The following is a 281,983-nucleotide window of genomic DNA, read 5'->3' as shown; positions in this document are numbered from 1 at the left end:
GAACTCAGAACCTCTGGAAGAACAATCAGTGCTCTGAGCCATCTCTCCAGCCCTGTTTTATTTTATTTTTACATTGGTGTTCTGCCTCTACGTATGTCTGTGTGAGGGTGTCAGATGGCCTGGAACTGGAATTAGAGACAGTTGTGAACTGCTATGTGGGTGGTGGGATTTGAACTTGGGTCCTTTGGAAGAGCAGCCAGTGATCTTAACTGCTGAGCCATCTCTCTAGACCCCCAATACTTATGCCTCTAATGGTAGTACTTGTTGGGAAGCATCAAGGGGACATGTATTTCAAGGACATTCTTGGCTGTTCATCAATTTTGAGACCAGCCTGAGCAGCATGAGATCCTGTCTGGAATGATAGATAGATAGATAGTAGATAGATAGATAGATAGATAGATAGATAGATAGATAGGGGCAGTGGTCCCCAAATCCCCAACTGTAAGGTCAGAGAACCTGCCCCCAACCAAACCCTTGGCATTCAGTCTGATTGGCTAGACCCAAGCTACATACATATCTATTTCAGAACCAATCAATGTGACCCAGAATCAGGAGCAGGAAGCACCCCTAGAGCCCTAAGGCAGTTGGGAGTAAAGAAAGTCTGTTCTCTGGTGCTTCCCTTCATAGTTCCAAAAGGGATTCCAATTCCAAATGAGATAGGCTGTGTTTCCCTCCTCCCCAGCAGTGACGGCATACAGAAGTGAGAAGCTGGGTATAGGCACACCAGGCAGTCTAAGTTCATAACCTAGTCTATCTTTAAGAGTGTACAAATATGTGTATGTATGTATTCTGTATGCATGTGTGATACATGCAAGTGGAGGTCAGTTGCAACTACCTTAGTCTCATGGCCAGACCCAGGGCCTTGCATGATTCCTCCAGCATCAAGCTGAGGACCCACATCCTACTTTTCAGAGTTCGGCTGCTAGATAACATCCATAGCCCGGTTCTGCTGGCCAGAGGAGGTTCCAGGAAGGCTCCCTAGTCAGGAAGTGTGATGAGGGTACCTCGGATATCTCCATGAACCACCTGATGGTTTTATCCACTTTCAGACTGAGTTCAACTCTTTCCCCTCCATTCGTGCCTTTTACAAAGCTACCAGACCTAACTGGGGCTGCAAAAGGCCAATCTTCCAAGAAGAAAAGCATGGGCAAGTACACCCCTCCTTTTAGCCTGGAATTAGGTATGACCTTCAGTTTTAGGAACCAAAGTGAACAACAGGGTCAGCTCCTGGATGGGGGGGGGGGACAGGGGCAGGAGGGTGGTCAGCTTGCAGGTCCACCCAGAGCTAATGACCTTGAATTTGGCTCCCCAGGAAAACAGAGACCTTTCTGCAATTCTGCTCCTCCTTAGTGTCTGGAGCAGGTGCTTGGAGTCAAAAATGGCAAGAGGTTTGAATTCTGGGTTAGCTGGGTGGACAAAGGCTTGCTCTATCTATCCAGCCTTGTAAGATACTGATAATGCAAGGATGGCCAGACCTCAAATGGTAGTGCCGCAGCAATGAGATGGCGTACACCAGGTCCTGGCCAGCAGCTCTTCCATAAAGAGGCAGTTGTTGCTATTTTTCAAGCTCTGAGCCTAGCCCTTAGCCTGGAGCTCAAGAGTGCCCTTTCTGGACCTCAGTTTCTCCATTTGTCCCTTCCAGCTTTTACACTCACGAAGTGGGTGACTAGGATGATCTCACTGAAGGGAGGACCCCTCCCACATGGGTCAGTCCGTGGGGGGGCAGGCGACAGTGCCCAACCAACATTTTCACCAGGCTGGGCAGGCAGCGCCAGGCAGGCGGGAGCTGGTCAGGTTTTTAATTGAACGCGATGCAAATGAAATGTAAATACCATGCAAATAAGCTCTTGCCAGGAGGTGCTGGGCTGAGAGCAGAGGGAGCAGGGAGGGACTGCTGAGCAGGGATCCCATCTTTGGGGGTGGAGTCTCTTTTCCCTGACTCTCCCCCACCTCCCCAGGTGTTGACCACCCAGCCTGGCCATTTCAGAATGGCAACAGCAGTACTTTGTCCCCCTACAGCTCCCTCCCAGACTCACTTCCTTAACCCTGATTCACTTCTTGATAGTGGGGTGCTCTAAGGAGAAGCAAGGGACCCTGTGGGGAGGTGAGGTTGACACTGTCACATACAGTCATTCAGAAAGGCACACACCAATAAACAGACAAGCATGCAGAAAAATATTCCCAACACCCAGGCCCACTTGGACACTGCCAGTCACACATAAATATACTCAAGTGCACATTTAGTCATACACAACAGTGACAAAGACAGACAACCCAGTCACAGAGGCATGTATGTGTATTGCCATGTCACCAGGACTGCAAACGGAAATCCCTGTGCTGCCTGGAGGGAGCTGGGTGTGTGTGGGGGGGTGTAGGACAGACACCCTGTGTGGTCAGAGCCTGCCTGGTGGCCTGAGGAACGCTAGATAGCCAGAGGGGGGATTTTCAGGGTGGCCTGGGCATATGCCCAGCGCCTCCCCCCCCCCCATTCCAAGACATGATCAGATCCCAGGACTCGAGATCCCAGGTGCTAGTCTATCCCCAAGTACTCTGGGCCCCATCCTGGGATCCGCAGTCTATGGCCCCACAGCCCCTACTTCCTGAGACAGCCATTTTTTGGGGGAAGGCTGTCCCAGGATGACCAGGTCATCCTGCCAAGGGCTAGGGATGTGGTGTAGGGTAAGGGGGTGGGGGAATAAGCAGTATGGCAACCCTCTTCCACCCTTCACATATGAGGGTGGCCCCACCCCCCTCTCCGAGGTGACTCACGCCCTACATTTAACTCTCATTAGCGCTTCTGAGCCCAGCTGGAGGGACAACCGCCAACTTCCCCTAGCAGACAGAGAGCTCTGGGTGGGCCGCCCTCGCAGCCTCAGTTTCCCCCTAGGGGCCTGGCCCAGAGACAAGAACTGCGTGGGAAGCAGTGCTCAAAGTCCCGTTGGCCTTTGCAAAGCCTGTCCTCCAACCCAAGGAATGAGGGACTGGGTGTGGCCTCTTCCAGGAACCACCCTCCCCAGACCCTTCCGGATGCATTGCAGCCTCATTCAGCTCCAGCCCAGAGCTTGGCCCAAAGGGCAGGACGGGAAGAGGAGGAGGAGGTGACAGCGGCGTGGGTCCCAGGAGGCCGAAGTTATTGGTGATCTCGCCCCCAGTGCTTCTCCGACACCCCGCTGTGTGCAGGCCGGGGCTTAGTGGACTGAGTCTGGCGAAGGATCCATGCGGTCCCGGCCTCGGTGGCTCCCAGTGCGCCCGACATTTTGCGAGGGCCCCGGCCACCTCAGGAGGCCCAGTTGCGCTTGCTTCGCCTCCACCACCACCACCACCCCCCTCCACGGTTCTGTGGGAAGGAGGCAGCTGGGGCGGGGGTGGCCGCGGGAGCTTCTTGCCCGTGTGATCGTGCCGAGCGGGGAACTCGGGGCCATGTGGGAAAGACATTAGTGCCGGCTGCCCTGCCAGCCAGGAATGCGCCCCCCGCTCCGCAGTCGCCGCCTGCCTGGCCCAGAAACGGTGACTCACATGCTCCGTGTTCCCACCCCCTCGGCGCTCACCCTGCACAGCCCACCAAGGGCCTGGCCCTCACACCCAGCCTCCCTGCCCCGGCTGCTGTGGGCCCTCTACCTGCCTCGCCCAGCTTCCACTGTGCCAGCGTGGGGACTCGGGGAATCCGGAGCCACAAAGTTCCTCCGGGGCGTCCTGGGACGCACATTCCTCCCCCACTACACAGGCTTGCCTGTTCTTGGCTTGCTCGGAATAGCCACCCCTTTGGGATTTATTACCCGGGGCTGCCTCCCTCAATGCGGAAACATTCACCTCGGGATCCCCACATTCAGTGCAACATCTTGAGGCAGGAAACTGGACCTCTGTGTGGGAGGACTGTCCCAGGGCCATGTACCTCATAAGGCATATGACTGTGATCCTTACTCCCTGTTCTATTCTTTTTTTTTTTTTTTTTTTTTTTTTTTTTTTTGTGAGACGGGGTTTCTCTGTAGCCTTGGCCATCCTGGACTCAACTTTGTAGACCAGGCTGGCCTCAAACTCACAGTGATCCGCCTGCCTCTGCCTCCCGAGTGCTGGGATTAAAGGCGTGCGCCACCACGCCCGGCCCCTGTTCTATTCTTTTTGTTTGTTTGTTTGTTTGTTTTTCGAGACAAGATTTCTCTGTGTATCCTTGGCTGTCCTGGACTTGCTTTGTAAAACAGGCTGGCCTCAAAATCACAGCGATACTTCTGCCTCGGCCTCCCAAGTGCTGGGATTGCAGATTTGTGCCACCAAGTCAGGTTTGATTCAGTGTTGGAGATCTAATCACGCGCTCTACCAACTGAGCTGCATCTCCAATCCCTTTTTTTTTTTTTTTTTTTTTAGACAGGCTGGGCTGGAATCCCATGATTCTCCCCAGACCATGTTGCTACCATCCCTTTCACGGATGAAGAAATCCTCGCTGAACAGAGCAGCAGGGGCTGACCAAGGGCTCTAGAAAAGACAGCACCTGGCCGGGTGGTCATGGCTGTGGCACTCACCTTTAATCCCAGCACTCTGGAGGCTGGGGCAGGTGGATCGCTGTGAGTTCAAGGCCAACCTGGTCCAGGACAGCCAAGGCTACACGGAGAAACCCTGTCTCGAAAAAACAAACAAACACACACACACACACAAAACAAAAACAAGCCACACAGAACCTAGGTCTATCCTCAGGGCTTTGAACACCTCATGCCCCCCAACTCTGCAGACTGCTGGGCCTGCAAGACCCAGCTGGGTTCCAGTGAGCAACCCCTTGCCCCTGCTGCCCTCCACAGAAACCCTCAACCAGCCTCCACCCAAGGCCACCTCTTATAACTTTTAATAAGAGGTAATAGCACCAAGCAGCAGGCATCAGCTTCATTTTTAATTATCTAATTTACATTTAATTTTCCCCACCAATATGATGCAGTTTATTAATGTTTTACCTAAGAGCACCCGTTCACGGCCTAAAAAGGCGTTCGCAAACATCATGGGCATTGGGTTTTCTTGGAAGAACCACCTAGCCCAGAGTAGACCCCAGCTGCGGTCTCAGGCCACAACATCCAACAGCCAACATTCTTAGCACTAGAATAATTAATGACTAAATATCCCAGAATTCTTTCAGACACATGTCACTTTCCTGCCAGCCACCTCCAAAAATCAAGATCATACTGCCATGTTTATGGGGCTTTAAATATTTGTAACTACTTCTTTCTTTTTTTCTGTCTTGACTGTCTTTTCTTTCTTTCTTTCTTTCTTTTTGGGGGGCAGGGCAGACAGGATTCCTCTGTGTAGTCTTGGCTGTCCTGAACTAACTTTGTAGACCAGGTTGGCCTCGAACTCACAGAGATCCACCTGCCTTTGCCTCCCGAGTGCTGGGATTAAATGTGTGTGCCACAATGGCCTGGCTTTTTTTTTTTTTTTTTTTTGTTCCAGACAGGATTTTTACTATGTAGACCAGGCTCACATAGATCCTGCTGCCTTTGCTTCCTGATAATGAGGATGTTGGCATTCTTCCTGTCCAGTTCAGTACATTGGCTGGAAAAGGGTGCAGCCCTTAAGTGGCTCAGGGTGCAGCCACTTAAGAAGCATGGCAGCTTTGGAGGACCGTAGAGAGCCACCAAGGCCTTGACCTCCCATCTTTGACCCTCTGCGTTTCTACGAAGCTTCTTTGTTTCATAAAGAGGGAAACTGAGGCCCAAAGAAGCCAAAAGACTACGCCATGATCACACAGCAAGTTGGTGGCGTCAGAAGAGGAAGTAGAATCCACATTTTGCTCTCAAACGCAGTGGGGACTTTGGGAAGCTCAGATTGCGCACCCAGCACCCAGCGTGTGATTAAGTTCAAACAAGCTGGGGCTGGGCAAGTGCATGAATGTGTGTGTGTGTGTGTGTGTGTGTGTGTGTGTGTGTGTGTGTGTGTGTGGCGGGTGGATGGGGTGTCTAGGGAGCTGCCACTGCCGCCGCCTTCATGGTATTTTTAGCCTTGAGAATGAGCTGAGCTCAGGGCTCTGCGCTCTAGTTGTTGTTGGCAGTGAGGAAATAGAAAGGTCCCCACCAACCTTCCCTGTCACCACCAGCCTAAAGCTGAGTCAAGAGAGGGTAAGTATGGAAAAGTGCAAGACTCTAGGCACTCCAGGCCCTGACTGTTTGCACTGTGACACTGTAGCCCATCTCCACTCAGGTCTTTTTTTTTTTTTTAATTACATCCTTTTGGGGGTGGGGGGTGCATGCCACAGTACCTGTGCGGAGGTCACAGAACTTGCCAGACGCAGTTCTCTCCCTCCGCTATGTGGGTCCTAGGAAATCAAACTGTTAGGCTTAGTGGCACACACGCTTAACCTGCTGAGCCATTTTGCTGGCCTCAGGTAATCATCTTTCTAATATTCTCTTCCCAAGAAGAAAAGCCAAGGCTGGTAGGAACAGGAACTCCCAACTCCCCCACCCCAGAACCATCGGCGTCCTTTGTTATGAGCTCTAGGCCTGCTCTTACATATGCTGGGTCAGAACTGTAGGGTTCCCATGACAACACACGATAGCAGTAGAGGCTGCTGGCCCTTAGGTCAGAGGTGAAAGCGGTGTGGATAGAAGAGCTGGAGAAGAAAGGTAGCCTGCGTGGGGATGGACGAAGGGTGAAGAACCCTACATTGAAAGCCCACTCGAGCCTTGAATGCCCAGGAAAGGCCTAGAGCCAAGGCTGATTGCTGCTGGAGATAGTCTACCTCGGCAACGAGGAGAGCTGGGCACAGGGAGGGTGGGCTGACTATGCCTTTGTTTGAGATCATGAAACCAGCTTGAGGTAGGGCTCAGATGGAAATGCTAGAGCCTGCCACCCCGCTGCTGTTAAATTAGGGTCTCTCGGGAGGTGGGGGGGGGGCCCAGATGTGTCCTTACTTCTAGCTCCAGGAAGTAAAAGTCCTAAAGCCCACCCTCCCAACCAGCCAGGCCAATCTGTCACTGGGATTCATCCTAGGAAAACAGGTCACTTCCCTTCCTGAACAGCTCACCTTGCACGGGATGGAGATCCTTGGTTATGCTACAGGGAGATCTGGTAGGGCTGTTGGCCTCAGCTGGAACTCCAGGAGCTGGGAAGTTGACTAAAGGCTAGCAACACCCAACTGTTCAGATACCACTGAAATTCGAGAACCATCACTGGCTCCCACTGTCCCAAGGTAAAATAGAACCACTTACATCCTAGAATCTGAGGTTAACCCTTGTCTGGGTTCTCCCGCTAGCATGGTCTCACTGCTCAAAGAAGGAGTTCTTAAGGCTCTTATGAAAACAATATGGCTGGGTAAAGTGGCTCATGCCTTTGATCCCAGCACTTGGGAGGCAAAGGCAGGCAGCTCTCTAAGTTCAAGGTCAGCCTGATTCAAAAAATAAAAAGTTCTTGACTCTTGAGAAATGACACCTGAATTTGACCTTTGGCTTCCATATGAACACACATTCAGTGGTACATATAAACACGCATGCATGCATGCAAGCATTACTCTCACACAAAAAAAGAAGCCAGGTCCTTTGCTCATCTCCAGAAGGTCATCCTTGTTCTAGCTTCTTCATGTCTCTCTCTCTCTCTCTCTCTCTCTCTCTCTCTCTCTCTCTCTCTCTCTCTCTCTCTCTTCCAATACAGGGTTTCTCTGTGTAGTCCCAGCTGTCCTAGACTCGCTTTGTAGAGCAGGCTGGCCTTGAACTCACAGAAACCCTCCTGCCTCTGCCTCCCTGGATGCTGGGATTACAGGCATGCACCCACATGCCTAGCTGCCTCTTCCCACCTCATATCTCTTGCGTACCATGGTGTGAGGGTGAGCGATAGTGCTCTCTGTCAACAGGGTCATGCATTGCTACACTCCAACTTGACCCCATACTTGCAGCATCCTCTTACTGGGTTATTTGTTTGTTTGTTTGTTTTGTTTTTTAAATAGCTTTAGTTAACCTGGGGCAGGGTTAAACTACTGCTTATGCCATCTGCTTCTAATAATTTCTATCAAGCTACCTCCCATCCATAATCCCAAATACTTGCTAACTATCATCATCTGTGCCAAATCTCCATCCACGCCGGCCATGTGCTTCTCCTCCGCCTAACCCATGGCCCAGCCTCTACTCTCCTCAGGTCTCTCCTCCTCCCCAGACTCTCCTCTTACTGGCCTTATGGGCATGCGTCCTCACATATGACTAGCTGAGGGAGTTCTCAGGGTCTTTTGACACCGGTTTCTCATTCTACCCTCATTGTATTCTTGGAGATGTGAGGTCATGTGACTGATGAGTAAACTGAGGCTGAAGGGAAGCAGCCTCTTGCCCATCGCAGAACCTACACAGGGCAGCACAATGCCCAGATCCAAGAGCGCCCTACCATGCCTGGCTGCGCTTTTCTCCTGTGTCTTCTCTTTGTTGCACCAACCCTTGGTAGTTGCCAGCTTATGGCACCAAAGTTGGGATCCTCAAGCTTAGACCTAATGAGTTTCCACGCCCCCGCCCCAGGCTCTTTGTTTGCAAGAGGCCCATGCAGCAATCTCAACATCACTTTAGCAACTGACATTCACCTGAAGCCAGACCTGCTTACCACCCGGCGAGTGTGCGCTTCCCCGCCCCGCCCCCCTCTTCAAGACAGGGTTTCTCTGTGTAACAAGAGCCCTGGCTGCTGCCCTTGAATTCACAGAGATCCACCTGCCTCTGCTTCCCATGTGCCGGAATTAAATAAAGGTGTGCGCCACTCCCCCCCCCCCCACCTGTTCTTTACCCAGGAAGCTCAGCAAGCACACAAGTTACTTCACCCAGTGGGATCTCTGTGGTGCCAGGGGACTATTGGATGAAGGAAGGTAAGCAAAGGCAACTCAACCTATTTGCTGGTCTAACCTGAGTTCCACCCGCTGCAACCTGTTGAAGATTGAAGTGGGGTGACTGGCTGAGAATCCTGCCCCTTGGTTCCTCACCCCGGATATCCCTGCTCCCCATCTACAGGCCACTGAGGATGAGCAGGAGGGCTAGGCTGAACATTCATATCCATCACACCTCTCTTTGAGTTCCCCATGTGTAAACAGACCCTGGGGGGGGGGGGTGCCTCACTCCAGATCTACTTTAAGGAGAATTGCCAGGCAGGCCACAGCCTCCTCCTCTCCCCGCTGCTGAGCTAGACTAAAACCAAGGAGACCAAAGGATTGCAGCTTGGTCCTCAGGGTCCCTGAGGCTACCCGGAAGGAACCAGAAAAGGCAAAAGGAACTTGGCCTCAGCTCCTAAAATCCTCCCACAAGTTAGACTGGCACTGTAGGGACTTTGAAAGGCAAAGAAAGCTCCAACACAGAGCCCCTCCTGGGGGCGTGGTAGTGGGGGTGTCTAGAGCTGGGTGCCCTTGTGATGAGGCCAGCTGCAGGGTGATTAATCTTGTGAGGCTTGAGCGTCAGCCCCCCATCCCCACCCCCAGCTTCTTAGGGCCAACCCCATCACACTGCCCAGGAGTTAATCTCTGCTCTGGGGACTTCACAGCGGTCCTCACTGTTGCATTAACCCTGAGGAAGGCAGGAAGCAGGAACACAGTTGGGGGGTGGACAGCCTCCCTGGGAAGGGTTTGTGACTAGCAGCCGGTAAGGAGGGACCTAGGGTTCTGTTCAGTGCCCAACCCTGGAGGAAAGTAAGGGAAAGAAAGTATCCCTTCAGGATTATCAGAGCCCATGTATCCCAATAGTCCACAAGCTGAGCCCCAAATGCAGTTTGCAGTTTTGACAGCAGATGTCTCTGCTATTATGATTTATCAAAATGCTTAAGGTAAATAATGCACACATATTTATAGTAGAGGAGTGGGTAGCAGGCTCTGAATAGCTAAATGGGGAAGACGGTTTTGGCGGAGCACTCTGCCTGTCCTTGGTCTTCCTTACCAATGCCCAAAGGCTGACTGACCCCAGTCTGGCCCTAGAAGAACAGGTTGGGGTGACACTTCCAGCCACCAGTCCAGGCTGGCCCCTGAGAGAGCAGGAAGAAACCTAGCCTGTGGCTGGACCTGTCTTGCTGGGCCCCTGCCAGGCCTGGGAGGCAGCCACCTGGGGAAGCGGCTGAGCCGGCCTCACACTTCAGCCGTGTTTCCATGGCTTCACTGTGTCCCTGCTCCCCGAGGGCTCTGTCGCCTTATCAACGACTGGCTTCAGAGCGTGCACTGCCTTTGCCCTCACCCTGACAGTGGCCACTCTTCTCAGACCCCCAGCAGCTGCCTGTCAATCCTATTGTTACAGGCGGCCCTAAAAGCTGGTGTGAGTCCTCCACAGTGGGAAAAGGTAGGGGCTGTGTGGGCTCAGGCTATGCCCGTTTTGCACCTCCAGAGTTTCTACATGTGTCGCTCTAGATTACAGCCTTATTCTCTATGCAGTACGTTTGTTTATTTGTATATTTTTTTTTCTAAACCTTTCTGGACTTGAGAGCATTTGATTAAAGACTTTCAACGGGCTGGGTGTCATAGTACTTGCCTGTAATCCCAGCACTCCCAGGCTGAAGCAGGGGGATCCCATGTGGGATATATAGTGAAACCTCATCTCAGACAAACAAATCCCCAGACTGGCTGCACTGGGCAATGGCCTATCAGGAGGAGCAGGTTTGTTTGCAAAGTCGTGACCTTGCATGTCTCTCTCTCTCTCTGGGTCTAATTTTGTCATTTATAAAGTGGGGATAATTGATCAACACCCCTCCCCGTGGTATTCTGGGCATATGAATGCAATGATCTTGCCCAGTGCTTGGTTCACCAGTCACAAGGTTTCATCAGGACCTCTTACCAAGGGCTGTGGATGCTGGGGACCGAACCCAATGCATTATACATGCTTCTTAAGGCACCGAGCCATCCTCTCTGCCCAAGGAGGCTCTTTTTAAAATAAGTTTTCATTTATGGATACTACCTCAATTATGTTAAAAATTGTACACCCGGGGGGGGGGGAGGGGAGTGCCCCAAAAGGGAAGATGATTTATGATTTTTATTCAGTTCATAGGTTTGTTGTGAGTGCCTTTGATATGAAGCTCAGGCCTTAGGCTGTCCTTGAACTCCTGATTGTCTTGCCTCCACCTTCCCAGTACTGATGATAGACATGCTCCACACATCTGAATCCCACAGATGCTTCTTAGCAGACTTCCATGTGCCAAGTGTCAATGATGCCCTTCATGAACTCAAGATTACAGGCTTGAAAGCATGTGCTGTCACCCAGAGTGCTCAGTACTGTGACAGGAGGTACATGGCCACCTGAGCCAGCAGGAGTCAGGAGGGTTGTACACGTGCTTGTGTGTGTGTGTGTGTACGTGTGTACGTGCGCGCTTGTTATGTGTGTGTGTGCGCTCAGGGCTGGGAAGGGTGAGTTAGGATCGGTCAGAAGAACAGGAAACAGATGTGCATTCCCAGAGCCTGCCATCTGAGGCAGGGATAGTGACCACCTTTAGATGCTATCTTCCAGAATGGAGACCTGCAGCCTGGGCAGGCCTGAACCACCTCCTCTTTACGCCTTTTGCTGCCCGGAATCTGAAGCCTGCCCTTGTTCTCTGGCAGGGGGGTAATTTAATGCCCCTGCAAGACAGTAGGTCTCAGGCAGAGGGAAAGAGTGTCTGCTTGGTAGACTGGCCAGCAGCCTCAGGAGACCCTTCCATCCTTCTGAACAGGCGGAGACCTCAAGGCAGATGTGGGCTCTTAGCGATATGATACATGGCAGAGCTATGTGACCTTGGGGGACAAGGCCTCCCTTTGCCCAGTTCCCATCTGCAGGGTGTTGGGGTTGAGGTCTGTGTTTTTACTGTTGCCTGTCAGGTGGGTAGTGGTGGGGCGAGGGCCAGCTATGTGAGTGACCTCCCCCTGTGTATCTCTGGCACCTGGCAGAGTGGGAGTTGGTAGTGCAATCAGGTCAGACCCAAGTGACCTTGATACAGCTGAGCCATGGCCACACCGAGTCCTTCTTCATGGCAGTGTGAGCTAGGTAGGGCTGAGAGTGGAGGCTGGGCCACTAGGGTCACTAGTCTCATGTCCCTGCTATGGGTCTTGGCACTAACTGGGAGGTGACCTTGTTGCTCTTCCTCACTCCACACCCCCTGCCTACGTTGCCCTTCTTTGCTAGGAATACAGAACAGAGGCGAGGGTATTTAGCCGAGGTCATCCAACAAAGAGAAACACACACACATACAACATGGTGGTTGTGGCACATTATGACAAGCACACAGGGAGGGACCCATATGTCCAGACTTCCAGGCCCCCTCCCACCTCTCTTGGAGGCAGCTGGTCCTCCTCCTAAGGGAGCCAGAAGCCTGGGTGCTAATCACCATTTTGCATTTCTGGTGAGTCATGCATTCACTGTCCCTCATTTATAAAATGGGTTGGTCACAATCCCAATGCTGGCCAGGCAGTGGTGGCGCACGCCTTTAATCCCAGCACTTGGGAGGCAGAAGCAGGCGGATTGCTGTGAGTTCCAGGCTAGCCAGGTCCACAAAGCAAGTCTAGGACAGCCAAGGCTACACAGAGAAACTCTGTCTCGAAATGCCACCGCAAAAAATAAAATAAAATAAAATAAATTTTAAAAACCACAATCCTGATTGTTTACCTGAGTCAAAAAAATATCTACCAACCCAAACCTTGGCCAGTATGGACCAAGGTTGAGCTTCCATCTTGGCCATGTGCCAAGGGGAAATTGTACCTTCCCAGCCCAGGTGCTGGCGCACAACCACCCAGTATGGCCCCAGGAATGGCTTTGTGCCCTTCTTCCTGCACACAAAGCTCACAGGGCAGCAGCAGAGCTGAGTGTGCGTGCGTGTGTGTGTGTGCATGCATGCGTGGTGGTCTCTGTGGTAGAGTCTAGGTCAGTGTGTGTGTGTGTGTGTGTGTGTGTGTGTGTGTGTGTGTGTGTGTTGGTTTCAGTGACAGAGACTAGATCAGACCAAGCCTGCCTGCCATGGGGGAAGGGTCGCCTGCTTGGCAGGCACTGGACAGTCTAGGGTTGAAGTGGGAGGCCTTTGGCGGCCACAGAGAACAAAGGAGTCAGAGTTGCCAGGGTATTCTGAGGAGTTGAAGCCAGCACAAGGTCTGGGAGAGGAGCATTTCAGCTGTGGGAAAAGCCTCTGATTCCCCCATGCCAGCACCCAATGCAGTCTGGGCTTCTGGACCCACAGTGAGGAAAAGCTGCCCCAGAGCCCTGTACTTCCCTGGAGTTGCGCACCTGTCCGGGATGGGGAGCAGAAAAGTCTGTGGGTAGACACACAAGGCAATGCAGTCCCATGGGCACACTGACACATGTGTACCATATATCCCCAGCATTACTCAGGGTCACATGGCCATCACACACACTCTGATGTCAGTCTTAGGGCCACATCTATCATGGACACTTAGCAATGAAGTTTTGTCCTAGAGTAAAACAATATATAACAACGTTGTATACTCAATGCCACACACGCAGTCAACCAATGGTACATATTCAGTTACATAGCTTCGTATCACTTTGGGTCTGCTCCATGACTGTACAGGCCACCGGGTCACAGTGTCACTGACCGTCCCAGTGATATCATTCAAGTCCACTTTCATGTCACACTCAATGGTATAAATAGTTAATATTCCTAGACACAGACTTACAATGTTTTTCTGGGCCTTAAAAGTCAGCCTTGGGGCTTAGAGATGGCGTAGTAGCTTAAGAGCATTGGCTGCTCTTCCAGAGGTCCAGAGGTCCTGAGTTCAGCTCCCAGCACCCACATGGCAGGTCACAGCTGCTTGTGACTCCAGTTCCAAGTGGTTTGGCATCCTCACAGAGACATGCATGCAGGTAAGCAGCAATGCACATAAAATAAAGTCTGTTTCTCTCTCTCTTACACACACACACATACACACACACACTCCCTGTGTTATTGGACTTGCCTCTGGCAGTGTGCCCAGCCCCTCCGACTCATACCTTGCCATCTAAATATCAGACCCTTAAGAATAGGTATAGGAGGCCAGGCATGGTGGTGCATGCCTTTAATCCCAGCACTCAGGAGGCAGAGGCAGGTAGATCGCTGTGAGTTCGAGGCCAGCCTGGTCTACAAGTGAATCCAGGACAGCTAAGGCTGTACAGAGAAACCCTGTCTTGGGGAGATTAAAAAAAAAAAAAAAAAAAAAGGTATAGGCTGCTGAGTGAAGGCTTCTAAGGAGGCCACTGGCTAGAGTGTCCTTTGTCAGCAGAAGAGAGGTGCAAAACAGAAAGGGACAGGAGAATGATTCTGAACGAAACGTGGAGACTCAAAGGTGTACAAAGACAAAGACTTGGTTACAGGACTTGGAGACCTTTAAACCAGATATCCAGAAAGTAGGGTAACAGGCTGGCTGGTGGTCAGGACCTTACTGCAAAGGTGGGTTGAATGGCAGAAGAGGGCCTTAGGGTGAATGCCCATCCAAAAGGACCCACTTTGCAGACCAGGCTGGCCTCCGACTCAGAGATAAGCCTGCCTCTGGCTCCCAAGTGCTCGGTTTGAAGGTATGTGCCACTATACCCTTTGCTGAGGCCTAGTGAATTATTTTATTTTATTTCAAAGAAATATACAGTTTAGGGCTGGAGAAGATGGCTCAGAGGTTAAGAGCATTGGCTGCTCATCCAAAGGTCCTGAGTTCAATTCCCAGCAACCACATGGTGGCTCACAACCATCTATAATGAGATCTGGTTCCCTCTTCTGGTGTGCAGGGGTACATGCAGACAGAGCACTGTATACATAATAAACGTTAAAAAAGAAAAAGAAAAAAAAGAAAGAAATATACAGTTTGGGGCTGGAGAAGATGGCTCAGCAGTTAAAAACACTGGCCGCTCTTCTGGAGGATGAGAATTTCCAGAATCTGTAAAGTGACTCCAGTCCCAGGAAATGTGACCCCCTCCTTCTGGCCTCGACACACTGGGCACCCCACACAGAGCAGACTTCATACAGACAAAACACCCAGATATATATATTGTAAAGCTTAAAGGACATTTGCAAGGATGGGAGTGGGCTGCTGCATTTAGGAAAGCATATACTCACAATCTTTGTTTTTGGAAACACGGTCCCTCTACATAGCGCTGGCTGTCCTAGAACTCACTGTGTAGACCAGGCTGGCCACAAACTCAGAGATCTGCCGGCTTCTACCTCCTGAGTGCTTGGATGAAAGGAATGCCCTTCCAGCTTTTTCTATAATTATTCTATTACTTATATTGTAGCGGTAACAGTAGTAGTGCCTCTTCCTTTTTTCCTTTTTCGGGACAGGGTGTGGCCTTGGCTGGCCTGGTCTCCCTTTGTAGAACAGGCTGGCCGTGAACTCACAGAGATCCAGAGATCCACCTGCTTCTGCCCCGAGTGCTGGGATTACAGGCGTGCGCTACCACACCTGGCTTGGTCTTTTATTCTTTTGGTTTGGTCTTTTTGTTTTTCGAGACAGGGTTTCTCTGTGTAGCCTTGCCTGTCCTGGACTCACTTTGTAGACCAGGCTGGCCTCGAACTCACAGTGATCCGCCTGTCTCTGCCTCCTGAGTGCTGGGATTAAAGGCGTGCGCCACCACGCCCAGCTTGGCTCGGTCTTTTCTTGAAGACAGTGCCTGATGTAGCTCAGGATGACTTCACACTCACTTATCTTGATCCCCTGGGAACAAAGGCATGCTATTACTGTATCAGGTTTTGTTTTTCAGACAGGGCCGTCCTCCTGTCTCAGCCACCACAGCTGGGGTTACAGGTGTGCAACACCCACAGCTGTCCCAGATATCTGTTGTTATTGCTTTATGTGTATGTGTTTATGTGCTGGTGACCCAAGAGGCCAGAAGAGGGTGTTGAAGCCCCCAGAGCTGGAGTAACAGGTGGCTGTGAGCCACACATGCTGGCAAACAAACTTCGGTCCTTTGCAAAAGCAACCCGCACACACTCTTAACTAGTGAGCCATCTCCAGGCCTGTGAAGTTTTAAAACAGCACTTGCCATTTGCCAGTGTTCACTATGCACCACCTTGCCTTTACGATGGCAGGTGGTTCTTCTTTGGGTCGTTTTCTGGGAGAATATTACTTTCCAGGGCAAGGCTTGGCCTGCAAGAGATCCCCTCCCTCTGTGTCCTCCAGAGACACTGCGGCTGGCTTGCCCTTCCACCCACATCAACCTTGGGTACGTTAAGAGACAAACTGGAAGTAAGGGGCTTTGAACTTTGGGTTTCTGCATTGTGGAGTGGGCCCAGGCCAGCTGAGTCACAACATCCCCTCCCATTTAAGGTTGGCACTAGAGCCACCCACCCAACACCTGGAGGTGTGCCAGAGGGCCGGCCTAGGCCATCTGCGGCTTGAATGCTGCCAGCAAAGGCCTCTAGCCCAGTGCCCCCTGCTGGTCAGGCTCTCCCCACTCCCTCCAGAACCCCCGCGCCGCGGCCCCCCCCCCCCCCCCCCCCCCCGGTTCTGGAGGTGCTGCAAGGCTAGGGAGAGGGTGCCCTCAGCTGTAACACCTCCCCCTACTCTCTGCTGGACACCCCCCTTTGGCAGAGCCGCCTGGAGAGATCACAGGCAGCCACATGAAAGGGAATTTTCCCAGGCAGAGATGAAGTTGAAAGCTACCTCCCCCGCCCCTGCCTACCCCTGCTGTGCCAGGCCAGGCTGCTGAGCCCCTGGTGCTCCAAGGGAGCCTGTGACACAGAGAAAGGGTTTGGGGGTCAGGATCCCTCCTCCCTGCTTTCCCCTTCCAGGAACAACAGAGAGCCCATCTCCCCCACACCTCACCACCCACTCGGCTTCAGAAACCCCGCCCCCATCCACCTGACACCTTGTAAGTCCTTCGCCAAGTCTAGCTTGTCTCCTCCAGGCTCAGAGTGGGGGTGGGGTGGGGTGGGAAGAGTATTTTCCAGCAGTTGGCTAAGCCTTATCCTTCAGGTTGGCCTCTAGGCTGCATAAAGGGTAGCCGTGCAAATGATTGGCTTTTCCGCTAAGGCAGCCTTGGCCCCTACATCACTAGGCCTTGTTTTCCCCAGACAGCTGGCTCCCAAGAGGTTCTAGACCACCACCTATCAACCAACCCTCTGGAGGTTGGAGCAAGCAGTGGCTTTCTTTTGGTTTTGTTTTTTTTTGAGACAGGGTTTCCCTGTGTAGCCTTGGCTGTCCTCGAACTCACAGCGATCCGCCTGCCTCTACCTCCCGAGTGCTGGGATTAAAGGCATGTGCCACCACACCCGGCTGTAGTGCACTTCTTGAACTCAGGCTGGAATGGAAAGGGTCCAAGGACAAGACATAGGGAGGGCACAGCCTTGGTCCAGAAACCCAGGAGAAAACTGCTTCTAGGGAAACTATGTGGGTGGCTGGGTGAGCATAAGACACCAGCCAGCAGGCACAATGGCACATGCCATGTAATGCCAGCACTCTGGGAGGCAGAGGCAGGTGTGAGTTCGAGGCCAGCCTGGTGTACAAAGTGAGTTCCAGGACAGCCAAGGCTACACAAAGAGACCCTACATGTGTGTGTGTGTGTCGGGGGGGATGGCTACCATGCAAAAAGACCCAAAGAGCTAGGGATGCTGGGATGTACCAGCCCTTTCCGTATAAACACGGTTCCATGCTGTTTACAGGATGGCTGTTTCTGTTCTCCCTCTACCTCCTGAGTCCAAAGGCTATCAACTCTAGCTATCCACCCCCTCAAGGCCCCCACCCCGCCATCCTCCTCTCTAGGTAGTCCCACACAATCACAGGCCCAGCCACAGCCCCAAGCCAGCCCTCCAAAACCCAAGACCAAGAGGCCAGCATTGTATCATGACACAAACATGCATTCAGTTTTATTCACAAAACAGCCTGGTCTCCTAAACAATACAAACAGCATGTCCCTCAGCAGGGAGCTGGCCACGGGCAGGGGCCCTGGGCACCCACCCCTACCAGCGGGGGACCACGCAGAGAAGCCCTTTTCTTCTGTTGCTATGAGCAAGGCTGAAAAAAGAGGGCTTATTTTCTCTAAGGGGAAGTAGCCAGGATCAGAAATATTGAGATGTGGGCTCCCCAGATCTCAGTGGACCAACGAATGAATAGATTTTTCATCTCTCCAAAATCCGACACTGTTTGGGTGGGAGATCCCAGTCAGGGGACGGTAGGTGCAACATGGTTGGGCCTGGACCAGGAACTCCCAGTCCCGGTGGGCTCTGGCCGCAGCTCTGCACATATGGATGGGTATAGAGGGGCTTCTACACGGTGCCATCAACATTTTCTTTATAAACGTGAGTGGATTCTCCAGGCAAACTACGCACTATTTCATGGTTGGAAAGAATCAAAGGAAGTTTAAAATGAGAGTGGAGTTAAAACTGTGCTAAATTACAGTAGTGCTTATTAGTAACTAGATTGCAAAAGGTTACAGAAAATTTACATTCTCTACACAAAAACGGCATCTCCCGCACAGACAACATCGACATTGACACAGGAAGGAGACTGATTGTCCATTCTTTGCCCAGGAAGTCTTGGAACTTTATAGATTCGTCTTTACCTCTTTTGTTGTTGTTGTTCTTCTGAAAAAGCAGTTAAATTTTCTTTTCCTTTTTATACTAGGGACGTGGAGATGTTAAAACGACAACAAAAAATATATATATATAAAAACAGGAATGAAATCTGTGAGAGAATATTTTTGGTTCTAAAGACGGGTGCATCCGTTTGTCTTCGCCCGAATCCCTTGCCGGAGACCACGCGAGCAGTGACATTGCACGGAGAGGGCAGCTTTGGGTTCCCGGCCGTCACTGAAATCACTGAAACCACCGGAAGGCGGCTCCTGACGGAAGCATCACCTTCTGGCGGGGCGGGAGACAAAAACAAGGAGAAAGTTCAGTCAGGGTCCCGGTGGGCCTGGTGCAAGATGCTCCCCGTGGCCGGCTCAATGGCGGAGAGACGGGCATGGAGAATAGGCAGTTACCCCGAAGAGTTTCTGTCATGCTGGCCAAAGAAGGAGCCGTGGCCTGCTGGGCTACCCAAAGGCCCAGAGCACCCTGAGGCCTCCTGAGCCGCTCTTGGCCCAAAGGCATCTGGCACCAGGTGGCTGTAGTACACCTGGGGCCACAGCTGCATTCTGTCAAATTGAGTGTGAGCACTTCTGTGCACGTGGGGTGTGCCTGCACTGGGTTAGACTATGTGGTATATGTGGAATTGTGACGGGGAGGGAAGCAGTTATCTGAGTTCAGTAAGCAGCTAAGCCTGTGATGAGAGGACGTGTACAGGGCAGGTGCACATGTGGGTGTCTACACTGGAGTGGGTGCCTTGGTGTGCTGGTAGGTAAGCAGAACACAGCAGTCAGAAAGGTGGCCAAAAGGCCAAGGCTAGGACATCATTGTTTTCCAACCATTATGGAGTTAAGCCTACTCGCAAGAGGGGTGGAGACTAGTGGCAGGGATGGCAAACTGCAAAGCTGCTTTTGAACTCAGCTAGTTTACCCTATCTGGGGACACAGGGCCAGGCTCCGCTACAAGGGTGGACAGATCCCTGCAGGTATGCCAGGCTTCTAGCTATGAATGAGCTGCTCCTCCCCACCTCCAGGCAGAGCAGCCAGCACTGGGACACCTCCATCTTGGGTGTGGCAGGAGAAGTGGAGCGGGAGATGACAACACACTGCTCTCCATAAGGACACAGGGTCCATAGACAGAACCAGTCTTAGGTTACAGACTGCCTCAGGACATGTCTACGAGACAGAAGCTTGGTACTTAAGTGGAAATACCTGACACAGGCCCTGGGAGGGGCATTGGAGTCCCAGGACCTTCCTGGGAATGCCAAGCCCCTACCTGCAGACCATGGCTGCTGGCATCTCAGGATGTGGCTCTGACTTCTAGGGCAGTGAACGGGTACCTTGGCAGCCAGATCTCCAGGCCCTAGGGCTGGCTGGGTATGCCTCACACTTGCAGGCAGGAAAGGTGGGCTCCAGGCCTCGGGGGTAGGTTTGGACTGCCAGACAAATTGGGAGAGCCCGCACACCTCCCTCTACGGCGCTGTTACCTCCAGAGCAGCGGAAGGCTTCTTTTTGAGTTCCTCACACTTTCTGAATTTGCAAATCTGATGGCCAGTCTTTCGGTTCCTACAACTGCTGCACTGCTCGCAGTTGATGCGCCTCCGGCAAGGCGCACACATGCCGCAGCGTTTCCGCTTCTTCTTGCCTGAGCTGATGGCAGAAGCCAGCTCTCCCTGCATGGGGTACTCGGTCAGGCCAGCCATGTGAAGCGCACTCTCAGCCAGGAACACACCAGCTGGGGTCATGATGAAGAGGCCTGGATTGATGGGGAAAGCGCCCAGATAAGGGAAGTCGGACTGGCCGTTGAGGGCTTCGGCACCGGCCACAGCCTCCATGTCAGGCAGGCCAGCACCTGCCTCGCTCATCAGTGGCAGGTGTTCCTGCACCACACGCTTCAGCATCTCTGTGGACTGTGCGAACTGCTGCAGCGTCAGCTGTCCCTCGGCTGCCAGCTCTGTGGCCCGCTCTGCCTTGCTCAGCAGGCTGGCCACAGCACCACTTTTGTGCTTTGAGGTAGGGTTGCTTTTGTCCACTGCCATGGCCGCAGCCAGGTCATGACCGTTGGCCAACAGGGAGGCTGCGGCTGCAGCGGCCTTGTCAGCAGACTCACTCCCCATCAGGCTTGCACTGCCACCACTGCTACCAAAGGAAGAGTAGTGGGAGAGTGGGCGGGAGCGACGCAGGCTCTTGTTGAGGGGTTCACTGATGATGCCACTCTTGTTCCGACGCTCAGGGGGTGGGGCATCATCCGCCACGGAGGCTGGTGCAGCTGCAGCCACTGGGGTACTTTTGTCTGTTCCTCCTGCCTTTGGGCCATTGCCACTGCTGTTATTGGTGTTGCTGTTGCTGCTGCTGCCACTGCCGCTGCTGCCACCAGCGTCCTGGGAGCCACCACCGAGGCTCGACATGGTGGGGCTGAGGAGGCCCAGACCCCGGCTGCTGGGGGAGCCTGCAAACTGCTAGGGGCTCACAGATGAGCGAGTAACCCTGCTGCCCACAGCAGAGACGCCTGGTGGCTTTCACTCAGGGCAGGCACATGGTCAGGTGTCCGCGTGGAAACTTCTTTACTCTGTTGGGAAAGGTGGGGACAAGGTCAGTAAACCCTCTTCCTTCAGCTTCAGCACCCACATTGCCATGGCAACAACCAGAAGGCCGATGAGGCACTGGTGGAGAATTTATTTGTACTATCTCACTTAAGACTCAGGAGAACCTTACGAAGCAATAGGTGCTGATTCTCTTACTTCATAGCCAGGGAGTTAAGGCTTATGAGAGTTACTAGTCCATGGACACACGGCTACTCAGAGGCACAGGGAGGTTCAGGCCAGATGGCTCTAACCCAAATCTGGCCTGCAAAAATCTAGACAAGGTAACTAATGAAACCAAGTGGCCACTGTCCTTGGTGGGGTAGGAGATCTGGAGAGCCTAACTAATCCTGAGGATTAATGACCATCAGTGCAGAGCCATCAAAGGAGGAGTAAAGACACAGACCACAACAACTCCGCTGCTGCCCCTGGATGCTTGTTTGGAGATTGCGGGTAGAGCAATCGGGCTGCTTTTGTTCAACCCAGAGTTGATGGAGTACAGCACCCTCATTTGAAGGAACACCTACCCTTTTACAAAGTAGGCAAGAAGGTAGGTGGCAGCGGTGCACTCCTTTAATCCCAGCACTTGGGGAGGCAGAGGCAATCGGATCTCTATGAGTTCCAGGCCAGCCTGGTCTACAGAGCTAGTTCCAGGACAGCCAAGGGTACACAGAGAAACCCTGACTTGAAAAACCAAAAAACAAAGTAGGCAGAGCTCTGGGCCTGAAGTGTTTCTCCTGCACAAGTAGGAAGACATGCACGTATATATTACACACACACACACACACACACACACACACACACACACACACACACACACACACACTTCCCTGTCCATTCCAAAATCACAGCTGCCATCTCAAACCCTGCTCTGGCCTCAGTGTGTGTCTCCGCTGTGCCCTGGCCTGGCTTCCACATGGAGGGAGGGCACACAGGCCCAACAAGAGTGTAGAGGTCCCCATGAAAATCCAGAGGGCACCAGGCACGGTGGCACACACCTTTAATCCCAGCACTTGGGAGGCAGAGACAGGTGGATCACTGTGAGTTCGAGGCCATCCTGGTCTACAAAGCGAGCCCAGGACAGCTCGGGCTATTACACAGAGAAACCGTGTCTCTAAAATCTAGAGGGATGGAGAGTGAACGGAGGCAAGCAGGAGGCTATCTCCTGGTCTCCTCCACAGTTCTCAGGCCCGGGGCCTTTCCCAAGACAGGGGCCTTCTGAACTCTGGCCTTAAGCAGGGCATATGAGTGGCCCTTCTGGGGTCTTCGCTCTCTAGCACTCTGTCCCTGGAGGCGGGCTTCAGTCTAGCATCCCCCAAGGAGAGGAGTGAGAGCACAAGGCCCAACCCCTGAGCAGCTGGTGGCTCAAGGGGCAGCTGAACATCTGGCGGACCCCGCCCTGCCCTGAGCTCGAGAGTTGGGAACACATCAGATCTTTGTCCCCGGACAACCCCATCACACCCACCAGGCTACCCTGGATATTCAGCCCATACCAGAGGTCATGTGGTCCAACCCTCTGCGTTTACAAAGAAGTAAGCCAGAAGGCCCTGTGCTCCAGCACCGCCAACAAGTAGCCACAAAGAGCGGTTAGTGTAGCCACCTGAAATGCTCGAGGGGAGGCAACCTGCAGCCTCACTCTGGAAACAGCTCTGCACCTCTCCATGGGTCTGCATCCACCAGGGTTCCTTTCGGAGTTCTACTCAAGCACGTTGGAGCCTACTAGGACAATCCTAGGAAGGCATGGGCTGGGGGTCAGAGGTCAGGGCCATAATAGAAAGGGGACCATTCTGCCTGAGAATTTTGTGCTATCTCACCTCCAAGGGGCCAACCTAATCATCTCTCCAGACTCTCTTCCTTCGAGACCAGTGGTTGACTCTCGGCACCAGTGACCCTGGGTGTGCTAAGAGACAAGGGTCAGAAAACACCGAGGCACCTCTCTCTTCTAGCTCCTGCTCACTGAGCTCAACTTCCTTGCCCAGGGCCACAACCCAGCAGCCCCAACTACAGAGAAGGGGAAGAAGGAAGAGGTAGGTCTATGGGCTGGATCGACAGGAGCAAAAGCCCATGTGTCCCCCGCCTCTAAGACCTGCTGGCTGGTGGCAGAAATCGATAGCCACATTAACGCTGCTCTTGCTTGCTCAAGCTCTCTCCCCCTCCCTCTACCAGCTCCAGGAGCTGGCGCTGCGTGCAGGGCCTGCAGGTCAATTAGAAGTCAGCTCCCTTCAACACAGCAAGCAGTGGGGTTCAGGGCCGGTGCTTACTGTCTCAGGCTGAGCTCCTGCTTTTGTCTCCATCCTCAGTCTCTATATGTGTGCTATCATCCATCCATCTCTCACTTCGGTTCTCCCAGGGACCACCTGCTCTCAGGCCCCCCTCCCCCACCCCCCAGCTCCTAAGGCACACTGAGCTTGGGACAGCGAACGTGATATGTCACTGAAACAGGTGCTACAGGCAGAAACACTGTGGTGACTTATCAGCCCTGGAAGGTTGAGGGCTGGAAGGATACACAAGGGACTGGCCACAGGGGTAACAGTCCTCAACCCCAAACAGCACATATGTAAAAATAGTCTTCATGGTCTAGGTGTGGTCCCCAGGCCTCTTCCAAACCTGCCTTTGTGGCTAGGTCTTCAGACCTAGGAAAAGGCTGATGCCTTCCCTGGTCCCTAAGGACCCTGACTAAGGTCCCATCTAACCTACTCACAGAAGAGAACAAGAGGTGACATTTTCCTAGGCCCCAAGCCTTCTAAGGCAGGGCTCACAGCAACTGCTCCCCAGGCCAACAAGGGCCTGGCAATACCCAAGCAGTAGGAAGAGCTGGGGCTGCGTTGAAGTGGAGCGGGACTGAGCGGGAGGGAAAGCTGGCGGGCAGGCAGGCGGCAGTGGCGGGCGCATCCATCATCAGCCCTGCCAGGAACGCATCCAGCCCCCAAAAAGAAATACTGCGCCTGAGGAGGGACAACAAAGGGCTCCGTTTCATCAGCAATGCGGAGCCAGCGCCCCGCCGCCCCGCCAGCCGCGGTCAGCCCACAAAGGACCCCTTTGTCCATGCAGGAGCCTGGCGGCCTATAGCTGGGACCAGGGACTGACGGGTGGGGACAGAGCCTAGGGGTGAAGGAACCAGTCCCCAGGAGCTGGGGTGGGGGGGGGGGTGGGGGGCAGCAGTGAGGGGAAGACAGGTGCTAAGGACAGAGAATGTTGACAAAGAACTCAGGAATGGGTCAGAGACAACAGGACCTGGTGGGATGAAGCAGTCATCTGATGAAGAGGTCAGAGGGCACATAGGGGACCAGGGATGGGCGTGATGGAGCCAAAAGGAAGCAACCGGACATGTCCACAGGGGTAGGAGCTTAGGGACAGAGTTCTTGCCACAGAAGCCATCATTGGTTGGGACCTTGGCTGTTGAAAAGAGAGAAAGTTAGGCAGGCATGGCAGTGCTCCCTTTTCATCCTAGCATTTGGGAGGCAGAAGCAAAGGCAGGATGATCTCTGTGAGTTCGAGGCCAGCCTGGTCTACAAAGCAAGTCCAGGACAGCCAAGGCTACACAGAGAAACCCTGTCTCAAACAACAACCCCTCCAAAAGGGGGGGGGGGGAGTCATGTGGACCACCTGATAGGGCTATTCCTATCTCTACCCTCTCAAGGCACAGACCTTGCTCTCTTCAAACCAGCACCAACTAACATGTAACTAAGAACCCATTCTCAGCCGCTCACATTTATTGGGTACCTACTATACTGTGTGGTATTTGCATGTTTCACAGGTCAAGAGAGTACTCAAGGGACAGAAACTTTTAACCAGTTTCAGAGATAAACGTACGTTCACTAAAGTTCAAGCTGTCAGCCTAATAACTGACCACGGCAGAACTTGAACCCAGAGCTAAGTGTCGGTCACCTGCTCTGACTGCCTTTGTCCTTCTTGGGCAATTAACAGAATGGCCCAAGGCAAAGTGACCCAGTTATCCTATGGCCCTCTCACCAAATTGTTACCATGCCGGTCACCTCTTCCGTGGTCAGGGGTGAGCTGTCACAGGCCCCCAGGGGAGTGCCCCACCTGGAGGCTCCGAGATACACATGCAGGAACTCAGAATGCTAGGCCAGTGACATCATAATGCCAGCTGGCAATGAGGTCACCAGTGGCAATGGCCTCACCCCACCCTCAGCCCCAAGAGCCTAACTGAACGGAGGAGGGGCTTACACCCTGGGAGGGGCTGGCGCTGTGTTCCTGAGAGGCCTGCAGTTAGAACTAAATGTTTACCACACCCCCTCCCTATGTATTCCAACAGTGGCCCAATGCCCTGTGCTACTGTGGAGGGAGGGAGGGGCAAGGAGGACACAGGACACTGACCCTTACTCCAAGAATATATGAGAGCTGGGCTGGTGGCTAAAAGAGCAGATACGAATATAGTGACCTGGAAGGAAAGCTGAGTGAAGCTAGGAGGCCTTCTTGGAGGAAGAGGCAGCCAAGGAAAGAGCTAAGGATAGAGAGAAGTTACCGGAGGTGACACAGTTGAGAGCATTAGGAAGAACTGGTTGAAAGCAGGTGCCAGGTATGGTTTTGACCGTTCCAGGGTCCCAGCTGCATGGTCTGGAGGTCAAGGACGGGACTTTTACAGTACCAGTCAAGCTTTTCCTTGGTGGGGGGTAGGGGGCAGGGAGCAGGCACCGACCCTAGCCTCCTGAATGCTGGAACAACAGGTGTTAGCCACCATTCCTGGCACTAGCTCAATGATTTTCAAGTGCACTTTCAGAACTATGCAAGTACCATCCTGCTTGAGGTCAGGTTTGCCCAGGGCATTAGGCCTTGTCTACTGCGCTGTAGTGCAGTAACCTTGTAGGCCTATCCTGCTTTCGAAAGTAACCCCAGGGCTCTGGCCAAGCAGAATTCAGCATGGCTTGAGAGAGGTAGCTCTACAGAGTGCACACAGACTTAGATGCACTTACATTTTCTACTTACCTGGGGTATAGCAGGGAGCAGTGCCGACGGAGCTCTATAAGGAAGTCAGTCAGACAGTCAGACAGACAGACAGACAGACAGACAGACAGACCACAGTTTCCAGTGACTGAGCTCAGCTAACCCAGTGATGCTGAGGAGGGGGTTCTGTCTCTGATTCCTATAATTCACTCTAGGAGTCTCCAGGGGCAATGAGCCCTCTTAGGGGCAGGAAGAAGTACAGCTGCATCTGGAGAGGACAGACAGACAGACCTGTAGGGCCACAGCAAACCTAAGCACCTAGCAACTGGCTGGGGTGAGCATGCCTTGACGCAGCACTCCCAGTCAGTGAGTAACAGAAGGGGAGTGGGGCAGGGTGGCACAGGCCTTTAATCTAGCACTTGGGAGACAGAGAGGCAGGTGGCTCTCTCTAGAAGTTTGGGGCCAGCCTGGTCTTCATGGAGTTGCAGGGCAGCCAAGGCTACATGGTGAGACCCTGCTCCCCCCCCCAAAAAAAAACAAAACAAAACTCTGGGACCACTGCAGTCATACTGGTGACCCCTCACCCTCTGACTTAACCCTTCCATCTCAGATACACAAAGCTTTGAGCAAAGCATCATGGGCCTCTGTTACCTAAAGTTCCCCGAACCATCTCTGAGTATCTTCTTGGAATGCTCTGGCCAGAAGTGTGCTTTCACCTTAGCTGTAGGCAGTGAGATTCGGAGCTTGCCAACCACTCTGATAAAGATTCATCTCTGCCCCCCCGCACCCACCCCCCCAAGGTAGGATCTTTCTCCAAAGGCAGCAAAGGCCCTGGAATGTCCTTCCTTATTTTATGACTTCAGCACATGGCTTTGAGCTCTTTTTTGGCATGTTGTGTGGGACCCTGTGGACCACAGCTACCATGGGCACAGCTATATGCTGCAGCCCATACCCTCTGACTATGGCCTGTATTGCCCTGCTGAGAATATGCAGAATGGGCAGTGGCCACAATGGACAAGATGATAATTCTGCCCTGGTGAGTCTGGGGGTGTGTCCCTGGATTTTTGAACTAAATGCTTCCCATAGTGAGGCTGTCTTAAGCAAACAGCCCACCCGAGACTGTGGCCCACATCCCTGCTTTAGCCGCTCTATCCTGATGGGTCTCATCCCAGGACAGGCAGAGAAAGCTACCCCAGAGACACGGAGTCCAGTGGCTAGAGGGAGCAAACTATGCCAACATAACAAAGCTAGGAACTGGAGCTGTACCATCTGTCCTGGCCTTCCCTCATCGTAACTGTGAACTTGCCCGGTCCCTGCACGGGTGTTAGTTCCCTATCTGTAATAGAAAATGTCCAGAGACTGTTTTATTTTGTACACATATATGAGTGCCTGCATGTAAGCATGTGTGCTGGGTGCATCTTTGGTGACCAAGGAAATCAGAAGACAGTGCCATCAGAATGCCTGGAATAGGAGTTACAGGAAGCTGTGAGCTGCCATGTAGGTGCTGGGAACCAAACCTGGGTCTTCTGCTCGAATAGCCAGTGCTCTTAATTACTAAGCCGTCTCTCAAAACTGTAGGGATGGGTCGTGTCCCCTCCACCCCCAAGACAGAGTTTCTCTGTGTAGCCTTGGCTGTCCTGGACTCGCTTTGTAGACCAAGCTGGCCTGGAACTCAGAGACCCGCCTGCCTCTGCCTCCTGGGTGCTGGGATTACAGGCGTGTACCAGGGCGCCCAGCCAGAGGATGAGTTCTTAATCCTCACTCTAACCGAGGACATATGCTCCCAGGATCGAAGGGAAAGAAGATAGATACAAAGAAAGTTTGGAAGAGTGACTCCCCATCCAGATACCCACAGTGGCAGTGACCTAGTGGCCAGACAGACCAGAGCTAGTCATGGGGTTTGCAGGTGGGGAGGCCTCTGAGCAAGCCACAGAGGGAATTTGGCTTACGGGGGTACTCTCTAGCTCTGGCTAACGAGACATGACAAGGCAGACACTGTGCTAAGCATTTTTCTTACACTTTGTTCTTGTAGTTGCTCCAAGACAGGATCTCTCCTAGAGTTCATACCTGCCTGCCTCTGCTGAATTAAAAGGCAAGCCTTTTAGCTTATTACTGGAATCTCTAAGGCCGTGAAATCATCTGCCTAAGGTCACAAGGTCAGTAGGTGGCAGAGTCAGGGTTTGAATCCAGACTCCAGGGACTGTCTTTCTAACAGTAGCTTTGGGGGAGAGGGTTCAGTTTCCTAAGGGTCTTCCTAGTGGCTCTCAGGCTCCAGGCACATGACACCCCATCAGGCACTACTGCCAAAAGTCTGCAATTGTACCCCAAGCCCAGGGAAAGACAGGGGAAGGGGCTACGGGGTGGGGTGGGCCGGACGGGCCTGGCTGGGCAGGAGCTCCGGGCATTCCGGCGGCCTCCGCAGGAAGCAGAACGGGGACGGAAACCGGCTCTTGCTGCCTCCCCCAGAATCCTGTGGGCAGCCCAGCCAGGCTGCACAGAGGCCTTCTTTGTGCCTGCCCCAACCCGCCACCCGGCTGGCCCAGGGTTTTGAGTTTCCTGGGGGGGGGGCGAGGGGGGTGTCCAGTCACCACTAAGCCTCCAGCTTCTCTCCCCTCCCGGGGACAACCACAGCAGTCCACAGCTGGAGGAGGAAGTGAGTGGATGGCTGTGGCTGCCCCAGAGCCTCGGGAGGCGCTGGGACAGGCCCACATCCCAACCCCCATATTTACATACCCTAACCAAAAACCGTGGCACCTAAGCTGCCACACTCCCCACCCCTCTGCTGGAAGCCTGTCATGACCCACCTGGAGCCACCCCCACCCTACTCCACCAGGGTGCTCTTGGGCCAGGTGGGCGGAGCAGTGCAACTGCCAAACCACCCTTTCCCACGCTCTGGACGGACATACAGGGCACACCAAGAGAGGCCTCTTTCCAGCATTTCAGGGGACAAAAGCCCCTTTGGGTGTGGAACTAATTAAGACACATAGGGTACCTGGGAGGAAGAGAGCTATGAAGCAGAATGTGTGTCCTGAGGAGCAGGGCATTGTATCTACCAGGGTTAAGCATGCCAGCCAGTAATGCTGGGCTGGTGAGCTGTGGGTGTGCCCAGGTGCAGATGAAATCCAAGGTGTCAACCTTTGTGGACTGCAGTGCTATTATTGTAGGCATGGCTGCTGTACAGCAGCACAGGTGGAGATGTTTGAAACATAAGCCCACAGTGCGTAAGGTAGAGGGGTGTGCTTCCCCCACCTCAGAACAGCCACAGCCACCAGCGTCGTGTGCGAGCAGAGCATTAACTATGGTGGGTGAGTGTCTGCAGGTTCTTCTGGTCTGTGTGTTAGCCTGTCTTAGCTGTGAGGCAGCAGTGTGTGCACTGTAAACGCCCTGAGTGTGATGTGGATGGTGCAGGTGGGAACTGGTGCCAGCTGCCAGGGCCCCTATGGAAACAGGAAGCTGCCCACAGGTGTGCCTGGGGTGAGATGGGGGCTGGGTTGCACCCAGGTTCAGTTTGTCTCTCTGAGAAACCAATTCACTGTTTCAGCCGAGATTCCCAGCCACGAGGAAGGCACCTGTCTGCTGTTCAAGGTCCAACAGCTCTGGTCAGCATCTAGCCACCTGCCTGGCAGCCTGGCCTGAGCGTGGTAAAAACTGGAAAACAAAAGCCCCCAGACCGCAGCAGGCCATCCCTGTAGAGGTGTGGGGGAGGCAGGCAAGAGGCAGGAGACTGAAGGGGAGGGAGGGAGAGAGGGAGGGAGGGAGGGAGGTGTCGCTGCAACCCCGGAACACAAAAATAATGAGGCGAGAGGGGCCGTGGGGCCAAGCTGGCTGGTTCCGGAGTCGCTATCTGACCTTGACAGATGCCACAGCTGGGCGCCTGGAGAGGAGCCGCAGCCACCCGCTGCCTCTGTGCTCCAGCCTGCCTCCCGACTCCCCCAGGCCAGGGTCGATTGAGGCTCTTAGAGGCCAGCCACAGGCAGACACCCCCCCACCACTACCACCAGAGAAGGGAAAGGAGAAGAGTCCTGGGCCTGGAGGTTGGAGGTGATTGGGAGGGGAAGCAGCCACAGGGACTCCTGAGAGTACCTCAGCTCCAAGTGTGGCTGGTGAGTGTGAGCACATGAGTTTGCCATTGTCCGCCAGCTTAGCTGGTGTGTGTGAGTGTTCCTGGAAGTGAAGTGAAGTGTGAGTGTAGGTGTGACAGGGATAAAGATAGCGCCTGTATGTGTATGTATGTCCTTGGGGGTCACACAAGCAGGAGGGATGGGCGAACCTTCCTGCTGTGGATGTGGACACATTCTTGGGGCTGGACACAGATTGCTCCTCTACCCTCTTGCAGAGGCCCAGCTGCCCTGGCCAATGCGAGCAAGGTTGGGCCGAGCACTGAAGAGACAAAGAGAACCATGGCTGCCTCCCCCAAGCCCTGAGTCTGAGAGATGGAGGAAAGGCACCCGCCTCCCCCACCATGATGCTTTGTGGACCCCCCCCCCCACACTGTAGCAGTGTGTCCCTCAGCACGCAGTGATGGGTACATAGCTGGGTACTGCCCCTCAGGGGTTGGCAGCAAGGGGCTGGGGTGTGAGCTGCAGCAGGGGACGCTGGGCTAGAGGTGGATTAGCAATTCCGAGCACTGGCTGCATAATTAAAAAATCATTACGGCAGGCAGGCGGGCAGAGCTGAGTGTGAGCTCACGCTTGGAGCAGGCGGGGACAGAGCCACAGCGCTCCCCCTCAAAGTGCTTCCCCGAGGAAAAATCCCACCTGCTAATATAATTATGGAAAAACACAAGCACGGAAATTCTGTTTCAGCAAACAGTGTACCTGAGTGCCCAGGGCCTATATGGCCCCCAGCACAGCTCCTGGCACTTAAGGCTAGCACCTCTGGTTCACTGCAGTGAGGCAGGTCCTGCTGGGTCCAGATTCTGACCTCCACCTGCTGGAATCCCCAAATCCAAGCATCTGTCAGCGGAGGCAAAGCTGACAGGCACTGGGTGGTCCTGATAACCAATGCAACACCCCCAAAGCTCAACTGCCCGCCTCTCCCTGTCCCCGGCTTGCCTTTCATCAGTCTCTGCCCAGCCCCTCTGGCTGGTTGTGTGGACCCCACGCTCCACGACACAGGGCACCCTGGGCTTGTCTGGGTTAAGCCAGGCGGGCAGCCATTCAGCCTGGGAAAGGCGGCCAGCTTTGGGGCACATGCCCCAGAAGGGCAGGCTGAGCCGCCATCACCTCGGGCCTGGAGCGGGCAGCGCAGGAGGGAGCCGGGCCTAATTAGTCGGCCTGGGAGGACGGGGCGGGCGCCAGGCGGCTGCCCAGAGCAGCGCAGGCACGTCCGCGAGCGGCCAGGAGGTGGTGGCGCCCGGAGACGCACCCGAGACGCAGCGGGCAGGAAGCCTGAAGCCTGGGAAGGAGGGCTGGGGCCAAGGAGACTCAGCAGCGAACAGGACTGCCGCCCCTCACGCCTCCATGCCACCAGGAGCGGCAATTAGAGGCTTTCAAAGTTTGTCCTTAATTGGTTTCATTTTTGCCTCATAAATGATTCATGGCCCCAGAGGTCTGGGAGGCGGAGGGAGTGGCAGGGGAAATTTGGGGAGGCTTTCGCCTGGAGCTAGCCCCCTCTACCTGAGGCCGGAGAGAACGCGGAACCCAGTACAGTGGAGAGGGACTGGGGAAGCATTTGGTGGGTGGGACCCTGCAGCAAAAATTAAACACCCAGGCCCTCTCTTTGGAGCATTAATTAGGAGCGGCCATGTCTCTTCTGTGGACAAGGCCCGAAGTCTAGGCACAGCTGCTGGGGTCCAGGAAGCATGAATTAGCGCTAAGGCAACCTACAGCACCAACGGCAATAGCCATGGAACACTTAACACTTTTAACTGGAACCCGGCAGAGGCTCTTTTAAAAAAAACCACTCCCTGCCCCAACACCAGGGTGAAGAAGTTTTGAAGATCGCTGCTTTAGAAGAAACTGAAGCCCAGCAAGATGAAGACCCGCCCTCTTATCTCATGCCAGAAGCCCTCACTCCCAAGCTCTCAGGGTTCAAGTGACCTTGTCCTCATGGGCCCCTGGCATACCTGTAAAACGGCAACAGAGAAGCCCCTATGGAGTGGTGACCCTGTGCCAGGACCTGGGACACTGAGAGATGCTGTGGACACCACCCTTTGGGAGCTCCCGGTCTCGGGGGCACCCAGAGACATTTAACAGGTGCTACAGAGAACTTGGAAGTACATCCCTCACGCTAACACGGTGGGGTAATAACAGGCCTTGGAGCAACTGAGGTATATGGTGAGGATAGGATATCCTTCCCTCTGGCTGGTCCACAGGATGCTCAGGGAGGGCAGGAATGTGGTCTACTTAACCTAAGCCTGGGGTCAGATAGTCACTAAACTCAGAACTGTAAATTACACCAGACACTATTAAATTAAATACACTGTTTAAAAAACAAAAAGGGGGCTGGAGAGATGGCTCAGAGGTTAAGAGCACTGGCTGCCCTTCCAGAGGTCCTAAGTTCAATTCCCAGCAACCACATGGTGGCTCACAACCATCTGTAATGGGATCTAATGCCCTCTTCTGGTGTGCAGGCAGAGCACTGTATACATAATAAATAAATATGAAAAAATCCAGGCCAGGTTGGCTTCAAACTCAGAGATCCACCTACCTTTCCCTCCCAAGTGCTGGGATTGAAGCATTACACAAAGATTTTAAAGCCTGTCTCTCTGTGCACCAGCATGGTCATCAGTGTCTGTGGGGGCCAGAAACTTTGGGTTCCTTGGAACTGGAGTCACACAGGTGGTTGTTAGTCACCAAATGTGAGCCCTGACCTGAGAATTAAATCCAGATCCTAACCACTTCCATACTAAGTTCACTAAGGCCTGCTAAGCCCCTAGAAAGGCTAGAGAAGGAATAGAGTCCACAATGTACTGATCTCCCCCCACCCCGGGGTTCAGGCCTGCTTAGCTAGGTGCTTGGTCTCCCCCCCACCCCCCCTTCCAAGACAGGGCTTCCCTGTATAGCCTTGGCTGTCCTGGATGGCACTGAACTCATAGCAATCCACCTGCCTCTGCCCCCCAAGTGCTGGGATTAAAGGCGTGCGCCACCACCGCCCGGCCGGTGCTTGGCCTTGGATCCCTCACACACATCTATCCTCCTCCTATGCCATATATACCAGATATTCCTCCGAAACCCTGCGGGAGCAGTGCAGCCCCAGAGGACTCCCTGCTCTCCCACCCAGCTTGCCTCCATCATGTAGAGAAAACACTACATGCTGATCAGACCTGCCCAGACCTTACCACAGCCTTCAGAACATAACCACCTACACTTCCCAGATGAAGAGAATAAGGCTTAATATGGAAGATAAGGGGCTTGCCGCAGACTATGCAGTTTGGGGCACAGAGGTTAACAGTCTGGGGAAGCCCATGTCCCTTACCTTAGTGATGGGGGCAGGACAACGAGTATCCTCAACTCTCCTCACGCCTACAAACTTTTTGTCCCAGACCTGTTCACTTAAGGCAAAGAGCACCCACATTTCCTCAGACACTAGAACCTAGTTCAGCTGAGGCATGTGGTCAACGGCCTCACAGGAGACCTGAAGGCGAATGGAGATTTCTAACCGCGGCATGCGCAGGGCTTCTGGCCTCCTGCCTCAGTCAGCTAGATCTTCTGACGGGTAGCTGGCATGGTAAGAGAGAGTAAAATGGCACTGGGGGTGACAGGCTAGACACTTTCACCTAGGACAGTAAGTGCCTGTGGTACTCCACTTGCTGAGACTAAGCTGTTCTCTGCCCGTCTTGCTAGGTGGTGTAACCATGCCGCTCTTGGGGGGAGTGGACCCTCAAAAGATCTGTTCTTTTTGAAGAACTGGACACTCATGGCACTGTGTAGTGTGGAGACCAGTGTACTATAGACGCTGACAACGGCCACTAGCATACAGACAAGCAGCCAGCTCTTAGGACCCCAGTCATCCCCAATAGACCCTGCCAACAAACCCCAGCTGCCCAGGCTCCCACCACGGGCCAGGACACAGCCGCTCTTTTGCTCCTGTCCGCCCACCTGTCCCAGAGCTATATAGTGAGGTCACTGGGGTCCCTCTTCCCAGCTTGCCCAGGAAGCTGCCATGTCCCCGGTGGGTCAGTACTGACGTCAGTAAGGCCAGCCGGGCATGGAGCCTGCCACCCCCGGAACCACCAATTAATTAACTTTTTCAAATTAATTTCCCAAGCAAAATTCCATAATTACATCTGTCTCCATCAGCCTCCTCGCTGGGCAAGCAAGAGGCTGACCCCCACATTGAGGGAGGGCACAGGGTGAGGGGATGGCCATGACAACCTGGGAGGCAGGTTGAAAAGGACACAGGAGGTTTGGTTTCATTTGAACAGGTAGTTTGCCTGGTGTGCTTATGGAAACTGTTTTGAGGACGGAAGAACTAAGGGCCCTCAGCCCAAAAAGCGAAAGGGTTCTCAGAGAGACCTATGTCCTGCTGAGTCCATCCTGCTGCGGCCCTACCTGCCCCCCCACCTCAGTGCCCCCCAAACATAGCAGGTCTTGGCCCAGTAGCAGCACAGGCTCCGTGAGGCTGAGAACGCGGCTGCGGTCTAATTTCCCAAAGGGGCTGAGATTAATTAGCTCACACACAGGCGCAGAGAGAGGAGAGTGGGAGCAGGGGCGGGTGGCGTCAGGCGAGGAGCTGCCTGGCGCTCCCCACCACCAGACCGGCAGGCAGTCAGGCGGCCTTGACAGCCTGGGTGCTCTGAAGGTCAGTGGCCAAGCCGGCTGAGCCAGCAGACTGGCACCGTCTCCTTCCCAGAATTCTCAAGATCAAGGCTGGAGGGACAGAAACCCGGAGGGCGGGGCTAGGGGAAGGGAGAGTACTGTTTCCACCGGCTATCGAAGTCCAGTTTGGTACTCTGTTCACACCATCCTGTTTCACCTTCAGAGCAGCCCAAAGACAAGGACAACATGGTTCTCCCACTTTGCAGATAAGGATGTTGAGGCTCAGACACGGGCAGTGGCTGGCTAAGGTCTCTCAGAATGGGGCAGCAAAGGTGATATAAATATTGGTTGGCCCAGCTCTAGACTCCATGCCTCTATGATAGCATGGGGGCAGCAAAAGCCCTGGAAGCCGAATGCTCGCTAGCACAGGGCATATGAGAAGATCTTTTGCTTCAAAATGGGCAAGGAGTCAGCCATTTCACAGAGGAACTCGGACCAAAAAGAGGAAGTTATCTGAGGTGGGGACCAACCTGCAGCCAAGTGAACCTAACTCAGAGAAGCTTTAGCGAGCCCCCAATGGCCACACGGAACCTGGGGCTCTGTTTGGTTAAGTGGTAAACAGATGATGTTTTCATCACTGCCCTTGTGTGCCCAAAAAGGAAGTTTGCTTAAAGGACCTCCCAACCGCTCCCCACAGAAGTTTCCCAAAGAAAGGCCCCCAGCAAGGCAGAAGTGGGAGAGGTAAGAGACCCTCGGCAGGTGCCTAGATGGTCCAAACCTAGCACTGACACTTCTCAGAGCTTGCCAGCAGGGACATCCCTGTGGGGGCTCATTCTCCTTAGGCCCAAAGGGCCAGCAGTCTCGACAGCGAACTTTACTCATTCCCTCTGATTCTGCAAGTGAGGAAGTATGTGGCCTCTTGGAGGCACAAATGCAGGTGGCGAATGGGTCCACTTGGGCTTTGGAGTCAGGTCTCGTCCACGACTTGCCTAGGAGATCTAGTCAAGAGGACGCCAGGCAAGCTGCTGAAGCTTGCTGAACTCAACACCCAACCCAATAGTCCTGAAGACCTCATACCTGAAGTTCTTTTATTTATTTTGTTTTGAAGACAGGGTTTCTCTGTACAGCTTTGGCTGTCCTAGACTCACTTTGCAGACCAGGCTGGCCTCAAACTCTCAGCAATCCACCTGCCTCTGCCTCCCGAGTGCTGGGATTAAAGGCATGTGCCACCATGCCCGGCTTCCCCCCTCCCCCAAGATAGGGTTTCTGTGTAGCATAGGCTGTCCTGGAACTCACAGAGATGCCCCTGCCTCTGCTTCCCAAGTGCTCGATTAAAGGTGTGCGCCACCTCGCCTGGCTATACCCGAAGCTCTTGATACAGGGCTAGCTTGTTATTTTTACAGTCATCACTTGCTCAAGCCATGGGTACTAAATGACCAAAGTCTTAGTTTTTCTGTAAGCTGATTTCCTTATGCCTATCTTTTGCTCCAACGCCACCCCACTGCACCCCACCCTACCCTAGTCCTTCCTTCTAGCCTGCAGACCCCAAGAAATAAGCGTGTGGTAGGATCTGAAGGCAGCTAGGAAGACTGTGCCAGCTACCTGGGCCCATGCCTCTCCTGACCACAGCAAAAGCCCACCTACACACACCCTTTCTGTGTCCACCCTATGTTGGCACTTCTGTGTCGATAGCTCTGGAACTATGGCTGGCTCTTCTTTCCTTCCAGGATGTGAGGTTCCTCTGCCCTGAATCAACCCCTTTGTCTCTTGCCACTCAGGGGAGCTTCCTCACCTTCACATTCATCTGAGGTTAGCTCGAGACAGGGCCAAGTCCAAGACAATCTAACTAAGGATGCTTCTAGCTTTTTGGTAGAGCAAACAGGGCCTCACTACTAGCTCCAGCATGGCTCAGTGGGGACTAAGCCCAGAGTCTCACACATCCCAGGCTCTGCTGCGGAGCCACACCCTTAGCCTTCATCACTTTACGTAGTGCAGCTTTAATCCAGAGATGAGGTTTAGTCCGTTTTATAGATGACACAAATGACGCTAGAAAACTTGGCAGGCGGGGTGCGGTGGTGCAGAGCTTTAATCACAGTACTCTGGAGGCAGATCTCTGTGAGTTTGGGGACAGCCTGGTCTACATATTTGTGTTCCAGGCCAGCCAAGGCTACACACACAGTGAAACTGTGTCAATAAAAACAAAACACAACAAAACTTGGGCATGACACAGCATGGAATAGTCAAAATCAGGCCCCCAAAACGCAAAAAAACAAAAACAAAAACAGGGTCCCCAGCTTAGGGAGAAATCTAGCTTTCTGAGTGGCCACTAACTGCTTTCTGGAACCCTCTACTTTCCCCTGACCATCCTATGTAGAGGCCACCAGGTGGGAGCCTGCTGTACCTCACATGATCTGTAATGGAGGTGCTGGGCAGTGGTGTCAGTACCCCTCATGACTATGAGGCCGTGCCCATTCTCTCACTTCTTGTATGGAAACAGTTAGGTCTCTAGTTCTGTGTGGGAGGGAAAGCAAGCCCTGGACCCTGTGGAGCTAGGGCTTAGACACCACTGCAGGCACTCTGCCAACCTAGCAACCCAGGCCCTCTTGTCAGACCAACACCACGCAGACTAAGAGGTGTGGCCAAATCCCAAGTCTCAGGGTGCTAGCTAGAGGAGCATTTTGTAACCAGCCTTAGAACAAGGGGACAGAGGAAAGTGAATGCCGGAACAGGCAGCACAGGCTCCTGGGACACAGCTCACTTTGCCAGGAAAGGTGTTCTTCCTCCCCCAGCGGCCCCCCCTCAATGCATGCTCCCCACCTTGAATGTGGTGACAGGTGGCCACTCAGTGCTGCTCCTCCATCCTTCCCTCCTCCCTGCTCTTCTGCCTGTTTTCCTTGCCTGCTACCTACCCTCTCTGGGTATAGTCTGAGCTACGGTTCCCTATAAGGGCAACTGAGCCCCCAAATGCAGCCACAAATGATGGAGAAATGCACTCCCCTACTCCCCACCCCCCTAGAACCGGAAGACAACACGACTGAGGGGAGGCCTCTTTTGTGTAAGCCTCAATAGAGATGAGCAGTCTGGCCACATGAGTTTTGTGTATGTATATATATGCAAGTGTACCCAACAGGCACTGCCGTATCTGTGCTCCTGGCCCAACACTACAGCCTCACAGAGGTGTAAGCCATGGCCTACGGATCACTGCTTGATTATGGACAAGAGAGGAAGGCATGCAAGGTCTGTGAGGTCAAGTGTGGCTTCCTACCTATACTTGATTGTGACTGTGCATGCCTGCTTGCCAAACCCGCACCAGCGTGTACACACACCAACCAGGACCAGGATGTATGTCACCTAGCCTGGAGTGCAAATGGCAGTGGGTCATGCTGAGGCGTGTGGAATTAGGTGTGCAGCAACTGGGTATACCCTCTGTCCCTGGCTGTGTTGCTTGTGGGGCTGCATTGAGTGTGTGCTCTGCCTGCTGCTAGGGATGGGGTGACTCACGTCTCCTGAGCTAATCTCGCCACCAGCCCGCCCGCCCAGCTCACCCTGCTCTGCTGGGCTCATGGCCGCCAGCACAAGAGGTGGGGAGGAGGCGCGGGCAGTAGAGCGGCGGGGAGGCTGGCTTGATAAATAACCTGCTGCTTCCCCAGGCCTCTGTGAAGGAGAGGCTGCATCAGCAAGGAGCAGGGGAGGGAGGGAAGAGAGGCGTCCTTGGCCCCCCCAGGCTCCGACTGCCCTGGCCCCCATGGCCCGGTCTCCGGCTTCGGTTCCTGTTTCATAGAAACCTGATCTGGGAAAAGCCTATCAGGTCATCTTGCCTGTCCTGCCAGGTCGCCAGGCCCAGCAGGCTGCCCCTCAGGGAACAAGCCCACAGCCTGGCTGCCCAAGCAGTGGGTGGGTGGGTGGTAGGATATTTCTGTCCAGACTAAATGCAGCTTCAGGCCTCTGTCTGTGCACCAACAGCTGCTCCCAGAGGCCCCAGCTACGCAGTGATGACTAAATTTAGACCCCAATCCAGCAAACCCCAAAGCTCACCTCTTCTCACTGGCTCCACATGGGGGTAGAGAGAAGGGTGGGGTCTGTCTACTGCGTAACCCTGGGCAGTGAATGCCTCTCTCTGGGTCTTGGTTGTTTAAAAAAAAAAAAAAAAATCAAGTATTACTCAGCTCTGGCCTAGCAGGATTTACTAAGACTAGTCCACAAAAGCAACTAAGTTGGGGTCCTCGCACAGTGGTTACAAAGGTTGAGCGGCTCCTTTCCCATAGTATCAACTTCAGGCTTATAAACAGTGCTCTATCCATTCGGCCTTTTCCTTGCTCAGACTGGGCAATACCAAGCTCCTCCAAACTACCCAACCGGAAACAAGTTGTGCCAGGTTGGGGTGATGCGCGTGCGCGTTTGTGCGCGCCTGTGAGTGTTTATGAGAGGAGAGAGATCAAGAGACAGACAGACAGACAGCTGCTATTTCCTAGAGGCGACAGTTGGGCATGGCCTGAATTCCTGTCTGGATCCTAGCTTCAGCTTGGACCCTGGATAGGATCAGTACCATCTCTAGACCCACACTGCTCTGGTATAGCCGGAGGGGGGAGCTGGGGGTGGGGGGTAGGGGGGTCAGTCATCTCCACAGGGTTCAGCAGGCCAGGAGGCAGCCACAGCTCCCCTCCTTCTGCCCACCCGCTGCTTCCCCCAGCCCCACATGCACCGAATTCCCCACGTGCCTGTCTGTCTCTGACAGCTAGCGCAAAATACTTGGCTGAGCAGGCGCCCGCTGTTCTGAGCCCGCTGTGCCTCCTCCCCATCTTCCCAGGGGGTTCTGCAGACGCAGCCGGGGATGGGAAGGGACCAGAGCCCAGAGCCCAGAGCCCGGTGGACATCTAAGGGAAAGAAATGGCAAGAAAGACTCTCACAACAGTACCCCCAGTGCCTGGCCCTGAGCACGGGGGACAGGGGAGGCTACTTCAAGCAAGCCAGTCTGTCTGGGTGGCAGCTGCTTACATCCCCGCTGCTTCTCCAACCTCCCAGGAGGCCTTTCCAGGGGTTTCCCATTCTCCTGGGCCAATGCAACAGGACCTGCCAGTCCTTGTCGTCCTAGTCGTCGTCCCCTGCCCCACCCCCACCTCACCCCAGGTAGCAGCTCAGGACAGAGCTGAGGACACCAGAAGCGTTTGGAATCTGGATGAGGGCCCAAGGCCTTGGCAGTCACCGCCCCCCTCCAGAGCATGAGGGGGTGCGTTCCAGCTCTCCTGCAGTGAGGGGCACACCCACCCAGCTGCTGGGCTAAGTAGGCCTGAGGGGGGCCAGAGGGAGTCCAAGTCTGCCCCCTACTGCTTCCCATCCAGCCTGTCAGGTCTTCCCAGGAGAGCAGCTGGGATTTTCCTCTGGCCACTGCCAGGCTGCCAAGCTCCCTCTACTACTCACCCCTGCTGACCCAGTCAAACCCCTACCCTGTTTCTCCAACCAAGGATTCCCCTCGTCCTGGGGAGATGCGCCATTCGACTCCAGAGTCCCCAGCACAGACCCAGCTGTAGATGCTGACTTCCTTGTGGGATAGCAGGAGGGAGCCTGGCCCCTGCCCCCTTCCCCACCTCCAGGATGTGGGTGCAGGCATCCCATCCCACCTTAAAAGAAAATGATTCGTTTCCCTCCTGGATCTACCTCGTAAACCTACTTTTGGGGCGGGGGGGAATCAGGAACCCAATTGCTCCAAGAGAAGCTGGTAGGAGGCTGCTGCCCTGGGCTCTTCTGGACTATGGTGTCACTCTCCACAGCCTAAGAGTGGCCCTGGGAAGACTCTCGGCCTTACTGCTGCAGGGAGCCATACTGCGGGACAAAGCCTCCTCTCCCCATTGCACAGATGGGGTTGCTGAGGACCCCAGGGGAGGGGAGCTGCAGGCAGCCATGAGTCAGAGGGGGAGCTGGGAAGCCGCCCGGCCCTGCCTGCTGTCGCTGGAAGCAACAGCCTGCATTTCCTCCTCATGCTGGTGCCTCGGGAAGCGTGGGCAGCAGGCGGCAGGCTGCCACAGGGAGGACCCCTCCTGTGCCTGCAGGACAGCCACGGCCCCTTGCTGCCTGCCTGGGCCCAGAGCCCACCGCTACATGCAGAACCAGCCTTTCAGTCCCAGGAATAGGCTCAAGTCGCTTGAGGTCTCCAGGCTCTGTAACCTCAGGAAAGCCCCAATCCTACCCCACACCCCAGCGTTCTCTGTCATCAAATACCGAGGTTGAAGCAGACACCCGTGCTTCCTTCCCACAGGAAAACCCACTCTTCAGTGACTCTAGAATCCCAACTTAAAACATCCTTTCTTTGCAAACAGTCCTATGATCCTCCTAGACCTCAGCACTAACATTCTAGATTGCCAAGATCTGACAGCTCTGGGAAGGGGCTGAGCCCGCCCCCCATACACCCCCACCCCCGGTCCATCTCCTACACTCTGGTACCAGTTAATCAATCTCCCACCTAACTTTGGAGGAGGGGGCTGGGCAGGAGAGGGACTGGGATTCTTCCATCAGGGTCAACAGGAAATGACATAAAGCTGGGGCATATTATGGGCTGGGGGAGGAACCAGTCTAACCCCAGGGGACAGGCCACCTCCCCCTGGCACACAGGGCCACTAACTACACAGATGTCAGGAAATGAGCTTGTGCTGGAGCAAGAGTTGGTAGCTGGGGGTTTTGTGAGCCTGTGCTCGCCCCCAAGAGGGAGAGCCCGGCCCACATCAGGTCAGCACTGGTCTCCCTGCTTCTCAGGTTCCAAGCCAAGCTCTTGGCTTTATCGTCCTGTCTTCACCACCCACTGCTTCCTGCTTCCCACCACAGTCCCTTCACCTCCCCGGCTGGCCCGGTTAGGCCAGCTGGTAGCCAGCCAAAAAGACTCCAAACTGGAGCCCAATTGACAGATAGAAACACCGAGGTCCACGGAGAAGATATGCCTTGTCCACTGGTTTCTGCCAAGCACGTTGTCGGTCTTTGGCCACCTCTCTCAGTCCTAGCTGCTCAGCACTTCACTTCACCCCATGCTTCAGCGAGCCAGCAGGTGTCTACATGCCAGCCTATCTACCCCACAGCCTAGTGTACTTAGAGAAAGTTCCCTCATACTACCTGCTCCTTCATTTACCCAACTAGTCAATCAGCCTGCCTCCTGTCTCACATCCACCTCACTGCTGACACGGTGGAGTGTGGGTGGTGAGGGAGACCCAGGCCCATGTTGGCCAGAGTGCAAGATAGGAAGGAAACAAACCACATGCTGACCAACTCTAGCTGTCTTTAGGATCTTCACAGGCCAGTGTCAAGTCACAGACCCTGTAAGTCTCACTTTCCGCATTTGTATACAGCTGGGCACAAACAACACCTAACTCCCAACTCTACTCTGGGGATTAAAAGCAGAAAAGGGGGCCCACCGGGCATGGTGGTACACGCCTATCCCAGCAGAGGCAGGCAGATCGCTGTGAGTTTGAGGCCAGTCTGGTCTACAAAGTGAGTCTAGGACAGCCAAGGCTACACAGAGAAACCCTGTCTCGGAAAACAAACAAACAAACAAACAGAAAAGGGCCAGGAAGATGCTGGCACAATGGCATCACTTCCTAAGGCGAACGGTGGGCTAGTTTTTTTCATAACCATTTGTGGGGAGCGCCTGATGATGGCAATAGCTAAAACGTTTTGAAGACTTACATGGTGCCAGGCACTGTGGTACTGCCTCATCCCATTTGGAAGGCTGGCGAAGAGGAGGCTCAAAACTCTTGTAAGCATCTGACGAATGAGGGAGTTAATGGCAGGGATATGGCACTGCCTCCAAGGACTACAGCCTAGCATGCACTGTGACTAAGCAGGTCTCAATGCACACATATGTGTGCGCACTTAGGTGTGTGCACGTGGGGCCTGTGAGGGCATGGAATGGAACCAGCTACTCTGGCTCTGCACTGACCTCACTCCTGCCCATGATTGGAGCAGAACTGAGGGGCTGTGCCAAGCACAGGGACTAGAGTGGTGGGGAGAGGCCTAGAGTGGTGTTTTGCATAGTTCTGGCTGGGACATCACAGGCCTAGCTTAGGCCCCAGGGTGGAAGATAGGGTGGTTGCTGGGTACTAGATTTCCAGTACCCTCGCTGTAGGCTCATGCCAGCATGGCAAACTTACTCCTGCTGGCATGTTAGGATTGCCTGAGGAGGTTAGAGGAGGTCAGAGGCAAGAAAGGGATTGGTTCCCCCCCCCCAAAAAAGCCACGGGGGTCTGCCAGACAGGACAAAGTGAGTCCAAGGCTCCCCAGGGACCACTGGACAGGCCTGGCTCTGCCCCATGGAGCCCAGCAGTTGGAGGGGAATAAATACAGCGCAGGGCGTCCCAGCCACATTCCTGGGAGGCCAGCGCGGCTGCCTGCCCGCTGCTCTAAGCAGAGCGCAGCAGCCAGGCCTAGGGCTGCCACTGCCCTCTTCCCAAACAAACAGAAAAATAAATAAAACCAGCTCTCACGCCAGCCAGCCAGGCCAGAGGAGGGGGCAGGAAGGGGCGGAGGATGCAAGGACAGGCGGGCAGACCAGTTGCCACGGTTTCTGTTCCATTGGGAAGGGGGAGACCAACAAAAGAGGAAAATGGAGGAAAAGCAGATGAGACATCAGAGATGTCAGGAGGTGAGAGATCAGCTAGGAATGGTGTGTGTGTGTGATACACACACACACACACACACACACGACCAGAGGTGGTGTAGAGCAGGTGGCTCAAGAGACAGTGAAGGCGACAGGACTACAGTGGGAGAAGGTAGAGTCTGCCTCTAGGTCAGTAACTCAGTGACAGAGATGTGGCGGTGGGGGAGTGGGTTGTGGGGGGACATAAACAAAGGGGGCCCTGTGGGCTGGGGCAGGGGGTCGACTTGAAGGGCCATGAAATATTAAAGAGCTCAAGCCAGTGAATGACAGAGGTCACAGAATTCAGAAGACTAGCCAGTAAGCAATAGGGGGGGCCTGAGGCTAAAAGTAGCCCCTACCTCTGTCACCGCCTGTCCAAGAGAGGACATGCAGAGCGGGAAGGGCCACTGGTCATAGGAAGAACTTTGCAGTTCCATCTCCCCTCAGGCCCAGTGGGGCAGAGCCAGCCTTCCAGAGCTCCCAGCCACCCTAGTAAGAAAGCCAGGAGGCCAGTCAGCACAGAGGCTGCCATGGGTGCCTCCTGGGGGTGGAGGCGAAGAAAAAAAGAAAAAAGAACAGTCCAACCAAGCCACCACTTTTCACAGCGACCAGCAGGGAGGAAAGGCTGAGCCAGCAGGCCATTCCCTGGCCCCATTACCAGCCTCATGACCTTGGCCAGGCCCTTGCCCTCTGTGTCTATGTAGTTCTACCCACACCAGGTTTACTGTGAGGAAAGAAAGAAGAGAGCAAATAACATGTGGTAAACCTGCTGTGGCTAAGTGTCCTACTGTCCTGTGCACCCTCTGATGCCCTAAGGCCAGTCCTTCCAGTCCACTTTACAGATGGGGAAGACTAAACTCAAGAGTGCGGAGAGTGATGCAGGCAAGATCACATACCTGTGTACAGGTTGTCTCTCCCCTGCCCTCCCCAAATCACTGGAAATACTTCTTTTTGTTTCGGTGGGTTTGTTTGTTTGTTTGTTTGTTTGGAGACAGAGTTTCTCTGGGTAGCCTTGGCCACCCTGGACTCACTTTGTAGACCAGGCTAGCCTCAAACTCACAGCGATCCGCCTGCCTCTGCCTCCCAGAGTGCAGGGATTACAGGAGTGTGCCACACAACCAGCTTTAAATGCCCACTTCTAACTAAGCCTTTAATCAGCAGAGGCAGGCAGATCTCTTGGAGTTTAGAGGCCAGCCTGGTCTACATAGGCAATTTCAGGACAGTCAAGGCTATGTGGAGAGACACTGTCTCAAAAAAAGAAAACCAAAGCTAACTTCTGTGGGTCGCTGATTCAATGAGGCAATCTCTCTCCTCATGCGGTAGCCATTTAGTATCCTATCTCAAAAGGAAACAGGTTGATAGAGACAACACTTGTCCTTATGTCATACAGTCAGCCACACAGTGATCAGGATTCAAAACCAGGTCTGATGAACTCTCTCGAGTCCTGTCATTCATGTGCACTTGTTGGAATGGATGGAGTCCAGGGGTGGTATTAGGGGGACCCAGTAGATGACTTTGGTGGGCCCACAGGCACCTAAAAGTATTATGGCTTGGGACAGACATCAGGAAAAAGCGAAAAGGCGGCTGGTACATGCTTTTAAGTCCCAGTACTTGGGAAGGGAGAGAGGTGCAAGAGTCTGCAAGTTTGAGGCTGGCTGAGCCACATGGTAAATCCTAACTGCTGTGCTACGTAACTTGTAACTGCTACAGGGCAGGAGGTAGGCACAGCCTATGGAGGCCACGGTGAATGGACTTGGTTAAAGGGATCTATCTGCCTATTCCACAGGTAGCCCTGTACTAGCTAAAAGAGATCCTATGTCTGGACAGAGGGATATTATAGTTAGCTCAAAAGGGCTAGCTGAACCCAGTCTTGCTGGTCCCCAGGGTTCAAACTTCAGCTCCTGGGTCAGTGTACCAGGAACTAATCAACGGCTCCAGATTCCCTAGTGTTGGAGAAGAGAGGTTGGGATTGCCCACCACCCCCAATTCTTGCAAGCCCAGAGGGAGGCCAGCATCAAGAGGCAGGAAATGAAGAAGAATTTGCAATCTAATTGAGCTGGCGGGGGATTAGGCAGCAGAATGCAATTACAGAGGCTGGAGCAGGGCCAGGGGCACTGACACCCCAAGATATGGCCTTGTCCAGGTGACTTGGGCCCAGCTACTCTCCAAGCCAGAAGTACTCAACTAGAGGAAGGGGAAATTGGTAAGCAAGGCTTGAGGCTAGACCACTCTCCCTTAGAAGAGCATTAAGAGTTGCAGCTCTGTGGGATGCCTAGCAGCAAGAATTTTAACTGAGAATCACCTCACCCTCCCTATCCCCAACCCCTGGAGATTTCTCCAGGACAAGCCCATGGACTCTCACATGAGGTTAAGACAGATAGGCACACATTCTCACAGGCTCTGCTTATACATGTACATGTGACTGTGCTCTTGGGTAAAAATCACACACACACACACACACACACACACATTGACGGTTACCTGCATAGGGGCATACTCCAACCTGCAGATACAGCTGTGGACCTCTACCGCCACTGGCTCCAGAAAAGGGGAGAACATTTAAAAAAAAAAAAAAAACCAGCCATGACCTTAAAATCCTTTTATTCTTATAATCACAGGCTGCCATCCCCGTGGATATGCGCTGTCACCCCGGCCCCAGCCTGTCTCCCTCCATGGCTTCCAAAACTCCCAGCAGGCAGGCAGACCGGGAGGCTGCCCAGTTACTACTGCTGGGGGGGATGGGGTGGCAACTGAGTAGAAAAGGTGTTGTTTTTTTTTTTTTTTAAGTCTCTCTGCTTCACAAATGGGGGGGGGGGGAGGGAGGGAAGGAGGGAAGAAGGGAGGGAGGGAAGAAAGGAGGGAGGGACTCAGTTTATGTCAGACTGGCCGATAGAGGAAGAGAAAGGAACACAAAGCCACTAACCACTGACTATTGCTCACCCAGCTCATGTCCCCTTGAAGGTTTACTTGAATACTCACAATCCAGACACATACCACTAAAGGAGTCAAAACTGCTACACTCATAAGACAGACACATGCTAGGAGCCAGGAGTGGTAGGACACACCTTTAATCCTAGAACTTGAGAGGTGGAGACAGACAGATCTCTGTGAGTTCAAGGCTAACCTGGTTTACACAGTAAGTTCCAGGTCAGCCAGGGCTACACTAAGACCCCCGTCCCAAAACAAACACATGCAAATAACAAACGCTACAAAATTCCAAGTACTTGACATATATACAGAATATATGTATTATGCAGGGGCAAGGCCAACCTTCAGACATACAATTTCAGACTTATGTGCATGAGGTATATGTACATATACAATGCAGGCACTCATAATCATTCATATAAAATCATTCATCGTCCATATAAAATGATCCAACCTTAGACTTTCACATCTTCAGACAGACACATTCTAAACACAGACTTGAAGGCATAGATACACCAGCCAGGCTCTCACCCAGATCAACAGACATAGTGCCACACCACACAACTCCGTCTTTGTCAGCTGATACTGCCTCTGGATTTTGGGGTCAGTTCTTGCTCACTGCCAGCAGCCTGGGAAGGTGGGCTCAGTACCGAGAGGAGGTAGACAGAGCAAGGGGGAAGTAAGAGAATGCAGAAAAACAAAAAAACTTTACTGGGATATTCTTGTTGGGCAGTAGTGCGTGAGTAACGGGGGAGGCTTTTTGTGGTCTGCTGAGTTCCAGCTATGAGTGAAAGTTTAACTATTAATATACTTAATCAAGGACACTACACACACACACACACACACACACACACAATATGAGACTAAGTGGTAGAGGCAAGAGTAGGGGCAGGAACACTCTCCACTCTGATGCACCTCCAGACTAGAGGCAGCCAGCTGGTGCACTCCCAGAATGCCAAGCTGCTCAGTACAGCTACTTCCAATCAGGGATTGAATAAATGAACTACAAGGAACAACAGTAGGTAAGCTTGCCCCATCCATGACCAGTGAAGGAAAAGGCTGGAGAGTTACATGTGACTAAATGACTTCTAAGAGCAGGACAGACAGGTCCCAACTGTGTTCCTCCATTTCTCTACCTCACCAAGCACCCTAGGAACTCAATTGGCTTTAGCTCAGTCCAAAGCTTTCTCCATCCTCCTGGGAAGAGTCCTCCATCTCATGGCATGGGGACCTAAAGAAGGTGGAACACTTAATCTGCAGAGACAGTCATGGCCCCACACTCGTATGGGCCTCAATTTCACACTTGCCAACCGGGCATTAAAAAGGAAACAGCAAAAATGAAGCATCGCCGTGGGAGCCCTAGGGCACATAGGCATGCAAGGGGCTTGAGCCTCAGGCTGCTTCCCTTCCCCCATGCAGCCCAGCTCAGCCCAGCCGGGTGGACATTCCAGGCCTCACGTGATAAAGAGGAGGCCATTGGCCCTCCGGTAAGTCAACAGGAGAGATAGGAGGCCCAGGCCAGGGTCACCTGCTGAGCCGGGAAAACGGGCCCAAACACACATATAAGGAAGGCACTGAGAAGCTAGCCAGCCAAGGGCCTCACTTCTGCAGAGAGCCCTCTGCCCCACATGGGGGGGGGGGGGGCGGCGGCGGGTGGACTTCAAGCTTAGCGCTTCTCCTAGAGAACTCAGCTCCTACCAGGATTTGGGGGGGTAAAGGGGGGTGGATGCACCTACAGAGCTACCAGGGCTGACTGGGAACCCAGAGGCCAACCTCCCTCAGCTGTTCCCACCCCTCCCTGGGGCAAAATCAAACTGTCACCCCCTCCCTCCACCCTAAGGAGAAGGACAGTTTCCGTTGGGGGGGGGTTTGACAGCTGCAGAGCGGGCCACTACCCGCCACCCCCCCCACCCCCCAACAAGCTCCAGCTTGACTCTCTTCTAACTGCTAAATCAACACCAAGCAGTTACAGGCAAAAGTAGCCGAGGACAGTCTCCGTACTAATCTGAAAAAGGGGATGGGAAGGATTTCCACCTAGGACCCAGGACGTTGGAGTCTTTCCGGAGAGGGTCAGGTCAAGCTTAGGTCAATAGGCGCCCCCTAACCATCTCATTTAAATGTTCTCCATTGCTAGGACCGTACACCTCGTACCCTGAGGGCGGGGGCAGCTGAGGTGGCGCCGGGCGTTCAAACCACGCTCCAAACAAGTCCGCAATGACTGCGCTCGCAGCCCCCGCCAGGCGGCCCCAGCGGAAAACTTGAAAGGGACTCTGTTTGCCGGCGGCCCTGGGGCGGCTCCGGCGGGGGCGGGGGCGAGGGCCAGCGATCACACGCCCCCTTCTCCAGCGCTTCCAGGCAAACCCGCGCGACGGGGAGTTGGAGGAGGACCTCACTACAAAACGAAGGGTCCCAAACAGCACCGGGGCACAAGGAAAGACGAGGATCAAGGAGCTAATCCGCACCTTGTTTTGGGCATCCCCCAACTGGAAGACCCCACTCTTAAGACCACCCAGGGTTCCGGGGAGCATAGTAGGGTGCGGCTGCCAAAGCTTCACACACCCCCAGGAGACTAGGGGGAGCAAGTCTTTCCAGATGAGTCACTACAGAACCCCCCAAATCTAATGGTACCTCCTTGCAACCCGTGGCACCAACCCAACTCTGCGCACCCCGTACGGATTCCCCAGGGAGGGGAAAAAAAGGGGATATTTTGCTTGTTCCCTTCCGGTGCGCACCAGCACTTGTGACAGGTCCCGTGCTTAAAAAACGGGGTCCCTCACTTTCGGTCGAACCTATATATAAACAAAGCCAGGCGCACCCCGTGCTCCCCGCCGGAAAACAGCCCATTCCGGACGAGGACAACTTCCCCCAGTAAGAAAATTAACACATTCCTCTCGCGACGGTTCAGCCCGGGCTCCAGGGATGCGAAAGGGAGGGGGCTCGGGCGGGACTAAAGGGTAAATTCGGGGCCAGCACAGCGTGGCAGGAGCCTGGGATGCCCGCCCCTTGGAGCAGAGAACCCCCCCTTCTGCGTCTCCGGCTTTGCACACAGCTGGGCACACAAGGAAAGGCAGCCCGAGACTCCCCAAGGCCGTAGAGGACAGAAGAGAGGCCGTCTGGCCGGTGGAGGTGGGGGTGATATACTTTGACGGAAAAAAAAAAAAGGTCAAACTTGATCAGCCCGCCAGGCACCCTGCAGGCAGCGGGGGCGAGGAGCCCAAGGGGAAATACAGAAGTGGCCGCCGCTTGTTCTAAGGCGAGGCAGGGCCACGCGTGGTCCGAAGCGCTGGGGGCAGTGAGTGGGATCTGATGGGGGGGGGGAGTGCGCGCCGCAGATCTGCAAGCAGCCGCCCCCGCAGGCGCAGCACCCGCCCAGTACTGCGAGGTGAGGACCCTCGGTGCCCGAGCTCCGGTGATTGGGAAGGAAGCGTCCCCCTCTGGGAGAGCCCCAGCCTCACTCCTCCGCTCCCAGCCCGCCGTCCTCGACCCTAAAACCCCTCTTTTTGTCTGAACTCAGTGATCTGCGACCGAGGATACTGCGGCTTGGGAAGGCTTGGATGTAGCAGCGGCCACCGAGCGATCACCAAAGCTAGGTCTCCTAGGGCCCGCGGCTCAAGCTGAGGGCTTCCCCAGCCCCTCCCAAACACCGACCCCTCCTTCCCCATCCCTGGCTCTCCGCACCTGAACTTCGGGGGAACCCGCGCCGCCAAACTTTCCGCGGACTTGCAGCGAACTCCGGCCCCGGCCGCGCACGGAGCCCCGGGGGAGGAGAGGAAGGGAGGCGGGGAAGGGGAGGGGGCTGGCCTCCCGGGGGGGGGCCGGGGGAGGGCCGTGGCCCGACACCTACCGGCTCTGCGAGTCGTCCGAGCCGCCACGGTCGCCGCGAGGCCGAGGGGGAGGGGCGGGGCGGGGAGCTGCGCTCCGCTCTGGGCACCGCCGCGGTGCGCTCCGCTCCAGTCGCCCGCCGCGCTGGGGGCCAGAGCCGGAGTCGCGCCGCCGCGGCTGGCCCGAGGCGGGGAGGGGGGGGAGCCTGCAGCACCTGCCCCTCCTCCCCCTCCCCGCGGCCCAAATTAAAAAACAACAAAAAGCAACTAATCACCCCGGAGCGCAGCGCCTCGCGGCGCGGCGGGCGGAGGACTCGGCGTGCGGCGCCCGGACTCAGCAGGCAGCGCGCATGGCTAGGCGCAGGCTTGGATGCAGGGCAGGGCTGCCGGGGGCGAGGCTCTCCTCTTCTGGCTCTGCTCGGACGCCTGCTCTCGTCGCCGCCTCTACATCCCAGCTCAGGCTCCGCCGCCTCTGCTGCCGCGCCGCGCCGCGCGCCCGGGCAGGAGCTCCGAACGCTGCCCGGGGGCTGCCGGCAAAACCCGGACCGGACTAGCGGCTCCCTTACCCCCCTCCCTCTCCACCTCGGATTCCCTCCCTCCTCCCGCGGCCTCCCTCCCAGAGCTGCTTTGGCCACTTGGACGCCGCAGGCTCTGAAGCTGGAGCCGCAGCCGCAGCCGCTGCGCCTCCAGATCCCGGCGTCCTGGCGTGGTCTGTCCAGGCTCAGCTCCCCTGCGCGTCAGGCTTCACCCTTTTTCCATGCAACTTTACAAATTAGTAAATAAATAAATAAATACCCACAACCCCTTTGTACGAGATGCCTGAGCATCTTAAAAGACGCACCTTCCGGGAAAATCCGATGACTTTCGGCTCCCTGTTCAGTGGGGCAACAAGCTACAGGGATTGAGAAGGAAGGTTTGGCTGCCCACTCCCCACGCCCCCAGCTCAGGTGCTTCTTGGTCCGCCGCCGCCTCAGTTCAAAGACCGCACCCTTCCCGAAAACACTTTCCTGCATTCAGTAGACACTAATTCCTCCGCAAGAAAAGAGACAGAGCCCTGATCCCATTTCACAGATGAAAAAACTAATCAGAGAAAGTAAATTTTGTTTGTTTTTTTAGGAGGCAGGCTCCTTTGCCGAGTCCTGGGGCTAAAACATGTACACTGGTGCCTCGTGGCCTGTGAACCGCGAGTCTGAAATGGTACCTGGAACCAAGCAACACTCAGCCCCGCTAAGAGTAGGTGCCCGGTGGGAGCAGAGCAGATTTGAGACCGCGTATCTTTACACTTATTTCATCTGTGCTTCTGCCCTTTGACAACGTCCCCTCCCTTATCTGTCCAGCTTCGGCTGATGTCTTCTCAGAGAACCAGAGAATGAGCCCAGGACTCCTCCATCATCCTTGAGTGAGTGTTATGCAGTCTTGTGGTATCTGAGCAGGAGGTCCGGGTTGCAGCAGCCAGACCTTAGTCCAGAGAGAACACAGCCACTAGACACAAGCGGGAAGGCACAGTGAGGCTGGTGCTAAAAGCATTACAGTCTGATATCAGTTGGAGTCCAGATAACAGGGAGTTAACTGCAGCGACCGACCGGGGTGCCTCAGGCCCTGGCCTCTATGGGAGAATCGAAATCGCCTCCCACAGCTGCTTCCTCTCTGGTTGTGGGTCTCCCTAGAGCTGGGACCAATATCCACCTTCCAAGCCATCTGTGTGTGGAGTTAGGCTTTAACCCCCGTTGGGGTGGGGATAGGATGTCAAAGGGAAAAGCTCCTCTGGAGTGTGTCACCTGTCTCCCACTCCTGACATCCCAGGCCACAAGGAGTGACTCCTCCCAGGCACTAGGGACACCTCATAGCCAATTCCTTCCTACCTACTGTCAAATAATGGGTCCCTTGGGGGAGTGTTTAGCTCTCCTTAACCTCTAACTGGTTTCTTCATTGTCACCCAAATAAGCCGGTCAGCTAAGTAAAAAGGTGCTGGCTATTTAGACATTGTTTCTTCTGTTTGTCTTTTTTCTTTCTTTTTGTTACAGGACCTCACTATGCAGTCCTGGCTGGTCTGAAACTCACTATGGAGACCGGGCCAGCCATGAATTCAGAGAGATCAACCTGCTTCTGCCTCCCAAGTGTTGGGACTAAAGCTGTGGCCACCACACCCTGCGTGCAGCGGTCCTCAGACAGTGGACACACTGTGATGATTACCTCTAAACTGCTTAGATTCTGGTCCTCACCTACTGTGTCTGGGGAAGCTGAGACACCCACTGTGAGGAGGGGCCTGCTCCCTGGGAATCAGCAACAATCAACAACCTGGGCATCTTTACCCAGGAAGTGAAAGGATCTGCAGGTCCTTGAAGCCTAGAGCCAGCACAGAATTAAGCCTTGCACATGGGGGAGCCTGCGTGGAGGGGGCCTGGCTCACTCAGGAAATAAAAATGCTTTCCTTGCCAAGCAGGAAGACCAGAGTCTGATCCTCAGAACCTGGGCTTGTAAACCCAGCTTTGAAGAGAGAGAGACAGAGGATCCCTAGGGCCTTCCTGCCAGCCACTGTAGAGCAAATACTGAGCCCCAGTACACTGAGAAGCCCTAACCTAGAAGGTGGGCAGCATTCCTGAGGGTGACTCCTGATGTTGTCCTCTGATTCACACAGTCCTGTGCACCCCAGCCTCCCACCCCTACAAATGCATTAAACACACACACACACAACAAACAAACAAACAAAAAAACACCCTAAGCCAGGATCTATCTGGTCTTCACCTGTCAGGCACTATATTTGGCACAGGAAATTGCTATTAAGCACTTTTTTGAGACTCCCTACCACCCCCACCCCCAGCAAACTCGAGCAGCCTAAGGCTAAGGGCCTGCCATGGAGGGATCCAGGCATCCCAATGGATTTGACTTCCTCAGGGAAATGATAGCATGTCTGGCCTCTTTGATCTCAGAGTCTTCCCAGGTTACACCTCAGCAACTGGGAGATCCAGATCCTCGCCTGTCCAATCTACTTGGAACCCAGAGAGAATATTATTGTTCCCGTGGAAAACCTATTATGAACAGGAAACATCACGTGCAAGCCATCTACCTGCAATGCTCATGTCTGCTGTGAGCACAACAATGTGGAGCTGGGCCCGGTGGCACACACTTAGAATCCCAGCATTCCGAAGGCAGAGGCAGGCAGATCGCCAGCCTGGTCTACAAAGGGAGTCCAGGACAGCCAAGGCTACACAGAGAGACCCTGTCTTGAAAAAACAAAAACAGAAGAGACCATAGAGGCAGGATAAAGCTGGCAAGACCACCCACTCTCAAGAGGAAGGAAGCCGGGGCTAGAGCGATGGCTCAGAGGTTAAGAGCACTGACTGTTCTCCCAGAGGTCCTGAGGTTGATTCCCAGCAACCACATGGTGGCTCACAACCATCTATAATGAGATCTAGTGCCCTGTTCTGCTGTACAGACATACATGCAAGCAGAACCCTGCATACATAATAAATGAAAACAAAAAAACAAGGAGGGAAGCCACTTTGGTACTATCCAGCAAAAAAGTTTTTTGGTTTTGTTTTTTGTTTGTTTGTTTGTTTTTTTGAGGACAGGGTTTCTCTGTATAGCCTTGGCTGTCCTGGCCTCACTTTGTAGACCAGGCTGGTCTCAAACTCACAGTGATCCCTCTGCCTCCCGAGTGCTGGGATTAAAGGTATGCACCACCGTTGCCTGGCAAAAAGTTATTTTTATTTACTTTTGTTATTAAAGTTTCTATTGAGTTTTCCTTTTTTGCTTGTTTTTGGAGACAGGGTTTCTCTGTTACACAGAGCCCTGGCTGGCCTTGAACTCACAGAGATCCTCTGCCTCCCAACTGCTGGGATTAAAGGCATGCACCACCACACCTGGCTCTACTGAGTTTTCAGCCAACCAATCAGCCTTCAAGTCTCCAGCAGCTATGTGGAAGACGCCCCACACCCACCTGCCCTGCGTTCCAGAAGGCAGTATAGCAATCTAGGACCCTGGGTCATTGTGCTCCTGTCCACCCTCACCCATCCTGTCTGTGTGTGTCTCTTCTCTGTCCTTCCCCTCCCTCTGGATTCCTCCCCCTCTCAGACCTCCCAGTTACTCCAGCCTGATCATACCTTCTTGAATCTAACTGATATTTATCTCTGGCATTTATTAAGCCCTTGCCTGTCTCATTTTCCCCCCTCGATATCATCTCCATTTCTCAGATGAAGAAACTGAATAGTTGGTGCCAAAGTTGTTCTCTAACCATGAGGTTTGCTGCCCTGAGGCGGCTTCTTCCACACAGACTCATTGTGGGGTTCGTGTTTCCTATCCTGCAGTGGCTCCCTACAGTCCATAGGATCCAATTTACATATACTCTTCTTGTGTGCAGAGGGGCTGATTCCAGCTCATCACAGAAGGCTCTGTTTTAGACCTAGTGTACCTCCACTGAGAACCATCTCTAGGTGTCACTCCCGGCCTGAGTTTGGGCCACACCTACAAGTCCAGGGGTAGTGTTTGTGATACTTGGAAAAGCGGCCCTTTAGGCAGATACAGGGAATCTGTTCGGTCTGTGCGAGGTTCTCTTCTCTCTCTTCCCCTTTATTGATTTGAAATTTTCAATTTTTGTTGGTTGATGGTGACACACATCTTTAATCCCAGCACTCAGGAGGCAGAGGCAGGTGGATTTATGTGAGCTTGAGGCCAGCCTGGTCTATAGATCAAGTTCTAGGACAGGCAGGCCAGGGCTGCACAGACAAACACTGTCTCAAAAAAGATTTTTTTATATATATCTATGGATGTTTTGTTTTCATGTATATTTATGTACCATGTCTGTAAGAGGCCAGAAGAAGGTTCAGATCCTGTTTAACTGCAGTATAGATATATGATTGTGGGCCACCATTTGAGTGCTGGGAATCAAATTCAGGTCTTCTGGAAGAGCAATCAGTTCTTTTACCCTTTAAGCCATCTATCCAGCCCTTTAACCTTTATTTTTATCTTATGTGTATGGGTGTCTGCCTGCACAAATACCTGTGCACGACATGCATGCAGTGCCTGTGGAGGCCAGAAGAGGGCATCAGATCTCCTGGGTCTGGTGTTACAGGCGATTGTCGGCTGCCAGGTGGATGCTGGGAATCGAACCCAAGACCTCTGGATGAGCAACCAGTACTCTTAACTGCTGGGACATCTCTCCAGCCCCAGTAGGTACCTTTTTTGAGGTGAATGTATTATACACCTATAATATTACCTAGCTGTGTGCCAGTCATCTCCCATCAGGCCACTGGGATCTCACCACATAGAAATAGGGTTTTTTCTCTTTCAGCTGGGCCAATGATGAGATTGCCTTGTATTAGGCAAGTATTCAACCACCGAGTTGCAGTTTCATAAGTAGATTTTTTTGTTGTTGTTCATTTGGCCTTATGTATTCTGCCACTGCCCATAAAAATTATTTGACGGTAAGGGAGTGTGTCCCACCATCCCTAGCCCTGAAGTCTACCCCTGAAATGAGTACTTACTACTACAAGTTAGGCAGCTAATAACTGCTTCGTGTGCATATATTTAATCCATAGGTCGTGAAGGACACTTGCACAAGTATACAAAGCAGCAAGCCAAGTTCTCAGCCCAACCTTATCTGAGGCACTCCCCAAAACTACAAATGCCCACCATTAACTAAATAGCTCACAGCTGGAAATGTCCGGATGTAATAGTGAATCTCCAATAATGACGCACCATTCAAGCTGGGTGCAGTGGTGCAGTGCAGTGCATACTTATAATCCCAGCACTCAGGGAGGCAGAGGCAGGCAGATCTCTGTGAGTTCAAGGCCAGCCTGGTCTACAGAGCAAGTCCAGGACAGGCAAGGCTACACAGAGAAATCCTGTCTCTAAAAAAAAAAAAAAAAGCCCTGTTCAGAACTTTGCCTAATGTCAACCTCCCTAGGACCTAATTTCTTCACCAATATTACAAAGGATGTGGGCAGGGCTGTTGGCAAGCTTGCCCACTGGGGTAGAATACACTCTAATGGCGGCCATTCTGGATTGTGATTACAGCTGGAACCCCAACATAGGTAGAAGAGGAGGGTTTTGTTTGGTTGTTTTTTTGTTTGGTTGTTGTTGTTGTTTTTGGTTTTTCAAGACAGGGTTTTTCTATGTTATCTTGGCTGTCCTGGACTCGCTTTGTAGACCAGGCTGGCCTCGAACTCACAGCAATCCATCTTCCTGCTTCTACCTCCTGAGTGTTGGGATTAAACGTGTGCGCCACCACGCCCGGAGAAGATTTTTTTTTTTTTAAGTTTTTATTTATTTTAACTTATTCACATTATATCCAGACTGTTATTCCCTTGCTCTTATCTTCCTGTTCTCACCCTTCTTCCCTCTTCTGCCCTATTCCCCTCCCTGAGTTTAAATATTTGTTTGTTCAGTGTATAATCTATCTGCATATAGGGCCTGCATGCCAGATGAGGGCATCAGATCCCATTATGTTGTTGCTGGGAATTGAACTCAGGACCTCTGGAAGAGCAGCCAGTGCTCTTAACCAAGAGAAGAATTTCAAAGCCATTTGTGACCACTGGGCATGATGGCACACACCTGTAATCCCAGCACTTTGGGGAGGCAGAGCAGGCAGATCTCTTTGAGTTCAAGGCCAGCCTGGTCTCTAAAGCGAGTCAAGGACAGCCAGGGCTACACGGAGAAACCCTGTCTTGAAAAACAACAATAACAGGGCTGGAGAGATGGCCCAAAGGTTAAGAGCACTGTCTGTTCTTCCAACAGGAATTCCAACTCAAGGACTGTCCTGAGTTCAGTTCCCAGCAACCACATGATGGCTCACAACCTTTTATAATGAGATCTGGTCCCCTCTTCTGACATGCAGGCTAACATAATAAATAAATCTTTGAAAAGAAAAACAACAACAAAAAACTGTTTGTAGACTCAGGCTTTTGGAGTCTCAAATCATCACACTGATCACTGGACTTAGGTCTATGCTACCTGTCACCCCCACCCCAAGACAACTGACAGAAAAAGAGGGCAGTAAAACCAAGGGGAAATGTCAAACAAGACAGCACCATGTGGTCCACCTGGTCCAGGCTTTCTCCAGTAAGATCAATTTGGCGGCTCACCCTGGCCCTGGTCTGAAAAAACAAAAAGGGGAAGGGCGGGGGGAGATATCAAGCCCCAGAACAGAATAGCAAAGATTAGCCAGACTCCAGACATGCATACAGTTATGCACATGTGTAAATAAACACACAGTGCTACATTCCTACCAGGAACAGGGATTGAGCCTATATGTTTGTAGAGTGGGGAGGGGAAAAGGGACAGTCTGGTGACGTGACTGTCATGCCCCTGACAACATGTATCCCTTGACTTCTCCCTAGGCACAGTCATGAGTCAACTATGTCTAGTGGGGATAGGACGGGTGCTCACAGAGGCCAAGCTGTGACTCCCCAGGGCTCCAGGGTCAGGAAGGAGTAACTGAAGGAGAGGCAGGGTGGGGGGGGGGGGGGGGGGGTGGAGGGCAAGGCTAAGTCCTGTACCAGAGGGAGGATGCCCTGGGCACTGAGAAGCCAGTCTGATCTGTAAGTCCTTTGCCCGAGACCTGCAGGCTAGGGTGGAGTAGCAAAGGGGAAAGCCTGCTGCAGGTGAGGGGGTGGGACTTCTCTCTCAGGGCCCAAGAAAATAAAGCAGGGCAGTGTTAGGAGCCCTCCACGTTGAGGTTTCTGAAAACTACCCTGCCTCTCATTGGACAAGGGGGCTCAAAGACCCCATGTGCCAACCCCTAGACTGCACTGTCTACCTCTTCAGACCTCAGAGAATGGGGTGCTTGGGTTGTGCCTGGGGTGGGGTCTGGATGAACTGCTCTTTGAACTGGTGGGACTGGTTTTGTGTCTAGCCACCTGGGCAGTCACGGGTTGCCTGCTGGGCCAAGGAGAGAGGCCTCAGTAAGGGGCCTCTTGTAAATTGTTAACTCCCTCAGCCACCACTGGGTCCCTTGGGCCCCACCCCCAAGTCATGACTCTAGCCCTGAGTGCTCACCCAACAGGCCAGAAGTCAAAGGTTAGAGGTCAGAGGCAGAGGTCGCAGCACCTGGGCAAATCTTTCCCCCAACTCCCAGGGGGAGGGGAAGTTTCTGTAGGCTTAGCCCTTCCCTCTAAATTCTGAGAGCTGTCGCTCTGCTCTGCCCTCCAGCCTTCCTGTTGCAGCCCTGACCTTTGTCTCTGAGGAACTCTGAGGGGACCTCTAGACAACCCCTGGGCAAGTCCTCGCCCCATCAGCGGCAGATAATTATGCCAGTCCCAACTCCTCAAAGGAGTGCCCAGGCTAGATAATGAATGAGATGAGGAAAACCGGCAGATAAAGTTCTGAACTGGGATAAGACCCTAAACATCATTCCAGCTCCAAGGAAAACAATAATAGATGCCCCCCTTTCCCCCTCCCCCTGAGACAGGGTTTCCTGTGTACAGACCAGGCTAGCCTCCAACTGCCTCTGCCTCCTGAGTGCTGGGATTAAAGTCCCGTGCCATCACCATCTGGTAATGGCTACCTTTTTTGATACATTATTTAAGGAAACTTTTAACCTGTTTGGTTGATAGTTTCAATTAACTAATTACTTTACTAGAGACAGGGTATGGCTAGTGTGGAACTCACTATGTAGACCAGGCTTCCCTAGACCTCATGGAAAGCCACCTGCCTCTGCATCTGGAGTGCTGAGATTAAAGCATATTTTATTATTTATTTATTTAAGTTTTTTGAGACAGGTTTTCTCTGTGAAACCTTGGCTGTCCTGGACTCGCTTTATAAACCAGGCTGGCCTTGAACTCACAGCGATCCGCCTGCCTCTGCCTCTCAGTGCTGGGATTAAAGGCATGCACCACCATGCCCGGCATATTTTATTATTTTTAAAGATCTGTTTATATGTATGAATGTTTTGCCTGCATGCATGTCTGTGCACCATGTGTGCACCTGGTGCCTACAGAGGTCAGAAGAGGGCATCAAGCCCTGTGGAACTGGATCTATGGTTGGTTGTGACTGAACCCAGGTCCTCTGCAGACTAGGTGTGCTTAACCTCTGAGCCATCTCTCCAGCTCTTATGATTTATTTATGTGCATGTCTAAATATGCCAGTGCCTGCAGAGGCCAGAAGAGGGCATCAGATGCTCTGGAGCTGGCGTGACAGGTGGTCAGTAGCCTCTTGATGTGGGTGTAGAAAGGGGGGTGCGGGGGGGGGGGAGAGGAACGATGACTCTGGAAGAACAGGAAGCACCCTTAATCTATCTCTCTGGCCCCACAGAACCTGGGTTTTGACCCTAGAAGGGGTCTCACTCATTTCATATTCTGAAGCTATAGGTGAGAAGATATAGAAAACGCTTCATCACTGGTGTAATGCTGTTGGGAGTTTCTGATGTGGGAATAGTGGGCATATCTAGGCAAAAGCCCATCCATAGCCCCCAGGTCTCTGGGAGCCCCTCCCCCAGCACATCCTCAAGCTGTACCTTCATCCCCAAAGAAGCCTTTTCCAGACAAGCCAATGAGGAAGGATTGATGGTGTTACCACCACCCTTCTCGCTAGGGAGGCATCTTAGAAGCCAAGGAAACAGAAAAAAGAAGAAGAAGAAAAAAATCAACTTTTAATCGAGATTGCAGATTCAGAAGATTCATAACTGAAGTGATTCCCTAAGGAAATATAAAAAGTTACTTACGGCATGGCTAAATTGGGCACACTTCAATCAGGAGCTGTTGAGAAATCATTAAAATACACAGTGATCTACACGAGCTGTCAGGAGGACTGGCCACTATACTAGAGAGGGCATCTGTTTCTGGGCTACCTCGGTGCCTCAGAACTAGGGAGAGAAGGAAGAACTTCTACCTATTTGGCTCCCAAAACCCAGGGACCCAGAAATTCTAGCAAAGGAAGGTGAAACAGGAAATAGACCATTCTATTGTTGCAAACAGTTCTCTCTCCAGTCCTGTAATAGCGACCTACAGGGTGAGAATTGTTTTTCTTGTCAAAACACTGAGGAAGGGCCAGGTGTGGCAGCACGCCCCTTTAATCTCAGCATTCAGGAGACAGAGCCCTGGGCCAGCCAAGGTTACATAGTGAGACCGGTGTCCCAAAAAACAAAACAGGGCCGGCCAGGTGTGGTGGTGCATGCCTTTAATCCCAGCACTTGGGAGGCAGAGGCAGGTGGATTGCTAGTCCAGGACACCCAAGGCTACACAGAGAAACCCTCTTGAAAAAACCAAAAACCAAACCAAACCAAAAAACCTAAAAGGGGGGCCCACTCTTCATGATCTCTAGCCCCTCCCCTTATTTCTCTGGTCAGCCTAAGGAAGTGGGCACTCTATTTGGATTTGAGGGCTGACCTATGTTAAATTCCCAGCCCCACACAGCAGCTGATAACTGTAACTCCAGTTCCAGGGGATCTGGCACCCTCACAGACATACATGCAGGGATAACACCAGTGCTCGTGAAATAAAAATATTTATGTGTGCCTAGTGGATGTCTATGTTGCCTATGCACACACAGAGCCTGCAGAGGCCAGAAGAGGGTGTTACTCTCTTCTAGTACAGGTGAGTGCTGGCAAATGAACCTGGGCCCTCTGTAAGAGCAGAAAATGCTATTAGCCATTGAGTCACCGCTGCAGCACCATTCCACTTGTTTTGAAGGGCAAGCTCTCCTTATGTAGCCCTGATGACTCGAACTTTCTAAATAGTCCAGGCTGGTCTCAAATTCACAAAGTTCCTCCCACCTCTACCTCCCTAGAGCTGGGACTCAAGGTTCTGGAGCCACCACACCTGGTTCCGCAACAATCTTAAACCTGCACCTGAAGTTCTGAGGTTCTAGCCTGGACGGTGAGACTGGGGGAGGGGTCATTCTCTTTGTTCTCCTCCAGGACAAACAGGATGTGAACATTTCGGGGAATCTCTAGGACAAACAGCTTTTGGGAACCCTCCCCTCACACTGCAGTCACCTTCAGGCTCTGAGGTGCTAGCTAGGGTAACTGGGATCTCTTTTTTGCAGCCAGTGAGAATGTTTCCGGTCCCTTACTTTTCCTCGTCTGTCCTTGCGCATCTCCATCTCCGCACAGGGTCTGGGTCTCCCAGTTGATGTTCATGTTTCTTAAGAGGAATGGCCCTGTCTGTGGCTGGAATACAGCTGTATCTCATGTGGCAAGGGGATGAAGACAGAGGCCCGTGTTTGGTGAAGGGGTTGCAGTGCCATTGTCTGACCATCTGCCTTAGTAGCTCATCCTTTGCTGCCTAATCATCAGGAAAGTCAAGAAATCCTGATTGAGGGCTGGAGAGATGGCTCAGAGGTTAAGAGCACTCACTGTCTGTTCTTTCCAGAGGTCCTGAGTTCAATTCCCAGCAACCACATTGTGACGCGCAACAATCTATATTGGAATTTGATGCCCTCTTCTGGCATGCAGGTATACATGCAAATAGAGCTCTCATAAATAAGTCACTTAAAAAAAATCACTTTTTAAAAAAAAGTGAGGCGATGGCTCAGAAGAGCACTGATTGCCCTTCCAGAGGTCCTGAGTTCAATTCCCAGAAACCACAAGGTGGCTCACAATCATCTATAATGTGATGTGATGCTGCCTCTGGCCTGCAGGTGTACATGCAGGCAGAGCACTGTATATATAATAAAAAATAAATAAATCTTTAGGGTGTGATGGTGCATGCACTCAGGAGGCAGAGGCAGGTGGAGGTGCTGTGAGTTTGAGGCCAATCTGGTCTACAAAATGAGTTTCAAGACAGCCAGGACTATTACACAGAGTAACCCTGTCTCAGAGGGGAAAACATCCTGAGCTAAGAGGTGGTGGCTAGGCTGCCTTATGGATGACCTGGACTCCACCCTGGCCATGCAGAGGCACTAAATTAAACCCCAGCCTCAAGCTGCCACCTTATGTCCTCACTAAGCCTATTGCTGATTACAAAGCCAGGCACTTTCTTACTGAGACCCTATATGATGGGATCTTTGTGGATTTTCTTTTAAATTATTTTTAGGTCTGTCTGTCCTGGAACTCACTCTGTAGACCAGGCTGGCCTTGAACTTACAGAGGTACGCCTGCCTCTGCCTCCCAAGTGCTGGGATTAAAGGCATGCACCACCACCGCCTGGCTAAATACTTTATTTTTAAATGTTATTTTGTCTTTTTTTTTTTCCAGAGCCGAGGACCAAGCCCAGGGCTCTTGCTAGGCAAGTGCTGTACCACTGAACTAAATCCCAAACCCTTATTTTTAAATGCTGTTTTACTGCTGTTTATGAATTCTCCAGAGAAAACGACTCCTTTATGACTTGCAGAGGACCATCCTGTCGTGTCCTTTTTTTGTTTTTTTGAGACAGGGTTTCCCCGTATAGCCTTGGCTGATCTAGACGATCCACCTGCCTCTGCCTCCCGAGTGCTGGGATTAGCGTGCCACCACACCCAGATCCTGTCCTGTTCTTGTGTCTCTGCATGTTAGAGCATCCTGGGAGTCACTCACCGTCTCTGACTGCTCCATGGCCTCCTTTCTAGCCATGGTGGCACTTAAGGGATGTTCTTCTTGTTGCCTTCGCCGCCATGTGCCTCCTTGTTCCTTCACAACTCCTGACCAAGGGTAGAATGGCTTCTCTTCCCTTCTATTCAGCTACAACAGGGTCAGGAAACTCTCCTTGAGAGAATGGCAGCAGGAAGGCAGTCATGGTGCTGAAGCAGTAGTTGAGCGCTTACATCTTCATCCATAATACAAGGCAAAGCTATCTTTAGTTGTGTTTATGTGTGTATCTGTTTGTGCATGTGTACACTTGAGTTCAGTGCCTAGGGAGCACAAAAGATGGCGCTGTATCCCCCCACTGGAGTTACAGGTGGCTATGAGCCACCTGACCTGAGGGTTTGGAAACTGAAGTGCCTATAGAAGTCAGAAGAGGGCATCAGATCCCCTTGAACTGGAGTTCCAGATGGCGCTCCCAGGTCTTGAGCTCACCAAAGACCCAGCTCCCCAAGTGCTGGGATTAAGAGGCTTGAATGCATGTGACACCATGCAGCAAGTGTTCTTAACCACTGAACCACCTCTTCATCACCCCCACCCCTCCCAAACTGTCTTAATCTCGTGTCAATGCCCATCTTCATGGCCTTATCCATCCAGGCAGTCTTATGGCCCCCACCCCACCCCACCCCACCCCTGCCCCACAAAGGCACCTGTTGACCTGTATCCTGAGATTTCCCTCAGCTGAAGAGCTCTCTTCTGTAGGAATAAGGACACATCTGAGCCAGAGGACTGTACTTCTGGGCACTGTTTCTGCAGGGGCCGGAATGCAGACTAAGATAGGAATGCTTTAGGAAAGAAGTGCAATGCGCACAAGTAGGGACTTCCCAGGAGTAAGGAGGCAACACCAAGCTTTCTGTCCTCTGCCTGCCCACGCAGGTGACTACAGAGGGCATCCCCATTTCAGCTCTCCGGTTCAAGGGCTGTGGGTTGGCACGGCTTAACCGGTACCATTTAGTTAATCCGGAACTGCCTTCTTCCCGTCTGCCTTCTGGAACAGCTCAGTGTTCAGGTGGCCCAGCTGTCAGCTGGCTGGGCCCACTGGACCTGTGTTCACATCTCTGATATCCTCAGCAATAGATAGCTGAGTTCTGCCAGCAACATCCCTAGCCAACAAATGACCTTGAGGGAAGCAGCTAGGACACCATGAAGGAAGCTGATCATCAATGCTGGCGTCCCCATCTTGAGCTGGCTGGACAGGTCACTAAAGCACCCCAAGGGGCCCCATCCTCATCTACTCCCCCTACCTCTGTGAGTGCCAGCTTCAGCAGGCAGGTATAGGCACCAAGCCTGAGGAGGATAAGCAAGGAAGCCAAAAGTCCTGCCATCTCAAGCAAGCAGTTTGCTCCAAGCTCATAGAGAGGGCCCCTGGCAAAGGGGGCATTTCCTTTCTTTCTTCTTCTTCTTCTTCTTTTTGTTTGTTTGTTTGTTTGTTTGAGACAGGGTTTTTCTGTGTAACAGCTTTAGCTGTCCTGGCACTTGCTTTGTAGTCCAGGCTGGCCTTGAACTCAGAGGTCCACCTGCTCTGTCTCCCAAGTACTGGGATTAAAGGTGTGTGCCACCATCGAACAGCCAAAGGGGACAGTTTCAATAACTTTGGACCCAAGAAGGCTAGGGAAAGGACTGTTCTGGGAGATTACTCCTTCACTATTACAGATCTCTGGCATCCCCATGGTATTGTATCCCGATGGCTGTTCGGCAATACCTGGAGACCCACTCCAGCCTCCCCACCCCAGTGTGGGGCAAGTGCTCAGCCACCAAGCTATGCCCTTGGAGACCTTTTGTTGTTACTATTGATTTGAGGCAGGGTCATTCTAGCAGTGGCTAACCTTTAGACCAGGCTGGCTCTCAAACCCATGGTCTTTAGTGTCTACCTCCCAGGTGTTGGGATTACAAGTGAGTGCTCCCGTATGTAGTGGCCGCCCCCCAAGTAGGACACTCTGATAGTCAATACTGTTGTTACTGGCACCTCCTAAGTAGAGATCATTGATATGGATAAGAAATTAGGACCTAAGTCCTAAAATGTCAGGAGTACTGAGGTTGTGAAAAAACCTAGGAAGAAATTCCCTGCCTGAGCCCACAGCCTGGAAGGAGACAGTATCCCCCAAGCCCTAAGTCCACAGGCATAGGAGCCACAGCTCATCATTTCACCAGCACAAGCAGAGAAGGCCGCCACTCCAGCTTCAAAAGCCCCTTGGCGGCCTTAGGAATGTGAGTTGGCTGCCTGCTCACCTACCCACACACCAGCCTCCACTGCCCATGATAATCCCAGGAAGAGAGGTTCACGCGACCCAATGCCAGGCAAACCCTATGCTGCCTGACTCAAAGAGGATTCTAGGCCTATGGAACAGGTTGAGTGAGGGTAGAAGACGGACATACAATTGGCCTACCCCTCCAAGGCCATCTCTTTTAAAGAGTTACTTCAGTTTGTGGCTGTCTGGAAGCTTTGCTCCCCGCCCCCTTTTTCTATTTAGGGGGCAGCCATGGTGGCTTAGCTCCGGTCTCCGGTTTCCTAGGGAGCTGTGCAGAAGCAGCCCAGCCTCTGTGGGTCCATCTGTCAAGGAGGCTGTTCCGCCCCATCGATTGCTGCTCCCAAGGGGCTGTGTTGCTTGAGGGACCCAATGTGGCCGCCAGATAGGAGTGAACCACACGAAGAGGAGGGGGGGGGGGGGGGCAGCTTGGTAGCAGGAAGAGCCAAGAGGGGCTGACATTGTAGAGAGAAGGCACAAGCTAGACAGGCGTAAGAAATGTAGAGCCAGAGGCAGTGAGGCAGCAGGCTAGCTGGAATGACCTCTGAAGCCAGCTGGCATTCTTACGACTCAGTTTTGCCTTCGGACACACCAAGTTCCCACTTGTAAAGACAACAACAGCTGACATTTATTGAGCAGGAACGATGTGCCTGGCACTGGGCTAGGGCTTCACATGCCCCTGCTTTCACTTGAGGTACTACCCGTGCAATGCAGGTGTGCTTATTCTCCATCAAGAGTGGAGGAGAAATCAGAAAGGCTGCAGCACTGTCAGTGGCTACACCCAGGAACTGGGAGCCTTTGACAGGAGTCAGCTGGGCCCAGTGGCTGGCTACAGACCCACAGAGCCAGGTCGAAGGGAGAGGCGGTAGTCTTTCCTGGCCAGAAGCCCTGCCCACCCTCCCAGGGAGCCGCCTCCTCCCCTGGGCTGCGTGACATCTGCCCTGCTTCCCGGCCCCAGACAGCTGCCCAGAGCCACGTCAGCACTTCCACCAGGGAGTCTGGAAACTGGCTCTGGCCCCTGAGAGGAAAGGAGGAGGAGGATTGCGGTCCCTTGAAGGATGGCTTTTCAGAAGGGTGACCCACACAGCTGAGCAGGAATGGGGGCACATGAACTTGCACTTTTACAAGACCCAGTTTCCTCTGCTTAGGTGGGTATGTAGTGGGGGCCCTTTGGCAAGTATATGGATAGAGCATATATTCCCACACAGCGCAGCCATAGTTCCAGGGACACCCAAGCAGCCTGAGACCATCAGGGCCTGTTCAGGGCCATGTGGTCGTCTGGTGGGGATCCTGAGGGTGGAAGAAAGGCAGAGTATGGAGGTGTATGGATGGCCCAGCTCTGCAACTGGCCAGCTGGGGCCAGAGATAACTAGCGCCTCCTGGAAAATCATTAGCATCTGTTTGGGCCAGCAAAGTTGGCTAGCTAATGCCTCCGCCTACTGGAAACGACGTCTGCAGCGCGGCCCGACAATGCACAAGCCCACTAACTCGTGCGGGGACCACATCTATCTAGCCACCCACCTTGGGAGAGGGGTGGCCGGGCCAACAAACAAGAGACAGGGCTTGTGTTGTTAGGAGTGGGGGCTTCTTTTGAGATGTAGGCGGTTCACTCCGCACTGTGGGTAATCCAGGCCGGTTCTTGGAGACGCCCGCGCTGGCGGCAGCCCAGGGAGTGTGTGGAAATGACACCGCCAGGGCGGCGGAGATTCCCCCCCCTCCTGACATTGGCTGGAAAGTGGAGCAGCTCGTCAGGGACAATCAATGGCGATCGATCGCTGCACGGCACAAGCGGCCAGCGTGCACGCGGGGGGGAGGGGCAGCGCGGCCAGCAGGGGTAGAGGCACCCATGGCTGAGGTCAAAAAACACACAGACCCGCAAAAGGGCATAGTGGGGTAGCATGGATACACAGCTGTACAGAGAGGCCGTCACTATGGGCTACCACATTACAAAGAAGGCAGACTCACCACACTAATCTCTGACAGTCACAACACAACAGGGTTAAATGTTTGGTCTGCTGAATGGACACAAGATGGAATCAGCCATACATAACTGCACCATGATCTAGTTTATCACACTATCACACAACCAATTCCACCACACACAGGGCCCACAGCACCACAAAGGATGCCCTAACCCTATACCACTAGCCTACCATTTGCCAGGATATAAACTGGTCTCAACGAAAACCAAAAAATGGGGAGAGTTAACATGTGTGGCTGCACAAGACAAAACTCAGATGGCCAAACTGTAAGTCACTCAACCTCAAAGAATATTGTGAATTGGGTCTATTCACTACCACAATGGAATCAAGAGCCGAAGTGGAATACAAGTGGGCCATCCACTGTCTTAGATACACCTCAATAACTAAGAGCAATCAAGTTGTTTCACAGCACCCACCATGAAGACAACTTTTTCATGTGGCATGCTCCTTTCCCCACCCAAATAACCAACAGGGCACAGGCAAACTAGCTTTCACTCGGTTCTGACAGTACTACCAAGTGAAGCAGCACAGTCCAGGCACGGGTAAACTTAACATACAAGTCTTGGGTCACTATTAATAGTATGTGCTAGACAATGGCTCTCAGCCTGAAGGTTGAGACCCCTTTGGGGGTTGAATTACCCTTTCACAGAGATAGCCTAAGACCAGTGGATTCATAACAGCAAAATTATAGTTATTAAGTAGCAACCAAAATAACTTAAATTTGAGGGGTCACAACATGAGGAACTGTATTAAAGGGTTGCAGCATTAGGAAGGTTGAGGACCAGTATGTTAATTAGTCCTATCTATACAATGACTGCTTACCTACCATCACTCTAAACTTTAAACTTATAGAGCCTCTTTGGGAACCGGATTCACCTCAGTAGCAAAACTACTTCTGTCATTACATCTAGGAAACACTACTCAAATGTCACACACTCAACTCACAAGGTTGTTCTCACTCACAAAGCTGCCACATTCTTACCCCCACCTGGTTGAATGTGTCCTAACAGCAGGGTGAGCACAAGTAGCTATCACTCTGGCTTTAGGACCTTCAGGGTGGGGTGGGGTGGGGTGGGGAGAGAGCACTGCCAACCTCTTACCAGGTGAGACTCAAATAGAACTGCTGATTTTATTTTCCGTTACCTCCACAAACTTTAGAAGACAAAACATAGTTCTCCAAAGTTACCCATCCAGAGTCTCCCTATTTCCCTAAGGACTATCCCTACTTAATCCCACCCTATATCCCTTTATTGTGCCCAAGAAAAAAAAGTATTGGCTACAGCCCTAGAAAATCTGGGGTGGTCGCACACATCTTTACTAGCACCTAGGAGGCAGAGGCAGGTGGGACTGAGGCCAGCCTGATCTACAGAGTGAGTTCATGGATTGCCAGAGCTACGGAGAAACCTGTCTCAAAAATCAACAGCAAAAAAGTCCCCAGAAAGGCTTCCTCCATTTCAAATGTAAAGCAGCAAACCAACGCTGGCCCTAGATCTCAGCAACATCCTACTCCCATTCCAAAGTACACATTCATGGGAGCAGGACCAAGATCTTCAGTCCTACAGAACACTGACTAGAGTCTCTGCTGTGAGCTAATGCAGGTCAGCTGGGCCCACCCAGGAACTTCCAGGAACCTCTGCTAGGAAGGGAGCTCCCCCTAAAGGTCATGCCTAGAGTGACTTCCCGACACACCCAGTTTGATTCCCTAATCTTTCTGTGATTCAAGTCTCACATTGACCCCAGATTTCTCTAATCCAGCAAGGATCTGCCCACAGTGGGTGTTACAATCACCCATTCACCAGCGTCTTTCTCTTCCCTTTCTAGAACTGGGAAATGGGGTGGGGTGGGGGTGGGGGTGTCTGGCTTGCAAGTCTCACCCACAGCTGCATGCACATTCTCACATTGCTCCTCCCCCTCCAGGCTCTGTATCAGTCACAGGTGGTTGACATGTGCATCTACCCATATGCCTACCAACCCATTTGTGGACACACTCACAGGCCTTGCTGAGGAGGCATGGCGAGCCCCTTAAAGGGGCCCAGACCGTTATTCCAGGTACCTGGAGGCCCAAAAGCTGGTCTTGCTCAAAGGTTTGTCATGAAACAAGACCTCCCACCCCCCAAATCAAAACAGGACAAACATACAGTTGTCCACAGCTACTTCCTTGTGCTTGGCCACAATTCTTTAATTGGTAAGATCATTATCCACCAAGTTTTATCTACAAAAGAGGTTAGAGAACAAGTGCTTGTCTTCTATATGAAAAACACCAAAGTACATATAAATTTGTCCAAATTTTATGACTAGATAGAGTATAATTCAAATCCAGGTCTAATTTCCCCTTTGTAAAGGCTAAGATTTAGGCTCATACCCATGTGCATAAACACAAAGGAATGTCCACACTCACAATCTTCTCATAAGTTTCTAACAACATGGATAGGCCCTTCTGCACACACACACACACAAGCAGGTCTATGCTTCCTTGTCTGGAGCCTGTCAGGCATTCTCCATGGCTAGGTCCTTCGAACAAGGAGTCTACATTCCCAGGTTTCCGCCCTGACCCACACCCTTCTCTCCACCAGATCACAAATTCCTACTGCTGCAGCCAGATAACTAGGATGGAGGTTATGGGTGGAGAGTCTATACACAACAGGACACCACTAGCCCTGGAGGAGAGCAAGGCATTCTGGGGGCCAGTCTGCTAACCCTACTCAGGGCTGCCTAAGATCCAATTCTATTGCCTGTGTCAGTAGCAAGTCAGCCTGTCAGGAAAGTCTCCATCTTTCTAATCCAGTAGAAACCAAGGCCTCCCCTTCTTATGAAAGGGACTTTCCTGGGTCCAGTTTTCTTTAGGTGCAAAATCCCTCACATGGTTAGGAGCTAAAGCAGTACTCAGGGAGTCCCCTAGACTTCCCTCTCTACATGTGTACAACCGAAAGCCTGACTTCCATGCACCAACAGCCCCTAGCAGCTTTCCCAGTCTGGTGGTAGGAGCAGTTCTCATGGCTGTCTGAGTTGCAGCTACTTGGTGACTTCAGCAAATCTGCAGTTATTTGCATACCCAGATGGCCAAGCCTACAATTTCAAAGATTCCCAATGAAAAGGCAGCTGGCTTCCGGATGGTGGCCCTGGAGGCCCACAGCTGTTGCACTGCAACACTAGAAAGCCTGGGGCCCCCAATCACAAGATAGACTGAAAAAGACAATATTCCCGACCAGTGTTCTTTTTTTCTGAACCTCCATCTTTGGGTATAAAAGAACCATGTCATTGTTGCCAAGCTGATGTAGACTAACAAGTGAGACTGGATTCATTTTTGAGGGGACAGGGACTAACTACCTGCTTTTGAAAAGGCAACAGTGGGCACTGGAAATGTGAACCCCCTTGTTCACATGAAACAATGAACACGGTCAAATGGGCAAAACCAGTGTTGAAGCTGCTTATGTAATACAGAGATGACTACAAGAACACAGGGTAAAGACCTAGCACGCTGATACTGTCGACAGGCCTAGGAATGAGTATGTCACTGAAAGCTGTTCCTTTACAGTAAACCTTTCTGAGTACCTGAATGAACTGGGCACCGGCCCATCTCCTAAGTACACCAAACAGAAAGCCAAGCCCAAACAAGCCTCCATACTCAAAACAAAAGCCCCTCTTAGGTTCTGTCCCTGTACCTCACACACCTTGTGGTTTTAAAAGCTATGGGTCATCATTGCCCTCTGCTGGCTACAGAGGAACTAGCACCCACACAGAACCCTTCTTACCTGTAGACACAAAAAATGGCTGCCCTAGTTTGCTAGCTGTTGAACCATGAGTTAACAGAGGCCCAGAATGGGTAGAAACTAAGCTAGAAAAATGACATGCTGGGGCAATTCTCTGTCCCACCCCAAATATAAACAAACACTGAACTTCAGTGCAGTTCAGAAGTTGCATCCACTCACGTGTACTGGAGACCCTCTATCTTTTCTCATGCCCTCGCCCTATCTGCTGCAAAGAAAAGCTAAGTTCAACTTCTCGGTTTGTTTCTATGGTCCCCTTTGCCACTCCACAGCAAGTGTCTGTAACTAGACCGTATCCTTTAGCAATTGGCACAATATTCTGCAGGTTAGCTACATCTTCAAAGATGGTTGTGACACCCGCCAGCTTGGAGGACTGGGATGTCCAGATAACCCAAACCAATGAATGGCATTTTATTAGCAGGAGAAGGCTGTAGACACCAGAATCACAAAGTAACCAATTAAATATGGATCCTTTCTCTTACTTCTGAGACAGTGCTGGCTTTAAAGCCTAAGTGCCAGATTAACCTTTGGGATGCCTCTAGAAACTTCAAGACTTCAAGTTCTAGAAAAATCAAACTCCCCAAAACTGGCAATTTGGGGAAGATGGTCTCCTTCAGAAAAACCCACTGTAAAACTTTAAGATTCAGCCGGGCTTGGTGGTACAGACCTTTAATCCCAGCATTTAGGAGGTAGTGGCAGGCAGATGGCTGTGGGTTTGAGGCCAGCCTGGTCTACAAAGTGAGCCAAGGACAGCCAAGGCTACAGAGAAGGCCTGTCTTGAAAAACAAAATAACCCAAACAAAGAAAAATATTCAACATTTGAGATCCAACAAGATGGCTCCCCAAGGTACTACTAGTCTTAAATTCAATCTTTCAAACTGACATGATGGAAGGAAAATCATCTCCAGGAATTTGTCCTCTACCATACATGCATTGAGGCACACGCTCAAAACCATATACACATTCACACTAAATAAATGTTTAACTATTTCAAGACTTAAGCAGGGTCTGGTGGGACAAATTCAGCTTTTGGGGGGTGTGGGAAAGAGTACCCTAAATTCAAGTCCAGCTGAGGTAACTCGAGACCTTGTCACAAAGGGCAAAATGAAGGGTTGGAAAGATGACTCTGATTACAAGTACTTAATGCTACTGCCAAGAACTAAGGTTCAGTTCCCAGCACTTATGTGGTACCCTATAAGCATCAGTAACTCCAGTTCTAGGGACGTTATGACTGCTTCGGTTATCTGGTGCCCTAGGTATGAACACGTGATACACATATATTTATGCAGGCTCACACAAAGAAAAAAAAAATCTTAAGTCAAGAATGGTGGTGCACACCTTTAATCCCAGCACTTGGGAGGTAGAGACAGGTGGGTCTCTAAGTCTGAGGCCAGCCCGAGCTACAGAGAGAAACTCTGTTTTGGAAAAACAAAAACAAAAACAGCACACTTGGGAGGCAGAGGCAGGCGGAACTCTGAGAGTTCTGAGGGTAGCTTGGTCTACACAACAGATACCTACCTGTCTCCAAAACAAAACAACAAAGCGAAATGAGGTCTAAGGACATATATAGTTGGTGGTGTGCTTGCTTGCCTAGCATGTGTGAAGCCCTGGCTCAGTTCCTGCACTGCATAACTGGGGGCGAGATGCATGATGCCTCTAATTACAGCACTTGGGAAGTAGGACTGGGATCACAAGGGCATCTGAAGCTCCACAAGTTTGAAGACAGTCTGAGCTACATGAATGTCTCAAAAATATAAATATTTTCAAAATTGAACTGGGTACAGTGTCCTGTGCCTGTAGTCCCAGGCCCTAGGAAACTGAAACAGAAGGCTTCAGCTCACAAGTTTAAAACCAGTATCCATGGGGCTGCAGAAATGGCTCAGAGGTTAGGGGCACTGACTGCTCCCCCAGAGGTCCTGAGTTCAATTCCCAGCAACCACACAGTGGCTCACAACCATCTATAATGTGATCTGATGCCCTCTTCTGGCCTGCAGGTATACACATGGAGGCATAGCACTGTATACATAATAATAAATAAAAATTTAAAACCAGCTTACATAACAAAAATGAAACTACATGTCAAAAAGAAAAAAAAAATCAAGGTTTCTAAGTACTTCAGTAAGAAATTCAAATCAAGAGAATTTTAATAAGTAGACACGGACAAAGACGGTTATGCACCTGAGGAAGCTGGGGCAGACATCCCACATATCTTCACAAGGTTGAAAGTTAACTCATTAACTTGTCAGGGCTACTGTTGTTTCTTTCTGTACAGCATCATAAGAGCCTAGCAGCTTCTTGCTTTCTTTCCTGCAAGTGATCAGCCATTTGATTTCAGAGTACAATGCAGAAAATTCTACAAGTAACAATTTACTTAGGTTAAAAAAAAAAAAAATTCAGGCGCATGCCTTTAATCCCAGCACTGGGGAAGCAGAGGCAGGCAGATCAATGTGAGTTGAAGCCAGCCTGGTCTACAAAGTGAGTCCAGGACAGCCAAGGCTCCACAGAGAAACCCTGACTCAAAAAAACAAACCAACCCTAACAAAACCATCAAACAATGAAAAAACCAAGCAAAGACTTAAGTTGCTGTATTAGCACCAAGTATTCTTTTAGGTGTGAATAGGGACCAAATAAGGCCTTGTGCCTCCTATATAAACAACCTTTGGGTTACATTCCCCAGCCCCATTAATATAAATTTACATCTGATTAAAAGGTAAATATAAATTTACATCTATTAATAACTTAGAGAAGAAGAGTGATCCCTAGCCACTACTCAAAATGCCTAACTTTGCCTCAATTAGCTAAAATGGAGTCATTGAAAATGCAAAGTGGAGCTGGGTGTGGTGGCACTCGCCTTTAATCCCAGAACTCAGGAGGCAGAGGCAGGCGGATCACTGTGAGTTCAAGGCCAACCTAGTCTATAATGCAAGTACAGGACAGCCAAGGCTACACAGAGAAACCCTGTCTTGAAAAACCAGGGGGGGGGGGGGGGCGGGAGTAATAGTGACTGACTGTATTATGCAACCTCTAAGGCCAAAGGCAGTAAAGGCTTTACAATTTTTGAGTTTGAAATTTACACTAAGGTAATACAGCAAGAACAAACTGGCTCAAAAACTATCGTGAACACAACAGCTTTGTTTAAGTAAAGTTACAGTGCCAAGATTTACTTATTACTTCTACAGTATTCTACCTGCATGGACACCTGCAGGCCAGGAGAGAGCACCAGATCTCATTATAGATGGCTGTGAGCCACCATGTGGTTGCTGGGAAATGAACTCAGGACCTTTGGAAGAATGGCCAATGCTCTTAACCTCTGAGCCATCCCTCCAGCCACATGGCTCTTTTTAAATTAAGACAGGAGATCGTGGCCCGGCATGGTGGTGCACGTCTTTAATCCCCAGCACTGGGGAGGCAGAGGCAAGCAGATTGCTGTGAGTTTGAGGCCAGCCTGGTCTACAAAGCGTGACTAGGCTACACAGATAAACCCTGTCTGGGTGGGAGGGGGGAAGACAGGAGCTCATGTACCCCAGACTCTGGATCCCCAAGCCCATACTTCCTAAAAGTGCTGGGATAACCTCTGACCCAGTATGTTCAGCCCAGGCAGACTTTTAAGGAAAGTGAAGAGAACCTGGAGAAACCAGTTTTTAACCTAAGTGCAAACACAACACAGAACAGAAACCTGTACCAGGAGTAAGGGAAGGTACATCCACAATTTAGAAGAGCCTCAAACAGAAAAAAATCCTATTGAGACCTCAGCGCCAGTAAGTGTCAGGGGTCCTATAGTCTAGAAGACAAAGCAGGAGTTTTTACTTAACTGCAGACAAGGAACAATATATAAGCATTTTGACTATAATTTAGAAGTAACTCATTTCTCCTGAAAGCTAAGGCTCAAGATAGAAAGTGAGAATTTGAAGTAGAAAAGAAATGTTTCTACTGCTAGGTCAGTGCATTAAAAGTTTAGTCCCCAGTCACATTTTCTTTTTTCCCCACAAACCTTTCTGTTCCTTCAATCACCATTATAGCCCTGCTACTAAATCTCTGTTTTAGACAAAGTTAGCAAGACTTTAACTAGTGGTCATTAAGAGTGCATGCAAATATCTGAAACAGTTCATTTTTGCTCTGAATATAACTTGACAAAATTGTCTCTGAAAACACCCAAAAAGAAACCCCTAACTTCCATTCCTTTGTAACCACTGCCTTACCAGAATAAAGCAAGGTTGGTTCAAACTAGCCTTTAGACATCAGAGAACCTAGTGTAATCCTACGTGAGAATCATCCTGAGTGACATCCAACTCACAGTGGAAAGGTACTCATAAACAAGTGGACCAAACGTGCTTCATATTCAAACGACTCACCCTATGACCTAATAAATGGTGATAAGGTGGCAGTTCTCTGAGAGGAGAGGCAAATAAGAATGTGCTTTCAAGAACTGTACAACTAGCCGGGCGTGGTGGCGCACGCCTTTAATCCCAGCACTCGGGAGGCAGAGGCAGGCGGATCGCTGTGAGTTCGAGGCCAGCCTGGTCTACATAGTGAGTCCAGGAAAGCCAAGGCTACACAGAGAAACCCTGTCTCGAAAAACAAAAAAACCAAAAAAAAAAAAAAAAAAGAACTGTACAACAGAACCCAAAGTAAGTAGTAAAGTTAACACTAAAAAACAGCAAAATCCAGCAGGTATACAGTCAATGGCAGAGTACTTGACTAGTATGTGCTAAGGCCTGAGGCCCATTGGACAGACAGACAGACAGACACACACCCCACCCAAAAGTGAATTTCCACCCACCTATAAGAGTAATGATATGTGGTGATTTCTGGTTAGAGTTCAATTCTGAATCCTTTTCTCACAACCAGTTACAGCCACTACCTGCAAGGCCAAGAGGATGCTAATTATATAGCATTTTTGGAATGTTTTTAAGTAGCTCTGTTAATTAAGATATTTAAGCTGACAGGTTGAGATGATGGAACAGTGACACTGAGAGATGAGACAGTTGAACAAGTTTAAAACCAAAAGCAGTGGACATTTATTCCTCAATTTTTGTGCAAGAGTGTAAAGATGCATTTCAAAGAACCTGATGACTAGAAAGCATCAGCCATGGCCTTCAGGCTGGCCTGGCTTACAGGTCGGATAGGAAAAGGGGTGAGGGGCATGACTTGCCGAGTTCACATGAATGTTTCTGGTAACAGTTGTTTACAAACTTCAAACTACATTGTACTAGAGTCAAGGGAAGACTTCAAAAAGCCACACACAGTACAATTTAAAACCAATGAACATCCTGCAAAATGTTAGTGCAAAGTAATTACGCAGACGCTCCAATACAAGTTTGTGCTCATGTTTCCCAGGTTTGGTCAGTTACTCTTTTAAAATTACAATCACAGAGGCTTAACTTATCAAACAGCAACACCTTTGTGTTCTATGTCCTATGTACCAAAGAGAGTGTCACAAGGTTTTGGTGAAATGCTGCTCAGTTTCATTAACAAAGCAAATTTATTTAGTTTAACAGTCATGTTCCTGGAATGGTGCACATGTAAGTTTCATGAAAATGCCTTTAAGCGTATGCCTCTATCTTGCTTAATAAAATTACTCCAAATCCTTTTTTACTACGTAAACTGGAATTGTTTCATGATTTTGAAATGCAACAATTATAAATGAAAACATTTCAGGGGTGAGGAAAAATCCACCACTATTCTTAGCCAGACAAAGTTTTTTAAATCAAAAAGCCTATTCACACAAAATTATATGTAATGACTGTAGTAATCAGTTTATTACACAGATTAATCATTCTTGAACGTACAAGCTCCAGAGGAGCAACTGGGTCTTTAAATATACACAAGTATTTCGATCAAATGAATTTTCACCCTTACATCGAAATAGGCCTAAAGCAGTTAAAAACATAAGAAAAATAAGAGCTATCAGCTATGTATTAACTGAGAAACCACATACAAACCAAAGATTATGGAAAGGGGCTAACAGGAGGAAGGCTGGAAGGGCAGGGAGATGGGAAAGTATTGGGAACAAAACCCATCACCCTTTATGTACTAACAGCTCCAGTCCATTAAATGGTGATAGTTAAACCTAGGTCTTAAAATACACCTCAAAGGTAGAGTTTACTCTGTTTGGTTATAACTTTCACCTAAGTTGTAGGTCCTTCAGGATGAAATGAATACAGAAACAGCTTCATGTTCTTCACCTTGATTTTTATGACTGTTTGAGATTAGATGGATTCCACTTAAGAACAATCTCCTACAGGTCACTGGAGCTTTTTTCCTCCCATTCAAGCACACACTGTGTACCCAGTACCCCTCACAGCTTGTCATTATCCAAATTTAAGTCAATAAGGAAAGCTTTTAGTCTCACACCTAGGTTATGCCTGGAGAACTGGCTTCTCTCACACACACACTTCTCTGCTAGGAGGCAATGTTGGTACAGAAGTACAGTATTTCTAGTTTGTTGTCCCAAGTATGTACAACACGCAGCACTGCTGTGTCAGGTAAACATGTGCACAGGGGAAGATGAGGCGTGGGCTCATAGAAAGCAGTCAAATGGAAATCAAAAGGACTTTCTCTTTCAGAGTTCCCCTAGCTTTATTTGTAGAGGTTATCCAATAATTTCTTTAATTACATCGCATACTTCTGAGTCCATTCCCGAGCTATTCTGTTGTACCTGTGCACACATAAAGAGAACTCAGCTTAACATAGGTAAGGAGTCAATAAGCCAACACACTTCATTCATTATCCCAACTAGTAATTTTAAAACATTCAACAGAAGTACATTCCTCTCCCCAATTTCTTTTACACATACACCCTTTTCTCCCTCAACCCTCTCTCTCTCTCTCTCTCTCTCTCTCTCTCTCTCTCTCTTTTTTAGCTAGGGTCTCACTTTGGAGTCATGGCTGGCCTTGAACTATCTGAAACCAGATGGCCTCAAACATGTGGCAATCCTGGTCACTGCTATTAAAGGGGTGTACCACTACCTAGCTTTACCTCCAATTACAATACAGTGAGACACTGCTGTATTACCCAAAACCATTTCCTATAAATGTATCTAGAGGACTCAGATTAAGTTCAGCATTTGGTGCAATGTACCTCATCCTTCAGGATTTCTCTGTCCTAGACTCGATTTGTACACCAGGCTGGCCTCAAACTCACAGTGATTCACCTGCCTCTGCCTCCCGAGTGCTGGGATTAAAGGTGTGCACCACCACACCTAGCTGTTTTTTGGGTTTTTGAGACAGGTTTTTCTCTGTGTAATAGTCCTGGCTTTCCTGTTTTCTTGGAACTCGCTTTGTAGACAAAGACTGGCCTTGAATTCAGAGATCTGCCTGCCTCTGCCTTCATTTGGGATTAAAGGGGTACTCGACTATCACCAGGCTAGCCTATGTTTTAACTGACCTTCACTTTTTTTTCTTAATTGTCTTATTAGATAGTCTTACTATGTAGCCAAAGTTATCCTTAAATCTGCAGTCTTTCTGGCTTTTGAATGGTTATAGATATGTGCCAACCACCTGATTACTCAAGAGTTTTATGATTATGTAACTTTACATTATATGGTTCTCCCCACTCCCCCCAAGACAGGGTTGCCCTTTGTAGCTTTGGTTGTCCTGGACTCACTTTGTAGATCAGGCTGGGCTTGAACTCAGAGAGATCCACTTGCCTCAGCCTCCAGAGTTCTGGGATTACAGGCATGCACCACCATGCCCAGCCTTCATTATATGGTTCTTTTGTTTGTTTGTTTGTTTGTTTGTTTGGAGACAGGGTCTGTGTAGCCTTGGCTGTCCTGGCCTCGCTTTGTAGACCAGGCTGGCCTCGAACTCACAGTGATCCACCTGCCTCTGCCTCCCTAGTGCTGGGATTAAAAAACGTGTGCCACCACACCCAGTTTGAGATTTACTGCTCCTTAAGAAGGACCTCACTCAGTTCACAGAACATACATGAAAGGCAAGTCACAACCACCAGTAAACTCTAGTTCTGGAGATCCAACCCCCTCTTCCGGACTCTATGGGTACCAGACACCAATAAAAATATACGCAAGCAAAACTTTCACCTATTCAGATACATAAAGTAAAAATACAAACTGCAATAAGCTGGGTGTGGTGGTGCACTTCTTTAGTCCCAGCCCTTCGAAGGCAGAACAAGTGGCTATCTGTGAAGTGAAGGCAAACTTGGTCTACATATCAAGCTGCAGGACAGCCAAAGGTACATGGTGAGACTCTGTCCCCAAACACAACAAAAACAAAATCATACAAAGCAAAAGTGACACAATACCTTCCTTTATGTTAATAAAACAACTCATTCTGGCAGAGTTATTTCAATAATTTGTATAACAAAAATAAATGTTTCATAAAACATTGCAGTAACAAAATAAACATAGAAAAGCTATGTAAGACTAGAGTTCAGGGGCTGGAGAGATGGCTCAGAGGTTAAGAACACTGGCTGTTCTTCCAGAGATCCTGAGTTCAATTCCCAGCAACCACAGGGTGGCTCATAACTATCTATAATGTGATCTGATGCCCTCTTCTGGTGTGCAGGTGAACACGGAGACAGAGCACTGTCTGTTAAAAAAAAAAAAAAAAAAAGACTAGAGTTCAAGATCACCTTATAGCGAATTAGACTAGCCTTGGCTATATAAGACCATCTTAAAACAAGCCAAAAAGAAGAAGAGAGGACAAAAAACCAAGAATGCAATATTATGTGCGGCAGCTCAGGCCTGAAAACCCAGCACTTAGGAGGCTGACACAAGAACACAGTGAATTTGAAGGTGGCAGAGGCTACATAGGAAGACTATGTTTCAAAATGTGTATGCATAGCTTTGATGGACATACTCAGTAGACCTAGCTATGGAGGAGCCTGGAGTGTCAGGCCAGCTTGGATAGCACAGTTAAGATTCTGCTTCAAACATAACCAAAATAATTTGTTTGGTTTTGCTTTTTTTTTCTTCTCCCCCAAAGACAGGATTTCTCTGTGTAGCAGCTGTCCTAGAACTCAAGAGATCTGCCTGCCTCTGCCTCCCAGCAATAAATCTGATTTTTAAAAAGATGAATACAGCTGGGCAGTGGTGGCACACACCTTTAATCCCAGCACTCAGTAGGCAGAGGCAGGTGGATCGCTGTGAGTTTGAGGCCAGCCTGGTCTACAAAGTGAGTCCAGGATAGCCAAGGCTACACAGAGAAACCCTGTCTCTCAAAAAAACCAAAAAGATGAATACAAAAAGGAAAGAGAGAAGTCAGGTGTGGTGGCACATGCTTTTAGTACCAGCTCTCAAGCAGATTTCTCTGACCTAGTCTATAGAATGATTACAAGACAGCCAAGACTACACAGAAGTCCTGTCTCAAAAAAAAAGTTCTGCTGACGTTACCATGCTGATTTAGGATCTCTTTCACATCCACAGTTCTAGCTATTATAGAAAATGGTTTCTAATAAAAAAAAAAATTCAGCTATGTATAATATACAGAACAAACAAATAATGCAGCTAAGGTTTGGGAATACACAGCTTTAACCATAACACTTGGGAGGCAGAGGCAGGTATACTTATGTGAATTCCAGGCCAGCCAAGGCTTTTTCATGAAACCCGGATGCAATAAACAAACAAATAAACAAGTAAAGCTGCAGGTTCTGGCAAGGTGGCAGGAAGATAGCTAGCAGTTAAGGGCACCAGCTGCTCTTCTATAGGACCCTGATTCAAATTTCAAATCCCAGCATTAGAGAGAGAGAGAGAGAGAAAGAGACAGAGAGAGAGAGAGAGGAGAGAGAGAGAGACAGAGAGAGAGACAGAGACAGAGACAGAGACAGACAATGAGAATTTAAATTCAGGGCTGGAGAAATGGATCAGCAGTTAAGAGTACTGTGTGTTCTTCCAGAGGTCCTGAGTTCATTTCCCAGCAACCACATGGTGGCTCACAACCATCTATAATGTGATCTGATGCCCTCCTTCTGGCATGTAGGTGTACATACAGACAGAGCATTCATGTACATAAAATAAATCTTTTCAGCAAGAGACAAAAATAAAATTCAGCCAGAAGTAGATGATTATATATTGTATTCAGACATAAATAAAAGAAAATTAAACTAACAACAGAGGCAGGCAGATCTCTGAGATCAAGGAGAAATGCTGCGGGAGCAGTGGTGCACAACTGTAATCCCAGCACTTGGAAGTTGGAGGCAGAGGTAAGCAGATCTCTGTAAACTCGAGGCCAGCCTAGTCCACAAAGCTGTCCAGGACAGTCAGGGCTACATAGAGAATCCTTGTCTGGGGGGAAATTTTTACCAAACTGTAAGACAAATGGGAACCTGGTACACAATGATTCACTAGTCCAAAGACAAACAAAACACAAACGTATTTTTAAAAAACCAAAGTATGCCTGGGCAGTGGTGGCGCACGCCTTTAGTCCCAGCACTCCGTTTTTTCAAGACAGGGTCTCTCTGTGTAGCCTTGGCTGTCCTGGACTTGCTTTGTAGACCAGGCTGGCCTCGAACTCACAGCAATCCACCTGCCTCTGCCTCCCGAGTGCTGGGATTAAAGGCGTGTGCCACCACACCCGGCTTAGGAAAAGTTTTAGTAGAAGTTACATTAGACAATTAGATACAAGATTAGTATTGTCTATTTATAATACCTGGCATTAAAACTCCTTTCAGGTACCCCTTCAAGTTTAATCTTAAACACTTGGTCTGTATTCAACTGTTAGAAGATATGAGGCAGCTCCATCCCACACCTGACAGCTTCCCATCTAAAGGGGATACTTACTTTTCTCTATCTGTTTTGTAGATCCGAGCAATCTCAGGCACTAAAGGATCATCTGGATTGGGATCACACAACAGAGAACAGATGGACAAAAGTACTAGGATATTTAAAAATAAAAAAATAAAAAAAGCATAGTTAGTAGAAGAGACCAAAGCAAATGGCTTAAACATTAGAAGCTGAGCATGGTCTGTAATTCCAGCACTCAGGAAGCAAACGCAGGTGAAGAGGTGGCTCTTTCAAGTTCAAGGCCAGCCAGGGCAGTATAGTGAGACCTTATTTTCAAGGAAAAAACAAACATCTTATCACCAAAACAAAACAACACAACCTGAGATTCCAACAATGTTAATGATGTAGAATTGGGAATGCAGGTAGGTAGCTTAGTGGTGGAAAGTTTATACAATGTGCAGAGGTTCTGCGTTCAGTTATTAGTGGAACAAAACAGCTCTTCTAAATCCTAGATGAGAATACTTGTCATGGCTAGTGAGTCTCAAATATTACAAGTTTACATTTGAGAAAGTCGGCTGTCAAATTTCCAACAGACAAAACTAGCTGGCTGACACAATTCTCAGTCACAAAGAAACTTCAAGGACAGTGTGCGATATAGAAGACCATCTCAAGAATGAAATAAAATTTAACCAGGTACGTACAGTAGCTGATACTTGTAACCTCAGCACTGTAGAAGCAAAGGCAGGCAAACTGCCATAAGCCGAGGCCAGCCTAAACTATAGTGTAAGACCCTACTTTAAAACAAATACAAAACAAACCCAAAAAACAACCCTCATCAACAAAACTAATCAAACAGGGCACCAGTGAAAATGGCTCAGCAGGTAAAGCCAGGCAGGTTCGATTCCTAGAACCCCATGTAAAGACAGATGAGCGACTCCATGAATGAGGTTGTTCTCTGATCCATGCGCATGTGTCGTAACCCACTACCACACACAGGCACACTAATAAACAAATAAAATCAAACAATCACATCATTTACTTTTTTGGTGGTAGTTTCTTCACCTAAGGCAAAACCTCACTCTTTTTTAAAAAAAATTTATTTATTTTATGCGCATTGGTATTTTGCTCACATGTGTGTCTTGAGAGGGTATCAGATACTGGCGTTACAGACAGTTGTGAGCTGCCATGTGGGTGCTGGGAATTGAACCTGGGTCCTCTGGAAGAGCAATCAATGTGCTTAACTGCTGAGCCATCTTTCCAGTCCCCAAAACCTCATTCTGTACCAAGCGAGCACAAAACTGTGATGCAATCAATAACAACTTTGGACTACTCCTGATTGTTCTGCTTTCTCTTCCCAAGTATTAGGAATACAGTAGTATACCACTACAACAGCTTCTACCTGCTCTTGAATATCACAGTGAACAATCCCACATCACACCAAGCCATCTATTCGTGAAAATCCAACTCTTTCCCATTGTATAAACAAATACAATTATAGACTAAAGAAGACTGGTCCTTTAAAAAGAAGCAGGAGTTGTAACAAACACATAAATCAGGGCTGGAAAGAAAGCTCAGAGGTTAAGGCTGATCTACTAGAGATCCTGAGTTCAATTCCCAGCAACCACATGGTGGCTCACAAGCATCAATAATGTCATCTAGGGGGCTGGAGAGATGGCTCAGTAGTTAAGAGCACCGTCTGCTTTTCCAGAGATCCTGAGCTCAATTCCCAGCAACCACATGGTGGCTCATAACCATCTATACCTTCTAAAGCCTTCTTCCAGTGGATAGGTGTACATGCAGATAGAACACTCATATACTTAAAATAAATAAAATTTTAAAAAAAAATAATGTTACCTAATGCCCTCTTCTGGTAAGCAGGCATACATGCAGGTAGAGCACTATTTACATAATAAATCTTTTTTTAAAAAGAAAGAAAAGGAACAACGAAAGAAAGAACACTGGCTGCTTGAAAGCCACAGAGGCACAACTCCCAGTACCACACGGTACAAAGACATACACGCAGGCAAAAGTTTTGTTTTGTTTTTTTTTTCTGTGTAGCCTTGGCTGTCCTGAACTAGCTTTATAGACCATAGAGATCTGCCTGCCTCTGCCTTCCTGAGTTCTGGGATTAAATGCATGTGCTATCACACCTGGCTCCAAAAAATAGAACTTAAGAAGATAAACCAACAAATAATAAAACAAAAAGCAGTTACTTTCCTCCTTTTGAGACAGTGTCTTATTTTGCAGCCCTGCTTGGCTCTGCCTTTCCAGTGCTGGGATTAAAAGCATATACCTCTACACCCTGCACAAAAATCAGTTATTCCACCTTAATATCAAACTATTCCATTACCTTTTGAAATAGTTAGTGCTGGAGACCACTGTGACCGTAGAATATCAAGACAAATGCTGCCATTACTGTTAATATTTGGATGATAAATTCTTGTTGTAAATGCAACCTGAAGAAAAATAAATCTTTGTGGTTTAGTAGTATCATACAGAGCATATTAAGAGCAATGATCATATTCCAATTACCTTAGGTGGTTTGAAGGGATAATCTGTTGGGAAATGAATTGTCAAGAAAAATACTCCACCCTGATAGGGGCTGTCATTCTGTTGATGATAAGAAAGTAAGGTTAAGAATGAATAAATTACATAAGATAATTATTAAGGAATCAAAAGTGAATACTTACTGGCCCCATTATTGTAGCCTGCCAATGAAACACTGAAAAAGAACAAGAAAAAAAAAATCATGTTAACAATATTCACATACACCTACATAGTAGAAACCCATCATTCCCTGCCTAATCAAAGTTCACTTATAAACAGTATGATAATGACTATTTTCTAGGGGCAGGATGAAGACTCTAAGCCGACTGTAAGTTCAAACCATCAAAAGCAAGTGTGGTGGTGCACGCCTCTAATCCTAGCACTCAGGATGCAAAGGTAGGTGCTTCTCTTGCGTTGAGGGCCAGCCTGAGTTCCAGGACAGCCAGGGCTGTTATAGAGTAAGCCTGTCTCCAAAACAAAAAACAAAACAAAACAAAAACAAAACAAAACCATATAACACCAACACACACACAACCACCAAAACCAAGATATCCTGATAGTTTTCCTTTCTTTTCTTTCCTTTTTTCCCCCCTCCTTTTAGACAGGGTTTCTCTGTGTAGCCTTGGCTGTCATCAACTCACTTTGTAGACCAGGCTGGCCTTGAACTCACAACGATCCTCCTGCCTCTGCCTCCTGAGTGCTAGGATTAAAGGCGTGTGCCACACTCGGCCATTTTTGTTTTTTTGTGACAGAGTTTCTCTTGTAGTCTTGGCTGTCCTGGACTCACTTTGTAGACCCAAGCACAGATACCCGCCTGCCTCTGTCTCCTGAGTGCTGGGACTGACCTGAGCCATCATGCCCAGTTTCAGTCATTTTTCTTGAAGCCAGCAAGATGGCTTGACAGGAAAAGCTTTGCTATCAAGCTTGACATAAGTTTGATTCCCAGGATTCCCACAGCAGGAGAAAACCAACTCCTAAGCTGTTTCTTTAGCCTCCACACGTTTTATAGCACAAGCACATGCGCACAGGCAATGTAAATACAAAAGTATTTGGAACTAACCATGATGGTAACAACAATGCTGAAAAGGCTGAGACATAATGCGAAAATTAAATTTATCTTTGGCTAAGTAAAAGGTTTGAGGCCAACCTGGTCCAGGTGAGCCATGGCTACACAGTGATTCTGTCAAAAAACAAAACAAAACCAACTAACCAATTAACTAACCAAAAATAAAACCTGCCTCAAAATCATGCCTGAAAGAATAATTTGCTGGGGGTGGAGAGATGGCTCAGCTGTTAAGAGCACTCACTGGTTTACTTCCCAGCAACTACATGGTGGTTCACAACCATCTATAATGAGATCCGGTGCCCTCTTCTAGGGTGCTGGTGTAAATGAAGACAGAGCAGTCACATATACAAATTACTTAAATAAATAAATGTTTTTTTTTAATCTTTTCTTTTTTAAGATTTATTTATTTATGTATTTGAGTCTTCTACCTGCATTCACACCTGCACACCAGAAGAGGGCATCAGATCATATTATAGATGGTTGTAAGCCACCATGTGGTTGCCGGGAATTGAACTCAGGACCTCTAGAAGAGCAGCCAGTGCTCTTAACCACTGAGCCATCTCCCCAGCCCACATAAATAAGTGTGTGAGTGAGTGAGAGTGAGTGTGTGTGTGTGTGTGTGTGTGTGTGTGTGTGTGTGTGTGTAAGAAAGACAAAGACAGAGAGAGAGAGAGAGAGAGAGAGAGAGAGAGAGAGAGAGAGAGACAGACAGACAGACAGACAGACAGACAGAGACAGATTTGTTGAAAAGGCCCAAAGGAATGTCCTAAGTGCTTTTTAAAAGCTTATTTCTTAACCAGGCATGGTGGGGACAACTTTAATCCCACCACTCTGGAGGCAGAGCCAGGCGAACTGCTATGAGTTCGAGGCCAGCCTGGTCTACAAACTGAGTGCAGGACAGCCAAGGCTACACAGAAAAACCCTGTCTCCAAAAAAAAAAAAAAAAAAGAAAGAAAGAAAAAGTTTTCCTTTATCAGAGTTGCCATGGTCATGCTGTCTCTTCACAGCAATGGAATATTTTATTCTCTGTTACTTTCATTGCAGACAGGGTTTCTCCCTGAACTTGAAGCTGGCCATTGAGCCCTAGTCCCCTTGCTTCCTGGTTTCCAGGACTGGTTTTAGGTACACTGCCACACACCCAGCTTTTTCTATTGGTGTGGGGCATATTAACCCATGTTTGTTTGCACTTTATAGCAAATGCTTTACCAACTGAGCCATCTTTTCAGCTCAGAAAGATTGATGTCTTTGTTTTTTCCTTTTGTTTGCAGTAGGGAATAGAAGAAGCCCCAAATAAGTGCCTTGTTGACACAGGCACAACCATATCAAGGAGTCTGTAGCCTCAGACATATGGGGAAATGGCAAAGCCTTCCTCTGTCAGTGTGCAGATTATAGTGAGTGGCAGAAAATGCCCACCATAACTTTTTCCCATGGATGTTTACAGCAGGAAAACTACTCCCCTATAGTAACTGCCTTTACAGAGATTAGCTAAACTTGCCTCCATGTTTGGTCATATAGCATAAATCCTGTCTCCCTGTTTCTCTGTATGTTAACAGTTCAGCCTCCTTCTTTAACTGTATCCAATAACCTCACTTTCCTGTTCACTCTACACAGTTAACACACTGAGCTTCTGGTGTGATGCTTCTCCATCAGAAAGCCCAGTCTACCCAATCTCACCCCCTCCCCCGCTCCCCATGTCCATGTTTGTGTTTTCTTCATTCAACACTCTAGTCAGGTCTAATCCCTGCAGCCATGCAAAGATGGCAATGTGTGTTTTGTCTGAATGTATATGTTTGTACCCCGTGTGTACAGTGCCCAAGAGGCCAGGAGAGGGCACAAAATCCCCTGGTAACTGTTCCAGACAGTTGTGAGTCACCAGAGGGTTGTGGAAACTGAATTTAAGGAAGAGCAGCCAGTGCTCTTAACTGTTAAATCATTTCTTCAGCCCCCACATTTAGAAATTTTTTTAGACAGAGTCTTATGTATGGTAGACTGGCTTGAAAATTGGTATGTAGCAGAGGACGACCTTCCCACGTCAGTTGATATTGTGTGACACCACAGCCACTTTACATAGTATTGAGGTTCAAACTTAAGGTCTTGTGCATGCTACATAAATTTTTAACTAAATGAGCTACATTTCCAGTCCCAAAGATTGGATTTAACAATAAAGGGGGAGGACTACACCTAGGCTAGGCATTGTGGCACGATCTCTCTTGAGGTCAGCCTGGTCTACAGTGAGTTCCAAACCAGCCTTGGTGGCAAAGTGAGACCAAGCCTCCAAATAAGTAATAAAAATAATTGTGATCTCAATAGCAGGTCTTTATAGAGTTTCTAGTATACCCTTCAATACAGTGCTGAGGGGTATGAAGCATCTGCACACAAGACTGGGCTGGATCCTCAACAGTACTTTAAAAAAAAAAAAAAACACGTAACACAGGTTTGAGTATAAGCAGTAAAGATAATTTCAAATTAGTCAATATGGTAGCTTCCCATAAAAGCAGAAAATAGTATTTGTCCCACTTTTTAATTTGTATTTATTTTTAAGTTTTGGTTTTTCGAGACAGGGTTTCTCTGTATAACAGCTCTGGCTGTCCTGGAACTAGCTCTGTAAACCAGGCCGGTGTCAAATTCATAGAGATCCGCCTGCCTCGGCCTCCAAGTGCTGGGATTAAAGGTTTGTGCCACCATGCCCAGCTTCTCCCATTAAAAAAAAAAAAGATTAATTTATTTATTATATATATAGTGTTCTGCCTGCATATATGCCTGCACAATAGATGAGGGCAATAGATCACATTATAGATAGTTGTAAGTCAACATGTGGTTGCTGGGAATTGAACTCAGAACCTCTGTAAAAGCAGTCAGTACTCTGAGCCATCTCTCCAGCCCTATTTCTCCCATTTTTAAAGTGGGCTTTATGGGCTGGAGAGATGGCTCAGTGGTTAAGAGAGTCATCTGCTCTTCCAAAGGTCCTGAGTTCAATTCCCAGCAACCACATGGTGGCTCACAACCATCTGAAATGTGATATGGCACCTTCTTCTGGCTTGCAGGAGTACACAAGACAGAAATGTAAAGACTAAGCAGTTACATGAGAATTCATTGGGATGTCTAAATCCTAAACGTCCTTCAGATTTCCTTAACGTGTAATTGTCTATGCTTTCTTTCTTTCCTTTATCAGGTCCCAAACTCACCCATAGCTGCTCACTTATCAAAAAACATTATATATATATTCTCAGAGCCACCAAATTTATTTTAAAAAGCATCAAACAATTGGGAGGCAGAGACAAGCGGACCACTGTGTGTTCAAGAGGCCAGCCTGGTTTCCAAAGTGAGTTCAGGACAGCCAAGGCTACACAGAGAAACCCTGCCTCGAAAAATCAAACCAAAACAACAACAACAAAAAGCATCAAACAGAAGCCGGGCGTGGTGGCGCACGCCTTTAATCCCAGCACTCGGGAGGCAGAGGCAGGCGGATCGCTGTGAGTTCAAGGCCAGCCTGGTCTACAAAGCGAGTCCAGGACAGCCAAGGCTACACAGAGAAACCCTGTCTCAAAAACTTAAAAAAAAAAAAAAAAAAAAAAAAAAGCATCAAACAGAAACAGTGGTTAGTTGGGCTGAAACAGTGGTTAGTTGGGCTGGAGAGATGGCTCGGCGGTTAAGAGCACTGCCTGCTCTTCCAAAGGACCAGGGTTCAATTCCCAGCACCTACATGGCACCTCACAACTGTGACTCCAAGATCTGACACCCTCACACATAAATTAAAATTAAATAAAATATTAATAAAAAAAAGAACCCCCCCCCAAAAAAAACCCCCCAAAAAACAGTGGTTAGCTGCCACAAGGTAAGTGGCCCATTAAGTCTCTTCCATCCTTGCCAATGGGTATCTATCTTAACCTTCTCTCGTATAACAAATGAAATAAATATTTAAATTATTTGTGTGTGTGTGTGTGTGTGTGTGTGTGTGTGTGTGTGTGTGTGTGTGTGTGTTCAGAAGTCAGAGGAAACTTCTGTAAAAGTTGGTTAGGTTCCAGGGACTGAACTGAGGTATCAGGGTTGACAAGCACCTCACTTGTAGAGCCATTTTGCTGGCCCAGGAATTAAATTGTTTTCAATTTTATTTCAATAAACAAAAACAAAACTCATCTGTGTCTCAAATGTTTTCAAATTCCTGGTGTGTTTATTTTTTTGAGATTCAGGAACAATAAATTAAATATTAAGGGAGCCAGGCAGAGGCAGGTGGATCCTGTGAGCTCGAGGCCAACCTAGTCTACAAAGCGAGTACAGGACGGCCAAGGCTAACACAGAGAGACCCTGTCTTGAAAAACCCAAAATAAATAAATAAATATATAAGACAGGTCGCCCACCCCCAAGACAGAGTTATTGATGAAATTTTTGTCCTTTGAATTTATCTTCCCAGTAATTAAATTCTTCATACTTTTGAACAACTAATCATTCAAATGGATTAAATAAAACCAGTTGAGAAAAATAATTTTGATCATTACACCTGTACTGGTCCTACTATCTTCACTCAAATTTCATAAAAGTCTCTTAAAGTTCTGGTTAAAGAAATAAGAGTCAAGGCAAGACATGATGGCTCACACCTTTAATAGCAGCACTTGTGGGGGGTGGGGGGTGGGGGGAAGAGCCTGTGGACCAATGTGAGTTTGAGGTCAGCCTGGTCTACAAAGTGAATTCAGGACAGCCAGGGTGACAGAGAGAGAAACCCTGTCTTGAAAAAAAAAGAAAAAGAAAAAAATCAAACCAGCTGGGCAGTAGTGGCACACGCCTTTAATCCCAGCACTGAGGAGGCAGGGGTAGGTAGATCTCTGTGAGTTTGAGGCCAGCCTGGTCTACAAAGAGTGTTCCAGGGCAGCCAGGGCTATCATAGAGAAAAACCCTGTCTTGAAAAACCAACCCCCCCCCCCAGCCAAAAGAAAACACCAAACCAAACAAACAAACAAAAAGTCAGTTGGGCATTGTAGTATGTGTCTTTGATCTCTTTGAAGAGGCACTCTGTGAACCAACCTGATCTACCTGGCTAGTGCCAGGCCAGTCAGGATTACACAGCTGAGGCCCTGCCTCAAATTAAAAAACAAACAATCCAATATCAATAGGACTAAAACCACTGGTAGTAATGATCAAATAGGCAACTAGCTCTGTTTTGGTTTTTAAGATCTGTTTTATATCTTGCCCTTCAACCTACTTCTTTTTGTTTTATGTTGTTTTTCCGAGGCAGGGTCTCTCTGTGTAGCCGTGGCTCTCCTGGACTTTGTAGACCAGGTGGCCTCGAACTCACAGGAATCACATCCTCTGCCTCCATGTGCCACTACACACAGTATTGGTCTGGCAGATGTGAGGCTATAGACTCAATTCCCAGTACTGCACACACCAGAAGGAAAGGAAAGAAGGGAAGGGGGGAAGGAGGAAAGACAGTTCTGATGGTGCACACACCTTTAAATTTGACAGGAAGGAGAGACTGAGGCAGAAAGATTACTCAAGAGTTTAGGTTTCAGAGGCTGGAGAGATGGCTCAGAGGTTAAGAGCACTGGCTACTCTTCCAAAGGTCCTGAATTCAATTCCCAGCAACCACTTGGTGGCTTATAATCATCTATAATGAGATCTGGTACCCTCTTCTGACCTGTGGATGTACATGCAGACAGAGCTCTGTATACACACTAAATAAATCTTTAAAACAACAACAACAAAAATTCACTATTTAAAAAAAAAAAAAGAGTTCTGTTTCCCAGTGGAGCCTTTATGCTCCTGGTCTCTTCAGGTGGAAATATGAGTGAGGAGAAACAATAGCAGTATACTATCTAACCCTGATTCAAATGACAAGGCTTTATAAACCGTCTGAGAAATTCCTGAAGGTTTCAAGTAGAAAGAACTCCATATATATGACAACTAAAGTTGTTTCACAAATGGGACTGCTCTCAAAGATACGGAAATGATAGAATGTTATAAATAAAAGGATGCTGTAGGAGTTTAAAAAAAAAAAAAAAAAAAAAAAAAAAAAAAAAAAAAAAAAACCTCCAGAAATAGTTACTGGTCAAATATGCAAAATATGGACCCATCTCCCATGACCATAAAACATCACTGTATTTTACAAAAATATGTCAGCCAAGGATCACTTGAGTTGTTTGGAATGAAGTTTATAACATTAAAATAAAACACACCTGCTGGGTGGTGCTGGCCTGACATTGAACCATGGCCTTATACATACTAGATAAGTATTCTGCAACTAAACTACATATTCAGTCCTAAAAACAACTGAAACAATAAAAATAACTATTACAACTTTGATTTGATGCAGAAATTGAAAGCTACACTCTGTTGTATAAGTGTTTTCTTCTTTCTTTTTTGGAGTATATGTGTAAGCATTTAGAGGTGAACTTTACAGCTCATTAATTACTCTTTGGTATGACAGATGAAGCCTTGAAGTTAAAACAAATAGTAAGAGTATGTTAGTTTTAAATTAAATCTCCAGAGATGTATGTCTGAACACACGGATCCCAAGAGGATCATTTCACCAAATTCAAAACAAAATAGATTAAATATCTTCAGCTTACTTCAAGGGGAAGTACTTTTGCCTATCAGCTGACTGCAGAAAAGGGAAAAAGTAGAACATTAAAATCTGAATAAAGTAAAAGCACAGGGCACAGTGACACACATCTTTGATCCTAACAGCAGGAAGACAGACAGGTGGATCTCTTTGAGTTCAAAGAGAGCCTGGTCTGAACAATGAGTGCCTTACCAGCCAGGGCTAATGAGACCATCTTGCCTTGCCCCCCACTCCCTTGCCCCCAATTAAAAGTCTCTCTCTCCTTCCTCCTTCCCCCGTCTCTGTGTATGTGTGTTCCAGTGCTGAGCACACGCTGGAGGATAGTATCAGATAATTCTCTTTTTATCAATCTCTGTCTTGTTGTTTTGAAACAGCCTCTCTCCCTAAACCTGTAGATTATGTTTTTCAGCTAGAATGGAAAGTCAGTAAGCCTCTGCTATCCGTCTTAGCATCCCACAACAATGGGACTATAGGTCCATGAAAGACCACGCCTGACTTGTAACATGGGTGCTGGAATAATGCAAACTGAGCATCTCTCCAGTCCCATTATTCATTTTGTTGTTGTGTTTGCCAAGTTAGCCCAGGCTGCTTAAGATCCTCTTATTTCAACTTCTCAAGTGCTACGATTATAAACCTGTGCTACCACAACCAGTTTCTCTCTCTCAGTTCCAGCACTCGAGAAGGCAGAGGTAGGCAGCTCTCTGTGAGCCTGAGGCCAGCCTGGTCAGTCAGGACTGAAATAGAGAAATCCTGTCTCGAAAAACAAAGAAATAATAATAATAATAAGCCGGGCGTGGTGGCACACGCCTTTAATCCCAGCACTCGGGAGGCAGAGGCAGGCGGATCGCTGTGAGTTCAAGGCCAGCCTGGTCTACAAAGTGAGTCCAGGATGGCCAAGGCAACACAGAGAAACCCTGTCTCGAAAAACCAAAAAAAAAAAAAAAAAAAAAAAAAAATAATAATAATAATAACAACAACAACAACAACAACAACAACAACCAGGAAGAGGAGGGAGAACGGGTCTCACTGGGTAGCCTTGGCCTCTCAATTATTGGGATTCCAGGAAGGCACCATTACGGCTATTTTGGTTTTTTTGTTTGTTTGTTTGTTTGTTTGTTTTTAAATTGTATATACAGTGCTCTGCCTGCATGTACACCTGCAGGCCAGAAGAGGGCATCAAATCACATTATAGATGGTTGTGAGCCACCATATGGTTGCTGGGAATTGAACTCATTACCTCTGGAAGAGCACTCAGTGCTCTTAACCGCTGGGTCATCTCTCCAGCTCTCTGGCTTTAATTTTTTAAGTTTTTTAAAAAAATTTGTTTTTTAAGGCTGGCAATGGTGGCACAGGCTTGTAATCCCAGCACTCAAGGAGGCAGAGGGAGAAGCAGGTGAATTGGATATCCTGAGTTCAAGGCCAGTCTAGTCAACAAAGTGGTTCTAGGACAGGCAGGGCTACACAGAGAAACCTTGTGTGTGTTTTCTGTGGGGAGGGAGCAGCAGCAGCAATATTAGCTTATATGTATATGACATGCAGGCGCCTGGAGAGGCCAGGAGAGGGAGCTGGAAACTCTGAAACTGAAGTTACAGATTGTTTAGAACTATCCCTGGCTGAAGTCATTCATGTCTTCTAGAAAAGCAGTAACCACCCTTAACTTCTGAGCCATCCTCCAACCTCTTGCCTTTTTTTTTTTTAAAACTCTAGTAACATCTCATTATAGTTTTGTGTTATATAGGGCCTCACTATATAGCAGACCTGGCCTTGAACTCATTATTCTCCTGCCTATACCTACCAGGTTCTAGAATTATGAACATACGCCATCACATTTAGGGTATATTATCGCTTTCTCAATGTTATCATCTGCAGCACATTAGGGTTTTTTTTTTTTTAAATAATTAATTAAAATACTATTTTAAGAGCTCCAGAGTAGGGGGCTGGAGAGATGGCTCAGAGGTTGAGAGCACTGGCTGCTCTTCCAGAGGACCTGAGTTCAATTCCCGGCAACTACATAGTGGCTCACAACCATCTATTATGAGATCTGGTTCCCTCTTCTGGCATGCAGGTGTACATGCAGGCAGAACTGTATACATAATAATAAAGAAATACATCTTAAAGGGAGGGGAAGGGGGTGGAAGAGCTGGAGACAGGGATTAGTGGTACACGCCTTTAATCCCAATACTCAGAGGCAGAGGCTGGTGGATCTCTTGTGAGTTGGGAGGCCTGCTTGGTTTACAAAGTGAGTCCAGGACTGCCAGCATGGTTACACAGAGAAAGTCTGTCTTGGAAACAAACAAACAAACAAACAAACAAAGTTAAAAGATCGTAACTTTGAGTGCTCAGCAGTTAAAGATGCTTACAGCCAATTTTGAACACTGGAGTGTACCCGTGTGTGTGTACGTGTGTACACACACACACACACACACACACACACACACACACACACACACACGAAAAACAAAATATACAAATAACTTTAAGAAATAAAAGTTCTCCAGAGAAAGTATTGTTATACTGCTTTACTCTACTTAGATACTTACTATCATCTCCAACAGGACCTGCTGAACACTGTGCTGGAGGATCTCGAGCCAGGTCATTCAATTCCTTAAGACAAAACAAAGAACAAATTAATTTATATAGTTACTAAACTTGTTACAATGTTCTCTGCCTTACCAGGAAAGCTTTTAGGATTATTTTTCAGTCAGAAGTAGATAGTAAATCTTGGAGGTATGAGTACTAGGGTGGGGAGTGGGAGGTGGAGACAGGGTCCCATTATATCTCTATCTATATAGCCCTAGGATTAAAGATATGTACCACCATACTCTGCAAAGCTAATTTTGTATTTTCCTTCTTCCTTTCTTGCAGGAGTTTTGCCTGCAAGAATGTATATAGATGGATGTCCGATATTAGATCCCCTAAAACAAATGGTTTGAATGGCTATGAGCCACCATGTGGGTGCTAGAACAGAACTCCTCTGTTGACACTGTCCAATGGTAAGATATATATATATATCCTAGAGTAGTGGCACATACCTGCAATCCCAGCATTCAGGAGGCTAAAACAGAAAATCTCCAATTTGAGGCCAGCTTGAACTATACACTGAGTTTGAACCCTCCTGGGTAAGATTCTGTCTAACATACACTTTTAAAGGATTTAATTGCTGAATCTGAAAGTTAAAAGTATTTGGCTAAGCCAATATAACACTGAACAATAAGGAATTTCTTGTTTGCTTTTTAGATCGAAGCCAAGGACAAGGAATTTGTAGAAGTGTCCTGCCATAAGTGGGGGGAAAAAATTCGTGGCTATTATGTGCTCAGCTAGACTCATCTACAACTCCTGTTTTCTTCCTTTTGGTTGGAGACAGGGTTTCTCTGTGTAGCCTTGGCTGTCATGGACTCACAGAGATCCTTCCCACCTCCACCTCCCAACGCTGGGATTGAAGGTGTGCTCCAGTACGTCCGGCTTACAACTTCCTGTTTTCAACTAGTACCTTTTAAACACATTAGCCTCCTAAATATCTGGGACTCCTTATCTGGCTTTCCTTTGTTTATTATTGAAGATCAGAAATCTTTCCTAGATTGGTGTAGTAGCTTACAATTTTAAAATCAGCACTGAGGAAGTATCTGAGTTCAAAACCAGTCTGGTCTACATAGCAAGTTCCAGAACTACATAGAAACCCTGACTCAGGGCTGGAGAGATGGCTCAAAGGTTAGGAGCACTGCTTGCTCTTCCAAAGGTCCTGAGTTCAATCCCCAGCAACAACATGGTGGCACACAACCATCTGTAATGTGATCTGATGCCCTCTTCTGGTCTACAGGTGTACATGCAGGCAGAACACTGTATACATAATAAATAAATAATAAAAAATCTTTTAAAAAAAAGAAAGAAAAAGAAACCCTGACTCAAAATTAACAGAGCTGGGATGTATGTCAGTTGGTAAAGTGCTTTCCTAGCATGTACAAAGCTGTGAGTTCCATGCTGAGCACTGTATAAGCCAGACATAGTAGCACAAGACTGTGATCAAGCCTAGCAGTCAAGAAGATCAAAAGTACAAGATTATCTACTACACAGGGAATGGGGAGCTCCAGGAAAGTAAGCAAGTGAAGCAAGGAAGGAGGGAGGGAAGAAGAGGGGGGAAAGAGAAAAAACAAAGCCTTATAACATTGTCGGAGCTGAAACTGTACCTTCGAGATAAAGCAAAGTAGATAAGCACATGTGTTTTTGTGTGCATGCGTTATGTAGTTCTACACTCTATTATTGATTTAAATCTATACTTGGAATGTTTTTCATTTACCAAATTGTGTGTGTGTGTGTGTGTGTGTGTGTGTGTGAGAGAGAGAGAGAGAGAGAGAGAGAGAGAGATGGTATATAGCAAGAAGACTTTAAATACATATAAATTATGATATGGCACATTGGCTAATTGATACATATGTATTGTCTAACATACATATTTATTGTTTTGTAACAAGAACACTTAAAAATCTACTCTGGCTGAGCATGGTGGCCCATGCCTTTAATCCCAGAGGTAGGCAGATCACTGTGAGTTTGAGGTCAGCCTTGTTTACAAAGTGAGTCCAGGACAGCCAAGGCTACACAGAGAAACCCTGTCTTGGAAATAAATAAATAAATAAATAACTCTACTATGAAAAATATCAAGTTGCTTTATAACAAAGTATAGTTCAATTTTTCTGTGGTTATATAGTGTCTCTCTTAAGCCAGTAACAAGTGGGAAAGAATCTGTTTTTGTTTTTTCGAGACAGGGTTTCTCTGTGTAGCCTTGGCTGTCTCGGTGGGAAGGAATCTGACATCTAGCCTTTTGCACAATGAAGTTCATGGGAACCACCCAGTAAATATCTGTTCAACATATAGTTGAGAAGCTAGAGATATAGAGCTCAGCAGTTAAGGAGTACTTGTTACTCTTGCAGAAGAACCTTGGTTTAATTCCAGCACCCACATGGTAGCTCACACCCATCTACAACTCCAATTCCAAGTAATTCATTCCTCTCTGGCCTCTATGGATACCAGAGACTCATGACACAAACATACATGCAGACAAAATACTTACATAATTTTTGGGTATAAAATCATATAAATAAACCATATACTTGAATTATACATAGTAAGTACCTAGACTAAGGTAATACTGTTTTTTACTGACTACATAAACAATACCCACCTTCCCCACACTTTGTTTTTGAAATGGCCTCTTGTAGCCCAGGCGGCCCTTGGACTCTAGATCCTCCTGACCTCCACCTCCAAAGTGCTAAGATTGCCAAGTGTATACCACCACGCAGGTGATACACTTTTTGTAGACCAGGCTGGCCTCGAACTCACAGTGATCGCCTGCCTCTGCCTCCCAAGTGCTGGGATTAAAGGCATGTAACCAAAATTATATTTTTACCATAACATGCAACTGGTGATATTTTCTCTCCTTTACTCTTTTGAGACAGTTCCTGGCTGTCCTGGAACTTAACTATGTTAGCAAGGTTGACCTTGAATTCACAGATGCTCAAGTACCTCTGCTAGAATTAAAGGCATGTACCACCAAGCCCAGGCAATATTTTCTTTCTTGACTGCATTTTAGATATAACAAAGACAGATACATGGAAAAGCAACCACCTTATTCTCTGAAACGGCTGCCATAAAATCATATACCTAATAAGTATAAATTAGAATTTAACAACTATAGCCAAAATAGAAAAATCACTTAGTAAATGACCAAGCTAGATTTAAAAAGTATTTCATTAAGACTACTTTTGAAATAAAGAAATGTAAACATTTTCAAGAGCAAAAACTGCAAAGAGCTGTTTCTTTCTGCCAACTCCTGAAGTTTACAAATAGTGGTGGCTGTATCAAGGCAGGTTTTACTCCCTTGACACAGAATCTGTTAGGATCTGAAATTCCCTTTATTGTCAGTTATTGGTTACCTCTATTCTACAAAAGGAGGGTAGCACATAGCCAAGTAGATGAAAAGAATCTATGCTAACAGACAGATAAAGCATCAAAGCCAGTTAGGCATGGTGGCGCATGCCTTTAATAGGAACAGAGGCAGGTGGATCACGGTGAGTTCAAGGCCAGGCTGGCCTACAAAGCGAGTCCAGAACAGCCAAGCCTACATAGACAAACCCTATCTTGGAAAAAAAACCAACAAACAAACCATATCAATGCCAAAGGTATTGCTACTAAGCTCCAAAAAAGATGGTAGACACTAGGGAGAGTTCCTGTGGTGGTTTGAAAGAAAATGGCCCCCAGGGCTAGGGAGATGGTTGTTGTTCTTCCAGAGGTCCTGAGTTCAATTCCTAGCAACCACATGGTGGCTCACAGCAATCTGTAATGGAATCTGATTCCCTCTTCTGGTGTGTATGAAAAAAAGAGGGCCCATATATATAAAATAAATCTTTAAGAAAAGTGGGGGGGGGGGGGAGAAAAGGGGGGAAAAAGGCTTGGCACTATTAGGAGGTGTGGCCTTGTGGGAAGAAGTGTGTCTCAGTCTCCTGCTGTAGAACCCTCAGCTCCTTCTCTAGCCTGCATGATGCCATGCTTCTAACATGATAACAGCCTAAACCTATGAACTGTAAGCTAGCATCAATTAAATGTTTTCTTTTATAAGAGTTGCCAATGGATGTCAAGGTGCTTCTTCACAACAATAAAACCTAAACTAAACCCATCCTGCCGTTCACTATACTAGGGTCCCTCCGACTAGTTCAATCTTACTTTCAAAAGCAACTACATAAGAAACTAGAAATCTAAAACTTATTTGTATGGGGTTATAGCCATCTTCTAAAATACTAATTACCACATCCCAAGATTAAAAAAAGGTGAAGGGCACTGTCACAGAATGCTAGTATTATTTACATGTTTCTATGTTATTAAAATTAGTTGGCTAATGGAGTCCTCAGAAAAGGTAAAATGGGAGCTGGATTAGGGGGTATGACTAAGAGAGAATATATTAGTCTGTTTCTGTGACTACAACAAAATATCTAATACTGAATTTTTTTTCTTTACTTTTTTTGGGGGATGGGGGGGACATTTTGAGACAGAGTTTCTCTGTGCAACAGCTCTGGCCATCCTGGAACTCTCTTTGTAGACCAGGCTGGTCTTGAACTCACAGAGATCCACCAGTGTCTGCCTCCCAAATACTGGGATTAAAGACGTGTACCACCACGCCAGGCTAAATTTTTAAAGAGCAAAATTTTCCACACACTTCTAGAAAAACAAAACAAAAAGAAGCACAATGGCATTCTATTTTTCATTATAACCTGTAAAACTATGGCCTATAGATGGGCACAATGGTGCACACCTGTAATCCTAACAGAGGCAGGCAGGTGTCTGAGTTTAAGGCCAGCCTAGTCTACAAAGTGATTCCAAGACAGCCAAGGCTACAAAGAGAAACACTGTCTCAAAAAACCAAAGCAAAAAAACCTATGGCCTCCTCCCAGCAGAGTACCTGATCTTAATTTTTTTTATATTTTTATTTTTTGAGACAAGGTCTCTCTGTTACACCTGGAATTCTCTGTAGACTAGGCTGGCCTGCAACTCAGAGATCTGCCTGCTTCTACCTCATGAGTGCTGAGATGAAAAGCACATGCCACCATGCCTGGCTATATTACAATTCTTACAAACAAGCTCTATAATGTGAGGTGTGTAGGTTGAGGGTGCAGTTCAATGGTAAAATACCTAACATGGGGGAAGGCTCAATCCCAAGCACCACCCAAAGTGTGTGGAGAAGGTAGTGATGGGCCAAGCTAGTAAATATTACTTTCCAGCTAGGTGTGGCAGCCTATGCCCTTAAATCCAGCACTCAGGTGGCAGAGATAGATGGATCCCTATGAGTTGGAAGCCAGCCTGGTCTACAAAGTGAGTCCAGGACAGCCAGGGATACACACAGAAAACCCGTCTCGAAAATCAAAAAAGAAAAAACAAGAATTACAGGGTTTTTTTTTTTTTTTGCTATTGTTGTTGGGTGTTTTGTTGTTGTTTGTTTGGTTTTTGGTTTTTGGGTTGTGTGTGTGTGTGTGTGTGTGTGTGTGTGTGTGTGTGTGTGTGTTTTGAGATAGGGTTTCTCAATGGAGCCAAGGCTATCCCGGAACTCTCTTTGTAGACAAGGCTGGCCTCGAACTCACAGAGATCTGCCTGACTCTGTCCCTATTAAAGGTGTGTGACACCACCCCCTGCCAGATTACAGTTCTTAGAGAGTTAAAGAGAGAAAGGGGAGGGTGGCGCGAGGGAGGAAAAAAAATGAATGCTGGGCATGGCATCTCACCCTAACACTAAGGAGGAGGCAGGTGCAGATGGGTCTTTGACTTTGAGGCCACCCTGGCCTAGAGAGTTCCAGGCTAGCCAGGTTGAGACAGTGCTGGTGGTAAGGGAAACCAAATTTCAAACCTGAAAATATTTAAAAACAATTATTCAAAATACCAACTGACAGATACTTTCACCAATCCAGAATAGCTCAATCTACAAAACTAGACTATATTAGCAATGTGAGGATATATCCGAACAATGTCCAAGATTACATTACATAAGATGGCACCTAATAAAGTATCTTCTACTAGGGGCAGTGGTGGTAAGGCAAGCCTTGTATTCCAGCACCAAAAAACAAAAACAAAAATTTGTCTCAAGAGGGGGAGCGGAACCAGGCAGTGGTGGAGCATGCCTTTAATCCCAGCACTTGGGAGGCAGAGGCCGGTGGATCGCTGTGAGTTCGAGGCCAGCCTGGTCTACAAATCAAGTCCAGGACAGCCAAAGCTACACAGAGAAACCCTGTCTTGAAAAACAAAAAAAAGAGGGGGAGCGGAGAGGATTTTATCTTGTGATAAAATCCACACCCGAAAGAATTACCAGATTATCTGAAGTAAAGGTTAGAATAGGGTCATTTAAAAAAGGGGGGGGGGGGGCGCAGGGTGGTAGTGGCTAAGAACATCCAGTGCTCGAGCCAGGCATGGTGGCGCACGCCTTTGATCCCAGCACTCGGGAGGCAGAGACAGGTGGATTCCTGTGAGTTTGAAGCTAGCTTGGTCTACAAAGTGGGTCCAGAACAGCCAAGGCTACCCAGAGAAACCCTGTCTCAAAAAACAAAACAAAAATTCAAGTCCATAGTTAAACTGAGGACAGATTTGGTATCAACATGTTCTATGTACTTTTTGATCATCAGGAACAAAGCATACCTTTAGTTAAGCATAATTTTTTAAAATAACTAATTTATAAAGTTAGAATTTACTAAATTCTAAAGCAGTGGTACAGGCCTGTAATACCAACATTTGGCAAGTGGAGGTAGGAATTCAAAACTAAACTGGCTACATAGGAAGTCTGTCTCAAAATAAAATAAAAATAAAATAAGGGCTGCAGAGATGGATCAGTGGTTAAGATCAAGAGTTCAGTAACAAGCACCCACATCTGGTAGCTCATAACTGCCCACAAATACAGCCCCAGAAGACCCCATTCTCTTTTGGCCTCTGTATTTCCATGTAACTAACACACACACACACACACACACAGAGAGAGAGAGAGAGAGACAGAGACAGAGAGAGAGAGACAGAGAGAGACAGAGAGAGAGAGACAGAGAGACAGACAGACGACAGACAGACACACACACACACACCAGAATTGGCACAACAGGTTAAGAGCACTAGGCTGCTCTTGCAGAGAACCTAGGTCTAATTCCCAGCACCCATATAGCACTTCACAAATATCTGTAACCTCAGACCTAGGGAATCCAATATTCATTCTCTCTCTTCTCCCTTCCCCTCCCCCGCCCAGACCAGACTGGCCTTGAACTCAAGACACCTGCCAGTCTCTGCCCCCGAGAGCTGGGATTAAAGACATGTGCCACCACAGCCTGGTCCAATATCCTTTCTTGCTTTATCTCTTCTGGCAACAAGCCAAGGTGCACATACATACCCGCAAATAAAATTTATACACATTTTAAAAGAAAAACAGAAGCCAGGAGTGGTGGCACATGCCTTTAATCCCAGCACTCCGGAGGCAAAGACAGAAGGATCTCTGTGATTTTGAGGCCAGCCTGGTCTAAAAAAGTGAGTCCAGGCCGAGCGGTGGCAGTGCACACCTTTAATTCCAGCACTTGGGAGGCAGAAGCAGACGGATCGCTGTGAGTTTGAGGCCAGCCTGGTCTACAAAGCAAATCCAGGACAGCCAAGGCTAACAGAGAAACACCGTCTCAAAAAAACAAAACAAAACAAAAAAAACCAAACAACAAGAAAAAGTGAGTCCAGAACAGCCAGGGTTTGTTATAGAGGTACCCTGTCTCGAAAACAAACCAACAAAGAAAAAAGATCTCCACAATCTTGGCAGCTGTGGAGGCCTGCTGGGAAAGACAAGTACATCTAGAAGGCTTTGGTTCAAGGTCCGTTTTCACGGTCCTTTTTGCTGACTATAAGTGAGGTCTATGAAACCAAGAGAGTACATGGCTTTTCTTAAAATTGAAAATATTTATGCCCGAGATGTAACTGAACTCTAGGCAATAGATTTGCTCTGTGCATAAAGCAAAAAACAGTGACTTCTGAAGGCAAATTGAACAAAACAAGACCAACCGGGGAAATGTAGTTCAGCCCTACAAAGACAATGGTTCATGCCAAATTACAAATCAACACTTCTGCAAGGCCACTGGACAAGGAATCCAAGTCGTGCTGTACCCCTCACAGATTTAAACTGATAAAAGTGATTTCTAAAAATCTTTACAAAGTTAACTGCAATACATGATTATAGTCAAATCAGGTTAAACATATCAGTGTTACTACAGTAGGCCTGACCAAATTGTCTTAGACACCATTCTATTTTCATGAAGAAGCACCATAACCATATCATTTAATTAGGGGATTGTTTACAGTTTCAGAGACTTAGTCCATTATTATCATGGCAGGGAGTATGGCGGCAGATACGGAAGGCATAGTGCTAAAGTCATAGCTGAAAGCTACATCCTGATCCACAGACAGAGAAGACTGAGTCTGACATAGGCTTCTGAAACCTCAAAGCCCACCCCCAGTGACACACTTCCTCCGACAAGGCCACGCCTGCTGATCCTTCTAATTTCATCAAAAGTACCACTCCCTGGTGACTAAGCATTCAAATATATGAGCCTGTGGCAACCATTCTTATTCATACCAACACACCCATTAACCTTTAAGAATGACCACCACCCTGTACTGTGCTTTTGATTTTTGTGTTTTGTTTTTAGAGACAGGGTTTCTCTATGTAGCCTAGGCTATCCTGGACTCACTTTGTAGACCAAGCTGGCCTTCAACTCAGAGATCCGTGAGGCTCTGCATTCCAATTGCTAGGATCACAGGTGTCTACTATCTTATATTTTTTTTTCCTTTTTTTCTCCAAGGAATGTTTAAAAACAGTGCTACTCGTGGATTCATTATATATAGTGTTCTGCCTGCATGTACACCTGCATGCCAGAAGAGGGCACCAGATCTCATTATAATGGTTATGAGCCACCATGTGGTTGCTGAGAATTGAACTCAGGACCTTCAGAAGAGCAGCCAGTGCTCTTAACCTCTGAGCTATCTCTGGCCCTACTTGCGGATCCTTAAAAGTATTTTTTTTTTAATTAATGCAGAAAAGACAGCAAGCAGGAGGAGGGTAGGACCCAGGAGACAATGAGGGAGGATGTAAAGGGAGCAAATTAAAAAGAAAAAGAAAGCCGGCAGTGGTGATACATGCCTTTGATCCCAACACTCAGGAGGCAGAGGGAGGTAGATTGATGAGTTTGAGGTCAGCCTGATCTACAGCGTGAGTAGCAGGACAGCCAAGGGAAACCCTATCTTGAAAAACCAAAAAATAAAAAAATAAAAAGCCAGTCTGTCTATTGACTAAATGTGCTAAAAAGTACAATTTTGACAGTCAGTCATTAACAAATTTATTAATGTTAAGGCATAAACATAAAATCTTTTTTTTTTTTTTTTTTTTTTTGCGCTTCTGTTATATTGCATAATGCCTCTGCTTGCTGCCCTTTTTTCTTTTTTCTTTTTTTTTTTTTTGGTTTTTCGAGACAGGGTTTCTCTGTGTAGCCTTGGCTGTCCTGGACTCACTTTGTAGACCAGGCTGGCCTCGAACTCACAGCGATCCGCCTGCCTCTGCCTCCCGAGTGCTGGGATTAAAGGCGTGCGCCACCACGCCCGGGCTGCCCTTTTTTCTGTTGCAGTATTTTATTAAAGATTTTGCCAGGCGTGGTGGCGCACACCTTTAATCCCAGCACTCAGAAGGCAGAGGCAGGCGGATTGATGTGAGTTCGAGGCCAGCCTGGTCTACAAAGTGAGTCCAGGATGGCCAAGGCACAGAGAAACCCTGTCTCGAAAAACCAAAAAAAAAAAAAGCAGCCAACTAAACAAATCAACCACCACCTAATGAGGTGTAGTGATAAGGCCTGGCAGGGTGGTGCTCAGGTCTACATAAACTAAAATGTACACATTAAAAATAGGTGGGCAGGCAGGCAGGGTGTGGTGGTCCACACCTTTAATCCCAGCACTTGGGAGGCAGAGGCAGGCAGATCACTGTGAGTTCAAGGCCAGCCTGGTCTACAAAGCGAGCTCAGGACAGCCAAGATAACACAGAAAACCTGTCTAAATAAAAAAACAAAAAACAGAGCCAGGCATGGTGGCGCACGCCTTTAATCCCAGCACTTGGGAGGCAGAGGCAGGCGGATCGCTGTGAGTTCGAGGCCAGCCTGGTCTACAAAGTGAGTCCAGGATGGCCAAGGCTACACAGAGAAACCCTGTCTCGAAAAAACAAAACAAAACAAAACAAAAAAACGATAGGCAGGCTGGAGAGATAGACAGAATTGAGCTTCAAAAACATTCCTGCCAAAGAAAGGCAAACTTAAACCTAATATGGAAACACGAAAAAAGTAGAAACTAACTGGAACTAAAGGAGGTATGGTGCACAGTCCTAGAATTCCAGCACTCAGGAGACAGACATGAATTTGAGGTCTTCCTCTGCTACAGAGCCAAGCCCAAGTCCAGGCCAGACCCTACTTCAGAAAAACAAAAAACAAATAAACCCTAGGTATTGTGACATGGCTTCACACCAGCAGATTCCTTAGAAACAAGCCAAATAAAAAACACTATTTGTACTAGATTTGCAATTTTTAAATTTTTTTTTTTTTTAAGTTTTTCAAGACAGGGTTTCTCTGTGTAAAGAATTCTCTTTGAGAATCTCTTAACTCTTGTTCCTGCCTCTGCCTTCCAGGTTGCAGGAGGACTACAAGTGTTTGTTTGTTTGTTTGTTTTGATTTTTCAAAACAGGGTTTCTCTTGTAGTTCTGGCTGTTCTACGCTCATTTTGTAGACCAAGCTGGCTTCGAACTCAAGAGATCCTCCTGCCTCTGCCTCCCTGAAGTGCTGGGATTACAGGCATGAGCCACCATGTCCAGCTAGATTTGCAATTTTTTTGTAGGTCTGAGTTTGTTTTAAATTTTCATAAAAATTTAACAAACGAAACAGCCCAAAGACTAATAACACAGTTACTTTATTAAATTGTGGCTATTAAATGGTATATTGTTGAGGACCTGGAAAAACTGGACCTGATTTGGTTCACAGCATCTTCATCAGGTGGCAGGAAACTGCCTATAACTCCAGCTCCCAGGATTCCAACATCTCTGGCCTCCTGCGCTCACATTCACAAACCCACAAGCAGAAAGACAGATGGACACAAACACATAATTAATAATAATTAAAAAAATACCAGCACTCAGGAGGCTGAACCAGGAAGACCTTTGGGAGTTCCAGGCCAGCCAAGGCCACACGGTGAGACTTTCTAGAAATCAAAACATAGTAACAAAATAAGTAGGGCTGGAGAGATGGCTCAGCAGTTAGAAGCTCTAGCTGCTCTTCCAGCACCTACATGGAAGCTCACAACTGTAAATCCAGTTTTAAGGGATCTAATGCTGTCTTCTGGTTTCTGGGGGAACCAAAAAGCACATGGTGCACATAAAGGCATGCAAGCAAATAAAATAATTATGGGGGGGGGGGGGAGAGTGGAGAGTCAGAAATGAGCTGGGCACACTGGTACACACCTTTAGCTCCAGCTCTCAGGATGCAGAGGTGAATAGATGGATGGGAGTTAGAGGCCAGTTTGATCTACCTACATGGTGAGTCCAGGCCAGCTAGGGCAACATACATAAGATCCTGCCTCAAAAATTAAACCTGAGGGCTGGAGAGATGGCTCAGCAGTTGAGACCATTAACTGCTCTTCTAGAGGACCGAGGTTCAATTCCCAGCACCCACATGGCAGCTTACAACTATCTGTAACTTCAAGATCTGACACCTTCAGACAGACATGCAAGCAAAACTCAAATGCATATAAAATAAAAATAAGTAAAGACAATACATGACTTTTATGTAGTTTTAAATGGCCAACAATCTTTCCTTTTAATTTAAAAAAAAAAAAAAAAAACTTTATAGGACTGCAAGCTAGGTGGCATCCCTATGAAGAGGAGAAAGCTAAGACTAAAGAAAACTAGTAAAGTTATCAGGTGTGGTGGTACACGCTAGTAAACCCAGCAGAGGTGGAGACAGGAAGACCAGGATTTCATAGTTGAGCATGAGGAGAACATGGGCTACTTGATATCCTATGTTAGAACAAACAAACAGGATAGGGCTGGAGAGATGGCTCGGTAGCTAAGAGCACTGCCTGCTCTTCCAAAGGATCCGGGTTCAATTCCCAGCACCAACATGGCAGCTCACAACTGTCTGTAACTCCAAGATCTGACACCCTCACACCAACACACATAAATTAAAATTAAATAAAATGTTTAAAAAAAAAAAAAAAACAGGCTAGCATGATGCTACATGTCGTTAACGCCAGCATTCAAGAGGCAGAGGACAGTGGATCTCTCTGAGGGCTATTAGGAGGGAGGGAGGGAGGGAGGGACAGAGACAGAAAGGGATTTCTTTTGTTTTTGTTTTTCCGAGCCAGGATTTCTCTGTGTAGCCTTGACTGTTCTGGACTTGCTTTGTAGACCAGGCTGGCCTTGAACTCACAGAGATCATTCTGCCTTCCATGGAGTGCTGAGATTAAAGGTGTGCCCACCATACCAGGCCATGAACAGATTTCTTTTGAGACAGGGTTTCTCTAATGTAGTCCTCCTGGCTGTCCTTGGTAGACCAAGCTGACCTCAAACTGAGAGGTTCACCTGCCTTTGCCTGCCTCCCACTGTGAGTTCGAGGCCAGCCTGGTCTACAAAGAGAGTCCAGGACAGCCAAGGATACACAGAGAAACCCTGTCTTGAAAAACCAAAACAAGTCAGCACTAGGGAGGCAGAGGCGGGAGGATCGCTGTGAGTTCAAGGCCAACCTGGTCTACAGAGTGAGTCCAGGACACCCAAGGATACACAGAGAAACCCTGTCTTGAAAAACCAAGGGGGGGGGGGAGAATCCTTTCGGTCTCCAACTCACAGAAGAATGGGCTTTGAATGTTTCCCATACTGGTCCTGGACTCCTGAACTCAATCTTGCAATTTAGCTGGGACTATACCCATCTAAAAATCTTTGTCTAATGAGGGGAGGAAACTTTCCAGAAAAATTATATCATAAAGCTTATCTTTTGGAGTAAGCTATGCCTGTTTTCCAAGGCAGAAAACAAACCACCTATGTTAGCATGCAGAATTCCACAGGAATATTTGCCAATTTGGTTCATTATTTTGACAAAAATTACTGAATCCTTACCTCTAATAATAATGTAACACACAGCATACATTTCTACAACAGTATCATTTTTGTTTTCTGAGATTCAGGAGAATAGGCAAAGTAGCAAACATCTTACCTGGAAATTATTCCTATTATTCCTCTATAACCAATATTATTTTGTTTGTTTGAATTTTATTTTACCTATGAGTACTCTATCTGCATGTACACCTGCATACCAGAAGAGGGCATCAGCTCACATTATAGATGGTCGTGAGCCACCATATGGTTGCTGGGAATTCAACTCTGGAAGAGACATGCTTTTAACCACTGGGCCATTTCTCTAGCCACAACCAAGGTTATTTTTTATTATTTATTTATTTATTTGTTTGTTTGTTTATTGGGGGGGGGGTCGAGACAGGGTTTCTGTGTGTAGCCTTGGTTGTCCTGGACTCTTTTTGTAGACCAGGCTGGCCTCGAATTCACATCAATCCACCTGCCTCTGCCTCCCAAGTACTGGAATGAAAGTCATGTGCCACCATACCTGGCTCAAGAAAAGAAAGACTCTTATGTATCCCAGGCTGCCCTCAAATTTATTATGTAACTGAGGAAGACCCTAAACTTCTGATCTTCCTGTCACTATCTTCTCAGTCTTGCATTACAAAAAGCACCCCACAAGGTGCTAGGGATCAAATCGAGCTTTCTATACTAGCTTAGCACTCTTACCTACTGAGCTTCACCCCCAGCTCTAGCGTCTTTTGTCAGTCTTCAATTCTGCAAGTAATCAATATATTTAGCTTGTTACCCTTTTCAAAAAAAGAGAAATTAAACATATTTCAACAAGGACACCTGCATATTTACAACTAAAGGTAAAAGGAAAAACAGTAAGTCAAAAAGGTCTTAGAACAGTCACAGAGCCCATACAGTTCACAGAATACATGCTCAAAGCCGACTGGATCTTATTTTAGATACAATGTTAATAAGCCCACAACAGATGAGATGCAGCCAACTGGAAAAGAGCTGAAAGTGGTACTAGAAGAGGCAAGCAAAGCATCAAAACCAAAACTAGCCGGGCTTGGTGGCAGATTCCTTTAATCCCAGCACTCTGAAGGCAGAGGCAGATGGATCTTCGTCAGTTCGAGACCGGCCTAGTCTACAAAGCAAGTCCAGGACAGCCAAGGCTACACAGAGAAAACCCTGTCTCAAAAAGACCAAAAACCCAAACAAAACAAAACAAAACAAAACAAAGAGGGGGGGGGGGGGGGGGAATTCAAATATAGACTTTTAAAAGATACCTCCTGTCAAATGTGGTAAATTTTTAAGAATTCTATTAGAAGCCAAGCAAAGTGGTGCACACCTGTAATCCCTGAATTCAGGGATACAGAGGCAGTCGGATCTCTATGAATTCCAGGCCAGCCTGGTCTACAATGCAAGTACAGGACAGCCATGGCTACACAGAGAAACCCTGTCTCCAAAAACAAAAACAAAAATTAAACAAAACAAAAAGTATTCTATAAAAACCAAATAAAGGGCTGGAGAAATGGTTCAGCAGTTAAGAGCACTATCTACTCTTCCAGAGGTCCTGAGTTCAATTTCCAGCAACCACATGGTGGCTCACAGCCATCTATAATGTGATCTGATAGCCTCTTCTGACATGCAGGTGTACATCCAGATAGAGCACTTATATACATAAAATAAATCTTAAAAAAAAAAAGAAAGAACCAAATAAAGCATTTCATGACATCTGCAGTTGAAGGGGTATTTGAGTAATCTGTTCTTTTCAGATACTGACCATACTAAAGGCTGGACCAAAACTGATTATACAGACCAAGTCTAGGAATTCCAGTGCAGATACACTGGGTTGAGGATAAGACAAGAATGGTCTTTTCTGTATCCATTAAGTCTATCTTCAACGTAAACTATACGTGAGACACACACACACACACACAAATCGAAAGCTGACTTCTGCTTTTGTTTTCACAATAATTTTGACAAATATAAATAGGGTCTTTCGAGTCATAGCAGTCTAAGAGGAGCCAAGGAAGGTGAGAAGCCAGGTGTGGTGGCTGCACACCTTTAATCCCAGCACTCAGGAGACAGAAGCAGGCAGATCTCTGAAGTTCCAGGACAGCCTGGGCTACAGAATGAGTACTAGAACAGTCAGGGCTACAAAGAGAAACCTACTCAGGAAAAACAACAAGAAAAGAATGCAACTAGGTGGCAGAGTTCTTGCCTAATATCTAAGAAACTCTGGGTTTGATTTCCCAGAGCCACTTAACACCTGACGGGGTGGCGCATGCTGACAGTCTCAGTACTCAGGCAGCAGGGACTGAAGACGTAAGACCGGTCTGTAACATATACCACCCTATATGAGGAAAACAGTTGGGGGTTAGAGAGACAACTGACTAATTAAGAGCATGTGCTGCTCTTGCTAAGACCCAGGTTGCATTCCCAGCTCCCACAGGGTGGCTCAAACCATCTGTAACACCAGTTCTAGGTGACCCAATAGGAATGTACAATGAGCACATACATGCATGCAGACAAAACATTCATAAAGTAAAATGCATAAATCTAAAAAAGTCTGGGTCAAGGAGACAGCTCAGTTGGTAAAGGCAAACCTGACAACTCAAGCTCAATCCCTAAGGCACTTGAAAGGTGAGGAGAAAAAAAAAAGACTTCACAAAGCTATCCTCAAACTCCCATGAGGGCTGTGCTTGAAATACACTCAAGAGAATTTTAATGTCCAATGATCATTTCTAAACCATATTTTCTTTTTAGAGATTTATAGAAACTGAGAATATAGTTCAGTAGTATACTGTTTGCCTTAGTATGTTTGAGATCCCAGGTTCAATCCCTAAAACTATACAAGATGTAGTGAAGGCAGTACTCAGGAATACCAGCGGGAACTACAGTGACAGCTTATCTCAAAAACTGCAAGAGGAATAGGGTATAGTGGTGCTCATGTTTAAAGCCAGCACTGGGGAGCCAGAAGGGCAAACAGATCTCCCAAAGTTCGAGGCTAGCACACAGCCAAAGCTGTTACACAGAAAAACCCTGTCTTGGGAAAAAAACAAAAACAGTCGGGCGCAGTGGCACATGTCTTTAATCCCAGCACTCAGGAGGCAGAGACAGGTGGATTGCTGTTAAGTTCGAGGCCAGCCTGGTCTACAAAGCGAGTCCAGGGCAGCCAAGGCTACAGAGGGAAACCCTGCCTCAAAAAGCTAAAAAGAAAAATTATGTTTTTAGTCAGTGTATCTCCCCTTGAAGATGTCTCTACAGCACAGACATTAGAACAAACACTAAAAGCTTTTAACTGGATGGTTTAATCTCAGCACTCTGAAGGCAGAGGCAGGTGGGTCTTAAAGAGTTTGAGGCTAGCCTGGTCCACGTGGTAAGTTCCCCATCAGCCAGAGCTAGTGAGACCCTAGCCAGGCGTGGTGGCACATGCCTTTCAGGAGGCAGAGGCAGGCAGATTTTTGAGTTGAGACCACCTGGTCTACAGAATGAGTTCCAGGACTACACAGGGAAATCTTGACTTTAAAAAAAAAAAAAAAAAAAAAAAAAATCAAATAATCACACACCAAATTCAACTTTCCTAGCTTTTCTTTTTTTTTTGGGGGGGGGGGGGAGGGGAACAATCTTTTACAGGTGTAACTCAACAGTAATACAGTAATTCAAATTGGTAAGTGCCCATTAGGCTCCATAAGGATGACTGCCGGGCAGTGTTGGCGAATGCCTTTAATCCCAGAGGCAGGGCAGGTGAATCTCTGTGAGTTCGAGGCCAGCCTGGTCTACAAAGCAAGTCCAGGACAGCCAAGGCTAAACAGAGAAACCCTGTCTCGAAAAACAAAACAAAACACAAAAAACAAAAACAAAAAAGGACCCAATGACTACTAAAATCTTAGAAATACACATATACATTACTTGGATGTTTATCTTAGTTTGCTGTTGTCCCTTATGTGGTTTTTATCAAAGTTCATATTTATTTTAGCTTCATTTTAGTACAAGATCTGCTGCCTAAAATCTACCCTTTAAGCTCAAAGAAATAAAAAACAAAATTTCACAAAGCCTTGAATAAAGAAAAATGACCGCTTGCTGAACTGTGTTCCAATCTGCATTTTGACCTCATTCTCCATTCTTTTGTATCCCTTATCCCATCAGTCCTTATGGGTAATCCCAGGCCCTATCACTTACTAAAAAGGTAAAGATTTAATTTGGCCCACCTGAGCGCCAAATAAAACACCAAACAAAACTCACCACTGGAGCCGGGTATGGTGGCGCACGCCTTTAATCCCAGCACTCGGGAGGCAGAGGCAGGCAGACCGCTGTGAGTTCGAGGCCAGCCTGGTCTACAAAGGGAGTCCAGACAGCCAAGGCTACACAGAGACCCTGTCTCGAAAAACCAAAAAACAAACAACCACAAAACAACCCCTCACCACTGGGTTACGTCTTCCTATGTCCGAGAGAGAGAGAGAGAGAGAGAGAGACAGAGAGAGAGACAGAGAGAGACAGACAGACAGACACAGACAGAGACAGAGAGAGAAGTGACACTAAGAGGTTAACAATATTGGGGGGGGGGGAACCCTAAAGTTTAAAGGATCCCAATGCTCTCCATATAGTTTTAAATCTTATCACTAACTAAATGGATAAGTTCTCATTTAAAAGAACTAAGAAGTTATATCTAACCAAAAATAGAGTCAAATCCCTTCTAAGTCAGGAGTCTTCACTAACATAGCATCTAATTTCAGCGTTAAAATCATTTTGGGAGAAGTGTGTGAAAGGAATTCTCCGGCGGGTTTCAACGTTCGGTTTTCTGAACCGAAAGGCTTTTACCCTACCAGGTGAAACAGTTGTTCCACTAGATCCAATCCTGCAAAACTGAAGGTTAGCTTCTGACGACATAGGGCAACCCCAAGAAAGAAAATGCTTCTTCACTGAATTTTCCTCCTCCTTCCAGAGCGACATTTTCTTCCCCCTTGACTTCCTACCCCACTTTCCAGACCAGTAAGGTGGACTTCAGCGTGCAGCTAGCTGCCAGGAGTTACGTGAACTCAAGAGAACAGCCCCATGGGTCGAGCAAATAAATGGGCCCTCTCTGCTCGGCCTGCCTAGGTAGGTCCTGGATTTCAGGCACTCCGTGAAAGGCGCCAGAGTAGGGGGGACAGATTGGGCGAGCAGCCCCATCGACCTCAGATCATAGGGCCGCCCAACGCCCCAGCCGCTCCACCCCTACCCACCCCCCACCCCCGCGCCGCCCCAAGTCTCTATCCCGGCCGGACAATAGCCCAAAGAGAGCAGCAGCAAGTCCCAGGCTGGAGAGAGAGAGAGAGAGAGAGAGAGAGAGAGAGAGAGAGAGAGAGAGAGAGAGAGAGAGAGAGAGGCCTGGAAAGGCGTCGTGGAGAAAGGCTGCGAGGCCAAGAGCAACTTCGGCCTAAGCTAGGGGCCCCGCGCCCCGGCCTTCCCGGGCGCCATCTCTGGGAGTAGGGTGTGAAGGCCGCCCCGTGGGGCCGGCGCCGGCAGAAGGAACCAGACGCCGCGAGCCCCGCGGAGGCGATCGCGGCAAAGCGCAGGCCGCAGCCCAGCGGCCCATCCCTACAGCAAAACCCCTGGCCGCTTACCTTGTGGATTCTCTTCAGAGCCATGGTGGGAAACGGTGGCGACGGCCCCCGGGGCGGGGACGGGGACGGGGGAGGGGCGGGGAAGGGGCGAGGGGGGGCCTGAGACCGCCCGAGCGGTCGCGAGTCGACCGGAGAAGACCGGGGACTCCGGAGCGCGGGTCCGACGAGCTGAGGGCCGAGGCCCACTCAGCTTCTGGGCCTGCCGCAGCGGTCACCGCATTACCCGGCGGCGGCCCCTTTATGCGCTGCCGCCACAGCCGCCGCCGCCGTAGCTGCCTCTTTCCCCCGTAGGCTCAGCGCCGCCTGCTCAGCCGCCGTGGATCCCTCCGCCTGGGAGGAAGAGCCCCAAGCTCCGGGCTCGCCGAGAGCCTTACGGCGGCGGAGCCGAGGAAGCTTGCCGTCCTGCCTGGTGCAGGTGGACTAAGGGACGCGCGGGCGGGCGGGCGGCGCCGGCGGGGTGGGGCCGCCAGAGCGCGGGGTGGTCCCAGGCCGAAGGGCAGGTCGGGAGGCTCCGGGATTGGCGGGCCTGGGAGGGAGGGCCGGGCCGCGCCGGCGGCGGAGGGATACGGGCCGCCCCTGCGAGTACCTTACGCGCCGGCGCAGCCACGGCCGCAGAGGGGATGACGTCGCGAGGCACCGAGAGGAGATCTCGCGAGAGTTTAGGCGCGGGTTCTAGATGCTCCTCCACCGAGGCCCGAAGCCGGCCGGTGGTTCCCCGTGCGCGCCCGACTTCGAAGTTCAATAAATGCTTAAAGGCACGCGTCTTCCACGTTAGTCACCGTCAGACTCAGAAGGAAGTACCTTATCCCACGGCTACTTGCCTGAAAGAGAAAGGACTTTTCCAAGGTCACACAACTCTGCATGTATTGGCACTGTTAGTACCTCAGCCTGACCACCGGCCGGAAATGAGGGTCCTAGAGCTTGCACAAGGAGCCCTGAGACTGTCCGTCCCAACAAAGACCCCAGCTGGACGTGACTCGAAGTTTCTATTTGCGGCCACTGCCATGTTAGCCTTAGGAAATCTCCCATGTAGAATGAGGAAATATGGAAAGAATTTTTGACAAGGTTACGCAGCAAGTGGCAAAGTTAATCACGTCTCATAGAGAAAAGTGGACCCCAAAGACAAAACTGTGGCCAGTTACCCAGAGCGTGTATGTTTACAGGTTCTGTGTGAGGAGGAACATTCTGTAGGCGCAGGTCTTTTTGTAATGTGATGAAAGAGGCACAAAAATGCCTTCAGGTCAGATTTTTAATTTTTTTTTAATGATAACATTCTTGCACTTAAAAAGCAATACAGGAGCCGTCGCTGGCTCTGTGGGCAATGGTGCTTGCTGCCAAGCCCGATGACCTGAGTTGATCTCTAAGATGCATCGAGGAAGGAAAGCGCCTACTCCAAGTTATCCTGTGACCTACACACAAGTATACACACAGGCATATACCCACGCAAATGGAACCTCAAAGAAGAAAATGACGTGTGTTTAACTGATTCCATTTCGAGAAACATTTTAAAAACTGTGCTAGAGAGATTGTTCAGTGCTTAAGAGTACACACCGCTCCTGCAGAGGACCGGAGTTTGGTTCCCAACATCTATGTCTGAATGGCATTTACCTGCATCTCCAGTCCAGGAGAGCCAACTTCCCTGGCTTCTGCGCTCGCGCGCACATACCCTTCACCCAGAGAGATGCACACACAAAAATATTTTTTTAAAAAGCCATTTACAAAATAGAAGGTTTTAAGCTGTTTCCAACTTTATTATTAAAAGTACGGGTGTGTGAGAGGGAAAGATGGCTCAGACATTAAAGGCTAAGGCTCACTTCAGATGGGGCACTGACTACAGACCAAAGTAAAGATACATACAACGTCCAACTCAGTGAACCGCAATGAGTTTTATTGGGGTTTGCTTACAGGGGCAGGGATGACTGAAAGGCAGCTGCTGCATTACTGGAAGCCCACCCCAGCACAGGTGACAGCTCTGGAAACCTCACTGCATGATTTGCACAGGTGACAGCTCTGGAAACCTCACTGCATGATTTGCAGGCAGCTTGACAAGTTGAGAAGCTCACTGGCCTTTGCTTCTTACAGGTATCTTGCCTGGTGTCCCTCTTCCAAGCCGCTCAGCTGGTCTGTCCCCCTCTTAATCTTTATGAAGCCTTAGGGTGGGAGCAGCCTTGTGCACATGCTCAGTTTCCGCTCCTAAAGTCGGGCATGGTGGCACATATCTTTAATCCCAGCACTTGGGAGGCAGAGGCAGGCGGATCGCTGTGAGTTCGAGACCAGCCTGGTCTACATACTGAGTTCTTAGGACAGCCAAGGCTACACAGAGAAACCCTGTCTCGGAAAAAAAAAAAAAAAAACAAGAACAACAACAAAACAGAGTTCCTAAGAGTCCTGAATTATTTGTTCTTTAAGTTGTTTTTGGTTGGTCGGTTGGTTTTGAGACGTAGCCTCACTATGTAGTCCTGACCTGGCCTCAAACTCAAAAACATCCACCTGTTTCTGCCTTCTGAGTGAGTGCTGAATTACAGGTATGCACCACCACAGCTGGCTACTTTCTGAGCTTTAAAAGCACTTTCCTTTAGAATCTCCTGAGTCTTTTTTTCTTTTTCTTTCTTTTTTTTTTTTTTTTTTTTTTTTTTTTCAGTCAGAGTTTCTCTGTGTAGCCTTGGCTGTCCTGGGACTCACATTGTAGACCAGGCTGGCCTCGCCGAGGCTCACAGAGATCCACCTGCCAAGTGCTGAGACTAAAGATGCATGCCTGGCTTTCATCTTAACTTTCTTAGGAAAACTTCTGTTAACCTAAGGTAAATCATAAGTACACAGTAATGGTGGCACAGGCAATGGACTTGGTCGGTAGAGTACTTCGCGCCATACATGAAACCCTGGGTTTGGTCTGTGGCACTACATAAAACCAGGGTGGTGTCCATTTCTACTTCTAGTCCCCAGGAGGTAGAGGCAGCAAAGCCAGGAGCTCGAGATCATCCTAGGCCCTATGGTAAGTCCAAAGCCAGCCTAGAACATATGAGATGCTGTAATGTAGTTAGTGTGTAATAGCAGCCAGTGGTAAGTCCTTACACAGCCCTAGTAGCACCTCCTTAGCGTAAACTAGACGTGATATTGCTGCATCAGAGACTTAGGCAGTCCTGGGCCTGATGGCGCATGATCGTTATAGCCTCAGCCCTTCTCAGGCACGTGCAGGGAGATCTTTAGTTTGTAGTGATTCGGTTTTTCTTTTTCATTTACTTATTATTTATACAGTACTCTGCCTGCGTGCCAGGAGAGGGCATCAGATCTCATTATAGATGGTTGTGAGCCTCCATGTGGTTTTCTAGGAATTGAACTCAGGACCTTTAGAAGAACAGCCAGTGCTCTTAACCTCTGAGCCATCTCTCAAGACTGCTCTGTAGTGATACACACCGGTAATCCTCCACAGAGGCTGAAGCAAGAGGCTCTCAGGGAGTCTGAGGCCAGTCTGAGTTACTGTGACTGGCGATGTTGGTTGTCAGTTAGACTACATGTGGAATCAACTAAAAGCCAAGCAGCTGGGCATGCCTTTGAGGGATTTTCTTGATTGAATCATTGAAAGACCCACCAAAAATCTAGGCTGCACTATCTGGTGGCAGCCAACATAAAAGGACATGGAAAAAGGAAGCTTTTGCTGCTTGCCTGCTTGCCTTCAGTCTCACTGGCCAGTTCATCTATCCTGTTGCTGGCGCCTTGCTTCTCTGGTAATTAGAACCTACTTCTTCAGGATTCCAGTGTAGGCTGAAGCTGTCTCAGAATCCTCCCAGACTCCAGCACCAGATTGGGATGCTGAGACATCTGCAGTCTCAAGGACTGAACAACAGTAGATCCTTAGATTCTTGGACTTTCTGTTCTGAGACAGCTATTGTTAGACTACTCAGACAACAGCCTACAATCCACTAAGTTACTTAACAAATCACATATGACTGCTATATATTTATGTACGATAAATATATATATCCCTACTAGTTCCGTTGCTTTAGAGGATTCTGACTAATACAATTATGAGGTGAGACTCCACATCACCAGGGTTTTTAGAGTCAAAACCTGGACTCTGGCAGTTCCAACAAACTAGGCTCAGTCACTGTCCTCAATAGGCCAGGAAAGACAATAATGGAAAGCAGAAAGGGAGGGGCTGGAGAGATGGCTCAGAGGTTAAGAGCACTGGTTGTTCTTCCAAAGGTCCTGAGTTCAATTCCCACCAGCCACATGGTACCTCACAACCATCTATAATGAGATCCTGTGCCCTCTTCTGGCTCACATGCAGGCAGGCAGTATACTATGTAAATAATAAACAAATCTTTTAAAAAGACAGAAAAAGAAAGGCAGAAAAAGATATATTCAGGGTAGCAATTTTATTCAAGGCACAAACTAAGAAGTCCAGTAACCCTTCCCCCCCAAGTCAGTCTTCAGGGTTTTTTTTTTTTTTCCCCTGAGACGGTTTCTCTGTGTAGCCTTGGCTGTCCTGGACTTGCTTTGTAGACCACGCTGGGCTCGAACTCACAGAGATCCACCTGTCTCTGCCTTCTGAGTGCTGGGATTAAAGACATGCACCACCATGCCCAGTTTGTTGGTAACTGACCCATCACTGCCTCAGTGACAGTCTCCCTCCTACACAGTGCTTCTGCCTCCTACATACTGGAATTAAAGGCATGAGCCACCACACCCAGTTTTTTTTTTCACCCAGTTAATTTTTTAAAAAGATTTATTTATTTATTACATATACAGTGTTCTGCCTGCATGTATACCTGCACACCAGAAGAGGGATCCAGATCTCCTTATAGATGGCTGTGAGCCACCATGGGTTGCTGGGAATTGAACTCAGGACCTCTGGAAGAGCAGACATTGCTTTTAACCGCTGAGCCATCTCTCCAGCCCCACCCAGTTAATTTTTATAAATTATTTTATTTTATGTGTATGGGTGTTTTGTCTTATGTGTATGGGTGTTTTGTCTGAATGTATACCTGTGCATCACAAGCCTGCCTAGTGCCTGTGCCTAGTGACTGAGGAGACCAGGATAGGGTGTCCAATCCCCTGGAACTGGAGTTACAGTTAGTTGTGAGTTGCTATGTGGGTGCTGGGAATTGACCAGGCCCTCTGGAAGAACAGCCAGTATTTTAACTGAGGAGTCACCTCTCTAGCCCTTATTTTACTTATGTTTTTATTTTTATTTCTGAAACATTGTCTCACTCTGTAGCCATGCTGGCCTGAAACTAATTATGAAAACTAACTATGAAGACTAGTTCAAGGCCTGCCTTGGCCTTGCTCTGTAGACCTTGAACTTAGAGATCCCCCTCCCTCTGCCTCCTAAGTGCTGGAATTAAAGGCATGCACCACCACCACCTGGCTTATTTTTATCTTTAATTACCTGCATGTGTGTGTGCTTGTGTGTGGGCATGTATATGGGAGTATAGGTGCCCATGGCACACAAAGAGGTCAGATTCCCTGGAGTTACACCAATGTGTGTGCTAGAACCTAACTTGGGTCCTCTGAACAAGCAGTACGTGCTCTTAACCACCAGCCCTGCCTCCCTTTAAAAAAAAAAAAAAAAAGGGTGGTGTGTGTGTGTGTGTGTGTGTGTGTGTGTGTGTGTGTGTGTGTGTGTGTGTGTGTGTGTTATGTATTTGTGGTAGGTGTGATATATGTGTGTTGGTGGGGAATGTGTGTATGGTTTTTGTGGGGGTGTGTATGTGGGTGGTGTGTAGATGGGGGGTGCTTACACGTGCGCGTGCACGCATGCATGCACACAAAGGCCAAAGAACGGTATCAGGTGTCCTGTTCTATCACTCTCTTCCTTATTCCAATGAGAAGGTCTCTCAACAAACCTGGTAGTCCCCATATTTTGCCTAGGCTGGCTGGACAAGGCCCAAGGAATGGGCTTGTCCATTCTCCCAGTGCTGGGGTTACAGGCAAACATGGCTATACCTAACTTCTATAAGCCTCTTTTTGAAAAGTTTTATTATTTTTTTACTTTATGTGTATTGGTATTTTCCTTGCATGCATGTCTGTGTACCACTTCTGTGCCTGGTGCCTGGAAGCCAGGAGATGGTATCGGATTCCCAGGAACTGGAATTTCAAATGTTGAGAGTCACCATGTGGGTGCTGGGAACTGAACCTAGAATGACGAGTGTTCCCAGTCACTGAGACGCCTCTCCAGCCTCAAATCCAACTTTTACCTGGCTTCTGAGGACCAGAACTCACAGCCTCATAAGCACTTGCTCTCACCCACTGAACCATACCCCAGTCCTGTTTTCTCTTTAAAATAATTTATTTCTATTTTATGTACACTGGTGTTTTCCCTGTATGTGTGTCTGTGTGAGGGTGTCAGATCCTTTGGAACTGGAGTTATGGGTAGCTGTGAGCTGCTCTGAAAAATCAAACCCAGTCCTCTGTAAGAGCACCAAAGACTCTAAGCCACAGAGATGTCTCTCTGGTCTTTTTGTTTGTTTTTGTTATTTTGTTTTTGTTTTTCGAGACAGGGTTTCTCTGTGTAGCCTTGGCTGTCCTGGACTCACTTTGTAGCCCAGGCTGGCCTTGAACTCACAGAGATCCTCCTGCCTCTGCCTTCCAAGTGCTGGGATTAAAGGCGTGTGCCACCACGTCCAGCTCTCTCTGGTCTTTTAATAAAAGAATTTAATAAGGGACTCAGAAGAAAATTTGAAAACAATTTTATTAGAGTTTAAAACAAAAACTGCAGCGCAGGCAGAATGCAAACTTCAGCAGGTGCCAGAGGAAGATAAACAGGAAACAGAAAAGCAATGCCCGTGAGTTCAGGCCATACTGAAGTCAGCCACATGGCAAGAGTAAAACCCGGTGTTAGGGAAAGACTTTGTAGAAAAGAGACACCTGCAAGTCTGTGACTCTGAAAATAACTTCTAGGAAGGAAAAGTACACTACCTCAGCCGGGTGTGGTGGTGCATGACTTTAATCCCAGCACTTGGGAACAGAGGCAGGCAGATCACTGTGAGTTTGAGGCTAACCTGGTCTGCAAAGTGAGTCCAGGACAGCAAAGGCTACACAGAGAGACTCTGTCTTGTAAAATTAAAAAAAAAAAAAAAAAAGTACACTACCTCCCTGAAGGCATAATTATTCTTCCTATCTCTTTAGCCTGGCTTAGAGAAAATCTGTCTCCTGAGGGGTGGTCCTTAGGCCAGATGATTATCTACTGTAACTGGAATGTTGGGACTTCAAGCAATCCAGAAATTCCATTTCGGGGGGGGGGGGGGGGGGGGAGGGTCGGTGGGACCGGGAAGCCTCCTGCCCCGGGCTCCCTTTCCGCGTCGTCCCTGCGCGGGTTCTCCATCACAAAAAAAAAAAAGAGGACTGAGTTTTCCTTTAGTGGGCCTTCAATGTCACATCACCATGTAGCCCAGACCTGCCTCAAACTCCTGACATTCCTCCTGATTATTATAGGAGATTGCCACCTTATCTGTCTTCTCCCCCATCCCCCACCCCCTGAAGACAGGATCTCTTAGGTAGCCCAGGCCAAAACTTGTTGTGTAATAGAAGCTGCAGGGGTGAGAGGGGCAATCAGTGGCTGGAGAGATGGCTCAGAGATTCAGAGCACTAGCTGTTCCTGTGGAGGCGGTAGTGGTGCACGCCTTTAATCCCAGCGCTTGGGAGGCAGAGGCAGGTGGATCTCTGTGAGTTTGAGGACAGCATGGTCTACAAAACAAGTCCAGGACGGCCAAGATTAACACAGAGAAACCTTGTCTTGAAAAACAAAAAAGGACTGGAGAGGTGGCTCAGAGGTTAAGGGCACTGACTGCTCATCCAGAGGTCCTGAGTTCAATTCCCAGCACCCACATGGTAGCTCATACCATCTATAATGTGATCTGATGCTTTCTTCTGGCCTGCAGGTGTATATGCAGCCAAAGCACTGTATAATAAATAAATAAATAAATCTTAAAAAAAAAAAGAAAAACAAACAAACAAACAAAAAACAAGCAAAAACAAAAAACCAAAGAGCACTGGCTGCTTTTCAGAGGCCCTAAGTTTAATTCTCAGCAACCAAACGGTAGCTCATAACCATCTATAATGAGATCTGGTGCCCTCTTCTGGAGTGCAGGCATTCATTCGTGTAGGCAGAACACTACATAGTGTCTGTTACTATTCTGCTTCAGTGCAGGGCGGTGGTGGCTCAGGCCTTAAGTCCTAGCACTCCAGAAGCAGAGGCAGGCAGATTGCTGTGAATTTGAGGGTTTGCAACCCTCTGTAATGAGATCTGGTGCCCTCTTCTGGTGTGCAGGCACATGTGCAGGCAGAACATTGTATACATAATTAATAATTTTTTTTTTCCGGGAGGCAGAGGCAGGCGGATCAATGTGAGTTCAAGGCTAGCCTGGTCTACAAAGAGAGTCCAGGACAGCCAAGGCTACACAGAGAAACCCTGTCTCAAAAAAACAAAATTAAGCCGGGCAGTGGTGGCACACGCCTTTAATCCCAGCACTGAGGAGGCAGAGGCAGGTGGATCGCTGTGAGTTTGAGACCAGCCTGGTCTACAAAGCCAGTCTAGGACAGCCAAGGCTACACAGAGAAACCTTGTCTCTAAAAACAAAAACAAAAACAGAAAGAAAAACCACAAAGGCCAGCAAGACTAGTTTCCCAGGATCCCTGGAGACTTGCTCAAGGCTTTCTCAGCCAGGAGCTTCAGGCCTTCTCTGATGGCTGCATTCACCCTGAGGCAGGACCTCCAGAGGCTGCCAGGTGTTACTTAACAGTGGCTCTCTGGGCTGCTTTTACCTCAGTCTGGATTACATTTTAAACCCTTTGTGACAAGGGTTAACTCTAGCTTTTTGAGTTACAAAGGAAAGTCGGCTGCAGGTCCTTAACTGCTCCAAGTGACCAAGCCCCTGCTCTCCAGCTCCAGTGGACGCCTCTCTCGACCTAGGCCTCCCTCTGACGTCCCAGTTACCTCAGCCCTTCAGGGTTCCTCCTGTGTCTCACTGAGTTATCAGCTCAATACCCTTCATCGTGAATCATGGTCCTTCTCATTATTCATGACACCCTTGAGGGCCTAAAAGGACAGTTTTCTCACTCCCCCTCAATTCAGCCAGCTCTCCAGCCTTTCTGGTGCTTCTGTTAGCCAACTCCTTGACGGTCAAAGGTCACTATTGCCTTGAAAAGGCTCTAGCAATGTCAGGTTCTCCCTTCCAGGGTGTCCAGGTCTGGATCTGACCCAAACACCCCATACTAGTAGAGACAGTGATGGGAGCAGACAGATCTCAGTCACACCATTTGCAAGAGGTTTGATTGACTGTGGCAAACTCACTTAAAATTCTTCTGAGCCAGGCATGGTGGCACACACTTTTAGTCCCAGCACTCGGGAGGCAGAGACAGGCGGATCACTGTGAGTTCGAGGCCAGCCTGGTCTACAAAGTGAGTCCAGGACACCCAAAGCTACACAGAAAAACCTTATCTCGAAAAACCAACCAACTAACAACCAACCAAAAAAAAAAAAAAAAAAAAAAAAAAAAAAAAACCCTCTCTTCTCCTCCAGTCTCCTTATCCATAGCTGGAAATAGAGACAGCACCACCAGGTGTGGGATAGTTGCAGGGGTGGGGGGTTAAGGGCGGGGATGGGGGCGGGTTGGCTGCTGCAGTTTGTCCACAGCTGATAGTTGCCTTCTGAGAGGCCATGTGATGTTTGTCAGCTGTGACCCGCCTCATGCGTGCTGGGGAGTGGTCTTTGTCTGTAGGGATAAAGGCTAGACTCAAAGAGAGACAGGGGCTCCCAGAAAGAAGAAGGCAGCTGGTGCTCCCCAGCTGGTGCTCCCCAGCTGATGCTCCCAGTTGCTGTTGATGCCGTGGCATACAAAGAAGTTGGAGACGTCCTGAACCGTGGATTGGACTTGCCCCAAGGAACCTGATGACCCTGAACAGCCGGAAGGTCTAAGGAAAACCACACCCCTCTTTCCACTAGCCTTTCTCCTCTACCTGGTGTTGGGGTGTTGGAAGGGATTGGGGTGGAGTAGGGAGAAAGAGATTTAAGGAACCCAAAAGAAAAACAGATTTTTGCAAATACGCCAACAGGCATAAATGCCTAAAAGTAAGTCAGTGCTGTGGGAAAGGGATGGTTTCCATGTCAGTTTAGAGACACATGGAAACAGTCTTACCACCTCGCTCCTGGTGAGAAACATTTCTCTGTTCTAAAGAATCCCTTGGGAGGCCCTGGGTGCCAGCTTCTGTCAGCATGACTGCCTGTGACGCCTGACTGATCCTATGGTTATTTTCTACTCTCCTACCCCTAGGCTGGCTACTTCCTGTTCGCCCCTCTCTACTTCCCATTGTTTGGGGGTTTTATTTTTTTCATTTTTTTTTCTCTGTTTAGCTGTTTTCTCTGTGTCCTGGACTCACTTTGTAGACGAGGCTGGCCTGGAACTCACAGAGATCAGCCTGCCTCTGCTGGGATTACAGACCTGTGCCACCACGCCCGGCTCTGGGGTTTTATTTTTATTGTTTTTGGTTGGTGTTCCGTTTTATTTTTCTTTCTTTCTTTCTTTCTTTCTTTCTTTCTTTCTTTCTTTCTTTTAAAGCTTTTTCAAGACAGGGTTTCTCTGTGTAGCCTTGGTTGGCCTGGACTGGCTTTGTAGACTAGGCTGGCCTCAAACTCACCTGTTGTGGCTATAACAAAATCCCTAGCACTGAATAATTTTTTTGTTTTTGTTTTTTTTCTTTTTCTTTTTCTTTTTTGTTTTGCTTTGTTTTGTTTTTTGAGACAGACTCTCTCTCTGTTAGCTTTGGCTGTCCTGGACTCACTTTGTAGACCAGGTTGGCCTCAAACTTACAGAGATCTGCCTGCCTCTGCCTCCCAAGTGCTTGGATTACAGGCATGCACCACCATGCCTGGTTTAAATATTTATTTCATGTATATGAGTGTTATGCCTGCATGTACATCTGAATGCCAGAAGAGGGCATCAGATCTCATTATAAATGGTTATGAGCCACCATGTGGTTGCTGGGAATTGAACTCAAGGCCTCTGGAAGAGCAGCCAGTGAGTGCTCTTAAGCACTGAGCCATTTCTTCAACCCCTGACACAGACTCCCAGCATTAGATTCCAGGGGAAATTCCAGTGCCTTGGGACTGTTGTCAAAGAAATACAAGTGTTGTGGCACAGGCCTTTAATCCCAGGAGGCAGAGGCAGGTGGATCCCTGTGAGTTCAAGGCCAGCCTGGTCTACAAAGAGAAAAAACCCTGTCTCAAAAAACTAAAAAAAAAAAAAAAAAAAAAAGAAAGAAAGAAAGAAAGAAAGAAAGGAAAAAAAGAAAAAGAAACACAAGCGTCTCTTTAGAATACAATGTCACATCTTCTTCTCAGGGATTACTTATCTCCTCTGCTAGACTGTGAGGAAGGAAAACATGACATCGTTCTATCTGGCCATCTAGGGACATCGCTCTGCCCAGGTCTGACTGTCTGGGGAAGGACTGAGATAGTGCGGACTTCTCCATTCTGTACCCTTGACCTCTCTGAATGTAGCCTGTGCTAAGCCCTGCCCCCAGAACAAATGGAAGGCAGCATTGCATAATCAGAATCTATGCGTGCATATGTCAGACCATGTAACATAGACCACCCTCGTTTTCTCGACAAGAACACCAAACTTTCCACCATCTGTCCACAGAGAGACCTCCTTAAGAAGCCTCCTCAGGCCGGGCGTGGTGGCACACGCCTTTAATCCCAGCACTCGGGAGGCAGAGGTAGGCGGATCGCTGTGAGTTCGAGGCCAGCCTGGTCTACAAAGTGAGTCCAGGACAGCCAAGGCTACACAGAGAAACCCTGTCTCGAAAAACAAAACAAAACAAAACAAAAAAAAGAAGCCTCCTCAGAAGCTAGACGCAGTGGTGCATGCCTGTAATCACAGCACTCAGGAGGCAGCCAAGGCTTCGCAGAGAGACCCTGTCTCAAAAAAAAAAAAAAAAAAAGTTGGCACTTAAGCTGGATGGTAGTGGCACACGCCAGTAATCCCAGCACTGGGGAGGCAGAGGAAGGTGGATCACTGTGAGTTGGAGGCCTGCCTGGTCTACAAAGAGTCCAGGACACCCAAGGCTACACAGAGAAACCTTGTCTCAAAAAACCAAAAATAAATAAATAAAGTGGGCACTTAGCTCACTAGCAGAGCACATACTTGGGATGAGAGAGGCCTTGGGTTTAATCTCAATTACACATACAAAAATAATGTTAAAATAGCTATGAATCATGCTTGACACCTAAGCATATGTGACCGGTCTCCTTCTTTCCCCAGCTATAAACCTGCAGGCTTTGTTTCTCTGTGGTGAGGATGGGTGAGGTGAGGTGTTGAGACAGGATATCTCTCTATATAGCTGGCTTTCCTACAACCAGGCTGGCCTTGAACTCACAGAGATCCATTTGGTTCTGCCTCCCAAGTGTTGAGATTAAAGGTATTTTCTAGTATCTCACAAGAAATACTACCTCTTTTTTTGTTTTGTTTTGTTTTTTGTTTGTTTGTTTGTTTTTTGAGGCAAGGTTTCCCTGTGTAGCCTTGACTGTCCTGGACTCACAGGCTGGCTGTGAACTCACAGTCATCCACTTGCCTCTGCCTCCCGAGTGAGTGCTGGAATTAAAGGCATGTGCCACAACACCTGGCCTGGCCGCCTTAGTAACCCTTAAAGTGTACACTTGGAGTGGCTGGAGAGGTGGCTCAGAGGTTAAGAGCACTGTCTTGCTCTTCCAGAGATTCTGAGTTCAACTCCCAGCATCACATGGTGGCTCACAACCATCTATAACATGATCTGGTGCCCTCTTCTGGTATGAAGGTAAAACACTGTATATATAATAATAAATAATTCTTTTTTCTTTTTTAAAGAAAGTGTACACATGGCCACTGTGAGCCACATAACCCCAATATTAAATCCATGCCTACATCTATATTAAAAATCTCTTGCCTGGCATGGTGGTGCACGCCTTTAATCCTAGCAGTCGGGAGGCAGAGGCAGGTGGATAGCTTTGAGTTCGAGGCCAGCCTGGTCTACAAGGCGAGTTCAGGACAGCCAAGGCTACACAGAGAAACCCTGTCTCGAAAAACAAAAAACAAAATCTCTTCTTGCTACGTGTGGTGGCTCATATCTTTAATCCCAGCACTGGAGGCGGATGGGCAGAGGCAGGAGGATCTCTGTGAGTTAGAGGCCAGGCTGGTCCACAAAGAGAGTTACAGGACAGCCAGGGAGGGCTATTACACAGAGTCTCGGAAAAATAACTACAAAAAATCCAGTTCTGTTTCATAGCATCTCATTCTGAATTTCTTTTTTTTTTTTTTTTTTAACCTTTTTTGTTAGTTTGTTTTGTTGTTGTTATTTTGGTGGGTTTTTTTTTTTTGTTGTTGTTGTTGTTTGATTTTTGGTGTTTTGAGACAGAGTCTCTCTGTGTAGTCTTGGCTGTCCTGGACTCACTTTGTAGACCAGGCTGGCCTTGAACTCACAACAATCCACCTGCCTCTGTCTCCCGAGTGCTGGGATTAAAGGCATGTGCCACCACACCTGGCCTCAACAAATAAATCTTAAAAAAAAAAAAAAGAATATTGGGTTGGGAGCTGGGGGTTGTAGCTCAGTTGATAGAGTGCTTGCCTAACAGTCAGGAAGCCGTGTAGGTTCAATCCCCAGAACCCACATGGTGTCTCACAACCATCATAACTCCCGTTCCAGGAGATCCGAAGCTATCTTCTGGCCTCGAGGAGGCATTCAAGTAGTACACAGACAGGCACACAAGTAAAACACCCATGCACATAAAAATAAAAAAAGAAACCTTAAAAAGCAAACAAACGGAAAACCCTGGCTTCTGGGGCTGGAGAGGTATCTTAGCAGTTGCACTTAGGCTCTGCCAGAGGACTGAAGTTTTGTTCTCAGCACCAAGTCAGGCAGTTCACTGCAGCCTGCAGAGTCCAACACCTGAGATCCTTAGGATCCTGCCAAGGGTGGTATGCATATGTGTAATGTGTACACACACACACACACACACACACACACACACACACAGAGAGAGACAGAGACAGAGAGACAGAATATCTTATAATCTCATTTTTTGCCAGGCAGAATGCAAGCACACCTTTGATCCTAACACTTGTGAGGTGGAATCAAACAGGTCTCTGTGAGTTCAAGACCAGCCAGAGTTACACAGTGAAACCCTGTTTAAAAACAACAGCAAAACCAAACTAGAGTGTAAGTCTCTGAACTCATGGGCAGGAGAGAAGGTTCTATGGCAAAGCTGAGCAAATATAAGGACCTGGGTTTGCATCCCCAGCACCCAGTAACATTGGGGCAACCCCAGCACTGAGGGCAAAAGAAGGCAGATGCCACTAGGGCTGGATGGCCTCGTTGTCCAGCTGAAATGGCAAGTTTTGGGTTAAACGAGACATCCCCTCTCTAGGAAGTTGTGAAGCTGGAGAGATGGTTCCGTGGTTAAGAACATACATTGTTCTTTCGAAGTCTGTGGCTCACTCTTGGTTGTATCTGTAATTTCAGGGAAACCACTGAATGTCTCTGGCCTCTGCAGACATCTGTATCCATGTGCACATACTAAATAAGATGAAGAGTGTTAGAAGACACCCGAAATCACTAGCATGAGAGAGAGAGAGAGAGAGAGAGAGAGAGAGAGAGAGAGAGAGAGAGAGAGAGAGAAGAAGAAGAAGAAGAAGAAGAAGAAGAAGAAGAAGAAGAAGAAGAAGAAGAAGAAGAAGGAAAAGAAGAGAAGAGGAAGAAGAGGAAGAAGAGGAAGGAGGAGAAGGAGGACGAGGAGAAAGGAGGAGGAGGAGGACGGGGGGGGGGGCGGGGGCGGGAGAGAGAGAGCGGCCTTTGCCTGGGGCAGCCCCATGACCTACCACTGTTAATTTCCATCTCATTTTAAGGTAAACTAAGGCACAGCAAGACAGTCTCCTTGATTCACACAGCTGGAGACTGTCCGACCGCACCAACTGGGGCTCCTGGAAAGAGCTCCAAGACTATTCTGAAATAGGACAAGGGACGTCTGCCTGTTTTGTCCATTTGAGAATAAGTCCTCCCAAGGATGCGGCTTGATGCCCAGGCTCCTGACTTGGATGCCTGAAGGAAGCCGGGAAAAGCAGAGATGTGAGCCGGAAACAGTCAGAAGTGACCGCAGTCCTGCTGTTGCGGGGGTGACTGCCTTGGCAGAGAAGCGGAGTGAGCTACAGCCGAGGAGGCTCTCGGCTGACAGCAGCGCCATCTAGCGAAGCCCAGGACTCAGCACTGAGCGGATGAGGTCACTGCCAAGAAGCATGCCGGGAAGGCGAGCCATGGTCACGATTTACCAAAGGGCAGAGGGAGGAATAAGCACCTTTGGGGACTCCGTTTGTCTGGGCCAATGTCCTTTTGGGGAACTCTGGCCAGATCAAGCGTAGGGCCTCCCGAGTTGAAGTCTTGGACGTCCGACAGGATGTTACCATAGCCTTGCAGTAGCATCCTCACGGTCCAGTGTGCTCTGGCAGCTGCCCAGGTCACCGTGACTCCTCAGATTCTGCGGATCCCTTCTTCCCTCCTCACATCCTCCCACTTACCACACTATTCTGGTGTTGCATCGCATCCCTTTACATCTCAACGCCAACGTACTGGGTGTGGGGCTGTCCTGTAGATCTATCTCCACACCTATGTATTCTGTTGTGTTCTGTCTGCCTCCCCTAATTCACTCCGACAGCCACACCAACCAGCAATCGCGGCTGCTTCGTTACTTCTTGCCCAGCAGCTGGATGACAGCTCTTTGTAAAGATTCTGCTGTTCTTGGGGACAGCGCTCTGAGACTTTCCTGTGCGATAAAGATCAAGCTCCCGCATCAGCATCAGACCTGATGCCCTTTCACCACCAGGCCCTTGGGACCCACACCCTGTCTTTCTCTCAGTTGTGTTTTGTTTGTTTGTTTTTGGTTTTTCGAGACAGGGTTTCTCTGTGTAGCCTTGGTTGTCCTGGACTCGATTTGTAGACCAGGCTGGCCTCGAACTCACATCGATCCGCCTGCCTCTGCCTCCTGAGTGCTGGGATTAAAGGTGTGCGCCACTACGCCCAGCTTTTCTCTCAGTTGTGAATCCACAGTTTTCACCTGTACCAAAAATCACTATTGGGAGCAGGGTACGGTGGTGGCGGCCTTTAACCCCAGTACTCCGGAGGCAGAGGCAGATGGAGCTCTGTGAGTTCGAGGTCAGCCTTGTCTACAAAGGGAGTCCAGGACAGCCAAGACTACACACATAGAAACCCTGTCCCGAAAAACAAAACAAAGAGGAGAAGGAGGAGGAGGAGAAGGAGGAAAGAAAGAAAAAAGAAAGAAAATCACTATTGGGGTTTGTTAAATGTGCAGTTATCCCAGATCCACCAAACATGTTTGCGTCAGGTTGTCGTGGCTCAGACCCTCCTGTAGCTGATCAAGAACACCAAGTTGCCTTTTCCTTTTTTTTTTAGACAGGGTTTCTTTGTGTAGCGTTGGCTGTCCTGGACTCACTTTGTAGACTAGGCTGGCCTCGAACTCACATTGATCTGCCTGCTTCTGCCTCCCCAGTACTGGGATTAAAGACATAATGTGCCACCACACCCTGTCCCAGGTTACCTTTTCCAAAGAAGGATACAACTGCTCCTTTAAATTGAGTTGAGTAGGGCATGGTGGCATAAGCCTTATAATCCCAGCACTTGGGAGGGAGAGGCAGGCAGATTACTGTGAGTTCGAGGCCAGCTTGGTCTACAAAGTGAGTCTAGGACAACCAAGATGAGACACAGAGAAACCCTGTCTCGAAAACAACAACAAAAAATTGAGTTGAAAAGTCAGCTCGATCCTGCTCCCTTGAAGTCCTGGGCTTGTTCCTAGAGCAGGGTTTAGTAGGTGGAGTTCTGCCTCTCAGCTTCTTTTCTGCTCAACTAAAATGTACGTTCCTAATGGCGACACAGGGATTATCTTGTTCACAGAGTGAGGTGCTTGCCACAGAAAGGTGTACAATAAAAATGTGTTGAAGATGGAATGACTGACTATCTGGGCATATTTTAGGCTCAAGGCAATACATATGGGGACCCAGCATCAGAGGTGAGGGGAACAGAAATCCAGAAAGTGATTTGGGGATACTCCAACATCTTCCCTCAGCTATCACTCAAGAGGTCTAATTTGGGAACACGCTTCTTTCCAAGGATGCCTAGGACAGCCTATGTGCATAGCGCAGCTCTCCTCTCTATGGCGTGAAGGCTGTATGTGTCCTCCTGTGCTAGGGGGTTTGAGTCTCACCTGTATCATCTAGGGCAACTGCAGAGAGTCTTTGTCCTCCAGCAGCACCTTGTCTCTGTGTTTTGATCAGAGTGAAACCAAGCCTAGTTCAGGTAGATAACTCCCCACAGCCTGGAGGAATGAAAGCCAAAAGCGAGACTCAGGCAAGGGCCGGAATCTGTCTAGCCCAGGGGCCTGATGCCAAGAGAACCAGCCAGCAGACTCAACGTGAAGGTACCACAGGCCGCTGCTATGCCGTACGCCTTCCTCCACCTCTGTCTTTAAGGATGTTGCCACTTAGTTGAGGATTGTGGGGAAGGTTTGAGTTGGGGGGCTAGAGAGATGGCTCAGAGGTTAAGAGCACTGGCTGCTCTTCCAGAGGTCCTGAGTTCAACTCCCAGAAACCACATGGTGGTTCACAACCATCTGTAATGTGATCTAATGCCCTCTTCTGGCCCGCAGGTATACATGCAAGCAGAACACTGTATATGTAATAAAGAAATTAAAAAAAAAAAAAAAAAGGAGCTGGGCGTGGTGGCACATGCCTTTAATCCCAGCACTCGAGAGGCAGAGGCAGGCAGATCGCTGTGAGTTCGAGGCCAGCCTGGTCTACAAAGTGAGTCCAGGATGGCCAAGGCTACACAGAGAAACCCTGTCTTGAAAAAAAACAAAAAATAAATTAAAAAAAAAAAAGGGATTTGAATTGGGACTTAAAGAGGATATCGATGCCAGTGGTGGTGGTGTTTGTTCATCATTTTTGTTTTTTGTTTCTGTTTTATTTTGTTTTGTTTGAGACAGGGTTTCTCTGTATAGCCTTGGCTGTCCTGGACTTGCTTTATAGACCAGGCTGGCCTGGAGCTCACAGAGATCTGTCTATCTCTACCTACCTGAGTACTGGGATTACAGGCATGTACCACCATGCCTGGTTTGTGGCAGTTCTCTCTTTAACTTCAGCTTTTCAAGTATTGGGTAGTTACAGATCATAATAGATGTTTGCCATGTACCAAGCACTCTTCTAAGCACTTAGCACTTAGTTTCTTTCACATTTCCAGCAATTCTTTGTGGTCAAGGGAATGGTTCCCAGGGGACAAGCTAGTCCACACCTTTGGAGATATATGCATAAAACAGTGTGGTTGGGGTGGCTGGAGACATGGCTCAGAGGTTAAGAACACTGACTACTCTTCCAGAGGTCCTGAGTTCAACTCCCAGAAACCACATGGTGGTTCACAACCATCTGTAATGTGATCTGGTGCCCTCTTCTGGCCCACAGGTGTACATGCAGGCAGAACACTATACATAATAAATCATAAAAACAAAGAGACAGAGCCCTTGGAGGAAGGGATGTAGGTGAGTTGAGTGAGGAGGCATACCTGGTTTAGGGCAGACAGTAGTTTTTTGGTTGGAGGGTATGGATAGGCTTCAGAGTCTACAGAAGACGTAGCACTTCCTGCCTGCAGGCTAAGGGGCCTCCTTTTGGACTCCTTTTGTCTGTATTTCTGTCTTAGGGAGTCATCTGCTATGGCTTAAGGAACTAGGACTAGGAGTCCTGGCTCTGAGGCAGTCTGGCTGTGGAATGTTAAGTTTCTGCCTTCTCTGGACTTCAGTGCCTTCTCTGCATCCTCCCTCCCTCCCTCCCTCCCACCTCCCTCCTGCTTCCCTCCTGCCTCCCTCCCTTTCTCTCTTTGGCAGAGATCATGCATGCTGAGCACATGCCCTACCAAGGAACTACACACCAGAGACCTCTTTCTGAAAGGAGCATTGCTCAGGCGCTCCCATCAACCCATTGGGTTCTATTCATAGCTCCTGAGCACGATGGAGCCCAGATGCAGGTGCAACTTTAATTAACTTGTCCTTTCCTCAAATAGTGCTTTGCCCTGCCTCACAGGTGTCCTTGGAACACAGGTCAGGGACAGAAGAGGGACGGAGAAAACCACCAGAGGCTCACCCATGTGCACATGCCTGAGAAGGTGAATTGTCTGGCCCTTCTTGTGGTCCTAATTGGTTGCCTGGTAGGCCTCCAGCCTGGGGCCTCAGCATCCCCCTTTTCTTTTTTTTTTTTTTTTTTTTTTTTTTTTTTTTTTTTTTTGGTTTTTCGAGACAGGGTTTCTCTGTGTAGCCTTGGTTGTCCTGGACTCACTTTGTAGACCAGGCTGGCCTCGAACTCACAGCGATCCTCCTGCCTCTGCCTCCCGAGTGCTGGGATTAAAGGCGTGCGCCACCGCGCCCGGCTACATCCCCCTTTTCAATTCCACAGTTTTTTTGTTTTTCTCCCTCCCCCCCCTTGGTTTTTCCAGACTGGCTGTCCTGGACTCCATTTGTAGACCAGGCTGGACTCGAACTCATAGGCATCCACCTGCCTCTGCCTCCCAAGTGCTGTCTCTCAGTCATTCTTTTACCCCTCAAAGAAGAGGGTTCTTTCTAAGCCAGACATTGTTCTAGGCCCTGAGGTACAAACCTGAACCCAGAAGACAACTGTCTTTTAGTTTAACTGGCCAGCAGGTGTCACTAGTGCCAGCCACATGGCACCTCACAGGCCCCAGAAGAGGCAAGCTCATGCTGAAATGGGAATTGAATTTGACCAGCTCTCTTCCACCAGCCCGAATCAGAAGCAAGTTCCTCCAGTGGAAAAACACACCCTTCCCCCTCCTCCCACCACAAAGGCATCCTTGAGACTTCCTTAACAGCTCAGCTGGCCCAGGACCTTGCAATGCAGAACCACAGGTCAGTTTGGAATCTTTCTGCAGCTTGTGGCTCACAGAGCACACCAGGCTTCCTGCAAACTCATCTGTAATGCCCCTCACTCTTCACCCAAGGCAGTGTATGTTATTAGAAAGAATTTCCTAATCTCCAAGCAAAGTCTGATACTCACTCTAGCTTCTTTTCTGTATGCCATCTATGGTCAAAAGAGGAAGGCTGGGGCTGGAGAGATGGCTCAGCAGTTAAGAGCACTGACTGCTCTTCCAGAGGTCCTGAGTTCAATTCCCAGCAACCACATGGTGGCTCACAACCATCTGTAATGTGCTCTAATGCCCTCTTTTGTCATGCAGGTAGAGCACTGTATACATAATAAATAAATAAATCTTAAAAAAAAAAAAGTCTGGTGATTTGTGCCTGATGGTGCACATCTTTAATCCCAGCACTCAGGAGGCAGAGGTAAGAAATTATGAGTTCAAAGCCAGCCTGGTCTATAGAGCAAGTTCCAGGACAGCCAGGGCTACACAGAGAAACTTTGTCTCAAAACTACAAAAACAAGAAACAAGTAAAGCCTGGTATGGTGGCTCATGGCTATAATACCAGATTGTGGGAGGCTGAGACAGGAGAATAAGGAATTCAAGACCAGCCTGGCTTATATATTGAATTTGAGTCCAGCCTGAGTTACATGAAAACTTATCTAAAAATAAGAAAACAAGCCAGGAGTGATGGTGAACCCCATTAATTCCAGCACTGCAGAGGCAGACACAGGGGGATCTTTTTGAGTTCAAAGCCATCGAGGACTACTTAGTAGAATCCTTTTCAAAACAAAAACAGAAGCCACGGGCTGGAGAGATGGCTCAGTGGTTAACAGCACCACCTGCTCTTCCATAGGTCCTGAATTCAATTCCCAGCAACCACATGGTGGCTCACAACCATCTATAATGAGGTCTGTTGCTCATTTTTGGTCTTCAGGTGTACATGCAGGCTGAACATTGTATACATAATTTTATTTATTTATTTTTGTTTTTTGTTTTTTTGAGACAGGGTTTCTCTATGTTATCTTGGCCATCCTGGACTCAGTTTGTAGACCAGGCTGGCCTGAAACTCACAGCAATCTGCCGCCTGCCTCTGCCTCTCAAGTGCTGGGATTAAAGGCGCGCGCCACTACGCCTGGCAATAATTAATAAATCTTAAAAAAAAAAAAAAAGCCACATCAAAAGAGAACAAAACCCAAAAGGGAATGGAAGAGATGCTCAGCTGTTAAGAGTGTTGCTCTAAACCAGGTACAGTAGCACATTCCTGTAATATCAGGAGGCAGAGGCAGGTGGATCTCTGTGAGTTCAAGGCCAGCCTGGTCTACAAAGTGAGTCCAAGCCAACCAAGGCTACACAGAGAAACCCTGTCTCAAAAAAACCAAACCAAAACAAAAAGAGTGTTGCTGTATTCCCAGAAGGACCTGAGTTAAGATTTTTTTAAAAATCTATTTCTTTATTACATGCTCTACCTGCATGTACACCTGTTGGCCGGAAGATCTCATTATAGATGGTTGTGAGCCATGTGGTTTCTGGGAATTGAATTCAGGACCTTTGGGAGAACAGGCAGATGCTCTCAACCTCTGAGTTATCTCTCCAGCCCCTGAGTTCAGATCTTAACTTCTGTCTTAGAGTTCTATTGATGTGAAGGGAAACCATGACCAATGTTACTCTTATAAAGAAAGTTGCTTAATTGGGGCTGGCTTACAGTTTCAGAGGTTTAGTCCATTATCATCATGGTGGGAAGCGTGACAGCGTGCAGACAGATACTGTGCTCTAGGAACTGAGAGTTCTACAGCTTTCCTTTCCCTTTTATTCTTTTCTTTTTCTTTTTTTTTTTTTTTTTTTTGTTTTTCGAGACAAAGTTTCTCTGTGTGTAGCCTTGCCTGTCCTGGACTGGCTTTGTAGACCAGGCTGGCCTCAAGAGAGTAAGTTCTACATCTTGATCCACAGGCAACAAGGAGATTGGATGTGTTTCACTAGCTTGAGCCTTTAAGTGCTCAAAGCCCCACCTCCACAGTGACACAGAGACACATTTCCTCTAAAAAAGACCACATCTCCTCCGATAAGGCCACACCTTCTCCCATAAAGCCACACCTCCTAATAGTGCCACTCCCTATGGCCACGCATTCAAACCTATGAATCTATGGGGGGTCATGCCACCACAGCATTCATGTAACAAGCGAGGCATGGTCTTTCACATGCCTGTAGCACCAACACGTGGGGGATAGAGACAGGAGGTTCTGTGGAGCATTCTGCTTGCCGGACTACCTGAAAATGCAAGCTATGAATTCAGGGAGAGACTTTTTGTTAAAGGAATAGGTAGAGAGTAATAGAAGACACCAGATGACCTCGTTTGGACTTTGTACACAGGCATATTCACATGTGCGTATACCATACACATACGCCATTAAAACACTTTGGGTTGGTGGTGCAAGCCTGTTATCCCAGCACTTGTGAGGTAGAAGCCTGAGGAGTCTTTTCTTTTTTTTTTTCCAAGACAGAGTTTCTCTGTGTAGCCTTGGCTATCCCGGGACTCACTTTGTAGACCAGGCTGGCCTTGAACTCACAGAGATCCACCTGCCTCTGCCTCCCTGAGTCCTGGGATTAAAGATGTGTGCCACCATGCCTGACTACTGAGGAGGCTTCTTAGTGAGATCTCTCTGTGGACAGATCATGGAAAGTTTGCTGCTGTTGTTGAGAAAACGTGGCAGACAGACTCAACTGACCGAGTCTGCTTTATTGAAACAGCAAAGGGGCTCAACCTTTCTGAGGGACAGGTGTACACACACACACACACACACACACACACACACACACACACACACACACACACACACACACACACACACACACACACACACACGCACACGCAGCTACCAGGAAGTGACAGCTGTTTTCTGTGGTTTGACTAGGAGCAGGGTGGGTTGTTTTTGATAAGTGGGGCCTATTGTTTGTACAGGTGGAGCAGATCAGTCAGGCTGCTGCTAATCCATGCTTTACGGCTAGGGGCTATTGCCCTGTATACCCTGACTCAGTTCCTCATGGCCTGAGGCTATTATCCAACCCACAGAGCCACATACTGAGCCCTTTTAAACTTTGGAATTTTAAGATAGTTTCTCTAGGTTGCCCAAGCTGAACTCACTCTGTAGTTCTGACTAACCCAGATCCTGACCTGCTTTAGCCTTCTTTTTTTTTTTTTTTTTTTAAAGACAGAGTTTCTCTTGTAGTCCTGGCTTTCCTGGAACTCAATCTTGTAGACCCGGTTGGCCTCGAACTTGGAGATCTGCCTGTCTCAGCTTCCCAAGTGCTGAGATTAAAGGCATGCACCACCACCTCCCAGCTTATAGATTTTTTTTAAGGTTTCTTTTATTTATTATTTATACAGTGTTCTGCTTGCATTGTGAGCTTGCATGCCAGAAGAGGGCACCAGATCTCAGTATAGATGGTTGTGAGCCACCATGTCGTTGCTGGGAATTGAATTCAGGACCTTTGGAAGAGCAGACAGGGCTCTTAACCACTGAGCCATCTCTCCAGGCCCCTATATATATTTTTTAAATTAAATTTAGCAGGGGCTGGAGAGATGGCTAAGAGGTTAAGAGCCCTGACTGCTCTTTCAAAGGTCCTGAGTTCAATTCCCAGCAACGACATGGTGGCTCACAACCATCTATAATGAGATCTGGTGCCCTCTCCTGGCATGCAGGTGTACATGTAGGCAAAACATTGTATACATAAATAAATAAATCTTTAAACAATTAAATTTAGCAATTACACTTTCCCCTTTATATATTGAGCCATCTTTCTGCTCTCTCCTGCACCGAGACAGGAGCTCTTGTAGTTCAGGCTTTTCTGGAACTCACCTTGTGGCCAAGGACGGACCTTGAACTTCTGATCTGGCTTGTAATGTATTACATGCATTATATAAATTCATGTAAATGTGGGTAAAACCATTTTTTAAAAAACGCTAGTGCCGGGAGGTGGTGGTGCATGCCTTTAATCACAGCACTCAGGAGGCAGAGGCAGGCAGATCGCTGTGAGTTTGAGGCCAGCCTGGTCTACAAAGCAAGTCCAGGATAGCCAAGGCTACACAGAGAAACCCTGTCTCGAAAAACCAACCCTCCCCCCCCCAAAAAAAAAACTAGAAAGAGCCAGGCGTGGTGGTGCATGCCTTTAATCACAGCACTCAGGAGGGAGAGGCAGGCAGATCTCTGTGAGTTCAGGGCCAGCCTGGTCTACAAAGCAAGTCCAGAACAGCCAAGGCTAACACAGAGAGACTCTGTCTGGAAAACCAAAAAAAAAAAAAAAAAAAAAAAAAAAAAGCTAGAAAGGAGACCAAGAGGGAGTAGAGGCGCTGGGGGAAGTGGAGGGAAGAGGCTTGTGCAGTACAAAGTGAAAGTAGGCAAGAGTCTGAGGGGCAGACACAGGAAAGGGGAGGAGAAGACAGGGAGTGTGCATGGGGGGGGGTGAGGGTCTGCTAAACACACTTTGTTTGGCAATGCCATAATTAAACCTGTTGTTGGGGAATCCACCAGAGAAGACTACTCAGACGTGAGTTTAAGCCAATAGAAAGTCGGGCAACTACACTGGGTATTCGGGATCCCAGAATAACCCCGAGCCTTTCTCAGGAAGAGCTTTCAAGAGCGAAAACCACATCCTGAGTTGACACTCTTCAGTCAGCCAGAAGTAGAACTACAGAAGCCAAAAAGCAAGGTTAGTACATTTAGAGACATTGCTTTCTTTCTTTCTTGTTTCTTTTTCTTTTTTAAAAAATAATAATTTATTTAGCTTGGTATGGTGGCTTATGCCTTTAATCCCAGCACTCTGGAGGCAGAGGCAGGTGGATCACTGTGAGTTCGAGGCCAGCCTGGTGTACAAAGCTACTCCAGGACAGTCAGGGCTAACACAGAAAAACCCTGTCTTGAAAAAACAAAAAACAAAAAACCCCACCAAAATTTATTTATTTATTTTTAGTTTTTGTCCATTGATGTTTTGGCTGCATCTATGTCTGTGTGAAGGTGTCAGATCCTAGAGTTACAGACAGTTGTGAGCTGCCATGTGGGTGCAGGGAATTGAATCCTAGTTCTCTGGAAGAGTAGAGTAGTCAGTTCTCTTAACCACTGAGCCATCTCTCCAACCCCCTCTTTTTTAGTTTTTCAAGACAGGGTTTCTCTTGAGTAGCCCTGGCTGTCCTGGACTCTCTTTGTAGACCAGGTTGGCCTCAAACTCAGAGCAATCCACTTGCCTCTGCCTCCTGAGTGCTGGGTAGAGACTTTTCTAGAACTATGGACATTGATGGAGTAGGTCTTTGTTTTCATTTTGGCGGGTGGTGCTGTGTACGTGCTGAATTTTATGGTCTGCGTGGTGCTTCCACCATGGAGTCAGTTATGCTAAGGCCTGGGATCCTGTTACAAAACCCAACACCTTGAGTTGATAACTCAAAAAAAATCAGAACACCACACAGTCTGAAAAGAAAATCTAGGGAAGGCAGAAGTTAGAGGTTGAAGGTTAGACGAGATGAGCAGGAGCTGAGAGAAAGAGGAATAGAAAGTGTTACTCATGGGTAAGTGTATCTGTTCAGGGTGATGAAAAAAAAATTATCAACACTGGTGATGACTCAATCAAACCACAAACATAATTTCTGCTGCTACCACTTCTTGGTCTTTTGGCTAAGATCAAGTGTAATTTTTGCTGCATAATTATGCTTTGTAGGCTAGTCTCGCTGTCTTCCAGGCTCGGCCTTCTAAATGTTAGCATCATAACATACATAATCACACCTGGGAAGAGGTCGAGCCGCTAAAGACACAAGTCAGACTGGGTCACAGATCCGCTAGGGTCACTGAAATTAAAACTTCCCCAATGTTGATATCCTACTAGGATTAAGTAATGCTGAGATTGAGTGAGGGCAGAGTGGCTCTGAGAGGCCAGAGGCCATCAGACATATTCAGGCTTTGTCAGCATGAGGCTTCCTCTGAACGGGTAAATGAGGCTCTTTCTCTTCCAAGAACATCAATGATGAATGTCAGAGAAGATGGAAGAACTGGCAGGAAACAGAAGTAAGAATCTGTTCAGACTAGCACTTCTGGGTGTCTGGACAGAAAAAACAACTACAAAAATTGTGTAGCAGCCTGTATGGCAGGCAGCAACTTAAGCTAACTACCCTCCACAGCCTTTGGCCTCTTTCTTGGCTGGCGAGAGTCAGTCTCAGACAAATACAGACTCCTTGCCCATCTGTAAGGCTGGTCTGTCTCTATGTCAAGGACAGTCTTAGGCAAGCCCTCTCACAGGTCCTAGTCAGCTCTCCAGGCCTCTGGCATTTGCATCTCCAACAATGTGTGTGTGTGTGTGTGTGTGTGTGTGTGTGTCTGTCTGTCTGTCTGTCTGTCTGCCTGCCTGTCTGTCTTCTGTTGTCAAAAGCACAGTGCAAACTTGGTAAGTCACAAAGAGAACAGCTTGATTTCAATTTGTAGTTCTGGTTCAAGGTCAAAGGACTTCATTCAGTATTAACTTTCTTGCTGGTAAAATGACAAGGCATTATGTTGCCGAAGACAGAAGGCATATAGTCATTTATTTATTTTGGATTTCTGAGATAGGCTCTTATTCAGTCCTGGCTGTCCTACAACTCACTGTTTAGCCAAGGATGACCTTGAACTTCTTGCTTCCATTGCTTTCCAAGCACTGGAATTACAGGAGTGCACCACTCTGCCTGGCTGACACAAGAGACGTATGTGTGTCTCTCCACTGCTCTTTTTCCCTTGTAAGTCTGCCAATATTAAGCAACAGATGCTCCACCCTAATGACCTTCTCTAGCCCTAGCTACCCCTCAAGTGCCTCATCTTTGTACATCTTGATTGCACTAAGTCCCCACCCACTCAGCACCCCTGAGGGGAAACCGCATTTCAGATCAGGCAGCCTATTGGCGGAACCTTAAAAAAATTTTTATTTTGGACAACTTTGAATATAATTGAGACAAAATAAGCTCACTGTGTGGACTGCTGATCCAATCTGATTAGGTCCTTAGAAAAAGGAACACCACCAGGTGAAGATAGATACCCAAAAAGTAAGGCTGAAGGGAAACATTCAGTTCAACTCTGCAGACCAGGCTGACCTTGAACTTAAGAGATCCACATGCCTCTGCCTCTCGAGTGCTGGGACCAAAGGAATGAGCCACTACCTCCCAGCCTAGAGAATACATTTCTGTTGTTGTGAACCACCCGATTTATGACACTTAGTTATAGCAGCCTTGGAGAGTACATAGATGCTTCCCTCGCATGCTCCTTTGACATTTCCCTCATCCCAGAGTTAGCTGACCCCAAGGCTTATACGTCTCTTTTCAGAATGTTTTATACTTATAAACTGAGTCCAGGATATCCAGGGCTCTGTTACACAGAGAAACCCTGTCTCTAACACACACACACACACACACACACACACACACACACACACACACACACAATTTACTTGGATAGAAATGTTATGCCCATTTGCTCTGCTTGGTTGTTGATGCCAGTTCAAGGCCTGGCATAATAGGCTGATTGACCAGCCGACCTGCTCAGGCACAGCATTGTCTCTAGGAGGATGCACTGCACGGGATGCGTGGATACGTGGATAAAAGATGTGCATCACTGGCATGGTGGTGCACATCTGTAGTCCTAACACTTGAGAGGTAGGGACAGGAGGAGCAGGAGTTCAAGATCATCCTGGGCTACACATTGTTTGAAGACAGCCTGGGCTACCTGAGATCCTGTCTCAAAACAAAACAGAGCAAAGCAAAAACAGACAAACAAACAAATTTTAAAAATGTTTAAAAAAGCAAACCTGTGCAGGAACTCCTGGCAGGATGTTTAAATGACAAGGCAGTGGAGGCTTTCCCCTCAGCAGCTTTATTCCTCTTGCCCAGTGAGTGCCCAGGAACTTTTGCTGTGATCAGTCTACACCAGCTTGTAACCACCAGGCTCCACTGGTTTCTCTGCTTCCTTGGTCTCCAACATCCTCTGCTCCCGACTGCCAGGCACGTCTTAATGTTCCTGAGGGACACTGCTTGGTACCTTCTGTGGCATGCATCCCTCCAGTGCCTGGAGCAGTGGATGGGTGTAGGGCCAGAGCAAGAAGGAAGCAGGGCCAGGCACAGGCAATGTCAAGAGGTTTTCTTCTACCTCGATATTGAAAACAAAACAGCCAAGCAGGGTGGCACACACCTGTAACCCCAGCACTCAGGGAGGCAGAGGCAGGTGGATCTCTGTGAGTTCCAGGTCAGCTTGGTCTACAAAGGGAGTCCAGGACAGGCAAGACTACCCAGAGAAATCCTGTCTTGAAAACCAAAACAACCAAACAAAGCACACACAACACACACACACACACACACACACACACACACACACAAAATAAAAACAAAAAACAAAAAGAAAACAAACAATAAGCACTTATTTATTTATTTTATTTAGTGTATATGATGTTCTGTCTGTGCGTATGCCTGTACCACTTGCATGGCTGGTATTGGAAGAGACCAGAAAAGGCATTAGCTCCCCTGAACATGGAATTGAGATGTGAAGCACCATGTAGGTGCTGAGACTCTAACTTAGATCCTCGGAAGAGCAGCCAGGGCTCTTAACCTCTGAGCCCTCTGGCCAGCCCACCTTCACTGAATACTTTGTTACTATTGCTCACTCTGCAGAGCAGGCTTTCCTGAAACCCACACAATCTTCGCACCTGAGCCTCCCCCATGTTGGGATTACAGGCAGGTAGGTGCCACTGCGCCCTGTCTCCTACTCAACTGTAAACTGTCGATATCATCGGTCCACGTAGTGAAGGAAAACAGAATAACAATCAGCCAGATTCTTACTGCAAGGAGTCATCATCTTTCTCATGCTGTCACCTCTCATTTAGCCCTTTATGTGCCAACTATGAGGAAGAGAAAGCGCAGGGAATTCCCTGCGGCTTAAGGAAATAGTTTTAAAAAAAATCTAGAGACTTTCCAGGAAGAGTTAAGGGGCATCTCTGAATGCCAGTTTTTTTTTTTTTTTTTTTTTTTTTCCTGGTGTCTGCTTGTGACATGGGAGGGGTTCAGGAGAGGATTTTCTTCTCTGGGAGGGAAAGAACTACTCCTGCCCAGGGGCAGCCATAGTCAGCTTCTCCCTGTGCCAGGGAAAGTACATGAACAGTGCCCTGGCATCTTCCATCTGCACCTAAAACAAGGCACAGAGGCACAGAGCCAACTGGCTTCCAGGGAAACGTCAGGCTTCCAAGCCTCACTCACTGGGGTAAACTGATTGTACTTCTCTGGGTTCAGATCACCCTCATGTAAAAGAAGGATAAAGAGCTTGACAGTCGGCTAGCAGGGAAGAGATGCTGGGCGCTAAGCGCAAGGATCTGTCTGTGTTGGATCCCTGGTACCCAAAGGGTAAAAGGAGATAACCATTCCCACAAGTTGTTCGTGCCCTTCCCCCAACAATAAAAAATGTAATTGTGAAAACAAAACAAAACAAAAACAAACAAACAAACCTGGAGAGAATTTAGGGCCATCTGCCTGGGGCGGGGGGGGGGGGGGGCTGATAGAACTGAGAGAAACAGGATTCGGGGATTCAAAGCCCTTTGGCTATCTGCACCAAGTCAGCAGGTTATTTAGTGCTAGTACCCACCCACGCAGCTATTCTGTGCTTGGCGTTACAGGCGTGGTCATTTCCCAGGCTTCTCCCCCCAAATTCTTTGCTCAGAGCCGTGGTTTCAGGAAGTGAAGTGTGCTGTTTTACCCTCTCAACGCTCCGCTGCCCCAACCCTCTCCTCTCAGTGTCCCAGGCATCAATCAGTAGCAGAGGGCTTCTGGGCTTCTGGATCCCCTGTGGGGCCGTGTCAGCTTTGGTTCTTGTGTGGAATCCTGCAGGGTATCTAGTGGACTGTGTTATATCCCCGGAGCTTTAGAAGAATTCAGGGCTGTGGCTGCTGGTAAGCGAATGACTTCCTGAACACCGGAGTTTTGGGGGTTAGGAAAGGGCAATGGCGGGCGGGGGGCGGGGGGAGAGCGCTAACTCAAGCCTCGCTCCCACTCCTATACTCAGACCTAGTTTATCAAGGCTGGCAGGGTGGGGTGTCCCCGGACTACCCAAAACTATGATCTGGCAAAGGGGCCAGCGCTGTGGTTTTACTGAGGAAACTGAAGTGTTTTTGTTTTTTTCTACAGTGTTTTTAAACACTTCATTTTTAGTCTAGCATCAAGAGGCCACTTGCTAGCAGCTGCTCTACAGCTCTTGTGTTTCTCCTGTTCCAGAAACACCTCCATCTAGGAGGTAGAAGGTAGGGTAAGAAATGGGGCAGTCCTGTCCTGGTACTCTCTGGTGGGAGGGCTGACTGTGGGCTGGCAGGTGAGCATAGAACGCTTTACTATCCAGGTCTCAGATTGTCATTTTCTTCTTTATCACACCAGGGAGGAAGTCGGGGTTCAGTGGGGCTCACATGTATGCGCTGTGTTTTCAGAAAAAAAGAAAGACAAAAAACTCTCCTAGACAGGTACTGTGGGATGCTATGTGCCCAGGGCATCTCCTAGAGGCATCTCCAAGAGCAGTCTGTGGGGACAGCTGCGCAATGAGGAATTGGACACGCAGTCAGGACCTCAGTCCCTGAAGGGCAGGAGAGGACCACAAGCACAGCTGTGGATTTCTTGATGCCCACAGATGCCACATTCCAGCCTGCACCCATCTATCCCACGTCCCAGAGGTCGCCGCTCTGAACAGGCTGCCTTGGTCTTGCTGGTGGCCAGCCTGACAATCCTTTGGGTGGTAGGGGAGCCACCAAATCACACTCTGAAGTTCCTGGTACTTCACCTAGCCTCCCTGCAACTTGGACTGCTGTTGAAAGAGGTCTGCTGTCTGGCTGAAGAGCTGCGCCATATCCACTCCAGGTAACCCTCTGCAGTCCCCGTGGAGATTTGGTACCCAACAAGCATCATTCTCTTAACTCCTAACCTTGGCCTTCCCTGAACATCATTGGTTGATCTGGGCTGGGATCTGAAGCAGGATGCTGTCTCCTGCAGGTACCAGGGCAGCTACTGGAATGCTGCACACGCCTGCCTGGGCTGCCCCATTCAACGTATGGCCCTGCTGCTACTGTCTTTCTATTTCTACTGCTTCCTCCCAAATACTTCTGGCCATCACCTCAGTTGGATGCTCGCCATCCTGGGCCTCTCACAGTCCCTAAACATCCTTCTGGGCCTCCAGGTATGACACAGACAGCTTCGTAGGTGTTGGTAGATGGGACTGTGGCTAGTGTTGAGCTGACTGAGCTCCAGGCTGGGATTGAGACTAGTTTAAACGTTGGAGATCTGGGTGGCTTGAGATGGTGGATTCCATAGCATCAGTGAGAGCAAATGTTGGAAAAGCTTCCTGCAAAAGAAGGGCCCCTTGAAAGTCCCTCAGGTCCTTTCTGCTGTCTACAGAACCTGACCCCAGCGGAAGTCTCTGCAGTCTGTGAAAAAAAGAACCTCAATGTTGCCCATGGGCTGGCCTGGGCATACTACATGGGGTACCTGCGGCTGATCTTGCCAGGTAGGCCACCTTCTGCATCTTCATTTGTAGACCACAAGACACACAGCTTTTGCTATACTTTTTGCCTGTGCTTTTCAAAGCATTTACATGTCTACCATATAATTAAATTCCTAATGTATCCCTATCCACATGAATGGTGTTATGGAGTTTTAGTTTGATCTTTGAGACAGGAGCTCATAAACCCGGGGTGCTTTAAAACACCCTAGGTATTTGAGTATGACCTTACATTTCTGACCCTCCTTTATCTCTCTCCCAAGGCCTGGGATTACAGGTGAGAGCCACTACACTTGGCTGGTTATTATGGTTGTTTTGTAATTATTTTATTTGATGGCTTGAGGATTGAATCTGAAGCCCTAGTAAACACACTACCACTGAGCTACCTTACCAGCCCAAGGATATTGGCTTATTATGCTTGGTTTACAGTAAGTAAGATTGTGTTAAAAGGTAGTCAGGGCCAGGTGTGGTGGTGCACGTCTGTAGTCCCAGCGCTCAAGAGGCAGAGGCAGGCAGATCGCTGTGAGTTCGAGGCCAGCCTGATCTACAAAGCAAGTCTAGGACAGCCAAAGCTACACAGAGAAACCCTGTCTAGAAAAAACCAAACCCAAAACAAACAGACAAACAAAAACAAAAACAAAAAACCCAACAACAACAAAACCCCAGAAACAAAGCAAAACAACAACAAAAAGGCTAGTCAGTGCTTTGCCCAAGGTCATCTATGTATGTTTGCTTTCTTTTTCCCTCCCTTTAAGCTTTGTATTCTGTGTGTGTGTGAGTGTGGGTGAGCCAGAGAGTCAGCTCTCTCCGTCTACCTTTTCAAAGCAGGGTCTTTCTTTCTTTTTCTGGTTTTTCTTTTTCTTTTCTTTTTTTTTTTTTTTTTTTTTTTTTTTTTTTTTTTTTTGAGACCGGTTTCTCTGTGTAGCCTTGGCTATTCTGGACTCGCTTTGTAGACCAGGCTGGCCTCGAACTCATAGTGATCCACCTGCCTCTGCCTCCCGAGTGCTGGGATTAAAGGCGTGCACCACCACCATCTGGCTTGAAAATATTTATTACATGCTAGATCTCTTTACTGTGCCTTTTCCTCTTTGAACTCATATGCTGAATGAAATCATTATCATCCATATTTTACTTTAATCTTCTTTTCTTTTCTTTTTTTGGTTTTTTTTTTGTTTGTTTGTTTTAAAGAATTATTTATTATTATGTATACAGTGCTCTGTCTACATGTATACCTGCAGGCCAGAGGAGGGCACAGATCACATTAGAGATAGTTGTGGGCCACCATGTGGTTGCTGGGAATTGAACTCAGGTCCTCTGGAAGAGCAGTCAGTGCTCTTAATCTTCTTTCCTTTTTCTTTTTTTTTTGTTTTTCGAGACAGGGTTTCTCTGTGTAGCTTTGGCTGTCCTGGACTAACTTTATAGACCAGGCCGGCCTCGAACTCACATCAATCCGCCTGCCTCTGCCTCCCGAGTGCTGGGATTAAAGGCATGTGCCACAACCACCTGGTTTAATCTTATTTTCTTAAAGATTTACATATTTCATTTTTCATTTTTCTTTTATTAAAATTTATTTTTATGCCTATGAGTGTTTGGCCTGCATGCTTATCTGAGAATGTGTGTGTCTATTACCCATGGAGGCCAGAAGAGGGCATCAGATCCTTTTCCTTTGGAACTGGATTTAGCTAAAGACGGTGGTCACTGTATGGGTATTGGAAATCAAACCTAGGTCCACTGGAAGAGCAGCCAGTGCTCTTAACTGCTGAGCCATCTCTATAGCCACTGTTTATTTTATTTATTTATTTATCTTTGAGACAGGGTCTCATTATGTAACTTTAGCTAACCTAGAACTCTTGTCGTAGATCAGGCTGGCTTCAAACTCTGTTTCTGCCTCTCAAAGCTGTTTTTTGTTTGTTTTTTGTTTTTCGAGACAGAGTTTTTCTGTGTACTCTTGGCTGTCCTGGACTTGCTTTGTAGACCAGTCTGGCCTCAAACTCACAGCAATCCACCTGCCTCTGTCTCCCTGAGTGCTGGGATTAAAGGCGTGTGCCACCACACCGGGCTTCAAGGCTGGCTTTAAAGGCATGAACCACCAAAGATTTATATATTTATTTATTTATTTATTTATTTTTGGTTTTTCGAGATAAGGTTTCCCTGCGTAACAGAGCCTTGCCTGTCCTAGACTGGCTTTTTTCTTGGGGGGGGGGCGGTTGAGACAGGGTTTCTCTGTGTACCTTGGCTGTTTTAGACTCACTTTGTAGACCAGGCTGGCCTTGAACTCACAGTGATCCACCTGCCTCTACCTCCCGAGTGCTGGGATTAAAGGCATGTGCTAACATGCCTGGTTAGACTCAATTTTTAGACCAGCCTGGCCTCAAATTCACAGAGATCCACTTCAACTTCCCCTAGTGCTGGGACCAAAGATGTGTGCCACCACATCTGGCTCCAAAGATTTATTTTTTCTTTTTGTGTATGCATGTGTCTGTAGCTATGTGCACCTGAGTACAGGTGACCGTGGAGCCCGGAAGAGGATGTCAGAGCCCCTGCAGCTGGAGCTGGGGGCTTTGAACCATCCAGTATTGCTTTTGGGAACTGAACTCAGTACCTCTGGAAGAGCAGCAAATGCTCTGGTCCACTGTGCCATCTGCCTAGTTCCCACCACTCATATTTTAGATAAGAAACGTGTGTCTCTGAGAGAGAAGTGACTCACTATTGTTACAGGAATGAGTGAGACAAGGAGAGGGAATAGGGAGGCAGGTTTGTGCAGAGCCAGCACACTTGGCCACTGTACTGGGGAGCTCACGTGGCTGCTCCTTGACTTTCAACCACAGGCTGTGGCTCTCCTGAATCTCTTGGATGCCAGGAAAGCTTTGGAGCTCGATGCCTGACACTCTCCATCAAGGAATGCTGAGAATGCCACTTCCCAGGGATCTGCCAATCTCTCAGGGACCTGACTGCTGTGGTGGTGGTGGTGGTGGTAGGGGACTGACAGAAGTTCAGGGGCCAGGCACGGTGGCATGTTCTTTTAATCCCATCACTTGGATAGCAGAGGCAGGCAGATCTGTGTGTTCATGGTTACTGTTCTCTAATACAGGGAATTCCAGGACAGCTAGGGACACACACACACACACACACACACACACACACACACACACACACACACACACACAGAGAGAGAGAGAGAGAGAGACAGAGAGAGACAGAGAGAGACAGAGACAGACAGAGACATACACGCACTCGAGAACAGAATAAGGGGTGGAAGGGGAGGTCCTCGAATATTCTCTCTTTCCCCAAAATCTCCTTCCTGTACAATGAGAGAGATCAGATCCCCCAAGTGCCTTGTGCCCACACACTGAGGAGGCTGATGACCTGGAGACAAAGTTAATGAGGTGATTTCTTGGGCTTCCCTAATGCAGGGCTCCAGGCCCGGATCCGAACGTTCAATCAGCTGCACAGCAACATGCTATGGGGTGCGGGGAGCCGAAGGCTGTACATCCTCTTCCCGTTGGACTGTGGGATGCCTGATGACCTGAGTGTGGCTGACCCCAACATTCGCTTCCGAGATATGCTGCCTCAGCACAGCATAGACCGTGCTGGCGTCAAGAATCGGGTTTATTCCAACAGTGTCTATGAACTTCTGGAGAACGGGCGGCCAGTAAGTGTACAGAGCTGGGCTTGGGGGAAGGAACCCTAGATCCCTAGCCACACACCGGTAAGAGCTCATGACTCTTCTTGAGCCCGCTTGCACAGGATTCAGTTCCGGACTGAGATGACACCGAGGAGTGACATTTATGGAGCATTTACTGTACACCACGGCCACCTCATTAACCCTTACCACCACTCTGTGGGGGGGGTGCCATCCCTACTTCTACAATGGAGGAAAGCGAGATTTGGGGCACAATACTGGAGGCTCTGAGAGCGGTTGAAGAATTTGGTGTGGGTGTGGGAAAGCCCCAGCAAGGCAAAACCCCGGAGCCCGCTCCCAGACTCTATTTCCCAGAATGCCATGCTCCTGGATCATGGAAGAAGAATCTGGGAAGGATTAACTCAGCCCTGGCCTGAAGTTAGGAAGGGGGTGTCAGAGGCCGTAGCAGGACAGTCACGACCCAGGACTCTCGTTCCTTAGACTGAAGGAATCGGGCCAAAGCCGGATCAACATCAGGGTCTACAACTCATCTGTCAGGGTCCTTCCTGCCTGGTTCAGTCTCCCTGTTCTCACCTCCTCCAGGTAGGCGCCTGTATCCTGGAGTATGCCACGCCTTTGCAGACCTTGTTTGCCATGTCACAGGATGGGAAAGCTGGCTTCAGTCGAGAGGATCGGTTTGAGCAGGCCAAACTCTTCTGCCGGACACTTGAGGACATCCTGGCCGATGTCCCTGAGGCTCGAAACAGCTGCCGCCTCATTGTCTACCAAGGTAAGAGACTAATATGGCTGGAGGGCAGGAATCAGGTATCCCGGTGTCTCACAAAGGGTTAGAGATCGAGGAAACAGCAATTTCTGGGCCTTCCCAAGTGGCCAGCCTTGACCCTGCCACTCCCTGGCTGTGGGCCCTTAGGCAGGTCTTTTCCCCTTTCTGAGCATAAACTCTAAAAGCAGGAAGGTGGGCTTCCCTGATTTTTTGTTTGTTTTGTTTTGTTTTTTCAGACAGAGTTTCTCTGTGTAGCTTTGGCTGTCCTGGATTCCCTTAGTAGACCAGGCTTGCCTCGAGCTCAGGTCGATCCGCCTGCCTCTGCCTCCCGAGTGCTGGGCTTAAAGGCATGCGCCACCACGCCCAGCTTGGCTTCCGTGATCTTAATAACTACTTCTAGCTCTAGGATCCCCTGAGAAACTTGCGGGGTAGGTGGGAGGAGGAAAAGGGGGCTGAAGGACCATCTCATGGTTCCTAAGGGTGCACGCAGCCCTGCTGAGAGTGAGGAAGGTCCTCACTCAACCCCTCTCCTATATCCCCGTTCCAGAAGCCGCAGAGGGGAATAGCTTCTCCCTGTCTCAGGAGGTTCTCCGCCACATTCGTCAGGAAGAAAAGGAGGAGGTCACTATGAGTGGTCCCCAGACCTCCGTGGCGCCTCCTTCCTCCGCCCTGTCCCAAGAGCCGAAGCTCCTCATCAGCGACATGGAACAGCCTCTCCCACTCCGCACTGATCTCATCTGAGGAGTGGGGACAGCCTTGCCCGAGCTTCCGGTGATCCTCCTGACTGCGCCTTCCCTCAATGGCTGGGGGCCTCGAAGAGATTTCACATCTCCAGATGAGTCTCAACAGTCTCCCGGCAAGCCTTTCACCTCTCCTCAGCCTACTCCCCTGTGAAATGGGATCATAACGAGTACTCCTAGGGTTTTTGTGAGGACTATACACGTAGAGGTTTGGTGTCAAGGCCTGCCACACTTAAGAGATAGGCCAAAAACTCTGCCAGGACAGGGAATGCAAGTCCTCAATAGTTCCTGCCTCACAAATATGTCGGTCAAATATACTGGGCCAGAAGGCTGAAGATGATGCTCCAACATTTTAGAGAGGCATGGGTGACTCTCCAGGCAGCAAACTGTCTCTGTCTTTTTTTTTTTTTTTTAACCTGCACTTCCTATTTACTCAGGTAATTAATTTTACTCCTCCTCAAGTCTCTGATGGGGTTGAAGACCAGATAGTTTAGGGGTTAAGATGTCTTTAGGTCTAGATAGATGTTTTAAGTGCTAGAGATGAGATACGATAGACATTGAGTTACATTCAGAATTTTAGACTCACCAAGATAGGAAAATGTTTTCTTCAAGGTTGCCAAATACAAACAGCCAAAGCACAATGAATATAACATGAATATAATTCCTGATTGTTCTGTGGTTCTTGCTGTATGTAGTTTGTTTTATATGTGTGTGATAATATAAATGTATATGAAAAAAATAAAAATTTAAAGAGAGGGGGGGCGCCAAGTATTTCCCATGGATGTTTCAGGCACTCTCTACTCTCTGCACTTCCTTGACCTGTCTGGATGGTACCAGCTGACCTCTGACCCTCCAGCTTCGGGTCATGTGTGTTCAGTAGATGGAGAGAGGGAAGAGGCCAAGTTAGGAGCATTTGTTCTGTCCTGCCAGGCTGCTTCTCAGGAAACACATCTCTTCCTCTTGCCCCTTGCACTGGTATTCATGTGGTCCTAAAGTACTTATCCTCTGTGGCCTCCTCACGTCATGTCCCTTATACACAGTCCTTTTAAAGCCATGCCCCACATTACCCACTTGGAGCGTACCGTCCTTTTGCTGCCCAGCTGTGACAGCTGTGAGGCAGTGGAACACATCACTCCTGACATCCGCGTCTGGCTGCGTAGGCAGCACGCTTCCAGCATTCCTTCCCAGCCTGGCACAGGGCAGTCAGGGATGTGTGCCATTTCAATCCAGACAGAGTCCACCATTCACACTGAGGGCACACCCCACATGTGCTTTCAGTGTCCTCATCTCCTGTGGCAGACTGAAGGGTCGGGAGCCAGGGCTGAGTGGAGCTAGTGCACAGATGCCAGAGGTGGTCCATAGCCGTGTCCCAGGGAAGGGACTGTTCAAAGAAGCAGAGGCCACTGAACAGATGTTACCCAAGGAGAGAGCTGTGAAAGGCTCAGGGAGGACTAGCAGGGGATGAGATTGACATGTTTGGTGTCCTGCACGTAGCTGATTGCCAAGAAGCAGCTCTTAGCATCACAGCTGTCACTTTTTCCCCTTCAGAGACAGGGTTTCTCTGTGTAGCCTTGGGTGTCCTGGAACTGTGACCAGGCTGGCTTGGAACTTAGAGATCTGCCTGCCTCTGCCTACCTGAGTGCTAAGATTAAAAACATGCACCACTGGGCTGGAAAGATGGCTCAGAGGTTAAGAGATTAGCTGTTCTTCCAAAGATCCTGAGTTCAATTCCCAGCAACCACATGGTGGCTCACAACCATCTATGAGATCTGGTGCCCTCCTCTGGCCTGCTGGCTCATATGCAGGCAGAATACTGTCTAAATAATAAATAAATCTTTTAAAAAATTAAATAAATAAAACACGCACCACCATCGCCTGGCACACAGCTGCTTCTTAAGCAGTCACAGGAGGTGGATTCATCTCTGCACACATTTAACCCCATTCAGCCCCTCCCTTACTGTGGCGCCCGCGCCACCGAGGTACCAAGTCAAGGGCAAGGGACTGAGGATTTAACTCACACATACGTACACACACAATAACACAGCGGGTCCTTCATACTAAGAGAGCAGCAGCAGCTTCAGCCTTTTATTCAGTGTTCAAAGAGCCTTCGTATAGGCAGCAAAACAGGACTGCCTCCTCCCAGGTGAAATCCCTCAAGAGGTAATTGCACACAGGAGGAAAAGTCCCGAGGAGGGGTGGGGTTCGTTCTCAGAGCAGTAAACATGACCAGCTGACCAACATAAACACAGACATGGAAGCTGCTAGAAACAGGACATGAAACAGCAAGACAGGCAGGCAGCCCAGTCTTGCTGGTTCCTACACCTCACTTCCCTGATTCCCAGCATGTGCCTTCTGCCCTTGTAACCTCCTCCCCCAAGTAAGAAACACTCAACAAACAAAACAAAACAAAATGTAGACAATATCTCATCATGGAAGCTGTGGTGTGTCACAGAGTGTCCCACAATGCTCTTTTGTCCGTTCATCTTCACTTATGAATGTTCATTGCAATAAAAGTCATTGTTCTGGTTCGAGCTCTCTGGCTTCTGTGACACTGCATTCTCACCGGGACTCCTCCCAGTTATCCTGTTGTTGCCCTGTGTCATGGAGATCCCGCAGCTTTGGATCAGCAGGACTGGCCCTTTTGCAGATTGTGTGGATTTTGGGGAGGGCCAACTCAAAGCACTAGATCTGGGTTTGGGTGATAACTGAGCCGGTCAGTCTACTGGCTCTCCCTTATCCACACCACTAGGGTGAGCTTTTCAGGATCGTTCTGGCTGGGCCACTAAATGCCACTCTTGGCAGGAGGCAGGGTCAGCTCTCCTGCAGTCATGCCCTTGGGCGGCTCACCCACACCTATGTCTCCAGAGCCAGCTCCACTGTGCTGCCCACTGCAGGCCTGGTGCCCACTCTCTCAAGTACTACAGCCGGTAAGGGTCAGGATAGCTCTTCCATTCTCATGATCTCAGGGTCAGCTCTCTTGACTACCGCAGGAGGAGAGGGGCAAGGAGGGGAGGGCATCACCCCTGAGCCCACTCCATTTCACAGCAGACGAGTGGTGGGGGCACTCATCTCCACCAGGACCAACTCTACTGTGCTGCCCAAGTGAGGTGCACGGCCCACTTTCCCATATGCTGCAGTGGGTAAGTGGCAGGACTAGCTCACACCCACTCTTGAGTTCTGGTCTCCCAACTGCTGTAGGTGAGCCTCCCTCTTTTCTTAGAAATATTCTCCACCCCCCACTGAGACAGGGTTTCTCTATGTAGCCTTGGCTGTCCTTGAACTCACAGTAATTCTCCTGCCTCTGCCTCTCAAGTGCTGAGATTAAGGGCATGCACCACCACTGTCCCCCAGAAATATTCTTTTTTGTTTTTAAAGCATTTATTATGTATACAGTGTTCTGCCTGCATTTATGCCTGCAGGCCAGAAGAGGGCATTAGATCACATTATAGATGGTTGTGAGCCACCATGTGTGGTTGCTGGGAATTGAACTCAGGACCTCTGGAAGAGTAGACAGTGCTCTTAACCTCTAAGCCATCTTTCCAGCCCTCTCCCCTTTTCTTTTTTTCTTTTCTTTTTTTTTTTTTTGAGACAGGGTTTCTTTGTGTAGCCTTGGCTGTCCTGAACTTACTTTGTGGACCAGGCTGGCCTCGAACTCACAGAGATCCACCTGCCTCTGCCTCCCAAGTGCTGAGATTAAAGGCGTATGCCACCACACCTGACCTGGCCCCCTTTTCTTAATAAACAGGGTGTCATGTAATCTAGGCCGGCCCTCAAACTTGGATATCACTGAGGATAACCTTGAACTTCTGATTTTCTGTCTTCATCTCTCAAGTGATACAATTAAAAGACTGTATCACAGTGCCCAGTTTGTATGGCTTATGTTTGTATGTTTTTGACTGCATATGAGTGGGGTTCAGAGAAAGGGGTGCCTTTCCAGAGAGCCACCAGGAGGCCCAGCTTTGTTCTCCTAAACACAGACTGAACTACACTACTTTCCTACAGGGATGGGCTCCTCCATACTTCCCCTCACCCCGATACTTCCCCCATCACCCAGACAAGTTCCATGACATTCCTTTTCTTTTCCTGTTTTCCCACTGGCCGGATCTGGAAATAATTTGCAGTAAATTTTAGGCTTGTTCCAACAGGCCTACCCTCACACAGAAAATAAGATGTAATAAGAGCCCCCACACTCCACCATCAGATCCTAGGATGTCAAGACAGAGCTGGGGACGCTCAAAGCCAATCTTGAAACTCTAAGTGGAGATTACAGATTCCAGGAGCTTTGGAGGTTATCAACAGGGCCAAGGCCTGGCAGCCAAAGGTGCCCTCCAAAGGCAGAGAGGCAACAGAAGTGCCTCCTTTGCAGAGCACCCAGTGTGTCAGAGAGGACGCCCCACAGCTCTTCGCTCTAGTTCTCTCTGGCTCAGCCGATGTGTGAAGGCCTTCTCAGTAGACCTCTGACGTTCCTGCTCAGGGATGGGGTCTTCCCTGTACTCCAAGAGGGATGGAGATCAGAAGTACAAGAAGGGAACAGGAACTCTGAGGAGGTCCTGGTGTTCCGGACGGGAGCTTTGTAAGGGTGGCCTCGGCACCAAGTCTCTAGGCAAGGTCCTCAAGTAGCGTTTCACAGTCACTTATGAAGCTTTCTTGTTAAACATCTGAGCACAGCTCCAGCCGAGTCCAGGGACCAGGAGGTCTGTAGCTCCGACATCCAGGCTCCAATTCACTTTTCAGTGCAGTTTCTTGTCCCGAGACCAGTCAGGCTAACTCCAAATCATCCTCCTACAGATATGTGACTTCATCAATGCTGGCCCTGTGACCGTCTAGGGTTGGGCCAGAGTGAGGCATAGGAAGTCCCTGCTGGATTTCTCTGTGGCTGTCCTGCAGGCCTAGCAGCCGCCAGTGGATGAGGTAAATGCCATTCTCTGGCTTAAGGGCTGGTGGCTCTGGGAGGAGAGTGGCATGACCCTGGTGCAACATAGGCCCAAAGTGAACTGCCAGCACAATGCAGATAGCCAGTAGGATGAAGGCAACGATGATGAAAGTCAGTAGTGGCAGCCCGTCCCCTGGAGGCAGTCCCCTGACCTCACCTAGCATCTCTGGGGGCTGCCTTTGAGGCTCCTGTTCCAAGGAACCATTCACAAATGGAGAAGGCTGAGGATAGTGACCATCCTGGGGGAAGAGGAGAGGTGACAGAGAGAAGTTGACGTGGGCATGGATATACCTGCCCCTCCCCCCCCCTGAAAAAAAGGCTGAAGGAGAGGAAGGGATCTGAGAGACAGAAAACCCCAGAGACAGTAGTAAATAGAGAGAGTGGGGAGAGAGAAAGAGAGGATGGTTAGACACACTCATAATAAATAGTAAACTGAAAGGCAAAGATAGTGGGAGCTATGGGGGTGGGGAGAAAAGAGAGATTATAGTCAGAGACAGAAATGAAAATGAAGACAGTGACAGGAAAACAAACAAAACTCCCAGGAGGATAGGTAGTTAAAGTCACTCAGAAAGGACAAAAAAAGAGGAGTTGTTGTTGGTGGTGGTTTTTTTTTTTTTTTTTTTTTTTTAAGACAGGGTTTCTCTGTATGAGAGACCTGGCTGTCCTGGACTCTCTTTGCCTCAAACTCACAGTGATCTGCCTGCCTCTGCCTCCCAAGTGCTGGGATTAAAGGCGTGAGCCACCACGCCTGGTTTGAGGAGCTTTCTTATAGCCTGGTCTTTGCCCCAAAGACCCCTCTCAGCACTACCTCTTCCCAGGCCTCCAGCAAGAGTCACAAAGAGACCCTGTGTTGCACTGGAAATCTGAGTACTCTCTGGGCTGCTGCCCCACATCCTGGGCAGCGGGCAGCCACTGCTCTGAGATGTTCTGGAGAAGGGGAGTGATTGTCTGGTCTCAGAGGCTCCTGTACTGTAAGTCACCGGAAGCAGAAAGGTAGCACCCTGGACAGGGGATAGGAACAGAAACATGGACCCCAGAAATTTGGTGTGTGATAAGTATGCCCTATTTCCCCCCGACCCCCCCAGGTTTTGGGGCCAAATTCTAGAGGCCTAGGTAGGGCTGGTGTCTGGTGTAGATTCCTGGCTATGCCCAGGATGGGTTAAGCAGATCCTGCACCAGTCTGCCCTGGCCAGGATCTCTGGGCTTTTCTACCGAAAGCTGAGGACATAACCCACGTCATTAGTATGTCCCTACCTTGCTAGGTGCTGAGTGGGGATAAGAGATCTCAGTGAGGGAAGATAAGATGAGAATTAGCGAGGTGGCCTCCCTCTGTCCGGGCGTCACCATGCCACAGTACACTGAGAATTGGGGGCCTCTCTAATCTGAGCCTTCAGCCTGGCCCACTCTGAGGAAGGCAATTGGAGCCAAGAGAAACTGATAAGACAAAACTATTTCCTCTAGTCCCTTAGTCACATTGTCCCAAGATCCTATCTCAATTCTGCTGCCCATGCAGGGCTGAGGCAGAGTGTGTGTGTGTGTGTGTGTGTGTGTGTGTGTGTGTGTGTGTGTGTTGGGGGCAGGGAGGCTGTCGCGGGGCTCCTGGCTGGGGTGGGAGAGCAGCTCTGGGTGTACAGAGGGAAAAGGAAGCTTAGGTTGGGAAAGGTCTGACGCCCCTGTAGAGAGTCAGGCCAGCCCGGCAGGAAGGGGTGAGCCAAGGGTCTACCTGGTGCATTGTCCGAGGCTGGCGCAGAGTTCTCTTGGGCCTGGATACCAGCTGGGCAAAGGAAGAGAGCTCACTGCCCTAGTCCAGCCCCTACCCGGAGCTGCCACGTCTGCGGGGCTCCTGGACACACACCCTCTGCACACACCCTCACTGTTCTTTCCCGCACTTGCACTTCCGGGAACATCTGGGCTACCCTGGGCCAGCCCTCAGCTCTGAGAGTACCTTGACCCTTCTCCTAGGTGCTTCCTTTCATACCTCCTGCAGCTTAGGAGCCCAAATTGCCCTGCCTACTCCTTGTCCAGCAGATTCTAGATGTGTGGGGAACACCTACTCCTCCTTAGGGCCCGCCCACTCTCTTACTCCCTCCCATTTCCTGAAGCTAAAATCTTTTGCTCTTTTTTTGTTGTATGTGATAGCTCAAGCACTACAGAGTGTAGATCATATGCTCCATATAATATATTGAATATAATGCCGCTAAATCTCTATAGCCCAACAGATTCATCAGTCCATTTTTGATTTACAACATTTATTTCTAAAATACTAAGAACTAAATTAATTTTCATTTTAATTTAAAAAAATAATTTGTGCTCGCTTCGGCAGCACATATACTAAAAAAAATAATTTATTATTGTGTGAATGGGTAAGTATAGTGAATGCACACGTGTTTTTGGTTTGTTTGTTTTTATTTTTATTTTGATTTTGATTTTGATTTTTTGAGACAGGGTTTCTCTGTGTGTTCTTAACTGTCCTGGACACACTTTGAAGACCAGGCTGGCCTGGAACTGACAGCGATCCGCCTGCCTCTGCCTCCCAAGTGCTGGGATTAAAGGTGTATGCCACCACTGTTTTTGTTTTGATCCCAAATGTGGGATGGGGAACAGATTTATGAGAGAACAGGTGATGGTTATGCACTAGAAAATGAACCACCTCGTTCGGGGGCTTGGTTTTTGCCAGCTGAAACACATTTTACATGAGACAAAAACAGGAGGCGGGACTTCTTGGGCCTTGGTATTGTTTGGCTGTTCATTGCTCCGTGTTGAGAGGCTCCAAGAGAGAACACTCCAGCGAAGGCTTCAGGGCTCCGGGTTCTGGCTGCTGTTCCAGGTTCCAGCAGCAACTTTGGTGGAATTGCTGGTCTGCTGAAATCCTGCCGACCACACCAGGGGAATCGCTCCCAGGAACTGAGTCCAAAGAGGTCTACTTCTCCTGTTCCCATTGACTTCTTTTCTATCCTACCTAGGGTAGGTGGGTTGGAAGGGAGGCATAAGCATTAAAGAACCTCAAAGGTTCTTTGGAAAAGGTTAAAGCCTATAGGTATGTATACATGCATGATATGTAGGGGGTGCTTGTGCCATGCAGGTATGTGGACGGTAGAGGACAACCTTGTGGAGTTGGTTTGTGCTTTCCACCTTTATGATGATTCTGAGAATCAAACCCACATCACCAGTTTTGTGCAGTAGTAAGAGTAAGAACATTTACCTGCTAAATATTATTAGTATTAGTATTAGTATCAGAGACAGGTTCTCTTTATGTAGCCCTGGCTGTCCTGAAACTTGCTATATAGACTAGGCTAGCCTCAAACTCATAGTGATCCATCTGCTTCTGTCTCCCCAGAACTGGGATTTAAGGACTGTGCCACCACGCCCAGCTTCAGCCTCTATTTTTAACTGACCCATTGTCATAGTATATATATATGGAACATAGTGTAGCTGCCCCTCCCTATCCTGGAAATCCTTATCCTCCTGCCTCTGTCTCCAGAGTCCTGAGATTATAGATGTAGGTCATGTGCAACATTTTATTTTATTTTTTAATACAATATGTCTACTTTTTAAAAGTATTTATTTATTTATTCATACAGTGTTTTGCCTGCATGTACACCTGCAGGCCAGAAGTGGGCATCACATCTCGTTATAGATGGTTGTGAGCCACCATGTGGTTGATGGGAATTGAACTCAGGACCTTTGAAAGAGCAGCCAGTGCTCTGTGCTCTTAACCTCTGAGCCATCTCTCCAGGCCCCCAGTGCAACATTTTAATACATTGTACAGGTGTATAAACATTGGCTCAGGGTAGTTGGTGTATCTATCACTGCAGGCTTTTTTTTTTCAAGGTGGAGGTAGTGGGGATGAATTCTACGCTTTACTGTAAAGATTTCTTTTTTTCTCTGTGTTGAGAACAAAGATCTAAAATGTTAGCAGCAAACTAGAAATCCTAGGCTGACAAGATGGCTCATCTGGTAAAAGCACTTGCTGCCAACACTGATGTCCTGAATTTCCAGGTCTCCAGGATCTACCTGGTGGAAGGAAAGACTTGACTCATACAAATTGTCCTCTGAATTACACACACACACACACACACACACACACACACACACACACACACACACACACACACACACTGTGGAATGTATGCCCTCCTAGTACACACCCAAAATAAATGTTTTAAAATATGTAATATGTATGAATATATATGTGTGTGTATATATATACATATATATATGTGTATATATATATAAATTCTTACCTCACCACACATTTTTTTTTTAACCTCATGATAACCAAACACCTATAGAACTCTGATTTATATCCTTATGAAAAACCAGAATTTTCTCTCTGGGTTGTTTTGTTTTGTTTGTTTGTTTGTTTTTGTTGTGTTTTGAGACAGGGTTACTCTGTGTGGCCCTAGCTCTGACTGTCCTAGAACTTACTCTGTAGACCAGGCTGGTCTGGAACTCAGAGATCCCCCTGCCTCTGCCTCTTAAGCTCTGGGATTAAAGGTGTGCGCCACCGCATCCGGCTGTTTGTGTTGTGTTTAAGACGTGTCATTACGTAGTTTGACTTGAACCTCAAACTCGATATTCTCCTGACTCGGTCTCCAGAGTCCTGGAATTACAGGTTTGCACTATTCCTCCTGGCCTAGATAATTTTTGGTCCCAACTAGCTATCCACTTCTCACCCTGCCCTGGGCGCGTACTGGCCTCTCTCTATTCATGTGGAGACTAGTAGACTCCCAGAAGACCCCTTCACCTAGTGCCTTAAAGCAACATGTATTAGCAGCATTTTTGACTTCCTGTTCTTGGCCAAGCTTCCTATACCCTGTCACACCCACTGAGCCCAGGGCTATTGACCTGACCCTCAAATTATCTAAGGCCTCTTGCTGGTGGGCTGTGGAGTCTCTATTGATCATTTCCTCTGGTAAGTGAAGGTTCTGGTGCTCTTCTGCCTCCCTCCCACTTTGGTCCTCTTGGATCCCAGAGGGGATCTCGGACTGTTCTCCTAGTCAAGACTTTCACTTCTGAGCTCGGGAGAGGAAATGAGGACTTTCTGGAACCAAAGCATGGCCCCAGGCTTCTCCATCACTTTCCCACGCCCCTCTCACCTTGCTGTCTAAGCCTTAATTAATCATCTGGTCTCCTTAGTTTGGTGTCACCCTTTCCTGGAATGCATTATTCAGCTCCTGAGACTGGAATAGCCTTCCCCCGCCGCTCCCCCCCAAACTCTACATGAGGTGTTTCTCACTTGTTACTAATATTTGGTTTTCTTTTGTTTGTTTGTTTGTTTTTTTGAGACAGGGTCTCTCTGTGTAGCCTTGGCTGTCCTAGACTCATTTTGTAGACCAGGCTGGCCTTGAACTCACAGCGATCCACCTGCCTCTGCCTCTGGAGTGCTGGGATTAAAGATATGCACCACCCAGCAATATTGGGCTTTCTTTTGTATATCTGTGTGCATATGAATCCCATGGACATCTGTGTGTGTGGCTGTTCATGTGTGTGAGTCTGCTTGTGACATGGCATGTGTGTGGGTGCTGAGGACAACCTTGGGTGTCTGTTCCCCTCCCACTTTGTTTGAGGCAGTCTCTGTAGTTTGCTGCTGCATATACCAGCCCAGTTGAGCTGATGGTTTCCAGGGACTCTCCTGTCTCTGCTTCCCATCTCACCTAGGTGCACTAGACGTATAGAACCGCACTACCACACCCAGCTTTATGTGGGTTTGGGGGTTTTAAACTCTGGTTCCCACTGAGCGATTTCCCAAATACCTGTTGCCAATATTGTCAAACTTTACCTGAGACGGGGTTTGAGGCCATCCTGGGCTATAGGGTAAGAGTTTGTCTCAAAACAAGATAAAATAAACAAAACTGCAAATGCATATAAAGTAACAATTATATTTAGAGAAAAGGTTATGAAGCCAGGTGTGGTGGCCCATGCCTTTAATCCCAGCACTTGGGAGGCAGAGGCAGAGGCAGGTGGATCGCTGTGAGTTTGAGGCCAGCCTGGTCTACAAAATGAGTCTAGGACAGCCAGGGTAACACAGAGAAACCCTGTCTTGGGGGAGGTGGGGAGGTCATGGATTTGAGAAAGAGTTGGGGAAAAACAGGAGGAGCTTGGAGAAAGAGGAAAGGGCAGGAAGGTTGTAAACACAATATTCACACAGAGTGTGAAGTTCTCAAAAAACAACTGAGCGTGATGGTGCAGGCCTGTAATCCCAGCACTCAGGGAGGCAAAGTCAGGCAGATTTCTGTGAGTTCAAGGCCAGCCTGCTCTACAAAGCAAGTCCAGCCAGCCAAGGCTACACAGAGAAACCTTGTCTCAAACAAAACAAAACAAAACAAAACAAAAAACCCCAAACCCAAAACAAACAAACAAAAATACCCCTAAATCCAAAAGCAAGCAAGCAAACAAAACAAACAAACAAAAAACCCTAAAAAACAAACAAAACAAAACAAAAACCAGAGGTTTGAGAGAATGCTTATCAGTTAGGAACACTTACTGCCCTTCTAGAGGATCTGAGTTTGGTTCACATCAGGTGGCTCTCAACTACCTGTGACTCCAGCCCAGGGAAGGTGACACCTGTTACTGGCTTCTGTGGACACCCATATACATATGGCATATGCTTACACACACACACACACAAATACACATCAATAAAAATAAAATCTTGCTGGGCATGGTGGCACAAGCCTTCAATCCTAGCACTCGGGAGGCAGAGGCAGGTGGATTGTTGGGAGTTCGAGGCCAGCCTGGTCTACAAAGTGAGTCTAGCACAGCCAAATCTACACAGAGAAACCCTGTCTTGAAAAACAAACAAAACCCCCAAACTTTATTTTACTTATTTATTTATTTATTTATTTATTTATTTTGCAGTGGAAGTATGCTTGCCTCTCTTGTATATGTCCCTTAGTTCCAACATTATGAAATACATAAGAAAGCCAGGAATCGTGACCAACACATGTAATCTCAGTACTTGGGAAATGGAGGCAGGAGGGTTAGGAGCTCTTGGGCAGCATTACCTCAACAGTGAGTTACAGACCAGCCTGAACGACCCCAGGGCCTGCCTAAAACTAATCCACCAATTGACCAGCCAATCAATAGGCAGGGAGGGCATGAGGTTGCACACCTTTAATCCCAGCACTCGGGAGGCAGAGGCTGGCAGATCTGAAGTGGACAGATCTAATCTCAGGCTACAAAATGAGTTCCAAGGCAGTCAGGGCTACACAGAGAAAAACCCAGTCTAGAAAAACCATAAACAGGCTGCACCATGGAGGCACACACCTTTAATCCCAGCATTTGTGAGGCAGAGGCAGGTGGATCGCTGTGAGTTTGAGGCCAGCCTGGTCTACAAAGCGAGTCCAGGACAGCCAAGGCTACACAAAGAAACTCTGTCTTGAAAAACAAACAAACAAAACAAACAAAAAAAAGAAAAAGAAAAAAAGAAAGAAAAAGCATAAACAAACAAATGGACATAGTATTATATATCTGATATCTCTATTTTTCTTTTTTTTTCTCATACTCTTGAGTGGTTTAGATTTACTTCACTAAGTCTGTGATGGGGCCTTGCTGTGTGGTGGGCTTTGTGTAGGAATAATGTTGGCTCACAGCCTTTAGGAGACAGTGAGAACATGGAGCATTCTATGGAGAGTAAGGACAGGATATTGTTCAAACACAGGGACCATCTAACCTCAGGGGACTGGGGAGGCAAAGGCGTGCACACGCGTGTGTGTGGAGGGGGGTGCCTATGCCTGTGTGTGGGTGCACCAGTGCAAATGTCAGTACAAAGGCCAAAAATCACCCTCAGGTACTGTTCCTCAGGAGCCGTCACTTGTTTGTTTGGCTTGGTTTGGTTTTCGAGGCAGGGTTTCTCTGTGTAGCCTTGGGCATCCTGGACTCACTTTGTAGACCAGGCTGGCCTCAAACTCACAGCGATCCACCTGCCTCTGCCTCCCGAGTGCTGGGATTAAAGGTGTGCACCACCACTGCCCGGCTTTTTTTTTTTTTTAAATGAGGGTGTTGGGATGGAATTTAGGGTCTCGTGCTTGCAAGGCTGGTTCTTTACCCACTGAGCTCTTTTCCCTCTTGTTTTTCTATTAGGAATAACGAACTTGCTTGTAATGTCTCCCCAAACGATGCTGGAAGTCCCGTCTGGACAGAGAGCCCTGAGTGGGGGGAGGAATGTGGGGAATTCATAGTCTATAGGGCATGGGCAGCTGGTGGGTCGGGCTTGGAGCTGGGTCCTTAGAGAGGAAAATGTGTGTGGGACAGTAGCTCGGGGGAAGTGCAGGTGCTGCAGGGAGGGACCTGAGGGATCCCGCAGAGAGGAAGGTATTGTTGGGGTCAGACTGCCACCATTGGTCTTTGCGCACAGAACCCAGAGAGGCCAAAAAGGCCCTAGCCAGTGCTCCCTGCCTGGGCTGCTCAGGCTTATATCCTCATCTGGGCTGCGTGCTGAACTGGGGCCCCTGGAGCAAGCTCCAATCTGTTTCCTTCTATTCTTTGACAGGAAGCTCCTGGAGAGCCAGCCCCCGCCCCCGCCCCCCCGCCCCATCTCGGCCCAGCATTCCCTCTCTCTTTTCCACTATGGACAGAGAAATATGCTGAGGAGCCTGCTGGCTACACACCCAGCTGATATGGGGACCAACGGAGCCATGCGACTGGGTTCTGCAATCCTCGGTTTACTCCTGCTCCAAGGTAAGAGATACTTGCCACTTTTATCCAGCAACCCGCCGCCCCCACCACCACATGTTCCCATCCAGGGCTCTGCCTGAAAAAGGGAAATTCCAGAACCTTTCCATGAACAGGGATCGGCTGGCATAGAGGATGGGAACCGCCAACCTGGTGAACAGACACCATTAGGCTCAGTTATGATGTTTTTTTGGGTTCCCCCATAGAGTCTGGCCCCCTAAAAGGTGGGAAGTGGCTGGCTTGACGCATAACAGAACCTGGAAAGTTCCTTCTATGGGGCATGCAGGCAGGCAGAAGCGTGTAGCTGCCCTGTCAACACTCTCCAGTAATCTGGGCACCATAGTCACTCTGGAAGATTCTAACACAAAATGGTCTCTGTACCTTGGGCTTTATGGGTGACCTTTTCTCCTTACCTGTGAAAAATTACAACCTGTGAATTTCGAATGCTGACTTTAATCTCAAATCACAGCAAGAGGGCTTCTGGTTAAATACAAAGAAGTCTTTACCGAGGAGGATATACACAGCCCAGGGGCTGGATGCGATGGCCTCCGGTGAGGTGATTGAAATAATGCTTCTCGGATATCGCTGGCAGTGTCAGGAGCGGGGTCTTGAGGCAGGGTTCTCTCATTAGGGAGTCACTGCTGGGAACCATGAGAAGTCCAGGATGCTCTGATTCACAAGGCAGCAACTTCCCTTTGTCACTAACCCCCGCCCCCTCCCCATCCTTTGTGGAGGATGTCCCAGGCTGTACTCCAAGCAGCAGGAAGATGGGCCAGGGTGCTTAGGTGAAAAGGCCTGTGTTCCAGAAAACATTGCCTCCTGCCAAAGCAAGACGTTTCTCTAGAAGCCCATGGGCTGGGGTCAAAGATGGTACCCCTTCCTACCCATCAGCCCACACAGGGCAGAGTCAGAGCTTAAGGTGAGGAGATTTCTGAGGGGATCCGCAGGTCTTCCAAATGCACAGTCCTTCCAGTTGCTGGCCTAGGCTTTCTCTAACTCCTTGTCACCCTGACTTGTCACTCTGACTTGCCCAAAATCTCTAAGCAGTTGTCTGTCTCATTTTGGTGGCTGAGGCTGAGTCTGGGGACAAATTCATGCCAACAGAGGGCTTGACTATGATAGCCAGGCGTGGTGGTGCATGCCTTTAATCCCAGCACTCGGGAGGCAGAGGCAGGCAGATCGCTGTGAGTTCGAGGCCAGCCTGGTCTACAAAGTGAGTCCAGGACAGTCAAGGCTAACACAGAGAAACCCTGTCTCAAACAAAACAAAACAAAACAAAACAAAACAAAACAAAAAGAGTCAGCCAGTCTTTAGATTTGGAGAAATCAAGAGAATGGGGCAAAATTTTAAATGTCTGGCACCGGCTAAGCAATAGTTGTCAGGGGCTGTGGGCTTCATATGTTCCTTCCTTTTCAACAATTTATGAGGATCTCTCTCTCTCTCTCTCTCTCTCTCTCTCTCTCTCTCTCTCTCTCTCTCTCTCTGTGTGTGTGTGTGTGTGTGTGTGTGTGTGTGTGTGTGTGTTATGATGCTGAACATCCAATCTAGGGCTTATATACAATTATACCTCTAGCCTCTCACACTTCAGAAAACCCAGGTCCAACGCAGACAGCGAGTGAAGCCAGATCTTCAAATCCTGCTTTCTGCCCCCCCCACCCCCCTCTTGTGGTGCTGGAATTGACTCCAGGACCTCACACATGCTAGGTAAGGGCTCTACCACTGAGCTACATCCCCAGTCCCGCAAAGCCATGCTTCTCAGCACTAAACTCTGCCGCAGAGGAAAACAGGGGCACGGGTGGGGTTAGGTTGGAAGGAAGTTAATTAAGCAGATAGGGATTGGGAAGTGGAGTCAGGAAAATTAGAAATTCTTTGGCTATGGCTATTTGGATATCTGTAATCCCCTGGTCAGAGGCACTGGGCCTACAGAAACACACCCCTCAAGTCCCTCCTCTGCTCACAGCAGACTACAGGTGACGGATTGGGAGGAGTGGGGTAGGTGGCAAATAGAGTGCAGGCCTTTAAGGCTTGATGCTTGTGCCATGGGAATTCCTCAAAAACTTGTAGATCGTTTTCTAGATCTATGTAGAAAGGCAGGTGCACTCTGACTTCCTGTCCTCCCAGAACCAAGATGATATATATATAATGTGCTTGAAGAGGAAGCAGCTGTCTTCAGAAGTGTTGGATGGAAAGGGTTAGCCCAGGCTCATCCCTTGCTAGGAAGGATTTTCCCTAGCCTGGGGTTCCTGTGAGCCCTGTTGCTTCCTTCTGGGATCTCTACCCACAGCTGAGCAGAGATGTCAGAGATCTTGATCTCAGGGTTGGGTAAGCGTTGGCTCGGAAACGGTTCCACATTACCCATGTGATAGCTCCCATGGAGGAACATAGGCCTTAAGGAAAACAAACAAACCAGCCGGCTGCCACAGCCTAGGGCAGGCTCCTGAAATTTAGCTGCCTCAGTCCTTCCGGGGCCTGGTTCTGATGCTTCCCTAATGAAGAGAAGGCAAGGAAACGGCGGAGTCAGCTCAGCAGCCTCATCTAGCCCGTGTGGAGGGAGCGGCTCCAGATGGGTGGCTCCATTTCCCTATGTTGTTTTCCTTTCACATTGTTCATGGGTTTCAAGAATGATTTCATTGTGGAAAGTGAGCAAACATAACCTGACCTTCCAGGTCCCACCCCCTACCCCCCACTAAAGCATGCACATATCCACGCAGAGGCCCACAGACACATGAGTACAAACAGAATAGCCAACAAGGGCTCTAACTAGTAACTGCTGGTAACCTCCTCCCTGGATTTGGCCCAGAACAACCATTTCTTAACTGGCCTCTGAGAGTGAACCAACCAATCAGTTCTCAGAGCTTCCTCTCCTTCTGGATATACCTCAGAACTTGTTTCCTGTGCATGCCTCTGCCTCTGGTGGGGGAGGGAGGCAGAGGGAGGGAGGGAGAGGAAGGGAGGAAAGGAGAAAGGAAGGATAGAAGGAAGGAGAGATGGATGGAGGGAGGGAGGGAGGGAGGGAGAGACAGACTCACTATAAGCCCTAAACCCTACCCCGATTCATTTACCTTCCCTTTCCCTCCTTTCCCCTTGGATTGGAGCCAAAATGGCAGCCATCACAGGGGGAAACAAGTGGGTTAGTAGTGCATAGGCCCAGAGACCTAGAGTTCTGGGTGTTTGTCCAGATGTGTCACTAGATTAAGTAACCATCCCCTAGACTTGTGTTAGGGTGGTGAGATACCTATGATTGAAGACACAGTAGAAGACTCTGGACTCTGAGCCACGAGGTGATGGTGACAGGCCATTTAATCCTCTACCAAGTGTCCCTACCTTCTAGCATGGGGGTTTGGACAGCAAGAGGCCTAGTTTCCCTCATGGGCTCTGCTTAGTTTTTTTTTTTTTTTTTTTTTTTCCCCGAGACAAGGTTTCTCTGTGTACCCTTGACTGTCCAGGACTCGCTTTGTAGACCAGGCTGGCCTCGAACTGAGAGATCAGCCTGCCTCTGTCTACCTGAGTGCTGGGACTAAAGGTATACACCACCATGCCCGGCGTGGTTTGTTTGTTTGTTTTTTGTTTTTGAGACAGGATCTCTCTCCACAGTAGCCCTGGTTGTCCTGGAGCTCACTATGTAGACCAGGCTGGCCTTGAACTCAAAGAGCTATGCCTACCTCTGCTGGGATTAAAGGCATGTGCCACCGTGCCATCATAGCCTACGTGTTTTTTGTTTTCTCTCACAGGCTACAGCTCTCAGCCTACGACGACTCAGATCTCTCAGGGTAAGATTTGGTGCCCGCACCAGCGTCTGTGCCTAAAAGCTTAGGAAGGTATTAGAGGAGGGAGCTCTGGTCTCTTTTTCACTGACTGCAGGTGACGGGAGCTTGGGCCAGAGGTCTCTGGGGCCATTCAACTGGTCTAGTCTAACATGCCTTGAAGAGGGAAGAGATGAATAGTCAGAGATAGAGGAGGAAAGGGAAAGAGAAAAACAAAACAAGTAAACAACAACAACAAACTAGCATCAGAGAAGAAGAGAAGGGCACAGGACCATTGGAGGACATGGGTACCAGACCCCTTACATGCTGTGTTTCAGGGCCTTTCAGGAGTCGGAGCCCCCAGCCAGTTTCTCTCAGCTCAGGTGAGTGACTGAGTGCGATTGCTGAGAAGCTCACCTCTACCCTCCCACCAGCCATTCAGGACTGCTTAGGGTGCTCAGATGGGCAGCGGGTATGGCATCAGCAGTCCTGCCCCACTTCCTCTCCTCATCTGCTTCTGTCCTTGCGGGAGACAAATCTTCCTTAGAGCCTGGCAGTGCAAGGTCTCTGTTTAGCACCATTACACCAGGTACTCAGCCATGGAGACTGCAAATGGTGCCCAGAGAGGGCCCAGGAGGAGTGGGACACAGTTTTGCCTCTGCCGGAGGATGTAGACCTGTGGCAGGAGGGACAGGCAAATAGCGCCTCACACTGGTGATTCTAAGGCAGGCCAGCAGGGATGGGCATCACAGGACCCACCCAAATGTCAGCTACTTCAGACTTGAGCTCCATGTGTCTTTCCCACAGGCGGTGGCCTCAAGAACTGTGCCCATGGAGGAATGAGATGAACAAGTGGAGACTGTGGGGGGTGGAAGGAGGGAAAGATGTGTTCCCAGCAGGGCAAACTGCAAAGACCAAGGGTCAGAGCTGAGCTGGAGGACAGGTCCCTCTGGGCCTGAAGGCAGTGACGAGGAGGAGGGCTGGGGCCGCAGCTCAGGGCTATGGTGCTTGCCGATTGAAAGAAGTCTTGGGTTCAAGCACCAGCACCACGCACACAAGAAAAGAAACAGAAAGACAGGACAGTGTGAAGTAAGGAGCGCTCCTTGTGCATATTCTGAATGATTCTCAGAGCAGGTCATGTATGCTCCCTAATCCACAGAAATTCTACGGAAGACTTCTCAAGGCTCCCTTGTACCCAGTCAGCCTGTGACGCCGAGGTCAAGCACCATGGGTAATCACTCCCTTTCTTTGCCTGCACAGATGTCCTTCCAGGCACAGAAGCACATGCTGGGACCTGGTGAGTAACCCAGGGCAGGCAGGCAGGAAATGATGGACCCTAGCTATGTCTCAATGGGCTCCTTCTTCCTTTAGTCAGGTGGCCTCAGTTCTGGGGTTGAGGTTCTGTTTGTTTGTTTGTTTTTATTTTTTTGGTTTTTCAAGACAGGGTCTCTATGTGTAGCCTTGGCTACCCTGGGCTCGTTTTGTAGACCAGGCTGGCCTCGAACTCACAGAGATCCACCTGCCTCTGCCTCCTGAGTGCTTGTTTTTTATTTTTTTGAGGCAGGGTTTCTCTGTGTGTTGCCTTGGCTATCCTGGAATCACTCTGTAGACCAGGTTGGCCTGCAACCCACAGAGATCCACCTGCCTCTGCCTCCTCAGTGCTGGGATTAAAGGCATACGCCACCACTGCCCATATGGAATGGAGGTTCTTAAGTCTAGAAGCTACATCAGTGGTACCTCAGTTTGAGAAATTACAAGAAAGCCTTGGGGCAAAGCAGAAACAGGCAGTCGGGCCTGGTCACAGTGAAGGTTAACTAATCCTGAATTTGGGGCTGAGAAAAGCATGACCAGGGAAGGGAAATGGGAAAGGGGCTCCCAAATAGATGCTGGGAAAAGCTGAGAGGGATGGGGACCCTCCATTTTGGCCATTTGCTTCAGGTACAGGCCCAGGGGCCCCAGAAAGCAGCAGTGGCAGCGGCGGCAGTGGCAGCAGCAGCAGCAGGGGAGGTATGTCCAACGTGCGTTCCCAGCAAAGGGAGCAGTGCACATGTCTATAACCCTTTCTTTCAAATCATCTTCTGGCCCTTGGACATTTTACACTCCAAGGCTTATTCAGGAAGTGAGTATAGAGAAGAAAATAGGACAGCAATTAGGTGTGAAGTATGTGGTCTGTGCAAGGGAAGAGAAACGGGACATTGATTCTATCCATCTATAATGTATTTCATAGGGACTGAGCCCAGGCAACCAGCGTTGGTGGCAAGCACCTTTACCTGTTGAGCCATTTATTTAGCCAGCCCAATACCATTTTAAGAAGGCTGGAAATCTCTGCCCCTTACCTGGGGCACCCTGGCTCTTTAGGTCAACGTCTTCTTTCCTCCATCTTCAACTGTTGGCAGAATGTAAATGGTTTCCCCATTTCTGCAGCATAAATCCTTTCTTCTGGGTACCACGTGGTGGTGAGAAGCATCTTAAACGTAGAGATGGAAGCTCTCCAGCCTCTGTCTTCAGGGGTCTCATCAGTGGCAGAAAGGAAGTCCTTTCCCATGGGCTGTTAGCTCGCTGTAGGGTCTTACCTCAGGGCATCAGGAAAGAAACGGATTCTCTTTGCCAGTTCCTGCCTGTCCCCTTCACTGGTGCACTGACACCCACTCTGTTTCAGGAGACTCTCTGAATGCTACTCCTAGTCCAGTAACCACCAGCCTGCTGACAAGGGATGCTGTGACCATCCTGCCTAGCCCTGCATCAGAGTCAGTGCTAACCGTGGCTGCCTTTGGTGAGAGATGGCAGGGAGGATGGAGCAGGAGGCGGGACTCCACCTCAGGACTCACTTAGACTCTATTTAGGAACACAAGTTCAAATCTCAAATTCAGGATGGACTTGCTGATGAGTAAAGCCCTGATAAAAGATGTCTTTGCTGGCCTTCTGGCCAGCTCTTTTTAACTCTCTTGGGCTCCAGATTCTTGTGGGTGATGGGGCTGGCCTAAGTAATCCACCATGGTTAGGGGTACCAGCTAACAGACTACTCATTTTTCCAAAAGAGAAGCAGAATCCACTTCACTCTCAGAGCGAATATATATTACGCGCACGCGTACACACACACACACACACACACACACACACACACACACACACACACACACACACACACACACACACACACTAGCACTTACCTGGGAAGGGAACTCTAGACTCATCCTTATTGTCCCTTCTCTTCTTGCCTGTCCCTGTCTCTTCCCTGCTCAGGTGTTATCAGCTTCATTGTCATCCTAGTGGTTGTAGTGAGCGTCCTAGTCGCTGTGGTCAGTCTGAGGTTTAAGTGTCGGAAGAACAAGGATTCTGAAGGTGATTGTCTCCACCTGGGCTCCTTGACCCTTATGCTGAGGGAGCAGGAGCAGGGGGCTCAGGCTGATGACAGCTGGGCCAGGGGAAGCAGTGGACAGAAGCGCCCCTTGATGACCTGGGGAGGCGGGCTTGCGTGGACTCTTAACGGGAAGGCTGGACATCTGAGTGTAGAACCCTAATCTGTGTCCTTGGGATTTTACAGATCCGCAGAAACCAGGGAGCTCAGGGCTATCTGAAAGGTAAGACTTTAGATGTTTATGAAAGGAATCTTCTATCTGATCCCAAACCCCTCTATGCCAAGAAGAAAACAACTCTTTCTGCCTTCTGTACATACACATGCATGCACACACAGGAACACACACACACACACACACACACACACACACACACACACGCTCCCCCCCCCCACATACCACACCCATCCACACCATTTGCAGACATATGTCCCACAATCATCTGGTTTTCACTGAAGCTGGGGGCAGGCTGGCAGGCTTAGGGGAGCAGAGATATGTGAGGTTCCTCGGTACCTGGGCTCTGCGTCTGTTTCCTCTGCATGAGAATGCAGATTCTGATATAAGATACATCCCTTCTAAATTGGAGAAACTCGTTGAAAACCTACTCTGGGCTGGTGATGGAACACACTTTTAATCCCAGCATTTGGGAGACAGAGACAGGTGAATCTATCTCTGTGAGTTCAAGGCCAGCCTGGTCTACAGAGTGAATTCCAGGACAGCCAGAGCTGTTACACAGAGAAACCCTGTTTGAAAAAACCAAAAACCAAAAAACAAAACAAAAACAAAAACCCTACTCTGATGTCTGGTGGTGGTACCTGCCTTTAATCCCTGTACTAAGGAAGTAAAGGCAGTCAGATTTCTGAGTTCATGGCCAGACTGGTTCTCACAGTGAATTCCAGGACAGCCAGGAATACACAGAGAAACTGTCTTGGGAGACCAAAACTAAAACCAAAACCCAAACCGAAACCTACCTTGTACCATATGCAATGGCATACAAGTTGTGATATTATCTCAAATTTTTATAGCATTTTTCCCCCTGAAGCGTGAAACATGCTTTGGAAGCTGAAGCATGACAGGTTGTTACTTGGTCAAGATCAAGCAACCAGATAAGAAAAACAGATTTTTTTTTTTTTTTTTTTTGCTTTATCTTGTTATGTTCTATTGACAGAAGGTCTCACAGAACTCAGGCTGCCTTTGAGCTCACTATATAAGTGAGGATGACACTAAACTCCCTATCTTTCTACCTCTTACCTACCAAGTGCTGGGCTTATAGTTGTACACCACCAACCCTGCTGGGCTTATAGTAGCACACTACCAATCCTGCTGGGCTTATAGTTCTACACCACCAACTCTGCTGGGCTTATAGTTGCATACCACCAACCCAACTTAGAAAAGAACAGAAATAAACCAGGTTTAATTACCAGTCTCAGAGCACATTCTCATATTATTATGAGTGCCCCCACGGTCCCTTGACACCTCATTGCTCTGTCCTCTCCTCTCTATAACCCTGACTCCTTCCGTTCCCAGCTGTTCCACAGCTAATGGAGAGAAAGACAGCATCACACTCATCTCCATGAAGAACATCAACATGAATAATAGCAAAGGCTGCCCCTCAATGGAAAAGGTACATTATAGCTGTTCTTTCCTTTCCCCAAATTCATCTACCTGCACTCCTCCCCTCCCCTCCCCTCTCTTCCCCTCCCCTCCCCTCCCCTCCGCTCCCCTCCACTCCCCCCTCCCCACCTCTTAATCTTGTTTTCAGGCTCTGGTTCCTTAGCCAGAAAGGCTAAAGTCATGAGCAAAGATGCAGGCTCTTCCGCTGCTGCTGCTTTCCCAGCTAGCCCCCACCACGCTTACCCTTCCTCATACAAATGTGCTTTTCAGATTCTTTAAAAGCGACCTTGAGTCAACAGGGTCCATCCAGTGACCATGAGGAAGAGACGAGATGTGATCGGTAAAGGCAGCAGACCACGTAGAAGTTATCGGCCTTCATGTCTGCTCCCAGCTCTAAAGGATATGAAATTCTCTAGATCCAGAAGCAATGTCCACCCAAGAGAGACTCCTTCCCACTTGGAAGCCACTCTAGACAATTGCCCTGCTCTTGCTCCTCCTCAGAAACACATGAATGAGTCAATAGATGCTCTATTAAGACTTAAGGAAGTAATGAAGTAGACTAGCCCAGTCTACTCGAATTAAAATTATTTTCTGGCCTGTAATCCAATTTCTTTTAAGGTTTATGTTCTCATCTACTTTCCTTCCTTCCTTGCCTCCTTCCTTCCTTCCTTCCTTCTTTCCTTCCTTCCTCCCGTGTGTGTGTGTGTACCTGCCTGTGTGTAGGTATATGTACTGTGTGCATGCAGGAACCCACAGAGGTTAGAAGAAGGCATAGATCCTCTAAAACTGGAATTACAGATGGTTGTGAGATGTTCTGTGGGTACTGGGAATTGAACTTGGGTCTTCTTCAAGGGCAGTAAGTGTTCTTAACTGCTGAGCCATCTCTCTCTCTCTCTCTCTCTCTCTCTCTCTCTCTCTCTCTCCCTCCCTCCCTCCCTCCCTCCCTCCCGTCCTCTCTCTCCTCTCCTCTCCTCTCCCTCTCTCCCTCCATTTACATTTCTTAGGAGCATTCTGGCAACTTCTGTCTTCTTTCTGAGGCCAGACATGCTTCCGTGTCTCTGCCTCCATGGGTAGCCCTGAAAATGTGTAAACAGGAGGGAAGTTTTTCTAGGTTTGCCTGTTGCTGTCTTTATTTATGAATTTAATTATTTTCTTGTGTGTGTGTGCGCGTCTGTGTGTGTGTGTGTATGTGTGTGTGTGTGTGTGTGTGTGTGTGTGTGGTGTGTGCTGGGATTAAAGGTGTGCACCACCACACCCGGTCTTAATTTTAATTTTTAAAAAATTATTTTAAAGGCCAGGTGTGGAAGCACAGGTCTTTAATCCCAGCACTGGGGAGGTAAAAGCAAGTGGATCGCTGTGAGTTCAAGGCCAGCCTGGTCTACAAAGCGAGTCTAGGACAGCCAAAGCTACACAGAGAGATCCTGTCTCGAAAAACCAAACCAAACCAAAACAAAAACATTAAAATTAAGGGGGTTGAAGAGACAGCTCAGTGGTTAAGAGCATGGGCTGCTCTTCCAAAGGACCAGGATTCAGTTCCCAGCACCCACATGGCAGCTCACAAGTGTCCAGTTCCAAGGGTTCTGACATCTTACAGTCGTGCTTGTAGGCAAAACACTAATGCACGTAAAATAAAAGTAAATTATTTTGGGGTGTGGTGACACATGCCTTTCATCCCAACACTTGGGAAACAGGCAGGCGGATCTCTGTGAGCCTAAGGCCAGTCTATTTTACAAAGCTAGTTCCAGGAGCCACAGGTGCATAAGCGAGAGACCCTGTCTCAAAAAAACAAAACAAAACAAAAAAATAAGTACATACCTTTAATCCCAGTACTTGGAAAGCAGAGTCAGGCAGATCACTGTGAGTTCAAGGCCAGCCTGGTCTACAAAGTGAGTCCAGGACAGCCAAGGCTACACAGAGAAACCCTCCTGCCTACACATATACACAGACAAAATCTTTTTTCTCTAATCGTTATTGTTAGATGTCTATAAATGCCTAAATATATAAATATAACCAGATGAGTTCATTTAGTGTTACTTGTATGTATATGATTTCAGAGCTGACCCCCGATACTGAGTAACCATCCCTGGGGAAGGTTATTTCTCCCACTCCTAGCATCCCTTGGTTGCCTATAGTTCTTATGTAGGGATGGGGTCCCTAAGATCTCTTTCTCCCTCTCATGATAGCACATTTGTTGGTGGTGTGCTTCCTCGGGTCTAAAATAAATTTTCAGCTGAGTGTAGTGGCACACACCTTTAATCCCAGCACTCGGGAGACAGAGGCTGATGGAACTCTGTGAGTTCAAGGCCAAACTGGTCTACAGGACAGCCAAGGCTACACAGAGAAACCCTGTTTCAAAAAACCAAGCGGACAAAGGAAATATCTGTTTTCTTAGTACTAGGTGTGTGCTACTGTGACGTTTGGGAAGAGTAGAGGAAATAGTTGTGTGTGTGCCTACAGAGAGCTTAGTTAGAACCCAGAGAAACAAAATGCTATTTCCTTCTGGCTTAAACTTCACAAAGTGAGAGGAGAGAAGAGCAAAAAGTCTCATTCACACCTCCCATCTCAGTAAAACTACAACAAATATTTTCCTCTTTTTTTACAAATTTATTTTTAATTGTATGGGTGTTTTTATTTTTAAAGATTTATTTATCATACAGTATTCTGCCCAAATGTGTGCCTGCAAACCAGAAGAGGGCACCAGATTTCATTATAGATGGTTGTGAGCCACCATGTGGTTGCTGGGAATTGAACTCAGGACCTTTGGAAGAACAGCCAGTGCTCTTAACCTCTGAGCCATCTCTCCTGCCCCTTGTATGGGTGTTTTATCTGCATGTATGTCTGCACCATGTGCAGTGCCCACAGAGGCCAGAAGAGGAGGTCAGATCCCCTGGAAGTAGAGTTCCAGTTGTGAGCAGCCATATGGATGGCAGGACTTAAACCCGGGTCCTCTGGAAGAGCAGCCAGTGCTCTTAGCCATTGAGCCATTTCCCTAGCCCCACTCTCTAAAACAAAAAAAACTATTAAAATTAAACTTTGAGAGGTTAAGTGCTCTCAGTCCCAGAATTTGGGAGCAGAGGCAGGCAGATCTCTATGAGTTCAAGGCCAGCCTACTCTACATAGTTTCATGCCAGCCAGGGCTACATCAAGAGACTTTATAACAACAACAATAATAATAAAAATGACAATGATAGCTGGGAGTGGTGGCGCATGCCTTATCCCAGCACTCGAGAGGCAGAGACAGGCGGATCTCTGTGAGTTCGAGGCCAGCCTAGTCTGCAAAGTGAGTACAGGACAGCCAAGGCTACACAGAGAAACCCTGTCTTGAAAAAACAACAAAAACTAAAACAAAACAAAACAAAAACAACGGGAAAACCCCAAGAAACCAAATCAAAAAGACTGAAAGATCTCAACCCTCCCTCCATAGTTAGCCATTTCTTCTAGCAAGGGCACACCTCCTCCAGTAAGGCCACACCTCCTCCAGTAAGGCCACACCTCCTGATAGTGCCACTCCCTTTGGCCAAGCATTCAAACACATGGATCTATAGGTGTCCTACCTATTCAAAGCACCATGGTGATGATGATGGTGAAGATGAAGAAGAAGACCAGGTGTAGTATCTACATGCCTAATCTTAGCACTCTAGGAATCTTGGGAAGGAGAACATTGAGTTAGAGGTTAGCTAGGAGCTACTGTGTCAGACATGTTTAAAGAAAAGAGGGGCAGAAGAGACAGCTCATCAGTTAAGAACACCTCCTGCTCTTCCAGAGGATAGGAATTACAGTACAAAGGTCAGGTAACTCCAGCTCTGGGGATCTGATCCTCTTCTGACCTCTGAGTGGACATGTGTGCAAACACAGCCACACACACTACATAAAAATTAATCTTAAAGATAGCATATCTCTTTAATTCCAATACTCCAGAGGCAGAAGCAGGAGGGCGTCTGTGAGCTCAAGGTCAATAAGTTCTGGCCGGTCAGGCTGCACAGTGAGACTCTAGCTAAAAATAATTCTATTCTCCCCCTCCCCCCCTTTGGTTTTTTGAGACAGAGTTTCTCTGTGTATCCTTGGCTGTCCTGGACTCACTTTGTAGATCAGGCTGGCCTCGAACTCACAGCGATCCGCCTGCCTCTGCCTGGGATTAAAGGCGTGCACCACCACCGCCTGGCGTAATTCTATTCTCAAAAGAAGAGTAGGACCCAGGGGCTGCAGGCATGTCTTAGAGTGCTGTGGACTTCCTTCTCTTTGCATATTAGGAGAGTGTGCCTTGCCTCATGTAGTTTGCACACTGCTGGGCAGGGAGAATGGGAGAAAGTACTTGGGAAGTTAGACTAGTCAGCATCTGTCGCAGACAACCTGGGGTACCACCACCCAGACCACAGGAAGAGAGTCACAACATTTCTCCCCAAGCAGCGGGCTGCTGAGGAAGCTTGGCTGGCTGATGGTTGGGTGGGGTTGTGGGCAGTGAAGGGCCTTAGTTTCCTTTCTACACGATTGTGTTCCCTTACTTGTTACAGAAGCCTTCGTTAATAACCCTGTGAGGGCTGGAGAGATGGCTCAGAGGTGAAGAGCACTGTCTGTTCTTCCACAGGGCCTGAGTTCAATTCCCAGCAACCACATGGTGGCTCACAACCATCTATACCCTGTAATGCCCTCTTCTGGTGTGCAGGTGTACAAGCAGATAGAGCATGCGTATACATAAAATAAAATCTTAAAAAAAATAATAACCCTTCGGTATGCATATTTCAGTGTCTCAGAGTCCACTTCCTGGAGTATTCATCCTACATATTAACACTATAGGATTTACTTATATAATTTTAAGACAGGATCTCCTCTATCCCAGGCTAGTCTGGAATTCACAATGTGGCCAAAGACAACCTTGAATGTCTGCATCTTCCTGCCTTCACTTCCCAAGTGTAGATATGCACTTCCATGCCCAGTCATATGTAGTGCTGGAGACCAAACTCCTCAGGGATCCATGCATAGTAAACACATGACCAAACGAACGAAGCAAACCCATCCCTAGTACTAATACGACAGCGTTTTCTTTCTCTTGTGTGTATATTTATATGTGTGTGGGCACACGGGCTTGTGAGTGGGAATGCCCAGGTGTGCATTTGCATGTGGAGGCTAGAACTTGACAGGCCATGTCTTCTTTCTCTTCTTTTTTTTTTTTTCTTCCAAGGCAGGGTTTCTCTGTGTAGCCTTAGATGTCCTGGAGCTTGCTCTGTACACCAGGCTTGCCCCAAACTCAGGGAGATCCTCCTGCCTCTGCCTCCCAAAGTGCTGGGATTAAAGGCATGTGCCACCCCCCAAACCCCCCACCCCTCACTGCCACCCCCGGCTCAGGCCATGTCTTCCTCACCGCTCAGCACCCCATGCATTTAGGCATGATCTCTCCTTTGAACCAAGTGTTTCTTTACCGAGCTAGTCTAGCTAAGCTGCCCCCTCCCACCCCTACCCCAGGAAACACCCTTTTCCTACTTCCCCTGACACTGGGACCATAGATGACTCAAGTGGGTAAAGCTACTTGCCACATAAACTTGAGGATTAGAGTTGGGACTCCCCAGCTTTTGTGTGGGTGCAGGGGAGCCCCCTATGGCAGTATTTTTTTTTTTTTTAGAATGTTAGGTATATTTTATTTAAATTGCGCTAACAAAAGCGCATAGTAAAATCCAGTTATAGTACAAAAATCTATCATTGGCATAGAACTTTACAGGTGACATAACAATGTTTAGAAGTCTTGAAGTGGATTCTGTTGGCTTTGTTATCATTCTGCTGTGGACGCGTGGTTCAGCTGCTTAGCATACTGAACTAATCAGGTCAGGGACATGGGTGGATTTCACTCTGGTTAACTCATATGACATCTCCATTACAAAGCTGCAAAATTTCCCCCTGACTCTGGACAATGTACTGCAAATGTGAGCTGTTAGTCATAAGGTATTTATATTTGAGAGGGGGAAGAATGAGCTGGTATTAATATCTTTGAGATTGCAAGGCTCTCGCCCAGCTGCTAACACTGCAGTACTACAGTAGGCATGATGTTCCCGTTGCTAAGTAACAATACTCTGGGGAGGGGTCCAGGATGAACTCATTTAGTGTTAATTCCCACTCTCAGCAAACTATGTGGAGAGGAGTCTTTGGTAGGATCCTACTTTGTATGTAAATACAGGAGTCCATCTCTGACAGGAAATCCGAGTGCAAGCCTCTGCTGCTCCTGGAGTTTCCCTAAGCCCACATCTCTTCCTTGATGTCTAGACAACAGGATGGTGACCATTTACAGGACAACTTCCTCTCTTTTCTTATACAGACCGTGCAATCTTAAAGCAGGAAGTGAGCTGTGTGTGTGTTTGTGTGTGTGTGCATGTTAGAATATCTTTTTTTTTTTTTCTCAACCTATGCAAAAGCAAGCAACACACCAGTTCAGCTACAAAGGCCCCGACTAAAAGAAGGAAATTTTACTCAGTATCTTTCTTATTTTTTAGACCTGGATGGGGCAAACCTCACATCAGTATCTCTAGCAACAAATATTTTTGAAAGTAGATAATGGGCTGGAGAGATGGCTCAGAGGTTAAAAGCACTCACTGGCTGTTCTTCCAAAGGTCCTGAGTTCAATTCCCAGAAACCACATGGTGGCTCACAGCCATCTATAATGAAATCTGGTGCCCTCTTTTGGCCTGCTAGCTCAATTGCAGGCTGAATACTGTATAAATAAATCTTTTTTTTTTTTTTTGAGGAGGGCGAGGGTTCAAGACAGGGTTTCTCTGTGTAGCTTTGGCTGTCCTGGACTCGCTTTGTGGAGCAGGCTGGCCTTGAACTCACAGCGATCCACCTGCTTCTGCCTCCCCCTAAGTGCTGGGATTAAAGGTGTGCACCACCACACCTGACTCTTGTATAAATAAATCTTAAAAAAGAAAAAGAAAGTGAATAAAACTGATAGAACACTGGCTGCAGGCTCCCTTGTCCTGACTCTGGCACATAATTTCTCAAAGCCAGGCTAGTCCCCCTAAATTCTATGTAAATCTGCCCAATACAAAACAAACAAACAAACAAACAAACAAAAAAAGACTTGTGGTCCTGATTGCTAGTTGCCTGGATTTGTGGATATTTTTCCTTTTTTGTGTGTGGAAAATTTCCTGGGTTTTAGATATGTCTTTTTTCCCTATAACTTTTTTTAAACCATTATTTTATTTACTTTTATTTTGTGTGCATTGGTGTTTTGCCTGCATGCATGTCTGTGAGAGTGTCAGATCTTTAGAGTTACAGACAGTTGTGAGCTGCCATGTGGGTGCTGGGACTTGAACCTGGAACCTCTAGAAGAGCAGTCAGTGCCCTTAACCTCTGAGCCATCTCTCCAGCACCCCCTATAACTTTTTTGTTTGTTTGTTTTGTTTTTGTTTTTCAAGACAGTGTTTCTCTGTGTAGCCTTGGCTGTCCTGGCCTCACTTTATGCACCAGGCCGGCCTCAAACTCACAGAGATCAGCCTGCCTCTGCCCCCAAGTGCTGGGATCACAGGGATGCACCACTGCGTCTGGCTTGCCTGCAGTTTTTGCACCTATTTCCTTCCTGAGAACTGGCTTGGAGACCCCAATTCCCTTCTGTATTTCCCTTCAAGAAGTTCTTCTATTTTTGGTTTGTAATTGTGTGTGTGTCTGTGTGTTTGTGTGTCTGTATATGTGAATGCAGGTGCCCATGATGGCCAGAAGAGGACGTGCAATGCCCTGAAGTTGGGGTTACGGGTGGTTGTGAGTCACCTGACATGGTTCTGGGGATTGACCTCTGCAAGCGCAGTCCATGCTTTTAGCCCCTGAGCCACTTTGCCAGCCCCCACCTCCAGAACCGCCTTTGTTTTTACTGCCTGTTGCTCTCCCTTGGCTCCTCCACCTCAAACAAACACAGCCTTTGACTGACAGCAATGATTTCTGTTGATTGGTGACTATCATCAGTAATGGACCAGAAATGTCCTCAGTGTTGGGTTTTGGAGCCCTGTGTTTGTCCAAGTGATACCATTAGAGGCAGACGAACCCAGAAAAGTCAGTGGTGGCACAAAAGAGCCAATGGGTACATTTTCATGCAATTATCTGAGAAGGTTACAATACCTGCCCCGCCTGACCCCACCCCACCCCCTTTTTTTTTTTTAATTGGGAGGTTTGGGAGAAAGGCTCCCTGGGAAGCCTCAGTTTTCCAATTTTGCTCAACACTCTTAAATCTAGACTCTGACCCCAACTGATTTCATAATACATGGACTTCCTCCTCAACCTCCCACTTCCACACGTACCTGATTACTTCTGAGTTGATGGTGCTCACGCATCTGTGACTACCTGCAGATCTTAACCCTGTGCCCTGGGAATCCCACACAGTACCCTATCTCAGTGGGCCAGCGTCTAAATGTGGGCTATCTACAATTCCCCCCAAAGAAAACCTTTTACAAACAGCCATCTGATGCATGGTGCTGATCAGGCCACAGAGCACTAATGGATCCTTCAGGACCCAGGTGACTGGCTTCTGGTAGTGAGCATAGCCTTTAACCAGTGAGCTTCCCCTCCTGACCAGATCCAGTCTTCCATTAGCACACTGCTACCTGAAATACATAAGCTGCTCATAGGCCCAGGGCCTCAGAACTGCCCTTCAGCTTATTGCTTGGTTTGGATGCTGCTTTTTTCCAGTTTAAGAGGATAACATGCTCCACCTGGTTATGATGCACGGTCCTTCCCATACCAATTCATGTCATTATACTATTTTGTTTGTTAAGACCAGGCCTCGTTTTGTATCGAAAACCATAAAGACTTTCTACGTCCATTCCAGCTCTGAATAATGACATGGAGACTTATATTTATTTATAATAGTTTTAGGCCATGGCTTACTGTTGTTCCCAATTAACTCTCTCTCTCTCTCTTTTTTTTTTAAAGATTTATTATTATGTACACAGTATTCTGCCTGCATGTAGGCCAGAAGAGGGCACCAGATTCTCATTACAGATGGTTGTGAGCCACCATGTGGTTGCTGGGAATTGAACTCACGACCTTTGGAAGAGCAGCCAGTGCTCGTAACTGCTGAGCCATCTCTCCAACCCCAAAAACTAGCTCTTATAACCTAAGTTTAATCTACATTCTGCCACATGGTTCTTTGCCTCTCCTCAAATCAATGGACTTCCTCCACATCTCTTGTCTCTTTGGCGAATCTTTTTGCACCTCTTTCTTTCCCATAGTTCCTTTCTCTCTGGAAGTCCTGCCTATTCTCCCCTGCCTTTGCTATAGGGTTAGGGTTAGGGTCAGCTCCTTATTTAGCCAATCAGAAGGTGCTGGAGAACAATGTTTACAAAACACGGAGACAGGTGATGCCCAACAATACCAGAGTCCAACCTGTACTCAACTCTCTGGGTGTAGAAACCAGCATTTGAATTGTATGAAGATAATCTTTACACGGTGCACAAAAGCATCACTCCAGCAATCTCAGGCTGGCCTCAAACTAGGGTCCTCCTGCGGCAGCCTCCCTGGGACGTAGACATGTTCCACCACATCTGGTGTTCTTTGGAGATGAGGCCTCCTGTAAGCCGCACTTGCCTTGAACACCTGCCTTTCATTTCCTCTCAGTGCTAAGATTCATGTGCATTACTCCCTGGCTTATCCCTTGATCTTTCTGAAATCAGAAGCGGGAAAGATCATTAGCTTTAGTAGCTAGAACACGGGAAATCAGCTTCCTCTTCCTTTTTGATAGTGTTACTCCTTCCCCGCTCTCTCAGCCCCCCCCCCCCCATCTGTAGTAATAACGATCGCCAGATATATAGGCATGGAGACTTTATGACATGCCTAATACAGACCCTACACGACTAATTTACCTGTCAAATCACAAAGAAATGGCTTTTGTTCTGCTATGCTAGTCTGTAGTACTGGCTAGCATTTGTTAATTACCAGAAAAGGTGTTAAATACTTTATTATGTTAAATACTTATTGCATCCTTCAGCAACGGCAGGCTAATCTCTTAACCATTATTCTGTTCCCTCTCCTAAATCAGATGACAGTGCTGAAAATATCTAGACAACTGCCATTTTCTTTTCTTTCTTTTTTTGAGACAGGGTTTCTCTGTGTAGTCTTTTTTTTTTTTTGGTTTTTCAAGTTAGGGTTTCTCTGTGTAGCCTTGACTGTCCTAGACTCGCTTTGTAGACCAGGCTGGCCTAGAAATCAAAGCAGTCTGCCTGCCTCTCCCTCCCGAGTGCTGGGATTAAAGGCGTGGGCCACCACACCTGGCCCTGCCATTTTCTTGATAGTTACAGAGGTGGGGGGTAGAGCACAATGCCATCTTTAGGTAGTCTGTTTGTAATTAATATTACAAATGGCACAGGCCTTTAAGGATCAATTAATTTGATAGGTTTTTCTTTTTGATACTGAGTTTCTCTGTATAGTCCTGGAACTCATAGACCAGGCTGGCCTTGAATTTATAGAGATCTGTTTCCCTCAGTTTCCTGAGTGCTGGGACTAAAGGTGTGTGTGCCACCACAGGTCTGCTTTTTTTTTATTTTTACTTTTTTGCTGGTAGTCTTCAAATATATGCTTTTTTAAGTCACAAACTATAAAACCGAACTTTGTTTTTGTTTTTTGAGATAGGGTTTCTCTGTGTACATGCAGATAGAGCATTCATACACTAACTAAATAAATATATCTTTAAAAAAAGATTTTATTTATTTTATGTGTATGAACGCTCTACCTGCATGTAGGTTTGCATGCCAGAAGAGGGCATCACATCCCAGTCTAGATGGTTGTGAGCCACCATGTGGTTGCTGGGAATTGAATTCAGGACCTTGGGAGGAGCAGCCACTGAGAGTCCTGTTCTCCTAGCTTTCCAAGTAGTCATAAACTCAGCATGCCAGGCTATGACAGTAGGAAGGTGTTAGAGCCACACACATCACCTGGGGCTCTTACCCTTCTGTTAGGGTTCAGGGCTATGCATCCCCATGTTCACCTCATTTTCCCAACAGCCTAAGCAGCTGGTGGTTGACAGCATAATTGATTTGGTTTCTTTGAAGAGATCTAAGTGAATTCCAGGTACTTTTTCTTCCCCAGATAATTTTCTGAAATCATGATCATTTTGCCCTTTTGTAGACTTGATTTTTTTTTTTTTTTAAAGATTGCTTTCTTTTTTAAATAGTGTTCTTCCTGCATGTGTGCCTGCAGGCCAGAAGAGGGCACCAGATCCCATTATAGATGGTTATGAGCCACCATGTGGCTGCTGGGAATTGAACTCAAGACTTTTGGAAGAACAGCCAGTGCTCTTAACCTCTGAGCCATTTCTCCAGCCTGTAGACCTGATCTTTAGCTTGGTGATTAGATTGGGTTTGGTGATTCCCAACCTAATTACCATCCTCTGTGAAGGAGCAAGGGAGTGAGGAGACCAGTGATTCCCTTAAATCATGTCAAAGAGTTGCTTTGATTCTTTGCTAGACTCCGCAGGAGGCAAGGCGACAAACAGGAATAATCAACCCTCATTTCCTTTTTACAAACTTCTTAGAGCTGGTCCCTCAGAAACGAAAAGGGGCCACAGAAAGGACTGGGCTGGGAAAGAGAAACGCCGCAGAGGCTCATGAATCGAAAGGGTATGAAGAACAAGCAATGGCAAAGCTGTGATGGGAGCTCCCAAACTTGTCCCCTCAACCCATTATAGTCCCTCTGATGCCTGTGGAGCTTGGATGGGAGGAACTCAAACTACTGTTTTGTTGTTGTTGTTGTTGTTTTGTTTTGTTTTGTTTTTTTCCTTCTTCACGGCATTAAACTTCCCAGAGTTGAGTTTAGCCTTTCCCAAACCATCTTTATATCTCCGGGGCCTAGCTTTGAGTTTGCACATAATAGGCACTGGTGGCTATTTACGTGGAACATTCCTGAGAGTGTAAACGGTCACCCGTTGGCGTAGTGTGGTAATCCGTTGCCTGTTGCACCTTTGTATGTTCTGAGGATCAAGCAGGACAGAAGTCGCTATCCTCAGGTACAGATGAGTCTGAGTCAGAGTCAGTTGTCATGCAGAAATCAGCCAACTAAATCCCACAGGCCTCGCTCTAGGGGTCCAGTCTCTCCACGCCTGGGCATCTCTGAGTGTCTCGCGCGGGGCCGCCGGGACTTGTAGTCGCGTAGACGCGCTGCACACGGACTAAACTACAATGACCAGCGTGCCCCGCGCCCCGCGCCCCTTCTCTTTCAGTCTCTGGGACTTGAGAGGCTCCGCCGACCTGCTGACTGAAAACCGATATGGCCGCCACTCTGGGCAGCGGAGAGCGCTGGACCCAAGGTACCACCAGGTCCCGGACTGGAGGGTGGGTCAAGGCAGTGCTCCGGAGAGATCAGAAATGCGGCTCTTCAGATCTTAAGGCGGAGATCCTGGGCCAGATGGAGGCTTATGGGAAGATGCTAAGCCTGGGTAGGGTTTGGGTTGCAGTGGAGGACGGCCCAAGGCAGAGGCTAGGAACGCTGGCTCCGACGAGGCTGTGGCCCTGAACTCAGTCATCGACTATGACTAGTTGCCACCAGGCCCCCAACCCTGCCCGGGGCTGTCTAGTCAGTCTTGACTTCCTGTGACTCGAGGGCTTTTAAGGATGCCGAGTTGTGTTAACTTACCTGCCCCTATGGATAACCCCTCCAGGTTAGCCACCTGACTCTCAGTCCCGGTTTCATCTTGTCCCTCTAGGCCTCATCGGGCCAGTAGGCTGTCTGTCCTTTTCCATCCTACGGTCAGGCAAAAAGTTTTGATCCCAATACCTATCATGTGTCCTACATTATGCTGATTCTGCAGGGGGAATTTGACAGACGCGGGTCCCTGAGGTCACAGAACTGTCAGTCCACTGAGAGAGTTTGACCGGTTAACAGCCTTTTACAAAACACGGCCAGTAAGTTCCTGGGTTACCACAGCAAGGTTGGGGGTTTGGGTTGCACACTGACAAGGTATCCACCACCAGCTGGGTGTCGAGAAGAAGCTTCGAGGAGAAAACGTTACATAGAAAGGCATGAAGGGTGCGTTGGTGTTGGCCAGGCTGCCGTAAAGCAAGAGTGTGGAGAGACTGTCACTGAAGGGTCCTAAGTAGGACAGAAAGGGATTCCTGAAGCCTTTTCAGGCCTTTTGACAAGACAGGAATGTCCTGTCCTGGCTGGCTTGCTCTGTATTCAGTGAGTAATGAACCCTCTTGCGCTAAACTATAACCTTTTTGTGGGCAACAGTTGGCCTTACCCATACGGCTCCTGATATGTCTAGTCTGGTATCTTGGTTCATATTAATTCTACAAGTGTTAGCTTATTGAGTTAAAAAAAAAAAAAAGATTTATTTTATCTCTAATTATGTGTGTGTAGAGGAAGGAATATGTGCCTGTGAGTTCAGGTGCCTTCAGAGGCTACAGCCATCAGATCTAGCTGCAGCTGGAGTTACAGGAGGTTTGAGCTGCCATGTGGGTGCTGGAGACCAAAGCCAGGTTCTTTCTTTCTTTTTTTTTTTTCTGTGTTAGCCTTGGCTGTCCTGGACTTGCTTTGTAGGTCAGGCTGGTCTCAAACTCACAGCCATCTGCCTGCTTCTGCCTCCTGAGTGCTGGGATTAAAGGCCTGAGCTACCATGCCGGGCCAAAGTCAGGTTCTTTTTTGTTTGGTTGGTTTTGTTTTGTTTTTTGAGACAGGGTTTCTCTGTGTAGCCTTGGCTATCCTGGACTTGCTTTGTAGACCTGGCTGGCCTCGAACTCACAATGGTAACGCCTGCCTCTGCCTCCTGAGTGCTGGGATTAAAGGTGTGCGCCACCATGCCCAGCCTAAAATCAGGTTCTTATAAGAGCAGTCCTCACTCTTAACTGCTGAGCCGTCTCTCCAGCCCCTACAGATGCTAGTTTAAAAGATTTGAACTATTCCATTCTTTGTTTTGTTTTGTTATTTTTTTTTTTTTTGCGGGGGGGGGGGTTGTTTGTTTTTGAGACAGGTTCTGTTTATGCTTTACATTTTAAGGGTAGGAGGCATTGCAAGCAAAGCATTGTTTTATGAGCAGTGTCACCTCTGACCGTGGAGCACAAAGAAGTGGGTCTCTCTTGTACACTGTGCTGCTACAGGCGGAGTATTGGGTAGAGATGCCTCACAAAGCCCTTTCCTGTATCTAAGTGAGTTTGTTGAATGTGTGTGGTAAGTGTGGTGAAATTGTGGGGCTCTGTGTTTCTGGCATTTAAACTTTTTTCTGGAGCGCATCCCGTATTTTCTGTATAGTATTCCAGGGAAGGTGTTTGCTGGAGTTTTGAATGGGTGTTTTTAGTCATCTTAACTTCTCTTATCTATAAGCTGCCTCCCGGAGAGTTAAGGCAAATAGCAAAACTGTAGAGCTGGGCATAGTTGCATATGCCTGTTAATTCCAACACTAGAGAGGCTAAGGCAGAAGGTTCATGAATTTGAGGCAAGCCAAAGGTACCTAGTGAAACCTTTTCTCAAAAAAAACAAAACCAAAAACAAAGCCCAAAGTCTGAAGTTGATTTGACCCGGAGGTTGACTTGGGGGTTGCTTTGCAGCTTACATTGATGCAGTTAGAAGAAACAAATACCCAGATGACAGACGGCCTGACAGCCATGATCCCTGTGGTTGCTGTAACTGCATGAAGGCTCAAAAGGAAAAAAAGTCTGAGAATGAGTGGAACCAGACCCGGCAGGGAGACGGGAACTCCACATACACTGAGGAACAGCTGCGTGGGGTACAAAGGTAAGCCCGAAGAAGGATAAATAAGAGATTTTATATGAAGTGCTCAGAAGAGTGTCTGTTTAGTGTGTGGATGTTTCCCCTGCATGTATGTCCGTGCACCATGCACCCTTGGAGACTGGAAGAGGGCTTTGAACACTAGAACTGGAGTTACAGGCAGGCAGCACCCATCTGGTGCTGGGACTCAAACCCAGGTGGTTTGGAAGAGCAGCCAGTGCTCTTCAGCACCGAGTCATCTCTCCAGGCCCCTTCTTGAGTTCAGATGAAAGACTGGGTAGAAATGGAGTTTTTGAGCATACCATGAGTTGTCTGATCTGCTTTAAGGGAAGCAGAGAAGGGGGCTGGAGAGATGGCTCAGTGGTTGAGAGCGCTACCTACTCTTCTAGAGGTCCTGAGTTCAATTCTCAGCAACCACATGGTGGCTCACAGCCATCTATAATGAGATCTGGTGCCCTCTTCTGCCCTGCAGGAGTGCATTTAGATACACGCGGATAGAGTACTCATACACATAAAATATATAAATAAGTCTTAAAAAATAATAAAAAAGATGTCCTTAGTGAGGTGTGGTGATCCAGGTTTGGTTTTGTTTGTTTGTGTGTTTGTTTTGTTTTTTTAATTAATTTATTCTTGTTACATCTCAATGTTTATCCCATCCCTTGTATCCTCCCATTCCTCCCCCCCGCCCTTGTTTTGTTTTTTGAGACAAGGTTTCTCTATGTGGTCTTGGCTGTCCTGGACTCACTTTGTAGACCAGGCTGGCCTCGAACTCACAGCGATCCACCTGCCTCTGCCTCCCAGTGCTGGGATTAAAGGCGTGCGCCACCACCGCGTGGCGGTGATCCAGGTTTGTAATCCCAACTACTAGGAGACAGAGAGCCGGATCTCAGGGTTAACGCTAGCTTGGACAACAAAGGGAGTTAAAGATAATACTGGGCAGCTAGGGAGACCCAGTCTCAAAACAGTGAAGAGACAGCTGGCAGTATAACTCACGGTTAGAGTGTCTGCCTAGTATTTCAAGACCCTGAGTCCAGTCCCCAGAATCATAAAACAAACAAAAAAGAAACCAGATTAATCCTAGTACTTGGGAATTTGAGACCAGCCTGGTCTTCAGAGCAAGTCCAGGATAGCCAGGGCTAAACAGAGAAACCCTGTCTTGAAAAACAAAAAACAATCCTGAAAAAAAAAAAGAAGAAGAAAAACAAACAAACAAAACAAAATAAATAAGCTAGCTAGCTTATTTTTCTTTTTTCCTTCCTTTTTAAAAGTTTTTAAAATTTTTTTATTTTTCAAAACAGAGTTTCTCGTGTAGCCTTGGCTGTCCTAGACTCGTTTTGTAGACCAGGCTGGTCTCGAACTTACAGCGATCCGCCTGCCTCTGCCTCCCCAGTGCTGGGATTAAAGGCATGTGCCACCACGCCTGGCGCTGGCTGATTTTTCTAGTTTTGCTGTTTTCAGATTAACTTTCTTCTGCCACTTCCATGGATAGAGGAGGCGTGGAGGCGTGCACCCAGAGGAGCGGTGCAAAGCACTGAGATCTGGGGAGGAAGGCTTGGATGCTTCGCTGTGGGTTCACTGATTTTCTCTTAGGCTTGTTTAGAGCTCACAGGCTGGAGGGGAATGTTGTACAGATCGAGCCTTGGCAGATAGACACATTGAAATCTTTTTCCTTTAAGAATCAAGAAGTGCAGAAATTACTATGAAATTCTGGGTGTTTCTCGCAATGCCAGCGAGGAAGAGCTTAAGAAGGCTTACAGGAAGCTCGCCCTGAAGTTTCACCCGGACAAGAACTGCGCTCCTGGAGCAACGGACGCCTTCAAAGGTTTGCCCTGGAGCCCTTGCCCATTTGCCCTTGGGGTGGCAGCGGCAGCAAGTTTGTTAGTTTTTATGACTTTTAATTATATTTGTTTATCTTAGTAGGGGCATATGCATGGAGGTCGGAGAACAACCTTTAAGAATCAGTTCTTGGGAGCCGGGCGTGGTGGCGCACGCCTTTAATCCCAGCACTCGGGAGGCAGAGGCAGGCGGATTGCTGTGAGTTCAAGGCCAGCCTGGTCAACAAAGTGAGTCCAGGATGGCCAAGGCTACACAGAGAAACCCTGTCTCGAAAAACCAAAAAAAAAAAAAAAAAAAAAAAAAAGAAGAATCAGTTCTTGGGCTGGAGAGATGGCTCAGAGAGGTTAAGGGCACTGCCTGCTCCTCCAAAGGTCCTGCGTTCAATTCCCAGCATCCGCATGGCGCCTCCCAAGCATCTATAATGTGACCTGATGCCTTCTTCTGGCCTGCAGGTGTACATGCAAGCAGAACACTGTATACATAATAAATAAATAAATATTGGAAAAAAAAAAAAAGAATCAGTTCTTGCCAGGTGTGGTGGCGCATGCCCTTACTCCCAGTGCCTGGGAGGCAGAGGCAGGTGGATTACTGTGATCCTGATCCAGGACAGCCAGGGCTACTACATTTTTCCTTGACACACACTTTTGTTTGATACAGATTCCTGTATCCCTGTCTGGCCTCAAACTCAGGGACAGTCCTGCTGCTTCTGCTTTTCTTTTTCTTTTTCTTTCTTTCTTTCTTTTTTTTTTTTTTTGAGACAGGCTTTCTCTGTGTTAGCCTTGGCTGTCCTGGTCTCCTTTTGTAGACCAGGCTGGCCTCGAACTCACAGCCATCTGCCTGCCTCTGCCTCCTGAGTGTTGGGATTAAAGGCATGTGCCACCACACCCTGCTTGCTTCTACTTTTCAAATGATGGGAATACAGGTATGCACCACCAAGCCTGGATTTTTACATACTCGTGTGTGTGTGTGTGTGTGTGTGTGTGTGTGTGTGTGTGTGTGTGTATGTATGTACATATATGTTGTGCTCCTGTGTGTGTCCTTGTGTGTAGAGGCCAGATGACAAACTCAAGTGTTGTTTTTCAGAATCCATCCACCTTTGTTTTTGAGACAGGGCCTCGCACTGGCCTTCAGGTAGGCTGTGCTGGTTGTCAGACCTCACAGTGTCTGCCTTAGCAGGCTGGGTCATGAGCGTGGACCCACAGAGCCTGGCTTCCTATATGGGTTCTGGGCATTATGCTGCAGCACATAAACACTACCTGTTGGATATCGCTTGATGCTCTTTCTCTCTCCCCACCTCCCTCCACCTCTCTCTTTTGAGACAGGGTCTCAGTCTATAGCCCTGGCTGTCCTGGAACTAGTTCTGTAGACTAGGATGGCCTTGAACTCAGAGATTCGCCCCCTCCCTCTGCCTCCCCAAGTGCTGGGATCATAGGCATGCGCCACCACTGCTTTTTTTGTTTTGTTTTGTTTTTTGGTTTTTCGAGAAAAGGTTTCTCTATGTAGCCTTGGCTGTCCTGGACTTGCTTTATAGGCCTTGAACTCAAGAGAACCACCTGCCTCTGCCTCCCTGAGTGCTGGTATCACAGGCATGCGCCACCACACAGCACTACATTATTAATAACAATTATAACAGTTCCCTCCAACCTTCATCTACTTACATTGGTATCTTTTTTGGAACGAAGTTGGATTTTGATTTTTGTTTTCTGTTTTGGGGGCTGGAGAGTTGGCTCAGCAATTAAGAGCACTTGTTGCTCTTGCAGAGGACCTTTGTTCAATTCCCAGCACCAACAGAATGTCTCACAATCATCTATAACTCAAGTCCTTAGGGATCTGATGTCCTCTTCTGGCCTCGAAGGGAAAATCTTTTACATTTATTTCTGTGGGTGTGTGGATATATAAAGGCCAGAGGACAACTAGCAGAATTTGGTTCTCTCCTTCTACCATGTGGGTTCCAAGGATTGACCTTAAGTTATCTGGCCAGATGAGGAATGCTTTTACTCACTGAGCCATCTTGTGGGTACCTAAGAAAATTTTAAGTTATTCTTGGGGCTGGAGAGATAGCTCGGTGGTTAAGAGCACTGGCTCTTCTTGCAGAGGACCAAGATTCAATTCCCAGCATCCACACAGTGGCTCACAACTGTCTGTAGTTCCAGCTCCAAGAGATTCAACACCCTCTGCAGGTCTCTGTGGACACTGCACACATGTGTACACATACATACAGTCAGTCAAAACATCCATACACATAAAAGGAAATAAATTTTGTTTGCTTGAGAAAATGCCCGTGTAGTGCTTGCTGACCTGGAACTCACTAGGTAAACCAAGTTGGCCTTGAAATCACAAGAGATCTGCCTGTCTCTGCCTCCTGAGTGCTAGGATTAAGGTTTGTACTACCATGCCCACCTAAAAAACAACCTTTGTAAAAAAAAAAAAAAAAAAGTCCCTGAGTGTGATGGCGCATGCCTGTAATCCCAGCACTCTGGGAGGCAGAGGCAGGTGGATCAATGTGAGTTCAAGGCCAGTCCAGTCCACAAAGTGAGTCCAGGACAGCGAGGGATACACAGAGAAACCCTGTCTTGATTTAAAAACAAAAAACAGAAACATTTTTTAAAAGTGCCTGTATACCATGAGGCCAGCTTCTCTGTTGTACCTCTGGTTCTCACAGCACTGCTTAGAGAACGTGTGGAAAGCCCACATTCTCTCGTTTTTTCGGTTGTGAGCCCAGCCTTTGATGGCTGAGCCATCTGTCCAGCCCCATATTCTCTCATCTTCATATGGAAGTCCTTCTCAAACACCAATGCCATTTCTTTGGGAAATCTGTTGCTTTTCAAGGAGTGTAGGCAGTCAGGCGTGGTGGCGCACGCCTTTAATCCCAGCACTCGGGAGGCAGAGGCAGGCGGGTCGCTGTGAGTTTGAGGCCAGCCTGGTCTACAAAGTGAGTCCAAGACAGCCAAGGCTACACAGAGAAACCCTGTCTTGAAAAACTAAAAAAAAAAAAAAAAAAATCAAGGAGTGTGTGTGCATGTAAGCAACCCTATTTGTGTGTTTCTGTTTTTCTATTTAGCTGATTTCTTGATGCAAACACTAATAGTTTTGAAGAAGAATCGTAACAAAGTGTTCTTTCCTACTGTGTCTATGGTTGTGTTGATACCAGCAGGCACCTGCGTCACAGAGTGCACGGAATATCTGTGTGTGGTATATGTGTGTGTGTGTGTGTGTGTGTGTGTGTGTGTGCGCGCACTTGGCAGATCCTGAGCCTCACAGGTAAACGTGCTTCTTACCTGTGAGCTGCAGCTCCATCCCTTAAATAATTTGTATTTATGTGCATGTGTGTGTTTATTTGTCTGTGCTCACACTGTATGTACATATGTCCTAGAGGTCAAAACATGGTGTCAAAATCACAGAAACTAGAGTTTCAGGCAGTTGTAAGACACACATTGTGATGCTAAGAACTGACCATGGGTTCTCTATGAGAGCAACAGTGAGCTGGGCATGGTGGCACACACCTTTAATCCCAGCACTTGAGATGCAGAGGCAGGCAGATCTCTGAGTTTGAGGCCAGCTTGGTCTACAAAGCGAGTCCAGGACAGCCAAGCTACACAGAGAAACCCTGTCTTGAAAAAACAAAAACAAGAGCAACAGGTGCTCTTGACTCTGAGCCATCTCTCTTGCTCCCTCCAAAGCCCATTTTTGAATAATAGGAATGGTAAGCATTTCTCCAATATGTCTGAAATTATTGTCACTCAGAGTTAGGGACAGGGTCCCAACCTCAGGACAGCTGGGGTGACTCAAGAGCCCCTAGTTAAGGGCTACTTCCCAGTTCAGTAGCAGTTCCTAGTTGTTCCTGTTTATCAAGACTGAACACCATCTCTGGGGCAAGTCCTTTGAGGGAACTCTGTGAGGCTGTCTAGCCTCAACTCTGGGCGTCTTGCCTTTGCTGCAGTGGATGTTGTTGCCATGGTAATCCTCGGCCACAGCCAGAGATGTGCTCATGTGCTGCCTCTTGTTGGTTGTAGCAATAGGAAATGCCTTCGCAGTCCTGAGCAATCCCGACAAGAGACTCCGGTATGATGCGTATGGAGATGAGCAGGTGACGTTCACTGCGCCTCGAGCCAGATCTTATCATTATTACAGAGATTTTGAAGCTGACATCTCTCCAGAAGAACTATTTAATGTGTTCTTCGGAGGACATTTCCCATCAGGTTAGTATCTTTTTTTTTTTTTTTTTTAAGTTTTGCGAGCATGTATGTCTGTGTACCTTATGTGAGGCTGGTGACAGAGGTCAAAAGAAGGCCACTCTGGAGCTGGAATTACATTTGTGAGTGCTGTGGGTACTGGGTCTTCTGGAAGAGCAGCCAGTGCTCTTAGCCACTGAGCCATCTCCAGCCCAAAGCTGGGATCTTAAAGCTATGATTCTTTGTTCCTCTCCTTACCTCTCTTCCTCTCTTCCTCTCTTTTGTTGTCTCTGTCTCTGTCTGGGGTGCCCCTCCCCCTTTCCTGCTCTCCCACGCTCATATAATAAACTTCTCCGTATCATAAAAACAAAGTATGAATTTTTATACCTTTTTTGTTGTTGTTGTTTGAGACAGGGTTTCTCTGTGTAGCAGCCTTGGCTGTCCTGGACTCGCTTTGTAGACCAGGCTGGCCTCGAACTCACAGCGATCCGCCTGCCTCTGCTTCCCGAGTGCCGGGATTAAAGGCATGTGCCACCACACCTGGCTTTTTATACCATTTTTTATGCATGTTTGCTAACACTTGTTTGTTTGAAGATCTGAATAGATACCGGGCATGATAGCATATACCTGTCATCCCAGCACTCGGGAGGCAGAGGCAGGCAGATCTCTGTGAGTTCAAGGCCAGCCTGGTCTACAAAGTGAGTCCAGGACAGCCAAGGCTACACAGAGAAACCTTGTCTTGAAAAATAAGAAATAGAGCCGGGCGTGGTGGCGCACGCCTTTAATCCCAGCACTTGGGAGGCAGAGGCAGGCGGATCATTGTGAGTTCGAGGCCAGCCTGGTCTACAAAGTGAGTCCAGGATGGCCAAGGCTACACAGAGAGACCCTGTCTCGAAAAACCAAAAAAAAAAAAAAAAAAAAAAAAAAAAGAAAAATAAGAAATAGAGCCGGGCGTGGTGGCGCACGCCTTTAATCCCAGCACTTGGGAGGCAGAGGCAGGCGGATCATTGTGAGTTCGAGGCCAGCCTGGTCTACAAAGTGAGTCCAGGATGGGCAAGGCTACACAGAGAAACCCTGTCTCGAAAAACCAAAAAATAAATAAATAAATAAATAAATAAATAAATGATGGAGTAGACTGAATGGGAGTTTGATGAAGTCTCTAGCCTACGCCTGTGCTTAATTTTGACTATATCATTTCATTTCTTTCATCTTAGTCACATACCTGAAAAATGGGACTGATATGAAAAACTATATTTACATATTACACTGTAGACTGAACCCAGTGTTCACAAATTCTAGGCAAGGCAGAATCTAAGTGCCCTAGCTGCCTGGCTGGTTTTGAAACCCTTGTGTAGCCCAAGACAGTCTTCTTGAACTTGCTGTCCTCCTATCTCAACCTTTCAAGTAGATGTGATAATAGACTACATTTCCAGGCCTGGCTGAGGGATTGTTTTTACTAATTGTTTTTCATGATTTTTTTTTTTTTTTAATGGGGCTTGTCATGGGTGAGAAAAGTCACCTCAGGGCTTGCCCCTCGGATTAGGTTTTGTAAATGGTTTATAGATCAAGAGCAAAATGTCTTTATTAAGGTCATCACAAAATTGCAATTACAAAGAAAAGTTAGGCCTCTCCCCAAAACAAACACTATTTGGGAAAATAGGAGGAGACAAGATAAAATCAGGGAGGGAAGTGAGTGTGTGTTATATGTGCTCATCCCACCACACCCGAAGCCTGAGTCTGACCTCTGCGACCTGCAAGGTAGAAGGATAGAAACAGTTCTGGCAAGTTGTCCTTTGACCTCCATGCATGTACACGTGTGCACGCATATGTAAACACAGACTAAATAAATGAATAAATGTAATAGTTTTAAAAGTCCTTTAAGGGCTAGGGAGATGGCTCAGGGGTTAAAATCACTGGCTGCTCTTGAAAAGGACAAAGGTCTCCAGGTATGGTGGCGCACACCTTTAATCCCAGTACTCGGGAGGCAGAGGCAGGCGGATCGCTGTGAGTTCGAGGCCAGCCTGGTCTACAAAGTGAGTCCAGGATGGCCAAGGCTACACAGAGAAACCCTGTATCGAAAAACCAAGAAAAGAAAAAGAAAAAAATATTTTTTTATTCTTTTTTTAAAAATTAATTTATTCATATTACATCTTGATTATTAGCCCTTCCCCTGTTTCCTCCCATTCTTCCCTCCCTCCCATTTCTTCTCTTCTCCCCTCTCCTATGTCTGTGACTGAGGGAGACCTCCTCCCCCTATATATGCTCTCAGAATATCAAGTCTCTTCTTGATAACTAGCTATCCTTCCTCTGAGTGACGCCAGGCCTCGCCATCTGGGGGACATGGTCAGAAAAGGGGCACCAGAGTTCGTGTGAGAGTCAATTTTTGAAAGGACAAAGGTTTAGTTCCCAGCACCCATGTGGCTCACAACCATTTGTAGCTCCAGTTCTAGGAGACTTGTCACCCTATTCTGGCTTCTGTGTGCACAGCTTATATATGATGCACAGACATATATGTAGACAACATACATACACATAGAACAAATTAATTTTCAAATGTTCCAATGAATCACTGGGCATAGTGGTATATACTATGTATAGTGTGGATACCAGCACTTGATGAGTGAGGAAGCAAGAGCATCAGACATTCAAGGTCATCTTTTTTTTTTTTTTTTTTTAATTTTTGGTTTTCCAAGACAGGGTCTCTGTGTAGCCTTGACTGTCCTAGACTCGCTTTGTAGACCAGGCTGGGCTCTAACTCACAGCAATCTGCCTGCCTCCCGAGTGCTGCGATTAAAGGCGTGCGCCACCATGTCCAGCTTCAAGGTCATCCTTCAATACATAGCAAGCTTGAGACCAGCTGGACTTCATGAGTCTCTGTCTCAAAGTAAACAAAACAAATCAGAAAACAAAAAGGGAGCTGGGGCTTGGTGGCGAAGGGCACTGGCTGCTCTTCCAGAGGACCCAGGCTTGATCCTTAGTGCTCACACGGTGGCTCACAGACATCTGTGATTCCAGTTCCAAGGGATTGACCTCTCAGGCATGCATGTGGTATCCATACATACATGCAGATAAAATAAACACACAAATAAATCATTTGTTGTTGTGTTTTGAGACAAGGTTTCTATCTAGGCCTGGATCCCAGAACTCAAATTCAGGCTGGCCTCAAACTCACAGAATTCTGCCTGCCTCTGCCTTGAGTGATGGGATTAAAAGTTTGTGGAACCCCCAGGCTTGGTGAGCAGGCAGATCACTGTGAGTTTGAGGCCAACCTGGTCTACAAAGTGAGTCCAAGACAGCCAGGGATACACAGAAAAACCCTGTCTAGGGCGGGGAGGAAGTGTGTGAAACCACACCCAGTAACATAACACAAATCAATCTTTAAAGAACAAATAAAAACACATAAAAACATCTCAGCAGCTAAGAGCACTTATAGAGGACCTGCGTTTGATTTCCAGCACCCACACAGCAGCTCACAGCCATCCCAGGTGAATCTGATGCCTTCTCGTGGCCTCCATGGGTACTGCATACATACAGTACACACCAGCCCTATACACTGAATTATATGAGTGGCTATTAAAGATGTCAGTTGCTAGCCGGGCATGGTGGCGCACACCTTTAATCCTAGCACTCAGGAGGCAGAGGCAGGTGGATTGCTGTGAGTTCGAGGCCAGCCTGGTCTATAAAGCGAGTCCAGGACAGCCAAGGTTACACAGAGAAACCCTGTCTCGAAAAACAAAAACAAAAACAAAAAAAGATCCCAGTTGCTAGTACTGGCCACAGAAACAGACAAAAATATGTCCCATAGGATTTGTGGCTAAAATGCTCTCTCTGTCTTCTGGCCTTTCAGAGTTTCTCCCCTGAAGTCAGTAGAGTGTTGTACATCCCGTGCCCCGTTGGCTCCCTTGGCTCCCCTACTGCCATGCTTTTCCGCTGGGCACAATAAACAGATGCCCTATCTTTAGCTTCACTGGGAGCAAGACATGGAAAAGGAGAAAAAAGAAATTGCAATCTCATGAAAGTTCTCTCTCTCCCTCCTACTCTTCCCTCGCTCTCTCTTTTTCCAGGCAATATTCACATGTTCTCAAACGTGACAGATGACAGTCACTATTATCGCAGGCGGCATCGCTATGAGAGGACACAGACACACAAGAGAGAGGAAGAAGACAAACCTCAGGTGTGTGGGGAGCGGAGATCATACACATGGCCATACTGAGCCTGCTTCTATGGGGGTGAGGAGACCTGTTCATATGGGGCTGTGCTGAGCCTGCTTCACCATGCCTAGCTTGTGTAGCAGCCTTTTTTTTTTTTTTTAAGATTTTTGTTTGTTTGTTTTTCGAGATAGGGTTTCTCTGTGTAGCCTTGGCTGTCCCAGACTCACTTGTAGACCAGGCTTGCCTCAAACTCACAAAGATCCACCTGCCTCTGCCTCCCAAATGCTGGGATTAATTTTTATTATTAAGCATACAGTGCTCTGCCTTCCTGTGCATCCACACGCCAGAAGAGGGCACCAAATCTCATTATATATGGTTGTGAGCCACCATGTGGTTCCTGAGAATTGAACTCAGGACCTCTGGAACAGCAGCCAGTGCTCTTAACCACTGAGCCATTTCTCCAGCCCATGGGGCTATCTTGATTGAGCTGTTTTGTTTACTAGAGAAAATAAGAATTTCTTTACAAATATTCAGAACTAGCTGGGTGGTGGTGCATACCTTTGATACCAGCACTGAGGAAACAGAAGCAGGTGGATCTCTGTGAGCTGGAGGCCAGCCTGGTCTACAGAGTGAGTTCCAGAACTGGCAAGGCAACACAGAGAAGCCCTGTCTCAAGAAACAAACAAAAAATTCAGAATGTTTTTATTTTTTTAAAAGATTTATTTATTATTATGCATACAGTTGGATTGTACCCCTGCAGGCCAGAAGAGGGCATCAAAGATAGTTGTGAGCCACCACGTGGTTGCTGGAGATTGAACTCAGGACCTCTGGAACAGCAGTCAGTGCTCTTAACCACTGAGCCATCTCTCCAGCCCAACGTTCAGAATTTAAAGGGGTGTAAAGTAAGAACCCCAGGGAGGCTCAGAAAGCTCAAAAGGCAAGAAGTCCTGCTGGGATCACCCTGGCTGTCAGGCTTGGTGGCGAGCATTCTGACTTGCTGAGCTATCTTGGTGGCCTCACCTTCATGTACACATTCAAAAAACAACAAGGCACTCACAGTGGCACACGCCTGTTATCCCAGCACTCGGGAGGCAGAGGCAGGCGGGTCTCCGTGAGTTCAAGGCCAGCCTGGTCTACAAAGTAAGTCCAAGACAGTCAAGGCTAGATAGAAAAACAACCAACAAACAAAAAAGCAACAACAAATACTATGCCTCTGGCTGGCTCTCATCACAGTCCCTGAGAGGCTGTGTCCTTTCTCCAAACAGTACTTAGTAAGGGAGGGGGATGAACCTTGACCCTGCATTGCCAAGGAAGAATGTGATTACCTCTGACAGATGTCTTCAATTTTGGACAGCTGTGGCATAGTAAGTGTGGTTTAGCACTAGCAATTAGCAACTAGCTCAGCCCTATCTAGCAGAATTACTTAGCGGTGTAAGGGACAGTGGGATTATGGACAGTCAGTGCAGGTTGGAGGTGTTTCCTTTAGCCTCTCAGCAGAGAGAAAATATGTTGTTGGCTTGGCTTCTAAGTTGAAATCCAGCCTTTGGCAAACCTTGGCTTTGTGGCCATTCCTGTGCAGTACAGTAATAACCCATTTCCTGTGGATGTCTGTACTCTCAGGCCCATTTCCTGTGGATGTCTGTACTCTCAGGCCCTTCTCCTTTCTCTTCTACAGACACCGTATTCTGCGTTTATTCAGCTGCTTCCAGTTCTGGTGATTGTGATCGTCTCTGTCGTCACTCAGCTGCTGGCTGCTAACCCCCCGTACAGCTTGTTCTATAAATCGTAAGTTGCCTATTTCTTTTTCCCTAGTAACAGCCTGGAAGATGAAAGACTTGAGGTGTTGCTGATTCATGCTGACAGTTCCTCTCAACCTGCACGGTGGAGAATGCTGATCTCATGTGTCCAGGGCTAGTCATTCAGAGTTTCTCTAGTGTTTTCCGTGGAGGTGAGGACGACTACTACATTTAGGCACTTGGAAAGAACTAACCTAAACTAAAAGGGATAGCCCAGCTATGAGGCTGTGGCTGTGGGAGAGAGATTAGCCTGCTACACAGTGACCCCCCTCTAGTCAACTGCAAAACCATCTGAATGGGCTTAGAAGAGTCAGCCTAATAATTTGAGCTGCATAGCAAATCTTTGTCACCATGGTGGAGTTAGAAAGGACTCTAATGAAGGCAGGAGTGCTGACTTCTACCTGCAGTCCAGCAGTAAGCAGGGCAGAGGATTGCCATCATTGCAGGCTAGCCTGAGCTACAGTGTGGGGGCGGGGGGGGGGGGGAGAAAAGGAAGAGGAAAGGAGGGAGGGCAGTTGCCATGAGAGGGTCTGGAATAATAGACAGGCACTGAGACTTAGTGGGTTTTATTTATTTATTTATTTTTATTTTTGGTATTTCAAGACAGGGTTTCTCTGTCCTGGACTCACTTTTCTAGACCAGGCTAGCCTCGAACTCACAGTGATCCACCTGCCTCTGCCTCCCAAGTGCTGGGATTAAAGGCATGCGTCACCATGCCTGGCCTTTTTTTATTTTATGGAGGGGCTGGAGAGATTCCTCAGAGGTCAACAGCACTAGCTGCTTTTGCAGAGGACAGGTTTAATTCCCAGTACTCACATGGTGGTCACAATCATCCATGACTCCACTTCCAGGGGATCTGATGCCTTCTTTTGGTCTCTGCAGTCACCAGGCATGCAAATAGTTCATGGACATACATGCAGACAAAACACTCATATACATAAAATTAAGATTAATTTTTAAAAATTGCAAGGAGGGCATTTGTTACCCATAGGGCACAGGGTCAAACTATACTATTGTGTTTCTTTGGCTGAGAACAAAATTTGAGGGTTTTTTGTTTTGTTTTGTTTTGTTTTGGTTTTTCGAGACAGGGTTTCTCTGTGTAGCCTTGGCTGTCCTGGACTCACTTTGTAGACCAGGCTGGCCTCGAACTCACAGCGATCCGCCTGCCTCTGCCTCCCTAGTGCTGGGATTAAAGGTGTGTGTGACCATCACCCAATGAGAACAAAATTTGTTATAATGCTTGTTCAGGCATGTAGATTATATAAACGCTGACAGGAACCTCTTCTCCCTCCTCCTCCTCTTCTTCCCCCTCCTCCTCCTCTTTTCCATTTAGTACATTTAGTTGCTTTGTTCAAAGCTTGGCTCCTAAGTGAGCATCAAGAACACCAGCTGGAGGGGCTGGAGAGATGGCTCAGAGGTTAAGAGCACTGTCTGCTCTTCCAGAGGTCCTGAGTTCAATTCCCAGCACCACATGGTGGCTCACAACCATCTAGAATGAGATCTGGTGGCCTCTTCTGGGTGCAGGTGTACACTGTATACATAATAAATAAATAAATCTTTAAAAAAAAAAAAAAAAAAAAAAAGAACACCAGCTGGTAACACTTTAGACCTTTTAGATAAGTGAACTCCAGGTAGGCTGATCTCTGTGAGTTCCAGGCCAGCCTGGTCTACAAAATGAATTCTAAGACACCCGGGACTACACAGTGAGATTCTGTCTCAAAAAAACAAAAGAAAGAAGAAAGAAAGAAAAGTAAACTCCAGTTTGGTTTTTGTTGTTGTTTTTCGAGGAATCTCTCACCGAGAAGTCTGGCTGGTTTCTTGCTGTGTATCTCAGGCTGCTCTCATATGTTTGGTTCTCTCACTGCCAGCTTCTAAGTGCCAGGACTGCAAGGTGTGCACCACCAGATCCGATGCCAGGACTGCATGTGCATCCCACTGCATCTGGCTTGGCTTTTTCTTTTTCTTTTTTTTAAGTAGCCAGGACCTCTTATGTATTTGTTTGTTTTGTATGTATAGCCGAGTGTGAGGCTGGCAAGATGGCTCAGCAAATAAGAGGTACTTGCTGCTAAGCCTGACAACCTGAGTTTGCTCCCCAGCACCCACATGATAGAAAGAGAGAACAGGGTCTCTCAAGTTGTCCTTGAACTTTCACAGGAGTTGTGGTCTACATATACCTGCCACTCATGCAGGGGGGGGGGGGGGGAAGCTGGGCGTGATGGCACATGCTTTTAGTCCCAGCACTTGGGAGGCAGAAGCAAGCCTATCTCCATGAGTTCAAAGCCAGCCTAGTCTACATAACAAGTTCCAAGTCAACCAGGCCTATAAAATAAAACCATGTCTCAAAAAATAAAACAAGCAAATAAACAAATGGGCATGGGCATGCTAGTGCATGTGTGGTCAGAGGAAACTTTGGGAGTTAGTTTATGCTTTTCACCATGTTACGGCAGGATCTCCCTCATTTCTTCCACTGTGTTGCATATTCCAGGCTAGCTGGGCTATGAGCTCCCAGCCAGTTCTCTTGTCTGCTTCCCACCTGGCTGGAGAAGTGCTGAGATTACAGATGGCATGGAGGGAGGAGTCCAGGAGAGGAGGGAGGAGTCCAAAGGAGGAGGGAGGAATCCAGGAGGAGAGGGAGGAGTCTAGGGAAGGAGGGAGGAGTCTAGAGGAGGAGGGAGGAGTCTAGAGGAGGATGGAGGAGTCTAGGGGAGGAGGAAGGAGTCCAGGAGAGGAGGGAGGAGTCTAGGGGAGAAGGAAGGAGTCCAGGAGAGAGGAGTCTAGGGGAGGAGGGAGGAGTCTTGGGGAGGAGGGAGGAGTCCAGAGGAAGAGGGAGGAGGCCAGGAGAAGAGGAAAGAGGCCAGGGGAGGAGGGAAGAGTCCCGGAGTAGCTGCCTCTGCTTCTGGGAGAAGGCAGCAGGGATCTAGGCAGACATAGCCTTTATATAGAATTTTTTTTTATGGGACAGAGCTTTCTAGGGCAGAGATTTCCAGAGTGAGAATTAGTAAGTGGGATTTCAAGTCTTGAGCTTGGGAAGCTCAGGGATTGGTGGGCTTTCCTTTTTAGGGGTTAGTGGGTTCTGCTGCTTAGGGATTGGTCGGGTTTTGTGGGAAGCCCAGGGATTGGTAGGTTCTTCTGCTCAGAGATTAATGGGTTTTTGTCCAGACTTTTCACCTCAAATTAGCATAATCCGGGATGGGTTCTATTGAGGGTCTGGAGATGACCTTTGTGACAGTTACAGAGGTCTGGAGGTGGGGTCTGGCCACTTTCCTGCCTTGACAGTTTACAGAATTTACCAAGTTTACAGAAGGAGTCCAGGGCAGAAGAAGCCTGTCTCTAGCTGGGTGCAGTAGCGGAGTCCTGTAATTCCAACACTTGGAAGGCAGAGGCAGGCGGATCACTGTGAGTTCGAGGCCAGCCTGGTCTACAAAGTGAGTCCAGGATGGCCAAGGCTACACAGAGAAACCCTGTCTCGAAAAACCAAAACAAACAAACAAACAAACAAACAAACACAGAAATAAGCCAGGCAGTGGTGGTGCGCACCTTTAGTCCCAGCACTTGGGAGGCAGAGGCATGCAGATTTCTGTGAGTTCGAGGCCAGCCTGGTCTGCAAAGTGAGTCCAAGACAGCCAAGGGCACACAGAGAAACCCTGTCTCAAAAAACCAACAAACCAACCAACCAAACAAACAAACAAAGCACAGAAATAGGGCTAGAGAGATGGCTCAGAAGTTGAGTACTGGCTGCTCTTCCAGAGGTCCTGAGTTCAATTCCCAGCAACCACATGGGGGCTCATAACCATCTATACTGTGATCTGATGCCTTCTTCTGGTCTGCAGGTGTACATGCAGGCAGAGTACTGTATACATAATAATAAAGAAATAGATCTAAAGCTGGGGTGGTAGCACACACCTTTGACCCCAGCACTCGAGAGGCAGAGGTAGGTGGATCACTGTGAGTTCAAGGCCAGCCTGGTCTAGAAAGGCAAGATAACATAGAGAAACCCTGTCTCAAAAAAAAAAAAAAGAAAGAAAGAAAGAAAAGAAAGAAATTAAAATAAATAAATAAATAAATAAAACCCCGGAAATGTCATAGAAATTTGTTTTTGTTTTAAATTCCAGGGCTATGGGGCTGCTTCACAGCACCTGTGGCTTGCCTCATACTCTAGCAGGGGTGTGGTTTTTCCAGCTGCAGGGAATTTCTGGAATTCTGTGATGTTTGACATTCTGGGAACTTTCAGAGGGTATATAAATTCAAGAGCCCTGATGTAGGCTGTTGCTGGTTGGTGGGTGGTTGCTGTTGGTTTGTTAAGTAGTCATACACAGAGAAAGAATTAGAAGAAAGAGAAGAAGAAATTAGATAACTTTCCAGCAAGGATCAAACTTGTCCCAAGGAACTCAGTGCCCCTAATCAGAGGAAGCAGTTAATGATAAACTTGCCCCTTTCCTCTCTGTCCTTTTTTCTCTCCTGTCTAGTGTTAGGAGGTTGAAAGGGTCAGAAAAGGGTAAATAAGGGTGCCTCAGGTGACTCTTTGTAAAGAATAAACTAAATGTTAAAGCTGCATGGTAATTCATTATCAGGCTTCGTGCTTGGTGTGCATAACAAAGGCTGTGTCCTACTGCGCTAGTGGAATGACATGTGTTGGGAGATGGTGGCGATCGTGTTTAGAGGCCAGAGCCCAGAGTAAGATTGCCAGACACCGCAAGCTGACGGGTGCCACTCTGTTTCAGAACCTTGGGCTATACCATTTCCAGAGAAACGCAGAACCTGCAGGTGCCTTACTTTGTGGATAAGAACTTTGACAAGGCCTACAGGGGAGCGTCTCTTCGTGACCTGGAGAGAACAATAGAGAAGGATTATATTGATTACATCCAGACAAGCTGTTGGAAGGAGAAGCAGCAAAGTAAGTAAGGCCAAGCAGGCTTTCACCGCTGGCCCCGACTTCCCTCACCATCGTCCTGGTCCCACTAGTCTGCTGGTTTGGGTCACATGTTTATTTGAGCAGATACAGATACAAGCACCCACTCAGAATCTACAGCAAAGAAGGAATTTATTGACATGTGACCAAGACTGGAAAAGTTAGAAACTCAGGCACCTTTTTTTGGTTTTTCAAGACAGACAGGGTTTCTTTGTGTAGCCTTGGCTGTCCTGTTCTGGCACTCAATTTGTAGACCAGGCTGGCCTCAAACTCACAGAGGTCTGCCTGCCCCCGCCTCCCAAGTGCTGGAATTAAATGTGTGTACTACCACGCCCACCCAGATTTCTTTCTTTTTTTCTTTCTTTTTTTTTTAAAGATTAATTTATTAATATATATACAGTGTTCTGCCTGCATGTACACCTGCAGGCCAGAAGAGGGCATTAGATCACATTATAGAAGGTTGTGAGCCACCACGTGGTTGCTGGGAATTGAACTCAGGACCTCTGGAGGAGCAGTCAGTGCTCTTAACCTCTGAGCCATCTCTCCAGCGCCCCCAGCTAGATTTCAACCAGTGTTTTGTTTTGTTTTGTTTAGACAGGGATTCTCTGTGTAGCCTTGGTTGTCCTGGACTCGCTTTGTAGACCAGGCTGGCCTCAAACTCTCAGCAATCTTCCTGCCTTTGCCTTCCAAGTGCTGAGATTAAAGGTGTGCACCACTATGCCCGATGAAACTCAAGCATCTTTGTATTTACTTGTTTTATTCTCTTCTCCCTCTTGGGGGAAGGATGGGGCTGGGGGCAGGGGAGGGGGGGCAGGGAGGCTTTCTCATATAGCTTACTGATGTAGAACTCACTTTAACTAGGCTGATCTCAAAGATCTGCCTGCCTCAGACTCTAGACTGCTTCTCTGTAGTCCTGAATTTCTTTTCTTTCTTTCTTTTTTTTTTTAAATTTAAGTTTAATTTATGTGTGTTGGTGTGAGGGTATCAGATCTTGGAGTTACAGACAGTTGTAAGCTGCCATGTGGGTGCTTGGAATTGAACCTAGGTCCTTTCGAAGAGCAGGCAGTGCTCTTAACCACTGAACCATCTCTCCAGCCCCCCCCCTTTCTTTTTTTGATTTTTCCAGACAGGGTTTCTCTGTGTAGCCTTGGCTGCTGTCCTGGACTCACTTTGTAGACCAGGCTGGCTTCAAACTTACAGCGATCTGCCTGCCTCTGCCTCCCAAGTGCTGGGATTAAAGGCGTGCGCCACCATGCCCGGCGGTCTTGAATTTCTGATTTCCTGAGGACTTAGATTATAGGTTTATACTAGCTCTCCCATCTTAGTGCCTGCCTTTTTTTTTTTTTTTTTAAATCACATTTGGGGGTTCAGCACTTAAGAGCACTGACTGCTTTTGCAGAGGACCTGGGTTTAATTCCCAGCACACACATGGCAGGTCACCACTGTCTGTAACTCCTGTTCTAGGGGATCCGACTCCTCACACATGCATGCAAAACACCAATGTACATAAAATAAAAATAAATAAAAAAATTTAAATTACAGTTATTTATTTGTGCAAGAATGTGTGCATATGCCACAAAGTGTGTGTGGCAGTCAGAGGACACCTGTGGGACCTGCTGCATTCAAATTGCTGCTCTTCTTGTCACTGTCTTGAGGTCCCCAGCCTCACTTGTCACTGGCCACATTTTGCATCCCAAGCTTAGTCATGAAGCTCTCAGTGCTGCCTAGCTTCCTTCACAGTTTCTAAATTCAGAGCACTCTGATCGAACCAGCCTAGATTTTTTTTTTCCTGAAATAGGTTTTCTCTGTGTAGTCTTGGCTGTCCTGGACTCGCTGTGTAGACAAGGCTGGCTTCAAACTCACAGCTATCCACCTGCCTCTGCCTCCTGAGTGCTGAGATTATAGGCGTGTGCCACCACCGCCTGGCCAGCCTAGCTTTTTTAGTCAAATCAGAAGTTTAGAAGTTGTTGGCATGAGCCAGGTATTGTGGCACCCCCCTTTAATCCCAGCACTTGGGAGGCAGAGGCAGGCAGATCTCTGAGTTGGGGGCCATCTGGTCTATAGTATGAGTCCAGGACAGCCAGGGCTACACAGAGAAACCCTGTCTTAAAAAAAAAAAAAGAGGAGGGAGAGACAAAGAGGAAGAAGAAGAGAAGGAGAATGAAAGAAGAAAAATAAATAGTAGTTGCTGTTGCCACTGGCATGGAGTTTGATGTCCCCTTCTTGTTGCTATGGATACATAGAGGAAAAGCGACCTCTTAGGTCTAGCCTTTCAGTAGGATGAAAAAGAATGGATATTTCTTCTTTTCCCTCACAGGATTCAGTGGGTCACAGTGTCTGCTACTTGGCTTACAGGCCCTATTGTTATGGGAAGTGCTAGTAGGAAAGGTAGCCCTGTCTCAGCCAATAGCTTAATTTATTTATTTTGAGTTTTGTTTTGTTTTGTTTTGGAGACAGGGTTTGGAGCCTTGACTGTCTTGGACTTGTTTTGTAGACCAGGCTGCCCTCGAACTCAGTGATCTGCCTGCCTCTGCCTCCCAAGTGCTGGGATTAAAGGTGTGCGCCACCAGGCTTAATTGTTTTAATTCTCCGCCCCCCCCCCCACACACACACACAAACACACACCACAGTAACTGTATCCTGGCTTTGAAAACTGGGCTTTGGTTGATATTTTTCAAAGCCAACTATAAGTCATCTTTTAAACCTTATTACTGAGTGTCTCTAAGTGTGTACTGATACAATTATTTTGGTCCTGGTGCTTGTTGAGCCCTTGATGACCGTCACATATTTGTACCCTCACCGCTGAGTCAGCCTACTCTTCCAGTGTCTTCCTAAGGCACTTTGCTCTCCCTGCTAGTGCAGCACTGTGCTTTAGTGGTCTGTGAGTGCACCTGGCTCCCTCTGCAGGACTGCTGGCACTGGGGAACAGACTGTTTTACTAACCCTGTATCCTGAGCTGTGGACAGTCTGGCTTCAGAGTGCATGCTCAACGTGGGGTTTTGGGATTCTCATACTGGAAATCAGTGAGCTGATGAAGAGTGTGCATAACAGATCAGTGTTGGTGTCTTGTGCCTTTCCCTGGGACACCTTGCCCCTGCCCTCTGTTTCTACTGGACAAAGCCTAGCTAGCCCTCTAATTAGGAGCAATTAAACAGGAGGACCAAGTTCCTTTTACCTATTTCATTGTTAAATTAGAGGGTTTTGGCTGGGTGTGGTGGCGCACACCTTTAATCCCAGCACTAGGGAGGCAGAGGCAGGTGTATCGCTGTGAGTTCGAGGCCAGCCTGGTCTACAAAGTGCATCTAGGACAGTCCAGGGCTACACAGAGAAACCCTGTCTCAAAAAACAAAAACAAAACAATAAAAAAAGAACTACATGAAAATCTGCATTTTGCATTCTTTAGACCCTCAGACACACAAGTACACATGTGCATGTACCACACACATACACACGTGCACACGTGCCATATTATACTCTGGCATTAAGATGCTGACTATGCTTCGAGGACAGAGAGACCCTGTCTTGAGAAAAAAAAAAAAAAAAGATGCTGACTGACTATGCAAAGAGGTTAAAGATTGTACTAAAATTGGCATCTAAGCTTTTGATCCCATCCACATGAGGCCTGTTCAGAGGTCCTGTGGCCTTCTGCAGGTACAAGTAAAAATTTGATGAGAGCTAGACCTGGTAAAATAGGCTTGTAATCCCATTCTGTAATCTCTTGGGAAACAAGGCAGGAAGTTCACAAATTCAGGGTCTGCCATGGCTGCCAAGTAAGTTCAAGACTAGCCTAGGCAATTATCTCAAAATATTAAAAAAAAAAAAAATCTGAGGCTATGACTCAGTGGTATCAGTGCATGCCTAGCATACTCGAAGTCCTAGGATCAAAAAAGACATATACATACAGACACACATACACACATACACACACAAACATATACACATACACACACCACACACATACACACAAACATATACACACACTATACACAACACACACACACACACACACACACACACACGCACGCACGCACGCACGCATGCGCGCACTCCTAAACAAATTCACTGAGTGAGCCTGATGTGTGCCACTCACCAGTTCTGAATGGAGGTCGTCAGCTCACACACCTATAAAAATCTATTCCTAGCATTTAAACACAGTGAGCCTCCACACCACCCACGTGCCATTTGAGAGCAGGCAGCATCTGCCCTCCGCTTACAGCAGCAAGTGCAGCCGGGAAGGTTAAATTTAGTACTTCGAGGTTGTAAAAATAAACTCACTTGAGAACAAAGTTCACTCTTGGCAAAATATCAAATGGAAATTGTATCAAGGCTAGCCATTGTCTTTGAAAGTCTTTATTATTCCTTTTATTTGCTTTTCCTTGGAAAACCTAATAAGGGTGATCCTTTATGAGTAATTCTTTACTATGGATGATAGTAGTCCTGAGTACTCTTTCATGGCTATATCTGCATAATATAAGTACTGCCAGGGAAAGAGATCGTGCCACTGTGCTGGGCGAGGTACGCGGAATGCGGAAGAACTGCCTCCTGGCCCAGTGCAGCAGAGCTGAGTGAGGTCTTGGCCTTGGATGAGCAGGATGGCACAGGGGGTAGAATCCTGGGCTTTGAAGTGTGTGTGTGTGGAGGGAGGAGGAGAATTCATTTTCTACTGAGAGGTTGTGTGATATGGGTGTAGTTTAGCACAGTGCCTGCCACAGAGGACACCTGACTGCTGGTGACATCCAAGCTTGAACAGCCTCGCACAGTAGACTAAACAGCAGTGTCCCAGGGGATTGTGTCCTGGGTAGTTATGATTGAAGGGGACTTTTTGTTAAAGAGAAAAGGTCTTGTCTTTTCTTTCTTTCTTTCTTTTTTTTTTTTTTTTTTTTTTTTTTTTTTTTCCTTTCTTTCTTTTTCAAGACAGGGTTTCTCTGTGTAGCCTTGGCTGTCCTGGATTCACTTTGTAGACCAGGCTGGATCTTGAACTCACAGAGATCCTCCTGCCTCTGCCTCCCTGAGTGCTGGGATTATAGGCATGTGTCACCGTGCACAGCTACCAAAAGACTTTTTTCCTTTGTTTTATTTATAAGTTATATAGTGTTGAAAACAAAACAAAAAGCTAGTGAGCGTTTCTGCTGGAGAGACAGCTCAGTGGTTAGAGCACTCAATGCTCTTCAAAGGACTTGGTTCAGTTCCCAGCATGCGTGTAGGTGACTCACAACTGCCTGTAACTCCAGTTCCAGAGGATCTAGCACTCTTCTGATTTCCACAGGCTCGGGCCTACACTCAGGCACTCATATATATACATAAAATAATTTTCTAAAGATTCATTCATTTTATTTTACATATGAGTGTCTTATCTGCATGTATGTCTGCACCACATGTGTGCTTGGTGCCTGCAGAGGTCAGAAGAAGGCATTGGATCCTCTAAACCTAGAGTTATGGATGTGATGAGCCACCATGTGATTGCTGGCAAGCTGAACCCAGGTCCTCTGCAAGAGCAACAAGTGCTCTTAACCTTTGAGACATCTCTCTAGCCCCTAAAATAGTTTTTTATTTTTATTTTATTTTATTTTATTCTTTTTTTTAAAGATTTATTTACTTATTATGTATGCAGTGTTCTGCCTGCATGTATGCCTGCAGGCCAGAAGAGTACATCAGATCACATCATGGATGGTTGTGAGCCACCATGTGGTTGCTGGGAATTGAACTCAGGACCTTTGGAAGAACAACCAGTGCTCTTAACCCCTGAGCCATCTCTCCCTCTTCTTAAAATATTTTAAAGTTATTGAGCATTAACAGAATTTGTTAAAAATAACATACTGTTTGAGTAGACCCTTGGCTTGTGACATGGTAAAAGGAGAGCAGGTTGGGACACATTTCCTTGAAGCGCTGACCTTGTGCCTGGTCATTGCTCCAGAGCAGGTTGTCTGACCTATTTTCACTTAGCTTTGTGAAAGCAATCCAGGTTTCATATGAAAAGCATCTTTCTTCAGCTTGTTATAATGGCTGTCAGGACAGAAAATACAAAGAATCACTAGTGTCTAATGCCTTCTGGATGAGACTTCAGAGAATGAGGCACATAAAAGTCAGTAAACAAAACAGCTGGATGTGGTGGTGCATGCCTTTAATCCCAGCACTCAGGAGGCAGAGACAGGCGGATCACTGTGAGTTTGAGGCCAGCCTGGTCTACAAAGTGAGTCCAGGACAGCCAAGGCTACACAGAGAAACTCTGTCTGAAAAAACCAAAACAAAAAACAGAAACAAAAACAAAACAAAACAAAACAAAAACCCAACCAGCATAAAGAGCTGGGGGGACGGTGGTCGCTGCAGCCTTTGATCCCAGCACATGGGAGGCAGGCAGATCTCCGACTTCTAGCCCAGCCTAGTCTACAGAGTTCCAGGCCAGCCAGGGCTACAGAGAGAAACCTGTCTCAAAGAACAAAAACAAAACACCGGCATAAGGAGATTGTTCCAGTGGAGACAGACCACAGTGTGTTCTGGACACTGCTGTAGCTGTGACTCTGTGGGAACCAGATGCAGACTGATTTCACAGAGGCCTCCTGCATAGCCTTCCCACCTGCCAAAGCAGCCGTAGAAATGAGCACCTGGTGGGGCGAAGGAGCCAGAACTTAACACTTGAGTGCAGTGCACCATCCTCCACAAAGCCCCATCACTTGCAAGGTGACTCTGCCAAGGCAGGCACTGTGAGCACCTGCACCAAGGGTGAGAGCGCATTGTTCCGCAGCCTGGGAGACCCACTGCCTGCCAAGTCACTGCCTGGCCAGAGTCCAGTCCCTGAAGCCCCACTGCACAGGGAGGGCTGCCATGCTTATCCACCCTCACCGTGGAGTCCTGCACTTCACCTGCACTTTAGCCCTGCTTGGTGTAACTAGAATCATTGTGAGCAGAAATGTCAGGCAGTGTTTTGTGTTGATAGAAATTTACTCAGAAGTCATGCCCATTGTTCCTCCAGGCTGCATGTCAATCCCTGTGCCCTGGGAGTTTGCTGATTAATCAGACAGCTGCATCTTGTTCCACCAAGAAAAACAAAACCTGTCAGCAAGGTGATTAAGAATGGCAGGCATTTTTCAATGATTAAAATAGCATTTTCACAAGCATAGTCCTTTAAAAGCTGCCTGCCACTGGAGGCTTTCAGAAGCCATGAAGCCCATCCAAGCATGCTACCCTGTCAATAAGTGGTGCACACGACAACTCTGTGAAGGTGCACTTCAGGGGCTCCCCACGAAGAAGGAGCTGCTTAAGCGAGAATAAAAACTTAGACCAACCACCGTGGAGTTGGAAACACAGCAGAGATTATATCCCAGTTAAAAATAGAACGTCCTTCTCCATCATGAGGAGAAAATGGAATTTATTTAGTCAAAGAGACAGAGGCCACTGGGCCAAGATGATTTGACTTTTGGAAGAGCCATTTGAGTTGGTGACCCCCATAGGTGTTGAAGGAGTGAGGAAAGCTGCCAGCCTGGCCTTTGTAGATGCCCACTTACCAGAGTAGGCCCTGTGTCACATTGGCTTACGAGCCCACAGTGCTCAGAGAAGAATGCAGCAGCTGTCTTTATCCAGATGACAGGAATAGGCCATCAGGCTCCAGTCCCTCCAACTGCCATCTCACCACCACGGGAGCAAGGCCATGGCACGCCCCTCTTTCCACACATGTGCAAGCTTCCCCGGCCTGTGCCAAATGTCTTGTTGCTAAGAGCTAAGCCTAGTACTTTTATAATGCAGCACAGAGACAGCAGGGCTCTCAGGTTCCTAGGTGGCCTGAACTTCACGACCCGGTGCAGTGCCTGATAGGTACCTCTAGGGTAGAGGGGCAGCGGTTGCCCGCATGGAACAGAGCAAAGTGGCATGAAAGTAAATGGAAGTGAATGAAGCCCTCAGCCTTAATGCACCATCACCTGTTGTGTCTTTCAGAGTCAGAACTGACCAATCTGGCGGGGTTGTACAGAGATGAGCGACTTCGGCAGAAAGCGGAGTCGATGAAACTTGAAAACTGTGAAAAACTTTCCAAGCTCATGGGCCTCCGCAGGGGTGGCTGAGAGGACACTGGCCCTGCTCATGGTGGGGTTTCTTACCTGTTACTATTTACATTGCGAATTCCACTTTATAATACAAGTTAGGAACCGGTGAGCATTCTACTATCTGCTAACTTTGTTGGGCAGAGCTGCAGCAGATGGAGCCACTTGTCACCATCCGGCTCTTCCCCAGGCTTGGCTCCCAGGGCAGGGACAGTTCATCTGAGGTGCACGGGAATTTACATGGTAAATTTTGGAGCCAGCCCCTTTGTGAATGCAGGTCAGGGCATCCCAGAGAAGACCCACACTGCTCCCTTCATCCTGTCTGCAGCAAAAGCCCACTCCCTAGGCATTTCTCGGTTTAGCCAGTGCACTTCCGAGTACTGATGGTGTCTGCCAAGAGTTCTAGTTCTCCCTGCTGTAGTGTCACCATCCCCCTCAATTTTCAGTTTTCCATTCCCTAAGGACAGTATAGAGAAATCGAACTGTTCAGCCAATACTTAAGTATTATCCACATCTCTGCTGAGTCAAGAGCATTAGCAAACTACCTGATTTGTTTCTTTTTTCTTTTTTTCCTTCTTCTTTTTTGAGAGAAGGGCTTATTCTGTAGCTCAGACTAGCCTGTAACTTACTGTATAGTCCAAGCTGCAACGATTCTGCTGCCTGAGTCTCTTGAGTACTGGGGTAACAGGTGTGAGTCACCACACCCAGTGAAGTTCCTTTTATTTCCTTAGTCATCTCTTTCAGAAGGTCTAGAAGGTAAAACCTGTGGAGCAGGCTGGCCATGGTGGCATACACCTTTAGTCTTAGCGCTCAGGAGCAGAGGCACACCAGTCTTCATGAGTTCAAGGCCAGCCTGGAAGTTACCAGCCAAAGTTACATAATGAGACTTTGCCTCAAAACAATGAGAAGAGGAGCCAGGCACAGTGGCGCACATCTGTAATCCCAGCACTCGGGAGGCAGAGGCAGATGGATCGCTCTGAGTTCAAGGCCAGCCTGGTCTACAAAGTGAATCCAGGACACCCAAGGCTACACAGAGAAACCCTGTCTTGAAAAAACAAACAAACAAAAAAAACCCAAACAAACAACCAGTTGAGCTATGAAACAGTTGGGGGTGGCAATTCAGCAGCAGGAAGCAGGGTTAAGGGAGAAGGTAAGATACGAGACTGTCAGAGATTCAGGGTAGAGTCCCCAGGCCCTTTCAGGAGTGGAGAGATCCTCTGTGTCCCTTCCCCTTTAAGTCATCATTGAGGATTGTAAGTCACGTGATGAGCACAAGTGTGCACAGAAGTGCAGCAGTCAAAGCCAAGAGGAGGCGCAGGCAGCCACAGGCTGTGGTTCAGGCAGGAGTAGGACGGGCAGAGCCTGCCTGCGGCATGGAGGGCTAATGCCAGCCTTAGCTAATGCCAGCCTTAGCAGTCACTCTGACCCAGTGCTCTGCTCATCTTTCGTTCATTCAATATCTATGGAGTGCTTACTACAAAGCAATGGCTTTCACTCACATTTTTTGTTTTGTTCTTGCTTTGTATTGATGCCTCCTTGCAGTCTGAAGCTGGTGCATCGCCTGTTTTATGAATCAGGACATTGGCCGGAGAAGATGAAGTGTTGCCCTAGGTCACATGACTAGGCGAGGAAGTACAAAATGTGATTGTCCTATTTCTCAGGAGATTCTAGTCAGGATGGCAAAGCAGATTTCCCCTAGGATGTCTCTGTCCTCCGGACACCTCGGCGGCCTACAGCGTGCATCCCTCCCATGGCAGTCCTGCGTCCCTTCAGGACTGCTTCCCAGAGCTGGACAGATGGCCCAGGTTCAATTCCCAGCACCTACGTGGCAGCTCCCAATATTCTGTACCTGTATTCTGTAACTCCAGTTCCAAAGGACCTCCCTCTCTCTTCTGGCCTTTACAGGCATGGAATGCACCTAGTACACAGACATACATGCAGGCAAAATACCCGTTTTTGTTTTTGTTTTTGTTTTTTTAAGCAGAACCCTTAGACTCGGTGTGGTAGCCCACACCTATAATCCTAGCACTCAGGAGACAGAGGCAAGGAGATCTCTGTGAGTTTGAAGCCAGCCTGGTCTACAAAGTGAGTTCCAGGACAGCCAAGGCTACACAGGGAAACTTTGTCTTGAAAAACAAAGAAACAGACAGCCAAGGCTACACAGAGAAACCCTGTCTCGAAAAACCAAAAGAAAAAAGAAAAAGAAAAGAAAAACAAAGAAACAAACAAAAAAGCAGGACTCTTGATACAAATTCTTCAGAGGCAGAAAAAGCAACTCTTAGCCGGGCGTGGTGGCGCATGCCTTTAATCCTAGCACTCGGGAGGCAGAGGCAGGCGGATCGCTGTGAGTACGAGGCCAGCCTGGTCTACAAAGCGAGTCCAGGACAGCCAAGGCTACACAGAGAAACCCTGTCTCGAAAAAAAAAAAAAAAAAAAAAAGAAAGAAAAAGAAAAAGCAACTCTTTCTAGAACTCAGTCATTGCCTCGGCTGTGTGTTGAGCCTTCCTGTGGAAAGCAGAGTAAGACTTGAGTTCCTGAGCTGCCCCCATCATCACAAGACTTAATTTGAAAGGACCAGTAGGTTTTACAGAACATGATTTTTTCTCTTCTTTTTAGATAGGGTCTCATGTATACCAGGCCAGCCTCAAAAACCATGGTTTGGGGGTGGGAGTGGGCAGTGGCAGGGGGATGTGGTTTGAGACAGATTTTTGTGTAGCCCTGGCTGTGCTGGAACTTGCTCTATAGTCCAGGCCGGCCTGAACTCCTGAACTCCTGCTTCTGCCTCCTGAGTGCTGGTATTAAAGGTGTGCGCCACCATTGCCAGTCCACCATTGCTTGTTTTGTTGAGACAGGGTTTCTCTACATCGCCTTGGCTGTCCTGGAACTCACTCTGTAGACCAGGCTGGCCTCAAACTCAGAGATCCACCTGCCTCTGCCTCCCGAGTGCTGGGATTAAAGGTGTGTGCCACCTGCAACCTTGAACTTTGGATCCTCCTCCTTCTACCTCCTGAATGCTAGATCACTCCTGGCTTATCTGGTGCTGGGGATGGAGCCCAGGGCTTTGTGCATGCTAGCCTGCTGAGCATAGCCCCAGACTTCCTAATTTTTTGAGAATCTCTTTAACCTATGAACAGCAGGGAACTTATTTTGCAAAATGTGCTGGGCATGGTGGCATACACCTTTAAATGCAACACCCAGGATGCAGAGGCAGATGGATTACTTTGAGTTCAAGGCCAGCCTGTTCTGCATAGCAAGTTCACAGTGAAACCCTGTCTCAAAACATACATTGTAAAATGTACCCATGAGCCAAACAAACTTGTGGAAAGTTCTTAGACATGAAAAAATAAAAGCTCTGCTCTCCCAACCTCAGCTAGAAAGTGGACCATCATGAAACAGGTGTGACAGGGTCAAACCCTTCGGCCTAGACGCTCTTGGATAGTTCTGTGGCTCTCATGGCAGTGACTGAGTTGGCTGTGATAATGACCCAGAGACAATCTGCACTTAATGTCATGCCGACTGATGGTCTGTTCTTATAGCCTGGTGGCACTTTTATTTATTACTGGCAGAGTACAGTACTCTTATCTTGTTTCCCCAAGAGAACCATAGTTGCTTCTGTTAGATTATAGTTTAATCGATTTGGTACTAATTCTCTTAATTCCTTGCTTATAATTTAGATATGTTGTCTGTGTATTGGTAAAATAAGCTTTGTCTCTTGCTTACATCTTCTGGGAGATTTCCTGGCAGTGAAAACTCTTTAGCTACAGCTGTTCTTGTTGTCACTGTGGCTCACAGCTTGAGATGACAGAATAGAGACTGTGATGGGAGTGAGGTTAAGACACAGGATCAGAAGCTGCTGTCCAAATGAGGTTCCCTCATGAGTGAGAGGGAGACAGAAAATCCTTCTTGAAAGGAATAGTAGAGCTTGACGGAGCCTGTGGCCTTGTTCATCACTCAAGCCAGGAAAGCATCTAAGCTTCATTGATCAGCTGCAGGCTCACAGCCTGGGAGAGGTGACCGGTAAGAAAATAATAGCATTGCTGTGCATGCTTAGGGAAACTGTTAGAAACCACAGGAAATGCTGAGCCCTGCTGGGGCCAGAGTCCAGCAGGCTGGCTGAGCTGTGTGCTGCTGTCATTCTCATCTTCACTCTCCTCAGAACTGGCACCTTGGGAATCCCAGCAGATTCTTGTTGCAACTGGCCCACGTGATCAACCCGTTGTCTCTGCATGCACTGCCCCTCACAGGAGCTGGCGTTTACTTTGTATTCATTTAAGGTGTTAGATGGGTGTGTCCTAATATATTTCTTTTGGGAAAGGGCCAAGTTACCATACATCTTAATGTTTGGGCCTGCGCTGTTGATACCTCCTGCAGTGTCAAGTAACTGCTGTACACTGAGTCTGTAGTTGCACCCCACTCAGTGTTTGGAGGTAGAGATGGAAGTGCTCTGTGACCAGAGTCAGGGATGGATGACACATGGGAAATTAGTTGACAATGAAAAATGCTGCAAAGTCTGGTCACCTGATCCATCACATCTAGAGTGAGTGTATTTTAACAAAGTAAACATTAAACAATTTTATATATAAAATGCGACCTTGTGGCTTTTCTTTGTTCGGCCTTTGCTAGGAGCCACTGTGAACTAAGGAAGGTTCTGTGGAATAATTTGTGTTTAAAACAGTATGTAATACTGATGGCATGGGTTCTATACTTGCTTGTTTTATTTTGTTTCAAGACAGGCTCTGCCTGTCTCTACCTTCCAAGAGCTGGAATTAAAGGCTTGTGTCACCACTGCCTGGCTAAGGATTTTTTTTTTTTAGATTTATCCCTTTTAATGTGTTTATACATGTAGGTGCTTTACCTGCATGTATGTATGTGTGTGTACCATGTGCATGCAGTGCCCTTGGAGGCCAAAAAAGTGAGTCAGTTGTGAGCCGTCATGTGGGTGAGGGGAATTTTGTTTGTTTTGTTTTGTTTTTTAAACATTCATACATAAAATTTCAGCAATAAACAATGTAAAATGATAATAACACTCTTACATTAAAAGTGAAAACAGCCAGGTGTGTGGTACACACCTTTAATCCCAGCACCCAAGAGGCAGAGGCAGGCGAATCGCTGTAAGTTCAAGGCCAGCCTCATCTACAAAGTGAGTCCACAGAGAGACTCTGTCTCGAAAAACCAAAAAGAAAAAAAAGTGAAAACAAGAAAATAGAAGTCAAGCTGGGCGTGGTGGCGCACGCCTTTAATCCCAGCACTTGGGAGGCAGAGGCAGGCGGATCGCTGTGAGTTCGAGGCTAGCCTGGTCTACAAAGTGAGTCCAGGATGGTCAAGGCTACACAGAGAAACCCTGTCTCGAAAAACAAAAAAAAAAAAAAAAGAAAAAAGAAAATAGAAGTCAATTCCATGTATTTATTTGTTTTTTATTTATTGGTTTCTTGAGAGAACATTTCTCTATGTAGGCTAGCCTTGAACTCACAGAAATCTACCTTCCTGCCTCTGCCTCTTGAGTGCTAAGATTAAAGGTGTGAGCCACTATGCTTGGCTTTTACAGCAATTCTTTTTTGTTGTTGTTGTTCGTTTTGGGGGGGGCATGGTTTCTCTGTGTAGACCTGGCTATCCTGGAACTCATTCTGTAGATCAGGCTGGCCTGGAACTCAGAGATCCCCCTGCATCTGCCTCCTGAGTGCTGGGATTGAAGGTGTGCGTTATAGCAATTCTTTAAGGGAGGTTTGGAAGTGCCGAAGAGATGGCTCAGCGGTTAAGAGTATATACTGCTCTCCCAAAGGTCCCAATTGGGGTTCCTAGCACCCACATTGGGTGGCTCACAGTGACTAGGATCAAAGGAGTACACCGCAACAACTGGCAAACACTCAAATTCTAAAAAAGAGAAAAAAATCATAATCCAACAACTGTGAAAATAGATCTGGTCTTAGGAAGACATTATTTTATGAAAAACTTAAATTGGACAGTTTATTGTTTTGGGAGTTAAAATATGTTTACAAGAGAAGCTGTTGACAAGCCAGTTCCTACCCTGAAGTAACTGTATAAAACATGACATCTGCAGCCAAATAGCTCTGAGCAACCCAATCACTGAAAAAGACAATATAGATGGGGGGAGGGGGGAGCTTGGAAACAGCAGAGAGTGCCTTGGGTGAAGGATGCGACTTTAACTGAACCAGAGTCACTGTTGTTAAGGATTCCATATTTTGAGATAGCAATGGCAGCACATCACAGTTAATCTAGATTTCAAGACTAGATTTAGCGTCAGAAACCTCACTGTTACCCAGCTCTTTTCTGGCATTGTTCCCAGCGGCCCATATGTAGCAAAGTCTTGCTTTAAAAAATAGCGCTCATGGTATTTAAATCTTACATAGTCCAACTAGTGACATCTACTTGGGCCAACATACACATGAGATTCAGTTCAGCAGAGTCAGACCTTGTCTGTGTTCCAGGTGGGCTGGGCCAGGAACAAATGCTACCCACCCCAGGACTCCTAGAGCAAACACCGAGTGCAGTGGGTCGCAACCCTCACAGGGTCACGGATTATGTATCCTGTGTACCAGATTGCTTACATTACGACTCATAACAGGAGCAAACTTACAGTCATGAAATAGCCACGAAAATAATTTTGTTTCAGGGGTCACAACATGAGGAGCTGCATTAAAGAGTCCTATCAGCATTAGGAATTTTGAGGAGCACTGTCTCATTACTTTTCATTTTACCTTGGCACTCTTAGTGCCAGGATTACAGGTGTGCACTACCCCAACTTGAAAGTCTGGGTTTTTACCTCAAAAACATCCCAAACCTCTCTTCTGATACGATTAGATGCACACTTCCAGCGACATCCACTTAGGGAGCAGTAGCTTACCGTAACTCTTGCCTAGATTATTTCAGTAGCTTGCTTTTGTCCCCAGCATTAAAATCATCGAAATTCTAATCATAGCCAACATTTTGTTTTGAAGATTTTTGTTTTGTTTTGTTTGAGACAGGGTTTCTCTGTGTAGCCTTGGCTGCCCTAGACTCACTTTGTAGACTAGGCTGGCCTCAAACTCACACCAGTCCACCTGCCTCTGCCTCCTGAGTGCCGGGATTAAAGGCATGCGCCACCAGTGTCCCAAGACCTTTAAAAAAATAATTTTAATTTGAGACAGTCTTGCTAAGTTGCCTAACTGGCTTTTGAACTCACGTGCTTCCTGCCTCAGCCTCCCAGGTAGCTGAGATGATGGGCCTACAGCAGCCACTGTGCTCTGTACACTAGTTTCTGATTAACCTTGCAGTAGTTACTCTGCCATCGCTCTTGCCCCAGAACAATACTGTCCTTTTTTTCTTTTTTTAAGATTTTATTATTTAATGTATGAGTTTTCGATCTGCATGTATGCCTGCATGCCAGAAGAGGGTATCAGACTCCAACATAGATGGCTGTGAGCCAATTTGGTTGCTGGGAATTGAACTCAGAACCTCTGGAAAAGCCAAACAGTGCTCTTAACCACTGAGCCACCTCTTCAGCCCCTGTTCCTCCTTTCTAAGAACCTGCCCCGCCTCACCTGTTCCCCCTTTGCTAAGATCTTCCCTGTTGTCACCGCAGGTCTCAACTAGAACAAGTCTGCAGACACACTGACCGGCCTTGCCCAACACCCCCCCCCCCCTTGAATTCCTCTTATTCTTCTTTTTCTTGGCACTGTCATAGCTATAACGCTACTTATGTTTGATTATTGATTCACTGGTGCACTAAGTTCTATCCTGGTTTTGTCTGAGAGGAGCCTTGAAGTAACACGCCACCTTCCAGAAAGAGATGCTGTTGGAGAGCAGTCTGGCAGCTGTGGTGACACAGCTGAATCTCAGGACCTGAAGATGACTGCTACAAATTCCAGGCAACCTGAGCCAGAGAGTGCAAGGCAAACTGGAGTGACATGTGGCGACCGTGCCTAAAACACTACCACCAGACCCAAACGACAGTGACAAAGTAGTTGTGGTGGAATACGCTTGTAATCCACTTGGGAAGTGGAGACAGGGTCAGGAGTTGAAGGGCAGCCTGGGCTATACAAAACCCTTTCTCAAAAAAAAGGAGCCTAAATCCTTTGACAGTTATTGAAAACAGGGAGAATAGTGTGGGAGAGTTGGGGAACTCTCCAGTTGGGGAACTCTCCCATAAAAGAGAACTTTTATGTTCTCTTTCTTTTCTGTAAAAGGTAGAAATCTTTTAAAATTATGTTTATGTGTTGAGTGCTTTGCCTGAATGTTATGTCTGTGTACCATGTGTGGGCCTGGTGCCCGCAGAGGTTAGAAGAGGTGTCAGATCCCTGGGACTGGAGTTCCATGTAAGTGCTGGGAACTAAATCTAGGTCTTCTGGAAGAGGAGCCAGTGCTTTTAACCACTGAACCATCTCTCTGAGGTAGAAATTAAAAAAAAAAAAAAAAAAAAGTCTGGACTGTCGCTCAGTAAGTATCTGTCTAGCATACATGAATCTGGAGTTCAGGCCCCAGCATTGGACACACACAGATACACACACCTGCCTCCTCCCCACCCCTACACAAGGCCTTCAGACAGTGGCAGTTCCCACTGCTATCACTCCAGGTGCTTCCCCTCGTCCACTCACTAGGCCATGAGAAGGCTCAGGCAGCCCCTGTGGAGAAACCAGGATGATCAGATCCTCAGCCTGAGCTCCTGCTCCCAGCACTAATCTACCAGTTATCAGTGAGCACTCACTTTTTCTTTTCCTTTCATTTTTAATTTATTGTTTGGGGGGAAGGTCTCTGTTTAGCTCACGCTGGTCTCAAATTCAAGAATTTTTTGTTTTAGCATCGTAAGTACTGAGTTTACAAGCGTCGCTGTGATTGCCTGAAAACAGATTTTTTATTTTTTGGTTGGTTGGTTTGGGGTTTTTGTTTTGTAAGAGAGGATATCACCATGTAGCCCTGGCTGGCCTGGAACTTGATATGTAGACCAGGCTAGTTTTGAACTCACAGAGATCTGCTGGGATTAAAGGTGTGCGCCACCACTGCCCATGTAAACCCTTCTTTCTACGTTGCCTTGGTCATGGTGTAACTAACTACTTACACTGGCTGTGGATGCAATGTGGCCGGCCTGCTTCAGGCTCCTGCTGCCATGCTTTCCCTACTGTGATGGACTGTCCTTCCAAAATGTGAGTCAAAATAAACTCCCCCTTCCTCGAGATGCTTTGTCAAGGCAGCAAGACAAGTGACTAATGGAGGCATCCTTTCCCAGGTAGGAGCTCAAAACCACGGTGTGTGGCACACGCCTTTAGTCCCAGCACTCGGCAGGCAGAGGCAGGCAGGTCACTGTGAGTTCAAGGCCAGCCTGGTCTACAAAGTGAATCCAGGATAGCCAAGGCTACACAGAGAAACCCTGTCTCAAAAAACAAACAAACAAACAAAAATAATAAAAAAAACCCCACGGTGTGCCATCCCATGAGTTTCACTGAGCCTAGGTTCCCAGAATCCCAGAATGCAGACTGACATATTCTTGTAATGATGTCTGACAAGGCTGACCGGCCCTCATGCCCACATTAGATCCAAGGGTCTCTCCTTGCAACCTTGGGCTACCCTCAAGCTCTGGCTACTGGAACTTCCTGCCCTCCTGAATGTTGTCCCAAATACATAGGAAGCAGCCTGTTAGACTGATGGAGTGAACATTGAGTGACAAGGACATGAAGTAACATCTCATGAAAACCCTTAGGGATGGGACAGAGCACAGTTCATGTAGGAATACTATGGGTCACTGCCCTGGGGGACTATGGAGCTTTGTCTGGGGTAACTGGGGTGAACACCCTCATCTACTAGACAAAATTTTGTATAAGTTCTGCACTGAGGCCTCAGAGTTCATGGCACCTTCCGCACACGCTATCCATTGCAGTAACCACTGGCTATATGTAGCTGTTGGAATTGTGGGCTTAGGATGTAGCTTAGAAGTAGAGCACTTTCCTAAGATGGAAATTATAACTAAAGTTATAATAATAAAGTTATAACAAGAACAGAAATTAGCTAGGCAGGCGAGGTTTTGAGAACCAGGTTTGGCTAGTGTCCTGCAGAATATGTCCACTGTGTATGGTGACTGCTTCTCTAGCCCACTTCCCCAAGGCCACTCCCTCACCTTGTTTATTTTTGAAACAGGATCTCACTATGTAGCTCTGGCTGCCCTGGAACTCACAGCAAGGATAAAAGGCATCTGCCATCATGCCTGGCTTATTCTATAAGATTTTGGTTTTTATTTTTTCGTTTTTGTTTTGGAGGCAAGGTCTTTTGAGCCCAACCTAGCCTTGAACTTGCTATGATTCTGAATTCTACCTCTACCTCCAAAGTGCTGGCTAGGCAGTGCATACTGCGCAAGCGCACTTTCGACTGAGCTGCTGTATTTTTGTGGGTTTTATTGTTTTGAGGCAGGGCTTTTCTATGCAGGCTAGGATTGAACCCGCAATCCTCTAGCCTCCTGAATGCTTAAATTACCAGCCTGAACCACCACACCTAGTCATTTGTTGCTGCATTGTTAGGGATGAAATCCAGCCTGGCCCTAACCCACTGAACCGCACGCCCCGGCCTCGGCCTGGCGAACAGAGGAAGTCCCCGCCCCCGGTTGCCAGGGTGCTCTGTGGCGTCTCATTCTCATTGGCTGGCGACGAGCAAGGCGCGCAGCGGGAGGCCATTTCCAACGAGCTGGCGGGGGGCAAAAGATGGCGACGCCCCTTGGGTGGTCGCAGGGGGGATCTGGATCTGTGTGTCTCGCCTTTGATCAACTGCGGGACGTGATTGAATCTCAGGAGGAACTGATCCACCAGCTGAGGAATGTGGTATGGAGACCGAGCTCGGGGAAGGGCCGCACCCGACGCCTCACCGGTGGGGGCAGGGCCAGGCCCTCGTTGGCTAGAGTATACCACGGAGGGCGTTGTCTCGGCTGAGGGGCTCACCTGGCTGCCAGGGGTGGAATGGAGAAGAGCTGGGTGCCTTCCTGAACGTTAACCCAAACCGAGCAATGTTCCCCACTCTGCCTGGCTGCTGAAAGGACTGGCAGATCCTCATTGAACTTGAGTGTCTCCACTTTTAGGGGTAACCTCACTGACTATCCAAGGCTTCCTGCTCACTGAACCCAGATCATTCCTAAGCCGCACTCTCCAGTGTCAGATGCAGTGCGAATACAAACTTGGCCTTTCACAGTGCTGAGTTGAGGGTCTCCAAACCTTTCTGTATCTATTTGTTTCCGACCTCAGCTAACCGGAGCCAAGCATTGATTGGCGTCACAGGTTACCTCGGTGCTGGCCAGCTTGGAGATCACGGTTTTTGTTTTTTCTATTTTGGTAACAATATCGAGATGTGTTTCTATCTCAAAAAATAAAACTGGCTTCACATCTATTTTTCACTTTAATGATTTTTTAAGGTTATTTTAAAAAAGATTTATTTATTGTTATGTATACAGTGCTCTGCTTACATGTACACCTGCAGGCCAGAAGAGGGCATCAGCTCACATTACAGATGGTTGTGAGCCACCATGGGGTTGCTGGGAATTGAACTCAGGACCTCTGGAAGAGCAGCCAGTCCTCTTAACCTCTGTGTCATCTCTCCAGCCCCTCACTTTATTGATTTTTGTTGTTGTTGTTGTTGTTTGGTTTTGTTTTTCAAGACAGGATTTCTCTGTGTTAGCCTGGCTGTCCTGGACTCACTTTGTAGACCAGGCTGGCCTCGAACTCACAGTGATCCACCTGCCTCTGCCTCCCGAGTGCCTGTATTAAAGGTGTGAGCTACCACGCCTGGCCACTTTAGTGATTTTTAAACACTGTCTTCCCTTGTGGGCAGTTAGATTCTAGGGGATTATGAGAGGCATACTCTCAATGAAATGTATGTTGCTGCAGGCACTGAACTGCCTTCACTTCCCAGAGGGCCCCCAGATCTTTCTCTTGTCAGCTCACTTTGCATTTTTTTTTTTCTCTGCTTATCCTAGTTAGCAGTCTGAGCAACCCTGATCCTTCTAAAGCCGGGCCCAAGGGTCCTTCTGTGTGCCACATCGCCTACTGCTTTCACCAATGACATACACCGAGTGCTGCCTATGAGGCTGGATGCTCCTTGCAGGCAGTACTTAGAACCAGCCCTCAGTAATTAAGTCTTCTGTCCTAAGGCCTGTCAATTCCCGGATGCCTTGGTCCTTGGTCCATTATCCATCCTTTGTCCTGGTCGTTAGGGGGCATCCCCCTCCCACCCCAGCCCCAGTCCCTTCCTGAGCCAGGCTCTGTTGCAGATGGTTCTCCAAGATGAAAATTTTGTCAGTAAAGAAGAGTTCCAGGAAATAGAGAAGAAACTGGTGGTGAGTAATGGTCTCTGCTGACCCCTCCTCCCTGTGGCTGGGGCTGACTCCTCCTCCCTGTGGCTGGGGCTGACTCCTCCTCCCTGTGGCTGGGGCTGACTCCTCCACCCTGTGGCTAGGGCTGACTACTCCCTGTGGCTGGGGAGGGTCCTTGAGTGCTGCCCTTTTAGACCTTGTAGCCCTTGTAATGAGGCAGACCCTTCCTGCACCCTGGCTTCAGCATGCACCCCTGAGAAGAGGGGGTTAATTAAGGGATCCTGAGAGACCCAAGGTGGCTTGGGATAAAGAGCATGACCACCTCCCCTGCAGGAAGAGAAGGCTGCTCATGCAAAAACCAAAGTCCTCCTGGCCAAGGAAGAGGAGAAGCTGCAGTTTGCCCTCGGAGAGGTGGAGGTTCTGTCCAAGCAGCTGGAGAAAGAGAAGTTGGCCTTTGAGAAAGCGTGAGTGAGCGGGCCTCAGGGCCGGCGTGGAGGCCGGGGCCTCCTCTGCTTTCTGCCTGCTCACCCTTCCATTTTAACTTGTCTACCCAGGCTCTCCAGTGTCAAGAGCAGAGTCCTGCAGGAGTCTAGCAGGAAGGACCAACTCATCACCAAGTGCAATGGTAGGCGGGAGGCCCGTGCTGCCCCCCATGTTAACATTCATGGACTCTTTCCCAACAGCCCAGTGCCAGTGCCAAAATCAGGGTTGTACCCCAACTTCTGCCCCCGGCTGAGGATACAGGCAAGTCCAGGCGGGTCACACCTTCGAAAATGCCTTCAGGGACCAGGCAGGCCACGGAAGTGATGGATACAATTGGTGTGCGGTATTCTTCACAGCCATAAAGGAATGGGCTTGCTCCCATTTTACTTGAAACATACAACATTCTTAGTCCACCTTTGTTTTCTCCCATTTTTGATAAGTGTTAGAAATAGTGTACCCTATTTATGACCTTGCTTCAGGAGGAGCCATAGAGGAAGCCGTCCTACTGGGGGGCTGATCTCAGACCAGGATCAAGGGACTCAGTGGGAGTGGAGACTGGGGTAGTGAGAGCCGCGCCCCTTCCATGGGAATAGAGCCTAGGCTCGACAGATCGGTTTTTGTTTTGTTTTGTTTTGCTTTTTTGTTTTGTTTTAAGAATCTAGAAGCCAGGTGTTGTGGCACACATTTCTAATTCCAGCATTCAGGAGGTGGAGGCAGGGGGACTGGGAGTTTCACGCCATCATGAACTGTGTAAGCCCTTGTCTCAAAAACAAAAACGGAATTTACAGACCGACTTTAATGGAAACGTCTGAAATTGTCAGTGGAGGCAGCTGACTTAGGCAGTTTTAAGGTACTGTATTCACTGAGTGAAATATGTCTGGGCCACTGGATTTCAGCTCTGCCTTTCGCCACTTGCTGGTTCGGTGGGACACTGTGAGCTGAGGGCACAGCTACGTAATGTCCTAGGCTTCAGGAACACCTTCCATTTTCAGAGAATGCTGCACTCCTGTCACTTAGCCTAAGAAATAGCTGTGAATTCCATGCATGAAATCTGTTCATTCTCTGTCGGAGATCTTGAATAGGCCAACTTGAGCACAAGAGGGTTAAGATCCTTCCCTGTGTGGCTGGGCGTGGTGGCACATGCCCTTAATCCCAGCACTCGGGAGGCAGAGGCTGGTGGATCGATGTGAGTTCAAGGCCAGCCTGGTCTACAAAGTGAGTCCAGGACAGCCAAGGCTAATACAGAGAGATCCTGTCTCAAAAAAAAAAAAAAAAAAAAAAAAAAAAAAAAAATATATATATATATATATATATATATATATATATATATATATATATATATATGTATGTATGTATGTATGTATGTATATATGTATGTATGTATGTATGTGCTGGGCTTGAAATCTCAGCACTTGGGAGGCAGAGGCTGGTGGATCTCTGTGAGTTTGAGACCAGCCTGGTCTATAAAGTGAGTCCAGGACAGCCAAGGCTACACAGAGAGACCCTGTCGGGGGGGAAAAAAAAATTCTCTCCCTGCCTCTTGAGGCCATGGCAGCCCTAATCCACCTTCTGTCACTCCAGGTGAGCACTCCTGAGAAATGCCAACGGCTGTTCTCTTGATTAGGACAAGCAAGCTTAGAGGTATCATGGGTGTTTGAGCGTGGCTTCCTGAAGCCTAACTGGTAGTCACTGTCTCCTGTCCACTGTGCCGCTCCGTCTCCTGGGTCCTTTTCATCTCCCTTAGCACCTCCCCTACCCCGAGAACCTGGAGAGCTGGAGTCACCTCCTAGTGTAGCCAGAGACATCTATCTTATCTAGGCATTTCCTTAGACCAAACTCAGCCCAGTCCCTAAGGCTCTGCCTATGTTATGGGTCAGGGTCTGGCTACCTCCCCACAGAAATGCCAAAAGCACTCACCCAAGCCAGTATGGTGGACTGAACCTCACTTTTAATTAAAACTTCTACCTGGCCCTTTGTAATTGCCTGTTCTGGAACTCCCTCCGTAAATCAGGCTGCCTCTGCCTCCAGAGTATTGGGATTAAAGACATGTCTGCCACCCAGCTCATTTGTTTTTATATTTACATAGCTATTTTCCTTTTGTGTTTTTCTTTCCTTTTTTGAGACAGTTTCTCTCTATGTAGGTCTAGTTGACCTGGAATTCTGTATGTACACTAGGCTAGCCTTGAACTCACAGTGATCCCCTGCCTCTTGCCTCTAAGTATGGGAATTAACAGGTCTGTGTCACCATGCCCAGCTAGTCACAGATTTCTCATTCTCTTTCCCAAAAGAGGTTTAGTTGTAATTGATCCAGACTGCTCAGATGACCTTGAGACCCAGGCTCTGTGGCCCCATCCCATCATGCTTTCTGGTTTTCACTGATGCCTCTTTTCCTCTTTTCCACATTGTGCCTCTAGGACCAGATTCCACCTGAACTGCTAAATGCAGCAATGTTTCTGCATGGCCAGAGCCTGTGTTGTAGTTACCTCATTTTCTTCTTTCTTCTTTCTTTGTAGGTGTACTTGTCTGTTTGTATGTACGTGCAAGGCCCAGAGGCCAAAGCTAGGTGCCTTCCTCAGTCATTCTACACACACACACACACACACACACACACACACACACACACACACACACACACACACGCACAATGCATGACTGGTGCCCATAGATACCAGAAGAAGGCATCTGATACCCTGGGGCTGGAATTGCAGACAGTTGTGAGCTGCCATGTGGGTGATGGGACTTGAACCAAAGTCTTTTGCAAAAGCAACAAGTGCTCCTAACCTCTGACCCAACTTTTCCACTACCTAACATTATTTATTTATTTATTTTGGTTTTTAGAGACAGGGTTTCTCTGTGTAGCAGCCCTGGCTGTCCTGGACTCACTTTGTAGACCAGGCTGGCCTCGAACTCACAGCAATGTGCCTGCCTCTGCCTCCCTCCCGACTGTTGGGATTAAAGGTGTGTGCCAGCACGGCCTGGCTGCACCTGGCTTTTTGTGTGGATGCTCAGTATCCAGATGACGGTCCTCATGTTTGTTACGGGAGCATTTTATCAACTGAAGCACCTCCTCGTATGTGTTGATATGTGGGGGGCGGGGAGGGGTGTGCCTGTGTGCCTGTGTGCACATGCATATGGAAACTGGAAGGCAACCTCTAATGTCATCCTGAGGAGTGGTACCCTCTCAGTGGCCTGAAGCTCACCAACTTGGCTGCACTGGCTGGCCTAGAGAGTCCCAGGGATCCTCCTGCCTCTGCCTCTCCAGCACTAGGATATAAACAGATGCCACCACACCTAGAATTTTCACATGGCTTCTGGGGGCCCCACTCAGACCCTCAGGCTTATAAGTCGAGTGTCCCGCAGTCCAAGCCCTTCCCTAGTTCTCACCCTTCTGATTTTATGTGTGTCAACTTTAATGAATTTGGGCTTTTTAGCTTTATCTTACATGTATGGGTGTATTATCTGGTGTGCACAGAGAGTTAACTATGATGTGGGTACTGGGAATAGAACCCAGCTAGTGCTCCTAACCACTGAGGTCACACCCCTCATCCCCTCTGAGAGATGACAGCGCATGCATCCCAGGCTAGCCTCAAACTTGCTAAGGAATGACTTTGAGCTGATCTTCCTGCTCTCCGAATGCTAAGATTACCATCCTGTGCCACCATACCTAGCATTTCCTTTATTTTTCTGCCTTTAACAGTGTCAGGAATTGAATCCAGGGCTTTGCATGCTAAGCATAAGCATGGCTTTCTACCAGTGAGCTGTTTTCCCAGTTCTGTGCGACCTTATCGTCAGTAGGATTTCCCCCCCCCCATCCCCCCCTCATGTCATCAAAATCTCCCAGTGCTCCATGAAGGACAAGTATATAGACGAATGCTCTCAGATCCTTATAGCCACCTTGGATTTTGACCCAAAGCACAAAAATCTTTGTATCTAATGTGTGCTTAGTTAGGAGGGAGGCTGTCGTGCTGGAATAGGAGGGACTACTTACCTATGAGGAAGCAGGTCCGAAAAGCTGACTCAGCAGCTAATGCTGCCTCATCACACCTGTGCCTTCCTCAAGGGTGGCCTCATCTTGCTCTGATTGGATTCCTCTTCTGTGTGTCCTTTGTTTGCTTTTTCTTCTCTCTTTTCAAACTCAGAGCTTCACACATGCTAGGCGAGTGTTCTAGTAATGTGCCATGCCACCAGTGTTCAATTCCTCTTTATTTTTATCATTCATTCATTCATTCATTCGGAGACAGGGTCTCAGGTAACCCAGGCTGGCCTCAAAATTGGCAGGATGACCTTTGACTTCCGATTCACCTCTGCCTTCCAAGGGCTGAGATTAGTAGTATGTGCTGGCACCATCAGTTTAGATTCTGAGTTTTGGGGTTTTTTGGGGGGGGTGTTTTTTAGACTTATTTTATGTGTATGAGTGTTTTGCCTGCGTTTGTGTTGGTGTTTCATGTGTGTGTCCAGTGCCTGCGGAGGTCGGAAGAGGGTGCCAGATCCCCAGGTACTAGATGTCTAAGAACCACATGTGGGTGCTAGGAACCAATTCAGGTCCCATTGGAGAGCAGTTAGTGCTCTTACCTGAGCCATCTGTCCAGCCTCTACTTCCTGAGTAGACTCCTCTTTTGGGGAAGCTAAGCACATGTCTGATGGAGTCCCTGTATAGCCCAAGGCTGGCGGCTATGCAGCCTGCCGTTGATAAAGCTGGTTGAACTGAGATGGCCAATGTCGATGTCTCCAAGCCCAAAGTCCTTAGGGGACATCTTTTCCATCCATTCCACAGGAGACAGATCTATAAGCTAGGCACTGTTTTAGGTCTTGGGGACAACAGCGAGGAAGTCGTCGTCCCTGCCCTTGTGGACCTTATGTCCTAGTAGTAAAGATAAAAAGGTGATGGACGAGACACTTTCCACACGGGCACAAGGGGAAAGGGGGCAGGAAATGGGAATAGGAAATACCGAGCGGGTTGTAATCTCTAGACCAAGGGTCTGGTCAAGGAAGTGTAAAGATCTCAGGGCGGCACTCGAGGGCTGGGGCTTCGGAAGGCTCTCTGCTTCTCTCTGAGGCTTTTGCCCACCCTCACCTGCCTGAGGGGCACAATACATAATCATCGTCTCCACCTCCAAGATCCCATACATTTGCCGGTAGGGCAGGGTCTCATGGAGAACACCCATAATCCTAGTGTGAGGCCTGCCAGGCTAACCGGAGGGCAAGTTTAAAGCTAGCCTGGTCAACTTAATGATACTCTGCATCAAAACCAAGTAGAAAGTAGATGGATGTGCTGGTGCACCTGGGAGGTTGAGGCGGGTGGATCACTTGGATTTGAGGCTAGCCTGGTCTACGGAAGCAAGATCCAGAACAGGCAGGGCCCTGGGTTCAGTCCCCAATACAGAAAAACAAACTGGTTCATACTAAGGGACTGGCAACTGTTCAAGGAGAACCCTTGGGCAGGGAGAGTGAAATTCTGAAAAGCGCCTCAAGGGAAGACCTGAGAGATGGGACCCACCCCTCCTCCCTGCCTCTCTCCCCCACAGAAATTGAGTCTCACATTATAAAGCAAGAAGATATACTTAATGGCAAAGAGAATGAGATTAAAGAGTTGCAGCAAGTTATCAGCCAGCAGAAACAGATTTTCAGGTGAGGGGCCGGGCCAGGCTGGGGGTTGTTGATGGAATGGGGAGTCTGACATCCGGCCCCTACCCAGGGCTGTCCAGCCTACGACCAGCCGGCTCCATTGCAGGAATCACATGTCTGACTTCCGGATCCAGAAGCAGCAGGAGAGCTACATGGCCCGGGTGCTGGACCAGAAGCATAAGAAAGCCTCGGGAGCACGTCGGGGCCGTAGCCGTCAGTGTCCCAGGGAAAAATAAAATGCTGGTTCTCTTCCTGTTCTCTAGCACTAATGCCCAACCTCTACACTCTGTTCTGGGGAGACCAGCTCTTCCCTTCCACCCCTGTGGGTCCCTCCACCGAAGGAGGCTGCTCTGTCTGCCTCCTGTAGCAAACCAAGGCACCAAAGGCTGCATGGGACACAGGTCTGGGGACCACCATGGGCAGCCTCTCCTGACCTTAGGCCCTGCTGCCACTGCCCTCTGGAATCCACTAGAGCCGATGGGAGTAAGTGGGAACTGGGTCTTTGTGGTCTAGTGGGAACTGCAGCTTGCTACTGGTCATTAGCCCCAGTCAGCCCAGTTGCACCCTACCTTAAGTGCGATTCTCTGGGGTTGGCTCTAGGGTTAGGGTTAGGGCAGAATGGAGTGTGTATGTCAGCCCTGACCAGAGACTTCAAAGATGATTCCAGGACCACAGTGAACTGAGAAACCAGAAGCCATCAGGTAATAAGAAGATGTGTATACTATCTACACAAATCACACCTGCAAGCCGGGTGTGGTAGTGGACACCTCTAATCCCAGCACTCAGGAGGCAGAGGCAGGTAGATCTCAGTGAGTTCAAGGCCAGCCTGATCTACAAAGAGAGTTCAGGATAGCAAAGGACAGTTCCAGGACAGAGAAACCCTGTCTTAGGAAACAAAATCAGGTCACACCTGCACCTTCTTACACTTCAGGAAAGCAACAACAAAACCACAAAGAGGAGGGAAGTGACAAAAGCGGGAAATGCAAAAGGGCAGCCTGTCCAAGTTGTCCAAGTTGCAGGTCTTGACAGGATAAAAGGCTAAGTCCGTTCAGAAGCCATCACTGCACCCTAGGTGACCATGGGGAGCACAAGATCCACAAGACTAGGGTTCAGTCTAGCCTGTGCTGGGTCACTGTGAGGGCGAGTGCAAAGGAGGGGCCAGTTCTCACATCAGGGCCCCTGGGGCCTGAGTCATAGCAGGGCCTTCAAGCCAGAAGTTAAGGACAAGTGCCCTAAGACGATGACAGCTGGCCACTGCCTCCCTACCAGGGAAGGAATAGGGCCTTGTGGGCCTGACGCTTCAGAGGGAACCCTACAAAGGTTGATTTGTTGCCCAGGTTTGCTCTCGGTGCTAGGCAGCTTGCTCCAGGCCGCTCTTCCCCGTGGGCCTAAACGGTGAGTCTACCAGTACCTACCTCAGGAGAACCCTCTGGTTCTCCCTACCTGTCAAAAGTGGTGTGGAGGTGTGAAAGAAGTCATGGGGGGGGGGGGTTCCTTGCCATGTTGGGGCCTGAGGATGTGGCATATTCAAGATCTCGAACCCTAAACTGCATTTCAGGTAAGCCCCTTGCAAGGGCAGTTTTCTCACCTGTGATAGGTAGAGTTGGGCCTAGCTGCTGGTTCCTCGCTAGGCTTGCCGCCCTAAGTCTGGAGCCCCGCCCCCGCGTTGCGCCTATGCTGGAAAAAAGTTAGGCATAGGGGCTTCACCCCATAGGGCCCACAGCTTAGGTCTCTGCTGCCAAAGCCGCTAGCTCAGGGGTGGACGCTGGCGCTTTAAGACGCTTTGACCCCGCGGCATCCAGGCGGGGCGGGGACAGTGCGGGCGCCACTGGCCCAGGCAAAGGACGAGTGGTAGTGCTAGGTGTCCTGCTCACCATGCTGACTGCGCTCGCCCGGCCAGCCCTTCCTGGGCTCTCAAGGCGGCTGCCTGCCCCTACGCGGCGTCAGGACTCATCCAGTTCGTCCGGCTCCTACCACACAGCTCCGGGTTCCCCGATGCCCCCGGACGTTAGGCCGGACACAGAAGGCCCGGGGACTTGGCTCTGGGTGGCCCCTGGGCGGGGGGCGGGCGCGCAGCCTGTCCTGTCCGTCAGCGCCCAGAATAGCCGCCAGCAGCAGTGCTCCGGCTCGGGTTTCCCGCGAGGCCCGGGCTCCGGCCCGCAGCTACCCCGACCCCAGCTGCGCATGCTGCCGTCGGGGGAGATGGAAGTCATCTTCGGCGCGGGGCCTCTGTTTAGCCGCTCCGATGAGGAGGATCTGGAGGAGCAACAGCGGATGGCGCCTGCCTTCAGCAGTCCCTTGCTGCCTGGGCCAGCATCTCCTGCCCCTGTGTCGCCGCAGCCGCAGACCCCCGACGGGGGCTCTCGCTGGGCCACGTACCTGGAGCTGCCGCCCCGCGGGCCGAGTCCTGCTGTCTCAGGCCAGTACGAGTGTGTGGAGGTGGCACTGGAGGAGCGCACCCCGCCCGTTAGACCCCGGACAGTGCCAAAGCGTCAGATCGAGCTGCGTCCGCGGCCTCGGAGTCCCTCGCAAGACAGTCGCGCGCCGCGTCCCCGACTGCTCCTGCGCACCGGCTCCCTGGACGAATCTCTGAGCCGCTTGCAGGCCGCGGCGGGCCTCGTGCAGACGGCGCTGGCCAGAAAACTGGGTTCTGCGGTCCCGGCCCCCAGCAACGTCACTTGTAGGTCTACCGGGAAGGAGGAACGCACGAACCCTCAGGAACCCGCACACAGCACACGGGCGGTCCTGCAAGAGGTTAAGTCTCGGCCACCCCGCGCACACGATAGTTCTGTCTCTACCAGAGCCCCGCGGCCTTGGCCTAGCCTCCGAGAACGAGCGATTCGGCGCGACAAGCCGGAGCCCGGGACCGAGCCTCTGGGTCCAGTTAGTTCCAGCATCTTTCTGCAATCAGAAGAGAAAATTCAGCAGGCTCACAAACAGGAACCCAAGACCCAGTTGCCCCGTGAGACTACAGACCGAACCGTACCGAGGGCACGGAGTCCCCCTTTCCATACTAGAGGTTCCCGGGTGGTTCCCAGTAAGATTGTGAGGCCGAGGAGCCCATCTCCTTCGCAGCAGGCTCCAAACGGGGCTGTGCGGGGTCCTCGCTGTCCATCTCCCGAGAACCGCTCAGAACCTCATAGGACTGTTTGGAGAATGAGTAGCCCATCCTTCCCTGGAGCATCCTGTGCGTGGGAAAATCGGAATGCAGCCGTCGAGGAAGACGGCAGCAGAAGGAGCCCTTCCCCTTCGCCTCGTTCCCAATGGACTCAAGGTGTCCGTAGAGTTGAGAACCCTTGTCCCGAGGCTCCTCTGTGGAAGGTCCCTTATTCGATAGGCGGAGATGCAGTAGGGCTGAGTAGGGACCCGTTTCTGCCAGCCTTGATCCCATGGGAGTCGCGCCATCCTAAAGAAACGCGTAGCCCATCGCCCCGAGAGACACGGGGTCCTATTGTGCAGAGCTCACCCACGGTATTTCGTCAGAAAGCTATGAATGGCCTAACTCAGGAGTTGGAACCGCCTACACCATCAGCACCTGGGACGCCAGAACTCACAGAGGCGCAGCAGTGCCTGCTCACACTGGAGAATGCGGATATTGCCTTCAGAGGGGGTCAGCGGTCTCCAGATGTAGATACATCGGAACCGGCCCCAAAACATCTCACAAACATCCTGGACGACGACGTGAGCCCAGAAACTTTGAGCTCGGGAGAAGCGGCTTCTGGGCGTCCGCGCGTGACCATTCCGCGGCCGAGAGACGTGCGCAAGATGGTTAAGACCACTTATGCTCCAAGCTTCCCGGCAGGACTCCCCGGCTCCGGGCTTCCCGCGCCTCCCGCTGACACTTGCGGGGAGGAGGGCGATGCATCCAAATCTCACGAGCTCCCAGCGCTGGAGTCTCCCGCTCCGGCTCATTACACTTCCATTTTTCTCAAGGACTTTCTGCCGGTAGTACCTCATCCCTACGAGGTTCCAGAGCCTTCACTCCATGCAACCCCTAAGGAGGCTCCCCAGTCCAGTGGCGTCCCGAGGCGGAGGGCGGAGAACAGCACCGCGAAGCCTTTCGCACGCAGTGAGATCCGCTTGCCTGGTGCTCTAGCCTTGGGCCGGCGGCAGGAGAAAACCCTGGGTGTCCAAGGTCGCAGTCCTGAGGGAGAAAACCCGGATGCTGAGGCCCAGTGCCTGGTCCTGGACCGCGAGGGTCGAACCAGCCCCTTAGGAGGCACTCGCACCGCGATCCAGTGTTGCCCTTTACGACCAGTAGGGACCGGACCACCTCGTCCCGGCTCCCCGCAGACATGTCCGAACTCGAGCCTTGGGTCAGCACCGGAATTGGAGACGCCGCTCGTGGCTCCTGCAACTGCCGTCCAGGCGCCCCTCCCACCGGATCCTCAGGCGACGGCGGCCAGGACCGCCGCACCCTTCCCGAGAGCTGCCTCTGCGCCTCCCACCGACCGGCTCCCTCCTGCATCTTCCCTGGGGATGCGGAGACCTCCGGGACCCGCGCCCCCTGGGAAGGTCCTCGTAGACCCGGAGAGCGGTCGCTACTACTTTGTGGAGGCGCCGAGGCAGCCGAGGCTGAGGGTACTCTTCGACCCCGAGAGCGGGCAGTACGTGGAAGTGCTGCTGCCACCCTCGCCCTCTCCCTCTCGGCCCGCCCGCCAGGCCTATGCCCCGCTGGGCGTAGGGCCGGGCCTCTACCCGCCCGCCTATGGGCCTATCCCTGGCTCCTCACTGTCCCCGCTGTCCCCAAACCTGCCGGCCCTTGGTAGTCTCCAGCTACCCTGGGCCTCTGAAGCTGGGCCCCTGGAGGGGATGTACTACATGCCCTTGAGCGGGACCCCTAGTCCGGCTCCACCGATGTTTTTCTGTGCCCCGCCCTCCAGTTCGGGTCCCATCCAGTCCAGCAAGGGTTCCGTGTTTCCTTTGTGAAGCTTCAGTGCCAATCCCCATAGAGTTGGGTTCCTTCCCTAGAAGGCTTTGGAAGTTCCAGTTTCCTGTCTCTTAACTTTTTCTCCCATCAATTCTTTGGCCAGTTCCAGCCAGTCACCAGACCAGAGGTGACTTTAAGAGAATAAACCTGCTCTCTGGGCTGATATTGCTAGAGCATCGTTAGCAAATGGCTGGCTGGCTCCCCACCCCCCACCCCTATCCCCCATCCCCCAACAAAAACGTGTGTCCCTTTCCCAAACCTTCCCATGGTGTGGTGTGTTTGTGTAGATGTGTGTGTGCAGGCAAGCAAGGCAAGTATGTCAAAGTGAGAAGCCAGCCTAAGAGGTGTTGGGGGTTCCCAGAATAGCAGGTGTGGAGGCAGCAGGGGCCGAGGGCTGCCTGTGGTGAACTGTCTGTATCTCCCTAACCCTGGGCCCAGTTGAGTGGGAACAGGGCAGTGGGTGCTGCTGAGGTGGAAAGGATGGGCAGCAGCCATCAAATCTGGATTTGAGCTTTGTCCTGGGAGCCTATGGGAGAACGCAGTTCGGGCCCAGGCTAGCGTGGGGCTAAGAGGGGAGCTATGAGGCTAGCAGGTGGAGGGGAAGCATGGAAGTTGTATGAGGTGTGGAGAGTCAGCCCAGGAGCTGGGGGTGAGAGGACTGGGTGAGGTGGCCCAGGATCGCTGTGGTCCCTGCAAAGACAGCCAAGGGGACAAGCAGCCCTTTGGCAGAAAAGCCTGCGGAAGAGTCTAGGAAATCAGGAAAGGCGGTGAAATCATTCTTTGGCCCTTCTGTTGCTAAGGGTGACTAGGGACAAATGGTGAATTAAAGAATGTCAAGTGATCAGTAGTCGTTTCTCTTGGCTGCCCATTGCTGGAGATTGACAGGGCAGGGAGGACAAGAATCTAGCAAAACAAGTTACTTTAGTATGGGGAATTATAATTGTTTAACCAAGTGGATGAACTTTATAAAACAGCTGTGATAGCCGGATGGTGGTGGCACGTATCTTCAATCTCGGCAGAGGCATGCAGATCTCTGTGAGTTCAAGGCCAGCCTGGTCCACAGAGTGAGTTCCAGGACAGCGAGGGCTTTTAGACAGAAACCCTGTCTCGAAACAAACAAAATGGTGTGACCACCAGCCAACAGTGCACAGCAGGGAGCTCAGATCCTCCTTCAAGCCCCACTGTCTGTTTTCTGGAGACCCTTGGAGCTGAGCTAGCCCCTGTTGAAGCTGTCCCCACCCAGGTGGACATTAGAATCACCAGGATGACAGGAAGAAAGGAAATTGGGCGGGTTGTCACAGGGATGTGCTCTTGGTGACTGGACGGTGGACAAGAGGAAGGATGTTTCTATATGGAGAAGGCCAAGGGGCCCTGACACCTTAGCCAGTTCCATTGTCTGTGTCCTTCCAGGAGCACAGGAAACAGTGCCCACAGAGGGACTGTCCCTCTCAGCTCCTCACAGCATAGGGAAGACCTGTGTCCTGAGCCAAGGGTAAACTGAGGGCCAGAGGATAATCTCTGTGAGGTGGAAGGTGATCTCTGGGCCGTATTGAGGCTAAAATGACTGGGCTTTGCTGTAGGGGTCTTTGACATGAAGTGTTTGGGGAAGGGCAGTTCCCACTAGAGGCAGTGTCAGGGTTGGCGTTTGATAGCTTTCCGGTGTTCAGCCTTTCTGGTGTTGGAGTCTCTCTCAGCCTTCCCCTAGACTGGAAATTGGCTAAAATACCGAGTCAATACAACCTCAACATGTCTCCCAGAGACACTGGTCCCTGTGGCATGGAGGGACCAGGGACTGGGGCCACCCCTAGAGTGCATCATCTCATCCTGGTGTGCAATACATAGCTAGCTGGCCATGGAGAGCCATGGTGGCTGAAATAACAGCTAGTGTATGGTCCGAATTTCCTGCTGCCACCCTTTTAAAACAAAACAAAATAAAGCAAAACGAAAACCCGCTTTTGCCTGGCATGGTGGTACATGCACCTTTATTCTCAGCACTTGGGAGGCAGGGACAGATGGATCTCTTTGAGTTCAAGGCCGGCCTGGTTTACAGAGCAAGTTCCAGGACAGCCCAGTGCTATCTCAAAAAGCCCAATCAATAAATAACACTTAAAAATGTTTATTTTTACTTTATGAGTGTTTGCCTGCATGTATGTGTGTGCATCCTGTGTATACCCGAGACCCACGAAGGCCAGATGAGGGTGGTGAATCCCCTAGAACTGGAGTGAAGAGATGGTTGTGACCCACCATATGAGTGATGGGAACTGAACCCAGGTCCTTAGCAAAAGAAGCGAAGTTCTTAACCACTGCGCTGTCTTCAGCTTGCAGCCTCTTAAGCACTCCCCCACCCCCACCCCCTGCCACATGCACACACACAAAGCCCTCCTCCATGCCTGGCTCTAGCCTGGGTGAAGGGGACCCTAGGGTTGTAGTAAAGAGACCATGTGGCATACACTGTGGTTTCCCCGGTTTCACTACAGTGAGAGCCCTAGGCCAGCAACCACACCCATGGCCACATTCCTCCTGGTGGCTGAGTGACCAGTGGGCACTGGGGACCACTCTCAACACAGCTTCTCTAGCTGGAGGGTTTGTCTCTTTTCTCTGAGCTTTCACATCCACTGTAGTAGAATAAAAGATGACTGTAACCGCCAGGCATGGTGGCCGCACGCCTTTAGTCCCAGCACTCAGGAGGCAGAGGCAGGTGGATTGCTGTGAGTTCAAGGCCAGCCTGGTCTGCAAAGTGATTCCAGGACAGCCAAGGCTACACAGGGAAACTCTGTCTGGAAAACCAAAAAAAAAAAAAAAAAAAAAAAAAGATTGTAACCAACCACCTTGCCCAGCACAGGCCTTACCACTTGGTCAGGTCACAGTATGTAATATCCACCAGCCACCAAGTGTCCTCACTCAGCCCCAGCCCCTGTCCTTGTATCTTCATCCCCTATATGTAAAATAGAGCTGAGTCAGCTGGAGGTAGGGTCCCACTGTAGAAACTGCCTGCGTGGCATCTCCAGGGCCCTGGGGGAAGGGAGGAGATCCAGAGAGGTGTCAGTTCCCTATTGGTCTAAACCACAGATAACTCAAATGCACATCTGCACCTCAACCTCGGCCCATGCTCTACAAGGTAACTTCAGAGGCCATGCAGCTGCCCCTGCCACTGCTGCTTCTGTTGGGGTGCAAGGCTATCCTGGGGAGCCTTGGGGATAAGGCTTCACTCTCAGCTACAGCTCCAACACTGGATGATGAGGAGAAGTACTCATCTCATATGCCGGCTCACCTGCGCTGCGATGCCTGCCGGGCTGTGGCCTACCAAGTAAGCTCTGCCTGTCCCTCCGCCTGTGCTCAGACCACGCCATCTACCCCAGACTCTACCATTGGCCTTTAATCCCCAGCCCTCAGCCCCAAGCAGCAATCTTTCCAGGACTTTATACACTCCCCCTCCACTTCACTTTAGTGGCCATGCCTCAGTTTACTCATTTGCCTGGTCACCAAAGGGCAGACGATCTAAGATGCCTCCATCTTATCTTGTCACCCCAGGGAATCACTCATTCTCTTATATTCCTCCCTGTCTGTCCCCTTTTTTTGTCTCAGCACCCTCCCCAGGTCCCTGAGATGCCTTTACTTTACGCGTGTTGAATACGTGTGTATCTATGTGAGCTCACCATGCTTGTCCCCTCTCAAGCATGCCTGTGTGGCCATGCTTCTGTGTGTGTGCAGGGTGAGTGAGTACATGTGTTATTAAAGACGGGGCTCTGGTTATTCTATTTATATGTTTATTATTACTGTTATTATTATTGGCTTTCCTTGTTCTCATGATTTAAAAATAGCATGTGCAACTGGGCAAAGTGTGCCCTGAAGGAAGGGTCAGATCTTTCACACAGCATTTCCTCCCCTAGCCCCAGAAAAGTAAGTCCTGCCCAAAGGGCCCAGCCTAGCCTTGGGGCTTAGAGGGGGGCCCCTGCAGCCTGCCTCGCAGGTGCTTCCGGTGCTTCTGTCTCAACAGCTCCCTTGCCACCTCATTCTCCCCAGAGACTTGGGTGTCTGTCCTCCTTTCCTTCCCCCAACTGACTACCGCTCCCAAAGTCCTGGCTCCCAGCACCTCTCCTCATTCCAGATGGGACAACATCTGGCAAAAGCAGAGGCTAAATCTCACGCTCCAGACTCCAGTGGAATGCGGGAGCTAAGGGAGTCGGAATACACGGATGCCCTGGACCGGACCTGCTCTCAGAACTGGCAGTCGTGAGTTGCCAATCCAGTCCCTGCCACCTTCCTTAAGGGGAAGGGCGGGTGGGTACAGACCTCCGGCCTCCCTCATACCCAGTCCATGAAGGCTTTGGCCTGGGGGAAGGCTGGGCTGAAATCTGGGCAAGAGCTGCTGCTGGGAAAACGTGGGAAAACAGATGGCCACAGAAAGGTCACTGTGAGATCCCGGGCCTTGTACTTAACTGTGTCTTAGCTCAGCAAGCATCCGGCCAGTATACTTAACTTAGAATAGGAGCAAGTCCCTCCCCGGCCTGGCCCCATTGACCCTGTCCCCTTTGCTTCCCACTGCCGTCAGCTATGGAGTGCACGAAGTGAACCAGATGAAGCGGCTCATGGGCCCAGGACTTAACAAGGGGCCAGAGCCAAGCATCAGTGTGATGGTTACTGGGGGTCCCTGGCCCAATAGGTAATGACGGTTGTGGGAGAGGAGTTTGTGTCGCCCCCCCTCCAACTTCCCTGTGGGCAGGTTAGAGTTGAAGGTGCCTGTTGCTCCCTCAGGCTCTCCATGTCGTGTTTCCACTACCTGGGAGAATTCGGAGAAGACCAGATCTACGAAGCCTACCGCGAAGGCCATGAGACTCTGGAGGCGCTGCTGTGCGGGGGCGCGCAGGGGTCCTGTTCGCAGGAGAGCCAGGGCCCGAGAGAAGAGCTTTAGTCCAAGCTGCCATACCTCTGGATCTTCACTACCTTTTTATTTTTGGAGACCGACTCTCATCACGTAGCCCAGGCTGGCCTTGAATTTGTCCTGTTGCCTCAGTCTCGAAAGTGCTGCAATTACGCAAGCGCCTTTGTGTTTGACCCTCCCATTCCTTTCCGCCCCTTCAGTGGTGCTGAGGAGAGTCTGGGAAGCCTGGCTCTTGCGGTCAATCTTTTTCCTTCACCCTTCTCTGGGGCACTGGGCTGGGCCCCGCTTTCTACTTTTAAATAAAGCTCACTGAGCTTGAATCCTCTCTGTGAAGGGGTTTGGGGGTTGGGAGTAGGGGGAGGGGAGCAGACAATTGTGTTTCTGTTGAAGTTCTTCCCAGCAGGGCCAAAGGCATCTCACTCCACCCACCTAGAAGGGAGCAAGTGAGGAAAGGATCCAGTCGCATGCTCAGGGCCAAACACTGCAGGTCTTTAAGAGTCATGAGATGAGAAAGCAGGACAGCCACCTTGTGGCCACCCAGGCACTTCTCACTATCTGTACCCATTTAGACAATAGAGGCTCAGAACTAAGAAGTGAATAAAAATGAGGACATGGCTGCTCCTACATATGGTTGAGGAGAAGGGATTTATTTATTTATTTTTGAGACAGGGTCTCTCTGTGTAGCCTTGGCTGTCCTGGATTCACTTGTAGACCAGTGTGGTCTTGAACTCACAGAGATCTGCCTGGGATAGGATTACAGGCATGTGCCACTGTGCCTGGATAGAGAAGAGTTTTATTGTAGTTATGAGGGAGAGAACAGCCAAAGGTGTCTGGAAGAATCTGAACTGGATGGGGCAGTTCAGAGAGGAGGTGGGGCAGGGCAGCTGGGGTGGTGGTGGTGGTGATGGTGATGGTGGTGGTGGTGGTGGTGATGGTGGTGGTGATGTGTGATGGTGGGTGGTTGTGGTGATTGGTGGGTGATGTGGTGGATGGTGATGGTGGTGGTGGTGATGGTGGTGGTGATGGTGGTGGTGATGGTGGTGATGGTGGGGATGGTGGTGGTGGGGATGGTGGTGGTGGTGGTGGTGATGGTGGTGGTGGTGATGGTGGTGGGGATGGTGGTGATGGTGGGGATGGTGGTGGTGGGGATGGTGGTGGTGGTGGTGAGGGTGGTGATGGTGATGAGAAAGGACACCAAGAGCCAAGAGCAGAACACCAAAAGAACCAAGAGAAGAGCAGAAGATCAAGCTGAAATGGCAGGTTTATACAGGAATGAGAAGTTGGGGTAGGGAAGCCCTGCCCCTGGGCTGGAGAGGTTTAGGTGGGCAGGGTGAGAAGTCTGGGCGGAGTCACAGGCACTGAGTGAACCTTGTCCTGGCTTTTGTTGGGATCTGACAAGTAACAAACTGAATGAAGGCTGGGCTGACTTGGAACGTTGGAGCAATGTTGCTGCTGGATGAATTGGGGTGTCTCAAGCAAGCCTGAACTCCTAGGCCCCGGGAACTGCACTGGTCCCCAGTACCCCACTGTGTGGATCAATTCATTAAGGAATTGTTAGGGTCCAAAACAATCCAAGCAGACACAGGAGTCCAGCAAAGCAAGATCTTTCTTTGAATTAGGCAGCAGAAACTGGCCAGTCAGGGACAAGAGCGCAGACTCGGGAGCTGAACTGAGACCCCGACCCAGACTGGTACAGACTTTTTAATCTCCAAAACCACAAACATCTGGGCCAAGTTATAGTCACAATTTTCTATCAATCAGAATCATTTCTTCTTTCATGGTTAGGAACAATCTTTATGTTTGGGGAAGCAAAAGAAGAATAAAAGGGAAGTTGGCTAGCCATCTGGAAAGCTCCCCCAGAGCCTGGGGGCTTGAACTTAACTTCACCTTCCGATCAAAATGGAGTCTGAAAACAAAATGGCAGTGCTTAGGATAAGTCTCATTTGTTTGGTCCCAACAGAATGAAAACACCGCAGCTTCCTCCTGAATTAATTTGACCAAGATCAAGTCCAAGTTTAAAGTCTTCACTTCTCTCTCTGAATTTTTTGATTGTCTATAGTCTGGCTTCTGGCCTGGTTGTAATCTGTCTGTTGTGTGTGTGTTTGTGCTTAAACTGTACCTGTCCCTAACAAAGGGCTTGACTATCGTTTACTTTGAGATAAAGTTTCACTATGTGGCCCTGGCTGTCCTGGAACTTCCTATGTAGACCAGGCTGGCCTGGAACTCACAGAGATCTGGATTGCCTCTCTTTCCCAAGTGCTGGGATTAAAGGTGTGTGCCACTACACTGAGCTAGGCAGGAGGGATTCTTTTTTTTTTTTTTTTTTTTTTTTGGTTTTTCGATACAGGGTTTCTCTGTGTAGCCTTGGCCATCCTGGACTCACTTTGTAGACCAGGCTGGCCTCGAACTCACAGCGATCCACCTGACTCTGCCTCCCGAGTGCTGGGATTAAAGGCGTGTGCCACCACACCCGGCCCAGGAGGGATTCTTTATAGAAATGTGCAACAGTTTTACGAGGGAACAGGCCACTTTACTGCATCCAACTGACCCAGACTAGTAAATAAAGCTGCAAGCCGATGGCATCAACCCACATCAATTTATTGTTTTCAGGTGTTTCTTAGCCTGTTGGCCATTTTCAGTAGTTAATCACCACCACAAATACATACACACATGCAACACTATTCTGGGTGAGAGCATTGAAGAAAACATAATTTGAAGTTAAAGCTATGCATCCTTTGGTTTGGGTCGTAAAAGCTCATTGTGTGGGGTTGGTTACGGTGCTCTCCTAAAGAAAGGCAGGTTAGCCAGGTGTGGTAGCGCACACCTTTAATCCCAGTGCTCAGGAAGAGAGGCAGGCGGATCTCTGTGAGTTCAAAGCCAGCCTGTTCTACAAAGCAAGTCCAGGAGAGGCAAGGCTACACAGAGAAACCCTATCTTGAAAAAATAAAACAAAACAAAAAGGAAAGGCAGGTTAAATTTAAGCAGGCAAGCTGGGCGTGGTGGTGCATGCCTTTAATTCCAGCACTCAGGAGGCAGAGGCAGGTGGATTGCTGTGATTTCCTGGCCAGCCTGGTGTACAGAGGACAACCAGGGCTCTGTTACACAGCGAAACCCTGTCTTTTTTTTTTTTTTTTTTTTTCCGAGACAGGGTTTCTCTATGTAGCCTTGGCTGTCCTGGACTCGCTTTGTAGACCAGGCTGGCCTTGAACTCACAGCAATCCGCCTGCCTCTGCCTCCTGAGTGCTGGGATTAAAGGCGTGCGCCACCACGCCCGGCTCGAAACTCTGTCTTGAAAAACCAAAACCAACCAAACAAAAATACTTAAGCAGGCTGAGCAAGTTCATAGTAGGACAGTAGGTTAGCTACATAGTCTTAAATGACCTTACTTAAAAATATATATATTTAATTTATTTATTTGTATTTTATGTACATTGGTGCTTTGCCTGCATGTATGTCTGTGTGAGGGTGTCCAGTACCCTAGAACAAGAGTTACAGACAGTTATGAGCTGCCATGTGGGCGCTGGGAATCGAACTCAGAACTTCTAGAAGAGCAGCCAGTGCTCTTAACCGCTGAACCATCTCTCCAGCCTCCTAAAGGGTATTATTAAACTTTTCTGTGAAGGTTGCCGAAAGTTCAGCCTATTGGAGGGCCAAGATATATCTTTATTAAAATGCATCACTACACCCTACATCCCATCTAAGGATCTCAATCAGGTTTGGTTTTTCTGTCAGTTAAAGAATTAAAAGGCAGGATGTGTGTGTGTGTGTGTGTGTGTGTGTGTGTGTGTGTGTGTGTGTGTGTAGTGGACGTGAACATGTTTTTGTTTTGATCCCAAGTGTGGGATATGTAATAGATGTATACATGTTTTTGTTTTGATGAGGAACAGAATTGTAAGAGAACAGGTGATGTTTATCCACTAGAAGATGAACCTCCTCTTGTGGGAGGGCTTAGTTTTTGCCAGCTGAAACACATCTTAGTGCAGACAGATATATAAGAGCCCAAAACAGGAGGGAGAGGCTTTTGGGGTCTTGGTATTGTTTGGCTGTTCATCACTTCATTTTGAGTTGGGACTCCGGGTTCCGGCTGCTGTTCCAGGTTCCAGCAGCAACTTTGGTGGAATTGCTGGTCTGCTGAAATCCTGCCGACTACACCAGAGGAATCGCTCCCAGGAACTGAGTCCAAAAAGGTCTACTTCTCCTGTTCCCATTAACCTCTTTTTCTCTCCTATCTAGGGTAGGTGGGTTGGAAGGGAGGTATGAGCATTACAGAACCTCAAATAAAGTAGGTTTGGGAAAGATCGGAGCCTACGGGGTGGGGGGGGGGGATCCAGAATGTAACAAGTAGTGTCAGAGAAATCTGGAGCCCTGGGGGAAGCAGCAGGCAGAAGCAGTGGAAGAAAGGCAGTTATTGAGGTAGGAAAACACACACACACACACACACACACACACACACACACACACACACACACACACACACACACCAGGCACATAGAGAAAAAGACAGGGAAAGACAGGATGGTTGATTGACCCACAACTGTTTGTCCTGATCCAGCTTCCGACTTGTTGAGCCAGGTCATCAGCAGGAGACATGCTCACAAGAGAAACCACCCACAGGGCCTCGGTTTTAAACTGCCAGATTTTGTCTTAGGTCAGGAGGACGATCATTTTGGAAGTTCACCATCTTTATTACCTAGTCATACCCGCCCTCCGTCCCCACCACCAATCCGTCTGCCTACCACTGAATATGTCTGTTAGGAACATAGGTGAAACCATTTTGTCTGACTTGGAATAATGTAGTTCCTGCAAGAGAGGAGCCAACCACAAGGTGGGATGTGAGCTAAGTCCTAGCAGGCTTTGGTATGCTAAACAACTAAAAACAGCATTGATAGGCTAATGAACAGCTCTAAGAGGTGAACCCCGATGGCACAAAAATAATGCCCACTGAACAATACAAAAAACTGGAAATTTGGAGGTGACTTGAGGACCAAACTGCCATGCTCCTCAGTTGGGCAGCTCGCGCCTCTGTGCAGATACCAATTGGGAAGGGGAGATAGGGGCTGGCCACTGTGTAACTCTGGCTTTGGGTGTCCAGCACCAATGCTGAGCTCACACGTGCCCTCCTGTCAGCACTAGGCACTGGCAGGAGTGCTCAAGGGCCTTCTGGGACCTTCAGCAGTGCCATCCCCCTGCCTGCCACAGATGAAGTACATCACGGTGGATGCCAGGCAAGCTTGCAAGCCACCAGAATATTCTAACCAGAAAATTCCCTAGTGGAACATTAGCTGCCCCGTGGACCATCCAGCTGATGAGACGTCTGTTTGCATGAGATTACTGTAACCTTTACAATAGCATAGTATTGTAAAGAACGTTTACGTAATTGCTGAGCGGCTCTCAGCTCCTGGGGGCGGGGACGCACCTGGGATGTGCTTTCCACAGTGTCTGAGGCCTAGCCTCTGACCATCACTTGTTCTAGGAGCTACACCTTGCTGCTTTGTTGCCTGGCCCTCACCCTAGAGAGAAATCTAGGAAACCAGAAAGCCAGCACCCAGGTTGCTGGCCCAACCCTTAGGAGTGTCAACTGTGGGTGTGAGCAGGTAACTGCCATGAGGGCCTGGGCTGGGGGAGATCCTGTCTGATGTCACCAGGGAAACCAGGGGTTTCTGCGTGGTTCTTAGTCTTGGTTTTGTTTTTTTCTTTTTGGTTTTTTGAGACAGGGTTTCTCTGTGTAGCCTTGGCTATCTTGGACTCGCTTTGTAGACAAGGCTGGCCTCGAACTCTTCAATCCACCTGCCTCTGCGTGCACCACCCTGGCTACCTTGCCCTGAAAGTTTAAGGTGAAGAGCAGGCAGTGTCAGCCATGTCCTGCAGCAGATAAGGACGGAGGAGTGCTGGGGGAACCTGAAGCAGTTTGTCGTGGTCCTAGAGCACAGCATTTCAGCCTTTTGTAATGGATAAGGGACAAAGTGTCTTAACTACTTCCTGCTGACAGTAGGGCGGCCGTAGGGGGTTTAAATGGCTGAAATGTTGGCCAGAAGAACAGGCTGTTGCATTGGCTGTCCAGGGTCTGAGAACGTCTGCAGCTGGGAAGGGCAATGCAGATCCAGCTGGCAAAATTTCTGAGGTTGGACAGGAACACTTGTGGGTAGCTGCTTTGACGATGTCCCAGATGTAGGCGGTCTGGCAGGACACTGGAACATATATATATATATATGCAGAAGACAAAGTTAGCAGGTTAGGCTCTTGGGAAAGCAAAGAGAAAAGGCTTGAGACAATGCTGACAATTTGTAAAAATTTTGGGAGAGCAAAGAAAATGTCTGGATACCCATATTTCCTTCCATTTTACCTGAGGAAAGGCTCGAACATGGGAGAGCAAAGAAAAGTTTTGGACACAGGGAACTTCCTTCCATTTTATCCGATTGCTGACAATAATTAAAACAGTTTAGTTTCGGATCTGTCCAAGTTTGGTTGCAGAGGCATGTAAGCTTAGAAGCCCTTAACATGGGCGCAGGGATTTGAAATTCTCAGAAGGCATCCCGGAGGAGCCTGGAGAAGCAGCGAATGGGCTGTTCCCCTTGGGGAGAGTAGAAGTCAGTGTGACCTGTCAGGGTGTCCCCTGAGCAAGGTTTAATTTGATGAGATTGGAACAACTGTTTCCAGCAGCTTGTCAGTGCTGGTCAGAGACCAAGGGCATGGCCCGAGAGCAGACATGGTTACCTAGCGCTAGGGTTTCAAACTGGTGTGTGTGTGTGTGTGTGTGTGTGTGTGTGTGTGTGTGTGTGTGTAATGAACTGCGCTGGTAGAGGGAGATGTCACCCAAGGGATAAAGTCCTAGAGGAAGGGTTTGGATGTAGGTTGGTAAGAATGACAGGAAGCGTCTATATCACCCAGAAGAGGAGACTCAGCAATCAGTAGGTGTTGGGTGTAAGAACGTAGCAATAGTTAAGGGAGTTCCAAAGCCAGAGAAATGGGGAGGAACCCCACCCTTACAGATAGGAGACAGGTGAGAAACTTAGGCTGTGGGTTGACAGTACTTATCTGGACTCCATTTGACCTGAGAGGTGGATTTTCTGTAGCTGACAAGAATCCTTTTAGGTTCATAAAGGGAGATACATTAAGCATCACCACTGTAATCTGCGCTGAAACATAAATTGTTAGACATGTACACATTGTAGGAAAAGGCGGTAGACATATAGCACAGTAGAGGCTTGGGAAAAGAACTTTGTGTTAAAAGCACAAATACTCTGAGGTGAGCTTAGGAAAGGAAGAAGCTTTTTTGGCTTCTGTGGAACAGTAACATGGGAGAAGAGAAATCTGTAGAGCAGAAGGCAAAAGCTTACTTTAGCACCAGCACACATCATAAAAGAGGGGCTGCTGGGCCAGGCGTGGTGGCGCATGCCTTTAATCCCAGCACTCCACTCGGGAGGCAGAGGCAGGCGGATTGCTGTGAGTTCGAGGCCAGCCCGGACAAAGCAAGTCCAGGACAGCCAAGGCTACACAGAGAAACCCAGCGTTTGAGAGAAAGAAGGCAAACAAGCAAGCGGTACATCTCAGCAACTGTGGGAGAGAGTGCCACACCTTTTAAGTCAGGGTCCAAAAAAGCAGAGAAGTCTCTACAGAAGAGGATTCCCTGCCCTGCTCCTGGCATTTGCAGTTCCAGGAGACCAGGACATAGAGATCAGGCCAGTGCTGCAGGGGTGAAGGCTTCCAGGGAACTAGGAGGCATGTGGAAAGGAGACCACCAAGGCATCTGCTGCTCGCATACCCACCACGACGCAGCGGTAGGTTTGGGCATCCAGCATGATCTCCTACAAATACACTGTAATCTTGTAATTCTGTACCAAGATGACAATAATAAAAATAGAGGGTGACCAATGGAGGCATGCCAGCATTTGCAAAGGGAAAGAGAGTTAGGGATTGATCAAAGCAACACAGATAAACGCAGGCAGGCACTTGAAGCAGAACTGGTTGTTTTTGTTTTTGTTTTGTTTTTCAAATCAGAACAACTCAAGTGTCATAAGTGAGACTGTGCATCTGGTGTGTCGTATCTTAGGCTTTTGTAGGATGGCCAAGGGATGACCTTGGGGATGTAGAGAGCATCTGCAGGCCAGCTGCCCTGGGGTCTGGAGGCGGTAGATGCCAGTGGGTTTGGTTTTGGTGTGTGGGTCACCTTATCAGAGGCTTTTGCAGGCCTTATCACTGAGGTCAACCTTCCTGCTCAGAGCTTTAGTCCACCTGAGGCATTTAGGTAATTAGCCTTTCCTAGAATGTCTGGGAAAGCAGGTTTGGGGAGGGGAGGGGCATGGGGGAAGTATCTTATAATTTTTTCTGAGCTAGGACTCACAAAAGTAGGCGAGGTCTATGACTGAGGCTCTGTGAGTGGTCGCACCAAGGAAGTTGACTTCTGGGAAGGACATTGTTTCATGAAAGGGTGAGTCAGCCTTCGTGGGGGGCAAGGGCAGGGTAGGTTCTTGGCCAGGTGATTGACAGCCCAGCTGGATTAACTTGCACCTTTTCGGTGTGTGTGTGTGTGTGTGTGTGTCTGTGTGTGTGTGTGTGTGTGTGTGCGCGCGCGCGTGCATGTGCATGCATGTGCGCAGATGCTCACCTGCATGTGTGTATCCTCACATGCACTCCTGTGGACATTTCAGGAGGACTTGCTGGAATCAGCTTCCTCTTTCTACCATGTGGCTCCAATGGGTCAAACCCAGTCCCACCTCCCAAACTACCTTTTTTTCTGTTTTCTTTGAGACAGGACACCTTAATGTTCTATTGCTGTGGAGTGACATCCTGACCAAGCCAACTCTTTTTATTAATTTATTTACTTATTTAAGGCAAGTCTTGTAAAAGAAAGCACTTAATCGGGGCCTTGCTTACAGTGTCAGAGGGTGAGCCCATGCTCATCATGGCGGGCGACAGCCAGGCATGGTGCTGGAGCAGTAGCTGATCTGTAGCAGGAAGGCAGAGAGAGTGGACACTAGGCCTGGCCTGGGCTTATGAAAAACTCAAAGTCCACCGTCACTGGCACGTCTCCAACAAGGCCACACTTCTTTAGCCTGGTGACTAAGCATTCAAATATATGAGCCTATAGACCACCATTCATATTCAAACCACCAGAGAGAGAAAGAGACATCGGGAATGGTTTGGGAAATCTCAAAGCCCACCCCCACTGACACCTCCTCCAACAAGGCCACACCTCCTAATCCTTTCCAAACAGTTATATTTCCTGGTCACTAAGCCTTCAAACGTCTGTGCCTATGGTGGCTAGTCTCTTTCTCTTTTCTTTTTCTTTTTGGGGTTTTTGAAACAGGGTTTCTCTGTGTAGTCTTGGCTGTCCTGGACTCACTCTGTAGACCAGGCTGGCCTCGAACTCATGGCAATCTGCCTACCTCTGCCTCCTGAGTGCTGGGCTTAAAGGCGTGCGCCCCCACGCCCCGCCATGGCCATTCTCTTTCAAATCAACACGCAGGCTGTATTAGTCAGGGTTCGCTAGAGGGACAGCACTTTTTACTTATCATCTATCTAGGAAGGGCATATTAGTGATAGGATAAACATTGTGAGCAAGTACAGTTGGTGGACCTGTGCCAAGGTATACCCCTGCAACAGATCTGGTGTAAGAAGTTTATCGTGGGAGGGGACAGTGAAAGCCATCTCAGAGCAGGGAAAGATATTGAGGCGGACAGGCAGGGAGATAGAAGGAATGGGAGACAGAGAGAGAGAGAGAGAGAGAGAGAGAGAGAGAGAGAGAGAGAGAGAGAGGGGTCTGGCGTGGCTGGGGATTCTTTTATCCATAGCACACACCTGGCACACCTCGTGGCAGCAGGTGATGATGTAAGCTGCTGCTAGGCCCCTGGGAGCAGGCCAGTGGGACCACCTATATACCAGCAATTAGAATGGTTTACAGGCTGTGGTCCAGCTAGTCCAACAAAGGCTGTCTACCAAAAGAAAGGGCCAAGAATCCAGTAGCTGTTCAGTCCATGAGGCTGATGTCTCAGCTGGTCTTCCAGAATCCCAAAGACTGGCTCTAACACTAGTGAAGGTATGGACTTGCCAGGGAGAGTGAAAGCAAGCAGGCAAAGAGGGCAAGCTGACTTCTTCCAGATTAAAGGTGCATCTTTCCACCCCAGAAGACCCGGAATAAAAGTGGGTCTTCCTACTTCAAATGATGAAAAAAAAAAAAAAATCCTTTACAGGTATACCTAGCCACTTGAGTTTTAGATAATTCTAGGTATAGTTAAATTGTCCACCAAGGGTCTCATTATGTAGCCAGGGTGTCCTAGAACTCAGAGATCTATGACCACTGCTGGGAGAAAGGGTGTGTCACCATGCCTGCCAGGCCTGGACTAACTCTTAGGAGAAGAAACAATAGGTAATGTTCTAATCTTCAGATCAGAATGTTGGCTCCACCCCAGGCCAGAGGTCTTCTATTCTTTTGAGGAGTGTAGGCTTAAAGAGCAGTGACAAAGCAGATCTTTATCTTCCGATTGTTGCCAGAGAAACAGGAGGTGGGGTCCAAAGCTGACCAGGAGGGAGGGGTCCATCCTCGAAAGCCTTTTAGGTCACACTACCTAACTGTGTTTTAAAGGCATAACTGTGGAAGGGCTAGATTTGTGGCCCTTGCATGGGGACATATTTTCAAGCCTTATAAGGCACACCTCCTGGTGAGGTTTAGTGGGGGTAGGGGCTCCTTTTCTGCCTCCTGCAGAGAGCTGGGAGGAGTTGCAGAAGGCCCAACAGGTCAGACCACTTTGAGAGCCTTGAGCAGGAACCAGGCGAGAGAGAGGAAAAGGGAGCTGGAAAAGGAACTGCGCTCAAGACAGCCATGAAGCTACTGCCCAGCTGGAGAGCCGTGCTGCCCGTGGGCCGCCCTTGGCCTGGTCTGTGCCCCTGTATCCCAGCCTGGCCATGGGCACAGCAACTCAGAAGTAAAGGTAGTGTCTGGGGTGGCTGGGACTACGGTAACCAGAACAAGGAGCAGGTACCAGGCCCAGCTCTCGCTAGCTGGATGGGCACCTTGGTCCTTGTGAAAGTCTCTGATGGCTGTCACATCTAGCCTAAACCAGAGAGGAAAAGGGGGCGCAGAGAGGCCCAGAGTGAACACCCCGTGAGCTGCTCAGAAAGTTCCTATGCCCTTTTTTTTTCTTTTGGTTTTTTTGAGACAGGGTCTCTCTGTGTAGCCTTGGCTGTCCTAGACTCGCTTTGTAGACCAGGCTGACCTCAAACTCATAGCGATCTGCCTGCTTCTGCCTCCTGGGTGCTGGGATTAAAGGCGTGCGCCACCACTCCTGGCACGGGTGAGTTTTTTTTTTTTGTTGTTGTTTTTGTTGTTTTCTTTTCTATTTTATTATCTGGGAGTCTTGCTGTGTAGCTTGGCCTGGAACTTACTTTGTAGACCGTGCTGGCCTCAAAATCACAGAGATTTGCTTGCCTCTGCCTCTACCTCCTGAGTGTTGCTGGGTTTTAAAGACATGAGCTACCAAGACAGGGTCTTATGCAGCCAAGGATGTTGGAGGCTGGTCTTGAATCCCCTATCCATCCTCTTGCCTGCACTTCCATTGTTCTGGGATTGCAGGTATGTGTGTCATCATATCCAGCTTTTCTGTTATTTAAAAAAATTAATACATTAGCCAGGCATGATAATGCATGCCTGTCATCCCAGCACTCAGGGAGGCAGAGGCAGGTGGATCATTGTGAGTTTGAGGACAGCCTGGTTTACAAAGTGAGTCCAGGACAGCCAGGGCTACATAGAGAAACCCTGTTTCAAAAAAATTATATTTAGTGTGTGTGCTTGAGAGAGAGAGAGAGAAAGAGAGAGAGAGAGTATGTATGAGAGTGGGGGGGGGGGAGAGAACTTGTGAGAATCGATTCTCTTTCGGCACACAGGTCCTGGTGAGAGGACTGAACTCAGGTCATTGCGCTGGGCAGCAAGTGCCTTTTCCTGCTGAGTCATCTTGCCAGCCCCCATCAGTTTGTATGTGTGAGTGTGTATTTTTGTGTTTGGGTGTTTGTGCCAAAGGGGTACATGTGGAGGTCAGAAGACAGTGTATGGAAGTCAACGCTTTTCCTGTGGTCCCAGAGAGGTCAGACTCAGGCCACGGGGCCTAGTGGTCTATGTCTGACGAACCATCAAACTAGCCCTTTCCTGCTGCTTTTCAGCCAGGGCTTTGCTACGTTAGGTATTATTTTTTAGTGTATAGTCCAGGCTGGCCGAGATGGAACTTACTATGTAGGCCAGGCTGGCCCTTGAACTCACTGTCATCTGCCTACCTCAGCCTCCTGAGTTCAGGGATTACAAACATTAGCCACTAGACCCAACAGAATTCTTTATTTTTTTAAAGATTTATTTATTTACTATTATATACACAGTGCTCGGCTTGCATGTACATGTGCAGGCCAGAAGAGGGCATCAGATCACATTATAGATGGGTGTGAGCCACCATGTGGTTGCTGGGAATTGAACTCAGGACCTCTGGAAGAGCAGTCAGTGCTCTTAACCTCTGAGCCATCTCTCCAGCCCCCCAACAGAATTCTTAATACTTTTGCACAAAGGGCACTCTTCTCATTTTCTTTCTTTCTTTCTTTCTTTCTTTCTTTCTTTCTTTCTTTCTTTCTTTCTTTCTTTTTGTTTTTCAAGACAGGGTTTCTCTGTGTAGCCCTGGCTGTCCTGGACTCTTGTAGACTAGGCTGGTCTTGAACTCAAAGCAATCCACCTGCCTCTGCCTCCCGAGTGCTGGGATTAAAGGTGTGTGCTACCACGCCCGGCTCCCTTCTCATTTTCACAGGGTCCCACAAACTGGTTAGTTTGATCCTGGCTACCGTGTGTGAGGAATCCTCATCCAGACACAGCACTAGCCGGCAGGGGCCTATCTGTACATGCCAAGAAGAGTGGCAGGGAGGGGTACCTGAATTTAACATTGGCGTTCCAAAGCCTCACTTTCTGTCTGGGCTTGGTCATATCACTACTAACCCTTTTTCTTCCAGGAGCGGAAGAGTTAACAAACAGGCAGCCCCAAAGGGTACATGTGACAGCGCATATACAAATACAGATATTGGCATTCAATCGTGTCAGTGATGATGATAAGATTAACTTCTATTAATAAGTGTGGAGGGCTTCATGAGGAGGGTGATGAGTCACATCACCTCCCTGTCCTTGCATGTCATCCTCGGACTGTCCCCTCTGCACCCTGTAGACTCTGGCCCTGCCTAGGGAAACAAGAACAGGCCTCATGCCAGGTGTGGATGCGGGTAGGATAGATACCCAGAGAGTAAATGTATCCCTTGCTTGGGTGGCCTTTACCACTGCAGCCAGGGTTAATACCTTACTCCGCCCGGGTCTCCCTTTCGCAATCTGGAGCTATGGACCTGGTTACAAATTGACTTCGAACAATGTCTGATGTGTGGAGTAAAGTCCTCCTCGGCCTTGGTAAAACCCTCCGCTTTTCTCCTCAGAAGTTTCTCAAACCTGCGTCTCAGAGATGAGAGCTCAGGAGGACCCCGAGAGCCCAGTGCAGGTGCTGGGGGACAAGGGGAGCTGGGCAAGGGGCATGGTGGGCGGGGAGGGTGGCGGGGCTGGGCCTTGCTGGCCTTTCTGGGCGGGCAGAGACAAAATTGCTAGTGTACTTGACAAAAAAGGACAGCCCTGAGCTGCAGGTGGTGCTTGGGGGAATGGGCTGGAGGGAGGGGTGACAGAGCCTTGGGTTTGGGGGCTGGGTGACTTGGGCTGAGGGGTCTGTAGGGGCAGGATGGTACAGGACAGGGCTTAGACTATAGCTGCCTAGGCTGATCCCTCCCCAGTCTTCTGACGTAGAGGCCTCACTAGGAAGCCCAAGGACTAAGGCCTCTAGAAGTCAGCACATGGCTTTCCTGAAACGGGGTGTGGGTCGTGGGAAGGGCCACCAGCTGGGGAGCGGGGGGTGGGGGGTTGGGTGGTGGTGGCTGCTCCAGCCCCCTTCCCCCTGGCTCCCTGATGCCAGGCAGTACAGGCATTGCCTGTTCCTCACTCTGCACTGAGCTCCAGCGCTCTCTTGCCTCAGCATGAGTCCCTGGCTTCAGCGGAGACTTCCACCAGGGACCAGCAGTCATCCTTGCCCTCGGAGCCCAAGTTTGACATGCTGTACAAGATCGAAGATGTGCCGCCATGGTACCTGTGCATCCTGCTGGGCTTCCAGGTAGGTTTTTTTTTCCCTCATGGTCGACCCAACCCTAGGTGGCGTACTCCCCTGGTATCGCAAACCCAATCTGGACAAGGTCATTTCAGGCTAGAGAAAGAAATAAGGTCAGTACAATGACTGTCACTAAGTAGCAATGCCGAAGAAAGTTAAGTGGGGCTGGGTGTGGTGGCGCACGCCTTTAATCCCAGCACTCGGGAGGCAAAGTCAGGCAGATCGCTGTGAGTTTGAGGCTAGCCTGCTCTACAAAGTGAGTCCAGGACAGCCAAGGCTACACAGAGAAACCCTGTCTCGAAAAACAACAAAACAAACAAAACAAAAAAAAAAGAAGAAGAAGAAGAAGAAGAAGAAGAAGAAGAAGAAGAAGAAGAAGAAGAAGAAGAAGAAGAAGAAGAAGGCTAAGTGGCCTGGGAGGATTGTGGGCGGCATGTGACAGACAGGAACATAGACGGCACAAAATAATCTGAGGGAGATGGGGGGGGGCGGCGCTGAGTGGTGAGCAGTAGCTTTCTGGGAATCCCTTGTGTGTGTAATGTCAGTGTGAGTAAGCAATTTGTTAGTATGGTCTAGGTTCAGGACACAGACCTGGGGTGCCCATTTCCATGTGTGCATTTGTGGGGCCACCTCTCAAACTCCTCTCACTCCAGCATTACCTGACCTGCTTCAGCGGCACCATCGCTGTGCCTTTCCTCCTGGCTGAGGCGCTGTGTGTGGGCCGCGACCAGAACATGGTCAGTCAGCTCATTGGGACGATCTTCACCTGCGTGGGTATTACCACTCTCATCCAGACTACAGTGGGCATCCGGTGAGCTGTCATGAGTGCGTGCACGCGTGCGCGCACAAACACACACACACACACACACAGACACACAGACACACACACACACGACATGCAATTGCATGCTTGCACACGGCAGAGCAGGCGGTCTAAGAGTGGCTGGTTTCTGCTCTGTGTGTTGCCTGCTCTATCTGGCCAGCCTTAGCGTTGGGTAGCTGGGCTCTCAAGACACCTGTGATTTAGGAGGTCCCCGGGACCCACTCCATTACAAAAATGAAGGAGTGCTGTCTCCCGGCTCCACTGCCCATGCCTGTGAGCGGGCATTCCTGGCCCCGCGTGACCAGTCCTAGTCTGATTGGCTCTGTGGTAGTGGATGGCAACAGCTGTAAGCAGCCCTCAGATGCAGAAACGGAGCAGTCCACTTTTGAGCACGTGGTGGTTCCGGGCCTTGGGAGTGCGGGGTTTGAATGGGAGGTGGGAGGAAGTCCTCCTGGGGCTTTAATGACTTCCCTTTTTGTGTCCCTTCCTCTAACCCTTGTTCTCTGTACCTTTCCCTCCGCCACTGCTACTCTGTGCCGCCTTCCCCAGGCTGCCGCTGTTCCAGGCCAGCGCCTTTGCGTTTCTGGTTCCAGCCAAAGCTATCCTGGCCTTGGAGAGGTGGAAGTGTCCTCCAGAAGGTGGGTTCAGTATTGGTGTCTACCCAGGAGGACAGGTCTTGGAGGTCTGGGCAGCTACCTAGAGACTAGACACTAGGGTGTATTCATGGCGCTATGTTTGTTCTCGCAATTTCTGTCCTCAGAGGAGATCTACGGTAACTGGAGTATGCCCCTGGATACCTCTCATATCTGGCATCCTCGGATTCGGGAGGTGGGTAGAGAGATTGGGTTTGACCAAGGGCCTAGGTGGGTGGGCCACTGCTGAGCTGTGTGTTCCAGGAGTTGGTTGAGGAACTTACATCCTGCTAGTGGCCAGGTCCAGGTAACTCATAGCTGACTTTGTCTTTTTAGGTTCAGGGTGCAATCATGGTGTCCAGCATGGTGGAGGTGATGATTGGGCTGATGGGGCTGCCTGGGGCCCTGCTCAGCTACATTGGGCCTCTCACGGTCACCCCCACTGTCTCCCTCATCGGTCTCTCTGTTTTCCAAGCTGCTGGTGACCGAGCTGGCTCCCACTGGGGCATTTCAGCATGGTGAGCAGGCAACAGCACTATTTCTGCCCAATCCTAGGCCCTGTGCACAACCCCTTCATTCCTGCCCTCTCGTCTGTTTCCAGGTGCCACCCTGGCCTACCAGCTATTTCCCTCTTGTGTCTCTGTCCCCAGCTCTATTCTGCTGATTATCCTGTTCTCCCAGTACCTACGCAACGTCACCTTCCTGCTGCCTGTTTACCGTTGGGGCAAGGGTCTCACCCTCTTCCGCGTCCAGATCTTTAAGATGTTTCCGGTGAGGAGCTCGCAGGTGCTGGCGTTGAGGAAGGGGCAAGAGCCCCCGATAGCCAGGGAAGGTTGGGGCGAGGGCAGGGGGTTCCTGTCAGTCAGCCAGGGCTCTGGGTGCAGGAGCCACAGGAGCAGGTCAGTCTGCACCGAGGTCCCCAGCGCCTGCAGCACTCCCTCACCCCGCCCGCTCCAGATCGTGCTGGCCATCATGACCGTGTGGCTACTCTGCTATGTGCTGACCCTGACAGATGCGCTGCCCAGAGATCCCACAGCCTATGGCTTCCAGGCTCGAACTGATGCCCGAGGGGACATCATGTCCATCACTCCCTGGGTCCGCATCCCCTACCCGTGTAAGCAAGCCTGCTTGGTCCCTTCTGTTTCCAGCTGGTGACTCTGCTTCAGCAAAGGCAGCCCTAGCCCTGCTTGTGGGTGGCCACTGAGTAACGGCTTACCCCCAAACCTTAATCTGGATTCCTGTATCAGTGAGGCCCCCCTCCCCCGACAACCAGTCCCCCTCCCTCTCAAATAGCACCATCTATTTCCAAGTCACCACAGCGTCCTCAACAACCTGTCATGTTTCCTCCAACCCAGGTCAGTGGGGCCTACCCACAGTGACTGTGGCTGCGGTTTTGGGAATGTTCAGTGCCACACTGGCAGGCATCATTGAGTCCATCGGTGATTACTATGCCTGTGCCCGGCTGGCTGGGGCACCACCTCCTCCAGTACATGCCATCAACAGGTATGCCCATTCAATGTCTGATCCCAAGAGGCCACTATGTTGTTGTTGTTTTTGGATTTTTCGAGACGGGGTCTCTCTGTATAGCCTTGGCTGTCCCGGACTCACTTTGTAGACCAGGCTGGCCTTGAACTCACAGTGATCCGCCTGCCTCTGCCTCTTGAGTGCTGGGATTAAAGGCGTGTGCCACCATGCCCGGCTTGAGAGGCCACTATGAAAGCAAGTGTAGGGACAGGACCGGGTCCCATTTATAGGCTTGGGTAAAAAAGTCCCTCTCATCTCTAAATGATGTTTCCTTCGAGCATGGAATTACTCCACACTCCAAGGGGAGCAAATGTTGGGAACTGCTGACAGTGCAGAGTCTCAGGGAAACTAGCTTATACAATGGCTAATGATATGGTGAGGTCGGGACCCTTATCACCATGGTACAGATGTGGGCCTAAAGCTCAGAACTGTCCAAGGAAGTAAACGGTGGGGCACTGAGTGCTGGTACTGACTCCTGTCTTCCAGGCTACAGATGGTACCAGCCTGCACAGCCCCAGAGGGGCAGGCAGTGGGCCAAGATGACAAGACTGGTGAAGGGGCTGGACCAATACCCCATTCACCTTTTCTTTGCAGGGGGATTTTCACTGAAGGCATCTGCTGCATTATTGCTGGGCTACTGGGCACAGGCAACGGGTCCACCTCATCCAGCCCCAACATTGGGGTCCTAGGGATTACCAAGGTGCCAGCCACCAGCCAGAGCAGCACAGTGCTGTTCATGGGCTGCAGGTCCTGTTCTAAGCAGTCTTGGCTTTGCCCTAGCCCCACCTTGCATTTGAGAGCATCCCACTTTCGTCCTACACCCCTCCCAATGCTGGAGTCTGTTTATATGCCCAATACCCTCCCCCTGAACTAACCTCGCCTCTAGGTCTAGCCCTGGAACTAACCCCACCTCCAGGTCTAGCCCTGGAACTAATCCCGCCTCTAGGTCTAGCCAGCCCCTGGCTTCCCACAGGTGGGCAGCCGTCGGGTAGTGCAGTACGGTGCTGGCATCATGCTAATCCTGGGTGCCATTGGCAAGTTCACGGCCCTCTTCGCCTCACTCCCAGACCCCATCCTGGGAGGAATGTTCTGCACCCTTTTTGGTGAGTGTCTGATGCCTGCTGGGTGGGAGAGGCAGGACGTGGCTAGCCAGGCTGCCTCTAGCAGTTGTGCCATGGCAGGCATGATCACCGCCGTGGGACTATCCAACCTGCAGTTTGTGGACATGAACTCCTCTCGCAACCTCTTTGTATTGGGATTCTCCATGTTCTTTGGCCTTATGCTGCCCAATTACCTGGACTCCAACCCAGGTGCTATCCACACAGGTACGTTTTGTTGTCTGCTGTCTCCAGAGGTGGGGGAATGGGGTGGTCTCTCAAAACTCTTCCACATGTGGGTTGGAAACCAGTTTAGCAGCATGGCACCTCCCTAGCACCTGTGATTGCTAAGCATGAGCCTAGCTAATTTATTGAGGTTTCTTTTTTTTTTTTTGGTGTTTCCAGACAGGGTTTCTCTGTGTAGGGTAGCCTTGGCTATCCTGGACTCACCTTGTAGACTAGGCTGGCCTCGAACTCACAGCGATCCGCCTGCCTCTGCCTCCTGAGTGCTGGGATTAAAGGCGTGCGCCACCACGCCCGGCTTGAGGCTTTTTTATGTGCTCATTTAATTTTCCTAAGAGTTCCATGAGAGTCTATTATTACCTCTGTTTTTCAGAGGAACATGAGTTCACAGAGGCTTAGTGACTTGTCCTAAGTTAACAACTAGCAGCTGACAGAAGATTGTTCCCAAAGATGGGAAGAGACCAGAGGTACAGATAGGCTTGAAGGTTCAGGCTTTGGAATATTCCATGGCCAAGACAGTTTCTAAGTCAGTGGGCTACATAGATTGGAAGTTTCTCGAGCTCACGGGCTCAAGGTCATTAGCCCATGGGCACCCCCCTCTGGCTTACTCCATAGGCATTTCTGAAGTAGATCAGATCCTAACTGTGCTGCTGACCACGGAGATGTTTGTTGGTGGATGCCTTGCTTTCATACTGGACAACACAGTGCCAGGTACTGGATTGGCTCTGGGAGGGAATCACAGAGCCAGACTAGACTCTTATGTACAACAGATGATTTGGTTCCTGAGGCATGGCCAGGCCCGGTGCCATGCAGGCCAGCAAGCAGAATGGGCTGGTGGAATGTCCAGTGTCTGAAGGGGGGGGGGGGGGTGGGCGGGCAGGACGACAGACTGTGGCCTAGTAATTTCTGGGTTTCCTCATCAGTTCTTTACAGCCACCCACCAGGCTGAGAGCATCTTTATTTTCACAGAGTTGGACAGGTAAAAATGCAGCATTGGTTTGTGGGAGAAATCTACAAAGCATGGTAGCGTCCTGATGCACAAATACAGGAGCCCTAAAAGGAATCTTTGATGAGCAAGTTGTTTGTTTTTTGCAAGGAATGTGGAAATGTGATAGACCAGTATGCATATGCCTAGTAAATATGTTTAAAATTAATCCCCATCAGATTAAAAAGCAGCCGACATCCACTATGAGTCAGGAATGGAGTGTCTCATGTCAACTTTAAAACCCGACAGGCCGGCTGTATTAGCGGCAAAGCACTTGCTAAGCACAAGAGGTGCTAGATTTAATCCCGTGTTGAAACAAAACAAAGCAAACAAAAAAGACCACAAAGTCATAAGGTAGCATTAAACTGCAAATCTGAAACAGCTTGTATGCATCCCAGCCACTGGACCACACTGCCTTTTGCAGACGGGTTTTGGGAAACTGGGTGAGCAAAGCTCAGTGAATAGAGTGGTTATTAATCAAGTTTTTTGAGACATGACAGTTCAGCTAGTTTGAACTTGCCATTCTCTTGTCTTTATCTGCTCAGTGTTGACATTATATAGCCATGTATCACCGCACTTGGCTTATACCTCAGAGAAGAGTCAAATGCAGCTCAGGCAAAGCTGGTGGAATTTACTAGGTCAGCCCTGAATCCATCTGAGGAGATGCACGCTCAACGGTTTGTTATGAGGAGTCCCTGCCATAAAACGAGAAGTAGAACTGGATTTAGCTAACAATTTAAGTTGCAGTGACTAGGTAGGAGTCATTGTAGGTAAGCTGGCTGTCGTAGGAGGAGCCTGTTACCATGAGGGCACTCTGGGCTAGGCAGGCTTTCCCACTATGGCAAGGGAGTAAAGGCAAATGGGACATCGGGACCAGTCATGTCTGTGCCAATCACTTTCTTCTCTTTGGCCAACTGATTCCTGGCCCAATTCAAACATCTCGATCTCCAGGTGGCCTTTCCTGAGGCCGCCAGCCCTCCCCGTTGAGAGCCCAGAGCCTCATTTGTGGTACTCTGGGGGTTACTCTTGGCTCTAACTGCCCTTACGAGAACCTACAATCCCTGGGACTCCTCTCCTATCAAAGATCTTTGCTTAGCCTGGCTTTCACTCGTGCTATAAAAATGGTTTATTTCTCAAATGTAGAATCCTAGTACTCAAAGTATATCAAGATCTCTGTCCTGCTGCCGAAGGATAAGGTATTTCCTGAACTTGATGAGCTGAGATGATAGAGCGGGAGAACCTACTTCCTGAACTCTGACCTCCTTACTCTTAGTTACAAAAATTCAAGATAACCAATAAATACAATAAAAGTCTAAATATGGGGCTGGAGAGATGGCTCAGCGGTTAAGAGCACTGACTGCTCTTCCAGAGATCATAAGTTCAATTCCCAGCAACCACATGGTGGCTCACAACCATCCACAATGAGATCTGGTGCCCTCTTCTGGTATGTAGTACATGCAGGCAGAATACTGTATACATAATAAATAAATAAATAAATATGAAAAAAAAATTGTTAAAAAAAAAAAAGTCTAAAAATGTCCCTACCCCAAGGTACAACCTAGACACTATTTGGCCTGTTTCTTCATCTTGAGAAGTTATGCAACAATGCCTGCATAATTCCCAGGGTGTTCTGAAATAAAGAAATTATTTAGCATAGCCTGGCAACTAAGGCACATAGGATGGTAGAGTGCTTATCTAGCATGCAAAACTGCCTTGCGCTCCAGCAACCAACCAGCCAACGCCTACTTGATTCTAGAGATATGCCTTTGGACTGATTGGTTATGTTGGGGGGGGGGGGGCGCGCAGCGAGGGTTGCTAGCCACCTAAGCGACCCCTATGTCCTCTTGCAGGGAGCCCAGAGGAGAGAGGCCTGATACAGTGGAAAGCTGGAGCCCATGCCAGCAGTGAGACGTCGGCGAGCCTGAAGAGCTATGATTTCCCCTTTGGGATGGGCCTGGTAAAAACGACTGCCTTTTTCAGATACATTCCCATCTGCCCAGTCTTCAGAGGGTTTTTTAAAAAGACAGAAAATGAGCCTTCAGTTCCAGAGAACACTCCAGACAATAAAGAAGCTGGGTCTATGTGCACCAAGGTCTGAAACTACCTCTATGAAAGGTAAGTCGTGTTATGCAAACATCTGTTCCAACAAAAAGAAAAACCAAACTACTCTCATTTAAAAAATCTGTTCCACGTTTCTTCAGGAGAAGAGTAGGCTGAGTCAAAAGTAAATGTAAATTTTGGGTAGAATTCCTTAGTCATGTTACAGAAATTGCCAACTGTTGTGGGGCACCACTGATTACAAGTAAGCTGAAATAGCAGCCCCAGCAGAAACAGGCAGCACCAGGGCAGCTGGAGCCCATAGGGGGTCACCGGCAGCCTGGGTCCTTGTGTTAATGCATACCATGTATACTTTTGCAGCCTCCCATAAGCCACCACCGTCAGTTTACCCTCTCCCAATGCATGATCTTCTATCACAACCCGCTTGAAAGTGAAAGAACTAAAAAATTAAAATAAAAAATTAAGGAATATTTATTTTAGGTACATGGGTGTTTTGCCCACATGCATGTCTGTATATTGTGATTTGTGTGGGCCCCACAGAGGTAAGAAGAAAGCATAAGATTCCCCAGAGCAGGAAAAAATTTATGAAGTAAAAATGAAAAGACCTTCATTGGCTGGGCATAGTGACATAATCTGAGCACCTAGGAGGCAGAGGCAGACAAGATGACCAAGGCCAGCCTGGACTAGAGAGTTTCAGGACAGCCAAGACTACACAGAAAAATCCTGTCGTGAAAACAAGACAAAACAAACACTGTGGCTAAAGATGTGGCAGACCAGCGAACAGTGGTTGCTTAGCATGCAGAAAACAATTCCTAAATTCAACCTTCAGCACCACAAAATACCAAAAACCCCAAACCAAACCAACAAAAAATCCCAAAACACCTTAGAGCCTTCCGCAAAGTACAACCAGAAATAACCATACAGGAGAGCAAGGTACCCCAGCACCCAGGAGCTTGAGGCAGGAGGGCCTTAAGCTGGCCTTAGTGATGTAGCAAAACACTGCCTGAAATTTTAAGTGACATTTCATTTATTGTAAGTCTTCAGGTTTGTTTTTTTTTTTTTTTTTAAATATTTTATTTAACTTTTTTTAATCTATGTACATTGGTGTGAGGGTGTCAGATCTTGGAGTTACAGACAGTTGTGAGTTGCCATGTGGGTGCTGGGAATTGAACCCGGGTCCTTCGGAAGAGCAGGCAGTGCTCTTAACCACTGAGCCATATCTCCAGCCCCAAGTCTTCAGGTTTGTAACATCAAGAAAAATCTATGTTGCTGCACATACTAAGGATGTGTTCTGCTACTAACACACACATGTCCCCAGCCCAAACAGTTTTATACCATGGCTATCTAAGACTTAATTCTGCAGTCAAGTCAAATACTGGACAGCTCCTTGCACAGCTCCTGTGGATTTGAGCACATTTCATCCCCAGGGATGCCCTGAGGCACTGGGCCCATGCTAAGTGAAGACCAACACTGGAGTCTGGAGTCTGCACCAATAAACACAAGCATCAGCTCAGTTCTACTATTATTTATTTTTTTAAATATTTTTGAAAAAATATAATTTTTTTTTTACAATATTTTCAACTTAAACACTATTCACACTGAACACGTATGGCAGCTTAACCTACCCAAATATGAAGTTTAAGAAGCCAAAAACTGTTCTAGCTTAGTTAAAAGAAAAGTTGTGCTGCAGACTATAGTCATGATGGTTAACAAAGCCAGGAAGAGCACCACTCAGAATCATGCTACTGTCTTTTCAGTACTGCAGTTGGATTATGGGCTGGTGTTGGTCCTGTGTTAGACTTCACACATGTATGGTGTAATGCAATGACCCCTCAGAAGATGCAAGCCTCAAGTCATAGTTCCTCAAGGTTAACACTGGGAAAACTCAGTACCCCTAACAAGGTAGTATACCAGGCAAAAGCCAGACTAGCTCCTAGCTGACCACCACCTTACAACCTTGGTCAAAGACATGCTTGTGCAATGACTTACTTCAAGTTAACAGACTTTCTTCAGAAAAGGTTATTTTTGATGGACAAATGCAACTGAGAAATCTGCTTAACAATCAGAACCTGGTTTAAACTTACTTTTTTTGTTTTTTGTTTTACAAAGTGCAGACATTAGAAAGTTTCAATTAACCCTAAGGGAACAGTTCAGCCTCAAAGACAGACAATTCAGTGAGATTTGGAGGTTATTTAATTTGGTTCTTTGTCACAGTTGACTGGTGCTTCTTCCACTGCTGTCTTTACACGAAGCCATGGGGCCACTTCTACTTTCAGTAACTGTGTGACAGCTTCTTACTTAGTAACAGTCTCAGCACTTTATTAAGCATGCAAGACTAACAACAACTTTGGCAATGCATAAGTGTAACACAGTGACGAGAGCTTTTACAATGAAGTCTTCTAATACTGCCTTCACAGTGTGGAAATTGTGCTACATCCACCAAAAGAGGGCCCGGCTACTCAACATGTTAGTACTTCACCCCAGGAACAAACTCCTTTGCATTTGGATTCAGATTGCTCTTGACCTGGAAAATAAGTACATAAAATTAAAAAAAAAAAAAAAAAGAAAAAAAGCAAGTTCATTATAGATGGCTGTGGATTCTCAGAAGCATTCAGCCTAGATCTTTATGTTAAAAAAAAACAAACAAAAACAAAAACAAAAAACCTCCCAGAAAAACACAAAAGGTTGGACAGTAAGGTTATACCTAACCCCAAAAACCTATGGCAGAGAAAGAATGTCACATAAGCTCTATATTCTTTCTTTGATTTTTTTTTTAAAGGGGGGTGGGGGGGAGAGAAGAGCAGGGAAGACAGGTCTCTCTCTGTCCTGGCTGAACAGAGATCCACCAGCCTGTGCCCCTCAAGTGCTAGGATTAAGGTGTACACCACCACACTTGGCCTCTATATCCTATTTTACAACTTCTAAAGGAGGAACTGACATTCAGTCTAAACAACCTAACTTCACATCAACTATAATAGAATGGAACAAGGCATTCTGTCCAGTTTACTGATTCTCTGGAGACAATTTCAAACATGTTAAATACATGCTCACAGTCTAACTGTGGTGCTGTTGGCTACTGGTAAATTTATTATCACGCACTGAAAATTGGGGATGATCTTTCTACAACTGTTTTCTCATTCTCACAGGAAACATTGTATGAAACAGGAAAAGAAAACTACAAAGGAGACAGAAGACGATCTGAATTGGAAATCTCAGCTCTGCCTATTCCAAATTCCCGTGTAAGCTTGGACAGATCACCCTCTCTATGACTCCATTTTACATGATCTTAAAATAATTTTTTATTGGAAGACTGGGTCCAAGTCTCTAAGCACTCTAGAGACTTGTGTTAGCATTATTCTGTTTCTTCACTGTTACTTTCTTAAGCACACATGCCAATATAAAGGAAGAAGAGCTGGAGGTTCTCCACATTGAGAGCTAGAGTTAATACAAAAGAAACCAGAGATTACAGGGTAAATGCAGACATGCAGGTAGGCTTAAAAAAAAAAAAAAAAAAGAATGTAATTCTAATATTCTAATGTCATATATTTAATACTAAATAACATACTGGATCAATCATTTAGATCAATACTATTAAGTATTTTTCCTTCCAACAGGAGAAATAAACTCAAACTTTAAGACTAGCTCAGTGATAAAATGTCTATTTAGAATGTTCTAGGCCTGGGCTTGACTTTCAACATTACATACACACAAATAAAAATCCTTAAGAAGAAAACCAAGCGTGGTTTAATTGTAAAACAAAACAACCCCCCCTCAGCCCCCAGAATTCTTGAGTATCTAATCTTCTGGCAGCTAGAGAAGCCAAAGAATGAATTAAAGTAATCTCAATAGTCCACGTCATACAAATCAGTTTCTGTATTATGGATTTATGCAAATCCAGGTTCTACATTAAGCCCAGCAAAGGCCTTTATTCACCAGAGCATCAGTATTATGTGACATGACTAATGTAGCCATGAGTAAATATGTCCCAACAGACTTCAGATCATACGCCAGGTTCAGCTGGGTCACTGTAATTTACTGCAATGAAAGTTGTACCGCAATGTGAATTTTGATTTTTCTGTATTGCCCTGTAGCAGTAGAACGTTTTCCAAAAGTGTAATGGGGAAGATGCCTATAAAGTGTCTCCTTTGGGATGCTTTTAAACAATTACCATGCTTAAAGCTTGATTGTAAAGTTTAGGTGATTATAATGAACAGCTTAGTAAACTAATACACAACAGGCAGCAACTGAAAAGTTCCAGAGCCCAGGAATTCCAGATAATTCTCTTGGTCAGAAAAGGTGAACATCTAAAACCAGAAAAAAATTCTAATTTCAAAATCTTGTGAAGCACAGTGGCTCATGCTTGTAATCCTAGGTCTTGGTAGGCTGGGGTCAGGGCTATGCACTGAGTTCCAGGCTGGACTGTGCTAAGTGAAATCCTGTTTCAACCACCCACCCACCTCATGAAACAAATCTTGTATCTTTTTTTGTTCCTTTTGGTTTTTCGAGACAGGGTTTCTCTGTGTATTTGTAGACCAGGCTGGCCTCGAACTCATAGCAATCCACCTGCCTCTGTCTCCCAAGAGCTGGGATTAAAGGCGTGCGCCACCACTGCCCAGCCTTGTATCTTACTTACTTTTAGTAAAAGACTCAAGTTCTACTTTAGTGAGGATGAAAACTTTATTGCAAGCGCATTAGCAGCGACAAGACTGAGAATAAATATGAATCTAGGTTTGCATTCTTTTTCTGCCAATAGCTTGTAAAAGTACCTCAAAGAAACCCAATCAGGAGATCTCAGAAATTTTATCAGATAAAAAATTTAAAGAGCAAAACTTATCAAGATACTTTTATATAATCAAGTCATGTGGTAGTACTGTACGTTCGTGGACCACTCCAAGACATTAAATATTCCAAGGGCAACAGTGAGTTTAATGCAACATCAAGGGGCAAAGGCAGCAACAAGAAGTTACCATACCCTAATTGAGACTGGGGACTCTGCTTCCACTCTTAAAAAGTGGAAACCTTTTTAAAGGAGAGGTATGGAACTCTTCTTAGAGAGTAGATGGGTTTTCCACTTATGGGAGATGAGGTGGGGTCTAAAAAGACGAGAAATGACTTTTTACCACAAGATCTTCCAGAGAAGAGCCATCACTGATAACAAGGTCATTAAACTGGTCTTGGATTTGGTCCATAGTTTGTGGGAGATCTCGAGCTGGAATAAACCATTCGTGTTCTTCTTCTTCTTCCAGCATTTCTTGGAAACAGCGTTCAATAAATTCTTCTTCCCACAACTCCTCTTCTATCTAGATTTACAACAAACAGGTGATAATTAGAGCCTTGGCTATCCCAGACTTGCTTTGTAGACCACCAGGCTGGCCTCAAATTCACAGAGATCTGCTTGCCTCTGCCTCCCTGAGTAGCCTTAAAATATCTTTTTTTTACATTAATAAAAAAATTTATTTATTTATTTAATGTATCAGTGCTCTATCTGCATGTACACCTGCAGGCCAGAAGAGGGCATCAGATCTCAGTGTAGATGGTTGTGATCCATCATGTGGTTGCTGGGAATTGAACTCAGGACCGCTGGATGAACAGACAGTGCTCTTAACCACTGAGCCATCTCTCCAGCCCCCCAAAATGTCTTACACTAAGCTATTTGAAATCATAATGTAAAAGCCTGGTGCAGCAGTGCACACTTTTAATCCCAGTACTCGAGGCAGGCAAGCAGATATCTGAGTTACAGGTAGATATCATGGTTATACAGTAAGACCTTGTCTCAACAGAACAGAACTAAATCAAACCATAATGTGGCTGGCTGTGTGGTTTACAACTATTATCTCAACACTTGAAGAAAAAGGTAAATTTTGACACCAGGCCAACCCTTAATACAGAACGAACCTGTCTCTCAAATGCTCCCTAACAGTCAGGCACACCAGTGCACAACTGTCATCCTACAACTCTGGAGGTTGAGATACAGGAATGGTGAGTCCACCCCCACCCCAAGTGTCAGGGCTGGAAGTGTAACTTTGGTAGAGTACACTACTATGCATGGAGGCCTTGGGTCTGATCTCCAACATCAAAATTCAAATGTTAGAAACTTTCCTCCCTGTTTCTGTACTACAGGAAAAAATAGCCCCACTCTACCATCAAGACCTAGGAAGATCTGTTTAGGGTTATTTTAGGTCTTGTTGCTACACAATGTTTTCTTCATTGAGAGTAGCAAGGAAAGAGTTATGGAATCATCTCTTCACGGAATATTGTTCAGGATTACTCAGAAGGCCCATAAAATATCCAGGCCTAACCCAACCCCCGTAGACATAATCTCTAAAAGGCAGACATTAAGGGCTGGAGAGATGGCTCAGGGGTTAACAGCACTGTCTGCTCTTCCAGAGGATGCAGGTGCAATTTTCAGCATCCACAGGGCAGTTCACACCTGTAACTAGAGTTCCAAGGGATCTGACACCCTCACAGAGACATATATGCAGGCAAAGCACTAATGCACATAAAATATAAATAATCATTTTAAAAGATAAGAGATTAAAACAGCTGCAAACTCCCCCAACTGGTCTCAGTATGAGGAGGGTGGACAAGGTCAAGCCTCAGCCCTGCAAAACAAAACAGAGCACAAAGGGCTGAAGAAAGGGCTCACTGTACCGAGTGCTTGTCGTTCACGCAGAGGGCCCAGGTCCGATTCCCAGCACCCGTGTTAGGCCGCTCACAACTGCCTGCAATTCCAGTTCTAGGGGATCCAATGCCCTCTTCTGGGCTCTGCAGGGACTTGTTTACATAAACAGTAGAAATAAATCTTCAACCCAGGCCTGCTGGCTCATGCCTTTAATTCTGGCCAGCATTTAGAAGGTGGAGGCAGAGGCATATAGGTGATCTCTGAGTTCCAGGGCAGCCTGCTCTACATAGTGAATTTTAGCCAGCCAGGGCTACAGGGTGAGACACTCTGCTTTCAAAATAAACAACAGCCCCCCCCCTCAACCCAACTGACTCTCAACTGAAACAAGCCTGAACTGCTTTGTTCTAGACTGTTCATTATAGGCTACAGTGAAGCTGCGCTAACTACTGACTGCTGAGACCATGACCAGGCTTGGGAATGAGGATGAGGATAGACAGTGGAAAGATGGAAATCCAAGATGACATCTATAATCTATCAGACTGCTCTGAAGAGAAGTAGCAGCAGACTTTTCAGGCTGACTAAGATGAAAGAGGGTCTCAAGTGAAAACCAGATCAATTTTGCACCAGAACATCTGTGGTCTCTGTTCCAGCTTCCTAACTTTTTTTGGATTTGCAGTGTCGTGCAGAGACCTGATTGGTTTAAGGCAGTGGTTTCCAAACTCAAACTGTCTGGGATCTTTGTTCAGTTTCCCAGGCTCCACCCTATTCTTCTGAATCAATCTTCTTCAGGGTGGGACTCTGAAACAAGCTGCCCAAGTAATTTCAATGAGCACTTAAGTCTGGCAGTAATTAGTGGCCAAATCAAACAGGAGTGCTAACACATCAATCCTTACAGCGTGTAAAGAACCAGACACACAGTTCAGGGCCAAGGACATATTTGAGAGGGTTGAAGTTATGAGAAAAAAAAAAATGTTTGTATATAAAACTAACTTGTCTGTTGAATTCCTCTTCGTTTTCCATCCACATGTACTCTGCAAATGGATTATCATCTTCGTGAGAATGACCGTTAATAATCACATCTTCATTGATGATGCTTGGGCTAGTGCTGCTGCGACTTGGATCTTTCATGGTTGGTGTTTGGTGTCGTTTCTAACCTTTATAAAATAGAATACAATTAATTTTTAGTTCTTCATGAGCACACCTCATCAAGGTGTTAGAGGCACAGGCTACATTAGACTTTTAAGCAGCAGCTGAGGGAGGCTCCCGAAAACACGGTGAACATTCCTAAGACCCGCCGGACATTCTGCAAGAAATGTGGCAAGCACCAATCCCACAGTGACACAGTACAAGAAAGGCAAGGATTCTTTATATGTCCAGGGACAGCGGCGTTATGACAGGAACCAGAGTGGCTATGGTGGACAGACTAAGCCTATTTTCCAAAAACGGGCTGAAACTACAAAGAAGATTGTGCTGAGACTGGACTGGACTGGACTGGACTGTGTTGAGCCCAACTGCAGATCTAAGAGAATGCTGGCTGTTAAAGAGATGCGAGCACTTTAAACTGAAAGGCAAGAAGACAAAGGGCCAAGTGATCCAGTTGTAAGCCGATCTTGTTATGAAGACAATAAATCATGAGCTTTGATTCACCTCATTTGATTGCAGTTAGTCTTTGGGGAGAGAATAAACCAGAAGAAGAAAAATAAACAAAACCCCAACAAAACAAAGCACAAAAAAAGAAACAAAAAACAACAAACAAATAAAAAAACAGCAGAGGACAAGGATTGAGATACACAAATAGAAAATTCTTTAGTGTTTGTGTGAGGATATGTACACGTGTCTGGTGCCACCTACTTGCTTAAAAAATTTATTTTTATTTTTAATGTCAATCCTCAGAGGCAGAGGCAAAGGCAGGTGGTTGGCTATCTGTAAGTTCCAGGCCAACCTGGCTTATATATCAAGGTCCAGCACAGCTAGTGCTACACACTAGAGAGCCTGTCTTCGACAAGAAGCATGACCATGGGGCATGTACATGTCATGATGTTATGTGAAAACCAGTAAACAGTTTATAGAAATTGGTGCTCTCCTTCTACCATGTGACCTGTGGGAACAAGCAAATAATACCCTTATCTGGTGAGCCATCTTGTTGGCTCCCACACTTAAACATTTTTTGTTTTGTTTTTGAGACAGGGTTTTACTATGTAGCTCTGGCTGTCCTGGAACTCAGAGATCCACCTGTCTCTACCTCCCAAGTGCTGGGATTAAAGGCATATATCTTTGTGCCCAGCCAGAAAATTCTTTAAAATTTGATTTCAGTTAAGTCCCAGAACTAAAACTGTAACTCTTGAAAATTTATGTTTCAGCCAATTGGTGGTGCACGCCTTTAATGCCAGCACCTAGGAGGCAGAGACAGGTGGATCTCTTTGAGTTGGAGGCCACCAGTCTACAGAATGAGTTCCAGGATAGCCAGGGCTACAGAGAGAAGCTCTGTTGTAATTTTGATGTGTTTGTGGAGACCAGAGGACAATTTTCTAAAGTAGGTTGTCTTCCATCTTGTTGAGGCAATCTCAGACCTCCACACACACCCTGTAATGCATGCTCTGCTTTTACTCAAGTGATCATCAAAGTGACTGTCGGTACCACATACTCTCTCAAGCAGGGGTATGGCAAATACACTAAACGGTGTAACGTTAGCTGAGATTAGAGGTGTTATCATGTGCATTACAGCCACTGTCAGATATGCCACGTAACACCTAAGCATGCCCAGGCCATCAGTAACTCCATTATTTCAAAGGCAATGATAGTCATTTGGTCATATTTGATATGGTTTCTCACAACCTACTCACCAGCAAATAGATTAATGCTACCTAATTAATTACCTCTAAAATTTAGGCTAGTCAGATTGGTGGCACTAGTCTAATTCTAGCACTAAATAAGGATGAAGAGGCAGGTGGATCTGAATCTGAGGCTAAAAATTAAGGCGCAGAATTTCAGATGCTTTACTATTTTACTAGTTAAGTTGAAACTGCTAAAAAGAGATGCATAAAAGCAGCCACTTGTACACAAATTCAAGCAATACTGTGACCTGGCCACAGAAACACTGCCATCTCAATTTAAAAAAAGGCAAGGAAGCCAGGCGTGGTGGTGCATGCCTTTAATCCCAGCACTCAGGAGGCTGAGGCAGGCGGATTGCTGTGAGTTCAAGGCCAGCCTGGTCTACAAAGGGAATCCAGGACAGCCAAGGCTAACACAGGGAGACCCTGTCTCGAAAAACCAAAAATAAAAAAATTTAAAAAGGCAAGGAACTTCAGTGGGCACTAGACGAAGGCTGCTTGACAGAGGTGTGGGTGTCTTGTAGGTGCAGGTTAGATCTGCCATAAGCTTAACACACGCCTTCACCACCAGTGCTCAGGAAGGAGAGGCAGATGATCTCTGTGATTTGGAGCCCAGCTTGGTCTACACAGCAGTTCCAGGCTAGTGAGAGCTGCAAGCTAAAACTTAGTCTTTTTCTTTTCTTTTCTTTCTTTGGTTTTTTTGACACAGGGCTTCTCTGTGTAGCCATGGCTGCCCTGGATTTGTTTTGTAGACCACTATAATGAGATCTGGTGCCCTCTTCTGGTATGCAAGTACACATGCATGCACAATACTGTATAAATAATAAATCTTTAAAAAAAGGAATTCTAGAAGACAAGTTTACCATCATATACTGAAAGATTATGAAAGAGATGCTGGGAATCCACAGCAACCTCATGAAACATACTGTTCTCTGAATAGAAAGTACAAAGACATCTACAGTGAAAAATAGACACAAGAAAAATAATTGGACTAGAAAAAGCACATGTGCTTTTCACAAGAATATTCCATAAATAAAAGCAAAATTTGACAGAAACAAAATCTTGAAGCTACCACAGACTTTTCAGGAAGAGAGCATGCCATATAGGCATGGTGTCACACTTATCAATCCCAGCACTGGAAAGGTAGGAGATCAGAATTTTAAGACCACCTTCAGCTACATAGGGAGTTTGAGCTAGCCTGGGCTATGTGGGATGCTGTGTTAAACACTTTTGGGCTGGCTGGAAATACTTAATGGTAGAGTACTAGGAGAGTGAGTAAGCCAGGCGTTGGTGACGCACACCTTTCTTTCTTTAATCCCAGCACTTGGGAGGCAGACCGCTGAGTCTGAAGCCATCTTGACCTAGAGTGAGTTCCAGGACAGCCAGAGATACACAGTGAAACCCTGGACTGGGGGTGGGGTTGGGAGTGGGTGGGATGGGGATGGGGATGGGGGAGTATGTATGAGGCCCTGTGCTCATTCTATTGTACCATATGAAATATCAGACTAAGCAAATTAAGAGGCAAAAAGAAAGAGCATTGATAGTCTAGTGATAGCAAAAAGAAACATTAAGGGTGACAGTACAGGTAATAAATAGGTTTCTTTTGTGAGGCAATGAAATTGTGCTAAAGTTTTTGTTTTTGCTCCCAAATCCCCAGCCCTCCTGTCTCTACTTCCTAAGAGACCAGATTATAGACTTGCTGGCCTCATACAGAGATCGCCTGCCTCTGCTTCCCAAGTGCTGGGATTAAAAGCATGCGCCACCACCACCCAGCTAACATTTTTTGATGATTGATCTTTAGTTTTATCTATTTCCACCCTAATTCCATGTTTTATTTTCTTATCTTTCTTTTTTATATTCCATTAACTATTTACCCCATTGTTTATTTTATTTTCCTGTGAGCTAAAATATACTCTATACATCTAAACGTTTTTCTTACACTTGTGATCACACCCAGGGCATCTGAACACAAGCCAGGTAAATGCTCTAACACTTAAGCCTTTCCTGATCCTCCTGAATACTGACATTACAGGCTTTTGCTACCACAGTTTTTTTTCCTTGTATTTTTCACTGGGTGCATGTGTAAATGCAGGGACCTGCAGAGGCCAGAGGAGTACACTGTATTGCCTGTAGCTAGAGTCACAGGCATTTTGAGCCACCCGATGTGGGTGGTCAGAACTGATCTCTGGTCATCTGCAATAGCTGTACATCTTAACCTGAGCCACCTCTCCAACCCCTGGGATTTAAAAACAAAACAAAACATTCTTTGTTAATGTCACACCATGCACACCAATTCCACTCATCTCTCTGTCCTTCCTCCACCCTTGCCCCCCCCCCCCCTTCCTTGCAATAAGTCACTGGTGTGGTTCCAGGCCTCTGACTTCTACTGCACTGTCAATACTGGATCCTCACAGGACTCCTCTCAGACATCCTGCATCTCTGAATCTTCAGGACTGGCCCCTTCACTCTCTCCAGCAGTTCATAGGTGTGGTAGATGTTGGGTGGGGTGGTCCAACTCGAAGGCCTGGATCTGGGCCTGGGTGTTAACTGAATTGTCAGCCCACAAGCTCTCCCACACCCACACCACCAAGGCACTCTCTCCAGCACTGCCTTGGCTACCTCACCCAATATTGCAGCAGACAAAGGGTAGGGCCAGCTCTCCTACTGTGCTGCCCAGGTGTAGGGACTGCTATCCCCAGTGACCAAGTATGTATCTTTTAAATACATTTTTGAATACTTGACAATTTATGTAACCATCTTTATTTTACTAGATTCTTTGTTTACCATATTTTCCTTTATTTGTAGTACTGGGGAATGAAACCCAAGGTCTCATTTATGCTAGGTAAGCAGCCTAGCATTGACCCACAGCTCTAGCTAGCTCTTTTAGATTGTTTGTGTATGAATATTTTGTTTGCATGTACGTACATGCACTATATGCTTGCACAGAACCTTCGGAGGTCAGAAGAGGACATCAGATCCCTTGGAATTGGAGATAGGACAGTTGGGAGTTATCATGTGGCTGCTGGGAACCAAACTGAGGTCCTTTATAGGACCAACAAGTGCTCTAAACTACGAGTTATCTCCCCAGCTCCCCAGGCCTTTCTTTATGACGAGTCTTATTATGTACATTAGGCTGGCTGTGAACTAGACACCCTCCTCTCGAGGCTTTACAAGTAACTGACTTTACAAGTCTCACCATGCTCAACAGCCCTCCTTGTTTCTTATATTAACTTCTCTTAATTTGATACATTTGGATATTACTATTAATTTAATTTTCAAGAATTATCACATTTCACAGAAAAAGGAATAATGGAAATGGGTCACAGATACACACACAAAAAAACCCTCTGGAGTTTGTGTATGTGTAATTTACATGTAGGCTCAGGGAATCTCAATTAACATAACTACTGTACTTGCTGCATGCCTCTTTGGAGACACAATTATGCCAACAATTTGCATAGCCCTCGGAATAAGGGAACAGCAGTACTTTCTACAGGATCTATTTCAGCCACGAGCAATCATGATTTATACCTAACCCACAGGAAGCTGGACTTCTAAAGAAAGTAGTAAAGATGCAGGAAGGTAGAATCTCTTTTAATTTTCTTATTTTATGCATAAAAGTGTTCTGCTTGAGTGCATGTCTATGCACCATATACACGACTGGTGCCTGCAGAAAAGGGCATTGGATCCTGTTTTTGTTTTTTTGAGACAGGGTTTCTCTGTGTAGCCCTGGTTGTCCTGGACTCTCTTTTTTAAAGATTTATTTATTCACGCCAGAAGAGGGCACCAGATCCCATTATAATTGGTTGTGAGCCACCATGTGGTTGCTGGGAATTGAACTCAGGACCTTTGGAAGAGCACTCAGTGCTCTTAACTGCTGAGCCATCTCTCCAGCCCCTGTCCTGGACTCTCACAGTAGACCAGGCTCACCTCAAACTCATGGCGATCTGCCTGTCTCTGCCTCCCGAGTGCTGGGATTACAGGTGTGTGCCATTACCACCTGGCATATCTGAGAGAATTCCAGGACAGCCAGAGAACACAGAGAAACCCTGTCTAGAAAAACCAAACTAAACCAACCAACAAAAACAAAAACCAAGACTGGTCAGATAGCCAGGCATGGCACCTCATGCCTGTAATCTTAGCTGCCTTTAATCCAGGAGACAGAGGCAAACTGATCTGAGTTCAAGGCCAGCCTGGTATAAAGCACGTTTCAAAGAAAGGAAAGCTTCGGTCTAGGCAAAAAAATGAAGGTAAAATTAGTTTGTTGAAGGAAACACCCATGTTTGAAAGTGATATCTAATTGGCAGAAAAAGAAATGTCAAACCAGAGAAAGATTTGACAGAACAGGATACACCCAACTCTCACTAGAAAAGAGAGGAAAGGGAAGCTACCAGGAGAATTTTACAGAGAGAGGTTGAATGAGAGAACAAGCCAGAGAATGAGGAGGAGGCAGGACTTACAGCAGATTGCTGTAGTTTGAGGCCAAGCAGAGCAAATTCAGAGGTGGAGAGAGAAGCCAGATGAATAAGTCAGCTGGGAGAGGTCTTTGAGCCAGAACAGCTGAGTTGAACCAGCCAGCCCAGAGCTCAGAAAGAACAAGTAAGGGTGAGCTCATTAAGCAGTAAGTCTCAGGCTGAAAACATTCTAGACCTAGGTTAGGCTGTACAGAGGCTAAAAGCTTCCAGGACTAGGCCTAGGTTAGCAGACACAGGCAGTAAGCCTCCCAGACACAATTGAAACAGGTGAATAAAAGTTTGTTTTACACAGTGAGACACCCCTGTAATGATGGGACACAGAAGGGGAGTACCTAGAGTTTAAGGCCAGACTGTACTATGTACATGGATAAGACTTACTTTCAAAAGAGAGGAGGGCGGGGTAGTTACAGGTTAGGGGGTGCTGGGTGGAGCATGCCTTTGATCCCAGCACCCAAAAGGCAGTTCTCTTGAGTTCCAGGCCATCCAGGGTTATAGAGCAGACCTTGTCTCAAAAAACAAGTACGCCCCCCCCCCCACGCCAAACCAGGTATCACCAGTCTGCTTTATTCTTGTTTTTCGAGACAGGGTTTCTCTGTGTAATAGCCTTGGCTGGCCTGAACCTCACACAGATTCACCTCCCTCTGCCTCCTGAGTGATGGGATTAAAGGCATGTGCCAGCACGCCTGGCTCACTTTACTCTTACTAGCTGTGTAAGGACAGGTCAAGTCTCATCTTCCTCACATGTAAAATAATTAAAGTACCTAGGGCTGGGAAAGCGGTTCAGGAGTCAAGAGCACTTGTTGCAGCTCAGTTCCTGGCACCATATAGCAGCTCACAAGCATCTTTAGTTCTAGTTTCAGGAGATTCTGTCTATTCCACCCTCTAATCTCTGTACCAGGCACTCAGATGACACACGCACACATTCATAGGCATGAAAGTAACACTCATAGACTTTAAAATAAAGTACATTTAAAAGGCTTTTTTTTGTTGTTTTTGTTTTTGTAGACAGGACTTCTCTGTGTAGCCTTGGCTGTCCTGGACTCGCTTTGTAGACCAGGCTGGCCTCGAACTCACAGCGATCCGCCTTCCTCTGCCTCCCGAGTGCTGGGATTAAAGGCGTGCTCCAGCACGCCTGGCTCAAAAGGTTTCTTTTTTTAAAGAATAATGTTATGTGTTTGTTTGGCCTGTACATATTTATTTACACGCACTACCTGTACACCTAATGCCCGAGGGCAGAAGAGAGCAACAGATACTCTGGAAGTTACTATGGCTGTGAGATTCTGTTCTGCTGAGAACAGAATCTGGGTCCTCTGTAAGAGCAAAGTATCCTTAACTGCTGAGCCACCCCTCCAGTCCCGTCTTTTTTTTTTTTTTTCCAGACAGGGTCTTGTAAGTCAAGAGCAGTCTTGAACTCTTGATGCTTCTGCCTTTATCTCCCAAGTGCTAGGATTACAGTCATGCAGCACTGGTGTTTATAGACAGGGTTTCAATATGTGGCCCTGGATGGCCTGTTACTTGCTATGTAGAACAGTCTGGTCTCAAACTCACAGAATCCACCTGCCTCTGACAAATGTGTGTGTATATATACCGCCCGCCCCCCCAAACGCACACACACTCAGCGACAGTCTTATATTGTAACCCAAGCTAGCCTCAAACTTTAGGTAATCCTCCTAAATGTTAGGATTATAAACCTGATCTAACCAAACCCAACAAATCATTTAGAACAATTAATCCTCTAACGTTAAAAAATCAATGTTACCGAAAAATCTTTTTTTTTAAAAAAAGAATAATTTATTTTTAAGTATATAATGTTCTGTCTGCATGTACACCTGCACACCAGAAGAGGGCATCAGATCATATTATAGATGGTTGTGAGCCACCATGTGGTTGCTGGGAATTGAACTCAGGACCTCTGGAAGAGCAGTCAGTGCTCTTAACCACTGAGCCATTTCTCCAGCTCCTGCTACAGAAAAATTTTTATCAAAGGCTAGGACCTGCCAGTCTGGTCAGTTTATCAAGACGTGGCCTCAATGAGCTGGAGATGTTGGTTGTTGCACAACAACACAAAACCCCAAGTTTATGTAACACTAATCTCTAATGTTCGAAGAGTAAGAAGGACAGCTTACAATTCTCCATCATTTTAGTCAAAAGCTCCAATATATCAGGAACACTAATTTATGCAACCAGGTATTAAAGTGCAAGACTTAATTCAACCCCTTCAGCCATGAAATAAAGTCATTTTAATTAAAATGTACTTTAGTTCTTTAGTTGCACCTGCCATATTTCAAGTACGCCCCAACACACGCCACACACACATACACAATCTTACTAGGTAGCTATGATTGGCCTTGAACTCAGAGGTGTTTGCCACCATATCCAGCCCTATATTTCAACTTATCAACAGCCACAGGAGTACTGTTTTTTTTTTTCCCCTTAAACAGAATCCGACCACCATATCTAGATTATTATTATAGGTTTTTTGTTTTGTTTTGTTTTGCTTTTTTGAGACAGGGTTTCTCTGTGTGTAGCCCTGGCTGTCCTGGTTCTCACTCTGTAGAACAGGATAGCCTTGAACTCAGAGATCCACCTGCCTTTGCCTCTCAAGTGCTGGAATTAAAGGTTAGATCCACCACAACGGGCTGCTGGCATTATTAAATGATACATACTTGCTAAATAATCCGTCAAGCTCCTATTGTCTCAACGTTAAAGAAGACAAGAAAAAAAAAAAAACCTAGTTCACAAGTTGCTATGAATATGAAAATGCTTTATAAATTACAAAAAGATGTGAAAGAGCCAAAGGTTATTACTTACACAATAACCATTAAAACTGTTCCAACAGTGGACCTTTAAAATTTTTCATTAAAATGAAGGCACCGCTATCGAGGGTCACAAAATGATAATCCTAAACAAGATTTATTGCTTATTGGAGGAAAAACCCCACTATAAATCACTCTCTCCCAAAAAGGATAGCGGATCACCTACCTCGGCTTGAGTTCTCAGCGACCAATAGGCACAGCCTTTAACCATTACAGCGACTCGCCATTCCCCCCATCCCCTAAAGAGACAGGTAAATAGGGTATAATTTTTCTTGAAAGTTACCTATCTTTGTGATACATACTTGTAAGAATGGTTTCGTTCAAGGTCATTAACACAAAGACTGTTCTCAATGTCCTGTCATTCACAAACCAAAACCAGAAACGGCAAGTCCTGGATCTCATTAAAGTCCTTGCACAGGCCCTTTTCCTAGTTGAAACAACCTACAGCTGGAATTTCAGACTCTACTTAATGAAACAACACCTTGATAGCAGTTGATCTGCTAAATGAAACGTGAAAACGTGCCACCGTGATATAAGAAACGCTCAGACAGCACTCGCAAAATGGACATTTACTAAAATAAGCGTCAAAGGCCGTCAGCAAACTGAAAAATCAAATTCTTCCTAGGGGGTGGGGCTGCCAAATCAGGAAAACCAAGAAATCACTAAACCAAGTCTTTTAGCGCGTATTAGAAAATTACCGCGGGCTGCTGCAACACGTTTTGAAAGATTAACTACATGAGAAGCCCTAATACCCTCTTTCCTTTCATTGAGGTAGTAGTGGTGCGGAATAAGTATATTTTAACTAAAAGTTAAGAGTAACAAACGGCCTTTTAAATTAACCTAGCTAAAAGCCTTGCCGGTTTAAGTGTTCCCAGTGCCCCCAAACAACAGGCCTATCTGGAGCACGTGAGAGCTCAAATTAAAGGGGTAGGGATGGTGAAGAAATGGAAGAGGATGAAAAAGATACAAGCCGTCCGACCGTTACAGAATGCTCCCCTGGGACACCGCCAGCCTGCCAGCAGTCCCTTTTCTCCCCAAACCCCAGCATCGGCAGAAACGCGCAGGCGCAGGCGCAGGCGCAGCAGTAAGGGCTGCGCGTGGCGACGCGCAGGCGTATAGTGGGTAGAAACAATAAGCTTTGTTGCCCAAGCGGCTAAAGAGAGGGATGGGGGGGGGGGGGGGGCGGTAGCCCGCAGGGGAAAAGGTACTGGACAGGGTAAGGGGAAAAAAAAAGACTGAGGACTGAGGAACGCAAGAAAGCGCTATCCCGGCAATACTTGCGCGCCACAAAAGACCCGGATAGACGACTGTGCGATCGAAATCATAAGTAATGAAATGAAGAAAAAATGAGCAAAGGCCATTTCGGAGAGATGGATGGAGCCTGCCCCAGCTTATCCCTCAGACTCGGCGGAAATGGGCCACGAACAGCCGAGGTCAAATAGGGCTCGGTGGCCCACAGCCGAGCCGGCCCTTTTGCCCCCCTTGGCCTTCTCCGAGCGCAGCCTCTCGACTGCCAGGTTCGCCGCGCGCTCACAACGTTCCGTCTGAGGGGACCCCCTCACCCAGTGCACGGCAGCGGGGACGGCAGCCAACGAATCTTGTCGGCCTCCGCGGATCTCCACAGGCAGCGCCGCTCCCCCGCTCGACGTGCGCTTCGCCCGCCGCCTCCCTTCTCCAGTCCAAACAAACACCCCAGCCCGGAAGTGACTTCATTTCCGTCACCGCAGGCTCCGCCCACTCGTTCTGTCTTTACTTTCCCGCTAAGCCACTAGAGGGCGCAAGAGAATGCGCCTCCAAAGGTCTGGTCTGTGTTGTGCACTTATTCAGGAGCAAAGGCCTTCCTGGTGCTCTGAAGAGACCCACTTTGGCCTTTTCTAGTTCTGTTGACTTCTCTGTATGTGGCAGGTGTGGCTCTTCACTCACCCGCTCTATCAGATTGATGGATTCTGTGGACTTGGGAGCTGGTATCTAAGGTATGCATAGGTAGACTCAAGTGTATATGCCAAATGGAACATCCAAATAATGACTCTACCCGGATATACATACTACAAGTGTTCATAATAAAAGTAAGAACACGCACTGATGTCATATTGGGATCCTGACAAGCAAAAAGCAAAATCAGAGGCATATGGCTGATCCACAAGAACTTGTACTCACACACTTTTTAAAGGCCTTTTACATATTTACGAAATACCAGCAGGTGTTTCCTATGCAGCCTGCAGAGCCTCTTTGAAACCAAGATGAAACTAAGGAAGGCTCTAGATTCTCTACACAAGTAATTCCAGCATTTAGGCTGAAGCAGGAATACAAGATCATCCTTTGCGACATCAGTTCTTGTTCGTAAAAGAAAAAAGGCCAGCAAGATGTTTTAGTGGGCAAAACGCTTGCAGTACAAGCTTTGTGGCTTGAGTTCCATCGCCAGGACTCACACTAAGGTAGAACACCAACTCCACAAACTTGTCACTGACCTCCACACGTGCCACAGCAAACCAACCCAAGCCAAAACTTTTGAAGCGCCCTGTGTACTGGCCTATATGTCCTTAGCTACATGTCCATGCCAGCATACTGGCTAACTCTTAAGATCTACAGTCTACTGACACTAAACAAGGTAAAGATATGTAAAAAACTGTCTGGGTATGATATTCAATAAAAGGATATATAAACCCCATTAAATGTCTTTGATGCATTTGGGAATAAATTTTAATCCTTAAAATTGCAGGCTTGTATTACTCACTGAAACCACCAAGTTCTTCTGGGAGTTTTAGTTTTGGAAACAGTTGCAACCAGTGCCATGTTTGCATCTTTGTATAGTATTCAAAGGTCTTGGCAGTGGTGACATTCCCTTTGCATTAATGCAGTAGGCCCTTTTGTCTTCACTTCCCCTCTGGTAGCATTTTTATCCTGGGCCAATCTAGGTGACAAGGGGAGTTATTCCTCAGTATTTTTTTTTTTTTTTCCTGGCTAGTTCCTGGCCCCGAGATCAACATGGGTCATCTAACATGGCTCAACTACGTCACCTACATTTACAGAACTGTATACTAAACTGTTCTAATCTTAAACCTCTCACCTGTACAGCACGTGCACAAACCACTAAGGTGAAACACCCATGACCTCATAAAAATAAACACCTAATCTAAGCATGCTAGTCTGGAATCCCCAGCACTCAGAATCAGAGGTACATGCAACGGGAAAAAAGGTGGGCGGGGGTGGGGGGTGGGGCGGGCACGGACTGTAGCTTAGTTGAGTGCCTGTCTACTTTGCTCTGAACTTTTAAAAGATTTATTTATTATGTATACAGTGCTCTGCCTGCTTGTACCCCTGCAGGCCAGAAGAGGGCATCAGATCACATTACAGACAGTTGTGAGCCACCATGTGGTTGCTGGAATTGAACTCAGTACCTCTGGAAGAGCAGTCAGTGCTCTTAACCACTGAACCATCTCTCCAGCCCTAAACTTTTAAGTTTGATCCCCAGCACAAAGTAAAAATAGGCACGGTGGCACACCAACACTTGCAGGGTAGGAGGAGGAGGATCACAAGTTTAGATCAGTTAGCTTACACATCCTTACATCCTTAGCTACACATGGATAACCTGAGCCACACAAAACTTTTCAAACCAGGCATGATGTTAACATCCCTTTAATTCCAGTATTCAGGAGAAACAAGCAGGTCTCTGAGTTGAAGCCTAGTGTACATAGTGAGCTTCAGCTCAGTCAAGGATACTTAGTTGGAACCTGTCTCAAAACAAAATAGCCCAAACAAAAACCTTGTTTCAAAAAGGTCCAAAGTGCATGAAAAAGTGTTATTTTTATCTTGTGGAAGTTGGGCGATACACCCTAGAACCTACCACTGAATTTAGTAAGCCTATCTCTGAATAATTTGAAGATTGCATCAATACTTTCTGAAAACAGGTCTTGGCAGGCAGGTAGCTTACTAGATTTCAACTAATGGCCCCCATGCCTCCCTCAACCTCCCAAGTGAGCTATGTCTAGCTAGTTGATACTGTTGAATGCTATGTCAACATTCTAGTCACTGAACTGGTGGATAATTACATAGCATTTTCCTCTAAAAGAGCCTTCGATGAAAAGCAAAACCAGAGCAACGTGAAAAGGGACATTTCTATGTAGTCTGAGTAAGATTAGAAAAATAACATGGTTAGGGGATAGACTGATGGTGTGTGAAATATTGTAAAGGCACAATTCAGTTCACTAGTTTGGGTTGGGTTTCTACACTCAGCTGTTTCTGAATAAGAGTTATACCTTTTGGTTTTTTGAGGCAGGGTTTCTCTTATGTAGCACTGGCTGTCCTGCACTTGCTTTGCAGACAGGCTGACCTCAAACTCAAGAGATCTGCCTGCCTCTGCCTTCCTGAGTGATGGAATAACAGGTGCGCACCACTGTGCCCTCATTAGGAATTATATTTAA

At 48.2% G+C, this 281,983-nt stretch overlaps 11 protein-coding genes and 1 pseudogene across 18 annotated transcripts; 8 read left to right on the top strand and 4 right to left on the bottom strand.

Moving 5' to 3' along the window:
* Positions 1–17,787: 17,787 nt before the first annotated feature.
* Positions 17,788–50,123, bottom strand: Cxxc5 (CXXC finger protein 5). 3 transcript variants are annotated; one of them, XM_051163008.1, is made up of 4 exons: positions 49,998–50,103; positions 24,233–24,394; positions 19,904–20,985; positions 17,788–18,711 (listed from the first exon to the last, which is right to left on the bottom strand). In XM_051163008.1, the coding sequence occupies exons 3-4, from the start codon at positions 20,822–20,824 to the stop codon at positions 18,667–18,669; spliced, it is 966 nt and encodes a 321-aa protein (XP_051018965.1). In that variant the 5' UTR covers positions 20,825–20,985; positions 24,233–24,394; positions 49,998–50,103; the 3' UTR covers positions 17,788–18,666. The 3 variants fall into 3 exon arrangements, with proteins under 3 accessions (XP_051018965.1, XP_051018963.1, XP_051018964.1); XM_051163006.1 differs by lacking the exon at positions 24,233–24,394 and having other exon boundaries at positions 49,998–50,123; XM_051163007.1 differs by lacking the exons at positions 24,233–24,394; positions 49,998–50,103 and adding an exon at positions 49,832–49,954.
* A 26,069-nt stretch (positions 50,124–76,192) lies between these two features.
* Ube2d2 (ubiquitin conjugating enzyme E2 D2) lies at positions 76,193–113,017 on the bottom strand. Of its 2 annotated transcripts, none has more exons than XM_051163796.1 (7): positions 112,570–113,017; positions 93,850–93,913; positions 83,831–83,862; positions 83,673–83,750; positions 83,491–83,596; positions 81,198–81,249; positions 76,193–77,120 (listed from the first exon to the last, which is right to left on the bottom strand). In XM_051163796.1, exons 1-7 carry the CDS (start codon positions 112,591–112,593, stop codon positions 77,075–77,077), a joined length of 402 nt encoding a protein of 133 aa, XP_051019753.1. In that variant the 5' UTR covers positions 112,594–113,017; the 3' UTR covers positions 76,193–77,074. The 2 variants fall into 2 exon arrangements, with proteins under 2 accessions (XP_051019753.1, XP_051019752.1); XM_051163795.1 differs by having other exon boundaries at positions 81,198–81,291; positions 112,570–113,015.
* A 23,999-nt stretch (positions 113,018–137,016) lies between these two features.
* On the top strand, positions 137,017–149,212 carry Sting1 (stimulator of interferon response cGAMP interactor 1). 2 transcript variants are annotated; one of them, XM_051163792.1, is made up of 8 exons: positions 137,017–137,226; positions 142,715–142,803; positions 143,181–143,407; positions 143,540–143,723; positions 143,942–144,050; positions 147,458–147,696; positions 148,270–148,456; positions 148,998–149,212. In XM_051163792.1, the coding sequence occupies exons 3-8, from the start codon at positions 143,181–143,183 to the stop codon at positions 149,189–149,191; spliced, it is 1,140 nt and encodes a 379-aa protein (XP_051019749.1). In that variant the 5' UTR covers positions 137,017–137,226; positions 142,715–142,803; the 3' UTR covers positions 149,192–149,212. The 2 variants fall into 2 exon arrangements, with proteins under 2 accessions (XP_051019749.1, XP_051019748.1); XM_051163791.1 differs by lacking the exon at positions 137,017–137,226 and adding an exon at positions 142,433–142,455.
* Positions 149,213–153,313: 4,101 nt separating this feature from the next.
* Positions 153,314–156,057, bottom strand: Smim33 (small integral membrane protein 33). Its single transcript, XM_051163797.1, has 2 exons — positions 155,847–156,057; positions 153,314–154,362 (listed from the first exon to the last, which is right to left on the bottom strand). The coding sequence occupies exons 1-2, from the start codon at positions 155,853–155,855 to the stop codon at positions 153,973–153,975; spliced, it is 399 nt and encodes a 132-aa protein (XP_051019754.1). The 5' UTR covers positions 155,856–156,057; the 3' UTR covers positions 153,314–153,972.
* A 6,653-nt stretch (positions 156,058–162,710) lies between these two features.
* On the top strand, positions 162,711–171,819 carry Ecscr (endothelial cell surface expressed chemotaxis and apoptosis regulator). The gene is made up of 9 exons (XM_051163802.1): positions 162,711–162,805; positions 166,531–166,569; positions 167,702–167,839; positions 168,481–168,549; positions 169,202–169,315; positions 169,786–169,884; positions 170,087–170,123; positions 171,426–171,522; positions 171,783–171,819. Exons 1-9 carry the CDS (start codon positions 162,745–162,747, stop codon positions 171,789–171,791), a joined length of 663 nt encoding a protein of 220 aa, XP_051019759.1. The 5' UTR covers positions 162,711–162,744; the 3' UTR covers positions 171,792–171,819.
* An 11,826-nt stretch (positions 171,820–183,645) lies between these two features.
* On the top strand, positions 183,646–211,655 carry Dnajc18 (DnaJ heat shock protein family (Hsp40) member C18). Its single transcript, XM_051163793.1, has 8 exons — positions 183,646–183,783; positions 186,020–186,206; positions 187,877–188,022; positions 192,050–192,235; positions 196,273–196,382; positions 198,035–198,144; positions 202,877–203,049; positions 210,994–211,655. Exons 1-8 carry the CDS (start codon positions 183,744–183,746, stop codon positions 211,116–211,118), a joined length of 1,077 nt encoding a protein of 358 aa, XP_051019750.1. The 5' UTR covers positions 183,646–183,743; the 3' UTR covers positions 211,119–211,655.
* Positions 211,656–221,708: 10,053 nt separating this feature from the next.
* Spata24 (spermatogenesis associated 24) lies at positions 221,709–229,744 on the top strand. The gene is made up of 6 exons (XM_051163794.1): positions 221,709–221,896; positions 223,336–223,401; positions 223,711–223,841; positions 223,932–224,002; positions 229,386–229,488; positions 229,592–229,744. Exons 1-6 carry the CDS (start codon positions 221,780–221,782, stop codon positions 229,719–229,721), a joined length of 618 nt encoding a protein of 205 aa, XP_051019751.1. The 5' UTR covers positions 221,709–221,779; the 3' UTR covers positions 229,722–229,744.
* A 1,249-nt stretch (positions 229,745–230,993) lies between these two features.
* Prob1 (proline rich basic protein 1) lies at positions 230,994–234,624 on the top strand. Its single transcript, XM_051163782.1, has one exon. It carries the CDS (start codon positions 231,361–231,363, stop codon positions 234,412–234,414), a length of 3,054 nt encoding a protein of 1,017 aa, XP_051019739.1. The 5' UTR covers positions 230,994–231,360; the 3' UTR covers positions 234,415–234,624.
* A 2,780-nt stretch (positions 234,625–237,404) lies between these two features.
* On the top strand, positions 237,405–239,490 carry Mzb1 (marginal zone B and B1 cell specific protein). The gene is made up of 4 exons (XM_051163803.1): positions 237,405–237,722; positions 238,524–238,648; positions 238,968–239,078; positions 239,171–239,490. Exons 1-4 carry the CDS (start codon positions 237,522–237,524, stop codon positions 239,325–239,327), a joined length of 594 nt encoding a protein of 197 aa, XP_051019760.1. The 5' UTR covers positions 237,405–237,521; the 3' UTR covers positions 239,328–239,490.
* A 10,603-nt stretch (positions 239,491–250,093) lies between these two features.
* Slc23a1 (solute carrier family 23 member 1) lies at positions 250,094–264,329 on the top strand. Of its 2 annotated transcripts, none has more exons than XM_051163789.1 (16): positions 250,094–250,225; positions 252,744–252,805; positions 253,328–253,462; positions 254,110–254,267; positions 254,829–254,917; positions 255,040–255,107; positions 255,248–255,429; positions 255,562–255,768; positions 255,811–256,025; positions 256,267–256,414; positions 257,030–257,135; positions 257,409–257,538; positions 257,617–257,760; positions 258,391–258,486; positions 260,611–260,875; positions 263,965–264,329. In XM_051163789.1, the coding sequence occupies exons 1-15, from the start codon at positions 250,117–250,119 to the stop codon at positions 260,856–260,858; spliced, it is 2,097 nt and encodes a 698-aa protein (XP_051019746.1). In that variant the 5' UTR covers positions 250,094–250,116; the 3' UTR covers positions 260,859–260,875; positions 263,965–264,329. The 2 variants fall into 2 exon arrangements, with proteins under 2 accessions (XP_051019746.1, XP_051019747.1); XM_051163790.1 differs by having other exon boundaries at positions 250,098–250,225; positions 255,562–255,682; positions 255,869–256,025.
* Paip2 (poly(A) binding protein interacting protein 2) lies at positions 262,994–279,290 on the bottom strand. Of its 3 annotated transcripts, none has more exons than XM_051163798.1 (4): positions 279,125–279,290; positions 268,431–268,594; positions 265,939–266,118; positions 262,994–263,342 (listed from the first exon to the last, which is right to left on the bottom strand). In XM_051163798.1, the coding sequence occupies exons 2-4, from the start codon at positions 268,566–268,568 to the stop codon at positions 263,286–263,288; spliced, it is 375 nt and encodes a 124-aa protein (XP_051019755.1). In that variant the 5' UTR covers positions 268,569–268,594; positions 279,125–279,290; the 3' UTR covers positions 262,994–263,285. The 3 variants fall into 3 exon arrangements, with proteins under 3 accessions (XP_051019755.1, XP_051019756.1, XP_051019757.1); XM_051163799.1 differs by having other exon boundaries at positions 268,431–268,589; positions 279,125–279,268; XM_051163800.1 differs by lacking the exon at positions 279,125–279,290 and adding an exon at positions 277,729–277,745.
* LOC127204765 (60S ribosomal protein L36a-like) lies at positions 268,567–269,043 on the top strand (annotated as a pseudogene).
* Positions 279,291–281,983: the final 2,693 nt, after the last annotated feature.

The sequence above is a fragment of the Acomys russatus genome, chromosome 20, assembly GCF_903995435.1.
Source record: "Acomys russatus chromosome 20, mAcoRus1.1, whole genome shotgun sequence".
In the NCBI taxonomy this organism is placed as follows: Eukaryota; Metazoa; Chordata; class Mammalia; order Rodentia; family Muridae; genus Acomys; species Acomys russatus.
This window is presented reverse-complemented; position numbering and strand designations above follow the sequence as displayed.

Bases quoted from the DNA above. Each gene is read 5' to 3' on its own strand.
- Cxxc5 (XM_051163006.1), bottom strand. From the start codon at position 20,824: ATGTCGAGCCTCGGTGGTGGCTCCCAGGACGCTGGTGGCAGCAGCGGC. The intron at 18,712-19,903 runs GTAACAGCGCCG...CCGCCCCGCCAG, and splicing joins AGCCTTCCGCTGCTCTGGAG to AAGGTGATGCTTCCGTCAGG.
- Ube2d2 (XM_051163795.1), bottom strand. From the start codon at position 112,593: ATGGCTCTGAAGAGAATCCACAAG. The intron at 83,751-83,830 runs GTAAGTATTCAC...TATCATCAACAG, and splicing joins AGGCTACAATAATGGGGCCA to AATGACAGCCCCTATCAGGG. The intron at 81,292-83,490 runs GTAATGGAATAG...TAAATATCCTAG, and splicing joins AGCACTAACTATTTCAAAAG to TACTTTTGTCCATCTGTTCT.
- Sting1 (XM_051163792.1), top strand. From the start codon at position 143,181: ATGCCACATTCCAGCCTGCACCCATCTATCCCACGTCCCAGAGGTCGC. The intron at 143,408-143,539 runs GTAACCCTCTGC...TGTCTCCTGCAG, and splicing joins CTGCGCCATATCCACTCCAG to GTACCAGGGCAGCTACTGGA. The intron at 148,457-148,997 runs GTAAGAGACTAA...TCCCCGTTCCAG, and splicing joins CCGCCTCATTGTCTACCAAG to AAGCCGCAGAGGGGAATAGC.
- Ecscr (XM_051163802.1), top strand. From the start codon at position 162,745: ATGGGGACCAACGGAGCCATGCGACTGGGTTCTGCAATCCTCGGTTTA. The intron at 162,806-166,530 runs GTAAGAGATACT...TTTCTCTCACAG, and splicing joins CGGTTTACTCCTGCTCCAAG to GCTACAGCTCTCAGCCTACG. The intron at 168,550-169,201 runs GTATGTCCAACG...ACTCTGTTTCAG, and splicing joins CAGCAGCAGCAGCAGGGGAG to GAGACTCTCTGAATGCTACT.
- Dnajc18 (XM_051163793.1), top strand. From the start codon at position 183,744: ATGGCCGCCACTCTGGGCAGCGGAGAGCGCTGGACCCAAG. The intron at 186,207-187,876 runs GTAAGCCCGAAG...TTTTCCTTTAAG, and splicing joins CAGCTGCGTGGGGTACAAAG to AATCAAGAAGTGCAGAAATT. The intron at 188,023-192,049 runs GTTTGCCCTGGA...TGTTGGTTGTAG, and splicing joins AGCAACGGACGCCTTCAAAG to CAATAGGAAATGCCTTCGCA.
- Spata24 (XM_051163794.1), top strand. From the start codon at position 221,780: ATGGCGACGCCCCTTGGGTGGTCGCAGGGGGGATCTGGATCTGTGTGT. The intron at 223,402-223,710 runs GTGAGTAATGGT...CCTCCCCTGCAG, and splicing joins AAATAGAGAAGAAACTGGTG to GAAGAGAAGGCTGCTCATGC. The intron at 229,489-229,591 runs GTGAGGGGCCGG...GCTCCATTGCAG, and splicing joins CAGCAGAAACAGATTTTCAG to GAATCACATGTCTGACTTCC.
- Prob1 (XM_051163782.1), top strand. From the start codon at position 231,361: ATGCTGACTGCGCTCGCCCGGCCAGCCCTTCCTGGGCTCTCAAGGCGG.
- Mzb1 (XM_051163803.1), top strand. From the start codon at position 237,522: ATGCTCTACAAGGTAACTTCAGAGGCCATGCAGCTGCCCCTGCCACTG. The intron at 237,723-238,523 runs GTAAGCTCTGCC...TCCTCATTCCAG, and splicing joins GCCGGGCTGTGGCCTACCAA to ATGGGACAACATCTGGCAAA. The intron at 238,649-238,967 runs GTGAGTTGCCAA...CACTGCCGTCAG, and splicing joins TGCTCTCAGAACTGGCAGTC to CTATGGAGTGCACGAAGTGA.
- Slc23a1 (XM_051163789.1), top strand. From the start codon at position 250,117: ATGAAGCTACTGCCCAGCTGGAGAGCCGTGCTGCCCGTGGGCCGCCCT. The intron at 257,539-257,616 runs GTGAGTGTCTGA...GTGCCATGGCAG, and splicing joins AATGTTCTGCACCCTTTTTG to GCATGATCACCGCCGTGGGA. The intron at 258,487-260,610 runs GTACTGGATTGG...GTCCTCTTGCAG, and splicing joins ACTGGACAACACAGTGCCAG to GGAGCCCAGAGGAGAGAGGC.
- Paip2 (XM_051163798.1), bottom strand. From the start codon at position 268,568: ATGAAAGATCCAAGTCGCAGCAGCACTAGCCCAAGCATCATCAATGAA. The intron at 266,119-268,430 runs GTTAGTTTTATA...TTGTAAATCTAG, and splicing joins AAGAGGAATTCAACAGACAA to ATAGAAGAGGAGTTGTGGGA. The intron at 263,343-265,938 runs GTAAAAAGTCAT...CTTATTTTCCAG, and splicing joins CTTCTCTGGAAGATCTTGTG to GTCAAGAGCAATCTGAATCC.